General features: G+C 35.7%; 5 protein-coding genes across 14 annotated transcripts; 4 read left to right on the top strand and 1 right to left on the bottom strand.

Moving 5' to 3' along the window:
• The first annotated feature begins 104,220 nt into the window (after window positions 1-104,220).
• NQO2 (N-ribosyldihydronicotinamide:quinone reductase 2) lies at window positions 104,221-117,151 on the top strand. 2 transcript variants are annotated; one of them, XM_051970773.1, is made up of 6 exons: window positions 104,269-104,488; window positions 105,661-105,825; window positions 107,581-107,711; window positions 111,241-111,354; window positions 112,942-113,043; window positions 116,848-117,151. In XM_051970773.1, the coding sequence occupies exons 1-6, from the start codon at window positions 104,482-104,484 to the stop codon at window positions 117,019-117,021; spliced, it is 693 nt and encodes a 230-aa protein (XP_051826733.1). In that variant the 5' UTR covers window positions 104,269-104,481; the 3' UTR covers window positions 117,022-117,151. The 2 variants fall into 2 exon arrangements, with proteins under 2 accessions (XP_051826734.1, XP_051826733.1); XM_051970774.1 differs by lacking the exon at window positions 112,942-113,043 and having other exon boundaries at window positions 104,221-104,488.
• Window positions 117,152-125,671: 8,520 nt separating this feature from the next.
• LOC127544233 (ribosyldihydronicotinamide dehydrogenase [quinone]-like) lies at window positions 125,672-154,656 on the top strand. 4 transcript variants are annotated; one of them, XM_051970770.1, is made up of 9 exons: window positions 125,672-125,870; window positions 131,781-132,282; window positions 133,842-133,960; window positions 137,787-137,894; window positions 142,733-142,897; window positions 144,584-144,714; window positions 149,096-149,209; window positions 153,324-153,425; window positions 154,368-154,656. In XM_051970770.1, exons 4-9 carry the CDS (start codon window positions 137,837-137,839, stop codon window positions 154,539-154,541), a joined length of 744 nt encoding a protein of 247 aa, XP_051826730.1. In that variant the 5' UTR covers window positions 125,672-125,870; window positions 131,781-132,282; window positions 133,842-133,960; window positions 137,787-137,836; the 3' UTR covers window positions 154,542-154,656. The 4 variants fall into 4 exon arrangements, with proteins under 4 accessions (XP_051826730.1, XP_051826729.1, XP_051826732.1 ...); XM_051970769.1 differs by having other exon boundaries at window positions 137,762-137,894; XM_051970772.1 differs by lacking the exon at window positions 133,842-133,960.
• Window positions 154,657-161,263: 6,607 nt separating this feature from the next.
• On the top strand, window positions 161,264-204,748 carry RIPK1 (receptor interacting serine/threonine kinase 1). 6 transcript variants are annotated; one of them, XM_051970762.1, is made up of 13 exons: window positions 161,264-161,868; window positions 175,067-175,127; window positions 177,634-177,851; window positions 179,540-179,693; window positions 183,131-183,268; window positions 187,633-187,894; window positions 191,695-191,844; window positions 194,280-194,356; window positions 197,274-197,364; window positions 198,902-199,465; window positions 201,957-202,034; window positions 203,255-203,395; window positions 204,034-204,748. In XM_051970762.1, exons 3-13 carry the CDS (start codon window positions 177,643-177,645, stop codon window positions 204,318-204,320), a joined length of 2,151 nt encoding a protein of 716 aa, XP_051826722.1. In that variant the 5' UTR covers window positions 161,264-161,868; window positions 175,067-175,127; window positions 177,634-177,642; the 3' UTR covers window positions 204,321-204,748. The 6 variants fall into 6 exon arrangements, with proteins under 6 accessions (XP_051826722.1, XP_051826720.1, XP_051826723.1 ...); XM_051970760.1 differs by having other exon boundaries at window positions 161,264-162,261; XM_051970763.1 differs by lacking the exon at window positions 175,067-175,127.
• An 8,388-nt stretch (window positions 204,749-213,136) lies between these two features.
• Window positions 213,137-274,499, top strand: BPHL (biphenyl hydrolase like). The gene is made up of 7 exons (XM_051970768.1): window positions 213,137-213,325; window positions 230,870-230,973; window positions 234,494-234,660; window positions 239,417-239,570; window positions 241,873-242,004; window positions 247,460-247,583; window positions 274,393-274,499. Exons 1-7 carry the CDS (start codon window positions 213,237-213,239, stop codon window positions 274,478-274,480), a joined length of 858 nt encoding a protein of 285 aa, XP_051826728.1. The 5' UTR covers window positions 213,137-213,236; the 3' UTR covers window positions 274,481-274,499.
• Window positions 274,500-276,069: 1,570 nt separating this feature from the next.
• Window positions 276,070-280,062, bottom strand: LOC127544229 (tubulin beta-2A chain). The gene is made up of 4 exons (XM_051970766.1): window positions 279,838-280,062; window positions 278,385-278,493; window positions 277,946-278,056; window positions 276,070-277,328 (listed from the first exon to the last, which is right to left on the bottom strand). Exons 1-4 carry the CDS (start codon window positions 279,892-279,894, stop codon window positions 276,268-276,270), a joined length of 1,338 nt encoding a protein of 445 aa, XP_051826726.1. The 5' UTR covers window positions 279,895-280,062; the 3' UTR covers window positions 276,070-276,267.
• Between the last annotated feature and the right edge of the window lie 6,317 nt (window positions 280,063-286,379).

Here is a 286,379-nt window from a genome sequence, read left to right as displayed (position 1 = left end):
TAAGACATAGTAGTTGTGAAGTTACATATTTTTGATCAAGAAGAAGAAGAAATAATAATGATACAACTATTAAGTAATTTATAATAATTATAATTTGTAATAATAATTTATCATAATTAAATAATAATCTAATAATTAAAGTTATTCATCTTTAGAATGGTCTTTCTGCCAAAGCAGTTAACTCATCACTCAAGTGTTCAACCAGAAGTTTATAAGACCATCAAAGAAACAGAAGTTATTTCTCTAGGAAGGTAGTTAGACTAGTTGATTATTGATATTCCTTCTGATGAGGTTTGGCTCAGGGCAGAGAGTTGTGGGAACCCCCTTCTGGTCGGCGCAGGTCCTTCGTAAATGAATTTACCAACCGAAAAGTTAAACTGGCTAAAAAAGTTTATTATTAGAACTGAGAAGTCAGCTTTTTTTTTGCAGGCTGACTTCCTTAGTGGCAAGGTACCAACAGAGAAGTAAAGATCTAGCAGAGAAATCCCAACTGAGAGGTAAAGAGAGGTAAGGTCCTGTTGGGGAAATAGGTGAGAGAGATAAAGAGGGAGTAACAATGAAAAGAGAATGTCTTTTCAGCAGGCATGATTCCTGCTTTTGCACTCTCTGCAAGGAATTGAGCTGAAGGAAACTTGTTATATGGGTAGCTCTTGGTGGGGGCTGGGAGAAGTTTGAGTTGAAATCAGAATAGAGAATCTTCTATTTGAATATGTGTTCCTGGACTAATCTCCAACTCAATAGAGGCCAATATCTAGATCTCCAGCTTGGGCTAAGTAGGAGTGGTCCTTACTCAACTAGTCCCACCCAGATAACAGAATGAAGCCAGTTTATCTTGATTCCCTGGGCTGGGTCTCTCAGGGGAGAGCTTCCCTAAGGGAGTTTCTCAAGCTTTTTCCTCAAAGTCAGAGAGAGAAAGTTTTGAAGCTCCCCTCATCACTTCCAACTCTGAAGTTCTCTTATTCTGTACAAATTATGATAGAATCTCACAGTCTATACCTTTTCTTTTACCTTTATCAAATAATCAATAACCTGCAGAGAGAGTAATCATGAATCCATTGGGTTGATAATTTTACCCAGTAGATAACTCAAGGATACGAACATTATAAATCAATTATTATTTGTTCAGATCAAAAGATGCCCCAGATAGAGATTAAGTTTAGAATATTCTTCTGTCAAATTTTTCATTGAATTGAATATTGCTTCTTATTCTTTCAGCTAAGATAAAACAGCATTATCATTTCAATATCTAATCTCTTTTACCTTGACAGGGGATTAGGATCTGGGTTCTAATAATTTTATCTATTTTAATAAGCATTAAAATATGAGTTTTCATAGAACATGAACTATAGATAAGTTATTCATGTGTGTCCATGTCTCTACTTTGGCAGTTTTGTCTTCTTTAAATGATTCTGGAAAGAATACTCAGCAAGTATTTATTTAAAGTAATCAATTTTAATTTTAATTAATTTAATTTAGCTAATATTCACACATATACAAAACTATACTATGTGTAAAAAGAGAATACATAGGCTAAAGATCAGACCAAGCCTAAGCCAGGAAAGACCAATTAGTAAATTAATAATCTTATTTGTACTTTATCAATAATAATTATTTATTTGTTGAAACTAGAGTCCTAGAACTGATGCTGTCAATAAAAACTGGAACATGATTTTTTTAAAAGTTTTTTCTGGGGAGCGGGGTTCTTTCACAACTTGACTTCTATGAAAATGTTCTGCATGACTACACTTGTATAACATAGCAAATTGCCTGCCTTCTCAATTGAAGGAGGAGCATGATGGAAAGAGGAAGGGAGAAAGGTAGAGAATCTGGAACTCAAAGTTTTAAAAACAAATGTCAAAAATTGTCTTTATATGTAACTAGGGGAAAAAAATACTAAATAAAAAAAAAAAGAAACAACATTTCCCCAAAATATAGTTTTCTTCTAGTAAACATTCAAAGAGATAAAAACAAAAACAAGCAAAAAGAGAAAATAGTCTTTTATACTAGTTTCCATTAGTGCTAGTTAATAAATATGTCTTTAAATCTCCATACAAATAATAAAAAGAATCCATAGGTGGCACCAGTAGCAAAAATATCTATTTTACCACAAGAAAAGAAGTTTTGTGATAGATGGTGACTCCCACAAGGATGGGGGTGCTCCAGAAAAGTCTGAGGATCAACCTGACATAAACAATCAAGGCTATACACTCCACTTGGTGATAAAAATGGGAACTAGACACATGAGACTCAAAAGGAACTGGAAAGAATCGCTAGAGATTTTGAAGATGAGAGCAGCACTAGTGGACACCGATGACATTTTCCTCACTATTTCTAGTTGAAGGCATGAACTTGAGAAGAAAAAGGATGATATGAGAAATGACTAGCTAGTAGGGATTTAGAACCAGAGAACAAGATTTGGATTTCTAGATCATAACATAAAATATAGTAATGTGTTTGAAGATCTGAACTGTGGAGAACTTTAAATTGAAAAGAGACTGGGTAGGAGTGTGGGCATGGGTGGAAGTGTGCAGGCAAAAGCGATAAAAATGCCTATATCTGCTGCCACTCTTTTTTCCCCTTGATTTCTGGTTATTTCCTATATTTTTCTCCTAATTCTATTTCTTTTGGTTGTTTTTAGTTTTCAACATTTACTTTTATAAGATTTTGATTTCCAATTGTTTCCCTCCTCTCCCCTCCCAATCCAAAGATGGCAAATAATCTTACATAGGTTATACATGTACAATCTATTAAACAGATTTCCACGTTAGTCATGTTGTGAAATAACCAGAACACAAGGGGAAAACTAAGAGAAAGAAAAAAAAAAACAACAAAAAAGTGAAAATACTATGTTTCAATCTGCATTCAGACTCCACAGTTTTTTCTGGATATGGAAGAGGTATATAGAAATGGAATGGATTGCCTGGATAAATAATGAGTTCCCCATCCCTGAGGGTTTTCAAGTAAAAATGCCAGATCATCCCATGTGAAGGTTGTAGAGAGAATTCATTTTTCAGGTAAAGGTTAGATTACATGAACGACTGCTGAAATTTCTCTGAACTCTAAGATTCTGTGCTTCAAAAATGGAAGCTTTTCCCAAGCCCTTGAGTCGCAGTTTAGTTAAAAGTTTCATAATACTAATTCAAGGCATAGGACTTAAAGCAATACAATTAAAATTCTTAAACTTTTATTCATCAAATTCTTATTAGCTATTACCCACTTCTAACATTAACTTCTTTGACATAGTTTGTGCTTCTCATAACATGTTAAATTCATGTAGGAAATTCATCACATTCCAAAAATTAAATTTGTCAAGGTTACTAAAAAATAGGGGAATTGGATTCTAGGCTGAACTCTGTAACTGGGTAATCTTGGATTTAATCATGATGAATTTTAACTAAATGACTTTTAAATTAATTTGCAGCCCTAACATTCTGGAGTTCTAAATGGGAAGGTTTCCTTAGAAATGGAGCTTCTTCATTCTGCATAAGCAGTAAACTATCACTTGTCTCAACTGCTTCCTCACTGAGCTTCTGTGGATGTTTTTTATAGGGAAATGAGGATCTCTTAGCCAAACCTCCAGTTTACAGAAGTCAAAAAGATAACTTTTTATTATTCTTTCCTTGTGGTTTGATGCTTTATTAGAAAATAAACATTCATGCCAAGAAAGTCAATACTCAGATTTATCACAAAGCATTACTCAATTGCTCTCTGTGGTGTGTTTTACTTACTACATTCCTTGTCAATGATTTATAATGCAAAACCTTGATTTGTTTAGGACATTTACATCCTTAATATTTCCATATTTATTAATAGGATACTGTGAATTCTTTTTATCCATTTTCTGTGTTGGGCAAAATAAAGGGCTGTCACACACTTAATACTAATATTATACATTAAGAGTCAATGCAATTTAACATGTATAGGACTGCTTGCCATCTGGGGCAGGGGGTGGGAGAGAGGGAGGGGAAAAATTGGAACAGAAGTGAGTACAAGGGATAATGTTGCAAAGAAATTTTTTTCAAAATAAAAAAAAAAATAAAATCTGAAAAAAAAAAAAAAAGTCAATGCAGACACAAATCATTCCAAAACTTTATTTTAGTATAAAACTCCACAATCAGGACTAAGCCAGCGAAATAGTGGTTCTGACCAGGATCAGGCTTCTGGGACTATAAATACTCTTTATTTTTAAGGGAGCAGGAGTGAGAAAAGAGGTAAATCATCTGCAGAATGCAGACTCTGAAGCTTTAAGGGAGCCCTAGAAACATAAGGGAACAAAATCACAATCTTTGCCAGCAAAACCCTTGTCTCACTTACTCTGGGAGCTCTTGATCAATGTATTCTTCTAGATTGCCCTTTTACAGATCTCAAAAGACCGAAATAATCCAATTTTTAAATGTAAAACCTATAATTACCATTCCCAGCCTCTCTATTCCTTCTATTTTTAATCTATTTGTAATATAATTGAGGAAAATATTTTTATAATCCATAATTTCAAGAATAAAGTCCATTAATTTTTCCCCTTTTCATTGATTGCCACGGCTAAGACAATTTCCTCACTAGGTAGCCAGGATAATTATGATCTGGCGTTCCATAATTAACTAGATGTTTTAACAAACAGAGTTTTTCTGTTTCTGGGATCATCTTTAAAACTTTTCTACCATGGCAGAATCTGACAGAGTTTATACCTTGCTGCTCTATCCTTTGAGAACTCGAGAATCTTTCAGCAAATTTTCAAGCTTTGTTTTGATAGCTGGGTGGCACAGTAAACAGAGTTGGATCTAGAGTCAGGAAAACTCATCTCTCTGAGTTTTAACTCCAGCTTCAGACACTTACTTGCTATGTGATTTTGGGTAAGCCACTTAATCAGTTTGCCCTAGGTTCCTCAATTCCTCAAGGAAAATAGTAACACAACCTTGTAGGATTATTGTGAAGATCAAATGAGACATTTGGAAAGTCTTTAACACAGGATCTGGCACATTGTAGGAATTATATAAATATTTATTATCTTATCTTTCCCCTTCTCTTGACTGACCCCAAGTTTCCCATAAATACCAAGGCCCATTTTTTAAAGATTACACTTTCCTCCATTTAATAATTAAATTTTAGAAATTACATGTACAGATAATTTTCAACATTCATTTTTATGATTTTGATTTTCAAAGGTTTTTTTCTCCCTCCCTCTTCATCTCCCCTTCCCTCTCCCCAAAATAGCAAGCAATCTGACAGAGGTTACAACATGTACAATCATATTAAACACATTTCCACATTAATCATGTTATGAAAAAGAATTAGAACAAAAGAGAAAACCATGAGAAGGGGGTGGGAAGTGAAAATAGTATGCTTTGATTAACATTCAGCCTTCATAATTTTTTCTCTAGATGTATATGGCATTTTCTACCATGAGTCTTTTGAAATTGTCTTAGAGCATTGCATTGCTGAGAAGAGCTAAGTTTATCAAAGTTGATCATTGTACAATGTTGCTGTTTCTATGTACAATGGTTTCCTGGTTCTGCTCACTTCACTCAGCATCAGTTCAATGTAAGTCTTTCCAGGCATTAATGAAATCTGCCTAATTATTATTTCTCATAGAAAAATAGTATTCCATTAAATTTATATGCCACAATTCGTTCAGCCATTCAATTGATAAGCATCCTCTCAATTTCCATTTCTTTGCCACCACAAAAAGAATTCCTATAAACATTTATGATTATAATCCTTTTCCCTTTTTTATGATCACTACTACAGACATAGTAGTTGTATTGCTGGATCAAAAGGCCTATTTTTTTTAGTTTTTAAAAGTTTACCATTGTTGCTATATAGAAGCCAGATGTGGAATATTCTTGTATCCAAAGGACTAAAGATGAACTAGTATGAAGGCAATAGAAAGCTGTACAGTGAACATGAACAGACCATAACATGTAAGTAACTTGGAATGCTGAAGAGAGACAGAAATAAAGAAAATCATCAAGGAATTTTATAATAGAAAAGATGGTCTGGTCACATAGCAAGAGTAAAGCATGACAAGTAGACAATCTCCCATTAATACCCTTGTGATAGTGAGAGATAGTAAGAAGGACTCCAGGATGTTGAGTGGACTGCTTATGGTGAATTTGGGGTGGAGGTCAGAGTGAGGGGAATATGATTAAGAGTTTAACAGGAGGAGCAGACGTGGATAGATAAATTGTACATTATTGGAAAGAACTGCAATGTTGATGAGATTACAGATATATTCAAATATTAAATGCCAAAACATCAACTAAGAAAGTTCTTAAAATAGTTTTGCAAGTCAGGATACATTTGAAACTAAACATATGGTCACATATACACACAAATTCATCCTCCCTGCTGTACTTCCTCAGGTACCAAGGAGGAAACTAGAAAGTGTTGATAAAGTATTGATAAGTACTCCACAAATAATGACATCTGAAGGTCTCCAAATCAAAGATGTCAAAACTTCTTGGTTCTGACTCATCAGGTAAGTTAGAAGTTCTTGATGTATGAGTAATATGATGAATATGGAAACCATAGGGATAGAGAATATCAAAATCCTTTTAGATACTACTATCAAGGCAGTCTTGTTGGTGGAGAGGCAGTGGAAAATAGAGTCAGATTTGAGCATTTTAACAGGTTTATTTCAACTTCACTTGTTAAAATAAGAGACTTCAAAGCACAAATCATAATTATGTTAGCAAAATAGGAAATTTCCTGAAATGTTTATTTAGATCTGGCTAAATAAACATTTTAGGAAATTTCCAAATAGCTTTAGCTGAAGATTATGATTTCACCTGTTGTGGTAGGTACTTTATTTGTCAATGTTGGGTAGAAAATGAAAGTCTCCTTAATCTTTTAATATCTGAGAACAATGTGTACTGTTAGATGAAGACATATTTAGAAATGGTGCCAGCCCTGAGTAATTTAATATCATTGATAATATCTGGAGTCAAACACTATAGAAATGAAGGTGGGCTTCCTGTGTGTGGCTTACAATATCAGAGTGACACACCAAAACCTAAAAGTTTCAGTTATGAAATCATAGTTACTAGGTCTTTTCCAGGGCCCCCACCTCTGCCATGTTTTCTAAATTGTCAGGCAGGTGGATTTCTCAAACTTTCTGAAACATAGTTCAAGAAAAAAAGCAAAGTGAAGAAGCAAAACAAAAGCTGAGTGATAGTGATTAAGAAAGTCAGATATGAGGGTGGTTTTGAATCAACAAAGTGCTGAGGGTGAACCCTTATCAAAGAATTAGTTGACTATATAACATTTGATGGAAGGGGGTCACAAGTTCTAAAACCCACATCTAAGACTATGATTCTGATAAAATGTTAAGAAATGCACTAGAGGAGTAATAGAGAGGAGATTAACAATCAATTAGAAAGGGTGCTCCATGGACAAGAGCGATAAAAGAATATTAGAATTGGGAGTGTCTTATGAGATAGATGATTTACTCCAGTATACTTTATAGAAGTCCAGAGATGTGAACTAATTTTCCAAAGATCCCAGAACCAATTTGTGACAGAGGCTCTTTAGGGGAACATTAGTTGTAGGGTCCACCATTGTAGTACCAAAGAGCACAGGCTCATGGGATCATCATTAGGCAGAGATTTCAGAAGTCATTTAATCCAATTTTTTCATTTTACAGCCAGCTGACATAATTTTACTTTGGACTTTAAGGACTCTATTTTAATAGATGAAGTTAAGGTAAACCTGCAAAATATATTCAAGGCTTCTCCTTTTGGATACTTTCTCTTCACATAGTTCCTTTCCAAACTCAGTCCTACCCAATTTGGAAAAGACTTTGCTTATGGAGCTTCTATTCTTTTGGTCTCTGGGCTCTGCCTGGTTTGTGGCTTTCACCATCAACAAACAAAACGCTATTTAAAAAGAAAAAAAGAAAGACAGAAAAGAAACTTGAGATTGACTTTCAGAGGAGAAAATGCATTTCCCTGTTTCAGAGCAGTTGAAATGAGGAAGGAAATGTAAAAGCCTGCATTCTCAGTTCTGTTGAAATTTGAATCATAATACCTTGTTAATAACTAACCACTAAAGGAGTTTGGGGATCTCTTCAAATGCAAGATTCTACTTACCCTCCATATATAACAGAATGGCACTGGGCCTCTTTTCCCTCTGTAGTTTATAATATGGTTGATCAAAAGGCAAAAGAAAAAGTTATTTGGTAGAAGAAGCCTGTTGTGCATGTCTTCATCCCTTTCCATTCTAATTGACTCTCCATTCATATGAAAAAGTGATTTTTTTGTAGCATAACCCTGACTGTGTCATATCTTTCCCCTGCCCCTGCCAATAGCTCCAAGACACTCCAGGATCAAATATAAATTTAAAGTTCTGGCCCCTTATTCCAGTATTCTTTCACTTTACTCTGCTCCATGAATTCTACAAACACTATACTGGCTTGCTTGTTGTTCTCCAAAGTCAACGTCAAGTCTTCAATTTTTTTCCTTCCTTTTCCAAGCTGTTGACCCTCTCATGCATACCTCTCATTTTTTTTTCTACCTCCTTTAATTGCTTTATAAAGTCTTTTATGAGCACTTCAAAGAAACCTATTTAAACTTGAGACTAATTCATATAACTTTTTGAGATTTCTTCTGTGGACATTTTGTCTTTGTCTGAGTTGGTGTTTTGACTCTCACCATCATAGCTTTTTATGATTAAGGTACTTTTCTGTTTCTTGCTCATTTTCTCTCCTTTCTGTTTTCACATTATTTCTTGTGTGACTTTTGTGGTTGAGCTCTGCTCCTAGGATAAAGGTGGCACTGTCCCCAGTTTCCTGTGCATCTCTCAACCTTGACTTTGAGCACAGGGACTCTTGTGTTTGGTGTTTTGCTCACAGCAAAGAGTAGCCCTACCTGAACTCTCCAGGAAACAGACTGGTTTTCCAGAATTTGTCTTCTGAGCTGGGACTGGAGGCTGCCCCATTGGTCTGCTTGCCTACTGAATTAGGACCAAGGGTCTCAGTTGCTGATCAGCTGTGATTAAGACCCTCTCACTGGCTTTTCCAGACTCCTCTGAGCTGAGCTGAACATCCCTTTCACCCCAGTGAGACTGACCTTTCCTGAAGTACTTCCAGTCTATCTTGAGCAGGAGAGTGGTTTCCTTCAGTCAGACTCTATTCAGTGGTTTGGTTTAGTGTAGTTTTTGAGAGAACCTGGGAGAGCTCCAACAACTTCCTGGTTTCATCTTCCAACTCCAAGTCTTTAGAGTGGCTGTTCCCAATGTCTAGAGTGCTCTTTTCCTTGACCTCCATCTTTGAGTTACCCTAATCTCCTTCAATCCTTAGCTTAAACCTCACTTTCTGTAAGCAAAGGTCCTCCTCACTGAGTTTACCTTCTATGAATTCTGTATCTATTTCATATATATCTAGTTTCTTGCATGCTATCTCATCCACTAAAATGTAAGCTTCTAAAGGACAGGAACTATATATATGCATTTCTTTGTATCCCCAGCATTTAGTACACAATGCTGGGCACATTTTTAGTGTTTAGTAAATGCTTGTTAACTGATTGATTAGACAGGGTGGTAGATTGTAGGTGTGGGAAATAGAAACTAAAGAACAATAAAATCTGCTTTGGGAGAAGACAGAATGTGAAATATAGGTATGAAAAACTAAAAAACCAATCTGAGTAAGAAGGAGAATGGAATAATAATTGCTGACAATTATATAGCACTTTAAGGTTTACAAATTTCTTTATGTCTATTACTTCATTTGATCCTCACAAAGACTCTAGATAGTACTACAGGTATGCTTATACACAGTATGTGAATGAGAAAATTGCATTTCAGAGAGGTTAGATAACTGGCCACAAAATGAAACCTTGGCTCTGCTCCAGAACTATATAAGTTGTTCTCACATGTGTCAAAAAAAATATTCAAGAGATTTCATGATTTCACATAAAAAAATAACTTGTCTTGAAGAGGAATTGTTAGGCTATTAAACATTCCAACCCCCACTCCCTCATTCCTCGCTAAAGTATGTAGAAACATGTCCATGTTGGATGTTTTGTAAAAATTGCAAACACATAGAATGCAATTCAATTCAACAAATATTCATTAAATACCCATAGATATACCAGGCACTGGAGATACAAAAACACAAACAAAACAATCCCTGACTCCAAAGAACTTATGTTCTTTTTCTGAAGAGAGCATGTATTGTACTCATATATCTAGAATCCTAGTCAGCCATCTTGAAAATGAATGTCTTTGGTCACCCAGGAGAGCTGGTGAATGAGTGGGGATGACTCAACGTAACTCCTTACTACTATTAGACAATTCAAATAACATATCTTATTAATAGTGAATGAGAATTATCATTTCTCTATGCTGATGGCTATAAATTGTCATCATTATTGTTGGGGTGTATAGATTTCATATGTAGATCCTACACAACATGTAGAAAGAGAGATACATATACATACACATTTATACATATATATATGTATGTATGTATGTATATATGTGTGGATGGGTTTAGTAAAACTGAAACACAATTAATTATAATCCTCAATTAGATTTTTCTTTGTCCAAAACACACTTTTCACAAAGGGAGGTAAATCACAAGAAAACAAGCCTACTATAGTAATTCTTCCCCCCACCCCCCAAAAAATGTTATATTACTTTCTCATCTATAAAATAAAGAGATTGGGCTATATGACTTCTAGAATCTCTCTATGATCTTGTGATTATATATTCAACTTCTCTCATATAAGTCACCATTGTCCATATACTAAAACCCATCTATACCCACCATGTGCCTTACCATTATCCCATGGGTCACTGGTAATTTTGTTCTTTGGAGACTATGGCATTATAGGATTCACAGACACTTAGTATCACTGGGAGAATACTAGTGTTTAACATATGACTTTTTGTGTCACAAAAGATCTTGGAATTGTTGAAGACCCTATAGAAATTACCATCTATAAACCAATCTAATTTTTTTTCCTCCTATTCAATTTGGGACCCCGCTCATGGTCTATCTGCCATACCAATCCAAGTTATATATAGTGATAGACCAACTCTATAGCTTGCCCATCTGCACAGCATGATGGGTAATAAACTTTTTTAATCCACTTAGTTTTATTTAGTTTTGTTTTTTTCCTGGAAGATTTGCTAGACTGATCATTCTGAAAGGCCATCAATATGCATAAAAAATTGTTAATGGATTAAACTAGAAATAGAATAACAAATAATTGAAAAATGGAACAGATTTGCCAGCATTTCGATAGTCACTTGTAATGGCCATTATTGATGATAGTGGAACTCATTTTAACTGAAATACTCCAATATTCAATGATGAACTCCAAATAGCACTTAAGATGAAGTTGGCAAAATTGACTACATTATACCAAATACATGGCTTAATTTATATCATTTTTTAAGCATTCAAGAATAAGTATATATATACTTTTTTTGTAATTGTTCAGTTGTTTCAATCATGTCTGATTTTTCATGACCCTATTTGTTTTGTTGCCAGTGACCATGGCAAAGATACTGGAGTGGTTATTATATTCTTCTCCAGTGTATTTTACAGATGAGGAAATTGAAGCAGAGTTAAGTGACTTATCCAGGGACACAGAACTAGGGGATCTGAGGTCAGATTTGTATTCAGGTCTTCCTTTTTTCCAGGCCAGTGCTCTATCCACTACACCATCTAGCTGCTCTCATATAGATACATATAAGTATGTATATATGCACATGTATGTGATATATATTATGAGTGAATATGTGCATATATGCAATGTGAACAGTATACATTTATAAAGTATGGGTGCAAAATATTTCATAATAGCCTTGTATTTTAGTGTTGTCATTTTAAAGGGGCCTGCCACATCTGCTGCCAGCTGGCCTTATCTTTCTACCTGGCTGCCAAGTGATCATAAAGGCAAGCTACTTCTTATATTTTCAATCCTCTGCTGCATTTTATCTTTTCTGATCTTACATGAATGAGTACTGGAGACATACTGAACTAGGTACAACTTTGTGAGTTTTGAAAGGTCAGAAGGGTTAATCAAGGTCCCATCAGTAACTGGAGCTGGTAGCAAAAGCAAGTAGTAAATGCTGATGAAGAGCCAACAGATAAAAGCACTTGCTCGGTGCAGCCCAAAAATGAATCGTCCCCAGAGTTGAGACACTGTGTCCTGCAAGCAAAGTAAAGGAATGACTCATCCCTCATCTATGCCTAACCCAGAAGTGAACTTGATAGAAGGAATGTTTTGTAGCAACCACTTTAAATGGAGTCCGTGTTCCTCAGGGATGGTAGAGGATGCTTGGGGGAGGTGATTTACCATGATTTACCATGGGATACCCCCTATCCTTTTACCATTCCATCACTCCTCACCCCCATTGGGGGAGAGAGGACACCATATCCCAAATGAAATTACCTTCTCAGTAAATATCTCAGTTAATAAAAGCTCATTAATGTTAATTGAGAGATATTAATTGGTGATTATTATTGGGAGAACCCACTAGATAAGGGCTTATAAATGATATTAGAAAAATACCCACAATTCTCATAGCCTTCCCTAAAACTCTGAGGAGAAGAAGTAGTAGCCCTTTCTCTGGAAACCTAACTTGGTGGTGTAAGCACAGGTTAATAGAATGGACCCAGGGCCTATGTATTTTGCCATAATTAGACAGACAATCTTGCTCAGAATCTGAAGGTGTAAATCATTTTCTCTTTCTGAGGCTAGATAGCAGCATATAAGAGTAAAGATGTCTCCAGCATCTCTGTCTATATTCCTTACCTAGTGTGTATACTGCGGTATTTGTGTACTGTGGTATACTTATTTGTACACTGTGGTGTGATTTTGCTGGAAGGATGGAGAATAAGAGAGCCTTGTGGCTCTGAGAAATCCAGTAATTCTGGGCAGATTTTCATAAGTGTCTGTATTTGTATTTCCTTGTGTTGTGTATGTCCCTGGGGAAAGTTTTGCATGATAAGCTGTACTTTAAGTTGCTTGGATTTTTAAGGACACATGATAGGACAAGGAGATGACGCCATGTCCCAAACTTGGTGATGATATATAATACCTCCTTTCCCTTGGATGTGCCATCGATGGCTATAGAACATGCACATACACATAGATATAGATAAATCAAAATGGATACATTTCATACTATGAAAGAATACAAAAATCATTTATTAAACATGTACTGTATTGAGTTGGGGATACAAGTACAAAAAGCAAGATATTTCCTTCAAAAGGTTTCTATTCTAATAGAGAAAGACAGCACATATGGAGTGGTGAGTAAGGAGCACTATTTTACTTAGAGAAATCAAAAGGATAGTGAGTAGAGTCATAAAATAATTGGGTGACATTTCCTTTCTCGGAATGATTATGTTGATTTGATTATTGTTCCTAAGGCAAGAGGTTGAAAGGCAACTGATTATGATCAGAGTATAGCAATGAGATAGTTCTGGGTAGAACTAGAAATTACGAAGGTTTCTAGGGCCCAGGATCAGAGATAGAATGTCTATCTGCATATATTTAGACCTCTAGGAAGGAAGGAAGGAGGAAAGGAGGGAAGGAAGAAGAGAAGGAAGGAGGGAAGGAAGAAAGATATAAGAGCCTGCTTAATTTAAATTACCAGACAATTATAAATTAATGACTAGATGGTTGGGTTACCAGACCTCTAAAATCAGGCAACATACATCCCATTCTCATTCTGGGGGGAATTTGCTAACTGCTATAAATTTAATGATGCATCTTTTCCCTGTGCCTAATATTTTAAATCTTTCAGGGGTGTCTATGGGTTGAAGGATTCATTTTAGTCAGGTACAAGTTAGAGAGTAGGGAAAAGAAAATTTTCTTATAAATGAGAAGCCTCCAGGATCAGAATAAATCAATCTCAATTCTTTCAACTTTAATTCCTATACTAGAAATTTCCAGAAATACTAGGATTTCTGTAGAACTTAAGAAGACTTGATGACATCAACTTGCAGGGTAGATTTTCAAATTGAGCAATCTGTTGTTCCTGGGCTAAGGTACTGCCTCTGTGCTCAGTAAAAGGTCTTGACACTGTCTCTCTTTCCCTACCCCCCATTTAAACTTCTTTCCCCCAACCTTTCCCCCATAAGCCCCAGCCAACCTTATTCCCTTGGCTATGCAGTTCATGGAACTTGTTCCAGCCACAGGAAAAATCAATTCTGGCTCTAGCTTCACCAACTGAGATGTGTTGAATTTTTTTTTTTGGTAGTCTCTTGAAATGCCTCTCTATGTATTTAGTAATCCCCAGAATTCTAAGAAAGAGGAAAGAAAAACTCCTGGCCAGATACATATGTCACAGAAAAGCAAGAGAAGCAAGATTGTGGGAATTGGCTAAAAAGACCAAAAGAACAGTTTTTAGAAATTACAATTTTTTGAAGCCACTTGGAACCTTACCAAAGAAAATCAATACTGTGTGATGAGAAGAAACCTAGAATACAAGTTAAGGAAGTTTGAGCAGATTTTTTCAGAGATAGATATAGTCAATATTCCTACTGCCCCTAATTTGTATGCCGAAGATGTTACAATGAATTGGTTCTGGTCAGTGTCACATCCAGCTCCTATTTTGGGCAATACTTGCTCAAGAATGTTAAGACTTTGGTCAATGTAGAAAAGAGGGCAAATTGCTCTGAAGGGAGGTTATATGGCTACTCTAGATATGTTGTCCCAAAGAAGAAAAACCTAAGAAAGGCAACAATAAACCAAATTATTTAATCAGATATCCACTTCTTCCTCAATGGCCAAAACATATTCACATGCCTCAGTGAGATCAGATAAATTCACTTTTAAAAACAAAAAACAAAACTGCTCTTGGAATCAAAGGTAACAAACCAAATTTAAATCAAGAAAAAGAAGGAAGGAAGGAAGGAAGGAAGGAAGGAAGGAAGGAAGGAAGGAAGGAAGGAAGGAAGGAAGGAAGGAAGGAAGGAAGGAAGGAAAGAAGGAAGGAAGGAAGGAAGGAAGGAAGGAAGGAAGGAAGGAAGGAAGGAAGGAAGGAAGGAAGGAAGGAAGGAAGGAAGAAAGGAAGGAAGGAAGGAAGGAAGGAAGGAAAGAAGGAAGGAAGGAAGGAAAGAAGGAAGGAAGGAAGGGACGAAGGGAGGGAGGAAGGGAGGGAGGAAGAGAGGAAGAAAATTATTAAGATTATTTTTAGACAAACTTGCAAGTTTATTGTTTTAGTCAACTCCTAGTGATTAAATCCTCTCTACCATTGCATGTTTTCTGCAACTTACAATCATAAGGAAGTCCCTAGGATTTCTGAGAATCTTAATGACTTATGTAGTATCACAGAGCCAGTATATGTCAGAGATGACTTGAATCCAAATCAGCCTGACTTTCAGGCTGTCTACAAGGTATTATATTTCACTACCTCCTATGTGGAAAGTTACTTCTATTTTATTATAACACTAAGTAATTAGATTACTCTAATTACTCTACAAGTTGTTATCCAAACAAACCAGATCTTGTATAGGGTTTTTACTTCAGATACCTAAAGACATGGCTAGATTTTAACGCCATGGTAGAAAGATGAGAGCTAGGATTCTTGCCTCAGTTAATAGGAAATGAAAGATTTTCTATCCAGTGCATAATAACACTTCTTGGTCCAGAAAATAGAGAAGACCATCTCCACCAGCTGAAATGATGAAGGAGTATTAGGGGGAAGGAATTAGCCTCCTTATCTATGGTGGAAAGTACCATGGGATTTTTAAAGAAATAATATCACTGATATGTCTCACCTAAACTCTAGTCGTGCAGTAGCCCAGTCCCCTCTAATGTCAAGCCAAGTTACTGGTTAAGAATTGACTCAGAGGGAGGAAATCACCTTTAGCATGGCTAGAGATAATCTAAGGTCCCCTCGTCTAGGTTCTGACCAGTCACCAGTTAAAGCTTGATAATGATAATAACCTGAATTTGCATAACACATTTCAGATCCATCCTGTCTATTGTCTAATTTTTATCCTAACATTGATACTATGAAATCAATAGAGCAGGTATTAATTGTTTTTTTTTCCATTTGATAGCTGAGAAAAGTAAGGCACAAGTTACTTTTCTGAGCTACATACAAAAGTCCTGATGGGGAACAGAGTATAGTGGCTCCTCTGAGCTTCCCTTTACTTTTCTGGAGGGGATAATCTCTATAGTCTCTTCCAGCTTTCTGACCTAGATTTCTGCCACTGGTTCCTTTTGAGGAGCAAAATGTCAGAGTCTAGACACTAGGAAAAAGCTGGACTATCTAATAATGTCAGAAATATTAAAGGAATTGAAAACATGTAGAATAGAGTACATGTCATCTCTTAGCAAATGCAGCAGCATCTTGTATGCATGTAGTGCCTATCCTTAATTGAGAGGCTATGGAGAAGAGAAGTAGAAAGGGATGGGTTTGAAAGGAATATTTTTCCCTCAATATCTTCATGGACTAGGAGAGAGAGAGAGAGAGAGAGAGAGAGAGAGAGAGAGAGAGAGAGAGAGAGAGATGGAATTGACTATTGACCTTAAATGTTGGATGTTTTAGTGAAATTTTTAAAAATTTGGTGCTTAAAACATGGGATAAGAATTGAACCTATAATCTCAGTGGTGTGGGGAATGCTGTAGTGAGGAAAGTCCCTCTATTAATGTAGGTACATCTGTAATTCATAGTTTTAAAGAATTGCCAATAGCTCAAAAAGGGAAGTGACTACTTTAGGATCACTCTGCCAGAATATATCAGAGATGGGATGTGAATCCAAGTCTGATTCTATAGACCATTCTCCACTAAGCCAAGATACTTCTCACTCTTGAAATATATATAGTGGGAGGTAGAGGGGAGATGAGCTCCTCAATTTAACTTGAAGGATGTTAAAATATGTATCATAGCTCTTATGTTACTTATGTGTTACACATCACAGATCAACAACAATAATGACTGTGTTGAGTGAATAGATAAAAAAAAATTTATAAAGCATTTCTTTCATGCAAAGAACTATGCTAAACACTGAGGATACAAATAGAAAAGCAGAACAGTCCCTGGGCACATTCAAATGAAAAAGACAAATGAAAAGTTTGAGGTCCTTAGAGTACAGCAAAGGAGAAGGTAATGCCTCTTTTAAAACATCATTTCTACTCATAAAATAAGTTTCTGGTTGAACCATCTGATAGTACCAAGGACTTTGGTGTAAAATTTTTTCAGTAAATTGAAAGAGGCAAAAAGTCGACTACATGCTGGCCTCATATGGTGAGGGCTTGAAGCTCTGCAGTTAGGGCATTGCCTCTCCCCAGAACCACATTCTGTCAGAAGTAAAACCAAGAGAAGGGAGTAGTGTCTTTTGATGATTCTCCCTTCCTCCAGTTCTGGCCATGCAGACAATCAAAGGTTTAGTTTACGATTTCACCTAGTTGCAGATCCAGAGCTGCAGTGATCATATTAATAACAAATTATAAAGATCAGAAAATGATATAAATAGATGAAGGCAAAGATTTAAATGAGACACAGCACATTTGTGTTTAAAAATCCATACCTAGACTATTGCAATAGAATGCTGGTTGGTCTCCCACCACAAATCTTTCCCCATTCCAGTACATCTCCTGTCAAATTAATCTTCCTAAAACACATATCTGACGATGTTGATCCCCTAATTAATAAACTTCGGTGGCTTCTTATCACTACCAGTATCAAATATATAATACTCTGGCATTCAGTATCCTTCACAACTTGGCCCTCTCCTATCTTTCTAGTCTTCTTACACCTTCCTCATATCATGTATTCTGTGGGTGTATGGGATGTTCAAGAAGGACTAGCACCTCTGGCGTTAAAGTTTGCTGAGTCCTTTTCAGGGATGCTCATCCACCTTTCATGTTCACTTGATTCACCCAACTCTTATCTTTGGCTCTAAGAAGCTGGAGCATGGGCAGCAAGTCACACCCCAGTAAACCATCTCAGCAGATGGGCTAAACTGGGTTGAAGGTTACCAACAGACCTTAAAGCTGTGAGTCAGTTAAGGGAATGTCCATTCTAGGCCTGTGAAGTCTTCCCCCATAGAAAGGGAGTCTGACAACAATTTGTTCCAATGGCCCTGAAGCACTTAGAGTTTGATCAGACATTCAAGACACCAAGGTCATCAAGTGCATCCTGGTCCACCACCATTCCTCCTGACTTTTATCTTGCCACTGGAAGATAGAGCGAAACTGATGACTTCATGCAGCTCTTGTTTCACTTAAATCCAATCCACATCACTCCATATTGTCATTGGTCCTCTTTGAAATGAAGGACAAACAACAACATCATGAGTGATCCAGTGACACTGGCTTAAAATATTCCGTGTTCCAACAATACTGAATATTTCCACTGACTGTGCCCTTGCCTGAAAATCTTTCTTATTTCTGCTTCCTTCAAATCCTTCTACAAAAAGCCTTTCTTGATCCTCTTCAATGTTAGTCTCTTTCTTCTATAGATTATCTCTTATTTATTTTGGAAATGAAAGCAGTGTCAGAGTTTATATTCTTGGGCTCAAAGATCATTGCAGATGTTGACTGCAGTCATGAATTTAAAAGATACTTGCCCCTTGGAAGGAAAGGTATGATAAATATGGATAGTCTATTAAACAGCAGACATTCCCTTGCCAACAAAGGATCATATAATCAAAGCAAATAGTTTTTTCCATTAGTAATATATATCTGTGAGAGATAGATTATAAGTCTGAATACTGAAGAATGCTTTCCAAATGTTGGATGGAGAATACTTTGAAATATTTGTCTCTTGGACTGCAAATCAGTCAGTATTTAAAGAAAACAATTTAGTCTACTGATTGGAAGCTAAAGCTTAAATACTTTGGCCACAAAATGAGAAGACAGGACTCATTGGTAAAGACTCTGATGTGGAAAAGATTAAAGCTAAAAGTAGAAAGGTATGACAGATGGTAAGGTGAATAAAGAGTGTCATGGAAGCCACTATTAGGGGTTTGAACAGATTTTAGGACATAGTAAAGGATAGAAGGATCTAGTATGCTATGGTCTATCAAGTAACAAAGAGGTGGACAGAACTGAATGAATGAAAAACAGAAGGGTTGCCTTCCCCAATTGGACTGTCAACAGTGGTTTGAGAACAAGGGCTGTTTTTTGCCCTTCTTTATATCCCTAGTTTTTTTTTTTAATTTTTATTTAATAATTACTTTATATTGACACTCGTTTCTGTTCCGATTTTTTTTCCCTCCCTCCCTCCACCCCCTCCCCTAGATGGCAAGCAGTCCTTTATATGTTGGATATGTTGCAGTATATCCTAGATACAATATATGTTTGCAGAACCGAACAGTTCTCTTGTTGCATAGGGAGAATTGATATCCCTAGTTTTTAACACAGCACCTGGAACAAAATTGATGCTTAAATGCTTACTATCTGTCTCAAATAAGTAGGTAGAACAGTATCTATCTCAAACTAAGAGTTATCAATGTCTGTAAAAATGCAAGAGTACTTTATAGTAAGGCTAGAAATAAGATAAAGATTTATATTATCACAATTGTTATTTAATATATTTCTATTTATTCAATAAGATAAGGAAAAGTGAGAGAATTAGCATAGACAAAGAAGAAAGAAAATTATTGCTTTTTGCAGATAACATTATGCTTTAAAAACTCAAGTGATTCAACTAAAATTAATTGATACAATAAGTTCTCTAAAATAATAGGATGTAAAATAAAACTACAAAATTCATCAACTTTTTTATCACCCACAAAACATGGCAGGAAAGATAGATAAAGACATTTCATCCAAAATAATAATAAAAGCACAATATGACACACATTTATTTATAAATTGAGTGTCATACCAATCAAGCTAACTATATCACAAATGCTGGATGTAGAGACAAATACACTTACCTCCAACCCAATCTCTATGTGACTGTACCTTTCTGACTAGACATACTTTTGCGTGGATTTGGTCTGCTTCTTTTGTGTTTTCTTTCTGAATAGGTGACCAGGCACGTGGTGATTTCTTGAGTTCAAAAAAATCCAAGGTGCTGAGACCATTGAGGATAATGGTAAGTTGTGGAAGGAGAGGAACATCCCAGCAGCAAGGAAAGATTCTGCATCAGAGAGGGGAACTGCTACTGAAAAGAAGATTGGTCAGAGTTCAGCAGTTTTAAGAGTTAATTGAAAAATGTCTAGATGAGGAAATATATAAAATGGCTAATTAGGATTCTAGTAAATTGCTTTATGTAATGCTAAATTGTCAGCCCCTCACTGGATTATAATAGTAGCCTCCACATTTAGCACATAACTAAATCTACACATGAACTTGTCCTCTTCTGTATTTAGCATATAATTTAAATTGGGTTTGGGCCTGAAGAATCTGCCTTTGGTGAAAAGGAGGTCCCTTTTCTCATATCCATGATCTCATTGAGTTCTTTATCCCAGTGAACTTGGGAGATCTAAGAAGTAATGGACAAAGTCAATCAAGTATCCATACTTAATTCAGCATTAGTATAGTGAGTGCATAGGAGCAGATGGCTAACAAGGTGCCTAAGGACAAGGCAATTCAGGTTAGGAAAAAAATAGATCAAAATTTTTGTGCCAAATAGTAGTGGATCAAACCCATGAGTTACCCAAGCAAGATAGGGAGACTGGATCTTTAAAATAAATTGAATTTTAAAAAAAGAAATAAATGCTAAGCATAAAAGAATTACTGCAAATATCAACAAAACTAACAGCATTCAGTAACAACTTATAATTATGGTAACAACAATCAGCTGGAAGACTATCATTTAATTCTCATCAAAATGTAAAAGCATCTTGTCATTTTAATATTTCATCTCAGATAGACACCATCCAAATGATTTCTAGTCCATACTTGCCAGCAAAAGAGTTCAGGACTGGGACTTCATTCTTTTTTTAATGTTATTCTTTACAGTGGTATAATTGCTCAAATGCACACATTTTCTTTGATACCAGTTTATTACTGACATTGTTGCAATGGAGCACTTGTCCCATTGGCACTGGAACTCTTAATCCTTTTGAACTCAAAAGATTTCTGCCAGTCCTGGACAGCTCCACTATGGGACATGTATATTCTTAACTTCCAGAAAGAACAAATACAAGAGGAAGGCTACTTGAATCAGGTTCAGTTTGACTAGACTAATAGCCACATAGCATCTAGGAGGGGGAAGGGGTTAATTGCTCTTTCTCTAATTGACTTTTGGGATATAGTCCACTAATGAAGAAGAGGAGGAAGAAGAAAAGAAAAAGAAGTAGAAAAAGAAGAGAAAGAGGAGGAGAAAGGGGGAAGGAGGAAGAGGAAAAGGGAGAGAAAAGGGAGAAGAAGAAAAAATGAGAGGAAGAATGAGAAGAAAAAAGGAAGAGAAGGAGGAGAAGGAGGAGGACAAGGAGGTGGAGGATGGGAAGTAAATGAATGGATTCTTTTGGACATTCATGTAGTCATTAGCCTCTTGGCCAACTAGAGAGGTCTTTGTCATATCAGAGATGAGTAATCTGTGTATGGAAGCAAATCCCATCATAGTCAATCACACACAGACATGGGATATTTGTGCATTCTTAACAACTCATTACATTGCAAAAAAGAAAAATTTTAGCTTGGTGTCAAGAAAAACTTCCTAACTATTAATGTAATCTAAAAGTGTAATAGCTACCTCAGGAAATAATGGGTCCCTCTTTGTTGAAGTTCTTCAAGCAAAAGTTACATGATCACTTGTTGAGTATTCTGTAGAAAGGACATTGTGGAAGAGGGGAATGTGGTTGGATTTGATAGCCACTAATGAGCCTTTCAACTTTGAAATTCTATAATTATCTTATAGGTGCTAATTTATTCAGAAAGTTTCAAAGAATCAGTGAGGAAACTAATTATTATGATAAATAGCTTCAATGGGTCACAAAATTTCATCCTCTAATTATCAGCAATCCTAAAAAACTCCATAAAAACCAGAGGCATATTATAGAAAAATTACATTCACAATAAATACAAAATGCATAAAAATGCTTGGGAAACAGTCTATGGACTAGGACTTATATGACTAAGTCACAAAATACTCTTCTGAGAGACTAAGACAAATAAACAGAAAGTCAATTGTTATTAATCATGATTGGGCTGGACTAATAAATTTTAAGTAGTGATATTATCTAAATTAATTTACAGATTTAGCACCATATGATCAAACAACCAAGACTTAAATAAAATAGTTTTTAAAAAATCATATGGAAAAACAATCAAGCTAGCATCTTGATAGAAAAGTGAAAAATAATTGAAAGGTAGTGTTCTATAATTAGCAGATTTCACATTGTATTGGAAAAAAATAAGAAAATTCTCTAGTACCAATTAAAAGATAGGAAAGTAGAACAGTGGAAAAAACTAGAAATGAAAAATTCAAAAAGCACATGGTCATAATTGCCTAATGTGAGGTTTCATCATCAGTTATGACTTCACTTTGAATCAGTTCATAAAAGTTTTCCCTATGTCTCTGAAACTGTTATTTTTTATCATGAAATAATATTCTATTTCCTTAATATATCATTATCTGTTCTTCTATTCTCTAATTAATGAACAGCCTCTTTAGTTTCTAGTTCTTTGACAATAGGGAAAAAAAAACTTCTTTCTCCCTCTTCTTCCCTCCCTCTCTCTCCCTCCTTGTCTCCCTTTCCTTCTCCCTCTTCCTCACTCTCCCTTCCTCCTTTCCTTTCTTTCTTTCTTTCTTCTTCTTCTTCTTCTTCTTCTTCTTCTTTTTCTTCTTCTTCTTCTTCTTCTTCTTCTTTTTCTTCTTCTTCTTCTTCTTCTTCTTCTTCTTCTTCTTCTTCTTCTTCTTCTTCTTCTTCTTTTTCTTCTTCTTCTTCTTCTTCTTCTTCTTCTTCTTCTTCTTCTTCTTCTTTTTCTTCTTCTTCTTCTTTTCTTCTTCTTTTCTTCTTCTTCTTCTTCTTCTTCTTCTTCTTCTTCTTTTTCTTCTTCTTCTTCTTCTTCTTCTTCTTCTTCTTCTTTTTCTTCTTCTTCTTCTTCTTCTCTTCTTCTTCTTCTTCTTCTTCTTCTTCTTCTTCTTCTTCTTCTTCTTCTTTCTCTCTCTCTCTCTCTCCTCTCTTTTCTCTCTCTCTCTCGCTCTCTCTCTCTCTGTTTCTCTCTCTTTCTCCCCTTTTCTTTCAAATAACTCTCCCAAGAATCCATCACTCCACCACTAAGTTTATGTTCACAAAATATCAAAGAAAGAGAAAAAGGATCTATATGTCCAAATATACACATATAAAAGTATATCTATATCTATATCTATATCTATATCTATCTATCTATCTATCTATCTATATATACACACACACATGTGTATATACACACTCATATAATAATGAGGTTGTGCAATCAAGCAGAAAAGTGTTAATTTCATTTATTGAATTTTTTTATCAATTGAAACACTGCTCTATAGTTTCTGTTTCAGTGTCTTTATTTCAAGGAATACTTTATTTTTAGCCCTTAAAGGTTAAAAACAACATCTTTTTTTCTCTAAATTTTTTTCTCTAGTCAGAGAATATACAGTGGCTAGAATCTCACCTTCAAAGGGAAGCCTTTCCTAATCTGCTTTAATGCTAGTGCCTACATTCAGTTAGTTATTTCTAATTTATCCTGTCTATATCTTGTTTGTATGGATATAGTAATTCCCATGTTGTCTCTCCTATTAGATTGTGAGTAAATTAAGATCAGACTGTCTTTTTTATTTTTCTGTATCCCCAGAGCTTAGTGCAAATCCTAGCATATGTTGTTCAGTCATTCCGTTGTGTCCAACTCTTTGTGACCCTATGGATCATAACATACCAAGCTCTTTTATCTCCTGAAGTCTGTCCAAACTGATGTTTGTTGCTTCCATGATCCTATTTAATCATCTCATCCTCTGCCATTCCTTTTGCCTTGTGCCTTCAATCTTTCCCAATATCAGGATTTTTTCCATTGAATCCTGTAGCCAAAGGAGCCTCAGTATTTTTCTTTCCAATGAGCAGTTTGAATTGCTTTCTTTAAGTACTGACTGATTTGATTTGCTTGCTGTACAGGAGATTTTCAAAAGTGTTCTCTAGCACCACAATTAGAAAGTATTGATTCTGCAGTGCTCAGTTTTCCTTGTAGTACAACTCTTATAGCTATACATTTGTCCTGGAAAAACCACAGATATTTATCAGCAAGGTGATTGTTCTGCTTTTGAGTATGCCAGATTTTCCACAGCTTTCTTTCCAAGGAGCATGTGTCTTTAATTTCATGGCTGCAATCCCATATATATATATAACTTCAATCCATCTTTTACCCTCTTCCCTTTCACCTACATCAAAAGGTTTTTAAAATTCTTCTTTATTTTCTACCATTAGAATGGTATTATCTGTATATCTGAGATTGTTGATATTTCTCCAGCAATCTTAATTCCCATTTTTGATTTGTGCAGTCTAACATTTTGTATGATATATTCTGCATATAAATATAATGTTAACATCATATTAATAATTAGTATTATTAATAATAAACAAGGTGACAATATACACTTTACCGTACTCCTTTCCCAATCTTAAACCAATCAGTTATTTCATATTCAGTTCTAACAGTTATTTCTTGGCCCATATACAGGTATCTCAGGAGACCTCACTTTGAGGGTTTTCCCCATTTTGTTGTGATCTATACAAAGACTTTAATATAGTCAATGAAGCAGAAGTAGATTCCCCCCCCACCCTGAAACTCCCTTGTTTTCTCCATAATTCAGCAAATATTGGCCTTTTGGTTTCTCATTCTTTTTCTCTTCAAAAATCAGCCTGAACTTCTGGTAATTCTCAATTCACCTACTGCTGAAGTCTATATTGCAGAATCTTAAGCATAATCTAACTGGTCTGTGAAATAAATACAATTGTTTGATAATTTGAATATTCTTTGGCATCCTCCTTCTTTAGGATTGGGATGTAAACTGGCACATAATTAGAGCTTAATAAATGCTTACTAATGACTGACATCTTAAGCTTGTTTAGAGAACTCACCTTTGCCATCACATTCTATATCACAGAAGATCCTTTTCCTTTTAACTTTTTTTCTTTTTATTGAAAAATTTAAAAAGAACCAGCCCCATGATTGTATTTATTTGAGCTCAAAGTCATGATAATTCTGTCTTAGAAGAAAGTATTTTATTGTCTTTAGGTTCCTTGTGTGCATTTCTCTTTCCCCATTAGAATGTAAACTACATGGGGCAGAAATTGTCTTTCTTTTTGCTTATATTTGCATTCCCTGACACATAGTAAAGACTTTATAGATGTTTATTGCTTTTACTAGAAAGAATAAAGCTGCCAAAGTTAGATTAACTAAAATGACTATTATGATGGACCATTTCATGATGCACTGACAAGGTTTCAATAAATTTTGGAATGTGAAAAGAAAAACAACAAAATATTTTTAAACAAACTGAAAAAATCTAGCAGCATGAGCACCAACCTTAAAGAATCTATATTGGAAGGGACTCTCAAGGCATCTAACCCAACACTTACTGGACTGAGAATCTTCTTTGTATTTTCTTTCAAGATAATCTAACCTCCATTTGAATGTCCTAAGTGAGGCAGAACCAACCATTTCTGTAGGCAGCTCATTCTAGTGGTGCAGTGGATAGAAAATTGGGCCTGGAGTCAAGAAAACTGGATTTCAAGACTGACCTCTCACCCTTACTAGTTGTGTAACCCTGCACAAGTCAGTTAAACCTTGTTTCCTCATCTTTAAAGTGAACTAGAGAAGGAAATGTCTTTGCCAAAAAAACCCAAATGAGGTCACAAGAAAACCCCAAATGGGGTCACAGATATGACTGAAACTACTGGACAACAACTATTGTCATTAAATTCATAAAATATATATATAAAGAAAATGTAAATATATGAAAATATAATACATAAAGATGTGCATATGTCACATATACCACATGTACATGTATAAACAATATGTGAAGAGCCTAAGAAAGAACTTCCCAGTAGGTGACTATTTTTGACATGTGATTTGAGAGTCAATATCTCTCCTTTTTTTGGTCTTAATATCACCAAACTATCAAGCATGCTCAAACTCTAGTCTAGATCAGGGTTTCTTGAACTTTCTCTACTCATGACCCCTTTATGCCTGAGAAATTTTTACATGATCCCAAGTATATAGATATATGTATAACAGGTATACAAACTAAATATTTACTGATAATAAATTATAATTTTGTGATCCCCACATTCAGATATGTGTCCCTCTATGAGGTCATAACTCACAGATTAAGAAGTTTCTAGCTAGGTCACAAGGATCCCTGTTTCTTCCCCTTTTTTCCAAAAAACAAAAAACAAAAAAAAATCCTTTACCCCCTGCCCCTCCACCCCATCAAGGTTTCTGGATTCAGTTCTCCAAGATGCTTCCAAATGGTCAGTATTTTGTCTTTAGCTTTTTACTCCTTCTCCTGGCTTCTTCTAAAGTTTAACTCTGAGGATAATGTCCTGGAAAAAAAAGTTTAGATAGAATTCAAGTCTAGATTTCTCAAAAACTTACTATCCAAAGGCATTCTTTATCCCAAACATATAAGGAGGTACTCAGAAACCTCTAAATCAGATAAATAGCACAAAATTAAATCTAATCAACAGCCTCTTATCCATTTCTTCTTACGATTAAAAATCCCTACCCGGAAAAAGGATGGTAAATCCTGTCTTGTTCCCAAACGTACCTCCAGACATACATGATATACTTCTCAGATCAAGGAGCAAATTTGCATTTAGATCAAGTGATCTGCCCTTACCTCTAGACACAACTCACTCCATCATTTGCTCTAAAATAATTTTACTGAAATATCTACTACTCATTCACTCAATTTTCTCATGTTCCCACAAATCTTTCTCTAAGCATACACTTACTAAATCTCCTCATCATTTCCCACTCCAAATTTTTAAGGGCACTCTACTGAAAAATACCATGTTCCCTCATTCACCATAACCAAGTTTCTTTTTCCTTTTCTTTCTTTTCATTTCCCTTCTTTTTATTTTCTTTTTCCTTTCTTATTTCATTAATGTTTCTCTCCTTTCTTCCACCTCAATAAGCAAATTGAAGAAAAACAAAAATAAGCATACATAGTCATATCATTTGACAAATGAAATTCCCATATTGATCATATTTAAAAATAGGTTTCTTACTGCATTTTAAATTCATTACCAATTCATCAAAAGGTGAAGAATACATGTCATTTTTATTCTTTTGGATTAATGATTTATCACTTCATTGATCAAAATCTTAAAATTTTCAAATCTGTTTTTATCTTTCGTGCCATCATAATTATAGATTGTTCTAGATCTGCTCACTTTGGTCTGCATCAGCCTATAGAGGTCTTCTTAGCTGTCTCTAAATCTGTCTATTTCATCACATCTGTATACAATTTTTTTAGCCATTTCCCAAAAGAGGACATATCTTTGGTTTCCAATTTTTGGCTCACACAAAAAGAACTGATGTAATTATTTTTGTATATGTAGGTCTTTTTTTTTTCTTTCTCTGCTTTAGGTAAAATATAAATCAGGCCAGTCCCTAGATTCTCCATGACCAACCTTAATTATGTTCTGATGTTCTTAAATAAGCCTGTTACAGCAAAACTGTACTTCTAGGTATTTGGGGATCTTTTCTTGTATTTGCTCATCTCTATGCATCCCCCAAAATCCCTCCACCTCACCTCCCCTTTCCAATTTTCTCCTTTTAAAAACTAAATTAGTTGCCAGCTACTAGGCAAAGATTTTTCTTCTCCCATTAGCTCTTGTAGCTCCAAGAAAATGTATCCACATCTCAGCAAAACCATTTTATCAGACAGATGAAACCAGATTGGGGTAATTGAAGGACACCATAAAGGCAACTAAAACAGGCTCTGTGTACATTGGAATATCAAAGATATCAAGGTCATCCACTATATCTCAGGCCATCACCAATCTCCTGACTTTTTTTAATTTTTTATTTTTTATTAAAGCTTTTTTATTTACAAAACATATGCATGGGTAATTTTTCAACATTGACCCTTACAAAACCTTGTGTTCCTAATTTTCCCTTCCTTGCCTCCACTCCCTTCCCTAGATGGCAGGTAGTCCAATACATGTTAAATATGTTAAAGTATATGTTAACTACAATATACATATACATAGTTATATAGTTATCTTGCTGCACAAGAAAAATTGTATCAAGAAAGGAAAAAAAAACTGAGAAAGAAAACAAAATGCAAGCAAACAACAACAAAAAGAGTGAAAATGTTATGTTGTGGTCCACACTCAGTTCCCACTGTCCTTTCTGGGTGTAGATGACTCTCTTCATCACTGAACAATTGGAACTAGTTGAATCAACTTGTTGTTGAAGAGAACCATGTCCATCAGAATACATCCTCATACAGTATTGTTGTTGAAGTGTATCATGATCTTCTGGTTCTCCTCACTTCATTTAGCATCAGTTCATGTAAATTTCCCCAAGCCTCTCTGAAATCTCCTGTTGTTCATTCCTTACAGAACAATAATATTCCATAACGTTCATATACCACAATTTACTCAACCATTCTCCAATTGATGGGCATCCATTCATTTTCCAGCTTCTAGCCACTACAAACAGGGCTGCCACAAACATTTTGGCACATACAGGCCCCTTTCCCTTCTTTGTTATCTCTTTGGGGTATAAGCCCAGTAGAAACACTGCTAGATCAAAAGGTATGCACAGTTTGATAGCTTTTTGAGCATAGTTCCAAATTGCTCTCCAGAATGACTGGATGTGTTCACAGTTCCACCAACAATGTATCAGTGTCCTTGTTTTCCCACATCCCCTCCAACATTCCGCATTACTTTTCCCTGTCATTCTAGCCAGTCTGACAGGTGTGTACTGGTATCTCAGAGTTGTCTTAATTTGAATTTCTCTGATCAATAGTGATTTGGAGCATATTTTCATATGACTAGAAATAGTTTCAATTTCTTTAGTTGAAAATTGTCTGTTCATATCCTTTGACCATTTATCAATTGGAAAATGGCTTGCAATCTCCTGACTTTTGTCTTGCCACTGGACTTGGATGACTCTGGAAGAAACAATGAGACCAACAGCTGTACAAATCTGCCTCATTTAAATCCAGTTCATGCCTGGAGTCAATACATCACCCTATAATGTCCTTCATTGGTCCTCTTCAAAGAAAAAAAAAAGGACAAACAATTCCACTAACTTAAAATAGTCACTCTCTCCTCAAATGTTCATAAGGAATTTGATTTGAATTTCTCCTTGCTCCTATTGATCAGCTTGCATCATGCTTGTCTATATACTAGTTCTTAACGCGTGGGACCACCTAGGCCCTCTGAGTCCATATTCCCTCAGCTGGAAAATGAGAGAGTTGGACTGGATAATTTCCTTGCCCCCTAAGGACAAGAAATCTATATGTGTTGGGTGGGGTGCTTGAGGGGAGTAGGATCCATATTTTCTATTCCCAATACCTAACCCAGTGCTTTATACATAATAAGAGTTTGTTTAAAACACTTGAGTTTTCAGTAAGTTTAACTTTCTTCCTGATGCTCATCAAGAGAGACAGGTACTTCCCTAAAAAGGGGTGAGGGCTCAACTTCAGCTGTGACTAATTTGCTGTTCTTTTTGAATTATAGTTTCTTTCATGGAAAAGTGTTGCAATAGCAGAAGATTTTCGTGACTGATAAGAAATATTGGGGGAAGGAAGTAAGCTAGTAAGAGTTAACTAGAAAACAGAATTCCTTATAAAGGTGATGCTTAAAGTTTAAGTCACTTTATTATTTGGAATTTCTTATGAATGAGAAAAACCACTCTTAATGATGGCACAAATTTAAGTGAAAGTAGCTGTGATTTAGTTACAGATAATTATTTTTTTAAAAATCAGACAGCTAGATGGCACAGTGGATAGAGTACCAGGCCTAGAGTCAGGAAGATTCATTTTTCTGGCTTCAAATATGACCTCAGACTCTTAATTAGATGTGTAGCATCAACACTAGCATTATTGTAAAGCATAACTACATTATTCTTGTTATTGTCCTATTATATACTCAGAAAGGACCAAAATGACATCATGATATTAATATTGAGGTATAGTGTGTCCAGCTGTGGTTGATTAAATCCCCAGGAGCTCAGGTTGAGCACAAATATTCCATATAAACTTTTGGTATAAGATGTCTCTAAATTTGCCCATCTCTCATTCCTTTTGAGCTACTGCAATTCTGCTTTACTCATATAGCACGATGCCTTCTGTGATGTGGGCACACCATGCGGGGCAAACCCATGCCAGCTTCTGTCTAACAATCAATACCAAAGTTCTTTTTTTTTTTTTTTTGCTGAGGCAATTGGGGTTAAGTGACTTGCCCAGGGTCATACAGCCAGGAAGTGTTAAGTGTCTGAGATCAAATTTGAACTCAGGTTCTCCTGACTTCAGGGCTGGTGCTCTATCCACTGCACCATCTAGTTGCCCCAATACCGAAGTTCTTCAGAGAGAACTTGAGAATTCCTTGTATAGTTTTTTCAGATCTCCACTTATAAAAAATACATCTGTATTATCCATTCATCCCTAGAAAGTCTATGTGTCAGTTACTGAGTAATACAAAGCTAACCGGGTCTTAAAGAAATCTCACCTAAAGAAGTAAGAATGTAAACTAAAAAAAAATTTAAACTGCTTCTAGTGTTCTCCTGGGCTCAGCTTTTTCCCTGTTAATCTTTGTTTTATAAGCTTTTGAAAACAAGTACAAAATTTTGTAGGTTCCAAGACTAACCTTGATGAATCTCCTTTAGCTTTTATTTTCCACCCAGGAATCTAAAGAGCAGAAGAAAATATAATAGAAACTAAACTGCTATATGAAACTACCTTCTTTCCCTAATGAGAAACCTTGCTCTAGGACCCTCATTTATTTTTTATTTATTTATTTTTTTAAAATAACTTTTTATTGACAGAACCCATGCCAGGGTAATTTTTTACAGCATTATCCCTTGCACTCACTTCTGTTCCGATTTTTCCCCTCCCTCCCTCCACCCCCTCCCCCAGATGGCAAGCAGTCCTTTACATGTTAAATAGGTTACAGTACATCCTAGATACAATATATGTTTGCAGAACCGAACAGTGCTCTTGTTACACAGGGAGAATTGGATTCAGAAGGTATAAATAACCTGGGAAGAAAAACAAAAATGCAAACAGTTTACATTCATTTCCCAGTGTTCTTTCTTTGGGTGTAGCTGCTTCTGTAGGACTCTCATGTCTGTGCTGACTAATGTATAGTACAAGAGATATAAAGATGAAGACCTGAATTATTATAATCCAGATACACAAGAATTCAAGGGTAAAATTTCTCACTTTGGGAGCTTTAGATGCTCAGAGGTTCAAGTAGTGTTGACTAGAAGTTCTGAAGGCTAAATCTCCCTTTTCTTGGCCTTGCAGCTTCATTCCCACACATTTCCTTCTTGGTAATAGATGGATAAGGTGAAGGGATAACATTGTCAAGTGAAAAAGATTGAGTACCTGATAACTTCCCTAGGAGCATATTATTTGGAGGTAAAGACTAGATGGCAACAAAGGTGAGAGCAGAGAAAAATAAATAGAAGCAAAGAAACCAGGCCCCTATTTTTATAATCAATGGGAAGCACATTCCCCAATTAAAAGGAAATAAGAATCAGATATGAGCCTTGACCTTTCTAAATCAATCCCTTCTCACTAGTACAAAAGCATGTTGATCAACCTTGCCTTCATTTCCATTTCATACCTGTTTTGTTGTTGTTGTTGTTGTTTTATCAAATAGAATTATGTGCTAAAACAGGAGAATGCTGATGGCCTAACTTGGTTATTAAACACATGCCTTAGTCCAACTTTCATGACCTCCCAAAATGTCTTGAAGGTTGGCCCACATTCCAGTAGAATTGAACATATGAGTCGTCTTCCCATTCTTGCCAAATATCAAATAAACATTTATAGAGGTATGAACTTTGGGCTTTAAGTTAGAATATAGGAAATGAAACTAAAGATAGCAATGTTTCAAAAACTGGCCAAAAGGATCTAGTTTTAGAAAATGTTACCTGAAAAGCATGCTTTGAAAGGGTTCCTGAAATGGGAGGCAGCATGACACGTTGAACCTATGAACAAAGCCATATCATTTTGCGTAATTCACCTCATCTCATGGTCCCCATTTTTCTTATCAATGACCCCTTACAGAGATAAACTTCAGGAATACTATGAATTCACACCTCCAAAAGCACATCTACTTCTTAAGTAAAATCTTAAGAAAATGCTGGTTTAAACATATAGCACTCTTGGGAAAATTCTGGAGAAAGATACATACACTTATTCAATATACTGACACGAACAATGTCTCTAAACTAGAACAGAAGTTCCCCATTTCATAAAAAAAAGAATAACCTTTAGCAGCTTTAATACACTAAAACTAAGGAATTCTTTTTTTTGAATGACTTCTGTGAGGAAGATATGCTATATAAATTCTCTTTTCATCAGCAATTTTCCTTGCTAATAGCTTGCTAGACCATATTCTCTAATCTTCCTCTATCAGCTTCAGAACAGAACCAAGCACTTAGTTCTTCAAACCCAACTAAATAATAAGCCTAGGTCTAATTTTTCATTTGTAATGTAATTAAATGTGTCATATTTTTAAAGCATATTAACGTATGAGCCGCTCAGCCTCATGGGGAAGGAGAGGCAATTATATTACTATGTAGTTTCTTCATTTCTTTCTATTCTGTGTTGTGACATCTTCATCCCTGAAATGAAAATGAGAGTTGGAAAGAAAATGAGTTATACAATTAAATATATCATATGTTTTTAAAGTATATCAATGTGTAGGAGGAACACTCAGTGTCAGGGGAAAGGGGAGGCAGTTATATTATCATGTAGTTTCTCCATTTTTCTCTGTTCTGCCCTGTGACATCTTCAATCACCAAATGAAAATGAGAGCTGGAAAGAAAATGAGTCAGATAAAAGAAAATAATCAAGTTACTCAGAGGATTCTTTTTCTAAAAGTGATGATTGTTATAGTGAAGGTATAGTGAATAGATAACCAGCTATGCAGTCTGAAGGCCCAGGTTTTCCAACTTGCTTTGATACATACGGGTTATGTGACCATAAGCAAATTATTTCATCTCTTGGTACCCAAGCTGCTGATTTGCTTTGGTGAAGGGATTATCCACATGTGTTTTAGTGGAGGGAGCATCTACAGAGGAAGTATAATGCTTACCAAAACAAGGAATCACAGATTTAGGGTTAAAGAACCTTTTGGGGGGTAGAGAAAACAAGATATTTGTCTTCACTTATGAAATGATGACATTTTAGAAAATGAGATATGACCAATATCCCCTTTAGCCTTATCTGAAGTCTCTGAAGACTAGGATGAACAAAAGATAAATTGAACAAAACAATTACATTGTCTATCAAAGCAACACCTGATGGAATAATTTGGGGCAAATTCACTCACTATGAATCAGAAGGGATTTATAATTAAAGTCCACAATAGAGTAATAATTATGCATCAGGTAGGATCCTTTTTAGTTGCTTTGAAGGCCATCTTCAGAGATGCAAGGTCTAGAAAAGAGTCATAGTGTAATCCTCCATTCCAGGTAACCAAGAGAAACTTGGATTAAAATGAATACCAGAGATATCATTGAGGATAGTTTCAAAATGTCAATGTGCAGCTTGGGAAGTATTTGGGAAAAGAGAAAGAGCATTGTTACTAGCAGTCATTCGAAATCCCTTGGTGGAGGTTGATTGAGTAGGAGAGGACATGGGCTTTTGGTATTTGTATTGAACATCTAGCAGGGGTCCTTAAATAGGGGGCCAGTTCACTGTCCTTCAGACTGTTGGAGGGCCGGACTATAGTAAAAACAAAAACTTTGTTTTATGGGACTTTAAATAAAGAAACTTCATAGCCCTGGGTGAAGGGGATAAACATCCTCAGCTGCCAAATCTGGCCCGTGGGCCATAGTTTGAGGACCCCCTAAATGGATACATAGATAATTATATATTTTCATTTTAGTCTGTGTAGGAAAGCATCATTTTCTTATTCCCGATTCTCACAGCCTGTCCAAGTCACCAGTCGTTCTCCTGGTCTCCATGGAGCAGAGGTCCCTAAAATAGCCTTATGTTCCTTAAGTGATCACCTTCATTTGTAATTTTTAGTAAGTGATTGCTTTTGGCTACAAATATCTGAAAGGCAGAATTCCACCTGCCAAAAATAATCCTGCAGAAGACACATTCCCAAGCAGCCTAGGGAAAGTCAAATTAAATCCATTGCTTTTGGGGTTCATATCCTAGCTCTTTCATTGGCTCTACTATCGAGGTTTTTTAAAATAGAAGTTTCCTGAAGGCATTAGATTCTATTGCAGTAATAAAATACATTAACATAATATTAATATAATAATAATAATAAATAAAATATATATAATAAGAGTGTAAGGGTTTGTTTAGTTTTGTCCAAATGTATTTTTTTTCTTATTTCTTTTTCAGAGCTTTGTTACAGGGAATAACTTAATAGCTTGGGAAAGGGAAGTAATAGATTCCAAAATGAATGTAATATAATAACAAAGACATCATAAAAATTAAAGAAAGAAAATAATTTTCCTCATAGTCATAATTGTGAAATGCGTTTCCACCCCCTTTCTTCTAATTTGTTTATCATGTGACCTTTTAAATATGTTAAGTTTCCATTTGAAACTTATTGTGGGATCTAATTTGAGATGACCATTGAAACTCATTTTTTACCAAAATTCTTTCCATTTTCCCCTAACATTCATGTCAAATGGGAAGTTCTTACTATGTAGTTTATGTTTTTTGGTATTAGAATATTGGACTATTAAGTTGCATTATTTAGATATTTGCTTTTATAGTTTGCTCTACTGTTCTATTTTCCCAATAATAAATAGTTTGATTACCATTATAAGTGTAATTTGAGGCCTGGAAGTATTAGACCACTTTTGGTTCTTTTGGTCAAACTTTTATTTGTTTGTCATTTGTTATTTGCCTTTTTATTTTGGATCTTTTGTTACTTTACTTTAAAGTATCCCCATTATAGTTTAATTAGTATAATATTAAATATGTAAATTAATTTAGATTGTCATCATTTTTATTATATTGCCATGGCTTAAGCATGAGCAATAAATATTCCTGCATTTATTTGTATATGTTTAAGTTTAAAATGTTTTGTAATCATACTTTTAAATCAGTGAGAGTGTTTGTGTCCCAGATAATTTATGCATTTTTTAATCATATTACTAGGATTTATCTTGCTATTATTTTTCCCAGGTTTTTTATTGCTACATAAAAATGCAGAATATTTTTTGTGTATTTATATTGCATTCTAAAGACATTAATTATACCAACTTGTTTCTTTGTTTAATCTTTGAAGTTTTCTAAATAAATCATTATGTTATCTATAGATGTGGATAATTTTATCTCTTCTTTCTAAGTTTAGGCCTTTATTTACTTTCTTACTTCTTATTCCTATTATTGGTATATTTAGAATAACGTCAAAAATTAATAAGCAAGGATCCTGAGGTATTGTTACACTTATTGGGAAAGTTTCTAGTGTTTACTCATTATAAATAATGCTAGCTTTTTGTTTTAGGTATATACTTCTTATCATTTAAAAAGATTTATTTTCCCAAAGTAAATGTAAAATAACATTTTTTGGTTACACATGTACATTTATTTTTTATATATTTCCATATGAATTATGTTGATAGAGAAAAATCAGGAAAAAAGGGGAAAATCATGAGAAAAAAAGAAAAAAGTGAACATAGGGTATATCCCTTTCACCAAATTTATTGTTAAAAGATTTTTCTGAATCTGTTGATATATATATTTTAATACAATTAGTCATATTACTTGTATTCCTAATGTTGAACCTTTCTTCCATCCCTAACATAATTCAGATACATCAGAGAATAATTTAGGGGATATGTTGCCAGTGTTCTTTTTTCTAGTATTTTATTTAAAATCTTTGAATCAATATGAACTTGTGACTTTTGCCACTCTTTTATGCTCTCTTTAATTTTTCTTTCTTTGATTTGGATATTAGTATTACATTTGTCTTATAAAAAAAGTTTGATAGAATATTTTATTGCTCAATTTTTGAGAATAGTTTGTACATGATTGTTATAAATTGTTCTTTAAATGTTTGATAGAATTAAACAACAAATTCATCTGAATTAATACTGTTTCTCTCTCCCGTCTACCCTGGTAGAATTATTTGTTTGTTTGTTTTTTTCAGTGCTTTTTAAATTCCATTTTCTGAGTTGAAGTTCTTTAAGAATCTCTAGTTCATGCTCCATTAATTTAGATATTTTGTATATTTGTAGATAATGACCTACTTTTATTAAATTCTCTAGTTGTTAATACATGATTGCATATATCAGATCTTGATCATTCATTTTGTTTCTTTGTTATTCAAACTTTTTCTGGTAATTTGACTTTCTCCTCCCCCTCCCCTTTTTTTTTATTAGTTTAGCTAAATCAATATTGTCCATCTTTTTAAAGAACCATCTTTATTTCTATAATCTTTTGTTTTTCTATTTTATCGTTTCTTCCTTAATTTTCAAATTTTTTCTTTTACGATTATTTTGAGTTTATATGTTCATTTTTTTTTTTTGTTGTACATAAGGTATTTGCCTTATTTATATAACTCTTGATGCTATGATTTTTAAAAACTTTTTTCTTTGTCTGATTTGCATAATTGCTACTCTTTCTTTTGGAAATTATTTGATGAGTAGTAAATTTTATCCTGTCATTTTCATTCTGTATGTGTCCTTTTTAGATGTGTTTACTTATATATATCACATTGCTGGGGTTTGTTTTCTTGTTCATTAGATCACTTTCTCTAGTCTACTTGTACTGTTAAATCTGTTCACTCTTAAGATTATGATTATCAGGTTTATGTTTTCATCCTTTTATTTCTTTTTATTGATATTTACTCCTTTTCTGTCCCTGAGATTATTGCCAGTCTCTTCCTATAAACTTCCCTTTCCCCTCCAAGTTATTTCATTTAAATTCTTTGAATTTATTTGTTAGAGAATTTTTATTTCTTTTTCTCTATTTTCCTTTTCCTTTGGACCCTCTTATTTTCCTGTCCAAGTAGGAATGTGATTCAAAAATCACCATTCCTGCAATAACCCTTTTCCAAGTTTTATCTTATTTCTTATTTCGCTCCACTCTAGTCCTTCCTTAATTATTTTCCACGTTATGGGCTATTTGCCTTCTCAATCATTTCTTCTAATTCTGAGTCCTTGATGTGGGTAGAATGCCAAATCTGAATTCTCCTTTTTATTCTATTTCTATTGCATCTAGGATTCTTAGCCTTTTCCATTCTCCCTCTCCCCCAACCCCTCCATTTGTATCTAATTCTTTGGAACATTATTTCATGAGAAAAGCAATATTGAATGGGAGCAGTATTATATCATAGAAGTTGTTTCATTGTTGAAGCTCTTCTGAGCCTTCTCAAAATTTGCTGCCTTTTAAATTTTTCCATTCCTTGGAATTTAAAGAATGAGGATTTTCTCTGATGGTGAGTTGTGATTTTTATCATTCAGGAGTTTGTGGTCCATATTTAAAAGTTTAGGGCAATTTACTTGTATTGTGTGTTCCTAATGTATGGTATTCCATTTTATTGCTGTATCAGATTTTTCTGAGAGACCTGTGAACCTTAAGTTACCTTTCTGCATCCTATCTTCATGACATTTGCTTTGATTTTTTTGCAGAGTCATGTACTTTTAAAGTTTTTGCCTTTTTTTCTTCTAAGTTTTCTTTAACTTCTACATTTCTCTATTCTACACATATTGTTCTTTCTCTGAATCTCTACTTTTTGAGAGAGATTGTTCACCACATTTATTTTTTTTTTTTGCCCTGTTACTGGTGTTTTTAAATTCTTCCTTTAGAGTGTTAATTTCTAATATAATTTCGTTCCTACTAGCTTATTTTAAAAATATCTTTTGATACATACTAGTATACCTTGTTACTCTATGACCATTGAGAAATTAACAGGACTCTCTTTTTTACATCAAGAAACTCTGATTTCTTTTCTTTTGTGATATGCTTATTCACTGTGACCTGGCCTCTTTCTACATTTTCAATCATTTTTCCTCCAGTCTTTATAAGCCTCTCTTTTGTTTTATTTGCTTGAAAACTAGGCTTTTTTTTTTAGTGGCTAGAAACTGGAAACTGAATAGATGCCCATCAATTGAACAGTTGAATAAATTATGATATATGAATGGTATAGAATATTATTGTTCTGTAAGAACCAACAGGATGAATACAGAGAGGATTGGAGAGACTTACAAGAACTGATGCTGAGTGAAATGAACAGAACCAGGAGATCATTGTATATGGCAACAACAAGACTATACAATGATCAATTCTGATGGACGTAGCTCTCTTCAACACTGAGATGATTCAAACCACTTCCAATTGTCCGGTAATGAAAAGAGCCATCTATACCTAGAGAGAGGACTATGGGAACTGAATGTGGACCACAACATAACATTTTCACTCTTTCTGTTGTTTGCTTGCATTTTTGGTTTCCTTCTCGGATTTTTTTTTCTTTCTAGATCCGATGTTTCTTGTGCAGAAACACAACTGTATAAACATGTATACATATGTTGGATTTAACATATATTTTAACATATTTAACATGTATTAGATTCTCTGCCATCTAAGGAAGGGGATGGGGGGAAGGAGGGAAAAATTTAGAACAGAAGGTTTTACAGGAGTCAAAGTTGAAAAAATGTAAATAAAAAGGTATAATAAAAAAGACCCTTATCCCAACATACACACACACACACACACAAGAAAACTAGGCTTTTAGTTAAACTTTCTTCATTGACCTTTCATTCTTTTTTTTTTATATATGTTCCTAATTACTTGTCTTTTGTTTCCCTCTATACCATTTGACTCTTCCATCCTCTGCACAGACCCCACCTCACTTAATATTATTAGTTTTCAGCATCCTTACCACCACATCAAATAAGTTGGGAGGTGAGAATACAAAATTGAGACTTCTAAGTTTTTAAATTCACAGATGATTTTGAGTGTGGTTTTTTACCTTATTTGGAGTTTTTATCTTCTTATCTTCTGGATTCAACTTTAGTTACTTAATACTTGGTTTTACAGTTGAAGTAAGCATTTAACAACCACTCTACCATCTTGCTGATCATGTGATCCTTCTTCTAGGGATAATATTGAATAATATACTCACATATGAGTATGTATGTATCTCAGTCCATTGTATTTATGTATATATTTTAAAATCTCATCCTCCCACGGGTAGGTTAAACTGGTATCAAAATGAATATAATCAGCAATCTTCTCTAGTGATCCAACATCAGTCATCAAAGTGAGTGAGTGAGTAAGCAGCAGAGAGGCTATTTCCCAAAGCACATGAGAAGCTATTTCTCAGTAGAAAACTGTTAGCAACCTCATCGAACACTGTCCCCTTTAGGAACACATGTAATGGCCCCACAGAGAGCCAATAAGACAGGACGGGCAAACGCTTTTTACAAAACATTCTTCAGGTTTGTCATCCCTACATGTCATATTTTAAAACCTTGTCACCGAGGTGAGGTGACTGCTGAATTGATGTCTTCAGGTTGTTACCATTAGCTTTCCTCCTCTACCTGCAGAATCACAGAATGTCAGAGTTGGAAGTCTCTTATAGATTCTCCAATCCAACTTTCTAATATTACAGATGAGAAAACTGAGTTATGGAGAGTTGACATGACTTATTTAATATAATATAGCTAAAAAATGTGAAATCAGAATTCAAACATCAGAACTTATAACTTCCATGTTGAGCACTCTTTTCTATTACATTATGTTACTTCTCAAAATAAGAAACTATAGATTTTGTTTGTTAATACGTTTCAAAAGAAATGTCTTTCTAAAAGGCCAATAAGCCACATATATGATTCATGCTCACTCTGTAACCAAGTTTGCTATGGCGTGCTCATTGTGGGTTTCTTTTTCTTTAAATGGTTTGAAGTTATATATTAATATTTAAAAATGAATTCAAATGAATTCAAAAATGAAAATTCACAAACTGTCTTTTTCTGTTCTTTATCTAGATCAGGCTGAATCAATTGAATTATATTTGCTGCATATGGCAACATTTGTGTTATTTGATTTCTGGCCTACTCCTGGATTATACTTAGAAACAAAGGACTAGTAGAAGTTGCAGATGATAGTATAATTTGGAAACAGAAAACAGAGGAAACAAATTCATTAATCTAGTAGTTAAACAAAAATGCCCCAAATCTAGCCCACTTATGAAATCTGCTTTCGAAGAAAATATGGAGCACTGTCTGAAAAACCCCGACTAAATAAACTTTCTTTCTTAGGATGCCTTGGACAAAGATAGATATCAGAAATCCAAGTGATGAACTGATAAGTATTTTTCATATCTGTCTTCGGTATCTAAGAGCAGAGAGGGAGGGACACAGAAACTAAGGGACTGGGATGTAGCGACATACTTCTGCCATCTTACTGGAGGGTGGATCCAAATAAGTTTCAATGGTTTAGACAATGAAACTCACCTGGGTGTGTGTGGTTTTACTTTGTTCTTCAGGTTTAAATGTACTCCAAAGTCAAACTGAAACCCTGGGGATTGAAGTTTTATGTTTGTCCCAATTTCATGTGAACTGAAACCAATGGGCTTCTCACAACCCCAAATGGACCTTATTTTTACATTTTCTATGAAAGATAGTCCTTATAGAGATCCAGTCAAGTTGGCACTTTTGGTCAATAGTGATACAGAAGGAAGACGTCAGAAAAAACTAAATATTTGTGATTTAGTCTCATTTTCTGGGAATGATTTTAATTGATTTAACAGTAATCTATAACAAAGCTGTTTCTCACTAAAGGAGAGAAAGAGAAAGAGAGACAGACAAAGAGACAGACAGAGAAGTCCAAACTGATATATTTCACTATGACCTCTCAAATGACTTTCCCCCAGGTGATTTCAGGTAACATTTAAAGATGTCATAGGGCATTCATTGCAATGTTGATACTAATTACTGGTCTTCTTCAATGGATAGGCAATATATAGGCAAATGGAAAGAGCACTGAATTTAGATCAGAAAATGTGAGTTTTACTCCCACTTTTGCTGTTAGCACCTAGGCCATTTTGGATAAGCTACTTATTCTCAGTTTATTCAACGAGATGATAAAAGGGTTGAACTAAGGTACCTTTTACTTCTAAATCCTACAACTCTCTACCATGTCTTCCATTTCTTTCATACTTATTGTCTCCATCAGCTTACAGCAGAATTTCAGGGGGAAGTGTTTAATCAATCAATTAAAAAACATTTATTAGGTGCCTTCTATATGTCAGGCAGTGTTCTAAGTAATAGAAAGAGATAAAGTAAAAGAGTCAATATATAAATATATATTAAAATAGAATAGAAACAGAATAGAAGATAATTTATGGCAGGAAATAACTGTGGGGGAGCTGATAATCCTTACATATTGGGCAATTGGGTCAAAGAAAAGATGTGAAACAAGGGGGTGTGAGTATTTTTGTTCAGTAGGATGTCTTGGAACTGAGTGAGCCATGATCCCAAGCCTAGGAGATGAATCTGGATGCTGGGGGAGTTAGGTGACTATTCTAAATTTATCAAGAAAGAACTGATTCTTAGAAGGTGGGCAGGGCATTTGTCACAAAGGAAGTCACACAGCTGAGCCATCACAGGTATGCCACAGATGGCAAAGAGAAAGGGGGCCCAATACCCAAGTGTTTGGAGTAGGATCATGTGGCTACAATTGGAAAGGACCTTACAGTCTATCCAGTCTAACTCCCCTACTACACATATAAAGAAATAAACTTAAGGGAGATTAAGAGACTTTCCCTCATGTAATAAGCATCCTACGTGATATTTGAACCCATGTCCTATGACTTCAAATATTGTGCTCTTTTCACTGTATTGTGAATTTGAGTTCTAATTTTCTGTCTGAATTATAGTCAAGAAACAGAGGACTTTAGATTGAGAGCTGAATAGACTGGTGGTTCCTGGCAAACAACTGGAGTTGAGAATAAAATAAAATATGTGCAGCCATAGGTAGGTGAGGCAGAAACCAGGAACACATTGAATAGAATACTGGACATGGAGTCAGGAAAACCTGAGTTCAAATCCAGCCTCAGACACTTACTAGTGATATGATCCTAACCAAGCTACTTTAACCTTTATTTGCCTCAGTTTCCTTAATTGTAAAATGGAGACTAAAAAAAAAAAATCTACCTCTCGGGGTTATTATAAGGCTAAAGTGAGAAAATATTTGAAAAGAAAGCCTTCGCCATATAATAGTAGGGCCAAATGAATGTTTATTCTCCAAAACACATATATTTCCAACTTTGTTCAGGTGTATTTGATTCTTTGTGATCCCATTTGGGGTTTTCTTGGCAAAGACACTGGAGAGATTTGTCATTTTTTTCTCTGGCTCATTTTACAGATGAGACAAGTGGGGTTAAGTGACTTACCCAAAGTCACACAGCTGGTAAGAATTTTAGACCACATTTGAACTCAAATCTTTCTGATTCCAGATTCAGCTCTCTTTTCACTATAGCTATCTCCAACTAGATTTAGCTAAATTAAAGAAGGGAAAAAAAAGTTTTGTCATTGCTCTCATGATGCCTGCATTTCTCCACTTGGATGTCAGGTATTTTAGGTTAGTAATTGTCATGGTTCCCAAGTAGGGTGAGGTCCCACTCAAATCTAGTGGTAATAATTTAATTTAATTTAATTAACTAAGTCCCTAAAAAGCCTTTGTGACTAGAAACAAGTCTCCTTCTAGAACTATTAATAAAGGGCAGAAATGACCCAGAAATTTTAGGATCACATTCTTCTCCTGAATTATCTCCTTCTATTCTTCTCGTTCCATCTAGCCAGCCTGAAAACGACTGATGGAACCCACTTAGTAGCTTTTGCCATTTTCTCAGATGGCATGGTTCAGAGTGCCAAATGCTGATGAGGAAGTTGAACAGATATCTTAAGTTCCTTCTGTAGAAACTCAGATGGACCGTCTGCATTACTGATTCCATGGGACTGTGTGACTCAAGCCAGAGATATTAGTCAGTCCCCTCACCCTCAGCCTATTTTTGTATAAAACCCCACCAAGAAACTTGGATGGACTCAATATGATGCAGATGAGCTATTTCTAGAAAAGCACACCTCCCCATGTACCGTCCCTAAACAGATGATTTTTAAAGAAACTCATGTCAGGGCTGGTAATATCAACCAATCAGGTTTTTCCACATAGTGAACTCAAATAGTTTTGGGGAGAGTGAAGTTAATCAATCCAACAGCCTAAGAGAAATTATTTTTCTTTTGTCAACCATTAAAGTATCATTATCAGAAAGAAAGATGGCTAAGCACGGGTGAGGTTTTGTTGTGTTTTCTTTTACTGTGCCTGGAATTTCTTCATTTAGAGAGAACTAACTCCCTCCACCAAAGCAGATTAGCACCAAATCTGCAAATTATACTCTTAAATAGTTGCCTAGGGCATTGAGAAGTTGTGGCTTGTCCAGAGTCATATAGCCAGTGTGTAGCAGAATCAGGACTTAAATTTAGGTCTTCCTAACTCCAAAGTCACCTCTCTATCCATTATTCCAAGGTTAGCTTCTGATTTAATCCAATGATTTCACTAGACACAATCTATGTGCTTTGAAAAACTTTCTCAAACTAACTTTTCAGATCTATGAACAGTAAGAGACTCACCCATACTCACATTAAAACAACTGTAATTATCAAGTTTACCCCCTAAACATTTCATATTTCTTTTCCAATTAGAGTTTAGGCAAGGGAAAATGTGTTAATATGTTGGATTTTTGTTGTTTGTTGGGTTTTTTTCACCTTTCATCAAGATTCTAAGGACCCCTGGGATAGATGCTCCATAAATTTGGTACTTGGTGACAGATTAGTTTGGAATGCAAGGACTTGCTTCTTTTTGTGTGTTTGAGTACAGAGAAGCAGCATCCTTCTAGTCTTTGTTTCTCTTTAGACAGGCTTCTACTTGGCAGTTGAATTCATCCCCATGATGCTATCCAAAGGAGACCTCTCAGTGCAAAGCCACCAGGCACTTATCTGGTGCCTTCATCAGGAGGGTTTCGCAAACACCAGCTTGTGGGGAGATGTTATTCTCTCCAACAAAGAAAGAGACAGACATCAATAGAAAGTGGTTTGCTCAAATCACACAGGAAGTGAATGGCTAACCCAGGGAAAGGATTAGGTCCTGACTCCCAGGTTCTTTTCGGATTGATAATACTAAGAGTCAGATTGGTAATGCCAAAGGAGACACCAGTATTGCTGCCACATACTTAAGCAAATAACACATCACTGAGGCATGTATAAAAAAGGCTAAATCTGGAATCTCAAGACCCAAGTTCTGATCCCAACTCTGCTATTTATGACCTGTATAACCCTGAGTAGATCACTTCTCTCTAGACCTCAATTTTGCAAATTTGTAGACTAAATTACCTCTAAGGTTCTTTCTACTTATAATACCATGATCTCATTATCAATAGAAGGGAGAGAGAGAGGGAGAGAGAGAAGAAGAGAGGAAGAGAGAGAGGGAAGAAGGAAGGGAGGGAGAGAGAGGGAGGAAAGAAGGGAGGGAGAGAAGGAGGGAGGAAAGAAGGAAGGAAAGAAAGAAGGAAGGAAGGAAGGAAAGAAGGAAGGAAGGAAGGGAAGGAAAGAAGGAAGGAAGGAAGGAAGGAAGGAAGGAAGGAAGGAAGGAAGGAAGGAAGGAAGGAAGGAAAGAAGGAAGGAAGGAAGGGAAGGTAAGGAAGGAAGGAAGGAAAGAAGGAAGGAAGGAAGGGAAGGAAAGGAAGGAAGGAAGGAAGGAAGGAAAGAAGGAAGGAAGGAAGGAAGGAAGGAAGGAAGGAAGGAAGGAAGGAAGGAAAGAAGGAAGGAAGGAAAGAAGGAAGGAAGAAAGGGAAGGAAAGGAAGGAAAGAAGGAAGGAAGGAAAGAAGGAAGGAAGGAAGGAAGGAAGGAAGGAGGAAGGAAGGAAGGAAGGAAGGAAGGAAGGAAGGAAGGAAGGAGGAAGGAAGGAAGGAAGGAAGAAGGAAGGAAGGAAGGAAGGAAGGAAGGAAGGAAGGAAGGAAGGAAGGAAGGAAGGAAGGAAGGAAGGAAGGAAGGGAGGGAGGGAAACAGATGAAATCAAAACCATTATAATAAGGAATCAATAAAACCTCTCCTCAAGCTATCCCCAACATGTAGTCATTTATCTTTTCTGTACTCCCAGGAAACTAATTATCTTAGACTATAAGTTACAGGCTGTCCCTCTGCATCGGAGGAGAGAGTTTCCACATCGGGAGGCCCTACATCTACAAAATCATAAGTCCAGAACCCCAGCTGCCCCACAAAATTACACTGTACAATATAAGTATAATTACTTACACGTGTTTTGTGCTTTACAATTTATGAAAGTTCTTTCACATGCATCATTTTGTATCAGGAAACACAAGAATTATGATCTCATCTGAAATATTTAGAGAGATGACTTGTTGAAAGTCACACAGCAGCTCCTTAAAATTATAAGATACCAAGCTGCCTTAGAAAAGAGCTCATTGTTGGTGGCTTTGCAGTGAAATCACAGCTATAGTCCCTCGCTGTAAGTACATATTTGTATGTGATTACACACAGAGTTTATCTATCTGTGAGGAGAGAGATAGGAAGAAAGCCTGTTCACTGAGGTAATTAGAAATTCTTTCTTGAACTGAAAGGAAAACCAAATCTCTTAACATCTTACTCTATAATGCAGGGCCATGAATTACTCTGACTTCATCAGTGATTTTAAAAAAATAATGTTTTGGTTTCTTTGTCTAATAGTGACATCTTTAGTTTGTGTTTCATTTTATTAGAATAATAAACATGCCTGACTTGCTACTATAAGAACTCTAGTGTGTATGTGTGTAGCAACAAAGTTACAAAATTTCTCAATTTTATAATAAATATCCACTTTGGCTTTATTGCAAAATTAAATATATATGCAGAATATAATGCATATAGATATGTGTAAATATACATGTATATGTGTATAAGCATGTGTGTGTGTTCCAGAAAAATTATCCCCTCTGGTGTGAGGGTTTCCTGAGTCCTTTTCAGGGCTTTTCATCTACCTTTGGTGTCCACAGGTCACCCAGCTCTCACCCTAAGCAGCTTTAGCATCACTGAGCCACAGTTCAGCAATCTGTCTCAGCCAATGAGCTGACCTAGGTTGAGAGTAACTGACAGTTCTCAAAACACATCAGTGAATTAAGGGGATGTCTACCCCAAGCATGTAAAAACTTCTCCAAGCAGAATGAGAAGATAACAATTTGATCCAATAGCCATGAAAGCTACTGAAGCAGGCACTGTGATGTGCTTACAGCTTGGTCAGCATTGAAGAAACTAAGGTCATCCACTGCTCCTTGGGCCATTGCCAGTTGTCTTGACTTTTTCCCTGCCACTGGACTTTGATGACTCTAGAAGAAAGAGTGAGCCTGATGATTTATTTTGTGTGTGTGAGATTTTCTTTTCTTTTTTTTTTTTAACTTTCATAGTATTTTATTTTTCCAAATACATGTAAAGATAGTTTTCAACATTCTTTTTGTAAGATAGCGTTCCAGATTTTTATCCTTCCTTCCCTTCCCTCTCCTCTCCCCAAAACAGCAAGCAATCTGATATAGGTTAACTATGAGCAATTCTTTTAAACATATTTCCACATTTCTCATGTTGTACAAGAAAAATCAGACCAAAAGGGAGAAAACCATTAGGGAAAAAAAAAGTGAAAATACTAAGCTTCAATCCACATTCGGTTTCCATGATTCTCTCTCTGGATGTGGAAGGTATTTTCCATCACAATTCTATTGGAATTGGCCTGAATCACCTCATTGTTGAAAAAAGCCAAGTCTATTACAATTAATCATCACATAATTTTGGTGTTGATGTGTACAATGTTTTCTCGGTTCTGTTCACTTTACTTAGAATCAGTTCATATAAATCTTTCCAGGCTTTTCTGAAATCAGCCTGCTTATCATTTATTTATAGATCAATAATATTTCATTATATTCATATACTATAACTTATTTAGCCATTCCCCCACTGATGGGTATCCAATCAGTGTCCCGTTCCTTGCCACTACAAAAAGGGCTGCTACAAATATTTTTGTACTTGTGGTCCTTTTCCTTCTTATGTTATCTCTTTGGGAGACAGACCCAGTGAAATTGTTGAATCAAAGGGTATGCACTGTTATATAACCCTTTGGTCATAGTTCCAAATTGCCCTCTAGAATGGTTGGATCATTTCACATCTCCACCAAAAATATATTGATATCCCAGTTTCCCCACATCTTCTCCAAACTTATCATTAACTTTTCTTATTGTCTTCAAGCTGATGATTTTAAGCAAACCTGCCTCACTTAAATCCAATTCACCCACAAGTCAAGATATCATCCCATGTTGTCATTAATCCTCTTTGAAAATAAAGGACAATCAACAAGAATCTCAAATATAAATATTTTATTTATATCAATATAAATTATATTAAACATGGTGATACCATATAACTATGTTCATATGATATACAATATCAAGTTATATATTAAATAGCTTTATAGGTTAAATGTATTAATTATATGCTGCATTACATATTAATTATACAGAGAATTTAAAAATAAAAATTGAAAGGATAAAAAAAATTAAAATCTATTGTGATAAGATATTGCTCTGAAGGCTATGCAGAATAATATGGAATAGACTCTAGTTTCTAAGGGCCTGTAATAGAGCCTAATCTCTGGCAGATCAACCCAGGTAAAAACCTAAGATAACAGCAATCAGGAGGAGGGACTCTCAGATGCTTGAATTATTGTTCTCAATGGGAACTCTGCCCACTTAAATCAGTTGGAGATGTCTTTAAATACCTATCCTTGTTAAATATATAAATCTCATTTTATTAACTGTTGAATGACTTACATGTCTTATAATTTTTCAATATCAAATCTAAATTTCCAGGAGCCTGAGTCAGACCTAGCACAGAAGAAGGAAGAAAGGAGTAGGGCACAGTTTAGACACCTGGTGTAAATGCAAGCAGGATTACAGGTTCTCTCACAGTCAGAGGAAATAAGATATATTCCTTAATAAGGAAACCCAGATAGGCCACTCCCAGTTGAAATTCTGTTGCGTAGTCAGTGAGTTATAATTTAAAAATAATCCCTCATCTGACACCTAATTATTATAACTGAGAGTTCTACTGAAATAATTCTAATCAGCAGCTATATCAGACTGCCTGTTAATGTTAATTTGTTTAGTATTGTTTTGCCCCAGAGGATTCAAAATGAACCTGTAGCAGCTGGAAATTATGGTACTTTAGGCTGATATGTCTGCTGCAAAATATTATTCAATCAATGAATCGGTCCATAGTTATAATTATACACACACACACACACACACACACACATACATATATATAATTATTAAACACCTATTATAAGTCAGATGCTGTATTAGAAAAGGAGAAAACAAAATCACAAAAATGAAACTCAGTGATCTCAAAGAGATAGGATTTGTTAATTTTTTTCCTTTCTTCTAATAAAACTTTTTTTTACCCATATTTTTGGCTGGCCTATCAAGCAGTCAAACCCAAGTTCCATAGTGATCTGATTATGGGCTGTACTTCCTCACCCCACCTTTCCAAAAAAAAAAAAAAATCTGACAAGTATAAAACTTGAGCATGTAATACAATTAGTATTATCTTTCTTTGCATACCTATGTTTTTTTTTTTTCTCCCCTTTCACAGAGTTCTCATTTTAGTGGGATGGCCTGAATATTTGGTGCTTTCAATGGGAGTCAGACTTCAATTCACTTTGAACAATCATTAGAAAGCTGAAGAAATATTTTCCCTCTGAATATTCCCAGTACCAATAGGATCACAGATATGGTTCCCAAAAACATTGCAGTGGATATGATGATCTCTAAGATCTCTCAAAATATCATGATTCTTTGACTATAGAAGTACTTGTATGTATATACTTTTAAAACTTCATTCATTTACTTATTTGGGAAAATCCCCCCCTCCACAGTTTCTGCTTTCCTTATAATTTTTCGTTACATTTTTGTTTATGAAGAATCTTTTCAGTTTTATATGATTACAATTATCTATTTTATATTTTATAATGTTCTCTGTAATTTTTTCACATTTGTATTAGTGGTACATATGGATCATAAAATGGGCATCAAGCTGGCACAGTGAATAGAGCATCAGATCCAAAGTCAGGAAGACCTGAGTTCAGATCCAAGCTCAGACACTTACCAGTTATGTGACTCTGGGACTTAACGCCTATTTGCTTCAGTTTCCTCATCTGTAAAATAAGCTGAAAAAGAAAATGACAAACTACTCCATTATCTTTGCCTAGAAAACCCCAATTGGAGTCAGAAAGAGTTGGACATGACTAAAAAATTACTGAATAACAACAGTATGAATCATAAAATATTCACTTTGTGAGTTAGAGAGAAGAAACTTTCAAGATTATATAGTTACAGGATCATAGCTTAAGGAAGGAATCCTAAGGATCATCAAATCCAATCTCCTAAAATTTATGAGTAAGGAAACAAGTCTGGATAAATATAATGACTTCTTTCTTTCCCCCACTCCATTTTTTAAAACACTTTTATTTAAAGTTTTAAGTTCTAAATTCTAATCCTCCCTCCTCTCTCCTTGAAATGGCAAATTATCAAATATATATGCAATTATATAAAACATTTCCATATTAGTCATTTTGTATAAGAAAACTTGAATAAGAGAAAAACATGAAAGAAAGTGAAAAACAGCATGTTTCACTGTACTTTTAATCAATACCAGTTCTTTCTCTGGGGGTGAAAAATCCTTTGGGATTGCCTTGGATCATTATATTGCTGAGAATAGCTAAGTCATTTACAATTCTTCATTGAATTATATTGCTGTTACTGTATACAATCTTCTGGTTTTATTCACTTCACTTTGCTCTTCATTTCTTATAGCATAATATAATATTTCATAACAATCATATACTACAGCTTGTTTAGTCATTCTCCAATTTTTGGGCATCCTTTTGATTTCCAATTCTTAGCCTCAACAAAATGAGCTGGTATAAATAATTTTGTACAAATAGGTCCTTTCCTCCTTTAATTTTTGGATGTCTTTGGAATATAAACTTAGCCATGGTGTTGCTGTTTCAAAGGATATGCACAATTTTATAGCTCTTTGGGCATAGTTACAAATTGCTCTCCAGAATGATTGGAACAGTTTATGCATTAGTGTCCCAGTTTTCCCACATCTCCTTCATCATCCAATATTTTCCTATTTTGTCATATTAACCACTCTGATAAGTGTGAGTTGGTACCTCGGACTTGTTTTAATTTGCATTTCTCTAATCAATAATGATTTAGAGCATTTTTTTTTCATGACTAGAGAGAACTCTGATTTTTTTTTTGTCTGAAAACTACATGTTCAAATCCTTTGACCATTTATCAATTGGACATTGACATGTATTTGTATAAATTTAACTCAATTGTCCATAGACAATATCTGAGAAATGAAGTTTCTATCAGAAATAACTGTAAATTTTTCCCCAGTTTTGTTCTTCCCTTATAATTTTGGCTGCATTGGTTTTGTTTGTGCAAAAATTTTAGTTTTATATAATCAAAATGATGTTTTACATTTTTAATATTCTCTATATCTTCTTTAGTCCTAAATTCTTCTTATCCATAAACTGATTTCTTATCCATAAACAAACTCTTAATTTGCTTATTTTATTACTTTTTTTGGTATAAATCATGTTTTTGACTTTATTTTTGTATATGGTATGAGATGATAATTTATATCTAGTTTCTGTTATACTGTTTTCTAGTTTTCCCAACAGTTTTTGGTCAAATAATGAGTTTTTGTTCCAAAAGCTTGGATCCTTGGGTTTAGTATAGATTAAATTGCTCTGCTTATTTACTATTGTGTAATTTGTAGCTAATTTACTCCAATGATTCACCACTCTATTTCTTAACCAATACCAGATTGTTTTGATAATTACCATTTTATAATTTAGTTTATGATCTGGTATAGCTAGATCATCTTCCTTCACATTTCTTTTTTTCACAGATTCCCTTGATATGCTTGAGCTTTTTTTCTTCCAGATGAATTTTGTTACTATTTTTATCTAGCTCCATAATTTTGATAGTTTGATTATTATGGCATTGAATAGAATAGTTTAGGTAGAATTGTCATCTTTATTTTATAGGTTTGGCCAATTAATACATATGAACAATTAATATTTTTCCAGTTGTTTAGATTTGACTTTGTGTGAAAAATGTTTTATAGTTGTGTTCATATAGGTCCTGGGTTTGTCTTGGCAGATGGATTTCCAAATACTTTATATTATCCACAGTTATATTAAGTGGATTTTTTTTCAATCTCTAGCTGCTGGACTTTGCTGGTTACATTTGGAAATTCTGATAATTTATGTAGGTTTATTTTGTATCCTGCAACTTTGAAATCCTGTAATTTCAAGCAGTTTTTAAGTTGATTTTCTAGGATTTTCTAAGTATACCATTATATCATTTGCAAAGATGATAGTTTTGTTTTCTCTTTGCTTATTCTAATTCCTTCACTTTCTTTTTTCTTCTCTTATTTCTAGTTCAATATTTCTAGTACATTTTTTGTACATTTATAGTACAATATTTTTAAAAACAGAAGTGATAATGAACATCCTTACTTCACTCTTGATTGTATTGGGAAGTTTATCTCTATTATACATAATATTTGCTGGTGGTTTTAGATAAATACTACTTACCATTTTAATGTAAAAAAATTACAGCTTTATTTTCACTAACCTCTAACTGAAATTTAGCATAGCCTTCATTTTCACAGAGAAGGAAAATGAGACCCAGAAAGGTGAGAATCGGGGTCACACAAAAAGTGTAACAACTGGGTCCTTCTTCACCACAGGAGTTTATAGATTCATATCTTTACTCATCTCTATATCCAGCCAACTACAATATCTTTAGTACCCAAGTCTGTTCTTGTGGATGGCATATACTCCCCCCAACTTTTCACTGTTAACTCTTTTTCCTAGCACTTTAAAGACAGGTCAATGATAACCACAAAGTAAGTAACTGTCACAGGCTCAGTGTTACCAGATGATGCACCAGTGAAACCCACAGCTGCTGTAGGTCCGAAGACTGGACTGAAAAAAAATTTTTTTTAATTTCTTTTGGTTTTGAGTCCCCCTCCCCTTTGAACCCCCTTACTTGCTTAGCTAACAGATCCATTTCCCCCCTATTTATTTGTTTAAATAAAGTCACTGTAGCAACAGAGAGGCCACAGTTTCTCTGGTCACACTTATTGTTAAGTTAATAAGCATTTATTAAGCACCTAATAAAAACCAGACACTAAGTTCCAGGGATACAAAAACAACCTCCATCTCCCCCTCCCCCCCCAAAAAAAAAAGCTTTCCAAGAGTTCAGAATCTAATATATTGTCTTCAGGTCCTCAGGTCATGGGCTACATGTCTACATCCCAGGTGAGAAGGAACTGCAACTATGCTGTTGCCACTGATTTCTTTCCCAGGACTTGAAAAAGAAGAGACAGTGGTTTTTATGGTAGTCACCCTTTCCTGGCTAATCTCTAATGAGCTAATCCAGAGTCCCTCAAATTGAAGGCAAGAATTAGAGTTGACTTTCCTTGCCAATTTACTTATTTCAGAATCACAGAATGTTAGTGATGGAATGGGCCTTGGAGCCCACCTTTTCCTTCCCATTTGAGAAGATGGCCCCTCAGATTTGAAGAGACATTGAAAAGTTATACAGCTACTTATATTGTATTTAATTTATACTGTAACATATTTAACATGTATTGGTCAACCTGCCATCTTGGGGTGGGAATGGGGGAAGAAGGGGAAAAATTGGAAAGGTTTGGCAATTGTCAATGCTGTAAAATTACCCATGGATATAACTTGTAAATAAAAAGCTATAATAATAAAAAACAAAAACAAAAGAATAAATAAATAAAAACAAATGTCAAAAAAAAAAAAAAGAAAAGTTATACAGCTAAGTAACTGAACGACCTGCTACTGAAACCCATATTCTGACTACATTGTCCATTCCATAGCAAGAGAGGTATCATTAGGCTTCCTAATAGAGTAATTAATTAAAATGAAGCATTGTGTCATTTCTGTGTCATTTAACCCAGAGGGGAAAAGGGTGGGCAACCTAACTACCATTTACTGCTTCTGTGAGCTTGTCTAAATAGTTTTAATTTCTCATGTCCTCATTTTTCCCTTCTCTAAAAAGAAGACGTTGGACTTAGATGTCACTTTGAAATCTACATTTGTATGAGTCTCAGTTCTGGCACTTAATAGCTGTGCAAACTTGAGGAAGTTACTCACTAAATTTTAGCTACTTTGTAAAATGAGAATAAAGCAACTTGTGCTGTCTTCCTAATAGAGCTGTTTTGAAGAAACTGTTCTGGAAACATTTTAATGCTCTTGGTTTCTTTGTCAGGTCCCTTTTTGAACCCTAAATCCCAGGGTAGTGTCTGGCACTTACCAGACCTTGTTCAATACCCATGTCTGAGTCTAAAAGGAAAATTTCCCTTTAACAAAATTAGCAGAAAATAAGAAATGGAAGTCCTATTTCATCCACTTTTGTAAAAGTTGTCCTGCTTTTTGCAGCATTTCCTAAAGTCTTACAGTGCTCCCTCAAGTAGCCAGAGATCCTCACTGAAATGGAAGAAAGATCTCTCAGGATTCTCATCGGCTGCCCATTTTTGCAGAGCTGAGGAAAAAGGATAGATTGCATCCTCATCTACAAATGCATTATATATGTGTGTGTACATATGTGTGTGTATACAAATATATATTTATTTACTTCTAATTTAAATATATAAACATAAATAAATAATTTAAACATGTACATATATACATGCATAAATATATATATATATAATATTTATTTATAAATAATTTAAATATATTTATTTTATATACTCAGGTGCACACAATCTTTCCTCTTGCCACTGAAGAACAGATGGGATTCCTGCCTGTTTATCATATCCTCCCTCTGGGGAATATAGTTGAATGAGACTAAATTTGAAATCGAAGAACCTTGCTTGACATCTTACCTGTGAGACTTTAGGTATCACTTAATCTTTCTGTAACAGAAACCTCAGTTTCCTTTTCCACAGAATGAGATTGGGTTAAGTTAGACTAGAGGATTTCTAAATTCTCTTCCAACTTTCAATCATATGTTCCAATTCAGAACATGGTGAGAGAGCTGATAGAGGTCAACAATGGGTTTTTGCTCCTTTGTTTGAGGACTCTGAATTCTGTGTCTATAATTATTATCTAAAATTCTTGCCTAATTATTATATAAAGTATTGTTATCTATAATTATATCTATTATCTAAAATTTTATCTATATTATTACTAATTATTTTATACATAATTATTATCTATTATCATTTTTGTTCTAAGAAATCTAAAGCTGCACCCACAGGCCACCTGGGAGAATTTGAAAACAGTTTGGGACCAGGGGTAGCAAAAAAGGAAACTTCCAAAGGTGCAAAATGCAGAGACACAGAGAAGAACACTCTTTAATATATACTTTCTTAAAAAAACAAATTTACAGGAGGAAAAAGCCATTCTCCTAAAGCCCAAGGATATTTATTTTGTGATAAGTCAAAAGGATATGAAACAGTGGCAGCTCAAATTTTCTCACAGATGACAACACTGAGGGCATGTTCTTCAAATCTTACACAGGTACCTCAGAATTCAGGTTCTGGCTCTGTCCAATAGCAAGGGTGACAGATCTGTGGGGTCACATATTGAGTCAGTTCACTGTCCCTTTCCACCTCTGGCCCCACCTTCACATCATGGCATACTGAATTCTGAGAGTCAAAGCCTACATTTCAGCCCCAGCTCTGAGTTCTGTCTTTTGGGTTAATAGACCCAAGGAAAGGACTCTGCAAGTAGGATGCCCTGGTAATAAAGACACTGCTGAGTGTATAAGGAAAAAGAGATAGACAGACAGACAAAGACAGAGAGACCGAAACAAAGGGGGAACAGAGAGGGAAAGAGGGAAAATGAGAGACACAGGGATATATATATATATATATATATATATATATATATATATATATATATATGTATATATATATATATATATATAGAGAGAGAGAGAGAGAGAGAGAGAGAGAGAGAGAGAGAGAGAAAGAGAGAGAGAGAGAGAGAGAGAGAGAGAGAGAGAGAGAGGAAGAGAGAGACAGACAGAGAGAGAGACAGAAACTGATAGAGACACAGAGACACACACACACAAATAGATATAGATATAGATATATAAAGAGAGAGAAAAGACAGACAGACAGAGACAGAGAGAACATTTCTTCTTTGTCCTTTTTGTTTCCTGACCAATATTCTAGTTTTTCCATCACTCTCTGCCATCAGAAAGTCAAGGGTCTTACACAGTTTTTTCCTGGCTCCTCAGAAAAAAATGCAAGGTTATTTGATTATAACATTCTTATCCAAATATTTCATGGTCATCTAAAAAGTCCACATTGATAGAGCCAACACTAAGCAAAACTTCAAAATAAGCTGTGTTTGTTTTTTGTTTTTCCCATCTCCATCTCTGACCTCCTGGTGATTGGTGCTCACAGAACTTCTCCTGCCCCATCAGCTTTCCTGGGACCAACTGATGAGGCATTTACTCCACAGGCTCACCACTTCCTAGAGAGGTTTCAGACCTTTCTATAGTGCCTTTTTCATACTCTTCTCTTTTCTATGATTCTTCTCTCAGAACTTTACTAGAAGACTGGCTACTAGTTTGCTAAAAGCAATTTGAACTGAGGTATTAAAGGTTGAAAGGGATTTAAAGCATTAGAAACATAGATTTGTGTTTTATTTTGTTTTGCTGAGGCAATTGGGATTAAGTGACTTGCCCAGGGTCACACAGCTAAGACGTGTTAAGTATCTGAGGCCAGATTTGAATTCCGGTCCTCCTGACTTCAGGGCTGGTGCTCTATCTACTGCCCCACATAGCTGCCCCAGATTGATAGATTTTAAGATCAATGGATTTTTAAGGGCTATATAGTCCAAACCTCTTATTTTACACATCAGAAAACAGAGGCCCAGCAAGACTGAGAGATTGCCCACAATTATTTAGGAAGTAGGTTGGCAGAACTGGGATTTTTTTTTTAACAAAAAAATACATTCCAACTGGCACTTCAACCCAAACACACAAACAAATGAGAAAATAGAGATTTTAGGCAGTTTAACAGTGCTCTAAGGGGAAGATAATTTGAGGTGAGAGGATTTTCAGCATCATGCCAAGTGGGCACCTGCCTACTTTCCTTACAATTAAAGTTGGCCTTTGCCTTAAGTTATGTGGGAACACATCTGTAGGATGGGAGATTTACCCTGCAGAGATATTACAGGAAGAGGCCCTGGTGAGTCAGAAGACCACATGTTCCCCGCACCCTTCCCTTGAGTCAGTCCAGAACCAATGTGCCAGCCTATGTTGGTACAAATAAAATTCTTTAAGATATAATATTGAATAAGCCCAGGAGGCCAAAAGCCTTCTAGCTGAAATTCCTGTGAGAAAACAGTAGCAACCCAAGCAAACTTATATTTGTGGATTCTTGGGAAATCCCTCCTTTCATTCCATTTACTTTAGAGATTTGAGCACGGTATGCACTTCCTGCTCTCATTGTGGAAGAGAGTGGTACTTGCCCTCTTCAGGGACCAGGGGCGGGGGCAATATTTATGATCTTGAGAACTGGAACAAATTCCTGAGAAACCCTGTAGAGATTGACATTAACATAACTACCAGAAAAAGAAAAAAGTCAATCCAATTAACCCCTGGTTCGAGGGGGTTATAGCATGCCAAATAACTGCTTGAACTGATTATTATTCTTTCCATTTCACTAGACAGATGTATGACAGCCTTGGACTATTGTTCCAGTATCCCTGTGACACCTTCCAAGTATGTGAAGTGACATCTCTCTGGAAGCCAGCTAAGATACACCATACTTAGAAAGCTCAATATAATTATGAACCTAGATGTAGTTCTAAGAAACTGTGGGCCTTTGTGTGAGAGATTGCTCGTTATCTAGTCTTATAACTAACTGCCTTTCAATCCTTTTAAATATCAATTTCCAGGGGCACCTAGGTGGCGCAATGGATGGAGCGCCAGCCCTGAAGTCAGGAGGACCTAATTTCAAATCTGCCCTCAGACACTTAACACTTCCTAGCTGTGTGACCCTGGGCAAGTCACTTAACCCCAATTGCCTCAGTCAAAATAAATAAATAAATATGAATTCCAAAATTCAACAAAAATATATTGAACACCTAAAATGCAGAAGCACTGACTATTTTGAAGCACTTTTACAGAATAGTTTTTATAGAAAAAATGATAGTGGTTTCCTCATAGGTTTATATGAAATAAGAGTAGTGGTGACTTTTTTTGGTCTGTTTTACTAAAATAAATGAGTATTATATTATGATTCTGGTTTTTCTTTATTTGTAAAGTCTCTTAAATTTATGTTTTGAAAATCATCTAAGACTCAGTTCAACACAGGTACATAGTACAGGTGTAAAAATATTAAGTATATTTTATGGAGTGCTATGGAAGAAAGAAATAGTCTCACAAGTGTCCTTATTTATAATATGCCTGTTTTCTCTTTCTTCTAGATTGTAATTGCTAGCATCTAGACAATATTTTTCCTTGCCAAAATGGAACAAGGTATATTTTTACTATTAAAGGAAGTCATGATATTCCCTCTTTAACTTGAGAAGCGGTGGCTAGAAATAAGAAACTCAGGTTTAGTATGAAAATAGATTATTTCCAGAAGTCTGACTGTTTTTGCAATGTGTGCTATTTGTTATTGGATGAGAAAAAGTGACCTTATACAAATCACTTCCCTTATGTACTTCTGTTTCCTTTTTGTAAAAGTGAAGGACTAAATAACATCTAAGGAATTTTTCAACATTATATTCCATGAGACTATGTTCATCTTTTACAGACAGATTGACACAAATACATTATTTCTATATAGAACAAAAGAACTCAAAGGGTGTTCCATTCATCCATTCATTCATTCAACCCAGATCATACTTTGAGAACCTATCTCTAGACAAGAGATGATGAGGGTTAGGATGAGGGTAGTAGCTATGGGAATGGAGAGAAACCGATAGATGCAAGAGATACCATGAAGTAGAACAGAAAATATTTACCACTAATTGGAAATGGAGGATGAGTGAAATAATGACACCAAGAATGAATGTTGATATCACCAAAACTGAGAACCAGGGTGTCAGGAAGAATAGTGGTGTCTTTGAAAGAAATAAAGAAATGAGGAAGAAAAGAGAGTTTGTAAGGAAAGAATATGAATTTTGTTTTAGTACATATTATATTAGAGCCCAGGGATGGATATATAAATTCAGCAGTTCTGCATGGAGATGATAGCTAAAATAATGGGTACTGTTGAAAGAGAGAGAAAGAGGAGGGGGGGAAGAGAGAGAGAGAGAGAGAGAGAGAGAGAGAGAGAAAGAGAGAGAAAGAGAGAGAGAGAGAAAGTGAGAGAGTAAGACTATGAGTCAGTGAAAGAGAGAGTGAAAGAAAGAGAGAACAACTTTGTATGTTGTGTGATAGAAAAGGACAGAAAGAGACAGAAAGACAGAGAAATACACAGAGAAAGAGACAGAGACAGAGATAGAGACAAAAACAGAGCCAAATATACACATATTTGGGATACATGCTATAGGGTGATGATCAGACAAAAGAGATGGAGAAAGAACAATAGACAAGCAGGATGAGAACCAGCAGAGAATAGTAACACAAAAACAAAGAGAGAGTATAGAGCAGGAGAGGATGGCCACTCATTTCAAATGCTGCAAAAACACAAAAAGGATGAGAAATTATGAAATTTGGCAATTATGAAATTTTGGAGAAATTTAGTGTGATGAGGACCAGAATCAAATTGTCAAGGGTTGAGAAGTGACGAGGAAATAAAAAAATAAATGTGTAATAAGTGCCTTTTCTAGGAGTTTGGCTAGCAGATGAAGGAAAGATTTGGGATAGAGTCAAACAAATTTTTTTGAGTTGACCTGGGCATGTCTGGAAGCATAATAAATGGTAGCCAAACGGTAAACCAATCATATCTTCTCTCAAAAAAAAAAAGCAAAAACTACAAATGAATCTGTGTTTTTATTTATGTAAAGGAGAGGGAATATTTCTATTCCAATGCAAACTATTATCTGTTCCACAATTTATACTTAAGGAATTGTTGGGGCACTGATAAATTTAGTGACTTACTCTGATTTATATTTATGTAGAGAGAACTGCACTTTATTACCCTTTTGTAAGTAGGTCTCACACTGGATGAAGTATTTTTCTCCCTAGGTTTAAGAGACTCTTCTAAATCCAATATGCCTTAGGCTGCATCTTTGAGAAGGTGACTTAAGTAAAGCAAAATAATTCTCCACACAGGCCACAACTCTTCTACAAGACTTCTGCCAGTTTTTGGTAATCCTTTCAACTTATTCTGTTTTGGAGGCAGCTGGTTGTTCAATGTCCAACAATAACTTTCTTAAAAGTTCTCTAAGTGATCAAAGAGAAAAGTTCTCTGTCACATAGAAATCCTGTAGCAAGAAATTCATTAATTCAAACAACCCATTCATTCAACTAATTTTATAAAATTGGTTATACAGAGCACCAGCAGAGTCAAATCCAATTTAATTTGAAATACTATGCATTGGGGTGATTTTAGAAGGAGGAGAGTGTTTTGTCTAGTTAGAGTCTAGAAAATAGGCATCTAGCACACAGACATTTTCTCACTTTGCACCATCCCCTTCCTCATCTCTCTCTCTCTCTCTCTCTCTCTCTCTCTCTCTCTTCTCTCTCTCTCTCTCTCTCTCTCTCTCTCTCTCTCTCTCTCTCTCTGTCTCTCTGCCTGTCTGTCTATCTCTGTCTCTCTCTTTCTCTGTCTCTCTCTCTCTTTCTCTCTCTCTCTCTCTCTCTCTCTCTCTCTCTCTCTCTCACACACCACACACACACACACACACACACACACACACACACACCCTACCAAGGTCTTTGGGAAAACAGAAATCAGCCTGAATGACTGAGAACCCTAACTCCTAGCTAACAGTCTGCTTATTCAGGCTTCCAACCCATAACAGTCATGAAAATGAGAAACCACTGGCTCCATACTTTACCAGTCTCTACAAGAGGATACCGTGCACTCTTACCACACTTTCTCCCACATGAGTTCTCTTATTCATTATTTTACTAATTTGAAAGCTCTTTTGTAACTAACAAATTGAATTGTGAAAATCTAGATGTGAAAGGAAAAAAAAATCTAAGCAAAACAAGACCTTCTGAAATCATAATGAACACTTTTCATGGCCCAATTCATAACATGTTTTGGGATGCTGTGATCTTCAGCATGGCATACTCTTGAAGACTTCACTGGGGATTGTTTGCTGCATGTTTTTGTTGTTGTTGTTGTTGTTTTTGATTACTCTTATGTTTTCCTAGAAAAAATTGATAGTTGTAATAATTTATAGATTTTGTGAACTAGTCTCACAATGCAAAACAATTCAATAAGGAGACACTGTGCTAAGATTTTTAAAGGCAATAGATTGATAGAGCAAGGGGATGAGAAGAGCATCCCCCAAATGTACTCCCCTAAATGTTTTGACTTTCAGTCTAGTGGTATTTCCCTCATGTTCTTAAATAGCTAACAATGTATCTGCAGAGCCAAGACAGCTATACACAAAACAATTATGAGAAAAATAAAAAGGAAATACAATCAAGGACCAAAAAGAGTGGGCAATTAATGCTCTAGGGGATAGAGAAGAGATGAGGTTAGTGTTGAGAGAACTGATTATTAATAACCAATAATTTGGAGAGATTCAGTTCTCACTTTCTTCCAAAGTACTGATTTTAGAAATTCAGTCTCTTGTAGGACATTAGTGATAATAAGATTGAATTAACTCTTCTCCATCTTGGTCAGACCCCACCCAAACTTCACAAGGAATTTAATCTAAGGAGAGAAAGCTCTTAGTGTACTATTCAAGTTCAGATTGAGACAGATCTTTTTGTCTAGATAGTCCAAGGTAAGGGGTCGTCAGAGGATAGAGATAGTTTCTCTGTTCAAGTGACAAAATGTCATTCTTTGCCCCTCATCGAAAATCTACTCTTTGAAGGGTAGCTAAACTGAGAGCTCACTGCCATAATTGTCTATGGTCTAAGAGAGATGGGCAAATGACCATCCTTTTATTAATAATCTTATGAATAAAATGATTAAATTGCCCAGAAACTATGTCTCTTGACCTTTTTTAGTCATCATAATGTGGGGGGGGGGGAAGATGGGAAAAGCTCTATAAAAAAGGTAAACCAGAACTGAGATTGGGATTGGGCTTAAAGAAAGGAAGAAGATAGTGAGGAAAGCTTTGGTAGACATCTGGCAATTGCAATGAATTTTATAAGCCTTACTTTAAAATCAAGCTATGGCTTGGTAATTTCTTACATAGCTGTATTATTAATGATGCTCATTGCAGAAGGCAGATTTCCTAATGGAGAAACATTTTAAATGGTAGAGCAATATTGGCTTAGTCACCACTGCCTGAGCCTTCTCATTTTGCTAACACTAGGCTGTACCAACTAAGGGGAATTCGGTTAGAAACAAGAGGGTAACTGGTACTTTCATTATTCATGGCTTGGTTTCATTTTACATGTGAGCCTCTTCCCTTTCTCTTTTCACTGAACTCATCAAGATTTGAAGATTGATTCAGGCTGCAACTGTTTACAAGCTGATAGATCTTTGGGTTTTTCATTCTACAAAGGAGGAGTTCCTTTTCTTCTCCTAAGGGAATTCCCTTCTGGCACAAAGAAGTGCAGAATATTCTTGATTTGGAATCACAGTACTTGAGTTGAAATCCTGATTCTGCCACTTGTAACTTGAGTGATCTTGGGCAAAATATTTACCTTCTCTGAGCCTCATTTCCTCATCTGTAATAATAATAATAATAATATATGATATATTATTGCATATGCAATAATAAAATGTAGCAAATATTAAGTACTTTATGAATATCATCTCATTATATCCTAGTAGCCTTCCTGGGAGTTAGGTACTATTTATTATCCTCATTTTATAGATAAGGAAACTGAAGTAGAGGTGAAGTGATTTGCTCAGAGACACACAGTAAATGTGTGAGGCTAGATTTGAACTCAGAGGTTCCTGATTGCAGGTCTAGGATTCTATTATGCCATTTATCTGCCCATTCTGCTACCTAGTTCCTTGAGGAAGTTGGCTCTCTAATGCATCATCTAGAGCTGAATCAATGATCTTTCTTCCCTCACCTCTCTATCATTGAATTCCTTCCTTTGGATTAAAGGCTGTACAGAATACTCTCATCCTCTGTAACTTCATCATGCAGACCAGGGGGAATAAGTCAATCTTGCATCTACCTATCATTTTTCTCCATGGTTGTCATAAACCCCTTCAAAATTAACAGATATCAATTGATATTGCATCAATCAGGGAACCAATGACACCATAAAATGTGTACACACATATATCAACCCCTAAACCACCCACCATCCCAAGGCAGAGTGAAATTCCTGTTCTTTCCATCCCATGGGCCGTCCTTTTGTAAAATGTTTTTCCCTACAAGGCTCTATGATGTTCATTTTCTTTGGATCCCACCTATTAAAAAATGATGTGGATATACAATATTATTTTCTCACGTACTTCTGATCTCACTTGGAAAAGTGGGCAGAGTAGTGTAACAAAGAAATTGAGGGGACAGACACAGAGAAATCCAAGGTTTACATTTCTATATTAAAACCAGAATCATCACCGGTACTTACGTCATTATAATTCCATGACATAAGTGGTGTTGTAAAGAAGTTTTTGTGTCAGAAAAAGTTTTAAATTATTTGGGTCTAGTTTCAGATAGGAGGAGAACAAAATCTGATATAGGAAACTCTTATTTAGCCTTTGTTCTTAAAAAACAATCATGATGTCAGGAAGATGTATCATGGCATGCAAGAAAATGGTGACCTTTCCCAGCCTTCCCTCACTTAAATACAATTCACTTGCATGTCATAGCATCACCTCCCTGATGTCAGGGTCCTCTTGGAGAACAAAGGACAAACCATTTCTGTGAGTAAGAGCTGCCACATTGAGCATCTGGCAAAAGCTTCCTTCCCTTTTTTCCTCCCTCCTCCTCTCTCTCCCTTCTACCTTCTTTCCCTCCTTCCTTCCTTCCCTCCTTATCTTCCTTCCTTCCTTCCTTCCTTCCTTCCTTCCTTCTTTCCTTCCTTCCTTCCTTCTTTCTTTCCTTCAGTGGAAACTATGGGAACTTTCAAGTGCATTGATCAATTAAAAGTTAACTAATAGAATTTTATAGAATGCTTTCTAAGTGATATAAGGAATAGAGAGTTGGACCTAAAATCAGGAAAACCTAAGTTCAAGTCCAAGCTCAGATATTTACTAGATATGTGATCCTAAGCAAGTCACTTCACCCTATTTGCCTCAGTTTCCTCATCTGTCAAGTGAGCTAGAGAAGGAAATGGCAAATCATTCCAGTATTTTTGCCAAATACCTGATACCAAATGGGGTCACAAAGAATGGAACATAACTGAAATTACTGAACAACAACAAAGTACTTTAATATTTGCAAAGAGTTTTACATATATTATCTTGCTTGATCCTCATAACAAGCCTGGGAAGCAGGTGCTATTATTGTTCACATTTTATGGAATATCCAATTTATAGTCATTTGTCCAAAATCAAATAGACACTTATTAGTGTCTCTCTCTTCCCAACTCCAAGTCAACCTTCCTCACTTGACCATCTATCTCTGGATCTATGTGTGTGTCTAGTGACTGAATGAAACACATGCAGACTACATGACTCCACGGTCATTGCTTTAAGAGCTCATAACATGAAATTTAAGTTTCTTCTGCCCTTTCTATACTGGGACATTTTATTTTGTAATTTGTGTTCCATAATCAATATATTAGAAAGTTGGGGGGGCAGGTAGGTGGTGCAGTGGATAGAGCACCAGCCCTGAAGTTAGGAGGACCTGAGTTCAAATCTGGCCTCAAACACAACACTTCCTAGCTGTGTGACCTGGGAAAGACACTTTTGCCTCAACAAAGAAAAAAGAAAGAAAAGAAAAGTTGGGGGCCATCACCAGTTGTCCTAACCTATGTCTTGCCACTGGACACTAATGATGAGGCTGGTGAGTTTGCATAACTCTAATTCACTTAAATCCAATTTACTTGCAAATTGAGACATCCCCCTCCTGATGTCACTGGCCCTCTTCAAGAAGGAAGGAAGCTATATAGTTTTCCAAATGATATCTAGTCTGTGCTCTCCTTTACAAAGCTGGGCTCAGCTTATCATTCATCCTCAGCACCTATCCAAAACAGAAACATGCACAATAGAATGTTAGTTTTTTGAGGAAGAAGGTTGTTTCATTTTTGTCTTTGCATCTGTATTGCCCACTACAATGCCTATTATTAGAAATTGATTTATTGACAAATTGACAAATGGCTAGAGGGATGAACTCAAATTGATCCATTATTAAAGTACTTGAACCACAGCCATATTGACATTCTTACTATAAATGAAAGCAAAAAGCATAAAGAAATTTCAACTCAGTGGAAGAATGACTCACAGATGCTCCTCTGAGAGGTGAATAGAGTAGTTAGCAGTTTCATACTGTGCTAGAAGGAAACACGAGAAGTTCTGTGGTTTCATCAAGGTAGGTATTCCTCAGCCATTGCAGATGATCACCCCCACCTTCATTCCCAAGGAAGGACTCCCAATTTGCTGGCTTGATAAGCTGCTCCAAACTAACTTTGGTTGCCCCTCAGACAGCAAGTATAGAGACTATTTGGACTTGAAGTCTTTTCAGCTTGAGAAGTCCCACCAGAGATTATGCTCCCCTGCCAACATCATTTCCTGGCCACGATGAAGCATCAGAATTAGTTGTTGGGGGACACTAAAACAAACCAAAAATTCATCTTCTTGGAGTGTATCTCCTGATAAGGGAACTGAATAATAGCTAATGTTTATATAATGTTTTTAAGATTTTACAATATGCTTCATGGGGCATTTGATTTGATTCTCACAGAAACTCTGTGAAGTAAGTTCTCTTATTATCCACATTTTACAAATGGGAAAACTGAGATTATGGGAGTTTAAGCAACTTGCCCAGTCACACAGCTAAGTAAATGACTGAGGCAGGATTTAAAATTCATTCTTCTTGATTCCAAGCCCAGCACTCTCACCAATGTGCAACATGGTTACTTGAAGAAGTGTCTGAAAAACCATAACTAAGGGCATCTGGGCTGGAGCAGTGAAATAGTTCAGTAGATAAAGCATTAGGCCTGGACTCAGAAGATCTGAGTTCAAATTCAGCCTCAGATGTTTACTAGCTGTGTGACCCTGGGCAAATAATTTAACCCCTGTTTGCTTCCACTTTTTAAATAATAGCTCCTACCTCTCAGGGTTGTAGTGAGGATTAAATAAGATAATTGTAAAGCACTTAGCAAAGTGCCTTGCACATAAGTAAGCACTATATAAATCGTAACTAAAAAGAATAGTGATGGTTGTGGTAATAGTAGTAGTAGTAGGGGTAGTAGTAGTAGTAATAGTAGATAGTAGTAGTAGTGGTGGTGATAGTGGTGATAGTAGTAAGTAATAGTAATAGTAGTAGTAGTGGTGGTGGTGGTGGTAATAGTAGTAGTAATAGTAGTAATTAGTAGTGGTAAGAGTAGTAGTAATAATAATAGTAATTAGTAGTGGTAATAGTTAGTAGTAGTAGCAGTAGTAGTAGTAATGGTAGTGGTAGTAGTAGTAGTAGTAATAGTAGTAATTAGTAGTGGTAATAGTAGTAGTAGTAGTGGTGGTGGTGGTGATAGTAGTAAGTAATAGTAATAGTAGTAGTAGTGGTGATGGTAATAGTAGTAGTAGCAGTAGTAGTAGTAGTAATTAGTAGTGGTAATAGTTAGTAGTAGTATAGTGTTAGTAGTAGTAGTAGTAGTACTGGAAGTTATAATAGATGACAATACTAAAAACAACCAATCAAAAATCCATTATGGGATTTATGCTCCTGCTATGGAAACATAAATAATAATAGTTGAATAACAACAACTAGCATTTACAAAACATTTTAAAGTCTTTCAAAGCACTATACGTAGGTTATCTCATTTGTTTCTCACAATACTCAGCAACATTTCCTAAACTAGGATGAGCTCCCCCATGATGACATTTTTGGCAGGGAAACAAATGAGAGGTCAGGTCCTGGGAAGTGTCAAAAATCACCTAGAATACTTTTAATCATCTGGGTCTTTCTTTAGATGATTCTTCAGGATTTTAGATCCAAGAGAATCTATTCAGTATTTAGACATCACACTTTAACCATCTGCTGTGGGCAAAATCATAAAATAAAAGATGATTGTATTGGTGCCCCCTGCTTGCCCTTTCTGTGCCCTTTCCCCAGGCTGGGGAATTCCCTCTGCCTCCCCCTCAGGTACCCAGTGCCTTTATTCTCTCCTGATTATAGCCCCACATCAAAACCTTCTCTCCAGAGAGGATCTGATAAACACATCTGCACTAAGAAATGAAAAAGCGACAAGGTGTCACAGAAAGGGCACCAAATGAAAAGTTAGGAGAGCTGTATTCTAATTCTGCCTCTCCCTCTTATTGGCTATGTGACCTTGAACAAATTTTCTCATCTGCAGAATAAAGGATTTGGACCCTTGATTCTAATCATCTGAGACTCTCTATCTCTTTGGCTGAAATTATGGGTTCATTTTCCCCCTTTCTATTCTTGGAAATATTCTCAAAGTCGTCTTCCTCAGAAGTTGGTGAATCTAAGCTCCAAAAGATTATTTCTCTCAAATTACCAACCTATGACACATTTCCCCATTACTATTAGAGCAAAGAAGTTTCAAAGTAGCAGCAATAACATAACTATCACTCTTTGCTTTGTGGGCTTTGAAACATCTGCCCATGGAAAAAGGAGATAGAAGAAGCCATATGCACTTAGTAACTATCCTCAGACATCCGAAAGTTGCTTCCATAACTGGAAGAAAAGTAAATGAGCTACACAACTTTGAAGCCTCCCTATCTGGAGTTTAGCAGACACTCACCCATACCCCTGTGATCTTGCCCCTCTCCCAAGATATGCACTGATGCAGCTATCCCGTTCACCTCAGAAGCAGTGCATTGGAGCATTCTCTATAGCATATACAGGAGAAAGTTATGAACAATGGTTCCCTGTGTCAAGACCTGGGCTGGAAATCTCCCTATAAGAAATCCAATCCACTATAAAGAGTTATGGGATCACGCAATTAAAGCTATAGAGCTGAAAGGAAATTCAGAGACAATGAGCTCAAAATCCTTCAGAGACAGAGACAGGACAAGTTATTTGTCCAGAGTCACATATCTGGTTAAATATTTGAGGTAAGTTTTTAACTCAGGTCTTCCTGACTCCAACTCAGTGCCCTTTCTACTCTGCAGGACCAAAAGAGAGGAAGACTCTGGTAAGACACTGTGCAAAATGTTTGTGGCAGCCCTCTTTGTAGTGGCAAGAAACTGGAAACTGAGTGGATGCCCATCAGTTGGAGAATGGCTGAATAAGTTATGGTATATGAATGTTATGGAATATTATTATTCTGTAAGAAGCAATCAGCAAGATGATTTGAGAGAGGCCTAGAGAGACTTACATGACCTGATGCTGAGTGAAATGAGGAGATACAGGAGATAATTATATATGGCAACAAGACTATATGATGATCAGTTCTGATGGACATGGCTCTCTTCACCAATGAGATGATTCAGGCCAGTTCCAATGATTTTGTGATGAAGAAAGTCATCTATACCCAGCAAGAGTACTGTGGGAACTGAGTGTGGATCTCAACATAGCATTTTCACTCCTTTTATTATTGACTGCATTTTTTTCTCCTTTTTTTCCTGTCTGATTTGAGTTTTCTTGTGCAGCAAGATAATTACATAAAAATGTATGCATAAAAAAAGGAGACATGAATCACTAAGAGGATACATATCCCCACAGATAAGATGATCTTACTCACAGACATGGATGTTGAAGGCATTTGGGCAGTTTAAAAAATAGTTTCTGAAGTTAGACTAACAGAATCTTAGGATCTAAGTGTTCAACTGGCCCAATCCATACCTAAAGTGTGAATTCTCATGCAATAATCTCATTCAGCTGGTTCTTGAAGAGCTACAGAGATGGGAAATATTACCTCTTGAGGCACTCTTCAATGGTAAGATTTTCTTTCTATCAGGAAGCCAAACCTGCTTTAACGGAGCCTTTAAGACAAAGAAAGGTCTGCCTTGGGACCTGAGCTAGCCTGATAAACTTGGTCTACTTTCAAATAAAAGAGCCTTGTGAGCTTCATTTAGATAAGCAGAGGGTCCAATACTAGGAACATCAGATGGTTCCACTGGACTTTGTTCTAGTCAGATCACATCTGGAGCCCTGCAATCAGTGCCAGGTACCACATTTTGGAAAAGTTAGTGCTAAAATACAGATCTTCCAAAAGAGAAGCAATCAAGGTGGCAAAGATCATGTTTAGAGAACATGAGAAGACTTAGGAGGAAGTATCTCAAAGGCCATCATGTGAAAGAGAGATTAGATTTATTCTGCTTAAAACCCAAAAGGCAGAACTAGGAATCATGTGTGGAAGTTACAGAAGAACAAATTTAGGTTTGTTATATAGAAGAATTCCTAATAATTTAAGCTAGCCAAAGGTGAAATGAGCTAACTTGAGAGGTGGTGTATTCTTCTGCTTTCAATGAGCACAAAAAGGCTTCAAGCAGGGAGCCACCAGAAGAGGAACTAACCCAGATCAAAATAGAAGCAGTCAAAGCTCTTTTGTGGTTCAGTAATGGAATTGGGCCTGTGAGAGGCCCCTGCATTTCCACTCTTTAAGAGACAGGGAGAAAGAAAGAGAGAAAGAGAGAAAGAGAAAGAAAGAAAGAAAGAAAGAAAGAAAGAAAGAAAGAAAGAAAGAAAGAAAGAAAGAAAGAAAGAAAGAAAGAAAGAAAGAAAGAAAGAAAGAAAGAAAGAAATGAGGGAAGGAGGGAGGAAGGAAAGAAAGAAATGAGGGAAGGAGGGAGGAAGGAAAGAAAGAAACAAAGAAAGAAACAATAAAAAAGAAAAAAGAGAAAGAAGAAAAGAAAGAAAAAGAAAGAGAAACAAGAAAGAAAGAAGAGAAAGAAAAAAATAGAGAAAGAGAAAGAAATAGAGAGATAGAGAGAGAAAGAGAGAGAGAGAAAGAAAGAAAAAAAGAAAGAATGAAAGAAGGAAGAAAGGAAGGAAGGAAGGGAAGGGAAGGGATGGGAAAGAATCTCAAATCCACTGCTTCCTATTCAAGAACAAGAACCTTATTTCTGTTCAGCAAAATCAAATATTCTTATTTCTTCACATAAAATTAAAAATGGTTCCTCCCTCTTCCCCACTATCCTAAAGATTTATTGGAGCCTGGCAAGGGCAGTTAAAGCAGAGTAGAGAATTACAAGGGACTTTTTCCCTCAGGGAAATATCTTCTAAATCTCTTTCTAAATCATTTCTAAATCTCTTCTAAATCATTTTATAGAGACAATTAAAAGCATTCTGGGCAAATAGGAATTCAAATTTCAATGTGAAAATCTAGTGGATAAAAGACAGAGTACAATCTGGATAGCCATATTTGCTGTGTGCCTGCCAATCTGGGAGCCCATGGTCTAGTTCTGGGATCCAGAAAAATCAATGTAATTTATTAACATCAAGAAATCAGTAGAATTCAGTAGAGCTTGTTAGTCACATCTAAACTTGAGCCAAAAATTCACTTCTTGGCCTCAGAAATTACTTATTTGTCTCTGTTTCCTCTAGTATTCTCATAAGCAAACAGGAATAATCTCTAAAAATAAATGCTTAATTGTGTGATATTTTCCTGGCATTTGCAAGAAATACCTGAATGCCACCAGCAAAAGACACTACAAATCTTGGTTTTGGTGATAAGATAAATCTATTACCAGTCTAATTCGGGTTAATTTACCACTATCAAGATGTATACATGCTACTTTAGTAGTACTTTGGGGCTTTCTAAAATTGGATAAGCCATTTGGGCAATTTTCATCAAAGCTGGGAGCACTTTGAAACAGATACCAGGGGCTACTGAAGCAGTTACTTTCATTACTCAGAAGATGATTGATGGTATTATACACCTGGGCTATCTCCTTTCTCTTTTTGATTTATACTCAGTTGTTACCATTTTAATGCATTGCTGAGATTTCTTTCCTTCAGGAAGTACCTACCACAGGACAGAGCAGTAAAAAGGATTCAGGTTCCACCTAACTTCTTCAATTTAGCTTTTCCTTACATGCCACCTGGTGCCCTTCCTATTAATCCAATATCTGCATATGCTCAAAGGACCAGCTCTCAGTGGTTCCTGCATCCTAGTACACACATAAAACCAAATTAATTGGTTAGATTTAATTATTCACTATGGGTCCTCACCTAAAATTAACATTTAAAAAGCATGCAATATAATTTAAATTAAGATTTTGAAAAATATTTTTATATATTTTATATATTATTTCATTTGAGCCTTACAACAATTATTATTATCTCTATTGTACAGATGAAGAAATTTCAAATTCAAATACTCAAGTTATAAAATAACTTCAATTTCCCCCAGGTAACTTTAAAAACTAAATATTACAGATCACTTGATAATCTGCATGACTGGAGGGAGTAAACTAAACATTCATCCTAAGAGTTAAACTATTAACTAAAAACCAAAACTAAATTTCCATAGCTATAAAATCACAGGTCCAACCAAACTCTGCACTTTCCAACAACAACAACAACAAATATTAGAATAGCATCAGTGCAGAAATTTATAGATAATTGATACAGATAATTAGTAAATACCCTTCCCCCACCCATACTTGGAGTAATATGATTTGAAAACCACAGTAAAACAGTAAAGATGAGAAGGAGAAGAAAGAGGAGGAGGAGGAAGAGGAAGGAAGAGAAAGAGAAGATTGATGATGCTGAAGAAGAAGAAATAAAACAAGAGGAAGACAAAAAAAGAAAAATATTGTTTTATTAAGAAGAAAACAGTGTACCAATTAACTTCTGACCATCACCTAATTTCTATTTCCCCAAAGCAAGTAATTTGACATTAAATATGTAAGAGAGTGGACTGGCCAATTGAAAGTTAGTCCTTTGATAATATGCAGACATTCCCTACCTATTTCAACTTAAGGCACCAAGTGGAAATTTTGGGAAATCCATCAATCAAGAACGATTGAATAAATTGTGGTGTAATTTGGAATTCAGACTATTCTTATTTAGTTCATGTAAAAAGTCAGTTTCTGAAGGACAAGACTTTTCCTAGCCCTCAAAGTACGTGCTCTTCAATCTTGGAGGAAGACCCCACCCAACTAGGAGACCTTACTTCTGTTCAGATTATGAACAGAATCCAGTCTAGGTAAGTTCTTATTCTGAAGAAAAGGGACCCTATCCATATATCTCTCCAATAGAGTTTAGTCTGGTCCAGCTCATGAAGAAAAAAAATCAATCAAAGTGGTCTGGATGGAGATGGAGTCCCCTGTCCAGATTACTAAAGGTGGTTGAGTTTCATGGTCAAGCTACATTCTCAGCAGAGGAGCTGAAAACTTCTAGTCTACCTCCTCATTAAGTGCCCATCAATCAAAGTTGAGTTTCACTTTTTAGGGGCATTCCCTTTTAAAATATATTTAAGCTTTCAAGCACTCTATTTTTTTCCTTTGGCTATTCATAAAAACCATTGACCATCAATTTATTGATCACCAGTCAGTTTAATTAATGAATTGATTATTAATTACCCAGAAACTTTTGGGATTTTTCATTTGTATCATTTTTATTACATATTGTATAATTATTTGTATATATGTATATTATATAATGTATAATTAATATAACGTATATTGCATTATCATTAATGTAATATATGCAAACATACATATATATGTATATATATATGAAATATTATTATTGTGGAATAAAAAGTCAAAGAGATGACTTCAAACAATCCTGGGAAGTATAAACTGATGCAGTTTTGGGAAAATTTTGGAAGCAGAATTGGGAGAATTTTAACAAATTCAATATTGCAAAGAAAAATAACTTTGAAAGAATTCTGATTTAATCAATGACAATTGATTATCTCCAGATATCTTCAGATGATCTGTGACAAAACATGTTCCTTGTCACAGAGATATAATGGACTAAAATTGCATTTTTGGATATGGTTATTACGTTGACTTGCTTTGTTTGACTATACTTCTTTGTCACAAGTTTGTTTTAGTGGTGTTGTTTTGTTTTTGAAGAAAAAGAAGAATAATAAGAAAATCTGAAATTTTTTTTTATTTGCACTTCAATAATATTATTGAAAATTCACATGCCCCATATATATTGCTTTTAAACACAAAGCTCCATACTAACATCTGATTTCATACCAAAAGTAACCCTTATTTAAAAGCTCTAAAATGTTAGCATGAGTATACATTGCTTTAGAAAGACCTAGCTGAGGTTTAATAATAATAGATTGTGAGAGTTGCTTTTACAATAAAAATTAATTTTTTCTTAGGGGCTAGATATTGAGATATAAATCAATCTATATAAAACTTGTTCCCTAGGATAATGTGGAAGATCACTTAAAATTTAATATGTCAGTCTACAATTTTAAGAGAATTTTATAATCAAATTTAAATGAATGATATGTCAAACAAAAATAAATCTTTAGAAATATTGGATTATCTAGTTGGATAAGGTTTTAATAAGGTTGTTTATACTGCATCAAAGACTAGTAACCCTGACTATATTGAAGTGTATCATATCATTTTTCTGAAGTTGATCGATTTTGATGTGAACTTGTATCACAATTCACATTGTAATCAATGTAATCATTGTAACCCCAATTGTAATCAATCATGCCTTGCTATCAATACTACCTATAATCAATATAATGATCAACATACTACTAGATTGGATCAATATTACCTGTCAATTCATAGTATAGTCTTCCATCCTTATTCAATATTAAGTTTTCACATTTGAATTTTAGTTTTTACAAACATGCTCCAAAGAAGATCATAATTTAGTCCTGAACACATTTCCAATTGTAGCTCACATAATCAATTTTCAACCATATAGCCTGTTTCCCCCTCAAATTTGAAAACATCAATGCTAACCTAGTTGCTATGTTTCAGGTTCATAGCTTAAATCCATTCTAATATTGGAGTACACAATTCTGATGTGAAGCAAGCCTTCAAAATAGCTAAATTTCTTCACCATAAGAATCCTATTAAGACCCAGCTTCAGGGATTGTTGGTAGATGAGCAATTTTGTAATAACGATGCTTCAATTAACATGCAATACACCCAAATAAAATCCACTTCAATGTCCAAACATTTGGTTTAGAACACTTGTTTGATGAGTATTTAGTTAGGCACTCTACTACAAGTTCCTGTCAGAAGGTCAGATGCCTGACTTTTATGAACTGATGCTGAGTGAAATGAGGAGAACCAGGAGGTCATTGTGCACAGCAACAGCAAGATTATATGATGATCAATTCTAATGGACAGGGTTCTTTTCAACAATGACATAATTGAGGTCAATTCCAATGATCTTGTATTGAAGAGAGCCATCTGCACCCAGACAGAGGACTGTAGCAATTGAGTGTGGATCACAACATAGCATTTTCACTCTTTTTGTTATTGTTTTCTTTCTTATTTTTTTCTTTTTTGATCTGATTTTTTCTGTGCAGCAAGCTAATTGTATAAGTTTGTATACATATATTGAATTTAACATATATTTTTAATATGTTTAACATATATTGTATTACTTGTCATCTAGGGGAGGGGATGAGGAGAAGGGAGGAAAATTTGGAACACAAGGTTCTAAAAGGGTCAATGTAGAAAAATTATCTATGCATATGTTTTGAAAATAAAAAGCTTTAATAAAAAAATGAAGGAAGGGCTGGTCTCTGCCATTTATCTTGGAATGGTTCTGAAGACATTCTGCTTAGTTCTTAACTCTAAGTCTACTTCACTCTCTGTTAAACAGTCTAGATGCCTATACTTTGCTATCTATTTATAAGGTATTAATAAGTTATTTAATTAAACTTAATTATGACTAAAAAAAAGACTTTTTCAAATGAATAAGTCAAAGACAGGAGACATCTTTGAGGAATGTGACTTCTGATAGCAGAGAAGAGAGCCAGCAATTATAAAAGAATCCAGATGGAAAAAGAATATTCTTGACTTTTGAAGAAGGATTTCTCTCTCCTCCCCTTCCTCCCTTCTCTTTGGTAATGTCAATTTTGTAGCAGAGCTCCTCTCCCAGTAGAAGATACTGTTATCAGAGAATGAGGACATCCTGAGAAAAGAAAAGTTAGCCCTGCAACTTCTGATGCATGACTCACTTTTACGAAATGTGAGCATCTGCCTTTCTACTAGTGTATTTGTCCCCCACTTCCCACTGATTCAATGGGTAATTGTGGAAGAGCTAGTAAATGTCAGAAGTGACATTAGACCTACTAATGGTGTGGCTACTACTGCCTCTCAGATGCAGGACAAATCATTCAAAGAAAAGGAGTTGCCCCCAATCCAAGTGAAGGCAAAGACCAGAAGGATGAATAGCCTGGATATAAATATTGAATGCCCAAAAAATTCTGAGAGGAAAGAGGAGTTTTACTTCTTCTTTTAAACAGTTCTAGTTAGAGAAGTAGAGAGTGCAAATGTCCTATTGATTATAGCTTTTGACACCAATAAGATGAGTCAACTCTTGGGACTTTCCTCGAAGACAGAATTTCTTTCCCCTAATTTCAAATGATGCTCCCTAGAGGTCTCTGGGCTTCCTGGAATTATTGCTAAAAATTCCAGATGCCTCTAGCAACATTTATACACTAACAAATTATTTGGGATTAATTAGAGGAGACTCATTCTGAGATTTCCCTAATTATCATTACAATTCATGATTTCATCATTATGAAAGGCATTCAACTCTTTAGAGGAAGAAGGGTGGGGCTGTGAAAAGAATGGACTGGGAATTTTAAGAGCTAAGCCCTAGCTCTATTATTTATGACCCATGTGGTTTGGAACAGATCATTTAACTTTGCTGAGCCTCCTTGTACTCATCAGCAAAAAGAGACAGTTGGAATAGAGGCTTCTGAAGGCCCTCCTAGCTATGATCATTATTTCTCCATTATTATAAAAGACATTGAACCCTTTTAAGGAAGCATCATACTATGATCTCATTGGTCCTTTGCCCAAAGTGGAATGAATACCTTACCAAACTTCTTCCACTCCCCAAGCCCATCCCTGTCTATTGCCTTATTTTGAAGACCCCACCTAATCAAACTCTCACACTACATCATGGCCACCTGCTACCATGGGTAAGCAGTAGAAGGGGTGTTTCCATGCTCAGACACAACTGCTGATGCTTCTATGACAGCTGGGTGATGGAAGTGAGTCTATAAATGTATTAATATGTCAGCAATGTTGACCCTTGGAATTTCATGCCCAGCTAACAAATGGGAGGGGGTTTAGAAAGAACCGAGAAGGAATGAAGCCTTCTTTGGTTCTTAATATCCAACCATATAAGTCTCTATCTCTCTCCATCAAGCAACTAACACTTATTAAGAGCCTTCTGTGTACAAGACACCATCAGAAGGCTATTGCAATAGTCCAGGCATGAGATGTTGAGCTGCCTGCATTTTATGCTCTTTTCTACAATCACTGTCAGGCAAACACCACTGGTTGCAGAGGGCACCTTATTGATCACAATTTGTCAGGAAAGGAATTCTGTCTTAAAAGTGTCTATTACACAATACTGCAATCACTATCTCTCAATATGAATTCAGAAAGGAAGTTATTAATCAAGAAATTAAAGTTATATATACCTTAATTTCTTGATATATTTAATACTGAGAAATTCCCATTCCAATCCCTTCCTCTTCTCTCTTTCCTCACATAATTCTGATGGCTTTTAGAAAGACTAATCCTTAGTAACTGCTGCTAGCAGACAATGAATAGATAAGGTAAAGATACTGAACGAATTATTCCAGAATGAGTTGTTTTCTTTTACCATTGACTTATCTACTTGTTATTGTTTACTCAACAATTTATCCAAATGATGAGATAAACCTAAAAAGCATAATCTAGTTTCAACTATATTCACTTTGGGTTTTGTAGTATTACTGATTTTTGGTTGTTACCGCTGTTTTCCTGTGGTGTAGTTGAAAATTGTTTTCACTGCTGAGTACAAAATTAAGAAAGTTTGTCAAAAGCCAACTTAGACAAATTCCAGAATTGCACTAATACTTTGTGAGTTTTTTTTTTTAATTTTTGCTATCTGTTCTTAGCTCTAAAGTAATTCCTTTTTCTCAATCCAGCAAAGTGAATTTTAAAGATAATAATTTTTGCTATCTGTTCTTAGCTCTAAAGTAATTCCTTTTTCTCAATCCAGCAAAGTGAATTTTAAAGATAATTGAAATATAGTCTCATAGACATCAAAACTTTTTTTAAACAAATACATATATGTGTATGTATTTATATACACATATATGTATGTATAAATCAATTGAGGTAGAAATATTTTTTAAATCTATTACATGCTTCCATATCTTCTTAAATAAAGTTCACTTACTTTGGTGATTCAAATTCATTATTAGGAAATGAAGCATTGTATAGAATGGTCATAAAGTGATATCTTCTAGAAATAGAAAAGCTGACATTGTAATGTCTAAAGCATTTTAGAGAGGTTGTTTTTTGGTCATTTCTCTTGCTATTCAATGTTACTCCTGGTTACTGTGAGCGTAACTTTGAGTAACAGTTCTTATCCCTATATCACAAAAGCTGCCACCTTCTAATTTGTTACTTCTAATTGCCTTGATTTACTCCTTTGAGACTCTATCTTGGCTTTTTTTTAAGGGCCCCATCAAGCTTAATTAAAGAACTTATTAACAGCTTATAAATGGACAGCAAGATGTAGTGTATCTGGACTGCAGAGTGGAGAGTGAAGTGAACTTGGTGCTTTTATTATTATCCAGTCTATCAGAAGTGTGTGGAAAATAAAACTAAACATGGTCTGAGAGAATACATCTCCTCTCCTATGAGTAAAATCTATAAGCTTTAGTGCCAAGTCTCTGACATCCATTTTAGCCCTTCAGAGACCTTCTGTCTTGAGTGGTGTTCCAGCTGGCATTGTATACAAGCCTTATCCAGCCAATTGTGGAATTTGATTTGTTAATAATAGCTGACACTTTTCTTCTAAGGGATCCCAGTTGCGTTTACACAGAAACTGAGCCTGTTTTTCATGTTGTCTTATTTTATCTTGATTCTAAAAACAGCTGTTTCTCTGGATGAAATTAGACGAGATACCCTGGAGAATCATGGAGATATTTCTCTCTAGAGCCTAGGAGAGCACCTACATGGCCTCACAAATTTAAAAGGAAAGCTGTTATAATGCATTCAGTTCTTTCAATTTCCATCCAACTTCTCTCCTCCTCACCCCACTCCATCCAAATTTGTCCCATTCTTCAATACCTATCTACATACTTAAATATCTAAATTTGACTTTGTGCCCTGAACTTCTTCCCCTTGAGAGGGAGTATTTAGCTCTCAGAATGCAAAGGCATGAGACAGGCAGCTTACACATAGTAGCTGATTTTTACATGAGATAAAGAACCTACAGGATGGAATTTAAACTAGCCTTTGTTCATTAAGCTTTGTGTGGTTTGAGGTTTTCTAGAACAACAATGCTTTTGACATTCACAGAGACATCACTTGGTATCTCTGTGTCAGAAGTCCTGTGTGGACCTAGCTGTTGAGGGAAGACAATCGGCTTGGATGGTAGGGAGGGCTTTTCAGCTAGTGCCCTTGGCAGACCTCCAAGACCAGGGACAAGTGACACCATGGTCCTATACCAATCAGTGCCAAGCTCTCATTTTTCGTCACAGGGATCACCCACTCTTTGAAGCTTTTCTAGGGTTCCTAGCCACTACAGACAACTACTATCTCTCTCGTAAGGTTCTGCTCAATCACCACAAAAGGTTGGTTAAAGACTTTCTGTGAGGAACCTATCCTAGATGGACAGAGCAGACAGAGCAAAGCTGAGACCAGAGTAAATAGGTGATAACAAAGAGATCCAAAATCATAAATTAATCAATAAATACCCTCTTAAAAGAACTAGGGCCTGGAACCCCATGGTAGTTAATCATACAGGCCACTTCCTGTGTCATGATAAGTCATGCAGAACAGGCCTATCAAGATAGGACTCTAAAAAAGTAAAGAAAAACTCCAGATCCAGAATTAAAAGAGAAAAAAATATCACAAGGATGCTGAATCATGTCACAGTTTAAAAAGAGGCTGGGAGAGGGGGGGAGTTTCTCAAATTGATCAATATGCATGAAAAAGTTTAAAAGTAGGTTCTATAAAGGAAACCAGGGGAGGGAGAGGAAGGAGAGCCCGGCAGATGTACATGAAGGAAGTAACTTTTTGAAACAAGCAAGGTGTTTCTCTTGGGGGTGGTAGATCTGGGAGAATGGTCACAATCGTTTCAAGGAAGTTGGTTCTATCAATGTGTAGGAGGGATCTGGTGAAATGGGGATACCCCAAGGTGCTATAATTTTTTAAACTGCAGAAAGTAGAAAGTATAGATGTTAGTTCATGAAAATCTATCTCTTTTGATAGTCTATAAAGCCCTTGAGGCTATAGAATATAAACTCCTTGACAGAAGGAATTTTTTCATCCTGTATATCCCAAGCAATCTACCACATTCCTGGCACATAGTACATACTCAGTATATACTTGTTGATTAATTACTACAATGGAAAGAAGGTTGGATTTGAAGTCAGAAAACCTGGATTCAAATCTGAGCACTATTATTTACTACCTATGGGAATCAATTTGGGTGCATCATTAAAATTTTGACAAGCTGCATTTTCTCATCTGGAAAATGAGGAGAATCATACCTGTTTAACCCATCTCACAGGGTTATTTATGAGAATTCAATAAAAAATCATCTGGGAAAGTACTCTGTAAATTGCAATGACTACAATTGTAAGTTGCTCTAGGTACTTATCCTCATTCTTTCATGCATGTGCATTATGTCTCTCCAGTGAGGACTCTTGTCCTAAAGAACAAGATTGATGCCATAGAACAATGCTTACTTCACAGCAAAGAGCATAGTGTCGACCAAGTAGTAGGCTTAATAAATACATATTAAATTAAAATTTCTCAAGGAAGATATTCATTCATTTATTCACTCAACAAATGTTTATCTTATCTCTACAAGGCATTTAATAATTTTTTCTTTTGCTAAACTGAATGGTGAAAATTCTATTAAATAGCCCCAGATGGGCTAAGACATAATGAAGAATAGCATTCTATCTCTATTCTCGATGTCTTCATTTGTTCAATAAACTTTGTCCCTTACCATTCACTACATAGTGATGTCATAGTATGGAAGAATGTCACTTCATTCCCAGCAAGCTCCTCCCACTGTAGTTCCTGCCCAAAAACTGACTTCCTGGGCAAGAAATATATGGACACTAGATACAAACCTCATCATGAGAGAATTCAATTAGCTAGAGCCTGGCATGCCAATCTGATCTATAAAAGTAAAAGGTTGCAATGAAATCTCCTCTTACTAACTTACTAACCACAACTAGGTCACATCAGTCTCCTTTTAGCATCCAGGGTTTTTTTTTTTTTTTTTTTCTCTATAGAATAAGTATTTCTTTAAAACCTGAGTTATAGTAAGCCTTTGTGTTAATACATAACTATCCTTAAGTGACCTTCACTTAATTATTTGTCTGCTCTAAATTTTAACAAAACCAATTTACTTTGCATTTGATTTGGCAAGAAGGTTACCTCAGTCTCACTGCTCTCACCTTACTTTCTTTGGGATTTGTAGTTAGTCTTAATTCTAGCCTTACCTTTTTTCTCTTCTCTTTGACCCTAGTTTGGTCTTGTAAAGAACAATAGCTATGTGACATTGGGCAAATATTTTAAGTTCTGTAAAATAACTCCTTCTTCTCTATAAAATGGGAATAAAGATGCCCATTCTGCATATGTCACAGGCTAATCGTGGGAGATCAGGTAAGAGACTAGATGGAAAAATATTTTGTAAACTGGAACGTGGCTACAATATCAGACAAATAAGCAGAATGAAACTTGGGTCATGAAAATTGCTACTATAGTTATTGCTTCTAAAAACAGCCAAAGCTATATGAATATTTTGATCCACCAATTGTATCCATTAATGTAAGTTTACTCATAGTCAGAGAATCTCAAAAGAAGACAGGAACCTGAAAGACACTGAAAATCTGATCTGCAAGTAAGTATCCGCAAGTAAAATACATCTTCATTCCAGGAGTTCTTTCACAAGTAATTTAAAAAAAAAAAAAAAACACTTTGGAGCATGAGAAATACAAGAGAAATAATGTTGATTCATTGATTTAAGGGCAACCATTATAACTATCAGTCACTCAAATACACATAAGCCTAACTCATTGTAGAGGTCTTTGTAAGCTACAATTGTTCATTGATTTGAAAATGACAGTACCCATTGGAATTCAAGCTTTTTCTTTTTGACAGGTGGAAGGTGATGGGAACACAACTCTTTTCTAGTCACAGAATCATGCAACCTGAATATTACAGGTACAAGAGGTCTGAGAGATTAACTAATTCAAACTTGATGATTGATAGTATTATTACATTTTCATTCAAGTTTTATCACTTATTCCAGCATTGAAATGATCCATCTAGGCATCTGGAAGAACACTTCCTCCTGCAGGTAGCTCCAGTCTTTCACTATCACCATTGCTCAGCATTAGCTGCTGCATGGTGGCATAGGTGACTCAAACATTTCCTTAAGTTTTCTCCTTCCCTTAATTCTTCACTATATCCTGGGCAATATTCAGGGTATCTATGGTGAACTCTGATGGTCTTAGGGATACATGAATGGAACTGTATGAATTGATGCAGAGTGAAGAGACAGAACCAGAACAATTTATACAATACTTAAATAGCAACTTTGAAAGATTTAAGAATTCTGATCAGTAAAATGCCCAACTATGATTCTGGAGGGCCAATACTGAAGAATTCTACCCCACCTTCTGATGGAGGTGAAAGATACAAGATGCAGAATGAACACATACATTTGTTGGATATGGACAATGTGGGAATTTGTTGTGGTTGACCATGTGTATTTATGTCTCAAGAGTCTTGTTTTTTTCTTTTTTCATTGGTAATAATGGAAGAATATTAAAGGGACAAAGAATAAAAGCTTGTTGACTGGAAAAATTTAATTTAAAAAATCAAGTGGGTAGAAGGAAAGCAAAAGACTGAGGGGAAATTTTTTTATACCAAGTATTTCTGATAAAAGACTCATTTCTCAAGTATGTTGAGAACTGAGCCAAATTTATAAGAATACAAGTTATTTCCCAGTTGATAAATAGTCAAAAGATATGAACAGGCAGTTTTCAGACAAAGAGATTAAAGCTATTTATAGTCATATTTAAGAAAAATGCTCGGGGCAGATGGGTGGTGCAGTAGATAGAGCATCAGCCTCCTGAATTCAGGAGGACTTGGGTTCAAATCTGATCAGACACTTAACACTTCCTAGCTGTGTGACCCTGAGCAGCTCACTTAACCCCAATTGCCTCAGAAAAAAAAAATTTAAAAAAAGAAAAAATGTTCTAAATCCATATTGATTAGAAAAATGCAAATTAAAACAACTCTAAGGTACCAACTCATATCTTTTGGATTGGATAATATGACAAAAAAAGGAAAATGACAAATGATGGAAGAGATATGGGAAAACTGGGATATTAACATATTGTTGGTGGAATTGTAAATCTAATCATTCTGGAGAATTATTTGGAATTATGTCCAAAGGGCTATTAAGCTGTGTTATACCCTTTGATCCAGCAAAACCAGTGTTAGATCAGATCTCAAAGAAAAAAAATTTTAAAGGGTGTGGGATGGAGGAAAAAAAAACTATTTATGTAAAAATATTTATAGCAGCTCTTTTTATAGTGGCAAAGAACTGGAAATTCAGGGGACACCCATAAATTGGGGAATATTTGAAGAAGTTGTGATATTTGATTGTAATGGAAATATTATCCTGCTATAAGAAATGAAAAGCAGAATAATTTCAGAAATTCTTCAAAGACTTGCCTGAACTGATACAAAGTGCAGTAAGCAGAACCAGGAGAATATCATACATAATAACAGCAATATTGTATGATGAAGAACTGTGAATGACTTAACTCTTCTGAGCAATACAATATTCCAAGACAATCCCAAAGGACTCATAAAGAAAAATGTTATCTGCCTCCAGAGAAAGAGTTGATATTGTTTGAATACAGATTAAAGTTCTCCATCTTTCACTTTCTTTTTTCCTTTCTTCTTTCCTTCCTTTCCACTCCTCTTTCCTTTCCTTTCCTTTCCTTTCCTTTCCTTTCCTTTCCTTTCCTTTCCTTTCCTTTCCTCTTCTCTTTCCTTTCCTTTCCTTTCTTTTTTCCTTTCCTTTCCCTTTCCTTTCCTTTCCTTTCCCTTTCCTTTCCTTTCCTTTCCTTCCTTTCCTTTCCTTTCCTTTCCCTTTCCTTTCCTTTCCTTTCCTTTCCTTTCCTTTCCTTTCCTTTCCTTTCCTTTCCTTTCCTTTCCTTTCCTTTCCTTTCCTTTCCTTTCCTTTCCTTTCCTTTCCTTTCCTTTCCTTCCTTTCCTTTCCTTTCCTTTCCTTTCCTTTCCTTTCCTTTCCTTTCCTTCCCCTTTCCTTCCCCTTTCCTTCCCCTTTCCTTCCCCTTTCCTTCCCCTTTCCTTCCCCTTTCCTTCCCCTTTCCTTCCCCTTTCCTTTCCCTTTCCTTTCCCTTTCCTTTCCCCTCCTTTCCCCTCCTTTCCTTTCCTTTCCTTTCCTTTCCTTTCCTCTCCTCTCCTCTCCTCTCCTCTCCTTTCCCTTTCCCTTTCCCTTTCCCTTTCCCTTTCCTTTCCTTCCCTTTCCTTTCCTTTCCTTTCCTTTCCTTTCCTTTCCTTTCCTTTCCTTTCCTTTCCTTTCCTTTCCTTTCTTTTTCTTTCCTTTCCTTTCCTTTCCTTTCCTTTCCTTTCCTTTCCTTTCCTTTCCTTTCCTTTCCTTTCCTTTCCTTTCCTTTCCTTTCCTTTCCTTTCCTTTCCTTTTTTTCCTTTCTACTTTTTGTTCAAGTCTTCTTATACAAAATGATTAATATGAAAATGTTTTACATGATTGTACATATACAATTTATATCAGATTGCTTACCATCTTAAGAAAGGGGGAAGAGAGAATGAAAAGGAAAGAATTTGGAACTTAATTTTAACTAAAAATTGTTTTTACATGTAATTGGGAGAAAAATAAAATATTATTCAAAAAGATAAAAATAAAATTAAATTCTTCTTGACACAAAAAGTTCAGTGGTCTGGTCTAATGTTCATCCTGGGCCTATATTCACATTGAGAACTCTCCCTAAGTGCTTGACATACCTCAATGCAGTGGTGGGAAATTCAGAGTCAAGGCCAGCTCTTCATCACCCTTCAGTTCCTTTTACTACACCCTCAGCAACACACATGGCCCTACTGGGACTTCCCCTTTCAAAACCCTGCCTTTCCAGTACCTTCTGCTCTAGCAGAAAGAAGCCACCTCCTTTGTTGCTAAAGGTGCCCATGAGACAGATAAGTAAGTTTGAATATTCTTAAGGTGTGACTGATGTGCAGCCAGATGTAAGATAGGAAGAAGTGCCTGTTTGAGAGAATAGAGATCTTTAGTTTGGAGTGATATGGAGACAACCTAAGAGACATCCAAAATATTAACTCTGTTTGGGACAAACTTAAATAATACATTTAAATGGTTAATCATTGATCTTTCCCTTAAGGATCAAACCATTTAGGATGAGAAGAGTGTGATAATGGAAAACAGGATTGGCAGAGACTTATATTATAATATTCTAACTCTTCTCCTTTCTCTCTTCCTACTTCCTTTTTCTTTTTCTCCTCCTCTTCCTCTTCTACCATTATAATATCTAATAATAGTTTATATTTATAGTGCTTTAATATAGTTAACAAGGAATGTCCCAAACAAAAAGGTATGTGCTGGTAAACGCTTAATAACCAGCACTCCAGGAAAAAAATGTAGACATGACACAATTTTAAGTTTAATTTGCATCATAAATATGTTCTCCATCACTTTCTCAAGTTCTGACATTCAGCCAAACAATAAATCAATTTCTTGCAGCTTTAGCATTTTCCAATTTCCAAAATTGTAAATGCTCACATTGAAAATTTAATAATTGGCTCTCATGAGGTGGTTCAAGCTGATCTGAGCTGGCTCTAGCACAGTTCTGTACAAACACCTTATGATGTAGAAAGAGCATATAGTACCATCACTTTACAGAATAGGAAATTGAAGTTCAGATAAATTGGACAATTTGCCATTGTAGCTAGTATGTTTCACAGCCAGGACTCAAATCCAGGTCTTCTAATTCTTGGTCTAGAGATCATCATGGTAGTGACATCATGTGACTTTGAGCAAAATGCTTTCTAAATCAGACATAATTTTCTCATCTTTAAAATTCAGTGATTAAACTAGATGATCTCTAAGTTTTCTTTTAACCTCTAAGTCTCTGTGATTCTATGATGGTAGAAATCAATAAGACAAATAGGCTCCCTCTTGGGGAATAGAGAGATTGACCCAAAAGGACAGTAATAGCCCTGACTTATCTTTTCATTCAGGAGGCAATGTTAAATAACTCTTCTTCTTCCTCCTGCTTAGCCAAGTAAAGAAGAAAAAACAGGTAGACATGGAGTCACCATACCTGTCAAGAAGCAAAAAAAATTTCCCAACTGCTTCAGCTTTGTCAACAATCCATTTAGAGAATGGCTTTGCCAGAGAATACCTGACATATTTTGACATTATCAGTCAAACAATATTTCATGAGTACTTATTCATTATCTAATTAATATAGTAGGAAGTGGGAGTGGAGGGGAGAAGGAAGGAATAAAGAGAAGGGTAAGACCAGATCTTTGCCCTTAAGGGATATAATATCATAGTCTAGATGAAAAATTGAGAAATCACACATGAACTAAGAAACAAATGTGCTTAATTTATGGTACTAACCTGAGGTGTCGTTGGAGATCCTAGGATGCTGGAGTCATTTGAGAAGGCTCTGTAAAAGTAGTGAGTTGATCCTCAAAGCTTAAGTAGGATTTAAATAGGCAGGGAGGCATTCTGAATGGAGGATATAGTATAGGGAAAAGTGAAAAAGCAAAGCACAATGAAAAAAAAAACCCACACTGGAACAAAGTACTATCTTTCAGGAGCAATAAGAAAAAAGTGATGTAGTTATGGAAGATTTTGACAATGAAACAGAGAATTTACTAAATGTGATATCCTGGAAAGCAGATGAAGAAGCAGATTTCCCTCCTTTTCCTGGAAAGATAGAGATTACAATACAGAAAGTTGTATAGGGTGGTCAATTTATTGATTGGTTTTATTTTTTTTTTGTTGTTACTGTTGAGGGGTCTTTGGGAGGGGAAGGAGACTTATTTTGGAAGTGATTGAAGTAAAAATTTAAAAACATCAATAAAACTTTTAAGTGAAAAGAATTTGGAGGTGAATTTCACAAACATTTGAGCTTAATTTATGGGGTAAATTTCCATGGCAATAAGAATCTGTTTTCTCAGTTCTTCTCAAGAAGCAAAGAACAAACTGTTCTTTCTCACTCTTCACATTTCATAGAAAATTAATCAGGTCCCACTCATTTGGGTTATACTATGTATGGACCACGAAGGAATTCCAGTGACACATTTACATTATTACTCATTTGTATAGTCATAGCCATAACAGCCTGGGGGGGGGGGGGGCTCCATAGAAGGCTAGACTACATAAGATGTTTGTCATGATGAATTTGACCTTCTGGGCTGATGCACACATTTATCATCCACTCTTCTCAAAAGGTAATTAGACCCCTTTCAAAACATTTTCCACAAATGTTAGGAGCAATGCAAAGGGGTAAAACTTGGGATTCTAATGGATAATAAGGACCAGAGTTAGCTTCAGGAGCTTGTTTTACACTTCAAGAAACACCTGTGAGAATACATGTCAGCCAGTCTGAAAAATAGCATTCAAATGAGGAAAGAGTCTAGATACATGGGGCAAGAAATCTAAATCATAGAACTGTCCTTATCCAATGTTATGGAAAGATAGAGAGAGACTAGTACAATTAGATGGCATTAACAAGCTCAAAAGCAATTGTCATATCAAAAAAAGGTGTTTTTAATAAGCACTAGAGATTTAAAAAAAAAAAAAAACTAATAGCCCAGAATGTCAGTCACCAATGATTCATAAGATTATTTGATTTTTAAGAGCAATAATGCCTAAATTGTACTCAATTACTCTGTGCCCTGACTTCCCCCACCGTTACCCTCCACTGCCCCTAGAACAGATGATGCTTAGGTGCTATCAGCCCTCATGTTAAAGAAGCTATCTTATCCATAATTCTGTGGCTCCCTCTGGTGAATCTTTTCACTAAACTTTTTTTTTTTTTAATAACATATCCTTTCCATCAAAGTAACTGGCTGCTCTTTTTATTCTTCTTATCTTCTCATATACTTCAACTGGTTGTACAGTAGATACCTCAAAATTAACATATTTTAACCTCATTATCTTTCCCAAGAAACTCAATCTTCTTCCTAATTTCACTGTTTCTGTCGATGGTTCCATCATTTTTCTATTCACCCAAGTTTACAATGTTGTTGCTATCTCCTTCTCTCCAATCAGTTACTAAGTCTTATAATTTCTAGTCCACAGTATCTCTTGTAACCATCTTCTTCTTAAAAAAAAAAAAAATCAGTGATTCTTTATTTCAAAATGTATCCAATTACTACCCGAAGTGGTTAAAAACAGAGCATGGGGCTTATACAAAGATAGCCCTCACTCTGATGTTATTTAAGAGGTTTCAGGAAAGCTCTCTAACTAAAATCACAACCTTAGTAAGTCATTCCTTTATAGTGAGTCTTTGCAGACTTGATTGAAATGTGTACTCCCATGGAAGGGGAAATACATGCTATGTTCTGACAGGAGAGTGCTGGTAAATATTTAACAACCAGCTTTCTGGGAGGGGGGAGGGGGAGGTGTTTAGGACACACTTTTAAATTTAGTCTATATTATTAATATTGTCTCCTCACTTTCTTAAGTCTACACAATCATCAAAACAATAAAATAAGCCTGGATTGGTAGAATTTCCACCTGATCCAATTCACTGATCCAAGGCATAAATGCTCACATTTAAAATTTAACAATCTGTGCTCACTCACAAGCTAATTTGAGCTTACTTTGGTACATCCCTGGATTCTGACTGTTTGATATGAATACATTAATCAGATCATGTTCCTTCTTGACAGCATGAATTGTGACAGTCTTGAGCACTGAGCAACAGAGGGAAGTGAGCTTTTTATGCTTCTCTTAAATCTTGTGTCTGAATGTCAAATTCTTTTTTTTTTTTTCTATTTTCTATTCTAAATTTTCTATTAAGCTTTGGGTTTGGGTTTTTTTTTCCATAAAGAATACTTGAAAGTTCTCTATTTCATTAAATACCCATTGCTTCCTTTGAAGAATTATGCTCAGTTTTGCTGAAAAGGTTATTGTTTATTGTATTCTTTGCTCTTTTGCCTCCAGAATATAATATTCCAACCCCTCCATTCTTTTATAATGGTAGATGCTAAATGCTAGAAATTCTCATTGTGGTTGTACCCACTATACTTTTTTTTTTTTTGAGGCTTTGCTTATAGATGTTTCCATGTCATTGTCTTCTTTTTATTTTGTTTTGAGCTTCCCTGCCTCCATAGAAGATTTTTATGCTAAGTTATTTGGGGTTTTTTATCTCATTATTCCAGCCTATTTCTTGACTTTGAACTTTGTGTTAGAGTTGGTCTCTGCTGAAATCTGGATGGGGGAATGGGAGGGCAAGGAGATGGCTAGTCTGAGTTTCTGTGGCTAGATTTGGACAACTTGAGATTTTCAGTGCTTCTGTGGTAGAGTAATGTAAGGAGAATTCTGATCACTATCTTCCAGATCTACATTCTGGTCTTACCCTTATTCTGCTCCCTCATAACTGCAGAATATAACTTACCTCCCCGACTGGAACTGTGATTGTGAAGGAATATTGCTTCTAGGGGAAACAGCAGTAAATAGGTTCCCCCCTCTCTCCACTCCCTAGACATTAGAGTACTTTTGTTTTAATAATCTGTCCATCAATGATCATAAAAGTCTTCTGGTCTAGGAATATAATAATATTTCTTCCCTTAGACTTTAGGGAAGATATATTAGTGAATCTGAGATTCTCTGACCCTAGAGTACTATTGTTGTGACAATCAGTCTGTCAATGATTCTAAACTTTTATGGTTTTTGGCAAAGATGGGACAATCCTCTTTCATGTCATTTTTGTCTGTTTCTATGTCTCTATGCAGAATGTCTGTGTCACGTTTGTTCTGTGAACTAGATTCTGATACCTGAAAAGATTTAAAATGCAGTCAGCGAGAAAAAACTGCTATGTTGTAGTTAGAATGCTGGGGAGATTTCTTAACATCCTAGTTTCCTATCTTAAATGGGGGAAAAGGCCGAACTTTTTCTTGTGGACCTCAGTTTGTGCCAAACTGGGGACAACAGAAATAAAGTTAGCTAATTAAAATTAAAATATCTTTATAGAATCTCGAAATTTTGAGAGCAAACATCTTAGCAGATTATCAAACTTTTGAGAGCAGTGATTAATAAATTTGATAATTAGTCATTTTAAGATCGCAAAAAGTATTCCTGAAACACTGGAAATGATTCCAGGAATTTACCATCATTCTGAAAGAAAAGAAAAGCTAGATAAATAACAACATTTTACTAACCCTTCCTTGAATTCTTCCTTGTCCAGAATCCCCTTCTGCTTCTTTGGGAAAGTACCCCAGAAGGTATTAAGGGAATCTTTCTACTCCACTCCACAAATAGCCCTAGTCTCTCAGTTTGCTAATTTCTCTCATCTCAGATCAGATTAAGAAAAGAGAATGCTAAAATGCTGTAGGGAAACTTAAATTCTGCCTCACCTGTAGAAATAAGGGAAGGAGCAACAGGTGTGGGGACCCCACATAACCTTGCCTAAATATCTCCCCAACCTAGCTTGGGGGAATGGAGATGGAGAGGGGGTCAGGCTCTATAGTCAGCATTCCCTGAGCCCTGGCACTTGAAACTACCATCAAAGGGAGATCCTGGCACCAGTCACCCCAGCCTTTGGCAGTTGCTGTCCAGCAACTTCCTGGAAGAATCTGGATACCCATGGCAGCACCCAGCATGGCAGTGTGAGGTGAGAAAGCCAGTCAGCCTCTGCATTTGGTAAGTCCACTTTTATTCTCTATTTCAGTTACAGAAATATATTAGCTATGTAATTTATGGCAAAGTATTTTATCTCTGCCCAGTTTTCCTAATTTGTAATAATAATGGTTGTTTTGAAGATCACATGATTGTAAAAGTGCTTATCATAAAATAAATGCTATATTGTATATAATTGCTTCATATTTGATAACTTTATATGGGTTTTTAGATGTGACCAACATATGTCAAAGCATTTTTAAAGGAACTCTCATTAAAGCCTACTAAAAAGATATGTAAATTGTAATCTACTTGCACTGATAGTGTTAACAGAAGATTTAAGAGTTTGGGAACTTTAGGAAAACAGAAAAGCAATTTGCTACTACTTTTAAAACTCTGGCAACAAACAGCCTGCTTTTGAGCTATCTAGAATCAGACTTCAGGGGACCAATTCAGCAAAAAGTGGCACCTTAATCCTTTTCCTGGCTCACAAAAGAGAAATGGTTTATGTGAACTGGAAAATAACCAAATGGCAATTCAATTCGTCTGGAACAGTTAATCAGAATTTAGGGAATTTCATTAACTAAAATTAAGTCAATTTTAAAATCTGTTATATCTCAATTTTAAGAATTGTCTTGTTTTCACCCTAAAACAAAAGGAAAACATATTTAAGAAAATAAAAATTACAGTTAAGTCTATTTGGCTATTAGGAAAATTCTAAAATTGTTAACTAAGTTATTTGGAGTTATTGTCATCATGTTAAACCTAAAATTGGTAATTACTGTGTGGAACAAGAGGGATAAGGTGAAAGCCTTATCAGTTCACCTCCAAGTATGAGGTATGCAATACTTTCCCCCCCTTCACAGAGGAGAGGAGGTATCAAACAGCACAGCCCATGAAAACATTAAGAATAGTTGCTGGGCAACAGCAAATTCTTCTGGGGTCTCTGTCAACTTCGCTTAATTTGTAAGCTTGCCAGTTTTCTTGAAACCATCAACATAAGCAAAATCATCAGCCTGTGTAGGCTGTTTGAGGATGTTTAGGAATTATAGATCCTAAACAAGGAATGTGTTTACTAAGATCTATAAGCTTATTGAATGATTCAACCTTTGCACCAGGATAAGTTTAAACATATAAAACATGTTAAACAATATCAAATGTGTATAAGTCAGGGTAAACTTTAAAAAATAAGATATCTAGCCCTAAGCTGCAATTAGTAGAATTTGCTAGTGGAGATAAAATCTCTTGGAATTGTAATTGATATTTTTTTGAGTTTTTAATTTGATTGCCTGATCATATTAAGTCAATAATCCACCGTTCAAGAGAAATGCGTCAGTTATTCAGAATGCCTTCGTGCACCATCATAGTTGGACGTCTTATCTAGGCAGGAGCTGGGAGGACAACCTTACCCTCTGCTTAAGGTGCCATCCTTCTGACTCAGTTTCCCATCTGATTTGTTTCTTTGTTTCCCACCTGATTATTCCTGAGTCTGGCTATGAGGTAGAATTACTACTGCATGATTGGCTCTCAAACAGATCTTATCCTGTCATGTATGTGCTCTCAGGCTGAAGTCTGAAGGATCTGTTTTGATGCTTTTTTTCCTCTTAAAGCAAATTTCTATAATCAGAGCAAATGGTCAGTAGAAGCCATGAGCCTAATTAATACAAGTATTCCAGGGAACAAAATAGTTTTCTATCTTAGGTCTTAAAGATGCTTTCTTTTGCATACCATTGCATAAAGAGTCAAAATTTCTTTTTGCCCTTGAAGGGGAAATTCCAGGGGAACATAATCCCCACCAATTAACATGGGTAGTCATGTCCATATCATAGAGGTAGTTCAGGGCTTCCATGACAGTCCCCACATATTTGGACAGGCCCTGGCTATCCAGTATGTAGATGATACCTCGATCTGCAGCCCAACCCAAGAGGTTTCTCTGACTGCAGCCATACAACCCCTTAACTTTCAGGCCCTCCCCCTCCCCCTCACTCCCAAAGCTAAGAAGTTTCTTTGTCTAAAGCTCACATTGTCAGTGTGTTAAGTATTTGGGCCATGAATTAACTCCCACCTCCCTTTTGCTCTCAGTGGAAAGGAAGCAATCTTTTCACCCCCTGAACCTTTCTCAAAGAACAATTATGTACTTTCCAGGGCATGGCTGGACTTTATACCTAACTTTAGTTATTGCCAAGCCACTCTGTGATTCTATTCAAGGTCCTGACACAATTCCCCTCGAATGGGGGCCCTGATCAGGCCAAGGCTTTTAAGACCCTAAAAGCTAAACTAATCTCTTGCCCTGGCCTTAGCCCTACCTAAAGCCTTTTATGCTGTACAAGGATGGAAGGTTGGGCCAGGTCCTAGCGGTCTAGACTCAGTCTCTGGACCCTATCCCAGACCCCTTGCTTACTTCTCAAAGAAATGTGGTGTCTTTGGGCTGACCCTTCTGCCCTAGAGATAGCTGCCATAGACCTTCTAATTGGGGAAGCCTCTAAGCTCACCCTAGGCCAACCTTTGGAGCTTCTAACTCCCCCGGGTTCAGAGCATTTTTGCCCTCACAAATTAGAATTGGGGAAAAGAATGAGAGTGAACATTTATACTGATTCCAAATATGCCTTTCATATTTTATATGGAAAGAAAGGGGACTTTTGACAGAAACAATTATTGCAAGCTGTCCATAGACCTAGAGAAGTTTCTGTTATGTTTTGTGAAGGACACCAGAAGGAGTATTCACTTCAGGCCAAGGGCAACAGGCTTGCAAATTCAGCTGCCTGTGCTGCTGCCTGTTTGTATGCTTCTGACCATGAAACTTTTTTTTAAAAGAGTAACAGAAATTTTTTTTCCAATATATGCATATATATTTATACAATTATCTTGCTGCTCAAGAAAAATAAGATCAAATGGGGAAAAATGAGAAAGAAAATAACAACCAAAAGAATGAAAATGTTATGTTGTGAACCACACTCAATTCCCATAGTCCTCTCTGGGTGTAGATGGCTCTCTTCATCATAAGGTCATTGGAACTGGCCTCAATCATCTCATTATTGAACTGATCAGATGATCAGAATTGATCATTGTATAATCTTATTGTTACTATGTACAATGTTCTTTTAATTCTGTTTACTTCACTTAACATAAGTTCATGTAAGTCTCTCCAACCCTTTCTGAAATCATCCTGCAGGTCATTTCTTACAGAACAATAATATTCCATAACATTCATATATCACAATTTATTCAGCAAATTCTCCAATTGATGGGCAGCCACTCAGTTTCCAGTTTCTTGCATGGCATCTTTAATTCCCCAAATCCTACATTTTCATGTAGCTCCCAGGAAAGGCCTTTTGCTAAAGAAAGGGAACACACCCACTCTCCTTCTGGGTGATTTCAAACACCTTCAGTCCAACTTCTAATCCCAGTGGAAACTTTTCTGTAGCCTACACCAAGCTACTCACTGTGAGAAAAAATGCTCTCCAATCCCTTGTGAAACCTATTTTCACTGTTCACAAGCTAGGAGAAACAAGTCTGCCCAGTTTGTGCCCAAGTAAATCCTGAAAGGGCTTTTAAATACCTCTTTCTCCTGAAGCCCACCCAGAGGAGGGGTACATACACAGGACTAGGACTGGCAGATAGATTTTACACATATTCCCCCTCTCAGGAGTTTCAAACTGCTTTTGGTTTTGTTGATATTTTTACTAATTGGGTAAAATCCATCCCTTGTAAAACTGAAAAGGCTCAGAGATTTTGATCTCAGAGGAGAACAAACCCATTTAAGATTAATTATTATTTTCACTCTGCATGCCATCCTCTCTACCCAGTGTTTAATGCCTTTTAAACATTATGGTGCTTACACCCTAGGCTACCTGAACACTCCTTTTATTATGTATAATGTCACATTATTCTATACATTACCCTTACTTCTTTGAGGAGACAAAAAGCAGGGATTTGGAGAGATGTTATTTAGTATTTACCCTAGGAAAAGCTATCTGGATATGAAACTTTCATGATAGCCTCATCTACCCCAACACAATCTTCCTCTGAGTGGGGTTCCTGGTTATTGTCCCTACTAACCCCTAATCCTACTAACTTCATTTTTAATTATTCTTTTTTGCCCTATGTTTTCAACCTACTTGTGAGATTTGTTTTCTCCAGACCCCAAGTTATGAACTTCCAACTATTTGTTCAACCTGAATACCATCGGCTAACTGACTGACCCTCAACACTCCCTGGATGCTGCTGCCGCCAACTTCAAGTCATTTGTCTCCCCTCCTCAGTCTGCACCCCAGTAAGTAGGGACAGCTCTATGCCCCCTTATCATCATGAAGCAGCCCCAGAAGATGAGATCTCCATTCCTTTGTCCCAAATGAATTTGGGGTTTAAACTGCTTGAGAGGGGAAAATGATGGAGTATAGCTTCTAGGGGAAACAGCAGTAAGGAGGTTCCCCCATCCCCTGTCCTTAGAGTGTTTTTGTTCTAACAATCTGTCCATCAAAGATTGTAAAAGTCTTCTGGCCTAGGAATATAATAATATTTCTCCCTTAGATTTTAGGTTAGCTATATTAGTGATCCTGAGATTCTCTGCCTTGGAGTGCTATTATTCTGACAATCTGTCCGTCAACGATTCTAAAGTCTGACCTTAGGATGGTTCTAAAGCTTCTGGTCAGTGATAACCAATTCCTGAGCCCACTCCTCAGTTCTACTTCTAGGCCATGAAATTAGCATATCAATGACACGAAGAACTAGATAAATGTGTTTCCTTTCTCTTCGTCCTTTGCTAAATTCTTTTGGAACTTAGCAGGTTTCAATTGGTGTTAAAATTACAATGAACTTTGCCCCTTGATTTGGGGTATGGGATCAAGCCTGCAAATTATTTTGAGACACTTCACAACACTGGTCTGGGACCCCAACCTTTTGGAGTCCCTTCCCAACATCAACAATTGGGAACTAAATAATGGGTGAAGAATCTGCCAGATGTGCTTGATCCTGTACCCAATATTATCTTAGACATTTTCTGTAAAATCTTTCTGATCTATACCTATTTAGTCTCCTTATGCATCCTTAGGTGCTAGTACTTCTGATGTTGTTACTGCCACTGTTGTTGCTGCTACCAAAGTGGGTGCTGTGGCCTCCTCTAGGCCCAACAGCCAGTGCTTATTCCTCCACAAGCATTCCAAGACAGACCCAACCCTAATGTTCGAAGGAGGACTTCTCTAAGCTATCCTGTGCTGGAAAAATGAGATATTATGATTTTTTTTTGTTTTGTTATTCCATTCAGAATTAGAGTTGATGCATTAAAAAAAATAGTATTTTATTTTTCCAATTATATGTAAAGATAGTTTTTAACATTCATTTTTGTAAGATTTTGAGATCCAAATTTTTTTTGCTACCTCCCTTACCTCCTTCTCCCCAAGACAGCAAGCAATCTGATATAGGTTATTCATGTACAATTATTTAAAACATATTTCCATATTAGTCAAATTGTGAAAGAAAAAGACTCAGCAGCCAGAAGGCATCTGGGCATAGAGAAGCCATCTCCATCTGTACCTCTCCAGCTGGTTTTCTCCTTCATGAGCTGAATTGCCCTGAATTCCAAAGACAAAGCATTTCTCCTCCAGACAAAGGCTCACAGAAACTGGATTCTGTTTATACAGAATAGAAATTAGGTCTCCCAATTGGATGAAGTTCCTTCTAACTAAGGACATGTGCCTTGAGGGTTAGGACCAAATCTCAATACTCAGCCATGCCCTTCAGAGGCTGACTGACTGACCTTTTCAGGAGTTGGTTTTAACAGAAATAAAAGGGGAAAGGACAAATCACAAATTAATAATTAGTTTTAATATAATAGTATAATATTAATTTCTCTCATAACATGTTGTATAATATAATCTATAATATATTTAGTATGTTGGATAATGTATATACTATAGTATATTATAAATAGATGTGTGTGTCACATATAACATGTTTATAATATACATTATATATACATATATGTGTACATATATATATATACACACATATATAATAGACTAACAATAATCACATTTAAATAGGCCACAATTTTGGTGTTCTCAGGGAGCCAGAATAATATACATATACATATATATAATAGACTAACAATAATCACATTTAAATAGGCAACAATTTTGGTGTCCTCAGGGAGCCAGAATAAAGATTATCTGCAACATACCATTCCTAAAACTGATTTAAGGAATATCCAAGGACAATTTGCATGAAGTCAGATGAGCAACCAGGTGAATGGTGAGAGATTTTTAAAAATAAGATCCTTTTACTCATCCCAAGTCAAACAGACTAAGCTCAGAGAATGGAAACTGAGGCAGAAGCAAAAGAGATCAAAATACAGACTAACCTGGAACTTTAACTCGATGATTGATTAATTAGAGGGTCTAAATCACAGAAAAAAAATTTTTTTAAAGCCTGTTATTATTCCTGAAACTATGAGTTTAAAAAAAAAAAAAAGCATACACACAGAGAAGATCTCTTTGACTACATGGTAGCTGAAATTCTGGGGAGTGCCAGCAGGCAGCAGCAGAGAATAGCATAATATATCAACTAGCAAAGCATAGGGGTAAAGGAACAGGACTAAAGGATTAGTTTGTAAGCAATATAACAAAAGAAATAGACCAGTGGGGGACCCAAGAAGCCCAAAAATTAGCAAAAAATACAGCTCATGTCAGAGCTCTGAAACCATGAATTGCCTCGACCTTGTATCCATTATGCATACACCTTCTCCTCACATGTTTCCTGGTCACACTTGTTCTTTATACACACACAAATGACGTGGGCATTGGTGGGACAATGTACCCTCACGTGAATGGAGGGGATTTCCTTATTAATCTTACCACGTTGTTTTAAATACTTAATCTTTCAAACTAATACATCCTCTGCTTGATCTGTCAAAAGAGAGAAATCAATAAGGGCTTGTGAGTTACAGTTTTGAATAGATGCTGACTCATCTGTTTTTTCAATGTCAAATTCTTTATTAAATGCAAATTAAAGATTAATGAATCTCTTTAATTGAAACAGAATATATTCAGAAAAGGTGATTTTTCTTATATTCTAAAATAATTTTTATAATGTAACAAACAGCTCAGTAGAGCAAGTGTCTTAAGAGCTATATAATTCACTGAGTAATGACTTTCAAATTTGTGAAGATACACATATATATCCTTCCAACTATTCATGCTTGTTTGCAGAATGTCTGACTTTATGCTATATAAAGACAATTTTCCAAAGCTAATTTTTATTTCACAAACTCAAATTGTTGTATAGTATTTATTTATTTATTTTGTTAAATATTTGATGCGGTTTAATGGGATTATTCACTTTATTTTGTTATTTTACTTATTTTGTTAAACATTTAATCTGGTTTAATTGGACAGTGGAGTAGAAGTTTAACATCTCTGTTCTAAATTATCAGCTGTAACCTTGAGTACTAGAAAGAAAAGATATTGCTTGAAGACTTTAGGAAAGATGTAAACATTTGAGATATAGTTCTCAAGAGTTCTTTCCTTTTTACCTTTTTATGCTTCTCTTGAATTCTGTATTTGGAGATTAAATTTTTTGTTCAGCTCTGGTTTTTTCATCAGAAATAAATGAAATTCACCTGTATTACTGAATGTCCATCTTCTTCCTTGAAAGATAATGCTCAATTTTGCGGGATAGTTGATTCTTGGCTGTAATCCAAGTTTCTTTGCCTTTTGGAATATTAGATTCCAGGCCCTTAGATCCTTTAAGGTGGAAGCTGCTAAATCTTAGGTAATCCTAATTGTGGTTTCTCAGTATTTTAATTCTTTCTTTCTGGCTGCTTGCAATATTTTTTCCTTGATCCAATAATTCTGAAATTTAGCTACAATATTCCTTGGAGTTTTCATTTTGTGGTCTCTTTCAGGATGTGACTAGTGAATTCTTTCAATGACTGTTTTACCTTCTGGTTCTGGGACATCAGGGAAGTTTTCCTGCATGATTTCCTGAAAGATGATATCTAGGCTTTTTTCTTTCATCATGGTTTTCAGGAAGTCCAATAATCTTTAGCTTGTCTCTCCTGAATCTATTTTCCAGGTCAGTTGTTTTTCCAATGACGCATTTTACATTTTCTTCTAATTTTTCATTTTTTTTTTGTTTATTTGACTGATTCTTGATGTCTCATTGAGTCATTCATTTCCATTTGTTCAATTCTAAATTTAGTGAATTATTTTCTTCAGTTACCTTTTTAAGCTCCTTTTGCATTTGGCCAACTGAATTTTTAAAAGAATTGTTTTGTTCAATGGATTCTTTCCCCACAGATTCTGTTTTTCAAGAGGTTGTTTTCTTTTTCCATTTTGTCAAATCTATTTTGTAAAAAGTTATTTGCTTTTTCCATTTCACTGTCTATTTTTTAAGTTATCTTCAGATAATTTGTGTTTTCTTTTCCAAACCCTCTTGCAAAGTTCTCATATCCTTTCCCCATTTTTCTTTTAACTCTCTTTTAAGATCCTTTTGAATTCTTCCAAGAGAGCCTTTTGTGATGGGGGCCCAATTTATATCACCTTTTGGGGCTTCATCTGGAGATGATCTGCTTTTAGTGTCCTCAGAGTTTGAAATCTGTTCTTCTCTTTCTCCATAAAAACTATTTATAGTCAGAGTTCTTGTTGCTTTTTTGTTCACTTTTTTTTTTAAAGGCCAAGGTCTGCTTTTAAAACAAATGAGAGATTGTCCAAGTTTCTTCTACAGGGAACAGTGGTTGTACTGGGTTGGTGCTGGCTAGGCATAGCCAAGTCCCAAATTATTCTGGGGTTCAGGAGCTCACTATTTGCTTTTTGTATTTGCGTTGGATGTCTTGCAGCTAATCTGCTGATCTACTAACTTACAACCAGGGCAGACTAGCCAACACTGCTGTAGATTCCTCCCATTGTATTCCCCAGCTCACAGAGTCCACAATACCCTGGATCTCTATGATGCTTGGCTGCCTCCCTCTGTGCCTGATTGAAACAGAACTTTTTTGAAGTTCTTCCAAAATATCTTCTGCTGAAAATTTGTTACACTCCAAATATTTGTGGGTTCTGCCACTCCAAAACCAGTTCAGGACTTGATTTGGTTTTGATCTGAGGGACATCTGAGAGAGCTCAGATAAAGACCTGTCTACTCTCTGCCATCTTGGCTCTGCCATCTCCCTCCCTCCCCAAGTAGAAACATTTGAAATAAACCATATGGGAAATATGGATTTGTATCCATTTATAAAGTTGATTTTTTTATTTAAATACTATAATTTTCAGGAAAGTATGTATTCTTACTGAAATTCTATTGCTAACTACAATCTTCACAAGACTTCTTAAAGTTTCTCTCCAATATTAATCCTCTGAAGTTGAGAAAGTAGCTTTATTATTCTCAAAGAAAGTTATAACAGAATCACTATATCAATAAAATTTTTCTCCAGTATAAGTTGTATTATATTATTTGAGTCTAATTTTCTAGAATAAATCTTTGAAATCAGGTCTTCCTGACTTCAGGCCTAGCATAGTATCTCTGCTACCTGGTTACTTCTAAAAACTAAAAAAAAATTAATATCTAATCTAACCAGCAATTACATAAAGTTAACATAATATTTGATACCTATTTTCTTCTCTACATAGGCGCAATGTAGACTAAAAATTAAAAGACCTAAATTTGAATCCTTTTTCTGATACTAGCTATGTAATTGAGGACAAGTCACACCTTTGAACCCCAATTTTCTCATCTGTAAAATGGTAATAACAATAATCCTCATACAACCAATCTTAGCAGGTATTTGTGAGGCAACTCCAGCAGAGATGCTAGAGGTATTTGACATTCATATTCATAGGGATTCAGATACTCTCACTTGGTTTGGTCTCCATGTAACTATTTATCATGATCATTGCTGTGGAATCTTGATTTCTCAATAGGAGCAATAACCCCCAATTTTCATCAATTTTGGCTTATCAATACCTATCCTTAGCTACTCCAGAGACAATTCTATTCCTAACTCTAAACCAGTGTTCCCAAAAGTGTGAGATGAAAGATGTATTCATTGCCCAATGAATAAGGTACAGGATTAGTTATTTTATTCCTGTACAGAAAAAGGAAAGCTATGCAAAAATGAATGTCTGCATTAACAGAATGATATCAATAGATCCTATATCTTTATTTATGAGAATAGGAATTGTCTTTTGCTTAGCACAGTTCATGATATATAGTAGGCACTTAATAAGTGTTTATTCAGTTAAATTAAATTTGGAAGGCTATCATTTAAGGTCTACAACATTTGGATAATACCACTAACTTCTAATTTTACCTCATCACTGATCCTTGCCTAAATAGTCAATGTTGATCATCTTTCTGGAAATCTCTCTCCTGTCTTTCTTTATATGAAGTAAATGATAACAGATCCCTCTGGTTAACCATAAAGCTTTCAGATTCTCATTTTAAAAATCCACAATGTTTTCTGAAGCCCTCCATTTTGCCACTCAGTCATCTAGTTAGAGAAGACAAAAAAGAGAGGGATGATACTATCCCAGGTATAAGCAGGAAATAGGCTCAAGGCTTGCTGCTGGATAGGAGTTACTTTCCCACTCACTCCTCAGAGTTGAACTTAGCATTGAGTAGCTGAGTAGCCAGAAGGATATGAAAGACTTAAGTAGAATATCCATAAAGTTCCAGCTCTATGGGGACTCATCCCATTGATGAAGCATATATGGCTATAAGCTCTCTCCATCCTCAAAATTCCATATGGTCCTCAGGAATGGTAACTGAGCATGCTCCTAAAGTGGTAGACACCCACCACAAAAGCAATAATCAAGTAGCAATTATTATTTTCTTTTCTGCTTTCTTCCCAAACTTATAAATTATAAAAAGCTATCCTGGTAGATATGAGTAAAATGATATGCAATTTAGATAAGTACCTTCTACCTTCATTTATAGTTGTAATAATGATAATCAATAAAATTTATGTAATTCAGGTTTACAAAGTACTTTACAAATATGATTTCATTTTATACTTGGAGTAACTATTCTAGAGGTAAGTATACTAATTATCCTCATTTTACAAATTAAAAAACTAATGCAAGCAAAAGTTAAGGGATTTGTCCAAATCACACAGCTGAGGCTGGATTTGACTTCCTAATTCCAGGTCAGAGGTAAATTGTTCATATGGATAAAAGGGATTGAGAGCAGTGTCTAGTAATTAGCTCTGTTATATAAAATATCAGATACTCAAACTGTATTGATTTGATCATACATTTGCATACTACCATGTGACATTTGGAAGAAACTTTAGCTTTAAAAGCTCCTTTCCCTAATAAGACTGTAAAATGATCACCTCTGACATAAATAAACCGACAATCATGGTTATCTTGTTTATTGCCTTAATTGCCCTTTCATTTTCTCCTTTAGACTTTCTTTGTTTTTATTTGTGACCTGGAGTGTCCTAAGCATTCAGTTTCCTCTCTATTCCTCAGTATTTATGCATTCTGATTGGCATTTTCCTTATGAACTTTGAAATCATGGTTTAATGATATACTTTAGGTGTGGGCAGAATGTTAGATGACTATCTGAAGATCAGGACTTTGCTCCATCTCAAGTCTCCCATTCTCCAGAGTATATCACAGACTACTGACAACAGTTTCTAATTCACATTCCTAAATTCTTGGAGTGCAATCTGGAAAAATAAACTTATCTAAAATTGTCTCATTCATCTTGGGGATTCAACTCTCTTTAAAAAAAAAAAAAAGGTGTTTTGTTTTGGATTTTGTTTTGTTTTGTTTAAGACTAGGTTTCCCCATTTTCCCCAGATCCATCAGAAAACTTATCAACTACTAAGCTTTAACCTAGTCTGTTTTTCTGACCTGAGCCAGCTTACCTCTCCTTTGGCAGCCTGATAGCCTCTTCTTCCCAGGAATTTGTCACATTTGTGCCAGACTTAATAAGGAAACCTTCTGGTTTTAGACCTGCTGCAGCTCAGAATTCCAAGTTCAAGTAATTCACTAGTCTCTGCCTCCTCCAGCAGCAATGACTATAAATGTGTCCCACCACTCCCAGATTTTACTCTTTTTACAATGTTTATTCTATTCCTTTAAATTTCTCCTTTTGAACATACTATAGAACATAACTTCTTAAAGTCTGTTCTTTTGTGATCCTTTTCTATCCCCCCCAAAATTTTACATAACTTCAGGGAGATAGGTATATAATATAGATGTACAAATCAAATATTTACTCATAATAAATCATGAAGAAATTTATTTTAAAAGAATTTTTGGTATATCTATATATAATTTTATCTTTTATCAAAGATGAAATCAAATTTGTATGCTAATGAGTTGGATTGCTTTTTATTTTTATATAAAGAATTAAATCTTGGTGAATACCTTTTATTGTTGCTAAATTTTTGGCGACTCCTACATTCAGTTACACAACCTCACACGAGATGATGACCCACAGTTTAAGAGAAACGTTGCTATAGAAGCCATATAAATTGATCATATATAAAAATCATATAAATTGACCAAATTGAGCATTCCATTTCCTTTGTTTGTCAAGATAAACGTGGGGAAGACGGGGAGGAGGGGATGAGAGTGTCTTAGTGGACAAACTGCCCAGCAGCAAGATAATGATTTCTGCCTCACATCCATACTAACTGTGTGTCTCTGGGCAACTCAACAAACCAGTCTGTGCTTAAGTCAACCTAGACAAGGTGCTGTTGTGTGTGCATAGAGGGAATTTTCATCAGCTGAGCATTTCCTATAATGGTAAAATCACAATTATAGTTCCTTTCCTTATATTAACATTGTACAAGGTGACTTACCACATTTCCAAAGGACTCATGATAAAGTGTATCTGGAAGAAGAAAGAAGAAGAAAGAAGAAGAAAGAAGAAGAAAGAAGAAGAAAGAAGAAAGAAGAAGAAGAAGAAGAAGAAGAAGAAGAAGAAGAAGAAGAAGAAGAAGAAGAAGAAGAAGAAGAAGAAGAAGAAGAAGAAGAAGAAGAAGAAGAACTCAGAGAGCAGATTTAAGTAGTTTTTCTTTCTTTTTCTTGTTCTTCTTTGAGGTGGGGAAGTTGAGGAGAAGAACATGGCTAATGGGAAAATTTGTTTTGCTTGACTGTATTTATTTGTAATGAGTTTTATTTTTCTTTCTTTCTCCTTAACTAGAGGAAGGAGTAGAGAGAGGGAGAGAATTTGGAACTGGAAAAAAAAATAGAAAAGTCTCTATACTTTGAAAAAATAAAAATTAAATTAAAAAATATCATACAATAAAGACAGGGCTTCCTTGTTTTTCTTTATATCTTTGTAACTTTAAAAGTCCTTTTGGTTTTCTGACATTCTGTTCTGCTTTTCATTGATCTCTAAGTAAGTTATAGACTCAGTTATTAGAGACATGTTTTGTGTAGTCTGAGAGTGATAAGATTTGGAACTAGAAGGGACCACAGAGGGTGTAAAGAATGATAATGACCTGACCAAGGAGATGCAGGAAGGAATGATCAGATAAGTAGGAAGCTAATCAGGTGATAAGAGTATCACAAAACCCCCTGGAAGTCATCCTCTCCTAGTAGCCAGTGGAATCAAGTGCTGAAGAGAAATGAAGAATGAAGAAGATGGGTTGTGGATGGAGTACAGGGGAGTCAGGAAGACCTGAGTTCAAATCCAGCCTCAGACACTTAGCAGTTGCTAGCTGTATAACCCTGGGCAAGTCACCTAACCTCAAGAAGGAAGGAAGGAAGGAAGGAAGGAAGGAAGGAAAAGAAGGAAGGAAGGAAGGAAGGAAGGAAGGAAGGAAGGAAGGAAGGAAGGAAGGAAGGAAGGAAGGAAGGAAGGAAGGAAGGAAAAGAAAGAAGAAGGGGAAGGAAGGAAGGAAAAGAAGGAAGAAGGGAAGGAGGGAAGAAAGGAAAAAGGGAAAGAGGGAAGGAAGGAAGGAAAGAATGCCTCCAAATTTAACAATTAAAAGATCTTTGGGAGATAGTGGTTCAGAAAAGTAGTTAGAGAATTGGAATTTAGAGTCAATTAGACTTGAATTCAAATCCTACCTTATGGCACATAGATGGTATAATGAATAGAACTCTGGACCTGAAGTCAAAAAGATAAGTTTGATTCTGGCCTCAGATATGTAGTAGTTGTGTAGGATCACATAAGTCACTTAACCTCATCTGCTTCAATTTCCTCATCTGTAAAATACAGACAATAATAGCACCTTGTTATGAGGATAAAATATGATACTATTTACAAAGTGCTTTACAAATCTTAAAGTGCTATATATATGCTTGCTATTATTATTATTTCTATGTGGCCATGGGCAACCACAGATTCGCAGTTTATAAAAGAAAGATAATATTCTATCTTACAATGTTGCTGTGAAAACACAATGAGAAAATGTATATGAAGAGATTTCAGTTATTGCCATTTTTTCCATCCTATATAAAATTGTGGAGACCTCGATGCTTATGAGTCATGGGAGATGCTGGCACAGAACCACTCCAGCATGGAGTCCCCTCATCAAAGAGGGTGCCTTACTTTATGAACAAAGCAAGATTTCAGTAGCTCAAAACAAATGAGAGATGGGCAGATTTAAAGACACCTCCATCCAAGTGTTCAGATGCACTATTTGGGCCCAACCTGTGGTAGAACTTCCTGACCTTCTTTTGGTCAGCCACAAACAAATGTACCTTGGCCCCAATATCATAATTTTATAAGTATAAAGAACAAATGACAACAATTGAATATCTAGAATTTGAGCAAGACTCTCCTCTGATATTCTACAAGTTTCTCCCAGGCTCCCCATTGCCTATAAATAGCATCAGAGGATTAACCAGGTAGTGTGTCATTTCATAATCTGTAGCTTTCCCCACCCTCTATTGCTATTGGTTCTGCTTCTGTGAACACGTGACTTTTATCTTCCATAAAGTAGAATATTCCCAAAATTGTGTGAATTAAGGTAGAGGCTGAGTGTTCTCCCCCACCTGTGACTGCATCTCTCGTCAATGTCCAGGGTCACTGGCAAATCTCTTCTATATAACGTCCAGATAAGTGAAGTAACATTTTTTTGAAAGGAAAGAAAGTCTTCACCCTTCTGGGAAATGGCAGGTAAGAAATATCAGTTGTTTTTTTTTTTTTTTTAGTTAAGGTTAAATATTAATCATTAGTGCAATTCATGTGTCTCAATCTCTATGCTTAGTTGAGTGATTCACAGCTCTACCTTTTCAACTGCCTTGTATTCTGTTGGGTTTAGTACTCTGAACAGGAAACTCAAAACCATGAATGGAACAGCTTAACCTCAGTTGCCACAGATGTTGGACCATAGAGTAAAAAAAAAAACCCACCCAAAAGGCAAACCGTGTTTTATCAAACTTTTACAATAAGTAGATTAAAATTCAGAGAATTTTAAACAGAATGCAAGAGGCATGGTGGGAGAATGGAGGGAGAAGCAACCTCTGACTCCTGAAAATTGGTTTTGTGTCCTATCTTTAACATATTCTAGCTGTGTTAACCTAAGCAATTCTCTTAACTTCTCATTGCCTTAGGCTACTCTTCAAAACTATAAATTGTAATCTGCATGGGGTAGAGGGAATTTCCTCATCTTATTGTGAGTTCCGGAAATCAATTAAATCAGTCAGTCAACAAGGATTTATTAAGCATTTATATGCCAGGCACTGTGTTAAGCGCTGGGAATTAGAAGAAAGACAAAAAATGTGGTCTCTGCTCTCTAGGAATTCATATTCAAATAAGAGAGATAAGATAGATTTATACACATTACAGATAGGGTAAAGAAAGAGAGAGACACAAATAGAGGCAGAGACAAAGAGGCAGAGGCAGAGAGAGACAGAGACAAAGAAAGAGAGAAAGAGAAAGGAAGAAAGGGATTAAAAAATTAAGGAAGAAAGAGAGGAAGGAAGGGAAGGAGGGACGAAGGAAAGAGGGACGGGAGGAGGAAGGGAAAAAGAGGGGAAGAAAGAAAGGGGAGAAGGAAAGGAGGGAAGGAAGAAGGAAGAAAGGAAAGAAAGAAAGAGGTAAAGAGGAAGAAAATGAGGAAGGGAGGATAGCAGGAGGGAAGTGGAGAATAGAAGGAAGAAAGGAAGTTCTTCCATATAAAGACTGACTATAAATCAAAATATTTTAATCTTTCTGCTTCACTTATCTAATGTGTATAGAAATGTCATTACTTCTTTCTTCATTGAATTGTGATTTTTTAAAAAGAAGGGAATATTTTTGTTCTATTTTTTTGTTTTGTTTTGTTTTGTTTTCATTCTCTGACCCAGGGAAACGAGTACTTATAATCTATGCACATCAGGACCCCAAGTCTATGAATGGATCTTTGAAAGATGCAGCGGTAACTGAACTGAGCAGTCAGGGCTGCCAAGTCACTGTGTCTGATTTGTATGCCATGAACTTTGAGCCAAGGGCCACAAGGAAAGATATTGTGGGTGAGTGCTAGGTTAAAATCATTAGTCTATTATTTTTTTAAGGTACTTTTTTCCTTTCTTTCAAGAAATCCACCAAGTTCAGTCTCAAGTGACTATATAGGGGGAATATTGAAACAAGAGGCCAATTTCCTCCTAAATATTTTTAAATTTCTTTTTAAAGTTCTAAGATAATCCTAAACAATGAACAACAACTTCTGGACACTGAACCTCTATAGATGGGGTAGTTAGTTGGGTAAGAGATCAAGACTGCTGACAATCTGGCTTTTTATCATCCTACCTTGTTTCCAGAGGCAGAATGTCTATACTACTGATTTGGGGAATGAGACAGTAGTCAGGAAATCAACTTACGGAATCACAATCCAAATTTTCTTTTTTAAAAAAATATTAATAAATCAAACATTTATTAAACACCTACTATATGCCAGGCACCGTGCTAAGTGCTAGTGATACAAAGACAAAAATAAAAGACCTTAGCTAGAAGGTGTATTAAAACTGAAATAGTGGAAAACACAATGAATTTTAAATCAGACCTGAATACAAATTCAGGACTTGCTTTTTAAGTTCTTGTCATGGTCCAATCTTAAGAAGACCAAAGAACCAAGTGACAAGATAGAGGAGATCTCTTCAAAGAAAGCAGAGGGGCTAAATGCTCTCTATCTGGAGAACATTGTTCCTAGTCAAGAAGTAGGAAAGAAAAAAAAAAACAATAGAATACATAGATAGATGCCTAGTTTTCTCTCCTCCCTAAAAAGGGACTGGTTTTACTCCTTTTTGCTTAAAAATATGTGCACTAGGCTGTCAGAAATATTTCACATTGTCACAATGTGTAAAATTCAATTAACTTGAAATGTATTTATGTTCGTAAGCCTCTCTTTGAAAATACAAACTTTAGGAATACTGGAGTAGGGGAAGAGGGTCTGTGCTGAGGGAAATTTCACTCATTCAAACCTTAGTATAAATTAGTCACGTTAAACTCAAATAGAAACAGATCCTTGAACAAGTTACACAAATTAACATTATCTATGTTGTATTTTTGTTAAACATTTTTATTAAACATTTCCCAATTATATTTAATCTAATTGGGTTGGGTTTTGCCCATCATTTTTTTTTTCATTTTAATAGTACATTATTTTTCCAATTACAAGGAAGGATGGTTTTCAATATTCATTTTTGTAAGATTTTTGAGTTCCAGTTTTTTTTCTCCCTCTCTCCTTTACCTTCCCCCTCCCCAAGACAGCAAGCAAACTGATATAGGTTATACATTATATTATACAACAACAAAAACAAGTGGTTTGACACCACTGCTATAAGTAAAACAGAATTCTATCCTCCAGTCACATAGCTGAAATCAGCTAATACCAAATAAATGCATTGGCCTTTGACCAAATACATTTTTGACTGAATGTAGCACTATCAATTTTGTGACTTATTATATCTGTCCCCTAGAACCCAGATTCTTAAACTGTGGGTTGCAGTCTCATATGAGTTTCATAACTGAATGTACAAGTTACAAAATTATGATTTATTATTAGTAAATGTTTGACTTGTATATAATTATATACCCAGGAGCATGTAAAAATATCTCCAGCAAAAAAGGTTTGTAAATGGAAAAAGTTTAAGAAGCCTTGTCTTAGAGGGAGAATATAACTTCCCAGTCTTTGAATAGCATCTGTGACTTATTTTAAGATCATTGAACCACATTTCCTTCAGCTACTGGGAATAAGAATAATTATGCCTACTGAAATTTCTCCATAGGTGCTCTAAGCAATTCAAAATCCTTCAATTATGCTGCAGAAACATATGAGGCATATAAGAAAGGAGCTCTCTCTAGTGATGTGGTTGAAGAACAGAAGAAAGTACAAGAAGCTGATCTAGTAATATTTCAGGCAAGTTTTTCTTTTGATCAAACATGTTGAACTAGCCTCTTTAGGGAATAAATAGTTCTAGATAATGTTTCTAAGTATTAGAAATGTTATGAACCTCATCACCCAAGCACATATCACAGCACCATTTAGTGAGGGATAAGCTTTATTAATTTAGCATAAAATATGGCACATAGTAATAATTAATAAATGCTTGTCAATTAACTAAAAAGTTTACTTCAAAAGTTGTGAGGCATTTGGATGATGCAATGGATAGAGTTCTGGAGCTAAAGTTAGAAGGACCTGGGTTCAAATAGGACCTCAAACACTTAATACTTATTGACTATGTGACTATTTAACCCCCCATTGTCTCTGCTCATTGGTCTAAGAAATGCTTTGTCCATATATCCATACTCTGAAGTATGGATCCCTCTTATGGATCCCTAAGTGCCATTAGTTAAGTCCATCGAAGAAATTATCCATAGTTCTGATTGGAAAAATGCTTTTTAAAAAATATATAACATTTTTAAGTCAAGGCAATCAATAAAATAATAAATCAATCCCTGATTTGTCACTTAGTTGATTTCTGAGGTGTAAATGTTCGTACTGAAAATATAGTAATTGGAGGTTCAAACTGATTCCAGCCCATCCTTAAGCCTGATTGTTTTTTTTTTTTTCATTTTAATAGTACATTATTTTTCCAATTACAAGTAAGGATGGCTTTCAGTGTTCATTTTTGTAAGATTCTGAGTTCCAGTTTTTTCTCCCTCCCTCCCTCCCTTACCTTTCCCCTCCCAAGATAGCAAGCAAACTGATATAGGTTATACATATATAATCAATTTTTAACATATATCCATAAGCATCATGTTGGGAAAGAAAAATCAGAATAAAAGAGAAACAACACAAGAAAAAGACAACAAAAACAAAAGGTAAAAATAGTATGCTTTGATCTACATTCAGGATTCAGATGGCATTTTCCATCCAAAGTCCATTGGAATTGTCTTGGATCATAGTATTGCTGAGAAAGGCTAAGTCTATCAGTTGATCATCACACGAAATTTCTGTTTCTGTACACAATGTTTTCCTGGTTCTGCTTATTCAGCATCAGTTCTTATAAGTCTTTCCAGGCTTTCCTAAATCAGCCTGCTTATCATTGTTTTATAGAACAGGGATATTCCATTGCATACATATACCATAATTTGGTCATTTCCCAAATGATGGGCATCCACTCAGTTTCCAGTTTCTTGCCACTACATAAAGGGCTGCTACAAACCACAGTCCTGGACAGTCTGTTCATCAATTTTGAGGCAAGACCTTCCACTTGCAAAAAGGTTACAGCTCTCTGAAAGCTCAGGTGATGGTTAGCATTTTTTAGCAACAAAGTGTATTTTAATTAAGGTATGTACATTTTTTAGACATAATACTATTGTATACTTAATAATCTATAATATAGGGTAAATCTAATTTTTATATGAGCTGTGAGATAGTACAGTACAAAGAGCATTGGGCTGGCAGTTGGTTAGACCTGAATTCAAATAAAACCTCAGACACTTAAATAGTTATGTGACCTGGGCAATTGTTTAACTTGCTTGCCTCAGTTTCCTCAGCAGTTAAATGTACTGGGGAAAGAAATGGCAAACCACTCCAGGATATTTGCCAGGAAAATCCCAGTGCGATACAAAGAGTCAGACACAACTGAACAACAATAATAGCTTTTATATATACTGGGAAACTAAGTGCTTTTATGATATTCTTTTTATTGGGTGGTCTGGAACCAAACCTGTAATATCTTCAGGATTTGCCTATATAACTGCTTCCCAGAATCTTAAACGAAGAATTCAACTTAATGTATTTTAACACATTTATTTACACATTTTCACAAATTTAACCTATTTATTACTATTGAGTAAAGCAGAGAGCTCAGGAGATGATGACTCCTAGCTGTGATTGTAATCTCAATGGGAAACGCCAGAGAGGCTCATAAATCCGTCTGTTAACTAAATCCAAGAATTCAGAGTTGCACATCAACTCATGTCCTTGCATGCCCTTGCTGTGTAAAGAGCAAAGGGGCATGAGGCTTGGATCTGGGAAAAATGTAGACTTGCTGTCCTCTTGTGGACACTGTAGAATTCTACATTATGGGCATCTAGTGAGCTCCTGCTAACACAGGACTGAAAGAAGGCATCTGCCAAGTAGTTAATTTTTTTTTTTTTACAATTTTACAATTTAAATTACAAATTTCACAATTTCCCATTCCCACTTTATCAAGTGAGAATTTGCCTTCATATTAAAAATGAATGCAAAAGACTGGGTATGAGAACATGGCTTATACCATCAGTCTTGGCTGATGTGTCTTGATTTTGCTGAAATGCCTTTTTCTCTCTTTTTCCTTTTATTATCAAGGCAGGAAAAGTGTTTGGAAATGAAGGTGATGAAAAATAAATATTTTGGTAAAAATTTTCACTTATGTCAATGCAAAAACACAAATCTCCTTCTTTGTTAATGTATTCTAAGCAAAGTTCTACATAAGATAAAGCTTAGCTAGTTTAATGATTAAGAGGTAACTACCTATAAACACAGACATAAATGAGTCCTAAAAATGGTACGATAGGCAGCTAGATGGGGGTAGAAGACAAAGAGCTTGGAGTCAGGAAGATTCTTCACATTGAGCCTCAGACACTTATTTGGTATGGAACCCTGAGCAAGTCACTTAACCTTGTTTGCCTCAGTTTCCTTATCTGTAAACTGACTCCACTGCACCATCTAGCTATCCGAGGATTTTTTTTTTTACCTTAAACATCTCCAGTTCCTTCACTAGGTAGAAAGTTGGACTAGAGAAACTCCAAAAAAAGTGTTTTTGTTTTTTTTTTAATTCAAGAATTTTAAAATTTAAATCAATGTCATTTCATCTATAAAGCTTTTGGATAAAATATCTTTTTAGACAAAGAATATCTTTGTGATGTGAATAAATTCATGATGAGACTAAGTATACCATTTGCTTTGTTGAAGTATTTTGTTTATGACTAATATTTAGCTTACTACTCCTAATGAATCAATTTGGAAACAATAGAATACTTTTAAAATACTTTTTTAATTTTACAATTTTTTTTAAATTAAACAAGTTATTTAATAGATATGTTGAATTAAAAAAAAACTTAGAAGGAAAATGGGAGTAATTTAAAGTATCCATTTGCATTATTTTGTTGTTTAGTTATTTTTCAGTTGTTCCCAACTCTTCATGACACCATTTGGGGTTTTCTTTGCAAAAGTAATTTGCCATTTCCTTCTCCAACTCATCTGACAAATGAAGAAACTAAGAACAGGATACTTTCTCAGCATCACACAACTAGTATGTATTTGAGTCAGATCTGAACTCAAAAAAGTGAGTCTTCCTGACTCCAGACCCAATGATCTTTTTACTGCACTTCCTAAATGACCCCCATTTACATTTAGAGAGATTAAAAATAATGTTTCTTGAATATATATGTTCCCACCAAGATGAGCCATTTATTTCTCATTTATGATTTAGGATCTTCCTGTTTCCTCTCTATAGTTTCCATTGTATTGGTACAGCATGCCTGCCATCATGAAGGGCTGGATAGACCGCGTGCTCTGTCAAGGGTTTGCCTTTGAACCCCCAAAATACTTTGAGCAAGGTTTGTTTAAGGTAGGTATTATGGAATGTGTTGAATTTATCATTTGTGGAAAGAAGATATTAATACAGTGCAGGAAAATTTCTAAATTCATCTTAGAATTTGAAAGTCTGCAGTTGTCTTTCATCATATTTGATTGGTTTTCTCATTTAGAATGAGAAGCAGCTTTTTGCTTTTTTGTCATGATATAAGATCAAGCTTGTGCCAAGATAAACTACATATTTTGAGGTATTTCTTAAAGAGGAAGTATATTGACATGTTCAGAGCAATTAATGATGCTGCCTTTTTTTCTTATCTCCCTAAAGTCATTAATAATAATAATAATAATGAGATGATGATGATAATAGTTTATATCCAGTATAGTATTTTAAGGTTTGCAAGTATTCCTTATATATGTTTTCTCATTTGGTCCTGAAAACACTTCCATGAAATACCATTATTATCTCTATTTTACTGGTGAGGAAATTGGAATTTAGAGAGAATAAATGTTCTACTCAGAGGCATCTAATTTGTATGTCTGAGGAAGGATTTAAATCCAGATGATCTGTTCCTGATTCTAAGTACAATTTTTTAACCAATAACTCTCTCTACCTCTATGAGACATTCCTTTCCTCAGTGATACCTTTGCTAGATTAATTGTCTTCCCTTCTCAATTTGTTTTGCTTGATTTTACTTTTATTTCTAACACACTCTTCCAATTCTTCCTTGATTCCAGTGTCCTCCAACTTTACTCTCCAGATCTGCTCCACATCAGGACAATGGTAACTTAGGACTTACTTAAGTTCTAAGAAATGTTCAAGTCTAACATGTTGAATTCTGAGATTTTTCTTTTTAACCATTATCTTCTCCTTCAACTTCTCTCATTCCTTTCTCTCCTGTTAAACTCTTTCATCATCATCATCTCGACCTCCAATCTTTAGACTTGAGACTTCTTCTCCTAGTCTATTATTCCACCTATTGTTTCCCAATACTGCCCTACTAGTCTGCCCATGTTATTGTTGCTGGGTCTGATTTAACTCCTTGTAACCCGATTTGGGATTTTCTTGGCAAAGATATTGAAGTGGTTCACTATTTCCTTTTCCAGTTCATTTTACTAGATAAGAGAACTGAGGCAAACAAGGATAAGTAACTTACCCAGGATCACACAGCTAGTATATGACTGGGGTCAAATTTGAATGCAGAAAAATGAGTTTTCCTGACTTCAGGTCTGGCACTCTTTATCTACTGTGCCACAGTTTAAAAACTGATTAATAGCTGTTAATGGAGGAGATACTTGGAACATTCTTGAAATTTTGAATCAATTTAAACATATATTGGAAAGATGTACATTAAATACTTAGTAACTCTATAATCAAATAGATAGATTGAGTTTTATTTGAAATGTCTTTACAATTTCCATATATTAAGGAAAATAGATTGAGTACCCAATGTCAATTTTAATCAAACTAAATTGTTCCCTATATTTAGAATTCCTGCTCAAAGCATGAGCACTTGGAATATGTCTTAATATATCATCACTGTTTGGTCTTGCTATGTTTGCTATTTTTCTAACCAAAATATCTTTTTTAAAAAGTATAAATTTTTATTTTCTTTAATTACAGAATAAATTAGTCATCCTTTCATTCACTACTGGTGGGACTGCTGAGATGTATTTTAAAAATGAACTTGGCGGAGATATTAGATACATCTTATGGCCTATACAGGTAAAACACAAATATTCAGTTAGTACCATATGTCACTGTTCCCTAACCTCATTTTACCTGCTGCTGTAGAAAATTCTGCAACCCAGTGATCAGCAAGTGTTTGGTGAGAGCTCACCAAGCAGCCAGGCCTGAAACTCCTCACTCCCTAATGGCAGACCTAGAATTGGGCCTGGCACCTACAGAATCACTAATTTTGAGAGTTGGAATATCCTTAAAAGGCTTTCTTTACAACATCATTATCCAGCACAGTTTGGAGAAAAGAACACAGGACCTGAGATGAGAGGACCTGCATTCAAATCCTGCCTCTGGCATTACCAAAATAACCTCAAATAAGTCACTTGAACTCCTCAGGTCTCAGTTTCCTCACCTGGTAGCTTCCAGGTCTAGCTGTATGATCCGTGCCTATGATACCATTGGATTTGAAAATCAAAGGCCTCAAATGAGAGAGAACAAATAACCTTTTAAGGCAGCTCCATTCCACATTTGGATAGTTCTAATTATTCTAAAACCTAAATCTCCTTCTCTACAGTTTATACCCCTTCCTCTGAATTGTGCTCTTTGGAGCCAAGTGGCCCAATTCTATTTTTTCAATACCTCAAATACTGAAAAACAACTATCATGTCCTCCTAGCCCCCAGGTCTTCCTTCCTCGGTTAAACATCCTCAGTTTCTTCAATCTCTCTAAATTGCTTCCTTCAAAGTTCTGGTGAATTGTCACTAATTTTGTAAAACCTTCCCTGATCCCCCAAAACTCTAGTATTCTTTTCATCATCACCTTAGTATATATTTACTTCATCTGGGTATAATGTTGTTTATACTAATAGAATATGAACTTTTTGAGGGCAGGACTATCATTCCCTTAAACAAGCATGCAAAACTCATCTTCCTAAGTTCAAATCTGGCCTCAAGCAATTACTAGCTGTGGACAAGATGCTTCACTCTGCCTGCCTCAGTTTCCTCATCTGTAAAATGAGCTGGAGGAGCAAATGGCAACCCACTCTAGTATCTCTGCCAAGAAAAACCCAAATGGGATCATGAAGAGTCTGACACTACTGAAAACAATTAAACATATAATTCTCCATTATCTTTGTCTGACAAAAATTTAGCAATCATATTTATCAACACTTTGAGCTACCACGTTGATATCCATAAATCATAGGTATGAACAAGTCATCTCTCTGCTGAAAAAATTTTACTAGTTCCTAATTTCCTATAGAATAAATCACAAACTTCACAGTTTTGTCTTTAAAGCCCTTCACAACCTATTTTTCCAGACTAATTTCACATAGCTCTGCCATATGCAAAATGCTAGGCAAATTGTCCTAACTTGCTGTTCTCTATACCCAACATTCCATCTTCTGCTTCTGTGAATTCTCCATGTTTTCTTTTCTCTTTTGTCTCTTAGAATTCCTGGTTCTATTCAAATTCAATTCTCACAACAAGCCTTTTCTGATCATTCTCTTGTTATTGTTGTCATCATCCTGGTTCATCTTACACTCATTTCAGTCAAGTCTTCTCCTCAAAAACCTTTGGAGGCTCCCCATTGCCTCCAGAATAAAGCAGAGCCCCTTAAGCTGGCATTTAAGGATCTCTATAGTTTGGCTCCAACCAATCTTTCACATTATCCACCTTTATAAATCCTGTATCATTTTCAAAATGAGTTTCCTGAATGTGACAATTCACACAGGATATTTTCAATACATGGAATATGTTCCCTTTTCACCTCTACTTTCATAATCCTTATATTCCTTTTGGTTCTAGCTTAAGTGTCAATCCTGTTATGTTGTCTTCCCTGATCGCCAAATGAAAATGTTCTTTATTTCTATAGTTTTTCCCAGAACATTTTTGTCTGGATTTTTTTTTTTTTTTTGCCAACATCATTCGCTTATATCATACTTTACTTGTATGAGGTGTATTTTACCCAGTAAAATGTAAATTCCTTATTGCACATATTTAATCTATATCAGATTGCTTGCTGTTTTGAGAGGGATGGAGCTAAGGGAGAGAGGGAGAAAAAATTGGAACACAAAGTTTTACAAAAATAAATGTTGAAAACTATCTTCTTATGTATTTGGAAAAATAAAATACTATTTAAAAATATAAATTCCTGAAAAGAAGGAGTATGGTTTAAAGAAATTTTTTGTATCTTTAATACCTAGCACAGAATCTCACGCAATGTTAATTGCATGATGCAATGCCATTGATAAATGTTGGATTGTATTTAATTAATCTTTCAGTATTTCAGTACTTAAATTGGAACCTTAGTGTTTTATCTTCTTTAGGGAAGTTCATTTATTCAAGCAGCCAAGGAACTTCATTATAATGGAAGAGTAACAGCAAAGCTTCTTAAAGTGTGTTCACAGGGAGGTTCACTTATTCAAGCAGCCAATGAACCTCATTATAATAGAATAGTAATAAACTTCTTAAACTGTGGTCACAACCTCACATGGGGTAGCATAACTACATGTGGAGGTCGTTCCTTGAGTGTATGATCTAGTTCACTAATCTACTATTTTTACATTTTGATAAAATTTCAAAACACTTTTATCCTAGAATGTCTCTATTTTTCTTTTTCTTTTGTTCAACAAATGTTTATTAAGTATCTTGAAAGGGGCTGAAATACTGAAAAGTAAGGTGACAAAATTGTCTCTATACATAAAAGGAGGCTATTTGGTATAATAGAGAGGCTGTTGACCTTATGGAATATAATAAGCATTTATTATATACAACTTGCTATTCCTTTTAAATATGTAATAAAATTATCATATAAATTTCTTTTTCCATCAAACACAAATAGGTATACATATATATGTATATATGTAAAATTATTCTATACATGCTTCTATTTATCATTTCTTTCTCTGGATGAAGATAATGTCTTTCTTAATATGTCCTTGATAATTAATTTAGGAATTTATAATAATAAAAATGACTTATTCATTTAAAGTTGCTTTTAAGACAATATTACTGTCACTATATACAATATTCTCTGAGTTCTGCTCATTTTGCTCATCATTATTTCTTAAAGAAAAGAGGAAAAAAAGACAGAGCCTTAGGGGACACCCATACTTGGAATATGATGGGAGCCAAATGGAGTTAATTAGGGAAAGCTTGATGGAAGAGGGAAAGGAATAGACATGAATTGTTAGAAAGATCATATTTTCAACAAAGGCAAATGGTCAGTCCAAAACAGAAAGGAGGTGAGGTCAGTTGTGCCTTCTCAGATAGATGCTGCAAAATGAAGCTTTCTCTGAAAAATGGAGTGAAGAGTAGAATGCATTTTCTCCTCAGTCTGTTAACTAATCTGCATAGTTAACCAAACTTTAATTGCATAGGTCCATAGGTTTAGAGTTTAAAAGGATCTCAAAAGTCCATTCCTCTCATTTTGTAAATGGGGAAAGTGAGGCCCAGGGAAATTTAGTAACTGACCCAAATTCATATAATGTGAACTCAGCAGAATTTATACTAGTTCTCAACTCCAGAGCCAGGGACCTGACTTATATGCCACAATGATGGACTTGGGTTCAAATCAATTTGGTTGGAAAGGTTGTAAATATCTGAAGGACAGGGATAGAATTTGTAAGTCCCAGTTGTCTAAAGGACTTCCTCTGATTCACAGTATCCAGTATCCTTATTTTAGTGAACAGTCTGTTTTCTGTGAATTGTTAGTTTTTAAGATTTTGGTTTTATTAATTATTTTCAGAGAGTGATGTTTCCCCTTTGTTATTGCCTTTTGGCTTTTTATCTGAGTATTAATACAATGGTACCACTTCTCATTAATTCCTTTCTCCCTTTCTGAACATAGCATGGCGTCTTTCACTTCTGCGGTTTCAAAATCCTCGCCCCACAGATCAGCTTTGCTCCTGAACGTGCATCAGAAGATAAAAGAAAGGAGATGGTGACATCTTGGGCAAGGAGACTGGCAACCATTTGGGATGAGAAGCCAATACATTGCACTCCTTCTTGGTACTTTGAATAATAACATTTTATATTGCATGTAAGATTTCCTCTGATTTTTGAAAACTGAGAGAAAACTTCTCGGGGTACATGAGAGCATTTGTATACTGGCTTTAGTGTCAAGAACTCAATAAATCTTATAACAAAATAAATCATATGCATGTTATCATTTATATAATAGATTATTTAATAATTGGATGTAGATAGAAGTAAAAAAAAATTGTTTCAGGTGTTATTTTATACAGGCTGGCCAAGAATTTCTGGAGTCATTTTTTGTAGGATTAGACAGGGAAATGGAATCCATTATGATTGGGCTTCTTCCTTTTTCCCATAGGAAATAACTGGGTCTCAGGTCCCAGGTATGGACAGTCAGGACTAAGAGTAAATAGAGACCCAAGTTTCACTTGTCTTTTACAAAAGTCAATCTTTTCCTTTTTGTAGTGGAAGTTACCTCCCTTTACTAAGGAATCGTTTTTAAAGAGGAAAGTGTAAGCCTTAAGCTTCTTTTAAAAGTCCTCAATATTTGTGAAATCTCAGTATTTATTCTGTGGCTCTCTTTATCCTTCCCCTTAATTCCATGTATATAAAGGAGCTGATTGAGTTGTCTACTGTAATGGGCGGAAACTGAGCAGATGCACTGAGGTCCGAGCACTTAAAGCTAATTACCAATTAGATAATACTCTATTAGTATATACTTGGAGAAAAAATGGCCTTGTCCACTACTCTATGCAAGTTTTATCTGTTGTATAAGAGATTGGGTGGAGGATTTAGGGGGTGGAATGAGAAAGCCAGAGTCACTCCTGGCCAGATTGCAGTTCCACTCACTTTATATGGCCATTCCATTCACATCCACAAAGAATAAAGATCAAGGACTTTTGCTGATCCTGACTCCGGCTGAATTCTAAAGTATCCAGAGTGCTAACCCGGTCATCACAGTCTACTTTAAGGGAAAGTTCAGAAAGCCTTGCCCACACACTTCTTGAAAATCCCCTTAAGAGTTCATTTGGATGAACAAAGAAGGAAACCCTTGGAGAGCTAAAGAGAAGGTTAGTGTAGTAGAGATTAGGAGTAGGAAGATTTTCTACAGGTTAGGAAAATAAATTGATTAAACCATTTTACACTATGAAGTGTCAAGGGAGTGGTAGTTCTGCTAAGGGTAAAGTCTGGGGAACTTGTTCTCTAGGTAGAATATTCAGTTAGGTCTTTGTAGGTAGCAGGAGATACTTGTGGAATATAGCAGAGAAGATATTTATTAGAATGAAGTTTATGAAGGGATGGAGGGAAAGAAAGAGAGAGAGGGGGACAGAGAGAGACAGAGAAAGAGTGAGAGAAAGAAAAGGAGAGAGGAGAAAAAGAAAGAAGGAAGAAAAAAAGAGAACGAGAAAGAAAGGGAGGGAAGGAGAGAGGGAGGGAAGGAAGGAGGAAAAAAGGAACGAGAAATAAAGAAAGGGAGAGAGAGACAGAAAGACAAAGGGAAGGGAAGGGAGGAAAGGAGGAAGGGAGAGGGAAAAAGAGGGAGAGAGAAAAAAGAAAGAGAAAGGGAGAGAGAGAGAAAAGAAAGAAAAAGAAGGAAGGAAAAAAGAAAGAAAAATAAAAAAGGAAGGAAGGAAAGAAAGAAGGAAGAAAGGAAGAAGGAAGGAAGGAAGGAAGGAAGGAAGGAAGGAAGGAAGGAAGGAAGGAAGGAAGGAGCGAAGGAAAAGAGAAAAAAGAAAGAAGGAAGGAAGGTGGAGGGGAAGGAAGGCAAAAGGAGAGAGACTGACAGAAACAGAGACAAAAAAAAGAGACACACACAGAGAATTATTCTGTATTCTCAGAATGGACACGTCATACCTCATTCTTCATTCCTTATCTCCCTATCTCCAAAGTGGTGAAGTGGACCTTATGAACTTCTGTATAGACTACCTGCTTTTGCTTGAGACATTTCCAGTCCCCCTTTTTCTAACTCACCTATCACAGATTGACTCCATCATTAAATGATCAAAAACAGGATAATTTGTGGAAAATATACTCACTTTTATCAATTATAATTGGAAACCAAAAAAAAAAAAAAAAGGTATGTTCAGGGACACTCATAAACATCAACAGAATTATATACATCTAGGAGGACCATAGGGACATGGCATATGTTCTCACCCCCATCGCCTGAGAGGAGAGTTACTGGACCTGGATTACCTAGATCCAATCTCATTTAGACACTGGCAGAAACATACATGTTCTCAACTATATGGCAGCCATAGTCACAGAAAAAAGCTAAATGGTCTAAATTGTGATCCTTCCTAAACCCCTACTTTTAAGGGACATGTCAAGAATTCCTGAACTCCAGCCTTTCTTTTAGAAAAGAGATCTCTCTAGCATTGTGATCCCAGACTCTAGTTTTCCTACAAGAAAAAGGGGATTTTTTGAATACGAATCTTGTTTTTGTCTTTTCAACAAGTCTAACAAGTCTAAAACAACAAGCAACAAGTTTAAAATTCTGCAATGTAGTCATCTTCTAAAGAGATGAGCAAAGTTTCCAGGGAGTACTATGAAATTTCTTGGAAAGAGGAGATTATGCATTTGGCTCCAGGAGTAGCAAGGGGCTAAAGCCATTCTACGGAGGAGGAAAATATCAATATTTTGCCTTTCATTAATACTATGAGTTACTCAGACAGTACAGGAAGAAGTTGCCTTATAACAACCACAAGCTTATTTTCCTTCTAAGGGACTTCAGTATACTACCACATTGGCTAAACTCACCAGAATGTCAGTCTTCTGATGCTGATTTATGAAGCTAATGGTCAGCATAATGACCTGTTTCTGAAAGAAATAGCCACTTTCCCAGCAGTAGAGAAAAATCCTGGCTTTGAAAGCCTGGTTATGTTGATCCAAGAATTTGCTCTATGAGCCATAGATATAGCAGGACCATTGGCCCTGAGCTTTCCAGGCATAGTCTCAGATTTAACGCAAGAAGTCCTGCTTTATACTATGTTATGGGCTTACCATTTGCTTTCTTGTGTCCTTTTCCCTCTAGCTTGTCAACTCCATGTCTAGATAAATATACAGTTAAGATAAAACACTATATTTCTTGATCTTTATGTAACATATCACTCCCCAGAGAAACAAATATTAGATATGATATTGAATTTCCTATTAAGTGATACAGGTAATGGAATATAGGATAGCTAATTAAAACCTAAGATATCAATGAGCATCTTTAAGATTTTTTAAAGTGATCTTGAAGCATACTGTGTTTTTGTTTGTTTGTATAGTTTTGTTTTTGTTGTTTTTTGTTTTTGCAATTGGGGTTAAGTGACTTGCCCTGGTCATACAGTTAGTATGGGCAAAGTGTCTCAGACACTTTGAATTCAGGTTCTGACTTCAGGGTGGTGCTTTATTCACTGCACCACCCAGCTGCCCCATGAAAGCCATTCAAACTGGCAACATAAACCAGCAATCGTCATTTTTCACTCCTTCTTTTGCCTTCTCTCTTTCCTAAGAGGGCAAATGCCCACTTTGGAACTTGGAGTTTCACTGGGGTGTTGAGAGACATTATTCTTTTTTTCTTAAAAATTTGTTTACTCTTTTATGCTTAAAATTTTACTTTGCTTTCTTAAGCAAATAAACATAATGCAATTGTGAATCAACAAATTACAAAACAGCCCGTGCTATTTGTTTGAATGTATCATTGAGACAGGATAATTTGGGAACAGCAGGAAGAGTCTAAAACTTCCATTTTCCAGAAGGAGATTTCTGGCTGAGAGCTCACAATTAATGGAAAGAGTTCTTGATTCATCTTCTTATTTCATTATCTTCGCAGAGCAGGGAAAATACATGAACCTTTTTCTGTGGAAATGAGTCAGCAACAGTGGCTGGTCATCAGAAAGCTGGAAAATCACTCCCCAGTAGAATAAAGTCCATTGAGGTAAACAAAAAGAAAATTATATCCTCTGGAGAGGGCAGTTAGGTGGCGCCATAGAACATAGAGAGCTGAGAATGGAATCAGGCAGGAAGACTGATCTTCCTGACTTCAAATCCAGCCTCAGAGAGTTACTAGCTGTGTGACTGTGTACACGTCACGTAATCCTGCTTGCCTCAGTTTCCCCATCTGTAAAATGGTCTGGGGAAGGAAATGGCAAAACAAGAAAGACAACCTCAAATGGGGTCATAAAGTTGGATTTAAATGGCTGAACAACAACAAAATCCTACATGGAGAATAAACTATCCCATAAAAAAGGATGACTAGCTCAAGCAAAAAGAAAAATAACTTATCAGGCAGCCAGCTCACCAACAGGCAGCAAGCCACCACTGTTATACACACACACACACACACACACACACACACACACACACACACACTTTCCACTACTCAGAGGATGAGACAATTTTATGTAGTAGAAAGAACAATGCATTTGGATCTCGATACAACGGACTACCACATTATGTTGAGTCAATCACTTGATTTCTTTGGTCTCCGTTTCCTCATGTGTAAAATGAGAGGATTAGTTGGATAGTCTCATAGTTCTCTTTCAGGTTCTAGTTTTGTGATTCTAAGAGGAGCAAAAGAAGAGCAATATGGCTATGATAACTGAACAGAAATAAGAAAGAAAGAAAGAAAGAAAGAAAGAAAAAGAAAGAAAGAAAGAAAGAAAGAAAGAAAGAAAGAAAGAAAGAAAGAGAGAAAGAGAGAAAGAAAGAAAGAAAGAGAAAGAAAGAAAAAGAAAAGAAGTAATGTCAACAAATAGGGAAGAATGGAAAAGTTGGATTAGAGGAAGTACTTTCTAGAAGTTCTATGAAGAGGAGAGTAAATAATAGAAAGATTCACTCAAAGAAACACACTGGGTTTTTAAAAGATAATTAGAGAACATTTAAACTTGGGAGTAGGTGGTGGAAAGATAGGTGGGAAACTCAGTGGTACTTTCCCTAATTCACTTTTTTAAAGTAACTTATAATAACTTCAAAAGCCTCTGCCTCTGGAGACCCACCTGGATGGAAGAAACTAGTAGACTGCATATAAATTAGCTTAGTTAAATTATTTTTTTCCAGGCAGCTTTTACTGGTTCCTCTTAGTACTCAGCTCCTGGAACAATTTTTCTCCCATTGCATTGCAGCTGTTGATGAGGCTGGTCTGAGATTAAACAGATGTTACCCAGCACATATAAAGCATAAGAAGAGGAACAAGTATAAAAAACAAACAAAAAAACCGCCCAGCTCTGAGTTTAGATTCTGCAGTGTCATACTTCCAAACACCCCCATTGTTTTTTCTCTTGACAACATTTTTATAAGAACAGATCTCATAGGCACTATTTCTTTCAACTTGAAATCTAGTTCTTGGATTTCAATCAATAAGCATTTGTTAAGAAAATATTTTCCACCAGGCACTGTGCTAAGCCCTAGAGATACAAATAGAAGCAAAAAGAAAAACAGGTAGAAATACAAAGATCTAGGAATAGAATGGAAGCCTTTTTCAAAACTGATGTTCTAGAAGGAATTATCAATGAGAAAGAAGTCCATAAGGGCAGAAGGATGTTTCATGAAAAGGAGAGAACTGAAAACATGATGGAGAAGTCAGGAGAATCAGAATCAGAGCCAGGGAAAAAGAAAAGGATGGCTGGCGGGGAGGGAGGAGGCTTGGATTTTAGAGCACAATATGTCAGATAGTTGAAAGAACACATTCTCTTTCTCATATACACAACTTCTGATGATGCTAGTGTTGGATGTCCATGTAAAGTCATTAATCATACCAACATGGGAAAGTAAGGAAGGAAATAAAATGAATATTGAAACTTTAAGCTATCTAAATCAGGCAACATTTTCAATTATGCTTTAAAAATATAGGCTTCTATGAATGGAGTCACAAATGTCTTTCAATGACTAAATTTAACAAATATTCAACTTTAAGTAGAATGAAATAAATGAAAAGTGAGTGGGGAGAAGACACATAATTTAAATCAGGGGTCATAGGGAGGGTGGTAGTGAAATGATCATTACATTATCCTATTCCAAAATAAGTTCTATCCAAGAAAGAGTACTTTAAAATGCTGAAACAGACCCTTTAAAAAAAAAAAAAAAAGACCTTCTGGTCGAAGGGGTAACATATGTCAACACTTCTCCTTTGCCTCTTGACTTCTAGTTGTTGCTCACAACAGACTAAGAAAAGTCCGTAGGCAATTTACCACTAAACATGAGCTATTATTGTAAAATTGTTTTTCAGTCATGTCCAAGTGTTCAGGATCCCATTTGGAGTTTTCTTGGCAAAGATACTGAAGTGCTTGCCACTTCCTTCTCCAGCTCATTTTACAAATGAAGAAACTGAGGTAAGTAGAATTAAGTGACTTATCCAGGATCACACAGCTAGTAAATCTGAGGCCAGACTTGAACTTCTGAAGATGAATCTCCTGATTCCATGCCCAGAGCTTTACTCCCAACTCTATTTAGTTGCCAAACATCAGATTATTAACAAACTCCAGTTTTAAACTTGGGTCTGTCACTATCTGACCCACCTTAGAGACCTTATCTGGGTGACCTTAGAGAAATGATTTAATGATTCTGGCCTCAATTTCCTTATCTGTAAGATGAGCTTCTAAAGCAAGACCACAAATTTATGTAATATCTGGAAAAAGCTAGGAGGAAGAAGAAAATCTTTTGTAAAAATAAATGAAGATTGTTAATATTTATTTGTGGAGTATATATGAATGGCAAAAGTTCTCTAGGCTTCCTGTCAGTAATTTATTCCAAAGGATCTAGGAAGTAAGAGCCAGCCCCAGGCTAAGATGAAGAAATTGAAATTGTTTAGCTTCAAAAGTCAATACCTTGTCTCTATTCCTGGAGGACTTTGATCTTCCTCATCACCTATGGAAAATAAATTCCCTATGGGATTGTTTTCCCTACTGTCATTCTGCTACAATATTCTTTTATAAATCTGCTAGAGCTTTTTTTCCAAAAAATCTTGCTTCTTTTTAAAAAAAAAATTGTTATTCATCTTAAATTTAAATACAAAATGCAAAAAGAACATTTCCATGTACAAAACAGAACACAGAAAATTCAATATAAAACAGTACATTTCCATTTCCCAGCTTTTCTGTGCTTCCAAGTTTTGTTGAATGCTGTATGAACTTTGTTTCTTAAATGCTCTCAACTTTAATAAATGACAATAATTCTTCCTCTTCCTCTGTTCTTTCTTTTGTTCCTCCACCTCCCAGGATTCACTCTTCTTTTCAGCTCTAAGGCTCTGCCAGGCCCTGAGTCTACTCAACATACTGAAGGCAGTGTTAACTCTTTGCTCCATAGAATTTTTTTAAAAAATATTTTAACAGAGTTTGCATATGGGTTTAGGCTGGATTTCTCCATTTATAAGATGAAGAGGTTTTTAGTTGAGAACTGTCAGGAAAATCTGGGTTGGAATCTTGCCTCTGACACATGCTGGCTGTGTCAACAATTAACCTTTATTAAGTGCATACTATGCACTAAGCACCATGCTAGGCAGTGGAAGATAAAGAAAAGCAAAAGACTTTTTTTGTTGTTGTTGAGGCAATTGAGGTTAAGTGACTTGCCCAGGGTCACACTGCTAGGAAGGATTAAATGTCTGAAGCGGGATTTGACTCAGCTCCTCCTGTCTTCAGGACCAGTGTTCTTAAAAGACAATTGTTGTCCTCAAGGAGAACATTCCAAGCAAAGGATAGAGCCAATGAAAATGTCTAGAGTTGGAAAATGGAGATGGAATGTCTTATCTAATATAAGAAACCCAGTGTCATTGGATCTCAGAGTACCTGTGAGAGAGGGGAAAGGGTCTAAGAAATTGGAAGCGGGGTAGGGAAGAGGAGAAAAAGTTTGGGAAAGACTCTGAAAGTTAAACACAATTTTATATTTGATCTTCTAGGTGATTGGGAGCCACTGGCATTTATTGGGAGGGAAGGAGGTAGTGAAATGATCAGACCAACATTTTAGGGTGTCTAAGTGGCACCAATGGGGAGAACCCTAGGCCTGGAGTCAGGAAGACCTTTGCTCAAATATGACCACAGATACTTATTAGCTATGTGATCCTGAGTCACTTAATTCAATTTCTCATCTGTAAAATGAGATGGAGAATGAACTGGCAAGCCATTCTGATATTTTTGCCAAGAAAATCCCAAATGGGGTAACAAAGTCTGATACAACTCAACTACTACCACCACCACCACCATTTTAGAAACATTCTTGTGGCAGCTGAGTAGAGGCAGTGGGGAAAGACTTTTGGCTATAATCAGCTGCGAATAACCAGCTGTGAAAATCTCTTCTTGATTTTCAAATCTTGCTATTACAATAATCCAGGTAGGAGGCCCTGAAGGCTCATACTAAGCTGCTGACAGTGTCAAAGGAAAGAAGGGAGACCTATGAAAGAGCCTACTTTAGGATTTTTACTTTAAGAAAGTAAATTCAATAAGCCTCGTTTGGAAATAAATTGATTTTCTATGATCCTGGACAAGTCATTTAAGCTCTTAGGAATCTAGCTAATTCTCTAAGCTTAGATAAAGTGACAAGCAGTAGTGGAAGGATTTTCCTATCCAGATCCATAGCCCTAAATGCAGTATTTGCTAGACTATAGGGTATACAGACTCTGCCATCTAGTGGTGGAGATGGGTGTGGCCTCAAAAATGGAACTGGAAATGTGTATTATGACACCATAAAATGAACAAGCCCCAAGAAATTCTGTCTCTGGAAACCAGTAGAAAAGAAATGTCTCTCCTGCGTCAGAAATGATCCATGTTTAATGACAACCAAAAGGGAAGTTCTAACCACCAAACACAATCGGAGACTATCAGGAGCCATCTTACAATGCATACTCCAAGGGCCACCCCACACTGAAGGAAAAAATATCCACCAAGGCCTTGAACTTCATATGCAAGTGCTAGATAGGTAAGGCTGGGACAGCACTAGATTACCTTCTGGTGTGTTCTGCAAAGCTGGGGCTCATTTCAGCTGGATAGCTCCAGTTTTCTCCCAATATAACTTTATATATCTCTTCTCAGGGAAATTTGCATTTCAGTAAGAGATTTTTCACAGCTGGTAAAGCTGAACATCCGAAGAAATTAATCTCTACTAGTAGAGTTAGAGTTTTTTGGTCAGGTGCATTTTTCATGTTTTTATTTACATAAGAAATGTTGTTTTTCTCTCTTATTCCCCAGTTTAGCCTTTCTTTGTACTAAATTAGAAACTCCTTTACGAACACAATCAAAAAATGTTTCTTATGCCTTGTATGGTATCTTATACACAGTGAATGCCCAATAAATACTTGTCAAATTGATGCAAATGAATTGTCAGGGGAAAGATAGGAAACTAGGAGAAGGATATATACAGGAACGGCCCTCAAGAAAATTTCAAAGTAAACAGATTTTGTCTTGGGGACCTTCCCATTTTCCTTTCTGAACCCCTTTTTCCCAAAGGGACAAAATCCATGGCTGCCTTCTGATTGCCAAAACCTCTCTGGCCCCCACACTGCAGAGCCCACCCAAGTTTGCCACATTCTACCCCATGCCCTCAAGGACAGAGATCATCCATTCTTCCTTCTCCAGCATAGGATGAGTGAGACTAAAATAAAGAGTACATATACCCTTTCACTCCCAGAGGATCCCTCAAGGACCTCTCACTGCAAAAAGTCCATCCACAAACGGGCCATTCTCTTGGCAAGATAAAGAAATCAATCCCAATTGTGTTTTGAGCATCATGTAGATTCAATATAGCCATGGAGCCACAAGGGGGCTACTGTACCTCTTAGTTAATGCTCTAAATTTTCTTCTGGGTGTGTATGAATTTAATCATTAATAATGACATTTTAATATACAAACAGAGGCTTAATAAAGAACTGTGAACTTTTGTTATATGCAGTTTGGTGTGATGTGGTATATGTGTGTATGTATGGAGACTAAATCTGTGATTTCATTAGCATGAAGAAATCCTGAGAAATTCCCTCTACCAATTAGATTGTTTCCTTATCTTCAACTTAAAAGTCCTGAAGTACCCTGAGAGGCTAAGTGATTTACCCAGAGTCACATAGTCAGTATGCGACAGAGACGAGATTAGAAATTCAGGGCCAATTCATCCACTAAGACATGCTGTCTCTCAAGAATTATATGTGTTTTTGTGGGGGGGAATGTATATACAGTTTGAAAAACAAAGTATACACACATACATACATGTACATATATATGTATATATGTAAAACTGTTTGAAAAATACAACATTTAACAGAAAAACAGAAAACAGCTGTGTTCATGAGTAGTCAAATTGAAAATATATTAATTTGAGACATTCATACTTGTACTCACATACATAATATATATTACAACTATACTATATATAGAAACTTATAAAATATGTTTTAGATAATTTAATATGTTAATATTAAATTAATTTACATTTATTATATTATAATATAATATTATATTGTAATAAGTATTTTTAAAATATCTATAAAATAATATAATTTGAATTAATTTATAATTCAATAGGCTAATAAAATTGCTCCATTTACGCAACCTATACCTTTTTGCTCTCTTCTATTCATTTTTTTAAAAATATATTTAATTAATGATCTTGGAGAGGAAGGTGAAAACATATCTATTATTACCTACTAACTTTGCATCCCTATCCCCATCTTCTCAAGTTAGCAAATATATGTATAAGTGTATCTATCTATTTATGCACATGTATGTGTGTGTGTGTGTGTGTGTGTGTGTGTGTGTGTGTATTGTCCCTGGGTAAATCACTTTACAAATATATATGTTAACCTATATACATATGTTTATATATAATACATAGTATATATTATATAGTACTTTGGGGCAGTTAGTGGATTGAGTACTAGCCCTGAAGTCAGGAGGACCTGAGTTCAAATTTGACCTCAGACACTTACTTCCTAGCGTATGACCTGGGTAAGTCACTTAACCCCAATTGCCCTAGCAAAAGTATATATATACACACACACATATATATAACGTTATTCTATATAAATATAATATGTACACATAATACAGACTTCAAACCTGGTAGATTTCACCATCATTGATAATGAGAAGAGATCCCTATAGAAATCTGTTCCACTTCACATCTTTCTTTTCCATTTCATCAGTAAATCTTCCTATATGCCTGTTTTCCTATAACCCTTCCAACAATCATCAGCTTTCTTTTTTTTTTTTTTGTCATGTAGCATTTGCTAATGTTATTGGTATGAGGCAAGATATCAGAGTTGTTTCAATATGCATTACTCTCTTCATTAGTTATTTGGAACTTTTAAAATATCATTGTTAATAACATTTCTTTCTTTGAGAAATACATGTTTATATCTTTGATTATTTATCTTTAAGGGATTGACTTGTTTTTACTTATCAGTTCTAACATCAGAAAATCTTGCTGCAAAAATTTTCCCCAATTAATGATTTTTCTTCTGATCTCAAATTTCTTGATTTTATATATGCAAAAATGTTTTAATTCTTTGCCATCAAAATTTATCCATTTTTTTGCCAATCGTATTCAGAGAAAGAACTATTGACACTAAATATGGATCAAAGCATAGTATTTTCACCCTTTTTTGTTTGTATTTTTTCTTTCTTGTGTTTTTCCCCTTTTAGTCTGATTTTCTTGCACAATATGACAAATACGGTAATTTTAAAAATATTGAATATTTAACCTATATCAAATTGTTTGCTGTCTTGGAGAGGGGAGAAGTTAAGGAAGGAGAGAAAATTTTAGAACACAAAATCTTACAAAAATGCATTATGAAGATTATTTTTACATGTAGTTAGAAAAATAAAATACTATTTTAAAAATTATCCATTTTTTTCTTCTGTGATACCCTTTATCCTTTGTTTCATTCTGAATGCTTATCATTTTTACAACTGTGAAAGGTATTTTCTTCCTTGTCCCTCTAATATGTTTATAATATAACCTCTTACCACCAAAAATCTGTTTCCATTTGTACCTTATCTTTAGATATAGTATGAGATGTTAGTCTAAACCTAATTTCTGCCAGATTTCTTTCTAGAAAATTTTCCCAGCAGTTGAATTGTGTTCTTACCTCACCAGTCAAGGTCTGCATGTTTACAGAATATTGTGATACTATATTCATTTGCTTTTATATGTTGGGTACCTGATCAGTTTGAGTGATCAATCTTTCTACTGCAGGACATATATGTGATGCCCTATATGTCCACATAACTCTATCTAGATAATATAAAAGATGTCTTTAGAATCTCCTCTGTCCACCCCTCTCCAAGAGGCACTTTGATCCTTACCATGAGGAAAACAGGGGATTGAGGACACAAGGTTGACCACTTTGCTCTCTTCAGAGAAAAGGGATATATTGAGCTGGGATCATATCTAGCTTCATCCCCCGAAAAAATCTTTAATCTAGGAAAATAATTTTAATGTTCAAGCTGAGCTTCTAATGAGAAAGGAATGTTTCAAACTACATATCCAAAGGCCTGACATCCTTACTACCAAATGCCAATTACACAGACATATAGTGAATAGCAAATAAACCCATTTATCTAAGCCAAAAGCAAATAGATAGCAAAGGAATTCTATAATTTAGAGCAAATCAGACAACATATATGGTGAATAAGCAATTATTCCCTCATCAGAAAGCAAAATATTTCAGCTCAACTATAAGAAAAATAAAGATTCCCATATCTCACCAAAGAGAAATTCTCCAAAGTCTCTAGCATGGTAAGTTGAGGATAAGAATGTGGATGTTGCCTCCTCTATGTGCCATCATTTCTTCAGAATCTTTATTTTCCTTCAAAAACCTTTCCTTGAGGAGAATCTGGAACTATTGATTCTCCTGTTTTAAAGTTGGAAGCTAGAAGGACAAGAATCTCTCTTCTCCAAAGTTCTCACCCCTCTCACAGGCATGGAGTATCAGGGCATCAAGTAATCCGTCTCCATCAATGAGAAGTCTTGTGCAAATGTATTTGAGCTTCAGGTTATATAATATATATATAATTTTGTTGGTTACTACTTTGTAGCATAGTTTGAAATTTGGAATCGTTAGGCCTTTTTTTTCTCACTTTTTTTATTGTGAGTCTTCATTTTAAGATGAATCTCAAGCAACATTTTCTCATTTCTTCAACTTCTAGTGCCCTCCTTCTAAAACTACCTTATATACAATTGTTTTGCATATATTTATACTTATTCAATTTATATATATACACATATGTATATGTATATGTATATATTATATATATTTTTTAGAAAATGTTAGCTCTTTGCAAGTAGAGATTCTTTCCCCTGCACCCAATATACAGTAGGTCCTTAATAAATCCTTTTTGAATGAATGATTATTTCCCTTGAGATTATTGTTCTGTTGTTCTTCCAGATAACATTTTGCTAATTTTTTCTAACTCTATAAGGTAATTCTTTGGTAGTTAGATTGACATGACACCTAAAACTTTACTTTGGATAGTATTGACATGACACCTAAAACTTTACTTTGGATAGTATTGACATGACACCTAAAACTTTACTTTGGATAGTATTGTCATTTTTATTATAGTGGCACAATCTAACCACAGGTAATTAATATTTCTCTGATTATGTCTTTATCTTTGTAAAGAATGTTTCCTTATTTTAAAGATGTTCCTGGAGCAACTCCAGATGGAAACAGTGAGTTAAAGAGAAAATTTTGCCTTGATTGAAACTCCTTTGTGAAAGCTCAGAGTCTTGTGGAGCCACTGGCTACAAATTAATTTTACTAGGCAAAGTCCATTAAATGCCTTTGCTTTGAACAAATTGGGTCCTTTGGCTGACAAAAAAAAGTAAATGGTGGGGAGCTAATAGAGTGGGGATAAATTATCAGTGTAGGTGAATGAGGGAAACTCTTACTGGATCAGCAGGGAACCAACAACTACAAATAGACTTTGGTAGGATTTGCTCACTTCCAATTTCTTAAACCCTAGTTTAGATAGGTAGACTTGCCATCCTAATCTACAGTGTGGTGAGTTAACGGTGCCTTTACTTTTTCTACAATGCTATATAGAATAAAAAGTTATTTTAACTAAAGAAAAATGCTTTTAAAGTTTCTTTAATTTCTTTATTTGTTTCTTTCTCACGTTCTTATTTCTACTGTTTAGCCGGAGCAGTATACTTAGGAGGGATTTTAAAGAAAAATGACTAGGCGCCAGTCTGGAGTTTGGTGAGGGAGCAAATGATCAGGGGCAGATGCTTTACTCCCTCACCAAACTCCAGACTGGCCCTCACCATATACTCGATATATACTCGAACAGGGTAGAATGTTCTCCCCCCATGACCTGCCAACTTGCCCCATGCTAGACGCCAGAGAGCAGCCCTGGGCAGGATTCTTAAATGTCGAGTTCTATAATCCTATATAGAATAAAAAGTTATTTTAACTAAAGAAAAATATTTTTAGGTTTCTTTAAGTTCTTTATCTGTTTCTTTCTCACGTTCTTATTTCTACCGTTTAGCCGGAGCAGTATACTTAGGAGGGATTTTAAAGAAAAATGACTAGGCGCCAGTCTGGAGTTTGGTGAGGGAGCAAATGATCAGGGGCAGATGCTTTACTCCCTCACCAAACTCCAGACTGGCCCTCACCATATACTCGATATATACTCGAACAGGGTAGAATGTTCTCCCCCCATGACCTGCCAACTTGCCCCATGCTAGACGCCAGAGAGCAGCCCTGGGCAGGATTCTTAAATGTCGAGTTCTATAATCCTATATAGAATAAAAAGTTATTTTAACTAAAGAAAAATATTTTAGGTTTCTTTAATTTCTTTATCTGTTTCTTTCTCACTTTTTATGTCCCCTGTTTAGCCGGCCAATATTTGATCTTGAAAGAAAAAAAAATAGATGAAATTAACCTACTGCCAGCAGCATGACCACGGAGAGGCAGCCGTGAATTCCCGTCTCCCCGGGGGTCGGCCGGTTCTGGGGAGCGATCCCCAGCGAGACACAAAGCAGGACGATTAGCTGAGCGACCCCGCCGCCAAAGGGGCGAGCCGGCAAGCGAGCGATCCATCGCTCTCCTCCCGGGCAGGAAAGCCGAGGAAGCCGCGGTGTCGGAGAGTTTGGATCAATTTTCAGACAGTACTAGTTGCAAGAGACGGAAGCCTCCGCAGCAGCCTTTCTCAGCCAGTCACCGCAAGGAAGGCTTGGGATAGAGGGCCCGGGAGCAGCCCCGACCCAGGAGGCTGCAGAAACCCGCACCCTGATTGGCAGCGCCTGCTCGGCCGGACACCGGGATTTGTGAGCCGGGAAGTCTTGACAGCAGGAAGCAGATTTTCCCAGGATATTTTCTGCAGTTGCTTTTGGGCTGGTGAGTCCAGTTTCTTGCAAAGGCTTATATAAGGCTCATTCTCTCCACCTAGCACACGCACAGAGAAAGGGCTTTGCTGTTGATCTTTTTAAGGAAGGATTTTTGCTGCAATCTTTTGTTTTTACATTACTTGTTTCCCCCCTGCATCCTTCTCTGCCAATTTCTCCTCTAATTCCCCCTCATTCTCCTCCCACCTTCTCCTCCTCCTCCTTCCATCACTACCTTCTCCTTCTCTCCCTCCTCCTCCTCTTCTTCCTACAGAGATGTTAACTATTATTATTATTATTACATACTCACATCATTTTTGCTTTCTCTGATCACTGAGGTATGAGCCTAGTAATGCTATTGCTAGATCAAAGGGTATGAACAGTTTAGTGACTTTGGAGACGCAGTTCCAAATTACCTTTCAGAACGGTTAGAACTACTCAGAGGTCAACAGACAAATACATCAGTGTGCCTGTTTTCCTTCAGCCCCTCCAAAAATGTCGTTTTCCTTTTTTGACATCTCCAATCCTTACCATCCTAACCACCTGACATCATCACATCACCAGTGGTTACCAACTGAAATATCAGTTTAATTTGCATTTCTTCAGTTATTAGTGATTGGGAATTTTTTATATGTTTCTTGACATTTTCCATTTCTTCTGCTGAGGAACTACCTGTTCTGTCATTTCTTCTTTAAACATGCAGACGAGAACTGAAGGTCAGAAAGAAGTATGGGCACGCAAGACATTTTTGAAAGTTACAAGATGAACTGATTATATAAATTTTTTTTTTAAAAAAAGCAAGCTACAGATAATGCAAATCTATAGTTTCATGTACAACTTTTTTTGTTGTTACGTGTAGGATAATGCCCATCTTATTTGCTGTTTGTTAAGGTCAGAACATAAATAAAAAAGGAACAGTTTTCAAATATATTAACTTCATTGGTTTTGTTTGAACAAAATCTTTTTAACTTTATATAATTGATAGTCAATTTATCCTCTGTGATCATTTTTATCTCTCATTTCAGTATTTATTTTCTTTTGGGGGGGAGGCAATCAGTGGTAAGTGACTTTCCCAGGATGACAGAATTGTATCTGAGGCTGGGTTTGAAATCAGATCCTCCTAACTATGGGCTGGTGTTCTATCCACTGTGCCAGCTAACTGCCCCTCATTTTCATTTTCTATTGTGATGCTTGTTTTCCATGGTACTTACTTGTTTTCTTAATCCTGTTTACCACTATCTGTAAGGCATTCCATCAAAGGCTAAGGAAACACGAACAAAAAATGAAGTGTGCTCTCTGAGGAGTTTATACTCCACTGAGTCCCAAGAAGGCTTCAACAAATTATTAGCTTCATTGATTAAACACACTTTGCCCCAGCTCCTGCCACTGACTAAAGAAGATAGCACTTAACCTCTGTGTCAATTTCTTCATCTGTAAAATGGGGATAATAATAATTTCAAAGGAAGTCAATCATATTAAAAAAATTTTTAATTTTAAAATTAAAAATTAGGATAATGCTTTAGACATATCTCAGCTTCCCTAAGTTTTCAACTCTTCTCCTCTGCTCATAAGGATTTGGAAGTACTGGCCCAAACTTCTCAGGCACCTACCAGCTGGAAGACCCTGTGTCCCTATGAGTGTGACCCTCTCATCAGTGTGAAAGCTATTCCTGGCGCTGCTCCAGATTTCAGGTTGTAAGAATATGTCTTTGCTCTCAGAGTTGTATTTATTTTTTTAATATAACATGGAGATTATGTTCGTATATCACTTGAAGATGGTAATTAGGTTGTATTAGCTCATGATTAACCATCAGTGTTAATTATTGTGTTTTAATTTTTTATATCTTTTGGTTTTACATCACCTTCCCCAAACTTCTCCCAAAATGGATTAATTTTTATATCATAATTTAGATGCTGAACTTCATAAAGGAAGATGATTCAGAGTTGTATTCTAAAATCCATAGGCCTTACATTATTTTTCCAGTAGGGGAAGAATTGGATTCTATATAGTAATTATGATTCTTATTTAGAGTTTCAAGAGACATAATAGATCATTCAATCCAATTCCCCACATTTTATTAATCAAGCCCAGAAAAATTAAGCAACCTACACAGGTTTACAAAGATAGTAGCATAGCTGGATTTTGAACAGAGTTTGTGTGATTTCTAATGTAATATTCTTTCCACTGCTCCATAGAAATTAAACTGAATGGTCACCATGTACATATATTCTATATTCCAGTCTATCTTGAGACCAGTTATTTGATATTATTTTGTAATTAACATAAACTCTTTTTTTTTACTTATTATACCCCCAATATAAAAGAGAGAGGAAAAAAATCTTTGTAATAAATATGTATAATCAAATAAAATAAATTCCTATTTCATTCATGTCCAGAAATGCATGTTTCACTCTGTCTTTTTAATCCATCACCTTTCTATCAAGAAATGTGTAGCATAGTTCATCATTGTCAAGTCAGGCCAAATTAATCTAGATTTATTAAGTATTTACTATGTGTCAGGCATTCTGTAAACACCAGAGATATAAAGACCAAAAAAATCTCTGTGACCTCATAATATAAAGGGAAAGATACCAAACAACTGTGTTCGGACAAGATAGATATATGAGACAAACTGGAGATAATCTCAGAGAAACCCCATCACAAATAAGGGGAAACTCAGTCCTCTGATCATTGCATTGGCAGAGTTCTTTTATCTGTCAAATGTGATTGTCTTTATTATTGAATAAAATTGTATATTTTGTATTGCATACAATCGTACAATTATATTGTATAAAAGTTGTGTAAATTGTTCTCCTGATTCTGCCCCCTTCACTTTGCATCATGTTCTACAAATCTTTACAAGATTTTTTGAACCTGTCCCCTTTGCCATTTCTTATTTTTTGATTATGCGTTCTGGCTGGAGAACAAAAGAATGGTAACCACATGGAGTTATGGCCTCTTAAAATATTACAGTGGAAAGGGACTTAAAACAATAAAGTGGCCAATCCTTTCATTTTACAGATGAGGAAATCAAGGCCCCTAGAAAGGAAATTGGACGGTCATGACCCCTATTACAGTAGGCTAATGCATTAACTAATTAGTGTATGTGTATGTATGTATATGTATGTGTATTATGTATATGTGCATGTCAATATATGTGTATGTATAGGTATATGTGCATATATGTATATGTGTGTATGTATATGTGTACGCACACACACGCCCCTGCATACTCTATAATGACCACCACAGTGGCCAGCTTACTGTTTCCAGCACATACTCCTCCATTTTCCTCCCTATTCCTCAGCTCTGGTTCTCCTTCCGGCCTCCAGTGCCTTCTCACCTCCATGGGATAGTTTATATGGCTTTTTAAAATCTCAACTCAAATTATATCTTCTACCTTTCCCTTATATTACCTTTAGTGTTTTTCATTCTTTTTTTAAATAACTTTTATTTTCAAAATACATGCAAAGATAGTTTTCAGCATCCAATTCAAAATTTAAAAATTCCAAATTTTTCTCCTCCTCCCCACGAACAGAAGCAATCCAATATAGTTTAAACACATGCAATTCTTCTACACATATTTCCACAATTACTAAGATCACAAGAAAAATCAGATCAAAATGGGAAAAAATGAGAAAGGGAAAAAAAAAAAAAAAAAGCAAGCAACAAAGAAGGTGAAAATACCATGTTGTGATCCACATTCAGTCCCCACAGTTCTCTCTCTGGATGTAGATGGCTCTGTCTATCACAAGTTTATTGGAACTGGCCTGGATCATCTCATTGTTGAAAAGAGCCATGTTCATCACAGTTAATCAAGCGTTGTTCCTTCCTGCCTGACTATGACCCCGTTTGTAGTTTTCTTGAAAAAGATACTAGAATGGTTTGCCATCTCCTTCTCCAGCTTAGATTGCAGATGAGAAACTGAGGCAAACAGGAGTAAGTGACTTACCCAGGATCACACAACTAGTACTCGGCTGAGGTCAAATTTGAACTCAGCTCTTCTGATTTCAGGCCCAGTGATCTGTATACTATGGCACCACCTGGCTGCTTCTATATTAACTGACAGGTATTATTTTTGAAATATATTTCATTTGTACTTAGTTATTTTCATGTTTATCTCACCCCTTGGAAATGTGATGTCCTCGAGGTCAGGGGGATGTTTTTGTTTTTCATTGTATTCCCAACATTCGCCACAATGTCTGGCACGGACTAAACATTTAATAAAATAAAAAACAGAGACTGACTGACTATTTTGTTTGGATCTTTTTAGGCTTTATCCTGTGCCTTCTCTCATCTTTCAATTTGATTCTACAAGCCTCTATTTGTTCATCTCTCTATTTGTTTTTCGCTTGTGTGTCCTTTTTAGCCTTTATATGGAAATATTTAATTCAAAAGATATAATCATAAATTCACAAATCACAAATATTCAAATTACTCCCCCAGCTCTTGGGAGATATGTAATCCCTCCTGCTTGCACTACAATCTTCGGCAGAGGAGAGCAACGGGATTAAGTTCTCAGTTCAGCTCATTTCTATGGAGCACAGTTATAAATTCCAAATTCAAAGTTCTCTTGGAGCTCCAGTCTCGGGCCCCTGGTTTCTCCCAGCTTCCATGCTGGGCAGACGGCTGCAATCTTGGCTCCAAGGTAACCAGAGTTGCAGAGCTTTTATTAAGCACCTACTACATGCTGGGTCTTAGGGTAGGCTGCTGGACATATAAAAACATCCCAAAACATACAATGGACTAGCGACGGTTTTTTCCCTTTAAATTTTAGTCTTGTTTTTTCTTGAGACTTATCTGATCATTCAGTTAAAACCTATAATTTCAACATTGTGGAGAGCGCTAGATTGGAATCAAGAGACCTGCTTTTTTTCCACCTGCAGCCTAAGACAAATAACTTTCCTAATCTATAAAACGGAGGAATCACATGGTCTCTGAGGTGGCTTTTCTGATCTAAATCTGAGATCTGATGATCTCAGAGAGAAGCAATCACCTGCCCGTATCTCCACTCAGTCACCTTCATCAAAGAGGCCTTGCAAGGCACTCAGTTGTTCAGTTTGGAAGGGGCTAGACTCTGGGGGGAGGAAAGAAGAAGGTTGTAGTGTGTGGGGAAAGGCTCTCGCTCTCTCTCTCTCTCTCTCTCTCTCTCTCTCTCTCTCTCTCTCTCTCTCTCTCTCTCTCTCTCCCCCTCTCTCTCCCCTCTTTCCCCTTATCCCCCTTCCTTTTTTCCCTCCCTCTCTCTCTCCCCCTTCCCTCCCTCTCTCTTTCTCTCCCTCTTTTCCCCCTCTCTCCTCCCTTTCCCCCTTCCCTCCCTCTCTCCTCCCTGCCCAAAATCTTCTACAATTTCTCCCAGGGCGCTCACCTCCCCAGAAGCAGCAGCCCAAAAGCCACAATGTATCTCTTAAGAAGCCTTTCCTCACCTCGCTCTGCACTGCTATTGGTTCCTCCCCCCGGAGCACATGATTTCTTCCCTTTTTTTCCCCTTTCAGACCTTTTTCTTCCCCTAAACTGCAGAGAGCCGGTGTCTAACCTGCAGCCGTCTGCACAGAATACCTTTCTTTGCTATGAGTGGGACGGTGTCCTTGGTGGGGACGGAGGATCCTCGGCCCTGGGGAAGGGCAGGTAAGAAGAGATGCCTTTTTTCTGGAGTTGAGGTGAAAAATATTGGGGATTCGAGTCTATTTTTCAGACTCTCAGCCATAAATAAACAATAGCTCTGTGGCCTAAAGCGACTTAATTGTGTGTGTTCTTCTCCAAGTCCAAGCCAGATAACCAGGAATTTACCTTTGCAGCCTCAGGGACCCCCTGCTCTAACTTAAGCAGTTTTCCTGTTAGTCACCCCCTAAAGTACAGGCTTCTGGCAGGTGGCAGAGAACCCCATGTCACCCATCTGTTTCATGCTTTTGTAGGAAAGGATAATTGGACAAGGATTTCTGAGAAGAGTACCCTGGAGCTCTGCAGAACCCAGCTGGATTCCCCAATCCCTGGGCCTGAGAAAATTCTCACTTTCTGCAAAATTCTCTCAGCCTTGCTTTCTAGAAAATTTTTCTGGCTCACTTTCTAGGAAAATTCCTTTAGCCTTACTTTCTGAAAAATTCCCTTAACCATGTGGGTGATAAGAGTACATTGTCTCAAGGTGTTGCTCCTAGGATTAAATAAGACAATATCCCTAAATGCTTTGCAAACTTTAAAGCCTGTATAAATGTTAACTAGCAGAAATAACGACAATATAATGATGATGATGATAATGGTTAATTATAATCTCTCTGAGCCTGTAATTTTTTTTGTATGAAATGGAGAAAATAATACTCCATATCTGTCAAGACTATGTGACGATTAAATAAGGTAATTTCTCTAAAGTTTTAAAGTAGCATAGAGATGGTATCATTTAATTGGTTACGATGGAAGTAAATATATAAAGTATTTGTTAAGTACTTACTCTGTGTGCCAGTGCTGGAGTTACAAACACTAGCAAGAAAATGATTCCTGCCCTCATGGAGATTTGATCATTCTAAAGGATTCTGTTTTTCCCACTGGGAGGTCCTCCTTGTCCGAGTTTATGGGGGGTGGGGCGGCTGGCAGGGGAATATATTTCGAGGCATGGCCAGCAGGGAATGGAGATGATCAGAAAATAGAGTCCAGGCCTGCATAATCTCAGTAATCAGCCCAGGGCAGTCCCAGATTCTGCTGAAGGAGAGGTCGAGATGAAGGGCCATCCTTTCAAAGGTGGGGGTAACAAGGTGACACAGTAGGTCAGGAGTGGGTAAGACCCCAGTTCAAATGCAGCTTTGGACTGGTAACCATTTGTTTGAGAGCAAATTACTTAAATTCAGATTTCTCTACTATAAAATGGGAGCCATCATGGCATCTAGCTCCTGGACAATTGGAAGGGTCGAGTGAGATAAAAGTGCTTTCTAGTTAATTCTCACTGCAGCCTGGGAGACAGGTGCTATTGTTATTCCCATTTTCCAGGTGAGGAAACTGAGAGACAGAAGCGCTTTATATGTAATTCTAATAACAATCTGGGCAGTGGGTCTGGGGAAAAAAGGGGGTGGGGAGAAAAGTTGACTTTCTAGTTCACTTTAAAGGGTTAATTTTTCCCAGTCAGATTATTTTGGAGACAGTCCTAGTTAACTGAAATCCGATCAGGAATTGTCTTTAGGCCTTTTACAAGGTGCAAATGGGCGTATATGGGGCCCAGAGAGAGATTATCAAGTGACCCAGACATAACTTCATTGCCCTGTAAATAAAGTTGAGCTCATCAAAAACCAGTCCGCTTTAGGTTAGCTTCTATTTTCTGAGCTTAATCCCTTTCCAGGAGCCTTAGAGCCCAGGAGGAGATGGGGGTTAGAACAGTTCAGTACTTGAAAAAATATCACAGCCGAAAGAACCAGCTTCCAGTTGTAAGGTATGGCGATCCCTTCTGTGTGCCCCAGCCGAAAAGGGCATGGATAGACTGAAGGGCCCGGAGAAGAAAGGCTTGAGTGTACAAGGATGGATTAGTTGAAGAAACTGTGATATTTAACCTGGAGGAGAGAGGAGGTAGATAGGGCTAGAGGCAGCCAGAAGCAGAGAGGCCTGAGCTCAGATGTAGCCTTTTATTTCTTAACTGGGTGATATTTTTGCCTTAGTTTTATCAACTATAAAATGGGCATAATAATAGCACCCATCTTCTAGGGTTTTTGAGAATGAAGATAATATTTGTATAGTACTTAGTACATAGCAGCTACTAAACAAATGCTTTTTTTCCTTTTTCTGTTCCTCTAAAGGACTGTCATGTTTGGCCCAGAAAATAGAAGCAGAAAAACTGTAGAAAATGCAAAAAGAGTTTAATAATGTTAGGAAGGTATATGTGTGTGTATGTATGTACGTATGGTACACACACACACATATACACATGTGTTTGTGGCATATACAGACACATATATGCATGTACATATACTCCTTCCTAACAAGGTGTCTATATAATAAGATATATATAGATATATAGATATATAGACACACATATACATATGCATGGATATTATACATATATTCTATGTATACACACATATACATTATATATATGTCACATATACATATGCATGGATATTATACATATATTCTATGTGTATTTTATGTTATATATACACACATATACATTATATATATAATATATATGTCACATATACATATGCATGGATATTATACATATATTCTATGTATACACACATATACAATATATATGTCACATATACATATGCATGGATATTATACATATATTCTATGTGTATTTTATGTTATATATACACACATATACATTATATATATATAATATATATGTCACATATACATATGCATGGATAGTATACATATATTCTATGTGTATTTTATGTTACACATATACACACATATACACCATATATGCCACGTATACATATGCACGGATATTATACATATAGTCTATGTGTGTTTTATGTTATATATACACACATATACATTATATATATGTCACATACATATGCATGGATATTATACCTATATTCTATGTGTATTTTATGTTACACATATACATCATATATGTCACATATATATGCATGGATATTACACACATATTCTATGTGTGTTTTATGTTTATCTATATGTTGCATACAAATAAAATACATACACACCTCAGTTAGAGCTCTCCAGAAATAGAATGGAAAACTGAGAGGGGAGAGATTCCCCTTTGTTGACAATTTTCAAACAAAAGCTTTATGACATTTTGTCTGCTTGGGTAGAAAGGGAATTTTTTTTCCCATATGGATAAGTCTCAAACTCTCAACTTCTGTGCTTGGGTGGTAACAGTAGATAGAGCACCAAGCCTGTAATTAGGAGGACACAAATTCAAACCCAGTCTCAGACACTTATTAGCACTGATTCTATACAACTCAATTTGTTTGTCTCAGTTTCCCCATCTGTAAAAAGGGAGTCATAATAGCCCCTACTTCCCAGAGTTGTAATAAGGCTAAAATGAAGTAATTGTAAAAACTTAAAATAGTGCCTAGCCTATAGTAAATATTATATAAATGTTAGCTATTATTATTATATAAATGTTAACTTTTACTCTGTTATTCCTGACACCCAATTTCACAGACCCAGGAGTGATTATAGCAGTAACTTTCCCTTTTTTCCCTCCTGGCTCTATGGATATCCTTCCAGAAGATCTCAAACCTTACCTTCTCCAGGAAGCCTTTTCTGGTTATACCTCCCATTTATACTCTATATATTTCATATATAAAAAGTTATTTTCACATATGACCAAAACAACTTATAATCTAAACATATATCAAATTATTATAGTATATAATTATATACTGAGAAAAAATTTTGTCTTCTCATTCTTAGGATCTAGCATAGTGCCTTAAACATAGGAGACATTTAATAAATGCTTGAATTAACTTATTTTTGTGTAATTTCCAGATCAAAACTTAAAGCTACTACCTCAGAAATTATCTAATGTTCATTTACCCGATGAGAAAAATGAATTTTAGATGTATTTTTTTACTTTTTATGTTAATTATCCATGTTATGGTAGAAATTATCAGAAATCTTTCTCTCAAATTATCTAGTATCCATTTACCAGATGAGAAAGATAAACCTTAGATGTATTTTTTTACTTTTTATATCAATTATCCGTGTTATGGTAGAAATTATCAGAAACTTTCCTCTCCAGTTATCTAGTATTCATTTACCAGATGAGAAAAATAAACCTTAGATGTATTTTTTTACTCTTTATGTTAATTATCCATGTTATGGTAGAAATCATCAGAAATTATCTAACATTATTTACCATATGAGAAAGATGAACCGTAGGTGTATTTTTTCACTCTTTGTGTTAATTATCCATGTTATGATAGAAATTATCAGAAATTATCTGGTTTTTATTTACCAGGTAAGAAAAACAAACCTTAGATGTCTTTTTTACTCTTTATGTTAATCATCCATGTTATGATAGGGACCTAATGTATTGTTTTGTGCTTTGAGTGTGACTGATAAAATTGCCACCAAAGGTCATTGGCTAATAATAGCTAGCACTTATGTAACTTTCTAGGCTTGTTACTTCCTGAAGTTATCCTCCCAACACACCTGAGTTAGATGCTGTCAGTATCCCCATTGTATGGATGAGGAAGCTGACACAGACAGGTTACATGGCTTGTCCAGGATCCCTTAGCCCTCATGTATCTGAGCAGGCTTTGAACTTAGGTTTTCCCGGTTTGCGAATTCAGCTCTCTGATCACTGTGTCACTGGGATATTTTACTTATAACTTGAAATATCCCTTATGTGATTAGAGATATTCTGTAATAAAAGCCTTGCTGTTTTACATATTACTCATCCATCTGATGCGTTTGGGAACACTCCCTCTCACCCCATGGCTGTTCTTAAGCACTAGAACCATTCCTCAGGGGAGATTTGTTTTCCTTTTTACTCTCTGACCCAGGGAAGCGCGTGCTCATAGTCTATGCACATCAGGAGCCCAAGTCTATGAATGGATCTTTGAAGGATGCAGCGGTAACCGAACTGAGCATTCAGGGCTGCCAAGTCACCGTGTCGGATCTGTATGCCATGGACTTTGAGCCGAGGGCCACAAAGAAAGACTTTGCAGGTGAGTCATTAGCTTTTGCAGCGGCGGCACCGGAGCAAGTGATTACGTGACTTAGCTTTGTAAGGTGGCAGCTTTGTCTCTCCATATCCGGAGAGGTTTGCCATTTCCTTCTCCAGCTCACTTTACAGATGAGGGAAACTGAGGCAAATACGGTTAAGCGACTTGCCCAGAGTCACATAGCTGGTCTTCCTAACTTCAGACATAGTACTCTATCCACTGAGTTAGATACCTCTGACTAAGATCTTAAGCCCTATCATTATTTGCATATTACAAATGAGGAAACTATTGATCAGCAAATCAATAAGCATTTATTTAAGTGCTTACTGTGTGCCTGGCACTGTACTAAAACCTGGAATTCAAAGAAGAACAAAAACAATCCTTTCCTTCAAGGATCCCACATTCTTAAAAAGGAGACATGTGAAAATAATTATTTATATATGAAATATATAGAGTGTAAATCGGAGGTATAACCAGAAAAGGCTTCCTGGAGAAGGTAAGGTTTGAGATCGATCCAGAAGGATATCCATGGAGCCAGAAGGTGGAGATGAGCCTTCTAAAAATGGGACAAAGACCTCAGTCAGGAGAAACCCAAATACCAAGAAGTCCAGAACATATGTAGGAGTCCTAGCAGATGGAGAAGGGAACAAAGTATAAGAAGACTAGGGGCAGTTAGGTGGTGTAGTGCCTGAAGTCAGGAGGACCCAAGTTCAAATCTATCCTTAGACACTTAACACTTCCTAGCTGTGTGACCCTGGGCAAGTCACTTAACCCCAATTGCAAAGACTTAACAGATGAAATATAAAAACTGGAAAGGTAGAAAGGGAGTCAAGTCATAAGGAACTTTGAAAGCCAAAGATGATTTTATATTCAATCCTGAAGGCAATAGGAAGCCATTGAAGTTTATAGACTAAACTAAAGGTTGGATTTATGCCCCAATTATTATCTCTGAGTAAGGAGTTGAAGTTGACACCAAAGTTGAAAACCTGGGTGAGTGGGATAGTGACAATGACAATGACAGGGAAATTTGGGAGTGGGCAGATTTAGGTGGGGGAAGATGATGGGTTATTTTTGGTCACATAGAGTTTGTGATATCTGTGGGATATCCATTTGAGATGTCCATCAGGAGAGAGGTGAGGGCTGGATAAACTAATCTGAAAATCATGCATCGAAATGAGTTGGGCCCAGAGAGGGGAATCACAGGACCAGTCAGTGACTGGCAGGGCCAGAATTCAAACCCAGTACAATCTCCAAACTCCCATGTTTTCCACCAGATTTAGTTATCACAATGACTTTTGAAATTTTTCATTCCTCATATATAATTTATATCAAATTGTTTACCATCTTTGGGAGGAGGGAAAGGCAGGAGGGAGGGAGAAAATTTGAAACTCAAAATTTTACATAAAAAACATAAAAAATAAATATGTGAGCAGTAAAAAAAAAAAAAGAAAGAAAATTTTTATTCCTTCACTCAAGTAAAAAGAAGTAAAAAGAGCCATGAATTACACTGAATTTCAAGTTATGGCTGCTAATTAATCCTTAGTTAGACCCTACTACGCAAGACATTACTATGAGCTCTTTACTATATTAGATTCCAATCTATTATAGTGTCTGTGACACATTTGGGAGGGGAATCAATGAAACTAGATTTTTTTTTGGAATAACTAAATCGAGTATATTTCTATGCAGGTCCTTTGAATAACTCAGACTTCTTCAATTATGGGGTAGAAGCACATTCAGCATATAAAAAGGGATCTCTGTCCAGTGATGTGATTGAAGAGCAAAAGAAAGTACAAGAAGCTGATTTAATCATATTTCAGGTGAATGTTTTCCTTTGATAAAATATATTGAATTGAATATTCCCAGTGCATAAGTACTTCTTTTTTTTAAATCCCACTTAATAGTATTTTATTTTTTCCAATTACATATAAATATAGTTTTCAACATTTGCTTCTCTAAGATTTTGATTTCCAATTTTTTTCTTCCCTCTTTCCCTTCTCTCTTCCCCATCATGGAAAGTAATTTTATGTAGATTATATATGTATAATCACATTAAACCTATTTACACATTAATCATGGTGTGAAAGAAGAATCAGAACAAAAGGAAAATCATGAGAAAGAAAAAAGTAAAAATAGTGTGCTTCAATCTAAATTCAGACTCCATAATTTTTTCTCTGCATATGGATAACAAGCATGAGTCTTTTAGAATTATTTTAGATCATTGTGTGGCTAAGAAGAGCTGATTGATCACCACATAATCTTGCTATTGTTATGTACAATGATCTCCTGGTCCTGCTCACTTCATTTTGTATCAGTTCATATTAGTCTTCCCAGGTTTTTCTGCAATCATCATTTCTTACAGAACAATAGTATACCATTAAATTGATATACCACAATTTGTTCAATTACTTCTGGGCTTATACCCCAAAGAGATACTAAAGAAGGGAAAGGGACCCGTATGTGCCAAAATGTTTGTGGCAGCCCTGTTTGTAGTGGCGAGAAACTGGAAATTGAGTGGATGCCCATCAATTGGAGAATGGTTGAGTAAATTGTGGTATATGAATGTTATGGAATATTATTGTTCTGTAAGAAATGACCAGCAGGATGAATACAGAGAGACTCTCCAAGTCTTATATGACTTACATGGAGAGACTTACATGAACTGATGCTGAGTGAAATGAGCAGAACCAGGAGATCGTTATACACTTCAACAACTATACTATATGAGGATGTATTCTGATAGAAGTGGATTTCTTTGACAAAGATAAGATCTAACTCAGTTCCAATAGATCAAGGATGGACAGAAGCAGCTACATCCAAAGAAAGAACACAGGGAAATGAATGTAAACTGCTTGCACTTTTGTTTTTCTTCCCAGGTTATTTTTACCTTCTGAATCCAATTCTTCCTGTGCAACAAGAGAATTGTTCGGTTCTGCACACATATATTGTATCTAGGATATACTGTGACATATTTAACATGTATAGGACTGCTTGCCATCTGGGAGAAGGGGGTGGAGGGAGGGAGGGGAAAAGTCGGAACAGAAGTGAGTGCAAGAGATAATGTTGTAAAAAATTACCCAGGCATGGGTTCTGTTAATTAAAAAAGTTATAATTATTTTAAAAAAAGATATTAGAAATTCTACTGGCCCGGTCACCCCTAAAGCAAGGCATGGATTTATTCTATAAATCAAGGTCTTTCGTTCTTTGAAGATAAGTTCCTTGAGGGCAGGATATGTTTGTTTTTTGTTATTTTTATCCTTAACACTTATCAGGATGCCTGACACATGATAAGCATTTAATGAATATTTATGGAGGTTAATGAAAGTTTCTTCCAGTTATAAATTCCACAATCCTGTGAAATTATGCCCCAGGATTATGCTGATAACAAGTAAAAAAACCAAGGTTTGAACGTAGATCCCTTAATGTTAGAACCAGTGCTCTTTCCACACTGAACCACAACCCAGCCCTCAGATCTCCCTATCACTTTGCCCAAGTTTCCTAAGGGACTAATAGCTACTTCCCAGAATCCTACACCAATACATTTTACTTTTTTAAAAAATATTTTTTAATAAATAAAAATCTCATTTTTTCTTTCTCCTACCTCCTTTTATTTTGTTGAATAAGATAGAGAAAAACAAATCCATTGTCACAAATATGCATGTCAGGCTAAATTAATCCCTGTGTTGGCCATGATCAAAAAATATATTTCTATCTGCACTCTGGGTCCATCCCTTCTCTTTTAGGAGATAGCTAGCATGCTTCTATTATTATTCATTTGGAATCCCAGCTAGTCATTGCATCAATCAGAGTTTTTAATTTTTTCTAAGTTTTGAGTAGAGTCTTGTTAGAAATTGTTCTCCTGGTTCTGTTCAGTTCATTTTTGCATCAGTTCAGATAAATTTTCTCTGAAATAATCTTTTCATTATTTCTACCAATAGTATATTCATGTGCCTTTTTCCCCCTAAAGCCCCTGAGGCTTTTTTTAGTCCCCTTTTTTGTCAACTTTACCAATCTGAGGAGTTTGGAGTGGGATTTTCTCTAATAGTGATTTGTATCATTTTTCCCCCCAAACTGCTGTTGATAGTTTGGTTATTGTCTTAGAAAACTGCAGTTTTCAAAGAATGAAATTCAAGCTATCTATAGTCACATAAAAATGTTCCAAATCACTATTGATTAGAGAAATGCAGATTGTAAAAACTCGGAGGTATCACCTCATACCTCTCAGACTGACTAATATGATAGAAAAGGAAAATAACAAAAGTTGGAGGGGATGTAGGAAAATTGAGATATTAATGGACTGTTTGATCTGTGAACTGATTGAATCATTCTGGAAAACAGTTTAGAACTGTATGCAAAAGACTGTGCCTTTATACTTTGCCTAGAAATACTACTACTATGTTGGTATCACAAAGATTTCAAAGAAAAAGGAAAAAAAAACATTTTGTAGCAACTATTTTAGTGGTGGCAAAAAATTAGTCATTGAGGAGATATTCATTAATTGGTAATGGCTGAACAGATTGTGGAATATGATTTTGATATAGTTCTGTTGTGCTATAAGAAATGACAAGCAATTTGCTTTTAGGAAAACCTAGAAAAACTTGCATGAATTGAAACAAAGGGATCAAGAGGACATTGTGCCCAGTAACAGAAATATTGTACAACGATCACCTATGAATGACTTAGTTATTCCCAGCAATAGACAATTTTTAAGGAGTTAAGATGCAAAAATGCTATTATGTACCTCCAGAGAAAAAACTGATGGAGTCTAAATGCTAATCAAAGCATACTTTTTTAACTTGATTTTTCTTATTTTTTCTTGTTGTTTGTTTTCTTTCACAATATGATAAATTAGGGAAATATGTTTTGCATAACTACACATGTGTGATATAAATTGAATTTTTTACCTTCTTAGAAGAAGAGGAAGAGAATTTGGAATTCTGAATTTTAAAAAATAATTGTTAGAAATTTTTATATGTAATTGGAAAAAATATTAGAAAACTTGTAGTTCATATCCCCTGACTATATGCCAACTGGGGAGTGTCCACATTTGTTAGCCCATTTAAAACAGATTACAGTAATGCTCTGAGGTTTAAGAATCATGTGCGATGACTAATTTTGACAGAAAAAGACAGTTAGATACATCATCTTACTTGCTAACTAACTGAGTCAGAATTAGACATTCTCTTCAATTTGTTTGTTAACTATAAGTTACTGAGTCAGAGTTAGACACCAAAATTCCCTTGCAAGTCTTGCCTGTATTAAGGACAAGGGAAGGCCTGAGCCTGGAAAGGAATGTAGAAGGGGTTCCCTCTAGTGGCTACTGTAGTGTTTAAGGACAGCCTGTATGTAATGCTTCCATGTGTTAAATTTTATCTTGCTTTACTGCCCCCGACCACCTCTAGTCAGTTTAGTATGTTTTAACAGGAAAGGAGATCGTAAACCTGTGGTTATGTACAAACTGTCCTAAATAGCAAAGGAGCATAATTTATGATTATTTCATCTATTAACTAAAATTCACATTCTAGTAATGTGATAAATAAAGGAAAACATCTAGGTCATTCTTGTCAAAATGCTGGCCCTGTGATGTGTGAATCCCAGATAAAATCTAGACATCCACAGCACTAGACTAGTAGAATATCAAAAAAGATTCTGGTAACTTTGAGATGATGACTTTGAAGTCTTACCAATAACGCTGAGATGACTTTTATATGTTAATGAACAAGGTGACACAGATAAAGGTTTGTCTGTTTCCCCCCAAAAGAACTATAAAAACGAGACTTCAAACACCTGTCCATACTCCCATTCCTACCCTTCAACCCCACCCCAACCTTCTTCCTTCTCCTTCAGGACCAGGTTCGCTAGTGCAGTTTGATGCAAATTTTTAAACTTTATTTTTTTCTCTGTGTGTTCTTTTGCAATATGGCTAATGCAGAAATATGTTTTGCATGATTTCACATGAATAATCATTATCATATTGCTTGCTTGCTTTCTCAAACAGAAGAGGAAAGGGGAATGGCAGAGAATTTGAAATTCATAATTTTAAAAATAAATGTTAAAAATGTACATGTAATTAGGAAAATTAATTAAATAAATAAAGATATATTTTTAAAATTAAATAATGAGCCATATACAAATTTCCCATCCACTTGAAGTATTTATTTTAGTCTTGTGAGTGAAGGTCTTCTTGTTCCCTTTCCCTAGTTTCCCTTATATTGGTTCAGTGTTCCTGCCATCATGAAAGGCTGGATGGACAGAGTCCTTTGCCAAGGATTCGCTTTTGATTTTCCAGAATGCTTTGACAGAGGCTTCCTCCAGGTATGTTCAATGGATTATGCTATTATCACAAGCTTTGACACAAGGTCTGGCACTGTAGGTTTTTAAATGTTATTTTTCAAACAAAGGTCTATTGTTTTCATCATTAGACTTTCTCTGTTGCTTGTTAATCTTTTTTTTTTTTCTTCACCACTTTCCCAAAGAATCTTACCCATTACCTTACTGAAAAGATTGAAGTCATGTAACACACCAGCTCCCTGAATTAGCTTTTTCTATATTCCAAAACTTTTCTTAATCTTCATTAACCTCTCCTTCCCTCCTGTTTCAGAAGGGGAAGATTTCTTCCTCCCCCCAAACTTGAACTGCATTCTAACATCTCTTCTCCCTTTTTAATCTTGAAGATGTACCCTAAGTCTCATTTTTTTACTTTTAAAAAAATGTGTTTTATTTTTAATTTATGGAATAATGCAATTTCCATAATAATAATTTAATTTTAAAAAGATATATGAAACTTCTAATCTACTGATTACAACTTGCTGTTCCTTTCAAATATATAATAAAATTATGTAGATTTTTTTCTTCCCCCTTCCCCCACTAAGTATCATTAGATGCAAATTATGCATATATATGCAAAATTATCCTATATGTTTCTATTTATAAGTTCTTTCTTTGGTTGCAAATAGCATCTTTTTTCACGTGTTTTATTTTTAATTTGTTTATTTATAATACTCAAAATGACTTATTCACTCAAAGTCATTCTTCAAACAATATGCTTTTACTATACTACAATGCTCTCTGGGTTCTGCTTATTTCATTCTTCATTACTTCTTGCAAGTTTTCTATGCCTTTCTAAGGTTATTGAGCTCATCATTTCTTATAGCACAGTAGTACTCTATCACAACCACATACTACAACCAGTCTCCGGTTAATGAGCATCCCTGTAATTTTCAGTTCTTTGGAGACTTTTTTTCCTAATAAATTGTCACTATCCTTCAATCTCCCTTTCACTCTAAGCACTAAAATAGACTAAACAGAGCTCAGAAAGTTTTAGGAAACGAACATCTAATAGTCTCTCATCATTCCTCTTAATCTGCTGATCATCTCATTGATGAAGGGAGGAGGAAACTGAGCATCCAAGTCACTGTCTACTTCCTTCCTCACCATTTGGTAGAACATCCTCAGTTACAGTTGCTATGGAATTCACCCACCTGGGATCATCTTGACCACTTTCTCCTGGACATCTCACCTCATTCATTCTCCAAATCATCCTTTCCAATCTCCAAAAACCAGAATTTTCTCTATGCAGTGCTAAAGCACTCCTTTCTCTGGGTACCCCTTCCAAGGGTCCTCGGAACTAGACACAAATGCCAGCTTTCCAACCATGCTTTTTTCATCATTACACCCAGACTGGCTTCATAACCTTGAAACATCACCAGTCTTAAGGCTACTTTCTTACTGTATCTCTTTCCCCATAAGACCTCTATTATAGACACAATGAGTAGGGCCAGTGGAGTTTGATCCAGTTTCAAGTTCAGGGGCTACCTCACCTAATAGAATATAGTGATTCCTACATGTTCCTACCCTGCTCTTGAGAGACCACATTACCCCCCAACTAATGAGTGAGAATTTTGACAGTTTAAATTGTAGACTTTAAAATATATTACTGGAACATACCAACATAAAAAAAGTGAATAAGTGAAGACAGCATTTATAAATTATTGAAAGGTCATCTCTTCATGATATAATATGTTGGTCCAAGTTTCCCTTCAAGTTACTGACTGACTAATAATCATAATATTATATTTAATATTTACATGGCACTTTAAACTTTGCAAAGCAATTTTCATATGTCATCTTATTTGATTCTCATTAATCCTTAGTTACAAAAAAGGAAACTGAGGCTGGAAAAAGTTAACTGATTTGCCCAGGGTCTTACAGCTATTAATTGAATAAGCAGGATTTGAACTCAGGTTTTCCTAGTTGTCTAAGCTAAGACACAATGACAACATTCGAACAGAATATAGATAAGTAAGTATATAGTAAATATAAATTCCAAATCAACCAATCAGTATTTATTATAAATTGCCTCCTTTGTGCCATGCACTCTTTCTAAGTGCTAGAGATGCAATAAGAGGCAAAAGACAGATATTGCCTTAAAAGAATATACAATGGCTTTTCTTTTTCACACCAGAACTGGGATTTCATTGGATGGGGATTTCCCTGTAAGAAGACTCCCACCAAAGCAGATCATCATCTTTTTTGAAACTTAGAGTCTTAGAGAGTTGCCAAAGGAGACTCTTGAGTTTCAGATACATCCAGGTTCACACAGTATCAGTACTTGAATCTAGATCTATTGGCTCAGCTTCTATATGTATGTGTTTCTCTTTCCTTAAAATGTGACTTAGTTGACATACAATTTCTCATCAATTCTCCTGGGACTTCTTTAAAGTTTTACCTCCTTCTGTTCCTAGATCGAACACCATACGAATTTGATTCATATTTGTTGAATTGAATCAATTAAAACTTTTTCTTCTACTTAATCTCTAAGAAAACAAAAAGCCTAATTCAGATCTTGAGGTAAGACATGCATGTCCCATTTGACAAGGAGTACATTTTGGAGTTGTAAAAAGGGGCCTTTTAAGATAGTTTTGAAATTCAGGCAGAATGTTTCCCACAGAAATATTTTGATGGTGGTCTAAAGTACTATTCATGCCTTCTATGTGCTGGGGATGAAACAATCCTTGCTCTCAAGGAGTTTTTTACAATCTACTGAGGGGAGGGGAAGGGAATTGCATATACAGAAAAGTAGATGCAGAATTGTTTCAAACGTGACAGTGGGTGAAAAACTGACGCGGGAGTTCGGAGCCACCAGTCTAGAGCTGAGCATCTCTGATACCACAGAACTGGGCAGCACATCACTTAAACTCACAGGGCCGTAGTCAGCTTCCTGAGACCAAGAGTAGCAGATCAAGAGCCCGTCTACCTTGGTAGGTGGAATTCTTTTAAGAAGAAAATAACAGATCTCAACAAAACACCGAGAAAGTCACTTCCAGGGGAAGACTTCCAGGAACTCCTTCAGCTTGAGATGACTGAGAGCTAGAACTGAGTCACCTCTGGAGGCTTCAGGAGTGATGGAAGCCAGTCCAAAGGCCAGGGCCTTTCCCTTCCCATCAGCTGTCACAGAGGGAGAAATTTTCTTATCAGTCTTTTACCTAAATTACATGCCCAGAAGACACACACATACCACATCTTTATACACTATGTGCATATACACAACACATATACAGATACAGATACCATACATGTAGACACATATCAGACTCATATAAAATAATTATACTAAAGTATAATAAAAGTAATAAGGATATATATCTGAATAGTTAACAAAATTCCACCACGAAAATACATTTATTTACTTTAGTTAACTGAATTGTGTTTTATTATAAAAGTCCTTGAAATTTTTGTAGAGAAGAAACTATACAATTTTAGTCAAATGTACTGCCTTTGTTCAGTATTTCTGCTGGAAGCCTGAATACTTGTCCACAGAATTTACTTACGTTCTATCATTGCTTTGTCTTGGCAGATGTAGTAAGAAGCTTTATATTTATGTATACCTATAGGCAGAACTGTACTGGAGTTAGCTCACACTGGCTTGAGATAGCTGGTTGTTAAATTTTAGGGTGGGAATTTATATCACAGAAATCAGCAAACTCTACAAATCAAGGCATTATTTTGTTGATTATCTAGACTGAAAAAATTATATTGTTGGATACATTTTCTCCCAGAGAGCTGGTTGTTTACCAATACACTGCTGCCTGTGTATATTGACCGGTATTTTGAATGTCACATTTGTATTTTTATTAAAGTGATTTGAGCTTGAACTTACCCTTTCTGTATTATTATATACATTTGTTATGGGCTATCATCACTACATCTACTAATGGTTTCCCTTTGTGAAAACATTCTTGATGGCAGAATTTTAATTTCATCCCATTTTCTTGTGGAAGCTGAGAGGTAGAAAGAAGATCTCAAACTAATTAAAAGCTCTAAAGCTATTATGACATTTCTTAGCTTGAACTGAATATTTCTCATTAATATTTCTGTTTTTGAAAAAAATCTGTTTTTCATATATTCATTTTCTTGTATTCTATTCCAGAACAAATTAGCCCTCATTTCATTCACCACTGGAGGTGATGCTGAATTGTATTCCAAAACAGGGCTCAGCGGTGATATTAAATACGTCTTGTGGCCCCTACAGGTAAACTTAATATTACTACTGTATATCACTGCCACCTTATTGCACTTTACTTCCTGCTACTCCTCTGAGTTGAAAGACAATTATTTCTTCAAGGAACTGCATGAAAAGCAGGATTTAGAAAATTTTAAATATATCAATCAGCCAAGTAGTTATTAAGCTTTTATATATAGTAGCAAATCTGGAATTGGGCCCTACACAAAGTAAATAAGATGCCTAATAAATATTTGATGAATAATATAATGAATCTAGAGATAAGAATAGTCAGAGAGATCCCTGGGACATTTCTCTAGGAAATTCTTTCCAAGTCTACATCCATTCATAAATGGTTATTTTTTAGGGCCAGTCAGTGAGTCAGTTCCCAAATCTACCCAGCTGTAGTATTACTTAGATCAGAGGTATCACACACACAGGCTATATGAGGTTCACAACACTCCTGAGTGCTGCCCCAAGCAAAATGAATTGTAATTGAACTGAGAAATACTTAACAAAATCAATAAAAATTCAATAAATCAGATGTTAATATGTGGTTTTCTAAGTGGCCCACAGGGATCCTTATATATGATTTAGTAGCTTCTGTTTCAATTTGAGTTTGATAATGCTGATTTAGCTCACCAAACATTCCACTTTTATTTCACAGATAGCAAGAGTTTCCTAATCTACTTTGCCCCCCCAAAAGTATTTAATAGGTATTTGAATTATTAAAATAAAAATTGTAAATATTAATTGCTGATAAGACTTCCTCTGATTTAACATGCCATCTGAAGGTGTAAAGGTTGTTCATTTGTTTTCTATGAATTTATGGCTTTCAAGAGGTTTTTGCTTCTTCTACTGATATTTCAAAGCTTGATATCTCCTTCACGTTACTTGTAGGAGATTGTTAATTGGATCGAAAGGTAGTGGGTCATATTTCTAATGGATTTCTTTTTCACTTTCTGAGTCTAGCATGGTGTATTGCATTTCTGTGGTTTCAAAGTCCTGGCCCCTCAGGTCACTTTTGCTCCTGAATATTCATCAGAAGATAAGAGAAAAGAGATGGTGGAGTCTTGGGCAAGAAGACTAGAGACCATTTGGAAAGAGAAGCCTATAAACTGCACTCCCTCCTGGTACTTCGAATAATAACATCTGGTGTTATGTGTAATGTTCCTTCCCTTTTTTGACATTGTGAGTAGCCCATGATTTGGAGACAATCTGTTATAATCAATAAAGCTACAAAATCCACTTACCAAATGAATCTGAGCCTTTTTGTTTTTATTGTTATTGCATTCTTGACAAATTTAATATTTAATAATATTTTAGTTAATGTATTTTAATATGATATAACATTTTAGTAAGGGGGGCAGTACAATGGATAAGAGTGTTTGACCTGGAGTCAGAAAGAATTATCTTACAGAGCTAAAATCTGGCCTCAAATACTAATTGTGTGATACTTCATTCTGTTTGCCTCAGTTTCCTCATCTGTAAAATGAGCTGGAGAAGAAAATGGCAAACTCCAATGTGTTCACCAAGAAACCTCCAAATAGGATCACAGAGAGTCAGAAGTGAATGAAAAAGACATGAAAAATAATAACTAATGGAAGAGTCTGCAATTATTATTCCTTTAAAATATGTAGACCTAAAAGTTTTAGGAACAATTTTGGAAGGTGAGAGGAGAAATGAGAATAGTCATTCAAGAAAAGGAGATGTCTCACAGAGCAACCATGGTGGAGAACTTTGATAGAATATATGGGCTGGAGCATCCCAGGCTAGGTCAATCTTTAAGCAATTTAACTCTTTCCTTCTGCAATGGGAAATGATCTCAACTCCTTAAACTAATAAATGGAAGGGGTGTAAGAAATGCTTCCTGTATATGGCTCTTTTCAACAGTGAGGTGATTCAGGCTAATTCCAATTGACTTGTCATGGAGAGAGCCATCTCCATCTTGAGAGAAGACTCTGGGGACTGAATAATATCACTTTTTTGTTGTTGTTTCCTTGAATTTTGTTTTCCTTCTCATTTTTTTCTTTTTTGATCTGATTTTTCTTGTGCAGCATGATAATTGTGGAAATATGTGAGGAGGAATTGCATATGTTTAACATATATTGGATTACTTGCTGTCTACGGAGAAAAATTTGAAACACAAGGTTTTGCAAAAGTGAATGTTGGAAACGATCTTTGCATATATTTTGAAAATAAAAAAAGCTATTATTAAAAAAGAAAGAAAGAAAAAGAAATGCTTCCTAGGCAAGCCTGTTTCTGGGATCAAGCTGCCTCCTGGTTAAGTTCCTCTTTTAGAAGCTTTTACCCACATTCAATTTCAGCTCAGCAGCCAATAAAAACAACTTCAGCGGTGTGGTAAGTGGCAGGAAAATGTCACATGCTATGAATTAGGCTGGGCTCCTCCATTCCACATCACTTATAGGCTTCCAAAAGCAGTCATCAGTACTCTCCCCAACTGCCACCACCTGGAGGGGCTGGAAGCCCACACTCTGAGGATGGGGTTCCCACTGGCTAACTTACTAAGTTGTGCAGTTCAGCTGCAAAGGGAGTATGGGCAGTGAAGGGGAAGGTGTAGATCAAGATAGAGCTGAGTAGAATACCTTAGTTACTGTGTGTGACCTTCTGGGTAAATCCCTCTCTTTTCCTCTTCTGTAAAGTGGGGCTAAAACTAACACCTCCCTCTCGGGGTGATCGTGAGGATCAAGTGCTTTATTTTATAAAGTGCTTTGCACAGTAAGCACTAGATAAACATTAGCTTTTTTTTTTTTTTCTAGGAGCTTGCTGTCCACAGCACTTGGGGAGTATGAGAATATAAGAGGACATGGGAAGTAGTCTTGGAAATAGTCAAAGTCTGTCTAGAAGCTCTCTTCCCTATTCCTTATTTAATTGAAAAGTGGAACCTATATCCTTTCTCTTCCTTAGACCAGTAGTTCTCAAAATGTGGTCCAGAGAATATTAGGAGTCTCTGAAAGCCTTTAGAATGTCTACAAATTCAAAATTAGTCTTTATTACTAATATAGCAAATATAAATATAACCCACACATGAACAAAAACTCTTTGGACAGATCATCAATAATTTTTGATAGTTAAAGATACTGAGAACACAAGTTTGAGAACCACTGCTTTAGACATAACAGTTTGATTTTGATTGAAAAACTAACAATTCTGTTTTGTCACTGACTCTTGTCAGTGATGGATAGATGGTGAGATGTGCTGTGGGATTGGACATACTTTGCAGAGCTGACTTAACCCATGAGTATCAAGTAGAAGTATTTGGGGAGGCAGTTGGTAGAAACTTATCATATTTTAGTTCCAGCCCCTCTCCCCACACATGAATACACACGAATCCCTCATCTGTGAGTTCAAGCTCAGGAGAGGGACATGTAGACATACTATGTAGACATAGCAAAGATCTTGGAAATCAAACATAGGCATTATGGTTTTATTGTGCTTTAAAGATACCATATTTTGTTTTAACCAATTTAACAAAAATGCAGCCCTGCATTGAACAAGTCTTTCTACACCATTTTTCCAAAACTATCTGCTCATAGTGTCTGAGTCACATTTTGGCAATTCTTGCAATAATTTAAACTTTTTCATTATTTTTATGTCTCTTACAGTGATCAGTGATCTTTGATGTTATTTTTGTAATTATTTGGGGGCACCAAAAGTCACACTCACAAAACATTATTAATTAATCAGTAAATATTGTTAGATTCTGATTGCTCCACTGACCGGCCATTCCTCCATCTTTTCGCTCCTCAGGCCTCCCTATTCCCTAAGACACAACAACATTGAAGAATATTACATAAACTAAATTATTAAAGCAGTGGCAAGGTTTGAAAGGCTTTATTCCAATTTTGAAAGAAGTTATATTGTGGATAAAATCCTACCAAACAGTATTACATGCTACAGAAAAATCTTTTGTGAAAAGAAGTCATTTAATGTAGCAATTATCATTTTTGTCTTTAAGAAATTGTCATAGCTACCTCAGCCTTCAGCAACTACCATCCTGATCATTCAGCAGCCATCAACATCGAGGCAAGATCCTTCACCAACAAAAAGATTTTGACTCCCCGAAGGCTCAGATGATGATTAGCATTTTTAGGAATAAAGTATTTTATAATTAAGGTATGCATCTTTTTTAGACATGATACTATTACATATTTAATAGACTGCAGTATAATGTAAACAAAACTGCACTGGGAAACCAAAGAAATCATATGACTGGTTTTATTGCAGTATTTCCTTTATTGCGGAACCAGTCTTACTTCTGAGGTATGCTTGTAAGTTGATTGTATTTCTGGAAATCTTACTGATTGGTTAGGTGATTCTGGTCAGGTTATTTTACTTCTTTTTGCTTCTGATTTATTTATCTTTACGATATGAACTGTCACAGGACCAGTGACTAGGTAATTGCTCACTACACTACGTACCATTTGTCCTCTCTGATACAGATTTATGAAATGAAGGGGCACTATGATGGCCTGTTTCTCAGAGAAGGGGCACTCTCTCCTAGGAGTGCTGAAACAGGAAGTATGAATCACACTTTGCAATAAGTAACAACAATAGCTCTAATGCTGGTCTCTATTGAAATTCTGCAGTGAGAGTGAGCTAAGTGTCCAGTGGACACAGCATTAGACTTGGAATCAGAGAGATCTGAGTTCAGATGCAACCTTAGACACTTATTAACTGTGAAACACTAGGAGAAGTCTTTTAATTCCCCTCTCTGCCTTAGTTTCCCTATCTGTCAGATGGGGATAATATGACACTGACTTCCTAGGATTGTATTCCCAGGATAAAATGAGATAATATTTGCAAAGTATTTGGCAAACCTTAACACACATTAATGCTAGCCATTGTTATTGATTAACTAGGTGATTCTACGAATAGAGCCCTGGGCCTAGAGTCAGGACGACCTGAGTTCAAAATAAGCCTCAAATACTTACAAGCTCTATAACCCTGAGCAAGTCACTTAACCTATTTGTTCCAATCCACTGGAGAAGAAAATTACAAACCATATTAATGTAAAAACCACATGTACAGTTCTGGTATGCTATAGTCCACAAGGTCACAGAGTCATACACTACTGAATAATATTATTCCTTGATGCTGTAGAGTGTTGCCAAAACATATTTCATATATAAATATATATACATATATGTATATGCATACAAACCCTCTTTAGATATATACATACACACACACATAGCATCTTTGCTTTAAGGTACTAATAGCTGTGATTATTTATTATGTATTGTGTGCTATAAATTAATACCTCCCTGACCTTGCCACCTTCATCTGTAAAAGAAAGAAATTGGACCAAATATTCTTTTCCAGCCTTATGACGCAAATGTATGATACATAGAATGTGTTGTGAGTCTGGAAATGGCCATTGGATTATCTAGTAATTCATAAATTTAATGCTAGAAAGATTTTACAAGTATAGATTTGGAGCTTGGTGGGATCTTAATCAGAGGCTTCCATTTTACTATTAAAATAATTGACACTCAAAGAGGGCAAATGTGTCCAAGGTCACAAAGGTAGTGAGAAGCAGACTAAGATAGACTTAGATAGACTAAGTCCAAATCCAGCACTCTTTCTCTGCCTTAAGTAGCATTAAAATAAAATTAATTTTCAAGTTCTACATAGTCATTTACTAGATGAGGCACTTGTGAAAGGTCTTTGGAAAAAATATTTACAGTTATCAAGGGATTTTAAGTCCTATGCATTAAGCCTTTTCTAGACCCAAGATTGTTTTTAAAACATTACTGGAAAAGATGTTCTGTTATTCTATGTGCTACTGATAGAATTTATTTTTGCCTAATAATGGAAGTGGAATCTAGTTAGACTCTTAATATCTGGTGGATACAATAAATGTGAATTTTTCTTTTTTTTTTTACTCTATTATAGCTTAGCTTTACTATCCTCTCAAGTAAAATTTAACCATAATAAGAATTTTAAAACAAGCTTTTTTTTCTCTCTCTCACTTTTTTCTCAGCTTACCCCCTAAGCTGAAACCCTAGGATATGTTCTTCCCTTATCTACTTAAAAAAAAAAAGACCCTTTTATTTTCCATAGATGCCCTTATCATTTCATTCAGCACCTACTTCATAAATGAGCCATGTGATGTTTTTTTTGTTGGGAAAAGCCACATCCTTAAAACTAAGCTGTCTATTGCTGACACTGGGCAAAGTTTTTAAAGTCCTACTTCTCTTTCTTATAACTACTGGAATACAGACAATTTATTTTTGCAATATTTAAAAGCAATTTGATATATATCACATGCTATTTTGCTCCTGTTAGAAATCAGCACACTATACAAGTAGAGGGATGATCTAATATGCTAATAGCTCATCCAGTAATTCTCAGTAATAGAGTAATAGAACCAATCTCCATTCCTGTTCCACATTAGCAAATAGACATGCTCAAAACTGATTCAGAATGTTAGAAAGGCAGGATTAAGTCCACATCATTGTCCCATAACAGAGCAGTGTGGCCCCCTCCAAGGAGAATGAAATAACATAATATGGGGTGAATTCTTCTAGCCGTATTTTACCTACAATGCTAAAGTCTGAACCATAGCTCTGCAAAAAGCAGAGAAGTATGCCCTTAGGAACTTTACCTGAGGTCAGAGATTGATAACTTCAGGGATGTAAATTTTCCCATTTACCAGAATAATACATGGCTCATTTATGAAATAGGAAGTAAATGAAACAATATTTTCATCTATGGCAAATGAATAGGACTTTGTTTTTAAAGTAATAAAGGATGAAATAGGTTCTAGGTTTTCAAGTTAGTGGGAATAATTGAGAGAGGAAAGCACATAGTGCTTGTTTTAAAATCCTAATTATGGTTCAATTTTACATAAGAGGGAAGTGGTTAGACTATAATAGAGTAAGAAAAATGATAATTTCAACAAAAATGAAAAAAGAAGTCCTGTAATTTTTTCTCACACGATTGTTTTTATTGTATCCACCCAATATTTAGAGCAACTGGATTCCACTTCCATTATTAGGTAAAGTTAAATTTCAGCATCCGTGTTCACGCGCACACGGGTGAGCGCACACACACACACACACACACACACACACACATACACACATACACCTTGAATAGACTCTAAAATGGACTTTGACCTAGGCCCAGGACTGAACAAAAGGAGAAAGTATTTTAAAACCACAAACTCCCCCTTGAAACAGAGATCAGTCATTAATGTTAATGTTCTCACCATTATAAGAACTAGCTGTTAACTCATGCATTACCATTACAGTATTAGTGAAATTCATATTTCTGCAATGTTTGTCTTGTGACAATTTCAAAAACAAACTGAATTTCAATGCATTTAGCAGATTCAAAGTCATTTTTCACTGATCTGGGGCATTTGGAGAAAAAGAGAAACTGGAACAAGGAGGTGGAAGGGATGGTGCTTTGACAGCCCAAGTAGGACTAGGCGAGAAAAAGGGCATACGTGGTCCAATATAGTTCCCAAATTCTTTGTTGTTATTGTTGTTGGAACAATAATATATAAATAACCAATTTATATAAATATAAATAAATAACCAATTTAAGGTTAATTAAAATGCTTGTGCCAACTTTGTGAGATTTGTAATGAAATCACCTGGAGCACCCAGCTAACCTTTATATCAAAGTTTTTCACGGGCTTTTCAGGGGACCAGAGATAGTTTTATGAAGGATCGCAAACTTGCATAGGGAAGAGTGCATCTTAATTTTCATTAACTTTCAAATGAAACTTAGTTTTTCCTGTTATTATTTTAAACCATTAATCTGAGAAGGGGGTTCATATTCCTCATTAGATTACCAAAGAAAGTACACAACACAAAAGTTTAGAACATTTAATTTGGACAAAAACCCTCCCGCCGAATGTTCTGATATAAATGACAGCTTTTTTTTTTCCTCTTACATATTAAGAGAATTTTGCTTTTGTTAAATAAAGTTATACTTTCAAACAAAATTATTACCCACTAAGTTGAAAACCTAGTTTAACACAAACAAACAACAACAACAAAAAAAAAAACCTCGGTCGTACCAGTCTCTCCGTCTTTATTTTGCACTACTTTTCTGTGTAGTGATACAGTACTGCTTTTCGTGAAGTAAATAAATTCAGCGCGGACAAGGCGGTAACAATTGGTGTTTCCAATATGAAATGAGATCCGTTTCCGCGAAATATTCCCCGGTCTGGTCAACTTTGGGCGGGGAGTTAGGCACTTGTCCCTCCGTATAAAAGTCGGAGCGGGCTGAGTGCGCGCAGAATCTCCGGAGCGCCGCGGAACATCCCTGCAGTTTCCCGGCTTTTTATCCTCCCTTCTGTTACCCATCCACATCGCAGTGCTCCCTGCACATAGTCGGTGCTCCCAGGTTTGGAGAACGCCCTGCGGGCGTGTTAGCCTTTCCCCACCACCCCTCCCCCACTGTCACAAAAGCGCAGGACCCTTGGAAAAGCCAGGTGAGCGGGGCGGGCCGGACAGGGACGAGCGTGCTCCAGAGTCGGTCTTTGCTGGGGCCTCTCCGGGCCCTACAGACCCTTCCTCTTTCTTTAGGAGCTTGACCCCCACCCCCTCCTTTACCATTATTGCAATCCCGGAATTTATATGGGCGGGACTCGGGGGTCACCCCCAATCACTTCCTTCTCGTTCTGGGCTGGAGAGAGGTTTATCTTGACACGAAAAAGAAACTAACTTTTCCCCAAGTTGCGACTGCGCGGTTTCAGCCTGCCTTATTTCATTAATGGCGAATTTCTCAGCAAAATCTCGTGCTATTGCTGCCTTTCTGGGCTGGACCGGGATTTTTCAGAGGCCTTGGGTCTTCAGACAAAAAGACTGACTCCAAGACCCTCGAGGTGAGTTCTAGTCCTGCCTAGATGGCTGTCTACCCCTTTCCCGGAAGCCGGGGGAAGCGGGGCTCGGTGGGCCAGGTTATGGGCTGGGTCCTCTGGGCAGGAGAGGCGGTTCGTGGGGCTGAACTAGTCGGGTTGGATAGAACTTTGTCCGGCGCTCCGGCCGGCCGTGGACCTGACCTTGCCTGAGAAACAATCTGAAAACGCCGGTTCTCTCGTCTGACAGTCAGTACTTTACACACACACAGGAACCACTTGCAGTTCGGTTTGTCTCCGTCTCTGTGCCTGTGTCTGCCTGTCTCCGTCTCTTCCTCTACATATGGGAGAATATATTGCTAAAATACAAACGTATAGATGAAAGAAGCTGTGTTGACTGAGCGAGCTGTCTATTCCGGGGTATCCAAAAACTGAAGCCTGCTGTAGGCGACACACTTGTCCAAGAAATTCCTATTGAGGAGGGGAATCCAGAGAGGAGAAATTGTGTGTGGGTTGGAGGGATGGGTGTGGGATGGGGAGGGTAGAAGCTTTGTGCTGCTTCATCTTCTGGGGAAGGCTGGGGTGGAGTAAGGAGGGGAAAGAAAGTAGGTGGATTGAAGGTGTGGTCCAAGTAGTTCCTAAATGTTTAAGTCACAATTCCGATAGCCTCTGTGGAGGCTTTAGGCAAAAATCAAACCTGTTGCGATATAATCGTCTTTTTCTTCTTCTCTTACATGTAGATATATTTTACTTTTGGAAAATGAGTTATTGCTTTTTTTTATTTCTATGGAATGAGAGATAAATGATTGTTTAAAGATCTATTGGTTATTTTAATACATTGTGGCATTAGCAATAGAATTCTACCAGATTTTTACTTAGAATGTTTTATTCAACAAAGTTATGGCAAGTTGTTACGAATCAAATGAGAATTTTTGGCCCTGGTACATTGTTTTATAGACCACTATTCTTTCCCAATTAATGTTATTCTTTGTTTATCAGTTGGAAAAACTAGGAAAAACAGAGCAATTAAATGAGTTTCTGAATAGCTGGGGTGACCATCAGTAAGTCACTGTAACTCTTTCCAGTTAAGTTTCCTCATCTGCAAAATGGAGATACTGAGGGAAATGGGATTGCATCATGGAAAATGCTGGGTAAACTGTTAAGTGCCATATGAATGTGAACTATTATTTATTTCCCTAGCCTGGCTTGAATAAACAGTTGGCCTTGAAATCAAAGAAAAACCTAAGTCCAAATCCCTCCTCTGACACCATACTATCTGTATGACTTTTACAATTCATGCCAGGATTCTCAAATGGAGGAGTGCTGACTGGCTTTGATAAATGCTGTTTCCTCACCCTGAAGCTCCTATACCAAATAATAGATCTGATCCTTATCCTCATCTCTGTGTCCATATTGAGATGCAGGGATCAATGAAACAATCAATAATCATTTAATAAGTACCTATTATGTACCCTGACATGATAATAGCGGACAGTTATATAGAACCTATCGTGTGCCAGGCACTGGTGCTAAATATTTTAGTTTTGATCTCATTTGATCTTCACAATTCTGGGAGATAAGTGCTAGTATTAATTCCATTTTATAGAAGAGAAAACTGAGGGAAGTATATATTACGTGACTTACTCAGGATCATAAAGCTAATATGTGAGGCTGGATTTGAACTCATTCAATGTTCTATCCATGAACAAGAATTTGAGAGTCAGAAGATCTGAACTGTAGTGTCCAGGCTCAACTACTTGTGATCTTGGACAATTTATTTAATTTCTCTGATCTTTCTTAATTGTAAAATGAGGATCATACCTACTCCATAGAATTATCACAAGATTCAAATGAGATAATGTGTGTAAAAATATCTTAATTACACACTGCTTTCCAATTATGTTATATTAAATAGTTTTGTGGCAGCGAGTTAGCACAGTGAATAGAGTCCCGGGCCTGGGGCCAGTAGGAATCATCTTCTGAGTTCCAGTCTGGCCTCAGAGACTTCCTAGCAGTGTGACCTTCGGCAAATCTCTTCACCCTGTATGCCTTAGTTTCCTTACCTACAAAATGAGCTAGAGAAGGAAAAGGCAAATCACTCTAGTGTCTTTGCCAAAAAAACACAACAACAACAAAAACCAGATGGAGTCACAAAGAATGAGACCGACAGAACAACAGATTAATTAACAGGATCACAAAATCCAAATTGGAAGAAAACTTGGATATCATCTAGCCTCTAACTATAGTATCTTCTGTAAATCTCTTAATCTCCCTGGATTTCAGTTTTAGCATGTGTAAAATAAAGACTGGATTCCCATAGAGTGCTTTCAGTATCTAAATTTGGGGTCCTAGATTTTTGTCCTTGATCCTATTAGAGCCCCCACATTAAGAATCCTTTCTTATAACATTCCTAATTAGTTGTCTTTTGTAAGGACTTACTGTACTCTTCAAGGCAGATCATTCTGCTTTGGGATAAAGCTAATATTTAGGAAATTTTTTTTTCTTTCTTTCTTCCAGCCTAATTCTCTCTCTAGACTTTTGTATATATTGTTCTTAGTTTTGACTTCTAGTATCCAACATCCAATCTCTTTTCTCCCTGACTGCCTTTCAAATACTTGAGAATGACCACACCCATTCCTATTAAGTTTTCTCTTCTCCAAACTAAACATCCTCAGCTTATTTAATCAATATTCTTATACCATTATTTCTCCTTAGCCATTTAGTTGCCCTCCTTTTTCTAGCTTGAATCCCTTTTAAAATATATTATCTACAATACAACTTATTGCTCTGTGATTAAAAACATAGTAGACTTCCCTTTCTCAAAGCTTTGTATTCCCTGAAATGTTCATCCCCCTGTAAAGTTTTCTATGATCATTTAAGCACAATTTTATCTATATGAAAATGCAAAGTATGGAGGAATATAATTTATCTTAGGCCCACTGAAATCTTCTCTAGGGATAGCCCTGAGTATTATGGACATAGCCAGTACAAAAATATGATTGAATGTGGATGTGTTGACTTTTAATATTCCCCAGTTTATGGAAAAAATTAAAGCAGGATGCTAAAATTAAATGGAAGTGTTTTGATAAAGTTCTAGGTACTACAAAGTATTATCTTTGCCACATGGTTCTAAACACTAAAATAATAATGCATTGGCTAAAGTTACATCAAAGGAATAAAGTGATTGCCAACCTCCTCCAAACCTTAATGTAAAACAGTTATTTGTCAAGTACGGATCAAAAAGTAGAATTTGGAGCCTGACAAAAAGAGAGGCCCTTGAACAAAACAAGATAAGAATTTTTCTTAGAATGGTAGCCTGGAGAAAAACCTGTTTTCAAAGTTTTTGTTTTGTCTTAGAATTTAAATAAGAGTCTTGGATACATATTAATAAAAACTTTGTTCCAAGTTTGCACCATTTTGACACTGACTGGATCTTCCAGGCAAGGGCTTGTTGACAACTTTACTTATAATTTTCTTGGTATATTGAGAATGAGGAAGTATTGCCTCACTATACAAGGGTAAGAGTAAAATTGAAAGTATAAAGAAATGAGGAATTCTAAAAGATGGGATATACAAAGATTTTCAGTGATTTTTCTATCCTGAATGATCTGTGGCTTTTTTCTTCCTGCTCCTCTCCTTCTTTCCTCCTTTCCTTCCTTTGTATTTCTATCTCTCTCTCTCTTTTTCTTGATTTCATTCTCCAAAGTAAAACAATGTCATTTTTGATATGCAGAGATGACATTACTAACCTCCCATGAATAAAGCATGCATTTTTTCTTTATTTTCATTTTTGTTTTTAAATAGATTTTATTGCTATTTTATTTTTTTATAGTGCTTGTTTCTTTCTGTGTTTCTCTACTCCTTTTAAGAAAGCTATCCATTGTGAGAAATAATTTTTTTAAAAATGAAAACTTTTTTTCTTTTTTGCAAAATCAATCAATACTTTTTTGGCAAAAATCTGCCATTGAATGCAGTGTCCCACAACCATGAACCTCTTCCCCCTTCAAAGAAGTGACACAGGGAATAGATATTTTCTCATATATTTTTCACTATGGTACCACACTTGGGTCTTTTTATAATTTCACATAATTCCACTTTGATTGCTTTGTGATCTTTGTTTTTTTATTTCATTTTGCAATCTTTGTGTATACTGTTTTCCTAGTTCTGTAAAGCATGTTTTAATCATCTTTCAGGCAAAAGTGGGGAAGAACATTTACAGAAGTGGATATCCTTTTCTGTGGGCAGCTTAGCTTCCCTTTGTAACAAATATATGATTGAATGTGGATGTGTTGACTTTTGCAAGAATTTACAAAATATTTTGCTAGAATAATCTCTGGCTACCTGATAGCATGAAACTTCAAGACAGAAACTAATTTAACTCATCATTATATCTTCCATAGTGTTTGAGATTATGGAAAGTTGAAAACTGAAAGAAAAAAAAAAGGTCCTGGCTCTCAGTAAACATTTGGGGAATGAATATACAAATCCATATCTGTTACTGACTGAGCTAATTAACTCTCCCAAACCACTACTTCCAAACTGGCAAGCAGCTATTTGCGGGTGCATACTATTTATCCCATATGAACATTTTTAAAGGTCACAGTAGTACACAAGATAGAATATTTTTGGTAGAATACTGTGTTTAAATGAGTGATGAATTAAAATATTAATTTAGATTTTAATCTTTTCTACAGGCCCATACACAACTGTCAATTTCCTGTACATATAGTAGAAGTGATGTCATGTTGGCAATCAGTCCTGAAGGAGTGGTTCTGAATTCATTTCAGTGGCATTCAGAGCTTGGTCTAGCATTCCCAATCTGTTTTAGGATGATGTGGGTTTCAGGTGCAAGTGCTTCTCAGTGGTCATACCACTTGAATATATATTTGTAATTTCATTGCTAATGGAGGCCACCTTGGAATAGTGAACAGAGAGCTGGTCTTAGAGTCAAAAAGATTCTAAGGAAGGTTAGGAAGATCCAGGTCCAAGCCTAACCTCTAACATTCACATACATAATCTCTGTGTGACGTCTCAGTGCTCTAGACAATTCTCAGAGATTATAAACTGGAGAGAAGGATGCTTACTTATCCTGATAGAGGAAGACCCCCTCATCTTGGAGCTCCCTAGTCCAATGAAAGCAGAGGTTCAGTTTTTTGTTTTTTTTTTTGTTTTGTTTTGTTTTGTTTTGAGGAGGATAGTGATTTTGATAGTAGATATCAAAATCTGCCTTCTTCTATCTCAAGGGTAGAAGAAAAGCCCCCATATATATATGTCATATGATTTGCACATCTCAGAGTATATTTATTCTATTTTGGGCATGGCAGCTTCTGACCTCAAGGAGCATTATATTTATAGAGGCAGGAATCTTTGCAAAAGTAGTAGGTTTAAGGCTTTTGAAGTTGACAATTCATTTTGTACTAACAAGAGAACAGTTGCTTCTAGAGAGATATGCTACTGAACTTTGGAGTTTGGAATTATTACATAAAAGAAAGCAATCTAATCTAATTTCTAACTAGGTTGAGAACAGTAATCCTTTTAATAATATCATTGTATTTACAATCCCTGTAATTTCCTGGATTAAAACACCCTTGCCAGCCATCCCTCCTCCGAAAGTGTTGTGTCCTATTAGAATATAAACTCATAGGGCAGGGACTATCTTCTTTGTATTTTAGACAGGTCTTGACATTTAACAAATTTTTGTTTTTCTTTTCTTCTTTCCTTCCTTATCTTCCTCCTGTCTTCCTTCATTTTATTCATTTATTTCTGCTTATGAGAAAGGAAACAATTTTTCAATTTTCAGCCTTCTGTAACTCTAAGATCATATGCATGAATGTAACATTTTACTAATTTTATTTCATTTGATACTGATCTCTTACAACAAAATGGAAGACAGATAGTACAAATATTGTCAGTCTCATTTTCATGATGAAGAAATAGGTGTGGTTGATATGTGTTTAGGTGAATGGCCCAAAATCAGTTAACTAATAAGTGGCAGAAGTCACAGAAGAACCCTGACCATTTCACACTAATGTTCTATGCTCTTTGCTGTATCATGTTACTTCACTAATTTAAATCATAAACTTAGTGTATCAGAGAGTCTTTGTTTAGTAATCTGGGGGCAAATTCACCATTTCTCAAAATTCTGGGAAACTCTTCCAAGTCCTGTAAAGCAACAGTCATTACAAAGCAGAAGTAGAAATTAGGAGGCTGGATATAGTGACTGCTTACTAAATTCTTTTTTATTTTAAATTATTAATATGCAGTATTTTTGTGGTATGTCTTTTCTTTAAAAAACTAGAAACTTATCTACAGTAATATGAAAAAATAATCTAAATGACTCTTGATTAGAAAAATTAACATAACTCTAAGATACTATCCCACATCTATCAGATTGTGGAATATAACAAAAGGAAAATGATAAATGTTGGAGGTGGGGTTATGAAAAAATTGGGATACTAATGCATTTTTAGTGATATTGTGAACTGATCCAACCATTCTGTAACTATGCTCAATAGATTATTGCTGTTGTTCAATAGTGCTTGACTCTTCCCGACCTCTTGGACAATACCGTCCATGGGGTGTTCTTGGTATAGATATTAGTGGTTCGCCATTTCCTTCTCCAGTGAATTAAGGCAAACAGAAGTCAAGTGACTTTCCCAGGATCACACAGTTAGTAAGTGTCTAAATCTGGATTTGAACTCAGGTCCTCCTGACTCCAGGACAGGCACCTTGTCCACTGAAATATTTAACTGCTCCCAAATGGTTATACAACTCTGCATATTCTTTGAATTAGCAATACCACTAGTAGGTCTATGTCCCAAAGAGATTTTTTTTAAAAGGGACAGGATATACGTACAAAAATATTTGTATTAGCTCTTTTTGTGGGACTTAAGAATTGGAAATTGACGTGGTATTCATTAATTTAGGGAATGACAATAAAAAGAACATTAAGAAATAATGAGCAAGATATTCTTAGAAACTTGGAAAAACCAGGAAAGCCTGATGCAAAGTGAAGCAAGCAAAACCAGGAGAACAGTGTACACAATAATGGCAATATTGTACTATGATCAACTGTGAATGACTTTGCTATTTGTTCTACACAATACAATAATCCAAGACAATTCTAAAGAACTTAATGTGAAAAATGCTAACTGCCCCCAGAGAAAGAACTGATGGAGTGTGACTATAGATTGAAGCATATATCTTTTTTTATTTTTCTTAAATTTTTTTAGTCTATGTTTTCTTTTGAAGCAAAACTAAAATGAAAATGTGTTTTGCATGACTGCATATGTATAATCTATATCAATTTAATAGAAAAAGGGAGTGAGATAATTTGAAACTTAAAATTTTTAAATGAATGGTAAAAATTGTTTTTATCTGTAAATGGGAAAAAAAAATTTATATAAATTAGATTTTAAGCGATTTTGGGTTTTTAAAAAACCTCAAAGCTCTATACTAAGGACTAGTGGAGGAGAAAAGTATTTCAAAAGGAATATTTTAGGCAATGAGGTGGAGCAGCGGATAGAGTAACCAGCTCTGGAGGCAGAAGGACCTGAATTCAAATGTGGCCTCAAACTATCTCTGTCTGACTAACTCTGGACAAGTGTCTTAATTCTCATTGCCTGTCAAAAACAAACAAACAAAACAAATAATCCCACAAATAAAGCAAAAAAGAGAAGTATTTCAAGTATGCTAATCTTGCAGAGAAGGAAATAATAAAATAGGGAATGAGATAAGCAGAGAGATCATTTTCATATAAAGGCAAACATACTGACAATCCACTTGTTTTCTAAAATGTTGCTGTGAGAAAAGCACTTTGTAACCTCTAAGCATTATGTACATAACAGTTTATTATTCTCTTTTATCATTAATAATAATAAAGTCAGGATTCAGGCCAGTTCCAATGATCTTATGATGTTGAGAGCCATCTACACACAGAGAGGACTGGGAACTGAGTGTAGATCACAACATAGCATTTTCACTTTTTTTGTTGTTTGCTTGAATTTTATTTTCTTTCTCATTTTTTACTTTTTTATCTGATTTTTCTTGTGCAACAAGATAATTGTATAAATATGTATGCTTATATTAGATTTACACATATTTTTACTATGTTTAACATTTAAAAAAAAGAAATGATAAAGAAATTTTAAAAAGAAAGTCAGAAAAAAAATAAAGTCAGAAAACAATTGCTAGTAATACAGAGAAAAGAAAGTTTGGCACAGAGAGACCTCAGCAGAGCTGAATTGAATTAAGAAGTGTTCATGTGTGAGCCCATAAATTAGAAGTATCCAACATAGGACCACATATGGCACAATACTCAGTGGTGAACCAGATGTCATTGAAAATATTTAATAAAATAAATTAAAATGCAACAAAACAGATAATATTACATTGTAAAACTACATCAGCATTCAGCCCACAAGGGTCCTTATGTATGAATTATTTGAGTTGATCACAATTGACCTTTCTAGACACTCTCGTTAAAACCTGTCCATCTTCCCAGCTTTCCTATGTCTGTCAGTGATGCTATCCTTACAAAAAATTAAAACCTCGAAGGATGAATCATACATTTATTTAACTCTTTTCATCTTTTAATCGCATCAAAACTCTCGTGTCTCATGTCGCATCCATCTCATTTTCCCAATGCTGTAAATGTAGACAAGACATGGAACATCATATTATTCTGCTATGTTAGTAGCCTCCTTAAATTGTCACCTTCTTATAGGAACAAACGCCTGTGTTAAGCCCCAGAGATAAAACTGAAAGGTGAGACAGCCTCAGTCAAAGAGTTGACATTGTAATGGGGGAGAAAGAGAATCTACATGGAAGATTTCAACTGCAAGTAAGGGGGGGAAACACTAAATCTCTTCAATTGTATTTCAGAGAATATTAAGATATTCACAGTTTATCATAGAACAATATTGATGGTACAGTTTACACTGTTCTGGTTCTGTTTACTTCACTTTGTAGCAGTTCAAGTAAGTCTTTCCAGGTTTTACTAAAAGCATCCTACTTGTAATTTCTTTATTTTTTTGTTGTGTAAAATTTTTTAACATTTGTTTTTTTACATTTTGAGTTCCAAATTCTTTCTTCCTCCTCCCCCTTCACTAAGAAAGCATTTGTCAATTCTTTTAAACAGCAGTGAGAAATAACTGAAGTATTTATTTTAAAATATGAATCTGAAAATTTTTTTAAAATATATGAAGGTCTGATTGGACATGCATAACTTATATCAGATTGCCTGCCATCTTGGGGAAGTTGGAAGAGAGATAGAAAAATTTGGAATTCAAAATCTCTCAAAAAATGAATGCTGTTCCATACTGGGTCTGTATCTCAAAGAAATCATAAAAAGAGAAAAAGGACCCACATATGTAAAAAGTTTTAATTGAATCTTAAAGGAAGTCTAAGAGATAAATATGGGGCAGATTTCTTGAGCATGGAGGTTAGTTAGCTAATGTAAAGGCAAGAAAATGAAAGTTGAAAGTGTTGTATATGATGAACAGTAAGTAAGCTACATCCAGAGTGTGGAGGGACTGGAAAGGAAGGAGCCAATATTGGATATTGTATTTGATCCTGGAGGTAATAGGAAGATACAGAAGTTTGTTGAGTAGGAGGATGATATGTCAGACCTATACTTTAGGGATATTATTTTGACAACTGCGTGGAGAACAGATTGTAGCGGGAGTAGGTTTAAAACTTAGGCAAAAGATAAGGGCCTGTACAAGAGTTTTGACTATGTAAATGGAAAGAAAAGGACATATATAAAAGACAGAAATGTTTGTAGCAGCCCTTTTTATAGTAGAAACTGAGTGAATGCTCATCAGTGGGGGAAAGGCTTGAGTAAGTGATGGTGTATGTATGTTATCAGGTATAAATGACATTAAAGAAGAGAGATCACCATTTGCTTTGCCGCTGAACCCTAAGATGGGACCATTCCCCCCCTACTTGCAGTTGAAATCTTCCATGTAGATTCTCTTTCTCCCCCATTACAATGTGAACTCTTTGACTGAGGCTGTCTCACCTTTCAGTTTTATCTCTGGGGCTTAACACAGTAAATTTGAACTAAGTAAGTTTAATAAATGCTTCATTCATTCATTCATTCATTCACGATCTTCCCTTATCCAAAACATCAGAGGATATTGGCCAACGTATCTCAAACAGAATTTATTTCCTCCCAAGCTCCCTCTTTTCCCTTATTGATGAGGGCACCTCCATCTTCCCAATTAGCTATGCTCACTGCATGGTGCCATCTCTGATCTTCATTCTCACTCATTCCAAATATCCATTTTGTTGTCACATCATCTCCTAATAAGCTGGAGCTGCTGGTGCAGGGGCTGTGTACTAGGTGGAGGGTCTTAGACAGAAAGATGAGGCCATCCCACTCCTGGCCTGACAGTGAGAGGGCTGAAGGGCTAAAAAGAGTTCTCCTTCCCTTCTACAATAGCCATTATGGCTAGAGCTGGGGTGGGATTGAAATAAGGAGGGGCCTTTTGTCATTGGCTGGCCCAACATGGATGGGGCCAAAGAAGGATGAAGGTTTCTGCCCCTGGGTGGTACAGAAGGGGCTGAAGGAAGGTCATCAGACCCTGAGGAGGTACCTATAGGGCCCAAGGGCCTTGAGACTGAAGGGACCATGAGTCGTCCTGCCGCTCTATGAGGCAGAACAGAGCTGAAAGGAGGATGCTGGCTAGATATAAATAGATGGGGTTAGGGGAGAGAAAAAAGTCATTAGCCCCCAGCCAACTTAGGTGGGGCAGAGGTAGAGTAGAATTAGTTACTAACTCCAGAAAATCCTTCCTCCTCTGACTTAGCTTGGAGGTGGCCAAGGAATAGGCTAAGGTGGTGGTGAGTTCTTTAGCCCCTGATGTGGGGCTGAGATGGAGCAGGGGTCCAAGGAAGAAAAGACCTTCCCCTGTGATGTGCTGAAGGGGGAGAGAGACCTTCCATCCCTGGCCTGTAGAGGTGGAGGTGGGAGGGTGGGAGATGGCCCCACCTGGAGGAAAATCAGTTAGGAAGGGGAGACAGAGACAGGCTAGGGAGGGAGCCTTATCTTCCTAACTTAACTCAGACAGGGTTGAGAGGATTAGAATGAAGCCTCAGGAACCTAGCCAAGCTACTGAGAAGAAGTACGAAAGGAGCCTTCTTCCCCAGAAATGGGGATGGGGAGGAGGAAAAGGGAGCAAAAGATGAGAGACTTTCAGGCTTAGGTGAGTACAGAGGGGTTTTAGAAGTTATGGAAGTTATAGGACTTTGGTTCCTAGGTAGGTACTATTCTGGGTAGGGCTGTGGAATGGGGAATGCCGAATTATTCTGTCCCTGGTTTTCCTAACTCAAATCTGGCAGTGAGCTGGGGAGACGGAGAAGGGATGCAGAAAAGGTAGAGCAGCAGGCACTCTAATGTGGTAACCAGGATGACTTAAGGCAGCCTGGGGAATTCTTGATTCCCTGGGATAAATTTATCTCCATAGGTTCAGGCTACTAGGATAGGGACCAGATTCCTGGGCTTAAACAGAGTAGTTCTTCTTGCTTTTTCAAGGGTAAAGCTCTAGGCAGATAGTATGTAGAGTTGGTAGGAGAAGATTTTAATAGCTCTGACCATCTCAGCCCCCTCCCCCCCATCAGCAAGGATGTTCATCTAGGAGTGGACACAGCTCTCACGCAATCATAGCATAGTGTGGATAGTTTCTAGAATTCTAGGGCTACAGGTTAATAGTAGTAATAAGGTTAGTGAGACTTTTCAGTCAATAGATAAGACATCAGCTTTTCCCTTTCTCCAACTAACCTTTGGAAACATTTCTGACCTTTTCCTCTATTTTTGTTTGTTGGGTTTTTTCCTTTCTCTCTTTTTTTGTGGTTAGGAAGAGATTTGAATAGCACTTACAAATCTTTGAGGGAATTCTTTGCTCTTTATTGCTCGGCTCTCTAGTAAATTTCTTTTTTTCTGATTACTATCTAGAAAGATAAGAGAGGGAAAGGACCTCAATGAAGATATATGACTTAGCCACATCCTTGTGAAGAAGTGATCTATGAGACACTAATTCAGTTTGATCCAACAAGCATTTATTAAGCTCCCACTACTTGCCAGGCACTGTTGTAAATGCTAGAAATAAAAAGAAACAAACAAACAAAAAAAAAAAAACAATAAAAGAAATAGTTCTATCTTCAAAGAAAGAACTTAACGTTCATTAACACGTGACCCTGGTAATTATTTAATGAATCTGGGTTCTGAAGGATTTCAAGTTTCCATGACTCTCAGAGTAAATTAAGCAAAAGCACAAAGAAATGAGCAGAACCAAGAAAATATTGTATACGGTAACATCAATTTTTTTTTTAACAAGTTTGAATGACTAAGTCATTTGGCTATTATAAATACTCAAATTAACTAAAAAGGATATATGAAAGAAGACACTATCTGCATCCAGAAAAAACACTGATAAATAGAAGTATGTATAAAATAATTATTTTATGTAATACACATACATATATACATACATACATACATACATACATACATACATATTTGTGTCTCATGGTGGGGGTAAGAGGAAGAAATAAAAGAAATTTACGTTTTATATAAATTTACATGTTTTTTTAATTATTCTATAATTTAACTTTATATTTAACTTTACATGATATAACTGTCATTTAAAAGGAATGGCAGGTTATATATAATATATTTGAAGTTTTATGTACAATCATTTTTTCTACTATGTTATAGAAATGCTTAATTTATGAAATAAAATGAAATTTTAAAAATAGAATTAATAAAAAAAATTTAAAGCATACCGAAATGATTCACATACCATTTCTGTATTGTTATTCTTGTTCATAGGTCTTGACATGCAAAAAGAAAACTTTGTCTTATCTGGTCTCTACAATTAAAAGTTTAGAATGTAAGTAACATTAGATAATCTACCAATATTCTTGGGATAGAATTTGAATATTGTGTTCAAATCTGGGAGGATGGCCTCATATTCATAAAGTGGAAAGTGTCTAGAGAAGGACAGCCAGGATGTTAAAGGACATTGAGATCGTGGGTTTGAGCATCCCTTTTTTTCCCTAAATATTTCTCTTTTCCCAATTACAGTTGTTTTTAAATCTTTGCGTTCCAGATTCTCCCCCTTCCTCTCTACCCCTACTAAGAAGGCACATGTAAAGTTATGCAAAACATTTCCATGAAAGTCATGTTGTGAAAGAAAACATGCATCTCCCCCCTTCAAAAATACAAGCAAAATAAAGTACAAAAAAGAAAAAAAGAATATAATATGCTTCCATCTGTATAAGACACAATCAGTTCTTTCTCTGGGTATGGATAGCATTTTTCATAAGTCCTTCAGAGTAGTGGTAGATCATTGCATTGCTGAGAATAGCAGTCATTCACAGCTGACCATCCAATAACATTGCTATTACTTTGTACATAATACATTGCACTTTGCTTGAGTTCATGGAAGAATTTTTGAGTGCATCCTGCTCATTATTTTCCATAGAACAATAACATTCCATCATAATCACATATCACAATTTATTCAGTCATGCTCCAATTGATAGACATCCCTCAATATCCAATTCTTTGCCCTGCAAGGAGAACTGCCATAAATATTTTTGTACATATAAGTCTTTTTTCCTTCTTTTGTTAAATCTCTTTTGGGATTCATGCCTAGTAATGGTATTGCTAGGTTAAAGAACATATATAATTTTATAGCTATTTGGTCATAGTTCACATATTTTGATCATTTGTGAATTGGGGAATGGCTCTTATTATTAATATTTTTAAATAAATTTGACTTAATTCCCTATACATTTGAAAAACGAGGTCTTCATCAGAGATACAGTCCTTAGGAATTGGAGAAGCTAGCATGTAGAAAACGACTCCCTCTTAGCTCCAGAAGGTAAAACTAGAATTCATGGATGGAAGTTGCAGAGAAAAGGATTTCAAAGTGATTTAAGGGAAAACTTCCTAACTTTTAAATCTACCCCAAAATAGATTGGGCTACCTTGGTATAATGAGTTTTCCTGAATGTAGGCAAAAATTAGAAGACTGCCCACTTGACATATTGTATGGTGGGGGAGATTCTTATTAAAACATGGGTTAGACAAAGTGATCTTTGAGGTGGAGATAGGAAATGTGTACTTATTTAGCTTCTAGTGTGTGCCATCCCTTGTGTTAAATGGATAATATTTGTAAAGCAGCCCAATCTGTTTTTACATATGGAGAATATGAAGAAAGTCCAAATGATTCTAAGTGATTAAAATCTCAATGATTAAAAAAAAAAAAGAACATAAAAAGAAAATCTCTGAAAGTTGTTAGAACTAGATTTGGGCTAGAGTGTGGTTTTAAATATGTGAATGGTTATTATAAAGATAGTTACCAATTTTTTTTTTACCACCTGCACTGAGAACAGAAGTAATTGGCCTAAAACATAGAATGGAATATTTCAGTTGAATATAAGAAAGAATTTCCTTACCACAAGAATTGAGAAACTTCCTTCTTAAAATCGTATTTTTCCAGCATGGCTTTCACTGTTTTTTCTAGTAATAAGAAGGCTATACTCAGAGTCAGGGAACCCTGGGTTGATAGCCAAGCTCAGGGTATTCAAATCCTGTCTTCCTTGGTGTAAATCACTTAATATATCTGAGCTTCAGTTTTTTTACCTATAAAATGGGAACACTGTCTTGTTATGAGGAATAAATGAAAAGTATAGGTAAGTTTTTTTTACAAACTTAAAAAAAAAAGTCAGCTATTCTTGTTATTATTTTCACCATCCGCAATGAAAATATGGATAACCTAAAATGTGGCAATGGGTCTAAAAGCACTTGTTCATCTATTTTTTCCTCTTGGAAAAATTCTTACAAGAATCTCTCTGCAAAGAACAAACTCAGAATATTTTAGATTAAAATACTTATTTCTGTTTCCTTGATATAGCTTGATAAGAAGCAAAGAAAAGAAATAATAGCTAGCATTCATATAGCTCTCTAAGTAAGTAGGGCTCATCCAATGAATATCCTTTGATCATGGAATAAAACTTAATCACTTTAGGTCCAAACTTGTAAATTACTTGTAATATAACGATATCACCTTTCAGTTCCTTTTCACTTCTGATTATTATTCCATTTGACTCCCCGCCTCTTCACAGATATGAGAAACCCAAATAAATCAGATTCCTGTTGGAACTCTCTTTTGAGTTTCTCATCCAGGAGGATTTGACCTTTGCCTGAAACACTTGATGGACAGTTTCCTACCACTCATAAAAAAAAAAAGTTAGAAAAAAAATTTTTTTAAGATGAAACTAGAACCTCCCATGGTTCAAAACAGCACAGGCAGTGTGAACATATACCTTTGAAAGTGCTTATTAAATATCACTATTGTAAACATAAGGGTTTTCTCTGCTTTCTTTGCAGGTTGGAGTTATGGTAGAGAAAGAACTAAATTTTCCACAGGACTGTGCATCTAAAAGAGAAGCAGACATGTCTTTGAATGAGATGGAGATGAAAACTGCCGATCTGTTAGAGAAGGAGCAGATAGACAGTGGAGGATTTGGGATGGTATCCTTGTGTTTTCATAGAAATCATGGGCTTGTCATTCTGAAAAATGTGTACACCGGACCCAAGCGCACTGAGTAAGTTGGCATAATGAAAAAGTGTGTTAATCAAATCAGTGTTTTAAAGAACAAAGATATAGTATCATTTAGCTTGTCTAATTTTAGGGTTTATTGAAAGATGTTGAAGCAAAATACATGTAGTTACTCATACAGCAAGATACAGGATGTATCCTGGTCCAGTTAGATTCCCATATTTGTCTGACCAGTGAAAATAAAGTCACATACAGACCCCGGAAATTTTATCTGTCTATATCATTGGTTCTCAAAGTATGATCCAGAGAATCCTGGGGGTCTCTGATATCCTTTCAGAGGGTATACAAATTCAAAATTAGTTTTTTTCATTTCTAATATGGTAAATATCTATAAATATAATCTGTATAACAAAACTCTTTGGAGAGATCCTTAAAATTTTTTAATAGCATAAAAATTATGAGAACAAAAGTTTGAGAACCACTGATTATTCTAGACAATCACTAGATGGCCCACAGAGATTAGAGGTTGTATAGTTTTTTAATGAGGTTGGGGGAGAAGAGAGGAAATGGGATGAGGGGAATGAGACAAAGACAAACATAGAGGAAAATTGAGAAAAAAAGACAACACACAGAAAAAAACATGGGTAGGGAGAGGAAGATAGAGCCAGAGATGGTGGGGAAAGGACACAGGACAGTACAGGGAATAGCCATAGATAATGGAAATGGCAAAGATGAAGATCCAATAAAGGAAATTGAAAAGGAACTAAATAGGAGGAAAACAACATTGCAAAGTCACAAAACCCCAGAAAACAAAGTATTTAGGAGGTGAAAGTGAAGATCATCAACCTACTTTTCACAATTCTGCCAAAAGCCAGCTTTAAACTTGAGAATCAGTGAAGGTATAAGAGGACTATCTTAAAATACAAAAAAAAAAAAAATGAGGAATAATACTTTCACTTGTATCCATTGGCAAGAGGTTGGGTGGTCTAACAGAGGTATTCAGAATTATTTTTGTGTCACTGACTCCTTTGGCAGCCTAGGAAAGTCTGATGGCCTCTTTTTGAAGTATTTTTTTTATTGTAATTGAAAGAAATACTCAATTTTTGTTAGAAGTTATTAAAAATAAAGATACAGTTTTTCCCCATCCAAGTTCATGAACTTCTTGAAATCTGTTCATAGATCTCTAATGATCCATAAATCCCAGAGTAGGAATCCGTGGTCTAACAGAGAAGAGTTATATGTGTGATGGGAGTTTAATAAAATTTTATTCTAGGACTTGATATAGTTTTCCAAATAAGTTAATACATGACTTCTCTTTCATATTCCTCATCTCATTCATTGGAGCCACAGGAGAAGAATTGTTTAATCCAAGGAATAACATTGAAAGTAGGTTTTCTTCTATCACCTTTTATATAATGGTTATAGAAGGTGTTTTCTCTGGCACTTTGTCTAGACCAGTTTTTCTTAAAGTTTTTCTACTCACAACCCTTTTTGCTTGAGAAATTTTTGCGTGACCCTGGGCATATAGGCATATAAGTCAAATATTTACTGATAATAAATCACAATTTTGTGACCCTCTCCCCACATTCAGTTATGAGACCTCATATGGGTCACAACCCACAGTTTAAGAAGCTGGGATGTAGAACAATATTGAGTTCTTGTTAATGACAGAGTTGTTACTCTGGGGCACTAAAGCAGCACTTAACTCTCATTGACATGTTTTCCCTCCAACAGGTATAATGCTGCCCTACTTAAAGAAGGGGAGATCATGCACAGGCTGAAACATAATCGGGTAGTGAAGTTCCTAGGCTTTATTTTGGAAGATGGGAATTATTCTCTTGTAATGGAATATATGGAAAAGGGAAATCTAATGAAGGTGCTGAAGACAGTAAGTAATGAGCTTTTTGTACACATATTTTTGTAGATATTGTGGTTGAGCTTTTGTGATGATTTTCCATTATGATTATCTTGGTAGCTTTTTTTGCATGTAAGTTGACCTAGAAATTTCTTAAGTTTGGGTTTTGTATTTTTCCTTAACAATAAAGTTTCCCCTGTAGTATTTCAGAACTATAGCTGCCTTTTAAAAGTACAAAAATTTTTGATTCACTTATGAAAAACCTTCTTGAAACCTTTTCTGACAATCCCAGCTTACAGTGAGTGATCTTTCTCTCTTCAAAACTTCCATATCTGGGGCAGCTAATTGGTGCAGTGGATAGAGAACCAGCCCTGAAGTCAGGAGGACCTGAGTTCAAATGTGACACTTAATATTTTTAGCTGTGTGACATTGGGCAAGTCACTTACCCCCAATTGCCTCAGCAAAAAAAAAAAAAAAAAACCCAGCTCCCATATCATATATTACCCATGTTATTCATTTGGTACTGAATTGTGTTGTTTGTTACTTTTTAATAGACCTATCTGTCTAATTAAACTGTGAGCTCCTTGAGGGTAGACACTGTGCCTCACTCTCTAGTACAGAGTCCTATATAAAATAAGGGCTCAGCAAATATTTATTATGTTATTAATCATGTAAATCAATACTCTGATTCTTTCAACCATGTTTTCTTGGCGTGGGTTTTCTCTCCATCAATAGAATAAATAAACACACTTCAATGTCTTATGGAATACCATAGCCAAAAATTTCATCACCTATTAGCTAACCTTAAGATGATAAGTTGTAGATGAAAACAACTTTTTTTTGGTAAATAGGGTAAAATACATAATAGCATTATAAATGTATCATAAACTAAACAAAGGACCGTTTATTTTATGCTAAGTATATGGCCTTACTTGTTCTTGGCAAGCTAATTGGATGGGATCAGTGTCAGAAAATATTACCCCTATTACTCCTCTCTGGTTTATATTTTTAAAATAAATTTATATGGTTTTTGTCTATCTTAGATCCCTGACTTAGGCATTTCTTGAAGTTGAATGAGAATATTACATCTAATTCTCTGAAAATTGGTTTTCAGTGTAAGATATGGGAAGTGTAACCATGAAGAAACTAGATTGGTTTTTCATAAATGTTTCAGTTCAACCAACGTTTAGAAAATTTTTGCTGTGTATATTAGTATATTATCTCAGGCACTGAAGGAATGACAGAGTTTAGCTGATATGATCCCAATCCCACAAGGAAGGGACATTCTAGCAAGGAGCTATGACATATCCAGATAACTGTAACATTCAGTAATGCCTGATACACACATTGAAGAGATGTGAAGAGGAAGATGATTAGGAAGGACTTCATAGAGGAGAGGGCCTTTGAGTTGGATGTTAAAAGATAGGTAAGAAGTATTAAGAAAGATTGAGTGGAAATTCATGTGAATTTTGGGGGACAGGGTATAGTCCAGTTGGGCTCCATAACATAGTATATGAAGGGGAGTAGTGTGAGGGAAATTTGAATAGGTTGGTGCCAGATCGTGGAGGATTTTAAATAACAGCCAAGGAGCTGGAACTTCATTCTATACAAAGAAAGGAACTGCTGAGGATTTTTTTTGAGGGGGCCAAAGAATGACAAGACTAGTTCTTTTATTTTGTAAGTAACATGAAGAATACAATAGGAGGTGGGAATAGAAGAAGGGAGAAAAACACTGTAGCAGGATGTCTTGTTTGGATGCTGCTCTGATAGTAGCTGGAAATCACTGTCTCCACCCAGTTGGGAGCAACAAGAATGGAGAAGGGCAGATACATCCAGGAGATGCTGCAGAGGTTCAATACTGATGAGTATTATCCTCCAAAGTCATCATCTCAGAGAGAAGGTGTTGCTATACAAACTTGTTTCATTGATGTTGCCCCTTTCAACATTGCTTGGGAACTCTGCAATTGGAATTCCAGTTTACAAATCTCATTAAGAAGATCAGCCCTGTTGCTTTGTAGTTTGACCTTTGACAAAAATAAACAACAAACAGAAAAGCCAGGGATCACTTACCTAATTCATTAAAATTAGCTCTGGAGGACTTTTAGCTATTCCCCAAAAACAAATTCATTGTCACATGACAAGAATTTCAAACCCAAGGATGGGCAAAAGAATATGGTACACATTGTCATTCTAAAACAGAAGTTCTAATGATGTTTGGAGCATTGCAAGCATCATTGGAATACTGTGTTTGCATAGCCTCCTAACATAACTGCTTTGAAAGGGACAACAGTGACTTGAGTGAATTTTAGAGAAATTTTTCAAGAAAAGAAGAAATGTTTTATTACTATGATTGGTTATAAGAATATACCAAAAGGAATTCAAATTTTATGGCTTGTTTTTTTTTCCCAATAATATTTTATTTGGCTTATTTATTAAAGAGTTGTATACCTTCATAATCACCTATATAATTCCTTTTATTGATCAGACCTCTTCTACATTAGTATTCACTAAATAGCATAGTGTGGCGGACAGAATTCTGAACTAGAAGTCAAAAGGATCTGAGATTCAAGTTCTGTCTGATATATATTAGGTGATCATAAGAAGATACATAACCTCTTTGAGTCTCAGAGTCCTCAGCTGTAAAATGGGATAATGGTAGCACTTGCCACACAAGATTATTATGAGACTATATGGAACATTATGAATGTCAGCTTTTTAAAAAATGTTTTGAAACAACATAGACAAAGTATTAACTCTTAGTGTTACATTGTTGTGATACTGTGTACACACACACACACACACACACACACACGCTCTGAAAATCTGTAGAGAGACTTTAAAAAATTTTAGTCCTTAAAGTAAAAGTAAAAATAAAATTTTTGGTCTTTGTAACAATTCATAAACATTAAAATTTCAATATATAAAGAACAAGAAAATTGTATGTGAAGCTATCAAAAACATGTTGAAGCATCAAAATTCATTAATTAAGTTAGGGGCAGCTAGATTGCTCAGTGGCTAGAGCGTTGGTCCTGAAGTCATAAGGACTTGAATTCAAATGTGGCATCTGGCACTTGACATTTACTAGTTGTATGATCTTGGGCAAGTCACTTAACCCCAGTTACCTTGCCAAAAACAAAAAAGCACATTAAATTATGTGTAAAACCACAGGTTTTTTTTTTTAAGTATGTAGTAATTTTAATATGGTAGTAACAAAATTGCCTTGTTTGTGTCACCTTAAGAGAAAATTTTCAAGGAAAGGGAAAATTTTTACTATTACCATGTTATAAGAATGTCGCAAAAATAATTCAAATTTTTAGGATACTGTTAAAGGGGTAGATACACTCTCAGTGATTAAATGGTACCATTTTTACTGCATTGCTCTTCAAAGAACTGATTCATGAGATAATTATAGTCTTGTCTTGTTTTTTTGTTCCTTTATTCACTGGAACTCTCTGTCATTTTTGTTTTAGATTAGTATCCCCTTGTCTGTGAAAGGGAGAATCATTCTAGAGGTCATTGAAGGAATGTGCTACTTACACAAAGAAGGTGTAATTCACAAAGACTTAAAGCCGGAAAACATCCTTGTGGATGATGACTTTCATGTTAAGGTGAAGATGGAGCTCACAGAACACTGGGATCACTCTCTCTGTACTTTATGCAATCTCTCTACTCTGGTCTGTATATGTCTTCTGTATGCTAAAAGCAATGTCAGCATACAGGATATTGGGTAACAATCAGCTCAATTCTTTGCTGCTGGTGGTTATAGTTTAAAAAAGAAAAGAAAAAAATAAATAAAAAGAGAAAGAAAAACAAAAGATCAACATTGTGGAATTGGAAGATGAAATATTCACTACTATTTCTTACATTGATTCCAGGTTAAGAGCAACATTTAGTAGTCTTTCTGGTCACACCAAAATTAAATGGATTTTCCTAAGCAGAGATAAAACTGTTCCCTTTGACTTTTCATTTGTACATTTTTGTTTCTCTCCTATTTTCCCTTTTTTGTGTTTTCTTTCTGATTTCTGTATTTTCTTTACTGTCTCCTGGTCCTTCCTTCCCTTAGGTTCCAGCCAGTGATAGTGTTATGGATCTATCCTCAGGGTGTCTCTTGCTGAATGAAACTTCTGGGTATGTGGAGCAGCTTATATCAATTGACCAGTGGACATTACTGGGGGAGAAATATAAAGCACACATCCCCAGGTCATTTGCTAGTTACTCAGACAGGAGGTCTATTGGAAAGAAAATTTTTTTTCCTTGCCCCTGGAAATTTCTGAATAACAGAAGGAAAAAGTAGAAAATTTTAGCAGGGTTTTTTTTGTTTTGTTTTGTTTTTTAGAGACTATTTAATAATTTATTAAATGGAGATATTTATTGGGACCACATGGATCCATGTTTGGTCCCAGGACTGAATGAGACTATCGTCTCCAAGAATCCAACCCTGAATGTCAGATACAAGATTCTTTTATAGGGTAACAAGAACAATGACATAGTGGGGGAGGTACCTGGATGGGGATGACCTAATGGAGAGAGGCACCTAGGATGAGGGTGACATAATGGAGGCAGGCACTGCAGAGGCTCCTGATATTCTAATGATGTCTAAAATGGACAAAGACCTTTATCCCATTAAACATTAAGAGGGATAAGTATAGCCTAAGGTCTAAGATAACATTAAGAGGGAAAGGTCATAACCTGATGCAGAGTAACTAAATAGGACAATGGAGAAACTGGGTGAGGACATTAAAAGGGAACTGTGGCACAACATTCCATACTCTCTCTCTTCTAACTATTCAAATCTTTGAATTACCTTCTCTAGAAGGTCTTAGCACCATAATTTTGACCAACCCTATGTGAAATAAATAGACCAAATCAAAATCAAAATAAAGCTAGAACAATGCAAGGACTTATGGCAAGGTCAAGTCTCTCCTTGATAACCCCAGAGTTAATCAGCAATACACAAAGTTCCTTATTTCAATCATGTCAGGTCCTCTGCAGTTGGGGAGCATCACTGTGAGTTAGGTCATTTGTGCATGACTTGGCCTCTGCTTGCAGAGCTGCAGGGCTCAAGACAGTTGTGTTGCCCATTCAGAAAGGCAACCCCCTCCAGGGGAGAAGGGTGAGGCTTGGAGTAGCTCCACTAGTCCTGCCCAGAGGAACAGACAGGGCTGCAGAAAGGATCAGATTTCTGAGCAGATTATGCACAGTTAGACAAAGGCAGGCAAACCCCAAACTTTAAGAGGCCTGATATCAAACTGCAAGGTCCTTTTAAGTATGCTGAAATACTAATTAAAGACCTGGGGTAACAGGAGTGGAGAAACAAATCACAGAGACTGACAGTCCCAAGACAGGTATCCGATTTCTGGTTGTTTCTAAAAAATAATCCCAAAAACTGAGTCTGCCAGGACAATTCCAACAGAATAAGGGGCTCCAAGGTTAAAGCATAACCCGCAAATCATAGTCCAGTAAATTTAAGCAAGGAGTAAAAAATGAAAAGGACTGTTTAAAGGACTTTCAATTAAATCTGAACTAGTAAGATAGGGGGTGGGGCAGAAGTGCCTAAGAAAATACACCAGTTTCTCCAATTTCCTATTTCTTACTCTCCTTTTTTTTCTCACAGAAAGGAATGATCAAATTACTATCCCACATATAAATCATATACATATACACATACATAACAGACTAAAAATCCCTCAAACATAACAGCAATAGTTCCATCCAAAGTCTGAAACACAGTAATATAGTGAAAATTCTAACAATTTAGCCACTTTTCCTACTCTCCCATATCAGTCCAAATTACATCAGGAGCAGGGGCGATGGTTTTCTCAAACACTTCTTCCTGCTGAAGATGGACGAAGATGCTCAGGCCAGGGGGTGGATGGATGTAGTGTGGCATGCTGACAATCAAAGCTTGATCCAGGTCCCAGGAGCAAGTCAATAATTCTGTAATTTGACCAAATTCTCCTGTGGCCAAAATGGGGGTGTCTACCATCAGGCTGTTGTGGTTGTAAACTGCTCTCTTTCCCAGAGGCTCTGAGAAAAAAAATCCTGTGGAGCCTGGCCTCTCAAGGCCAAGAATTCAGATCTGCAGCCACCCTGTGCCCAAGGCAGAGACAGGAAAGTCTCTTATCTCTAATCTGCTCATTTTCTAATATCTCACTGGGGAGCTCCAAAATGTAATGCCAGAGAAACTGAACAAGATAGAGATTAGAGAGTATTTAATAATTTATTAAATAGAGAGATTTACTGGGACCAAATGGATCCATGTTTGGTCCCAGGGCTGAATGAGACTATTGTCTCAAATAATCTAGCCAGGGTTTTTTTTTTCATCCTTTCTTTGATCCTAGCAAAAAGTGCCTTTAGCTTTTTCATATGTGCTTTGGAATTTTTTTACAGAAATTCAGATAAAAGAACAAAAGAAGGAAATTAATTTCCAAGATACATTTACAAAGTAATTTCTAGATTCCTAAGAAACCAGTGGAACATTGTGGTATGATGATAAAGAGTTCTAAGTATAGAGCCAAGGATCTTGGTTGAAATCCCAGCTCTGCCATTTGCTTCCTATATGACTTTACACAACTTGAATTCAATTTCTTTATTTACTTTATATTAATCTTTCTTTATATTTAAAATGAGAAGATTAAGCTAGATGTCTTCTCACATCTCTTTCAGCTCTAAATCTATGACAGTAAACCAATAATTTATTATTGACAGTTTTCATTTAGATAAAGTACTCTGAACTTTTTAAGCATAACTTTACTAATTAAATTTTCCTAAATAATGAACCTTTATCTGAATGCTATCATTTTAAAAAATTCATTTTGTTTTCCTTTGTTTTCAAAGAGGACCAATTACATCACAGAGTGATGTTTTGACTTGCTCGTGAAGTGGATTTCAGTTAGGCAGAGCTGTGCAAAGTCCTCAGTCTTATTCTCTCTGCCTGAGTCATTGAAGTTCTGTGGCAGGACAAAGGTTAAGATGACCTGCAGTAGTCCAGAATACATTTGGTGACTTTGGCATCTTGTTTGCCCAGCTAAGCTCTCAGTGCTCCCCAATGCTGCTTCAACTGCCTTCATGGGCACTGGGGGTAAAATTGTTTCTCATCTACCCATTCCTCTGGGGAAAGTTTTCACACGCTTAAGGTAGATACTCTCCCCCCCTCCCCCCCAAATTCACTGACAAATTTGAGGCCTTGTATATACTACAACTTGGAGCCACAGGTGAGATTTGGGTGAAAGTGGACACCAAAGATGGATTAACAACCTTGAAAAAGGCTCGGCAAACTCTCATACCAGAGATATTCCTTTTCCCTGAATATCTCATGCACCACATCAGCTAAGTGATGAAGTGGATAGAATACTCAGCCTGGAATCAGGAACATTCTTCTGAGTTTAAATCTGGCTTCAGACATTTATTAACTGTGTGACCTTGGACAAATCACTTGACCCTATTTTGCCTCAGTTTGTCATCTGTAAAATGAGCTGGAGAAGCTAATGGCAAATCATTTCACTATCTTTGCCAAAAAAAAAAAAAAAAAAACTCTCAAATGGGGTCAAGAACAGTTGGACATCACTGAAAAACAACTTTTGACTCTAAATCTACTGCTATTTCCTCTATATCATATATCCTCATATTTATAAAAATTCATCTATCTCTAATGACTTGTATAAAACCAAAATTTTCTTCAAGACTTCGTGATGCCTTCCTTCTTAATACAACAAACATTTATTAAGCATTGTATTAGGCAGTGGAGATACATAAATGAAAAATGACAATCTCTGCTTTGAGAAGCTTACAGTCTAATGAGTGATACAACATACACACACATATGGGCCCAGTATTAGGTAGAATATAGTAGGAACAAAGGAGATAGCCAAACAAAGTATATAAGAAAATCTGAAGAGGGAGTGGTCACTTTCCAAGATTACCTCACTTATGTATCCTGTCCTCTGATCTCTGGTTTTGCCTTCTTTTGCAGATAGCAGATCTTGGTGTTGCCTCCTTTAAGACTTGGAGCAAACTGACTAAAGAGGAAAACAACAGGCAGAGGAAAATAAATACTGCTGCTAAGGGGAACGCTGGCCGCTTAAGTACCGCAGCTAAGGCAAATGCTGGCACCCTGTTGTACATGGCTCCAGAACACTTGAATGATGTCAACGCAAAGCCCACTGACAAGTCAGATGTGTACAGCTTTGCCATAGTGCTCTGGGCAATTTTTGCAAACAAGGAACCATATGAAAGTAAGACATATGTTAGGAGAATATCATATGATTAACCCAAATTGTCCCATGATATTAAGACCTTTAAAATTGCTAAATATTAAGATCTTTAGAAAATCAGTTACAATTTTAAGGAAACCTGGGCTAAAAATAAAAGATTTATAGAAGAAATTCTAATACTTCATCCAAACCTTGGATGGGATCTTTAAAGTCATCAGCAAAAGGGAATTCATATATTTATTTAACACAACTTGAGCAAACTGCTGTGCTAATCTCTGAAGGACAGAAAGATGTGTAAAACATAGCTCCTATCCTCAAAGAACTTACAATCTAGAAGAAGAGGTATAAGACAAAACAGGTACACTACAGAACAGCCTATCGTTAGATGTTCTTCTGTTGCAGAAAAAAATTAATGGAAATTGACAGTTTGGGAACTGCAAACTAACTTTTTAGGGGTGTCAGATAGTAGGAAGGGGTTGCTTTTTTGGACTTTGGATTTGAGCTTTTGGATTGAACTAGTCTGGATATACTGGTAAAAATTAGCAGAAAATAACATAGGAAGAGAAGGTGCAGCTACCTGTGGTGTCTATAGGGTTGAAGCCTAAGTTTTCATCCTTTATGTCATCATTGATGCTCTTAGATATCTGTGTTCATATTGTTCCAAAGTCCATACATAATATGTATCAGAACAATGAAGTTGTGCTTAAATCCAGCTTGTCCAATTTGGATTTTACTAACTGAGCTTGTTCTCAATTTCCCATCTCTAGTAAAGAATGCTCATTTATTATTAGAGATATTTAATATAGAGAATGTGATTTTCCCCTTACTGGAGGACTTTGAAAAGGAGCACAATGACCATTTCATGAATCTCACTTGTTTTTTCATCAAATTTATAATTATATATATATATTATATTTTATATACATATTATAATATAATGAAATTATAATATCCTCCATTATAATTGGATATATAGAATATATATTCTATAGAGAATATAATGGAGAATAGAATGGGAATTGTTCCTTGATTTCAGAAGCTTACAGTATAAGGAGATATACATAAGATACATGCATGTATACCTACACACACACACACACACACACACACACACACACACACATACACATACACATACAAACTAGGTAGAAGAACTAAAGAGGCCTCTTGATAAGGGTGAAAGAGGAGAGGGTAAAAGCTGATTTAAAGCTTAACATCAAAAAAACTAAAATCTTAGTAACTAGTTTCATCACTTCCTGTTAAATTGAAGGAGAAGAAATGTAAACTGTCAAATTTTGTATTCTTGGGCTCAAAGATCAGTGTAGATGGCAAACACAGTTATGAAATTAAAAGATTCTTGCTTATAGCAAATCTGGACAGCATCCTAAAAGACAGATATGATTTTGCCAACAAAGGTCTGATTTGGCAAAGCTATGATTTTTTTCTGACTCGGGTCAGACCTGAGTTCAAATTGAACCTCAGAGACTTATTAGCTATATGATCTTGGGAAAGTAACTTAATCCTGTTTAACACAGTTTCCTCATCTGTTAAAAGAACTAGAGAAGAAAATGGCAAAGCACCTCAGTATCTTTGCCAAGAAAATCCCACAAATGGGGTCACAAAGAATCAGACATGACGGAAATACCTGAACAACATGGCTGCGAGAGTTGGACTGTAAGGAAAACTGAATGCCTCAGAATCATGGTGCTAAAGAAGCCTTTTAAGATTCCCTTGGACAGCAAGAAGATCAAATCTGTCAATACTTAAATAAATTAGTTAAAGCAATTCCCTAGAAGATCAAATATATGAACCGAAGCTTTAATACTTTAGCAATATAATAAGATGTGACTCATTGGAAAAGACCCTGTTGTTAAGAAAGATTGAAGGAAAAAGAAAAAGGAGACAGCAGAGGATGAGATGGATAGATAGTGTCATAGAAACAATGAGAGATGGTGGATTCTTCTTCACTGGATATATTTGAAGAGACACTGAATAACCATTTGTTGGGACAAAGAGGGAATTCTTGTTCAGGCATGGATTGGATTGGATGGCCACTCAGATCCCTTCAGACTCTGAAATCCTGTGATTCTGGGATGTTGACAGAAAGTGTCCTGTGAAATTTGAGGAATAAAAAAGCTGCTTTTAGCTAGGGCATTCTAATAAGCAATAGGTGGCATCTGAGATAGACTTCCCAGAAAGAAAAAGAATCTTCACAGGCAGAGATATGGAAGGTAGATCTCCCATGCATAGAAGATGGTCTATGAAAATTTCAAAAAGAAGAAATGGCTGGTAGTCATCTCTGGAGAATTACATATTGTGGGAAAATGAATTGAACAAAAATATGACTTGAAAGAAGTTGTAGAGGGCCTTAAATGCCACCCTAGCTAGTTTGTATTTTATCCTAAAAATTAGTAAGCCACAGGTATGACAAAACTAGTTCTCTATATTAGGAAGATTATTTCAGTACTATGGAGATTGGCCTCCACTAAAGACCTATTCTGGTACTTAATCATGGTATGGAGATGACCTTGGATTTTTTAAGTTTGTGTTAATGGATCAAAAATTTACAAGTCCTGCTGGTATAGAAATGCTGCAAGTATGGACACCATGGCATATTTTAGATCAGTGTAGAGATCCACTACCAATTTGGTTATGGACTGATTAATATTTAGGCCATAAGATTACATACTAATAGATAGAGGACTTGTAGTTTGAATCAGCAAAGTAAATACATATACCAGCAGAGTCACAGAACTTTGAAATAAATGGAAAGTGAATTGGAGAGAGGAGTGTGGCTACTGGAGGGCTAATTTGGAGGATATTATAATAGTATAGATGAGAAGCAGTGATGTTCTGAATTAGAATAGGAAATGAATGCAGAGCATTACTTAATGTGGAAATAAGTTTGATTAACTGGTTATAGGAAATGAGGGTGAAGAAAGATTTGGGGATTTGAGCTTGGGTAACTAAACATAGCTCTACCAGCAATAGAAATAAACGAGCTGGGAGTATGGGGTGACAATTGAAATCTTGAAAGTGATTAAAACCGGGAGACCCAGCCACAGTAGCATCTCAATAACACCTTCTGAGACTATCCCTATTGTTTTTTCAAAGTGGACCTAGGATATTGTTATAAGGACTTAAGGATAGAGGGAAATACATTGTTGATTAAGATGAACTAAACTATAGAAATAAGATTATGAAGAAAAGGGAAGGAAAGTAAAGTCAGAACAGGGAAGGTTGTCTAGGGAAGGATTAAGGGAACAGGGCTCATGATGAAAGCAAACATTAGTCTTAAGAGAAGTGAATTGAGAAGAGGACAGTCGGTTATTTTTAAAAGAAGGGAATATCAGTGTTCGAGATCTTGAGGACTACAGTTTTAAATGATTTAAAGTTATGACTACTTCATTGAGTAATTAAAGTAGAATGGGGGTGGAGGTAATAAGAGATTGATGAATCTCAGGAAGATAGGGTCATAATATAAATATTCTAACAAGAAAGGTCATAGTGTAAATATTGAAGTTACTAAGGAGCATAATGGAAGTTTAGGAGTAGACTAAAAAGAATCTTTTGAAAGTTGAGAAAGACTGGGATAGAAAATAAAGACTTAATGTTAAAGGTTTCACAAATCATTGCTCCCAGTTAAATTTTGAGGACTTAAAAGGAAACATGAGTTACTCTATGTCATTGTAGACATTAAAAGCAATTCTTGGTACAGATAAAGGTAAAAACTTTGTTTACCTATCTTCCTTTGCCTATGAGCATTGTTATGAAGGGAGACTGAAAAAAGAAGGGCAATGAAGCTTATCTTTGCCTTTCAGATGCTATTTGTGAACGACAAATAATAACATGCGTTGGAAATGGAAACAGACCAAATGTGGCAGAAATTGCTGAAAAGTGTCCAAAGGAGATTATTAATCTCATGGTACGCTGCTGGAATGGGAATCCAGAAGATCGACCAACCTTTAATGGTAAGATATTTATGAATCTGACTATAGCCATACAAAGTTTTTCAGGGATGCTGCTAATAGGAGCTCAGAAAATCAAGTCCAAAAATTCTAAGTAGTTTCAAATTGACTTTCCAAATCTTTTAAAATGACTTTTTTTAAGCATTCAAAATAACAAATCCAAATATCTCATTTCTATCCTTTGTCTCTCTTACCTCCCCTAGTTTGTTAAACATGTATTTGACAAGTGACTAGCGAATTACTCAGCATATACTGTACATGAGTGTGTTCATCTGATATAATTGCCAAGTAAAAGGGCTGGAGTCCCTGCATTTGGAGAGTCACAATGATTCTGTGAAGCATATAATAACATTCTGTGACTGATTCTGATCTGCATGAAAGACAGTGGTTTTTTTAATTGGCTGTAGTTGTAGAATGGGGGCCATCTTCAAAAGGGCTCCTGCTTTCTTAGTTGGAGTTCTGATCTTGGTTTGATTTATTGACCATTGGCATGGGTGAGTGACAGTGGTATAAGAGGAGAACCCTAGACCCTCTCTTGTAGCCTAGGAATACAGGTTCAAGTTCTTTGCCTGCTGTGGTATTTGTTCTTTTTCATTTTAGGTAAAGGAAGTTGAGGGCTGTGACTTTTGTGAGTTTCAGACAGTCAGGAGAGCAAGATATCCAAGGTCTAAGTGTTCAGGAGGCCTGCTTTCCTGACTTTTTTGAAATACCAAAGACAGTAACCTCCAACTTCCTGCTTCTCAAGGTATCAATTATGGGTTAACTTCAAAGCTTGGCCCCGGTGTAGGGGACAGGACTCTCAGACCAACACCTCTCCCCTTATAAAAGACTTTCTTTTGCCCAATACTGTCAACAAAGAAGTCACATTATGAGTAGAGGTTGCTCCTCACTATCAACAAAGAAGCGAGTTCCTGAGTAGAGACCTGACCAAGAAAGCAAGAGGACATTGAACAAATTGATGTTCTCTGTGTAGGCTTTATAGGACAGGCTTATTGACAAATCCCATTATACTTGTATTGTGTGTGTGTGTGTGTGTGTGTGTGTGTTCAGTTTGGAACAAGAATATACATTGGAGAGGAGCAGGGAAGGAACAGAAATGAATCAGAGAAAGTTTCATTGAGAAAGTGGTACCTGACATGGAGGAAGGGAAGTTATCAAAAGGAGTTGAAAGGGGGAGTCAGAAGGACAAAGGCAGGCTTGTGAGAATGATTAGGGGCAGAAAAAGGGGAGAGAGCAGGATAAGAACTATAGACAATGAGTAGTTCTTTTTGATAGGAAAGCAGGGCTAGAGTATAGAGAATATATGATGATGATAATAATAGCTAATATATCCTTAATATGTGCCAGGGACATGTAAGCATTTACAACTATTATCTCAGTTACATTATTATCTTATAACATCCCTGGAAGGAGGTTCCCATTTTACAGATAAAGAAATTGAGGGAAACAGAGGTTGTTACATGCCCAGGATCACACATCAAGTAAATATCTGAGGCCATAGGCTACCAAATATTGGATTGTAGCAACTCAAGAGCCTTTGTTACTTCCTAGAGATTCTTCCTGTCCAGCCTGTGATCAGTTTTCTTATTCTCTTTATCACAGCACTATTTCCTTTTATTGTTTTGTTTTTTTCTAATCACTCTTTAGGGGCATTTCACCTTGTAAAAATGACAACTCATTACTTTTACTTTTGTAAAACACTGGTGAATGTTTTACAGTGAAGAACACTGATGAATGGCAACATAAGGAATAAAGGCTTAATCAGCAAGCAGTGAGAAGCCAGTGAAGCTATTGAGCAGAAGACTGATATGATCAGAGCAATACAATAAGGAGAATTTTATTGGGCAGGTAGAGAAAGATGAGTTGGAGAAGGGAAAGACAAAGGCAGAAAAAGCCCTAATGAAAGGAAAATCATTTCAGGGATAATAAAAAAGAGAGAGAACGGATCCAAGAAAAATTGGAAGAAGGGGATAAACTCACAAGCAACTTAGCAATTAGTTAATAAAGAGTGACTTCCCTTCTCACTTGTCCACACAGAATTCTTAATCCTCTCTTTGTACATTGAACAATGTCATCTTGCTTTGCCATCAAGGATCCATAGTTCTCAGTCATCTGAAGCATTAAATTAAAATAAGAAGTGCCGAGTCAGTCTACTCTGATCTGTGAAGGGGAATCTGGGAAAAACAATACCAACCCAAGACCTTGGGTGCTTTCTAGAGCCTCCTAGCATGCTTTATGTCCTGTCTAGTACTCTTTTATTAATTAGCAACTCTTTTATTAATTTTCTTTATTAAGGAACTATTTCCCACCCCCATCCCCCATTTCCAATTAACTCTACAGTCACTCCAGGGTCAATTCACTTTATATAGATGACAAATCAACATTTTTACTTTTGTATTACAAAATGTTAAAACTTTTTTTAAAAAATTTTTTTACAGAAATTGACCAAGAATTCAGACCTTTCTACCTTGAACAATTTGAAAAAAAGGTAGAAGAAGATGTAAAGAACTTAAAAGTAAGTAGTTTAGTGGATGCACAAAAATGGACATTTATGTCACATATTTGTATGCTTAAACATGAGTAAGGAGGAATAGCATTACTGTTTTTATGTTTTATTCCAAGCACTTCATCTTGGTGATAACAAAAAATGAACATTAGCAGCTAAGTTTTCCTTTGTTTTTGGTGTGTGTGCATATGTGTTTGCTATATAAGGAAAAGAGGATCAAAGAAAGGATAAACCCCTCAGCTCAGGGTGGATTGAATAATTAAAATGGAAAGGAAAAGCTAAGAGCAGGAAGAACTATACAACTTTTACTCTGTTTCTGCTTTTTTTTGTTCACAATCTTTGGATTGTGGATAGGAAGGAGAGAACAAAAAATGGATAATAAGGAGTTGAAACTCAAGATAAGTAGAGAGATAATAATGTTTAGCTGCCCTTAATGAACTCTTCACTTGACCAAAGTGAACTAGATCCTTGGGTACTGAAAGAACTGGTGGCTGTAATGACTGATCCATTGTCAGTGATCTCTGAAAGATGGTGAACAGCAGAGGTATTCTTAAGCCCAAAGAAGGACAAAAAACTTGTCCCAATTTTCAAAAAGTAAAAGAAGTTGAATCTGCAAATCACAGACCAAAGAGCTTGACTTCAGTGACTAAAAAAATTCTAAAACATTTTACTGAAGTTACAATTCTAACATCTAATAAAGGAAGCAATGGTCACAGAGAATGATCAGTATGGCTTCATCAAGAATAGAATCATGCCAGACCAACCTTCATTTTTTGACAGGATTTCTCAGGTCAGAAGAATGCTATAGTTACGGTATCTCTAGATGTCAGCAAACTACTTATAAAATGTCTCATACTGTCTTTATGGAGAATATGGAAAAAAGTAGACTAGATGATAACATAGTTAGCTGGATTCAGAATGTGCCAAATTGCCAGAAAATATTGCAAGCGGAGGTTGCATGATGAAGTGGAGAGAGGACTGAACTTAGAATAGTTGTATTCGACTTCCTACTCTGACATTTACTAGCTAGTTGAATCTGGGTAAGTCATTTAATCCTCTCTGTCATTCTTTTCATCTGTAAAATGAAGAAGATAACAATTCCCAGCCTATTTAATAAAATTCTTGCGAGGAAAACATTTTGCAAACTTTAAAATGCTACATAAATGTGAACTGTTGCCATTATTATTATTCAGAGTTTAGTGTCAACTTGGAAAGAGATCTTTATTAGAATATCCCAAGGATGGCCTTTGGCCCCCATACTGTTTAGATGGTGGCACACTTACATGTCTGTAGATAACACAGAAATGGAAGGCATAGCTAACACATTAAATGACTAAATCAAGATTTCAAAGCATCATGACAGTTTAAAACAATGGAATAAATCAAATATGGTAAAATTTTACTATAGTACTTTACAAGTGCTAGTTAAAGATCATTAACTGACTGTAAAAAAAGATAGGGGTTGGGTAGAGTAATGGATTGTATTCTTAATATAAATCAATAAATAGTGTGTAATGAAGTCTTAGGATATGTGAAAAGATAAATAATGCAGGTAAGAGCCTTACTGAATTCTGTCCTGGTCAGACAATATCCTGGAGTATTGTGTTCATTTCTAGGTTTAATAAAGATACTAACACTATCTTCTGGAAAGACAGCAGAATAGGTCAGAAAATTTCAAGCTCTCCAGATTTCCTCCATAAACAGAACAAAATTATACTTCAGGGTGAATAGAGGCTGCTGAAGAAAAAAAAAAAAGTTAAAACTTGGGGCAGAATAGGAGTCCTCCAGACCCTAGGACCTGGGTGCGAAGTGTAAACAATTCCAGGCTAGCTCCACTGAAACAGCAAGCTATCCTTGGGGACAGCTAGGTTTGGAGGTAGCCTCTGTCACAATCTCAGGAATTTCACTTCCGGGGTAGCCTGGAGAGTCAAGGGTCTGAGTCGGAGAAGACTAAAGGAACCTCTGTTGATTAAGAATGTCAGGCCCAGCTGTGCTTCCAAGATTCTGCCCCAGAGAAGAAGGAACCAGCCCACACCTGGCAAATACAGAAGTAGTGAGGTAGGGATGCTGCTGGCTGTGGGCACTTGCAGGAAGATGGATCAGTTTGGGATTCCAGGAAAATTGAAGTTAAGCCAGAGGCACTTCTTCTCCATCCAGGATTAAAGGAGCTTACACTAATACTTCTCATTAAAAAAAAAATAAAAATAATGAGCAGGCAAAGGGGAAAGAATCTGACCATAAAAACTTGCTATGGAAATAGGGAAGAGAGAGGTTCATAGAAGAGGATATTGAAGTTAAAAAAGTCTTTCCTACACCAAAGAGTAATGTTAAATGGCTCTCTGCCCAGAAAGAACTTACAGAGGAAAAACTAAAATAAATAAATAAATAGCAGATACCGAAGAAAAAGTAGATTATGGAAAAAAAAAAAGCTAACCAACTAGAAAAGGAGATACAGAGTCTTAGAGAAGAAAGTAATTCTTTAAAAATTAGAATTGAGCAAGGAGAAGCCAGTGAAACTATGAGACCAAGAAATAAAATAAAAAATAATGAAAAAATAGAATAAAATGTAAAACATAAGAAAAACAACAAAACGATGGAAAACAGGTTAAGAAGAGAAAATATTAAGAATAATTGGCCTAAATTAATTAAAGAAAATTGTCCTGGAATTATAGAACACTAGGGCAAAGCAGAAATAGAAAAAATCCACTAATCACCACCTCAAAGAGATCCTAGATGGAAAACACAGAGGAATATTATTGCCAAATTTCAAATACCCTTCCCCCCAGATCAAAGAGAAAATCCTACAAAAAAACAAACCCAATTCAAATATGCTAGAGCTACAAATAGAATTGTAGAAGATTTATCAGCAGCTACAATAAAAAACCACAGATCCTGGAATAATTTGTGTTTTTGGCTTTTTCTGTAGGAAGCATACCCTGCTCCAAATGAAGTAGTAAAAAGGATGCAGTCTCTCCAGATTGATTCAGTACCAGTGTCCCCAAGTAGAACAAATTCAGGTAACTTCCAGGATACTTTCAAGTTATTTCATTTGTGCTTTCACTCATTCATTTAACTAACATTTGTTGAGGATTCACTATTTGTAAAATGGTCTTCGAGACAAAGCAAGACACAGAGAAATGTAATAGTTGTTCTCTGCCCTCAGAAACTTCATAATCTTCTTGGGGAGTCAAAATATATACACAAAACTTTAAATAAAAACATAAAGAATTATCAGAAGCAGAATGTGATTAAATGTCAGATAAATGGTACAGATGATAAGTATATAAACTTACTATTTCCTTCCTATCATCACTGCTGCTTCTTAAGACTGTGGTATTTGGGAGTAAAATTGGCTGAAGTCAGCTTCCTATTTGTCAGAGACTCCCTGACCTTTATGAGCCCAATAATTGAATCAGTGGAAAAAACACTTTCATAGAAGGAGGCTGGCTCCAGGAATATTCCCATAGCATAGCATCTACAGGCATTGACCACGTTTTCATCACAGACTTCATACATGCTTGACTTCTGGGTGACAGAAAAAATGGACTTCCTTTCCCTTAGGAGTGCAAACAGGATAATTCCCCTGACAGTGTTCTTGAAGGAATGGCACAGAAATATCCATTGGGAAGTATGAACTTTATTATTGCCCATAGATGCTTTTCTCAAACCCTATTCTCATATTTGAACTCTGCAATTCAAAAAAAAATGTTCCAGTTCACCAAGAATATGATAGCAATTCTGCTTTTGTCTACTTCCCTAAAAAATGTTGACCACAAAAACTTCAGCCAAAAGGGCTATATCAAAGCTGCTGGCCTTATGTGGCAAGCAGAATCCTCCCAAGCACATTTTATGGGGCTGCATGCCCCGCACCTGCCCTCTCTTAACTTCTAGGCCCTGTCACACTTCTCTTTTCTTGTTGTGTTCTCTACTATCATCCAGGTAGACAGGTCCCATGTGACCTTAACTTAGCTGGCAAAATACTGAGATTTTGAAGATAGTTTCACTTTAACCACTCTAACTACATGTTATATACAGGATGTGAATTATTTCTGGTCATAGAAATGCTTGTGAAGCAAGGAATGATCTAGTTGTAACATTTATTTAGAATAATGGATGAAAAAAATGTTTTGATTTAAAAAAAAAAAAAAGAACTTTTAATTGTGGTAACTTTCCTCCTTTTTCCTCACAACTCCTTGCCATTCCTTCTTTAACTGGGATACTTTTATTTCTGGATCTCTCTTTATATTGTACCCTTCCTCTTAGATATGAATTATCATTTGTTATCTCTCTTATTTCCTATGGGGAAAAAAAAGAGACTCATAGATTTCTTATAATTATTTTCAAATTTTTCTATAGTGTTTTGATAAGATTCAATGACATAATGATGATAAGATTCATCTGAGATAATATACATAAAGCACTTTGCAAACAAACTTTAAAAAATTTATGTAAATATCAACTATTATTATTTATGACTTTGTTAAGATATACCATATTTTTAAAAATATGTTGAGATGCTTTCATTTAATACTTCTGTTTCTTTCCATGCTACAGAACAGCCCAATTCACTCCATAGCTCCCAGGAACTCAGGACTAGTTGTGTTGATGAGTCCATGTTTGCTCCCTGCCCTGACAACGAGCCTGTGGAGAGTGAGATCTCTCCTGAAGCCCTCATTCTAGAAAGCAAGCTACAGGAAGAGGCAAACTACCATCTTTTTGGCAGCCGAATGGATAAGGGGACAAATGACCACGTTAAATATCTTGCAGCTAAAAGAGAAGAAGAAAGGAGACGAAGAGTCTCCCATGATCCTTTCACAGTGGCACCTGTTCAACCTCAGAAGTATGGGTTTCATCAGAATACTTTTATTTCTGAGGGGGGCTCCTGTCCTCCCAATGCAAACAGTCATAGCAATCTGTTACACCATCCAGCAGAGTTATCTACCCCATTACAAGTACCAGGGTTGAATAACCATCAGATTTTTGGATCAAGGTCAACAGATCCAAGAGCAAGCAATATGTATGGACTAAACCTAAGCAGTGTAATTCCCCCCTCTAAAATACCTGTACCTGAGTCTACCACAGGAGCTAACATGCCAACTCTTCCATTTGATAGAATAGGTAAGAAATTCAACTTTTTGACTTGAACTCTCTTAACTGCTTCTTTCCTATGTCTAGTAGTTTCCTGAAAGTAAAATTGGCATTGACTCTATTATGACATATTTATATGGTAGCAATTGTCTTTTTAACATTTGTTTTTAGGATGGCAAGACAGTCAGCATTAATTGAGTCACCCATGGTCAGACAGCTAATAAGTGTCTGAGGCCAAATTTGAACTCGGTCCATGCTTACCCTTCTCTTTTTATTATTTGGCAAATGTCAAGTGCACAGAACTATGAATTGGCTACTTAGGATGAGGATTTTGGTCCAAAAAACATTTGTTAAGCAGAGATTCTTAGCCTAGGGGCCATTAACTTGTTTGGTTTTTAAAATATATTTTGCTAACTATTTCAATATAGGGCACCTAGGAGGCACAGTGGATAGAGTGCTACGCCTGAAGTTAGGAAGAATCATCTTCAGCTTAAATCTTGTTTCAGATACTTAATAGCCATGTGACCCTGAGCAAGTCATTTAACTCTGTCTGTCTCAGTTCCTTATCTGTAAAATGAACTAGAAAAGGAAATGGCAAACCATTCAATGTTTTTGCCAAGAAAACTCCAAATGAAGTCATGAAGAATCAGGCAGGACTAAAAATAACTGAACAATAAACAACAGTTTTAATATAATTGATTTCCTTTGTAATTCTATGTATCATATTTTTGCAGTTAATAGAATTATTCTGTTAAGAAGTCTGTAGGCTCTACCAGACTGCCAAAGGTGTCTATAACCTGCCAAAAAAAAAAAATAAATAAAGATTCCTGCTTTTTTTTTTTAGTTTTTTTCTTTTCTTATTTTTCCCCAGTTTTTAAACATTTTGATTTAAAGTTTTAAGTTCCATATTTTATCCCTCCTTACTTCCCACTTCCCTGAGATGTTAAGCAATCAGATATTATGTAAAATATTTCCATTTTTGTCATTTTGTACAAGAAGACTGGAATAAAAGAAAAATAGCATGTTTCAGTATGTACTCAATCAATCAGTTCTTTCTCTATAGGTGACTAGTGTGCTTCATCATTAGTCCTTTGGAATTGTCTTGGATCACTGTATTGCTGAGAATAGCTTAAGTTATTCACTTACAGTTCTTCATGGCAATTGCTGTTAATGTGTACAACATTCTCCTAGTTCTTTTTACTTCATTTTACTATGCATGATGATATGCATTAGTTCATATAAGTCTTTCCAAGACATCCTGCTTGTCATCTTATAGTACAATAACAATCCATTACAATCATATACCATAGCTTGTTTAGTTATTCCCCAGCTGATAGGCATCCAATTTTCATAAAAAGTTGTACATTTTTTGTACAAATAAGTCCTTTTCCTTCTTTTTATTGGACTTTTTGGGATATAGACTTAGCAATGGTCTCATTAGATCAAAGGGTGTGTGTGTATGTATAGGTATATAATCCTTTATATCCCTTTGGGCATGGTTCCAAATTGCTCTTCAGAAAGTTTGGGTCAGAAGAACTCTTATTTTAGAAAATTTAAGATCTCCTCACTTCATACTTTATGGACAAAGACAAGTGATTATTTTTAAGAGTTCTGACCACAGTTTTTTTAAATGGAGAAAGCTTACAAATGGCAGTCATCAAAAAGGATACACTAAAGCACTGGGTCATATTACTAGGGCAAAAGATTCTAGCAATTATTACCTACTCCACTAACTTCCATATGTAACTCCCTCTTCAGAATAACTCGTACAATTCTTACTTGGGAAAGAGCAACTATTAAACATATAAGTTCTCTTTTATTTGGTATTTGGTATTCAAGTCTACAATGGAAAAACATTTTTTTTTTTTTTAAAGAAAAGCACATTTTTGTATGTGGTATACTTTGTACTTCCACATTGCAAATACCAAGAATTACTATCCTAGAGATAATATAATCCACAATATTACAAATAATATACTTTAAAACATTATTTATCTTCTAAAACTAGTTCTGTGAGTCATATATGAGCACAGAAAAGCTAGATATGTCCATTCTCTCTTATTCCCTTGGAGCACTTCTTCCTATTCTAGTTGGATTCATTAGTAAAAGAATTTTTTCCATAGATATTCTATGGAACTTAACAGAATTTAAAAGTAATTCAAGTTGTTGAAAATTGTCTCTTGTCTAGAGAATAGTTGTAGATACTTACATGCTAAATATTGTTTTTATTATTTTCCAGACTGTACTTTTCTTTCAAAGCCTGTGGAGGCTTTGGCTTATAAATTCTTGATCTTGTGTTCTTATGAGATTGTATATTTAGTGCTAAAAGGCATCTTGGTAGCCATCTAGTTCTTGCTAGTTGGCTTTATAATTTTCTCATTTTTATAGCTTGAAATATGCATTAGTGTTGTTTTAAATATATAACAATAACAAATAGGAAAGGATTTGCTATGTTTTTATTTTTGTCTCTTGAAGATAAGGAGTAAGACTTAGATTTTGTAATTTTTGTGTCATTATACAGGTCAAATAAGAGGCACATCACCTATGAGAAAGAATTTCGCTTTTGTTCATCCAAATCCTGTACCTCCAACAGGCCTAGGTAACAATGATAGAATTGACAACAGATCTTGACTCTCTTCAGGAGAAGTAACTTGATTCTAATTTAATATTCATCTTTAAATATTTGTCAGTATTTCCTTAGAAATTTAATGGCTTCTATTAAGTGGTACCCAATTGTATCTCTCTTGTACTCTGCCTGCTGTAGTCTTTGAAAGAACAATATAAACATTAATTTGCTCATCTCAGAACCACTGCAGATTTCCTCAGAGCCATTTTAAGTATTTCATATTTTTAAATGGCAGCAATAGGGAGTTTAAAAGAGAATCATATAGAAAAGATATTGATAATTACAAACAACTGTAAGATAAGAAGCTTCAATCAGGGTTTATCATTGTTGACTCCAAGTTCTAATTTTCTCATTTGCTAAAGTCTGAGTATATTCTGGGTGTTTTTTTTTTTTCTATAAGACATTGCCTAAGAATTTATTTGCTATAGTTAAAGTCCTGCCAAGTTGCATAAATTTTGAAACAATATCTATTTCATAGTCAGCTTGGCCTCCTGGAAACAATTTTCCATCCTGCTTCCCAATTCGAACTTTTTTTTTCTTTGTCTTTGCTATTCTTAAAAGCATTTAATACTTTGCCATCCTTAAAAGCATTTAAAAGCCTTAGTATAAAGATCTTTTGCTTTAACACTATTGTAAGAAGATGGCTTCCTTTCTATTTTTATATTTGTAAATGAGGAGTGGTAGACTTCCTATATTGAATCTTTTTCAAAATGTCCAGTCAGTATCTGCAGAACTTTTAGAGCTGGTGCTCTAAAAAGATGGTACAACATAATGTTCTTTGCAAAATAATCCTATTGAAATGTTCTTTGTGCTTTCATTTGGGATTCCTGGGGTAAGTGTTGAGAATTCACTAGATAATGAAATTCACAAGGTAAGCATGTCACATATTATTTAAAGTTAAGTTTTTACTGACATTTTTAAGTTTTTTCCTTCCCATCTCTACTTCACTTGTATTAATTAGTAAGATAATGATGATAAAAGTAATCTAACTACTGAGAAACTGGGCTAGGAAACTTGGTTACATAATACTGACCTATAGGTAATTGTATTTTGGGAGAGTTATACAAAATGAGAAATTGAGTTGATTAGACTTTTCCCCATGCTGTGCTTTCCCACTTACTTTAAAATTATACTTATTTAACTTTGTTTATTTTTCCCTCCTTCCTCGCTTCCCCAAACTTGTTTTTCTTTAGAAAACTACAAATTCATCAATAGTACTGGCATTCAGGTTGGAAACAACAATTACATGGTTTTTGAAGAAAGCAGTCTGCCTATTGAAATCACATCTTCAAATATGCAACAAGAGCCAGAATCCAAATATCTACATATATTTGGTAATATCTCTTTGAAGAAATCTTTTCCCAATTATTTAAGGTTTCTCTCTTTTAAGACGGATAGAATTCTAATACTCACTGTATTTTCCTCTCTATTGTGATCTTTTGAATAAGATAGTAGCCAAGGTTGGAAAAAAGCAGTAAAGAATGGATGACACTAATGGTCAAAGCCTCTTTGATTCAGTTAGGGAGAAAAGAAAAAGTCAAGTCAACTAGCTTTTATGAAGTACCTATTCAGTACTAGGTGCTGTATTAAACACTAGGGAGACAAATAGAGGCAAAAAAAAAAGGCCCCCCCCTCTTAAGGAACTCCAGTCTAATGGGGGAGATAAAATATAAACTGCATATAAACAAAATATATACAGGATAACTTAGAAATAAGCAAAAGCATTTTTCTTTCCCTTTCAACACTTTTCTGGGTTAAAAGAAGGAGAATTTGGAAATATTTCCTTTCTCCCTTCCAACATAAATCCTTAGCATAGAGTATCTTAGAATGTTAAATTTAAGCTATAAGGGACTTTAGAGATCAATCATTCCAGCTTCCTTCCTTGACCTGAGCTTGATTGTTAGTTTTAGAAGGCTGAGGAATTTGTTTTTTGGAATATTATATCTAGGTGTTTCTCTTTTTCCTTTGGTAGAAAATACTTCTAGTCTGCTTGGTAAACATCTGGACCCAATAAGAGACAATCTTGGAAAGATTTGGAAAAAATGCGCGCGGAAGTTGGGCTTCACTGAATCTCAAATTGATGAAATCGACCATGACTATGATCGAGATGGACTGAAAGAAAAGGTTTATCAGATGATCCAAAAGTGGCTGATGAGGGAAGGCAACAAGGGCGCCACTGTTGGAAAGCTAGCCAGAGCCCTCTATGAGTGCCAGAGAATAGACCTTCTTACCATTTTGGAATCTGTAAGCCAAGACTAGCTCGATTGAGATAAATTAAAAGAAATCAGTGCAAATGCCCTTTTTAACAGTGCAAAAAATTGTAAAGTATGCTGTCTGAATGACAGTTCTCTGAGGTCATCTGAGCCCAACTGCATTCAGGCTGTGCCGCATCATCCATTACCACTGAGTTAGTCAGTGATCCCATCTTTCTACAGGGTAAGTACTAGCCAGCCAGCAGAAAAGGGCAGCTTGCATGTGCAATAATCCTTAGCACTAATTTCATCTTCCTATGATGCTTTAATAGGAAAGGAGCTGATGTGGCACCAACCTCATCTCATTTGAAATGTGTACCAATCAATTTTTCCTCTGAAATTTTTTACTCCTGTCTATAAAAGTAATTTGAATTCAGAAGTGGGGCCAACCTATTCTACTGCCTTAATATGCTACAATAAACTCCTTTTTTCTTATTTCTGGAGTTTGCCTTATCAGTCATGGCATGGCCTGAAGGAAGATTTCTTTTAACAATTGTCTTAAGCCATTTGACATAATGTAAAAGTTAAAAAAGGAGAGTTTATGTTCTGGATAAAACTTGTATAAACTTCTTAAACCCAACTAATAAGAAAAAGGTTGAAGTTTTTAAAAACAAAGATGAAGTTAAGAATAATGAAAGGTTAGGGAAAAAAGAAATTTTGGAGAGGGGTAAATGACTTTACAACTCTTCACAAAACTTTTATCTTCAAATATGCCATTTATCTAAAAGCTTGGTATTTTGCTCAAGTGAATATAGCAATCTGACTGAAGAAATCTGTAGAATATAAATCAAACTTTTAGTTTTGTGCTCTTATCTCCATACTTTGCCATTGGTGAAATGTAGTTAAAAAAAAAAAAAAAAGATCTGAGATTTTTTACTATATAGTCTGACTTGATTCAAATGTTCTACACCTAATAAATATCAGTGATGAGGTAGGAGAATGAGGATAAGAGATCCCCTCTGGTGATGTCTTAGATTCCTTGAGAAAGTCTGTGTCAAAAGGGGATATTTGCATTAAAAAGGACAGCTTTCTAAATAGACAGCTTCTTAGTGGGCAAGGACCTGTCAATACTATTGCAAAGGTGGGTTAACACTGCGAAGAAAATATATTCATCATTGGCAAAATCCTGTTAAGATTTAGCAAAGATACATTTCAGAGTCCTCTTTTATTAGTCTTCTCAGGCCTTCTGGGGTTTGCCCAGGCTCCCCTGAGCTGGGAGCAGTTCAAGGGACTAATCTCCAATTCAATAGAGGGTAGTAATTATGCCACTGGCCAAGATCACCAATTAAATGAGATTACTTATCATGAATGGGTGTGGTCCCTCCCAAGGTTTGAGAATTAGGAATTCCCCTCAAAGGGGGATGCAGTTTCAGAGGTTAAAGGGGACATAATTTACATCATCAGCAACTGGTAAAAATGTTACAACGGGAGATTAGCTAACTCCACAGTATACTGTAAGCTTCAAGACTCATTCTGCTTTTACCCACTGAGACTAAGAACAGAATGAAATTGCAGGGAGTTCAGATTTATGGATTTCATTAGTATAGGGCTGACAGGGTACTAGGATTGATTTCAAAATATATTGGGTTGCTGTTGTATAGCTTGGACCATCTCCAAATCGAGAAGCAAAAATTTTATTATTATGCTAAGTTCCAAAAAGAAATTAATGATTAACAAGAGGAAAGAGAGAAATAGCTTGGACCATCTCCAAATCGAGAAGCAAAAATTTTATTATTATACTAAGTTCCAAAAAGAAATTAATGATTAACAAGAGGAAAGAGAGAAATAACTTGAACCATAAAACTGGCAAAATGCCAAATGAACTAGCAATTAAGGGGGAGGGAAGAGTTTTACATAATAAAAGAATAAGAATTGATATTTATATCTTGGACTGTGGAATTCATCAAGGGTCCACATAAGGACAATATAATTCTGTCAATGCCTCTCCCTTCTTACCTCAGAATAATTACATCATCAGCAACTGGCAAAAATGTTACAACGGGAGACTAGCTAACTCCACAGTATACTATAAGCTTCAAGACTCATTCTGCTATATATATATATAAAGAGAGAGAGAGAGAGTAATGATGGGAATTTAACTAGGATATATATATATAGAGTAATGATGGGAATTTAACTAGGACCCACTGCAATAAAGGCCCACTTAAGGACACTTAAATTCAACAAAAGTTGTCTCCCATCAGTCACTTACCCTGTGCCCACCTGGCTACCAAGAACTTCGTCTTTTACTGGAATCTTAATTCACCCCATCCCTTTCTAAATACAAATCTTTGACTGCTGTATAATTTATCATCTGAAAGAGTGATTCTCATTAAAAGGGGGGAAAAATGTGTCAGAGACAGGACTTGACATGTTCTAAGAATCAAGTTTTACATATTTTCAATATTTTTTTAAAAAATTTTTTCTGTGATTATGAGCTATTTAGATACTAGTCTTCCCCCTAGCACTGGCTACCCAAACTACTTTAAGAGTCAAATTCACTTCCAGATATTTATTTAGTTAGTTAGTTTTTTGTTTTGATTTGTTTTGTTTTTGGTGAGGCAGTTGGAATTATATGATTTACCCAGGGTCACACAGCTAAGGCCAATTTGAACTCAGGTTCTCCTGATTCCAACCACTGCACCATCTAGCTGCCCTGATATTTTAAATTTTAGATACTATAATGTCATGGCATTTCAATGATCAAAAGGTGTTCAGCATATATGTTGGGAAAGGTAAAAGAAAACCAATTTTACTTGGATCAAACTGAAGACCTTGAACTCCTAATCACTTTAACTTGAAAAAATTGATTTCCTTAACCAGGATCAACCACTAGATCTAAAAACTTTATTTGGTAGAGCTCTATATTGATTATTATCATCAACAACTGGCTCTCTCTCAACCAAGAATTGCCAGTATGCTCAGGAAGAAAGTATTCCATAGCATCTAATCTCCAATCTCCTCAGGAACTTTCCTGACAGCAATGCTCCTCTCTTCTCCTTCATTTCTCTCTCTTAAGATTTCAGGGAAATGAAAAAATAGTTCATTTTCACCAAAAATTGGGGATCTCTGACCTAAAAAAAGATGTTGTACATACTTACTTAAAAAAAAAAAAAAAACAGTAGCACAAGAGCAAGTCAGAATTAGTGTCAGTGACTGAAATAATAAGGTAATGTCAGTGGCCCATTGGGCTCACTGGTTTCTTTTGGCACAGTTTCTGGGCTAAAGCAGCTGTGAGAACTGCTGATGATTTTGCACAAAGGCCTCCTGGACAGAATAAGAAGCCCAAACAAATATACATATACATATACCCTCCTACATATACATACATACATACATACATGATTCATCCCCTCAAAAGAAGAGAAAAAAACTGTAAAATAGGTTAGCTATATATATAATTTTTTTTTCTTTGCTTACTTTGGTGTTCTTACATTTCCAGGAGAAACGTATTAAAATATTCATGAAAGTAAAACACTATTAATAAAAAAATAACAAGCCACAACTATTAGTTCTTTAAGATTACAAAGCACTTCATATCTTGTATTATGATGTAGTTAATATTGTAAATTAACTGATATTAGTATAAATGGCCCCACAATATTGTTTTTGAAGTTTCATTTATAAAAAAGGCAAAAAACAAAAGTGAGCTTAGTGCCATAGGGTACTTTTCTCTATAGGACCAGAATGAAGAAGAGGACACTCACCAGATTAGGAAATAAAGAGTACAAGAAAATCAAAATATTCAACATATTATTAGGCACTTACTGTATGCTAGGACATAAATGAAACAGTCTTTACCCTCAAGGAGCTTTCAGTTACATGTGAATTATTTGGAACAAACAGTAATTTTTAAATGGTTTCATTTTGTGCTAACAATAGTAACATTTATATCTCTTAAGACCAGGCTAATTCAGAAAAGCTGATCACAACCAGTTGAAACTAAATTGAGTTGGTTTTCTCACCTTTACTGATCCTTTGCCATCCTAATGTAATGCCTGAGAAACTAAGGCAAGATAGAGATTAGAGAGTTTTTAACATTTTATTAATTGGAGAGTTTGATTGACTGGACAGAACTCTCGTCTCAAAGTATCCAGTGGCAAATGTGAGGATCCCAGATTTTTTATGGGATTTTGAAGCAGAAAGAAAAGAGCAGGAAGTTTCTAGACAAGAGTCAGGATATTTGAATAAACAGAAGTCTTATCTTTTGGAATATTTAGAGGCCGGTAGTGCCATAAGTTCTTGAGGACAGAAGGAATTAGGAGCCAGGAGGTCTGAACTTCCCTTATCTTCAGTCTTACATTAACAATTTATAACCTTAGAGCAGTGGCCCTCAGTCTTGAGAGGGGTTTTGCAGGCAGAACAATTTAGGAAAACTGAGGCAGAACCAATTAGGGAAACTGAGTCAGGACAATTAAAGAGAACTGTGGCACAACACTAAGGCGAGATTTTGTACTATAAACAAATTATTTTATTTTGCTGTTTTTAAAAGTGATTTTTAGAGAATGGATATTAATTAAAGAAAACAAAAAAGTTACAGTAATTAAAAAGTATACTTCAGTGATATGAGATACTGCAGCAGTTGCTGGTGTGGGAAAATGAAGCATTTTCATAATTATACAAACTCATAATGAAACAAATTAGTTGTATTAAAGTTCAGAGTCAAGTATGGTCAAAAATGAAAATCCATACTAGGAACTGACAGACTGTTGCTACAAAACATTGTGATTAGCCATCAGAAAACAATAAAAGACTTCCTGAAAGACCTCCATTAATTCCTCCACAGTGAAGCATGTACTTCCTCAATCTGGAAGAATAGCTAGAAGAACAGTAAAAATAATTTCTAATCATGTCTAGGAAAATAAAAAAATATATTTTCATGACCAAGACAAAAGTACTGGAGATTGGAAAATAAAAATTTTTACTGAGGAAATTCACTTTTCATTGAAGGTTACACCAAAACTATTGTCAGAAGAAAATCCAGATGAACTGGCATCTTCATTCGATTATATCTTTTTTTTTTTTTTTTTTTTTTTACTTGTAGACCTGGAAAACATGTTTCTGTTGAAGAAATGATAAAATGAGAAATATATTGCTATAATGAGCAAAAGTGTTCCCAAATGAGAGAATTACCCAAATAGAGATTTAATGCCTTCTATCATATAATATGTAATGAAAGATTTTTATTTAAGAGATAGATATATTCTTCAAAGACCTGGGAATCCAGATCTGACTGAAATCCCATTAAAAATCACTTGTTCTAAATATAGGAATTTGGGTTTGTTTGTTTTTTAATCATTTCTACTTGTGAAGTAAAGATTTTTGTTTTAATTGTTTAATTAAGAAGAAACCAAGAGGAAAAGTTATAAGTAGAAATTCTGATGTTTAAATGTCAGTAGTTGCAAAGTAATTCAACTTGTGTTTGATGTTCATAAGAAATATAAAAACCAAAAAAAAAAAAAAAAAAGTAAAACCCTCAAAAATAAAAAAAATAAAAAAACAAGTAAACAAAAAACTTATAGGCATTTTGAGAATATACCTAACAAAATGCATCCAGTAACTACATAATTGCAATTACAAAATAATTTACAAATTATTTTGGCACATGTATAGAACACATTAGTATGCTCTACTGATGCAGTTTTATCATGTGGGAGGGCTTGGACAGTCTCCTTCAGCTAGAGTTGTAGTAATGTGTAATGGAAATTACTTGGAAAGGACAACATGAATAAACATTTTTAACTAATACCAATTTGCTAACCATATTGTGAGAAGAAATCTTTTTATTGATTGGGTAGCTTGAAGTATAGGTATAGAATTTAAGGGGAGATAAGCTTTAAAAAGGAACTAAAAGCTAAAAAGACCCCACTATTATTTTTGGCTGCCCAGCTCTTGGTTTAACTCTTTTGCTCGTGAAGATTACTTTGCAGGTTGTATAGATGATTGATTATAGAGGAAGTGTAATGGAAGAGATTGGAAACAGAGAAAACAAATAGACCATTGAAAGAATACAGACAAGACATTCTTATGTTCAAAACTATTTGTTTTAGCAAAAAGCTCAAAGTGGGTTCATGCAGTTTGAAATATAGATGAACAAATGATAGTATAAAAATGTTTTTTTTTAATTTTTATTTAATAATTACTTTATATTGACAGAATCCATGCCAGGGTAATTTTTTTTACAACATTATCCCTTGCACTCGTTTCTGTTCCGATTTTTCCCCTCTCTCCCTCCACCCCCTCCCCTAGATGGCAAGCAGTCCTATGTATGTTAGATATGTTGCAGTATATCCTAGATACAATATATGTTTGCAGAACTGAACAGTTCTCTTGTTGCACAGGGAGAATTGGATTCAGAAGGTATAAATAACCCGGGAAGAAAAACAAAAATGCAGATAGTTCACATTTGTTTCCCAGTGTTCTTTCTTTGGGTGTAGCTGCTTCTGTCCATCATTTATCAATTGAAACTCAGGTCTCTTTGTCAAAGAAATCCACTTCCATCAAAATATGTCCTCATACAATATCGTTGTCGAAGTGTATAATGATCTCCTGGTTCTGCTCATTTCACTTAGCATCAGTTCATTTAAGTCTCGCTAGTCCTCTCTGTATTCATCCTGCTGGTCATTTCTTACAGAACAATAATATTCCATAACATTCATATACCACAATTTACCCAGTCATTCTCCAATTGATGGGCATCCATTCATTTTCCAGTTTCTAGCCACTACAAACAGGACTGCAACAAACATTTTGGCACATACAGGTCCCTTTCCCTTCTTTAGTATTTCTTTGGGATATAAGCCCAATAGAAACACTGCTGGATCAAAGGGTATGCACAGTTTGATAACTTTTGGGGCATAATTCCAGATTGCTCTCCAGAATGGTTGGATTCGTTCGCAACTCCAACAATGCATTAGTGTCCCAGTTTTCCCGCATCCCCTCCAACATTCATCATTATTTTTTCCTGTCATCTTAGCCAATCTGACAGGTGTGTAGTGGTATCTCAGAGTTGTCTTAATTTGCATTTCTCTGATCAATAATGATTTGGAACACTCATGATTGGTAATAGTTTCAATTTCATCCTCTGAAAATTGTCTGTTCATATCCTTTGACCATTTATCAATTGGAGAATGGCTTGATTTCTTATAAATTTGAGTCAGTTCTCTATATATTTTGGAAATGAGGCCTTTATCAGAACCTTTAACTGTGAAGATGTTTTCCCAGTTTGTTGCTTCCCTTCTAATCTTGTTTGCATTAGTTTTATTTGTAGAAAGGCTTTTTAATTTGATGTAATCAAAAATTTCTATTTTGTGATCAGTAATGGTTTCTAGTTCATCTTTGGTCACAAATTTCTTTCTCCTCCACAAGTCTGAGAGATAAACTATCCTATGTTCCTCTAATTTATTTATAATCTCGTTCTTTATGCCTAGGTCATGGACCCATTTTGATCTTATCTTGGTATATAGTGTTAAGTGTGAGTCCATGCCTAATTTCTGCCATAGTATAAAAATGTAATGGGATATTATTGTTATAAGAAATTTGAAAATGGGATGGATTTTAAAAAACCTGAGACATCTTTTGTTCCCAATGGGAGAGCTCATTCATTCTGCTGTTTGGAGTATTCTAATCTATGTAATTTCTGATTTCTGTTCTTCTCCAGAACTTGGACAGGTTCTGGGATGGACTTTTGCATAACTATAATTTAATGGGAAGAGAGTCTTTTCTATAATTAAGATGTAACTATCAATATATGATGATGGACTGATCGATGAGGCTCTTCAGCAATGAGGTCATTCAGACCAATCCCAAAAGCCTTGTGATAGAACCATCTGCATCCAAAAAAACCTTTTTTATTGATTTCTTTTCCTCTTTCTTTTTTTTCTTTTTGATCTGATTTTTCTTGTGCAGCATAAGATGGAAAGCTGTTTAGAATAATTGCACACGTTTATTGTATTACTTGCCTAAGGGAGGAGAGAGAAAAATATAGAACACAAGGTTTTATAAGGTTATATGTTGAAAACTTATGTTTGCATGTAGTTGGAAAAATAAAAAAGCTATTATTAGCCAAAAAAAGAGGTAAAAATCAAAATCATTTGATCCTAAAAATCATTCCCCTATATTAACAATATTTAGGGGGCCAAATACACAGAAGCCCCCGATTTCAGCAGGGGAAATATCTTTCACTCATACAGATAGGCACCAATTCAGTAACTTAAGTATAGTCTCGTGCTCAAAGACATTAAGTGGACTGCTCAAGATCACAGCCAATAATCTCGGAGGCAGGACTTGGGCTCAAGGAGTCCTAACCCAAGGCCGGCTCCATCTACTTCACCAAGCTGCTTCTCATTTGCAACATACTCGCTTTTTATCAAACTAGTATCCTAGTCCCCTTAGCTGAGTGAAAAATTCTTAGTGCGCTTATTCTATTTAACAGTGCAAGTATACAGTCACAAACACCTTTCTCTTCGAAAATTCTTTCCCGGAAAAAAGACGGGCGTGAAAAGAACGTCTAAGGTTAAGAGTCTGGAAGTCGACGGAAGTGCCCCTCCCGTTTCCTGCTCATTCTTTTCCTTCCGGTGGTCATGAATAAAGAGATTAATATGTTAATGAGCTAGAATAAAAAAGCTTTCAAAAGGTCCCGGATGGAAGGTAATGGCCGTCACTTAGCGGGGAACAAAAAAAGGGGGATTAAAAAAAAAAAAAAAAAGCCAGTCCGCAAAGGCCAAACTCCGAGACAGGCCAACCTCTTTGCAACTTGTCTAACTGGGCGGGCTTACGTTTAGACTAGTTTTGTACTGGAAGTGTTGAGGAATACGGGATGTCTCCTGCAGTCTCCTGTCTTGACAGCCAGACGGGGGCGGAGTAGAGACCAGTTGGGAGGAGGTGTCATGCGCATGCGTTTTAAGCAGAATCTGGCTCAGACATGGCGGCAGTGATTAACCGGGCCTCTCTTCGGCTGCGGCTCCTCGTCTCCTGGCTAAAGCCCCGAGCCGTGGCTGCAGCCGCCTACGGGTAAACACGCTTGCCTTCTCCATAGTTAGGGAGAAGGAGAGGGCTTTGCCGTTTTGGGGTTGGGGGGGCAGCGTTGTACCTGGGGTTAGAGGTTTAGTTCCCTTTAATCTCCCATGATCGAGCATAGTTATGTGGACACAGAGCCTTACGCATGCGGGGGGGAGGGAACTTGCGTCCTAGCCTGCTTTCCGATTGGCGTAGCTCGGAAAGGGAAAGAGAGGGCCACAGGCCAGCGAATCTTGGAAGACCTTCCCACGGTGCGCGCGAACCTCCCCCCTCCCTCGCCCCGGTGGTCCCGGCCTCCTCTGTGGCTCTTGTGCTCGTTAGTGTACATTATTAATGTTCATTTTAGCTGGGTTTTTCATACACGCAGTGTGTTGCCTAAGGGAGAAAAGCCAGAGGACTTGAGTTCAGATGCTGAATGCCTCGAATCCTGTTTGCATTTTAGATTGTAAGTTCCTTAAGAACAGGGACTGTTTACTTTATTTTCCCAGCCTAGTGCCTGATGCTTAGTAAATGCTTAATAAAATGCTTGTTGACTGACTGTAACCTTGGAATTGTTCACTTGTAATTTAAGCCTCACTTTCTTTGCCTGTAAGATCTGAGCCAGTCTAGCTCTAGATCTATCATTTAGGAAAAGAGACGATGTTTTGCCTTGGTCTTGTATCCTGTGACTCAGAGGAGGAAATGAAACGGATGGTTTATTTTGTTTGTTTTTGTATTTCTGCATTAATCAACTACAAAGTATCAAGTATTGTTCTCTAGAGAGATGGAATCTAAAGCAGTTTAGTGCGATAGGCATTTTACTTTTTTATGGTATTTTATTTTTCGAAATATATGTAAAAATAGTTTTCCAATATTCATTTTTGTAAAACAAATTTTTTTGTGTGTTCATGAGAAAGAAAAAAACAAAGCTTGAGACACAGAATTCTTTCTGGATGTGATTGACATTTTCCATCCCAATTCTGTTAGAATTACCTAACCTAACCTAAATAAAAGAAAAGATGTCTGAGTTTCTTCCTAGAGGAATTGTGGATTTTAACTGCTTTTTTTGTTTTTTTGTTTTTGCAAGTAAAGATACCATGGTAATAATTATAGCTTTTGATGTTGTTCATTCTTTCAATTATATTGACTTCTTGATCTTATGGACCATAGCATATCTGCCCCTTCTACACTCCCTCTCAAAAGTCTGTCCAAGCTCATGTTGATCTCTTCTGTGACACTTTCCATCCATCTCAACTTATGCTGTTCTTTTTCTTTTTCCTTCAATTTTTCCCAACATCATTTAAAAAAAAAAAAAGATATCCGAAGTAATACCTATTTTGCAATGGAAGAAGTTGCAATTAGGAGAGGTTAAATGACCAGGCCGTGTCTGAGCCATAATTTTAAAGAAGGCTTATCAAACTACCTGTCTCTTAGTGCAATTAATTCATTAACTAATTTGGTTCTTTGTAGACTTTGTGGACCTGAATGACTTGGGTTGTTTTTGAACCTTCCCAGTGTGTACAGAGTTGCATAACAGATATATTACTGAGATATATTGTCTTGTAGTGAGTCCTTGAATTAACTAAACCTTTGGGATGGAGCCAAAATCCCTACAAATATTTTTGAATCAGCAGGTTTTTGCCCCTCACAGTGCTAGGCAGAAAGTCCCTACTGTTAAGGAATTTATATCCTATTAGAGAAAGAATATGTACATAGATAAAGTTAAAAAATACAAAGTAATTTCTGGGTTATGGAGAAAATATTGGAAGCTAGTTGGAGGAATCAGAATAGGCTTTCTGTAATCAGAGGCTACTACTAAATAAAATTAGTCTTTGAATAATTCCAAGAGTATAGGATAGGTCTTTCCTAAACTATTCCATCATTTATTCCACTATCTTGTAAATATCAAATGTTTAATGAATTCTAACTTCATATGTTATTTTCATAGTTATAAATTATTGGGATTTTAATATAATTCTTTTTATGTTTCAGCCAACGTAACATTTGTGTTCTATTTATTTTGAGTTTGGCTGGTTAACTAATAAATGGATCATGGCGCTAATGAGACTACAGTTAACATAATCAATCTTCCCACTTGGTGGTTTTATTTATTCCATGACCACTAACTGGACCTTTAATTCCCTAGTAACTTAAATTTATGAACTTTTCCGTTTTATTTTTAGGAGATGGTCTAAAAGGAAAATATGTACAAATGAAATCATTAAAGCTTTTAGAAATGAAAACCCTCTCTTTCTTTATAACTAATAGTTCAAAGATGCTGATAAACCAAATTAAGTCACCCCGAAGTTCCAACCTAACTTCTTCCAGTCTTACTGTATTTTCTGGAATGTTTGTTAAACAGACAACAAACCTTGTCTTAAATCACTCCCTCTCCTACTCCTTCCGTTTACTAACTCTTATTGAAAGCTGACTTTCCAGACAACACGGCTTCCCTGGACACCCTTTATGGGACTGTTTGCAACTACACTCTTTTCACTTTATTGCATAAGGTGAAAGAAATGGAATAGTCCTTATTCCCCATTGCCACTTTCAGGTTCTCCTTCCTCTCTTCCTTTGAGATTCATGCTATTCACGTGATCCAATTTTTTTATCCTCCCCAATTTTTGCCCTTATACTTAAGGACTTAAACATGCATATATTAATTCCCCCTCAAAAACTAACCACTTAGTTCTTAAACTTAGACACCTCCCATGAACTCCATTGGCATGGGCCCTGTTTTTTTTTTCCTCTATAGTACTTCATTTGATCTCATCAGCACGCATAGATTTAATTATCAACCCTGCTGATGATTTTCAGATCTATCTATCCTGCTCCAGTCTGCCTGCCTCAAGTTTCTCCCCATTCTAGCCAATTCTTTATTCAGTCACTGAAATCATTTTTCTAAAACACAGGTTTGATCATGTTAGCTCTCTTTGGCTTCCAGGATCAAATGCAAAATTCATTAATTGGCATTCAAAGCCCTTCATAACTTAGCGCCTCTTATTTTTACAGTCTTTTACCATATTACTACCTGACATAATACTCTTTGATGTACTGTGATTCAGTGACGCTGTCCTACTCGCTAGTTCCATAAACAAAATGTTCCATCTTTTACCTCCAGGCATTTTTCTTTGGCTGACCTCCATGCCAAGAACATTCTTCCTTTCCCATTTCACTTACTGACATCCCTGGCTACTTTAAGGATCAAATAAAATCCTACCTTCAGAAAGCCTTCTTGAACCCCTTTTAATTCCAGTGCCTTTCCTCTGTTAGTTACTTCTGAATACAGATTTTTTTGGCTAAATATTTGTTTAATGTTATCTCCTTTGTTAGATTGGAAGCTCCTAAAGGGCGGGGACAATTTTTTTTTTTTTTTTTTACCTATTTTATATCCCCAGTGCTTAGCATAGTGCCTGACACGTAATAGGCACTTAAAGAATATTTATTGATTGACTGAAATAAATGAAAAATTTTGTAGAGAAGTTCTTATTTAGAAAGAAATTTAGAGATCATGTAGTCTGTAGCAGGAAAAAAATCTCTCCCTTTCTTTAAATATCTCCAATGAGAAATGATTTATTACTTCTTAAGACAATCCATTCTATTTATAGATCTGATTTTTGGGAAGTTTTCCCTTACATCAAGCCTAAATTTATCTCTTTGCAACTATTACCTTTTGCATCTACTTCTGGCTCCTGGGGCCAAACAAAACAATAAATTTTTTGTCTATCCAAATAAAATGTAAACTTTCTGAGGGATAAGAATATTTCATGTTTGTCTTTCTATCTCAGACACTTCAGAGTGGTGCCTGGTACTTAACAAATGTTAATTGATACCACCTGTTTGGTTATCTCTCTTGTCAAAACACGTTTCAATTTTTCCTCTTTCTAGTCATAAAATGCCCTAACTTTGTATCTCATGTCTTGCCACAGAGTTGACATTTGAGAATAAGTAAAAGGTAAGACTTTTTATGTCTGAGTATGACTTTCTGCAGTCTCTGTTTGTAAAGCTATGTGGCAGTCTCTTCTCCTAACCCCTGTTAAGGATGTGTAGCCTTACACCATCCTGATTGCCTTCTAGATATGCTCTCGGTTATCTGCATCTGTCCATATTTTGTCATCTGGAACTGCCTCTGATATTCACTTTTAAAAACTATTTCTCTTTATCTTAGCTGCAATTTTGTTATACATGCCTGTATCCAATTCATTGATAAAAATAGTGAACAACACATATACAAGTACAGATCTTTGGAAAATACCAACATTTGTTTGAAGTTGATATTCAGCCATTACTCTTTGGTTGTAGCTATTCAGCCTTGTTGCAAATTCACCAAACTATTATACTATTTATCCCATATCTCTGCCTCTTCTCCATGACTATAGCCTGAGAAACTTGATCTTTGTTAAAAATGTAGGTAAACTATATAATTTCTCTGATTTACCAGCACAATAACCTTATTTAAAAAAAAAAAAAAAAGGAAATGAAGTTGGTCTAGCATGTTATATTTTTGTTAAAGCCATGCTGGCTTATTAAAATCACTATTCCTTGGAAACTGAGTGGCTGCCCATCAGCTGGAAAAGAGTGGAATAAGTTATGGCATATGAACATAATGGAATATTATTGTTCTGTAAAAAATGATCAGTAGGCTGATTTTGGAAAGATCTGGACAGACTTACATGATCTGATGCTAAGTGACATGAGTGGAACCAATAAAACATTGTACACAGCAACAAGATTATGTGATGATCAAGTGTGATGGACCTGGCTCTTTCCAACAGTGAAATTTCAGTAGACCTGTGATGGAGAGAGCCATCTGCATCCAGAGAGAGAACTATAGGTACTGAATATGGAGCAAACATAGTAATTTCACCTTCTTTATTATTGTTGTTTGCTTGTTTTTTTTTTTTTTTCTTTCTCATTTTTCTCCCTTTTAATCTGATTTTTCTTGCACAAGTGATAAATGTGGAAATATATTGAAAATAATTGCATGTTTAACCTATATTGGATTGCTTTCTATTTAGAGGAAGGAGAAGGGAGAAAAATTTGGAACACAAGGTTTTTCAAGGGTGAATGTTGAAAACTATCTTTGCATGTTTTTTGAAAAATAAAAAGCTATTATTAAAAAAAAAAAGAAATCATTATTCCCTTTCAGGATCTTTTTACTTTAAAAAGTACATTTTAGAATTTTACTAGAATTCTGACAATGCTTCTTGGTAGGTAAAATTACATCAGAGTGACATAAGTAATTATTTTACATATTGCAATCATTTATATTACTCTTAGGCCATAAAAATTAAAGAAAAGATAGATGCATAATTCCATGCTTTCTTCAATATCATAAAAGTTGAACAAATTTAATTAAATGGAATCATATTTTCAAACAGAAATTATTAAGGAAAGAAATATAAGTCATGTTACAGATTAAATTACATTCAGAGGATTCACAAAAAGGCAGATTTACATTGTCACCAAGATAACCAACAGGATTCATGTCAGGGAAATTCTTCAACATTTATCCAGGGGAGTTAAATCACAAAATCATTTTGATTCTCCTTTGGCTTTTATCTGAGAAATGTCAGTCTTACTTAATTTTGTGAGTCAGATTTTGGTCAGGTAACATTAATATTAACAGGAGACAACAGACTTTTAGTTAATCGAGATTAAAGGAGAAATGGCCCTCAGTTCTGAATAATAAAAAATTAATTTTGATCATAGAAAAGTCTGCACTCACTTGGAAATTCTGTTAATTTCTGCTCTCGGCATAATTTTAAACTGGACTTATACATATATTCTTACAGGCAGACATGAACATTGGAAAACTTGATGTAATAGTAAACCAAATTATGAACATCAATATTGAATAAAAACAAAGTTTCCTTGACCACTTTGTACCTGTAACCCATTCAGTGTCCATTTGATCAGCTTATTTTATCTTGGATCTTATCTAGGTAGCCATCGGCTTCTTGGAAATATTTTCCTTTAGAAATTCTGGAATAGGCTTAATCTGCTTCTCTGGTTCCAATTCACTTCTAGGGGTTCTTTAGGTTAACTAGTTCATATAGTTAAAAACCAGTTTAAATATCATGGAGCTAATTTTATCAACAGCAAGCTATATGACCACCAAATTAAAAACCCATAATTCACCCCGAAAGTTCAGAGTTCAGTTTTTATGTGCCACTTGCTCTTTCTGTTTTTATCAGAACCTTATATCTGGTAATGGTATCTCCTAGCTGAAGGACGGATCTTAATGAGCCCTTCTGCCTTCTAATATTATGAGACAGAGACTTCAAAATGCAAAAAAATTAAAATTTTTCTTTATTAATGTAATTTTATGTGTAAAACCCTATCCCCTCCCCCAAAATTTTTAAAGGTATATTCAATTGAACTTAAAGGCTATTCAGTGCTTTTTTTTTACTTTTTCAGTCTTGTTCTTAATTACCTTCAAGATCAAAAGTGAAAAATTTAGCATATAATTGATATAATTTGATACATATAATCTAGGAATATATTTGCTTGTCCAATTCTTTTTTTGTAAATGATATTTTTTTCCTTTTGTACCATTTGTAAATGGTATGATTTACATGTAAAGATAATTTCCAACATTCATTTTTAATAAGATTTTGAATTCCAGATTTTTCTCCCTCTTCTTTCCTCAAGAGGGCAAACCATCTGATGTACATGTGTAATCATATTAAATATTTCCACATTAATCATGTTTTGAAAGAAGAAACAGCAAAGCCACGAAAAAAAAAAAAGTGAAAAATAGTAGGCTTCAATCAGTATCTGACTCTATAGTTCCTTCTTTGGATGTAGATAGCTTTTCCCATCATATCATTGTTCTTAATAGAAATATTTGAAAGCCAATCATGGGTATTTCCATCCATCTTAATTCTTATTGTACTCTTGTTACTTTTCTCAACATGCATTTACTACATTGACCTTATACATGTGATAGTAAGATTCTCTTGACTCATTTTCCCCATTGAAGTTGAAACAAAGTGACCATAAATTCAAAATAATAAAATTTAAAAATTAAGGTCTTTTTTACTTGCATCCTAATATAGTAACTCAGAGATGCAATAATATTCAACATTTAAAAACAAAAACAAAAAACCACAACACATTTATAGTTCATCTATCCTGGTGATAGAAGTTTGCTATGAAAAGAAAAAGGAAGATATGGTTATATATATTTTTTAAATGATCAAGACTGTCTCTTCAGAAAAGAAATAGCACAATGGGGAAGCTAAGTCAAGAGGCTCATGCCAACACATTTGCAATTCCCTCAACCTTTCTAGGAACAGACATCAACCTATAGCACTTCTGGAATCACACTCCCTTTGAGTAGCATATGACATTTCCCTTGAATGATTAACAAGATGATTCAGGTAATCATTCTTGAAATAAAAATTCCAAACAGTTTCAAAATATAATCCCAAGAATGCTTGCCTCAGATATCAAAGCTTCATTAATAACATTTTAGGATTAGGTACAGTCATTATCATTTCTTTCTTGTAGCAACAGATAACAATAAGCATATACAAGATCTTATTTTAAATACATCTTACAAAAGAAATCAGTCATTAGAAATTAAGAAAATAGTCACATTCTTTAATTTCACACAGTGAATACTTGATTGATAATTCATTTAAAATCCAGGGAAGCACTGGCCAGTATAAACTTCCATGCTGATGGATATCCATTTTTTTAAAGGAATTACATAGTAACCTCCAAGGCAAACAAATACAATCTTTTCATACGGGGTTTATTAATATTTAGTTAAAGGTGTAACTTCAATTCATTCTCCAGATATAGTATAATTTTCATAATCAGTCTATCAGATTTTTTAAAATTCTTCATAAAACTAACTTGTCAGCCCTCACTTCAGCTACAAGAGGTCCTACATTCTCATTAAAAACTACATTATATTGTAGAATTTCACAACCAGGCTGTTAGTAAGGCTAAGTTTTTTTTTGACCTTGCCCAAATAGAAGATTCAAAAAAAAAAAAAAAAAAAAAAACTGATAAATACCCAAAGAACTTCACATGCAAAGGAAAAAAGGTCTCTGGTGCTTGTTGGTATTTCTATTCTTCTTTAAAATAATATAATGGTTCTCTCTGAGAGAGCAGGTTTCTCAGGGAGGTTTTCTGGAGGCAGACTTAGTATCAGTTCAGATCAATAATTACCTCAAATGCAGCCAAGTGATAAAAGTTCAGATCTTTTATTGTCTCCAATATAGCCCAGTTAGCATAGAGGCCTATCTCTCTGCTTGGTTCCAAGAGCTCTTGCAGCTTTGTCCTTTGCTTCTGCCTCTGCTTTCTTCAGCCTCAGATTCAGCTCCAAGTTGATTGAATCTGTCTTGCCTCCGAGAGAGGGCTTCTGGCTCTCTAACCCGAAGTAACTAAATCACCTGAAGCTAAGAGCCTCTTTATATATGATTTCCCAAAGGTTGACTCCTCCTTCTGGAGGCACACCCAAGGGAGGTATGAATTCACAAAGTTACAAAGTTTACTTTGTGAATCTCCCATACTTGTGAACTCCAATGAGTAAAGGTGTGAACACAAGCATTGTATCAATTAGTTCTTCTTAGTACCTTGTTTCAGGTTCTGGCCCATAACATCAACTCTAATGAGTTACCAGTTTGTAAAGATTCCAACAGGTCCTTTTTTCAATCAGTTAGGATATTGTTAATTTTAAGGCAAAATATTCAATTAAATACTTAACAGCTTTTTAATATAATGGCCACATTCTCTAATAGCTCAGTTCATTAATAGCATCCAGAACAAAATGAGGAGTTAGTTTGTTAAAGACAAAATTACATCACTCTCGAGATATCATTTTTCAAATTTTTATTATTTGTTATATAGTGATTTCCCCAAAATCATAATACAAGAAAAATTAGTGGTCTAATAATAACAAGTAATAATATGGATTTTTTAAATTAATGTAAAACTTGTTGCCAGTCAAATAACTTTTTTTAATATGCTTCCAAATCATCTTAAATGAAAAATTGCTTCATATATCAATTCAGTGTTATATATTAATTTCATTAAAATATCAGTAAAGAATAATTTTAAAACAAAATTTTCTTATTCATGACGTTTCTAGAGCACATCATTTTAATGCCAAATATCAAGTATATTTGCATTTAGGTGTGATTTACTTATAGAGGATTAAATACCACAGTTATCTAATTAGAATACATTTCACTTTTTTTTTTTCAGGTGACATGGGATAATATGGATTTTTTAAAATTCTTTTTTAAATTTTTTAATAATTTTTTATTGACAGAACCCATGCCAGGGTAATTTTTTACAACATTATCCCTTGCATTCACTTCTATTCCGATTTTTCTCCTCCCTCCCTCCACCCCCTCTCCCAAATGACAAGCAGTCCTATACCTGTTAAATATGGCACAATATCTCTTAGATAAAATATATGTGTGCAGAACCGAACAGTTCTCTTGTTGCACAAGGAGAATTGGATTCAGAAGGTAGAAATAACCTGGGAAGAAAAACAAAAATGCAAACAGTTTAATGCAAATTATTTCCCAGTGTTCTTTCTTTGGGTGTAGCTGCTTCTTTCCATCATTGATCAATTGAAACTGAGTTAGATCTTCTCTTTGTCAAAGAAATCCACTTCCATCAGAATACATCCTCATACAGTATCGCTATTGAAGTATATAATGATTTCCTGGTTCTGCTCATTTCACTTAGCATCCATTCATGTAAGTCTCTCCAAGCCTCTCTGGAATACATTTCACTTTCAATGAAATGAAACTACATTACAATTTAATTTTAGGACAAACTCAAATCAAATCAAATCTAGATTTACAATCAGGAATGGTATTCAAAATCTGTTTTCCCAAGGACTGCCAGCACTCTACATTTTTCATAAGGTCCACTATTTTCAGCTACTTTATTTCTAATGATTAATGATGGCAGTCTCATTCTCATCTTCCTCTTCTGGGACTCAAGAGGCTTGTAAAATATAAAATTGTAAACATAATGATATCATAATTGTAAATCACTCACATAAAGATTGGAACATACCCTTATGGTACTTTCAGTTCAGATATTTATTATGCTGTATACTAAGTATATTATTTTTATTTTGTAAATATCATAATTTGTTAGAATGTTACCAGTCTCAGTATTTGGCTTAGTTTTAGTGTGGAACTCAAGTTAAGGACTCCTGATTTAGTCTAACCCTCTCATTTTACACATTAGGCCCACAGTTAGTAATTAAATCAGGGGATGTTTTAGGATCATAAAATGTTAATGGTGAACTTCTGAAATCATCTAGTATAACTCCCTCATTTTATGGGTGAGGAAAATGAGTAGCTTACTATGGACTGGGATTTCAGTGGTTCCTCTTGATGAGGAAATTCCCTTTGCTAATTCAGATTGGCAATAGTTCTGCGATTTATTGTCTTTATGAGAGTTATCTGGGGGCACTAAAAGTTAAGTGCCTTGTGAATTGCTAGTATATGGAGTTATTGAGACTAAAGAAGTAGGACCACAGGGGCCTTTTGGATTAAAATGGGGAAGAGGCAGGCCCAGCTCTTTGGGTACTCACTGGGAAAGGCCACGATGGTAGCAAAGTGGAACTAATGTTTCATTCACATTTTAGTAAGGCACAGGGTGTATAGAAATAAATGGTGCAGAGTGACAAAGACAGAATGTGAGAATGGGATGGCATGAGGAAGGAGACAGGCAGGCAACAAGGGGAAGACAAGGGGAGAATAAAGGGCAAGGAGAATTGGGAACTCAGGCAGCAGGGACTCATAAGAGTGGAATGCTGGGGGAGAGAGGGAAAGTTGAAGTTTACAGGATTTGGATGGAAGAAAACATCAGTTCATTAAGATCCACGTCATTTCAAAGGTAGTGGCAGCACCTGGTGTTCTGCTGGTCTTGGAATGGCAGGAGGTTATCTGAGGCCTCCAGATCATGGGCAGTTAGCAAAATCAAGGTACCATTACAGCAAGGCCTAGCTGGCTTTCCCTGATGATGTACATAGTCTCAGGATATTGCTTTTAGTGATTTATGATTTAGCTTGCAAATAACTATTATGTTCCCTTCATCTTTGGGAGAATCTGTAAATTCTAGGTTACCCCTTGCAATCTTAACTTCTTGCTTTTGTAAATTGTTACTAGTTTTGTTGTTGTTGTTGTTGTTGTTGTTTATTTGTTTTTAATAAATTTACTACACTAATTAAAAGGAGAACCAGAAAGAGAATTTTAGCAAAACTTGCCTTACACAACCAAGTATGTGTTAGAGGCAGGATTTGGGCACAGGTGCTCCAGAAGTCAGCTCTGTCCACTTAGCATCCATAATCTCTCTTATATGTAAATAATTGATGAATTTTTGTTACATTTAAATAAAGTCAAAGTCTGGTGCTTTTTTACTGCCTCTATTTATGTTTGAGTGAAATAAATTAGCCCAAGCCTAAAAAATCTAGTTGTTGTGAAGCATCTTAATGAATAAACTGTGAAAGAAAACAGATTCCCCATTTGTCTTTCACTTAGTAGGCTTTCAATAAATATTTGTTGGATCCATGGATGTTGACATCTATTTATTGTTATTGTTACATAACATTCTAGTTTTGGAACTTTGAAAAAACTCTAAATCTCAGCTCTGGGAATTGATATGTAATCATCTTCCTAATCAATATTCTTCCCATTTCCAGTTCCATTAACATTATTTCTTTAACGAAGATAAACAGCAACTGCTACTGTTGCTTACTTCTCTCTTGTAGTCACAAAACATTCTAGCTTTCTCTCGCCTGACCTACTAAAGAGACAAGGAGCATTGAAGAGGCAAAAATCTTCAGGACTGAGCATGTCTTTCTGCAGTCTGTATTTGTCAGGCTGTGTACAAACTGTTAAAGACATAGTATGAAATGGCAGGGATTTTGGATGATGATCTAGTTTGGGAGAATTAGGGCAGGGTGAAAATGATGGAGTTTTCGATATAGTAAGAGAGGAAGGAAAAAAGAGACTGAAGGAGAAAAAGATAAAGAGAGAGATCCCATATGTGATCTCATAGATACAGAATTGGCTGGGACATCAGACAGCATCTAGTCTAAATTTATTTTGCATATGAGGAAATTGGCCAATCCCTAATCCTAAAGGGAGAGATTAAATGATTTGCCCAAGTTCATGTAGGCAGTAAGTTTATGTGGTTAGAGTTAAGTCTCACTTCCTATATCTTATGAACTAGTGCTTTTTCTGCTACATTTTGTGTTAAAGTAATAAACTCTGATTATAGATCCAGCAAAAATATAAATTCCTTTTTATGCCTTCATTGTCCTTCATCATTTCATACCCTCCCTTTGTGGGCTTACTACACTTTCCTTCTATGTACTTCTACTACTTCCTTCTACCACTACTTTCCTTCTATGTAATGGCAAGCTCCCTTTGGACTCCTGCTCTTGCTTTATCTGTTTGCTATTTCTCAAGGATCTCTCCAACTTCTTATATATTTGTCCACCACTTAAAACTTGATTTTTCTAACACCCTACTCCTCTTCCTTCATTATATCACAGCCTCCTCAAATTTCACATAATATTCTGTTTACATTTCTATAAAGCATTTATATGTAATTTGCATTATAGGTATATATTTTGTGTTGCAATCCCATGAGTTCTAGGAATCTAATCCAACTTTTGTTTGCTTTAAAATTTTAATATCCCTACAATGGCCTGGCACAATGTTCTACAGGTGCTTAAAAAATGTTTGAATTGATTTTAATGAAAGTTTTATCATGTGGAGCATGCTATAATTTTATTTTATATAACATATACCCAAGGTCTCTATAACCTTTTCAGCCAGGAAATTATTTCTAAAGCTGGAGTTCTTCACCTTATTGTGTCATGGACCCCTTTGACAGTCTAGTGGTGCTAAATGAATCCCTTCTCAAAATGTTTTTCACTGCATAAAATATAATGTGTAGAATTACAAAGGAAATCAATTGTGTTGAAATACAGTTATCAAGATAGTTTTCTGAAAGTTCATGTAGCATCTTATGATCTCCTCTAAAGGAGCATCCTTGCGCAGTCCTAGTATAATTCTTCTACAAACCTCATTAGCATTTTCTTTAGCAAGTTGCCTTATCAAAATGTCTATTACTGCATTTTCACCATTAGTTCATATGACAGCTGTCTGCAAATGTCCCACAAAATCCCCAAAGGGTTCATTTGGCCCTTGTGCAATTTTTGTGAAGGCTTCACCCTTGTCTTTTTCACCAGGGAGCAGCAGGAGCAATTTGCTCATATGCTGCTATGGGGTAATTAATTTGTACTGAAATGTCTGTGTAAGAACCTACTACTGTTAGTTGGTCATAGGTGATTAGAGGAGTAACTCCACTATGACTGTTTTGTTGGGCTTGTATCTTATAGAGCTCACTATATTCAGAAAGCCACAACAAGTTTTATCCAGGTTCTAAGCACGTCCTTGCTATAGATTTCGAGTCACTAGGGGTTAAGACTTCATAAGCCAAATTCTGTAAATAACATCTTAACACAAGCTGATATAGCCCCTTAAAAAGTACAAGCCTTTTTCAGGTCACTGAGGATTTCTATATCAAAAGGAGTGTATCTTCTACTTTCTTGACCTGAAGAGTTAAACTGTTGAATCATAGGATACATTCCTATTTTCAAATCAGTTATATCCTGCCGTTCTTCTATGGCTTTAAGTAGTGCCTTTTGTAATCTAGTCATAGGAGGGGGTGAATTCTGGGAGGGAGGTGTTGGTGGTATCACTGCTCCTCTCACTACTCCTCCTCCCTCCATCCCAGAAGGTGAAGTTGATGGGGCATGTCAAGATCCACTTCCGGTTTAGGCGGGGTTGAAGCTGCCTTGAGAGTGAGAATCACCACACCCTTCAGGTTCACACACCTCCTCATGCCCTCTGGTGATATTGCCATTAATCTGTTCTTTTTCTTCCTCTTTTTCCTCACACTTCCTTATGTGACTGTTCTTAAAACTTTTCTTTTTTCTATAACTTGCAGGATTCTTTAAGGCCAGTTGTATTATGTTGTATATATAGAATGTTTCCTTGGAAATTGAACAAGGATCTTTATCATTGTTAATATCCACATAGTTGATCTCCTCTAGTTTCCAATTACCTGGCCCTATATCTTCTTCCTTTAAGAACCAAGGGGATTTGCGTTCTAATGTACCCAAGAGTCTAGCATTCTGCTCCCAAGTTACAATTAAGCCTTGTCCTTTGATCAACTTAAGTATGCGTTCTATAGCACCCCTTTAGGGTAGGGGTGGGGTTGTGGATGGGGGAGAATCTTTTCCTAATATCTGCCCCATTTCAGCTAGAAAAGGTTACTAGTTTAGCCCTTAATAAAGTAAGTTCCCCGTTTGTCTGTTAAAATACTCACCCTATTTCATGGTCATCAGGGACTTCTAAAGTGAAATTACGGTCATTGGTCCACACATTGGGCACAAAATGTGAAGACCGAGTTAGCTCCCTGGATGCCTTAGAACCAGCCGGAGTCAGGATAAGCAAAAGTCCTTGGTCTTTATTCTTGGTCTTTAGGGGGTAGAAGTGAACAGGATGGATGGAGGATCTCCATGACCTTCCTTTTCCACCTCCACCACCAAAGTGACTCTGGCTTGTCTTAGTCCACCCCCTAATCTTTCCCACAATTCTCTGAAGACATCAAAAGATTGAACCAGCACAGAATAGTGGAAAGGGCCATTTTCCAAACATATGCTAATAGAGTATTTTCCAATTGGTAATTAGCCTTAAGTGCTCGATTGTCTGACCTCAGTGCATCAACTCAGAGTTTCAGCCCTTTACAGCAAATATTTATTAATGTTAATCTTATAACACATTAAGGACATAAAATGAGTGGGTTATGGACTGGATAATTACTTGTTAGTTGGTTAGCTACTGTCATTTAAAAATAACTTTTTTTTAGACTTTTTATAAAAAATGAACTCTTAATAAGTTACTCGATTTCGTTATCCATTACTCTCAAATAATTTCTTTTTGTAATTTTACTGAAACTATTACTTAATAAAAAAAATTTCTGTGAAAACGTACTTGTATTATTTTCTTAACAAATGAGTTGAAATTAGAGGAAATTATTTTATTTTAAAAATATGTTTTAATAATTGTTTAAGGGAAAACAATATGGGAGAAAGCATGGCAGAAATAGGAAGGACAGGCAGGAGAAATAAGGAATAAGAAGATTAAGATTGATTCTGTATCATTTTCTTACTGATCTTATTTACAATTAATTGATTTTGTCCTGTAATTGTTTAAGTCATGGTTCTTTGTCTCTGAACTTCAGAAATCTGCTAGCCTATGATGGATTTATTAGAAATATAGCTCTCTTGCTAATCACTGACATATTCTTGCCTTAAGGAATTTTACCATTATTGAGGAATATGTGAGAAACTAAGAGGGCCAGGCCTTACATCCAAATTATCCTTGAAGGTCTGATTTGCTGATTTTGCTGTCCAAAAGTTGGGGCCACTCACTTGGACTCAGACAATAAGTTCTTCTTAGTTTCCTGACATAATGGGGAAAGGAGCATTGCCAGCCCCCATTACCAAACTTCCAATCAATCAGATTGCTCTTAATCCCATAATGTCATCTATTCTGTTTTTCTTCTGTTAAATAATAATTGTGACAGGAATAAAGCCTGAAAGTTATATTTAAGGCATTTAGTTTTGTATACTTTGACAAATCCATTTGTAATATACTTTTCACTGGAACTTACCCCATGTGTCATTGATAGAGCCAATGAGTAATCACTCTGAAATTTAACATAAGCATTGTTGGGCGCTTCCCCCCCTTCCTTGCCATTAAGACTGGAAATTGAGTTTCACATACCATTGTGACATAATGAAGGAGAAAAACAGGTGCCCACCACTCTGAGTCCATCCTTGTGCAAAACTATCCTGGAGTAGAATTATGTTATCTTGCTTCCTGCCTATGCTCTCATTAGAAGTCTCTATCTATTCAAGAATGGTCCAAATCCCTTCTCTGACAGGAGCTGAGCCAAGACCGTTAAATACTAGGTTAACTCCTCTCCTGGCTCTCTCTCTCTCAAGTAAAGACAAGAGTTGTAAAATGTTAAGACTAATTGCCTTCGCAGCTTCTAGATCCTGGTTGCAAACCCTTTAAAAGTTCCCTGCCTTAGTTCCTTCTTGGCAAATGATTTTTGAACATGAGTTCCATTCGGTTGGTTAGCCCAAACTCTCCACATTAAAAAGATTAAAAACTAATCTCTGTCTTTCTTCAGTTTCTATGGCATTGCAGCATGTCATTGCTTTAGGCCTGGACCCCAAATCATTCTGGGACCCATACAAATAACCTATAACCCTTCAGAAATCCTTAATCCTCTCTTCCAGGTTGCTTGGACTTACTGGCCCCCAAAAGAATCAACACAGTGATTATGGCATTGAATATGTTTTCTAGGACCTGTCCCAATCAAACTCATCCCAAGCATTCCTGCCTGCCAAGAATCACCTCAGGGTTTCTGCCTGGGACACCCACATCCAGTGTTATACGATGCCAAAGCTTTGAGTTGAATTAAGTGACCTCTGAGGTCTCTTTTCATTTTAAACCTATTTCAGTCACTTATCACTTGTCATCAAGAAAACTCCTGTAATCTGATTTTTCTAGCATTCAGTCTGTTCTTCTCTATCCATATTCCATATGGTTGCTAGATTAATATTAATAAAACAAATGTTGAGTATTCTCTTTTAAAAAGCTCCACAGCTTCTCTCTCGCCCCTCTTTTAAATAAATTCAGTTTGGCATTTAAAGTCTTTGGTCATCTATGAAGGATAGGCTTCAGGCTATCTCTTCATTCTAATTGGAATTTGTTCCCTTTTTTCCTCTCTAGGTAAGATATTTAGCGATTGTATGATATGGGAGACACTGGCACAGGACCACCCAGTATGTCATGCTCTCATCAGAGAAGGTGCTGTGCTCTGTTAGCAAAGCAGAATTGAACTAGCTACAAGAAACATGAAATATGCAAAATTAAAGAAGCTACCCCAACTATTTGTGTCCAATTTGTGACAGAGCATTCTGAGTTCAGGTTGGTTTGATCAGCCATAGTCAGACACATTGTCACTCAATTCTTACAGTGATGTCATTTTAGTTCTTAGAAAACAAAGGACAACAACAATACAACCTCAAACTTGACCGATTCCTCTCTGCCCCTGGTTGTCAGAAATATATATCTATGTTGCATTAAATGTTTCTCCCCAAGAGAATTTAAGCACCTTATTTTATCCCTATATTCTAAGACAGGACCTGACAAATAGTAGATGCTTACAAAATGCTTTCTGAGTGAATAAAGCAAAGCTTTGGAAATTTTTTATTTCAATGGAGGTCTTTCACTGATTCCTCACTCCCTGTCATTCAATGCTCTTTTATTAACAGAGAAAGAGAATTAGATTCAAAAAGTAAGAATCCTTGCTAAGAAAAATAAGAATTGATGATTACTATAATATATAAAACAGTAATTTTGTCATGTTAATTGATACTAATGAATACTTTTCTTTTGTGGATGGGGATTGTTCTTCCAGTACCTCAGTAACATCTGCTAAAGTGGAAGTGAATGGTGTTCACCTGCATTATCAACAAACTGGAGAAGGAAAGCATGCAGTTTTGCTACTTCCTGGAATGTTAGGTGTGGCATTTGGACTTTCATTGGAACTCTTTTATTTGCATGTTTTAAACTACAATATAATTATAGTTCTGTTTGCCAAATATTGGTTATTGCTTTCATCATCTTCAAAAATTTTTTACTAATGTTTTCAGCCATGAAATTAATGTTTTAGAAAAATATGTGACTTTCTAACGTGTTTAAGACTTTTTGAATATTTGATTCTACTATTAGAAATAATAATAGAATATTAATTATCCAGAATTCTTCCTGGGAAAGGGAATAGAAAATTAGAATTAATTAAAATTGATACTTAAACGATGCTTAAACCTCAAGCCTTTTCAGTTCTAACCTTTATTGAAAATCTAAAATATTAGACTTTTGTCTTTCCAGAAAAGGAATGTAATTAATACATTTTTTGATTAAAGAGAATATTTCAGAACTCAAAAGTTTTTTGGAAAAGAATGTTAAAAATTGTTTTTATACATGTAACTGGGAAAAATACAAAAGTTTTCTAAAAATTAAATAAAATATTAAAAAAAAGCTCAACACCATTTTTTCATGGGATTATCTTATATGTAAAAGTTAGAGTAGGTTGAACTTAAACCATGATGGAACTTAAAACAGGTCTCAACAAATCCAACTGCCTAGCAATTTTACTAGATTCCCTAATAGTTCAAGTTCAGAGTCATCTGAAACCATAGAAGATAATTTCATTCTTTTCTTTCCTTCTCTATCCTTGTTCACATTTTTATTGTGATGATGACTTGAATCAAAATTTGTAATACTAGGCAGCACCACTTGAACAGCCACACTTGAGCTTGTCCTACTCCCATTCTAGAGAGATAGCTGGGGCTTGCCTGTTGGTGAGAGATCACTGATCAGCAAAACTGTTTTCCCACATGTGACTGGAAAGTATGTTGACCAGATGTAGTGAACTCCCTCTTTGCAAATCCCTTTAAGACTTTTATGGTCCATGGTAGACCTTATTTGACTTTTTAAGTTTAGGTACCAGTGCCCCTATAGCAACATTCTCAATTTTCCCTCTTGAAGTCTGTGTGTAGCAGGAGGAATTATCTGCCCTCTGTTCTTGGAGTTTATTTATACATTCAAAGCAAAATTTGCCAGGTTTTGCCTTAAAAATTATTTTTAATCCTTTATTTCTATATGCCATCCTTCAAATTCTTTTACAATAAACTTACATAAAAAGGGGAAGGATAAGAATATATTTGGAAAAAATAAGGAGGGAGGATAAGAACACATTTGGGAAAAAATTATCTTTATGTAGTGCTTTAAGATTTGTTAAGCATTGTTCTCACAACAATCCTTTACAATTGAGCTTGCAAGTATTTATATTATCCCTATTTTATAGACAAGGAAAATGAACTCAGAGCTTAAGTAACTTGTTTCATGATTAAACATTCAAACCCAGGTCTTAATGATTCTGATTTCAGCATTCTTTGCACCATTGCTTCTCATTAGTTTGTTTAATTCTAGATACTATATTTTAGTAGGAGTTGTGACAAAAAAAGATGGCAAGGATGCACTCAACCATAAAATATGAAGAATGGGTGAAAGATATTTAACTTGGATAAGAAGAGACATTTTTCATTGTCTTCAAGTACTTGAAAGGCTGTAATATGGAATGAGGGTCAAATTTGAACCTCTATAGTTCTAGAAGGTAGAACAGAATTTCTAGTGTGGTTGCCAAAACTCTTGATTTGTAATCAGAAAACAAGAGTTCAGAACTCCATTCTTCAGTGGACAGGGGAAATAGCGCTGATGTTATAGTCAGAGAACCTGGGTTCATATCCCACCTCTGATAACTATTTTGGTATAAATCACTTTATTTCTAAGCCTCAGTTTCCTCATTTATAACAGAAAGGATATTGGACTAGGTGGCTTTTAGGATACTGTCCAATTCTAATTTCTGTGAACTAGAGGAATAGGCTATGTTTTGAGTTATTAAGTCCTTTATCACTAGAAGTGTTCAAACTATTAGGATTATGTATAGGAGATTCCTACAGTAAAAGGATTAAATTAAGGATTCTTTCAAGTTAAAATACTGTAATTATTACAAGCAATGATCATTTTTTAACATTTGATTTTTTTGGGTTTTGTCAGTGTATAGTCCTAATTTTATGGGATAGTCTATGAAAGTAATCATCAGATCAGTACATGGCTGATTTTAAATAGTGTTTTAGGCAGCTTTAATACAATTTTTGAAGCTTCTGATGTGAAAGAAAAAGGCTACAAAGTTCCACAAGTATCTGTGTCAGGCAGTAACTAACTTAACCTTTTTTTGGAATTGATCAGATTCAGATTTCAAATGTGGAATATCTCTTAGAATGAATAAATGAAAAAAAGTGAATTAATTTTTTAAAAATGGAATATACTTTTAGGACAGAATCGGATCCTAGCTTCTACCAGTATAGGTTTATTGAGGTAGCAGAGTGGAGATGGCATCTATCTTTAAATATGGTATCAGGCATGGTCTACAAATAGATTTTCTGAAGTTAGGATAGATAATATAAACAAGATAGAATGATCCCCTGGTACCCAGTATCTTGGATAGTACATTTTGATAGAATATTCAAATTTAGAGATTGGTACCTATTTGTGGATTGGTCTGTGAGGGCTCACACAGAAATGAAATAGAGTTATTTTTAATTCTTATTTGATATCAGTTTGAGTTCTTCTAGTCTGTATCTTTGCACAAATCTGTGAAAAGAGTATGAAAAGTATGATTGTAGCCAGAGGCCAGATACCCTAAATATGCTGGTGTTAATGTCAAACATTGACAAATAGTGACAAAAGTTGAATAGATAAGTTGGGAGTGATAAGAATTCACCCTATGTAGTATCAAGAATATCTTGGTACAATTTTGCCTATTGGCATATATGAATTTGCTCAGCTTTTTCACTGAGAGTCTAAAAATGTTAGTTTTCTCTAGTTAATTGGAACTTTTCTTTTTAAATATTTTAGCCAGTTGTTACCAGAAGAAAAAAAAAAGATAATGTAAGGTTAGCCCAATTTGCATAGTAAAATTTTTCTGAAAGTTCAAAAGAGGGCATTCTCATTTTGAAAACTATCTCTTATTTGTCAAATTCTTAATCATATAATTTTGCATATCATTTTATTGAGGAGCATCCTATTTCTGAACTACTTAAAAAATCTTTCAGTGTAAAAGTATGTCAGTGCGGTAACTCCAGATCTGCTTTTATTCTGTTTCAATAATTCTGAACTAAGTAAATCAGGATTAGTGAGTATTCAAAGTCCTGAAAAGGTACAGGAAGTTATTGAGGAACCACCAGTTAACTCCCTCTCTAAAGAACTGTCTTTCCCAAAATAGCCATTGGGGGGAACTCTAGACAGGATTGTAGAGTAAACAGATAATCCAGGGAATATCTATTTATAACGCTAAATTGCAACTAGATCTTTATTTTAAAGATGTTTCTGTACCTATCTTTAAAAAAAAAACAAAAAACATGTTTTATATATAATTAAATTGCTAATTTATGAGTAACAAAGTGACTATTTTTAGGAAGTGGACAAAGTGATTTTGGACCCCAGCTCAAAAACTTGAATAAGCAGTTGTTCACAGTAGTAGCCTGGGATCCTCGAGGATATGGGCATTCCATCCCCCCAAATCGCGATTTTCCCATGGACTTCTTTGAAAGGGATGCAAAAGATGCTGTTGATCTGATGAAGGTAACGGGATTGGGAAGGGAGGGAAGAAATAATTTTTTTCATTTGACTTTTGTTCAACTCTGTCTTAAAAACCAGCTGCCTATAGTCAAACCACTCAAGAGAGATGATTGTTACATTAAAATATGAGTAGAAGAAGTATTCCACAACTTCCATTGGTGGTCACAAAGGAAACTACTTCTTGTAGTTCTGTCCTTTAGAAACAGAAAATAACAGCAATTATTCAGCATAAATGACTGCTTCATTTATTAGAAGATTTTATACAACATTTATATATTTTTACTTAGAGAATATAGAATCAGAGAATATAATAAATATATGAACTTTGTAGATATCTGTTAACCAGATCAGCTGGAGCCAAACAGAGCCGGCCAGAGACAGGAGAGTCAAGACACAAACAGAAGGTTAATTAATTTCAAAATGAGAAAAACAGCCCCCAAGCAGACATACATGTGCTGGAGCTCTGCCTCTAATAGGAAGTAGGGGGATGGGGATGAACTGAGACAGTGTAGGGAGATCTCTGTAATTCTACCTGTGGCTACAAAGAGCAGCAAGCCTGACAATGAAGAGTAACAGTAACGTGATAAATTTGATTCATAAAAGGACTTTATACTTTTCCAAGCTCAGAGATCTGATGCTGGGGGGAAACAATTCTGGGACTTTGCTGGGGCTAAGTTCATCCACCATGCAAAGGATTATTGTTATGCCAGGCTCAGGGTACAGTCTGCTTGCTGGGCCTTAGCTTTGTGAAACAGGTTATCTCCAAATATCTTGACATGCCTATTCCGAAAAAGAAAGCTGCCTTTTCAGTAAAAAAAAATCTTCATTCTAATCATTAGTACTGAAATTTTCCTCAACTCCAATATGATCAAATGTAGAATTTTTGTTCTTAGTGTTTTCTTCTTATTTAAATCTCTTCTTATTTTAGAGCGTTTTCTTTGTTTCTATAAAGGGCTATCTACAACAGTACTCTCTCTCTCTACTTTCCTTTTAACTTTTACTGTCTGGTTTCTTATCTCATCATTTGACAAAAACAGCTCCCTCCAAAATTACTAAGAATCTCTTAACTGATAAATCTAATTGTCTCTTCTCTGTTCTCATGATGTTGAAAGACCTCTGGTACCTCACTGGATAGAGCGGTGGTATTAAAATCAGGAGGATTTTAAATAAATCTTAAATTTAAATAAATTTTAAATAAAATCAGTTCAAATTCAGCAGAAATACTTTCTAGTTCTGTGATCCTGGACAACTCACTTAACCTCTGATTATCTTAATTTCCTCAACTATGAAATGGGGATAATATGGTAATATCTGTATAATGCCTTGAGCATACTGTCTGATGCCTAGAAAATTCTACAAAATTCTTATTCTTCCTTCCTCATTTCTTAAGCTCTCTTTACCCTTCTACACTGTTGCTCCCCTTCTCCTTGATGCTTTTTTTCTAGGTTTTCATGACTGCTCTCTCCTTGTTCTCCTTCCTACCCATCTGACCTTTCTCTTTGTCTCCTTCATCCTTACCATGCATGTTAATGTAAGAATTCCCTGAGGATTTATATTTTGCCTTCTCCCTTTATACTGTTTTATTTGGTTATCTCATCAGCTCCCATGATTTCATGATCATCTCTATGCAGATCACTCTCAGATCTACTTATCTAACTCTGTCCTCTCCTATCTTGTCTCATATCTACATCTTTAAACATATTGAACTGGATGTTCAGTAAACTTTTTCAACTCAATATATTCAGTACCAGGACTTCCGCTCCAAGAGTTCTGCTCTTCCTAACTTCTCTCTTACAGATGAGGGTCCTTCTAGTCACCCAGGCTCAAAGCCTGTGTGTCATCTTTCAGAATCACTTTCTCACCCATCAAGTCCTGTTGTTTCACCTTCATGATATTTCTCATATATGCCCCCCTTTCCCTTTGACATTGCCATCCCTCTAGGGTAGGTCCTCATCCCCTCATGATAGGACTATTGGAATAGCCTGCAGGATGGGCTTTCTGCCTCAAATGTTTCCCCATTCCAAGTCATTCTTAAATCATCTGATGGGGTAGGGAATGTCCAGTCTGCAAACTACATAAGAACCTTCAAATCATTTGCTAAGGCCATCACAATAACCTCTCTCTGCTTGAGTTCTATAAGTTGATAATCTTATATTGTTTTTGAATGATGTTGTAAATATTCAGATGACCTTTGGCAGAAGAAAAAAAAAAAGTCCTCCACTTCTATATTAAATTGATCTTCCTAAAATGCAGATCCGATTATATTATCTCCTTCTCTTCCAGTCAACTCCAGTGGTTCCCTTTTACCTCCTGGAACAAATATAAAATCCTCTGTTTGACTTTCAAAGCCCTTTATATCCTGGCCCCTTCCTCCCTTTCCAGTCTTCTTAGAACTTATTTCTTTTCAGATACTCTTTGTTCAAGTTAACTCTGGTCTCCTTGGTGTGGCTGACCTAGGACATTCTGTCTACTAGCTCAGTGTTTTCTCTGGATATCTCCTAATGCCTTTAACACACTCCCTTCAGATATCTTCAAGAACAATCCTGCCTTCCTTCAGAAACCTATTCTCAGGCTTCCTAAACCTTAGTGTTTATGTTATATTTAATAAATTTTTTTATTTATATAAATTTATATATATATATAAAATATAAATTTATAAATTTATTTGTAAAAAAGAATGTATTTAATAAAAATGTTATACTTAATAATAAGTTATATTTAATAAACCTTTAAGATTATGCCCAATTTATCTTACATATTTATCTAGTTGGGTCTTCCACATTAGTCTATGATCATCTTGAAAGCAGGGACATTTTTTGCCTTTCTCTGTATCATAATGCTTAGTACAATGCCTGATACTTAGTGTATGCTTAAAAAAAGCTAGTTGAGTATTTCACTTGCTGAGTGATTAGTCACTTCATAATTACTTGTTCATAGGGAATAAATTTGTTATACTCTCTGTGCAAAGCAGTTTCCCTAAACCTTAGGAGATGCTGTAGTCTTGCCATAACTTCCTATTTATGTAGGGGAAAAAATGGAACAACTATATCAACATTGATAACTTAACTTTATGTTCTACAAAGCATTTTACTTATGTACGTTATTGCATATGAGCCTTACTAGATTATCCAGAAAAGCCATAAGTGACTTGTCCATAACTGAATAGCTACTGAGTAACTGATGTGGGTTTTGTCCTTATCTTTTCTAATGTCCCTCACAAAAATATTTCAGTTGACTGGAACATATGGATTACATTTAAAGGGCAACTTCCCTATTCAGTTTACAACTACCTTTAGTAATTTCTGTTTTGATCTAAATTCCTGTTCTCTTTGGGCAGTAAGTGGTATATAGTGATTGAACTTTTTTTTTTTTGTCTTTATAATTATAGTCTGCCCTCCAGAGACCCAGCTTGCCAGTTTTCTAATTTCTCCCTAGATAAGGAAAGATTTCTTGTAAAACATTGAATCTCCTAGTGATTAGGTAATATCCCTCAGGCAGTCTTTTTTTGTAAACAGGCATCTAGATTCATACCCAGAAGAGTGTTAATATGTTTCCTTTTACTAATGGAAACTGAAACTTCCCCAAACTTGCTATTACTGGTAGGAGCTACTCCTAAACCTGACATGAGAAATAAACTCCTTGTCTAAAGAAAACTTGAGTCAATAAAAATTCTTGTTTGCTCTTTCCTTCTTTCCTTTCCACTCATGTATGATGCTAAAGGTATTGCCATTTTACTACATAAATAAAAAAAATAAATTTTCTCTATAGCCATTCTTTATGACTTTATTATGTCCCCTAACCTTTGGCTTTTATATGTAGCTTTGGAGAATAATGGGGAATTTTAGACTTTTATTTTATAATAATATATAGAGGGTCTGAAAAGAATGATTTTGTGGCATATATCGTTGTTTGTTGTCAGAATTAAAGCCAAAGATTAGAATTTCACTTATACAAATATACAAAAAATGCATAACTTACATTATTACAGGGGGTTTTACGTCTGTTTAAATTTATGTTTTTTTTTTTAAAGAGCAAAGATTTTCCTTATAGATATTATATTTAGTGAATTCTTTTCAGCTACCAAAGTAATTTGTATTAGATGATATATGGAATGTATTTTTGATAAATATAGATATTACCTCAAAACCAGAAATAATCAAAAGCACAAACTAAAGTCATTCTAGAGTCTTAGAATTCAAAGAAACTAGGATTGTCCCAGAATTTTTTCTGAAAGGAATGATTGAAATGTAACTAATTATAAAGAAAGCTATAATTGAAGTTAATGTTGAACATGCTATTTTGATTGATGCTCAAAAATTTCTTCCTCTACTTCGATGACTCTTCTTTTATGATTTAATCCTATGAGGTGTTCTCCTTTCAAAAAAGTAACTTGTAGCTCCTACATTTTACACATATGGGCCTAATTTTCAAACATTGTAATTCACTAAAATTCCAAAATACTATCTTATTTACCTCGAAAAGATGTGTGCTTATATGAGCAATGATTTAAGTGGCTTTATTGTCTGAGAACTATTTCAAAAAATTCCAGATTCCTTTTCTAAATAAGATAGACCATTTTTCTGCTAAACTTCTCTGCCCTTTAAAAAAAATTCCTTTTTCTCTAGCCCAGGATTATTTATGAAGTATCCAAGCACTTAGATACACTCAAATAACTGGAAATTAGGAAAATTTTTCTTCTTCGCCACTACAGCAGAAAGACCAATAACTTCTACTGTACATTTTGTTTTACCAATCACAGACACTGAAATTTAAAACAGTTTCTTTGCTGGGATGGAGTGATGGTGGGATAACTGCACTCATTGCAGCTGCAAAGTACCCATCTTATATCAACAAGTTGGTAATTTGGGGAGCAAATGCCTATGTTACTGATGAGGATGAAATGATTTATCATGGTAGGTTAAATAAAGAAAAAATTTCCATAACAAATGAAGCTGTTCTCTTTCCATCTCATTTTTTATCTATGGTAATTGATCATTTAATACCTGTGCATCTTATTCCCTAGTTTTAAAGTAGAAATAATATCTAAAAAGTAATTGCACTAGGTCAATGATTTAAATTTTCCATTTTTTTTATTTTGAAAGTATAATTATGAAAAGGAAGTATGAAGTGGTAGAAAGTAGGCAGACCTTAGGGGCAGGAAGATATGGTCTCAAGTCCTGCATCTCAGATATAGAAGTTGTTAGTAGATTATTTAACTTGGTGTTCCCCAGCACATTTAAACTATAAATTACAAATGAATTGCTAGAGATTTTAAGAAATCATCCAGAATAGTCCCCTGGTATCATCAATAAAGAAACAAAACATAGAAAGATTAAGATTTTCCTAAGATCATATTGAAGCTAAATAACAGAGCCAGAATGCTAGGATTTAAAATCAGATATTTTCACTCCAAATCCAATTAATTATCCTTCTCCTGTTACCATTAAGGAAAAGGGCTATGAGTTCCTTAAATGAAAAGCAACCATTGAAATTGACATTATACAAATTGATTATTTAGATGTTTGTGATAGCATACATTCTTAAGACCAGTGACTCAATTATCAATTAAAAGGTTTCCTGATTTATTTATCCATTTAACAAGTATTAATTAAATACCCAAGATCCAGAAGAACTGGATTCAAATCTTGACTTTACTACCTGCTGTTGGCAATCTTATAAAGTCACTTAACCTTCTAAAGGTTTAAATAGGGTCTTTAATACATGGTAATGCTACCTTTCCCATTTTGTTATTTGTTCTATCAGGCATTTCATGTAACTTAACATCTGGTAGGTATTTAACTGAAATATTCCATCTAACTCGGTTTCTTCATCAAAAAAATATATTGAACAAAATTATGTCCAAAGATCCTTTTGATTCTAAATCAATAATTATGTATGCAAATCACCCTGCTAGGCAATGAAGATTTAATTTTGAATTATCTTCTAGCCCTGTTCCCCTTCCCCCTCCTCATATCCCCCCAATCCCCTCCTACCCACCCCCCACCTCTGAAATAAACTTTTGGACAAATTGACTTTAAAATGTGTTTAGATATGTACATTTATTCTATTCACGTATTTATTGAATACTTGTTAGAAGGCTAGCACTGTGCTGTGCATTTTATATTTTTTTTAATCAGTGACATAGAGAATTCATATAGGCATTGTCCATTTTTAGATGGTGGAGAAGAAGTTCTTTTTCAAAATTCCATGTTAACTGTATTCAGTTAACAGTATTCTGGCTCTTCAATATCTTTATTATTATATAAATTTGTCATTGTAGTTTTGTGTGAAGAGCAAAAGAAGCAACTGAACTTGCTTCCTTTATTTTTATTTATTTATTTATTTATTTATTTTAGAAGTGTAACCTTTAGTTATAAATTTAGTCTCCTTATACACCTCTTGTGAATAGTTGTAGTACTTTGTACCTATATATTTCTTTGGTGGTAAGAAATAGTTTTTGTTCTTTTTTTCTGTATAACTACTATGTTAAAATAACTAGGTCTTTAAAAAGTCTTTTTAAAAATTGAATTGACTTTATTTCAGAATTGTGATTAAAAATGTTATCTCAGAAACTGTAAATATTATACTTTTTAATGTATTTTTTAAATTAATTTTTAAAAACAGGACTCATGATCCAAAAAGGTGAAGAGCCTGCCTTCTAAGTTATTGAGGCCAGCACCAAGAATACCCACTATAATATCTGTCTCCTCTACAAGTAGTTATACAGCCTGTTTTTGAAGGCATCTAAGTAATGGGGAACTTATTACCACTGAAGCAGCTCAGTACATCTTTATTTTTTAAAAGTTTTTAATGAATTTTATTTTCCCCAAGTACATGTTAAAACAATTTTAAGTTTTGAGTTCCAAATTCTATCCCTCTCCCCTCTTGAGATGGTAAGCAATCAGATATAGTAAACTAAGTCTTAAACATATATGTGTGTGTGTATGTGTGTGTGTGTGTGTGTATACATATATATATATATATATATATATATATATATATATATATATATATATATATATATATATATATATGTATATCCCCCTTTTACTCAAATGAGAATAATTAAAGACATTTTTTTTCTTGTGTAGTATGTTCAAATATAGAAAATCTAATCCAAAGACTCAGGGGTCTTTGTTTTAGGCTAAAGTTTCCTATTTGTGAGGTACATATTACAAATTAAGTTGTTGTTTCTTTTTGGGGTTTTTTTTTCAGGTATCAGAGATGTTTCAAAGTGGAGTGAGAGAACAAGAAAACCTCTGGAAGCACTATATGGATATGAATACTTAGCCAAAACCTGTGAGAATTGGGTAGATGGAATATTGCAGTTTAAAGACCTACCAGATGGTAAGTTAAATTAAATTCCTGATAGAACAAATAACAAAATAGAAAATGTATCATTATCATATATTAAATAAACTATTTAAACCATTAGAAATAGTAGAGGAAAAGCTGCCATTATTGTCTTGTAATAATTCATAGGTCTTTTAAAAACATAATTTCAATAATATTCCAAAATGATTTGTAATGTTCTTTTGTCCGGTTTTCCTGGAGGTCTCTGGGGGCAGCCTTCATTTCAGTTCCATAATCTCTGAGAACAGCCAGGTGTTAAATAAAGTCCAAATCCTTTATTGTTTCCTTGCCTGGGGCTGGGCAGCTTTCTTAGAGGCCTTCTGTAATCTTGGTTTCAGTGGAGAAAATGAAGGAGGAGAGCCTGCCACCAGGAGCCTGACCAAAGATCAAATGAATCTTTCTCCTTGGTACTGAGAGCTTGAGCTCCCGCACCCAGTCCTTTGTCTTCTCTGCCTCTCTGAATCTCGGAATCAACCTGGTTGAAGCTTCTAGCTTATATGTTCTACACTGAGTATAAACCAATCATTATATCACTAGGAAACCATTATTTGTTGTAAAATTAAATCAATCATATTGAATTTAGAGAACTATTAAGCACCATGCTAAACTAGATAACCATTGTCTTATCAATTCTACTTAGTACCTTGTAAGTATCCTTGTTTCAAGTTCAGAGTTCTGGCCCATAACAATGGTTTGCCATAAGTTACATGTTCCAAATGTGATATTATTTTTTTTCTAATGCCCAAAACTTTGTAGCTTCATGTACCAGAAAATGTATTTTAAATATTTTTTTTTCCTTCTCTTGATACTATTTTCTTGTTAGTGGCAAAATATATATTGAATATTTAATATATCTATGAGTATTTAATATATCTATGTTCATATTGCACATAGGTAATCTTAAAAACAAATCAAGAACATGAGAAAATAAGAACAACAGGGCATGAATACCAGAATTTTTTGCTGCTTTATTAGATGTTCACTTAGGCAGAATTGAGATTAGATTCTTTATCCAAAGAAGATAAATGTGTCTAACAAAGACTTTAGCAGAATTACAACTGAAAAAACAATTAGTCACATTAGTTTACTAGAAATTCAACTTAATTTCGTAAGTGATTATGAAATACTACACTCTGTCCAGCAAAGCTCTATAAAGACAAAAATATTTATTGGAGGTAAAATTTACAGATATCACCTGACTCAGCTTCCTTTTCCTTTGGATTGGAAGCCTACGTGGTAGAGTACCAAATTCCTCCCAGTTACCTTCCTTTAAAGACATTCTGCATCTGCTGCTCTGTCTAGTTTCAGTTCCATGGGACAAGATACCCATTGGTTCTCCTGCACCTTTCCTTTCTCCTTTTATCTGTTGTCCCCTCCCTCTTCCTCTCCCCATTACATTGTAAGTTTTAAGTGTCTGAGGCAGAATTTGAACTTAGGTCCTCCTGACTTCAGGGCTGGTGCTGTATCCACTGTGCCACCTAGCGGCCCCACATTGTAAGCTTCTTAAGGACAGGGACTGCATTCATTGTTATCCTTAGTGCTTAGCGTAGAACCTAGTAAATAATAAGCACTTAATAAATATTTATTGGATAAGATTGGGAAAAAAATTAAAGCTAGACTGTGGAAGTCATGAAATTTCAGGCTAAAAATTATGTCTTAGACGTAATGGGGAACATCGTCTAACATAGCTTGTGCAGAGAAGTGACTTGATCATTCAACCTATACCTCAGGAAGATTATTTTGACAACTGTGCAGAGAGATTAAAGATATTGTAGGCTACTGTCATGGAGAAGGTGAGAGGGGCTGAGGTCCTGAAGTAGGAAAGCATGAATGGAGAAAAAGGGACAAATACAAGAGATGGAAAGGTAGCGTTGATATGACTTGGTAACTCATTGGATATGAGAGATTAGATAGAGGAAAGAGTCAAAGACTATGAAGTTGGGATACTGGGAAAGATAGTGTTTTTTTTCTCTCCCATTTAATCTAAGAAAGAGAGGTCATAATCTCACCCTATGTTATTTTCACCTCACCAACTGCTTCTGAGTTAGAATAGGACTTCTCTCTTGTTGTGTATCCTTTTGAAGGAGAAAATTATCATTAAGGTTTATTTCTCTGCCAGAGTTGTGATTTTTTTACCTTTCCCTCTCATCTTTTCCCCATTTGCTGGGCGTTCTGTAGTATATATTTGTAACTCTATAAATTCTGTTTTTACCCCTTATATTCATACCCTTCCCCAAAATCACCCTCTAGATTTCCTCAAGTGAGAGTTGCCCCAGAATACTAAATGCTCTTCTGTACTTAATCTTTTTAATAAGATATACCTTAAAGAATTGTTTTCTAATTTTTGAGCCATTGATTTTATTGATGATTCTTTGCTTGGATTTTTTAATCTTGTGAATTGCTTTTTTTCCCCCTACCTCACAGGTACTCTGTATTGTATCTAAAGTGGTAGATATACACAGGCAGATTCACTCTTTTCATTGCCATTTAAAATTCTCTTGATTAGCTTTCTAAGAATCTAGGCAAATACATTCTACAAATCTTTGCCAGATACACTCCATTCCTGGCCAAGAACTCTTTTATCATATTTTAAGCTATGGTCCAGAAATCTAAAACCTACTCTTGAATACTGTCTCCTTAATAGCTGTTCTCTTCCCACTTGTGTTGTTATCTATAATAAACACTACAGATATGGTCTGAATGGACCGAACAGTGGGTTTTGTCTGTTGTATATACTACTGACTTACTAAACTTTTAGTCCAAAACAGCCCCGTATCTTTTTCATATTAGTTAATCTTTTAATTATTCCTCCCTATGTTGTATTCGTGAAAAAGGTAATACACCTTATTTTAAGAAATTGTTAATTCTTATGTTATTGTGGAACATCTCCCTTCCCTTTAGGTAATGGGGCAGAGTTTACCATCTGAGGTATCTGATTTAATATCATCAGAAGTACCATGCTACTCATTCTTTCAAGGGAGATCTAATTGAGCCCTGAGTTCAAGTTATTCTGAGAGATAGAGAGAGAGAGAAAGAGAGAGTTATTCATATAACCTAATTGTAAATTAGTAGCTCCCAGGAGGAATTTTTAACTTCTCATTCTAAGACTGCAGAGACCTAGCATAGTCACTGAAATGCAAAATTTTTGAGGGCCATCCTACTATATACATTGATCTTAAGTAATAATATGCTCACAGATGATACTATTTACCTGATTTAGAAAAAAGATTTAGAAAGTACCAGCAGCAGTGATAGATGGCAAAATAAAAGTTTTTTTTTCAGTTCTAACAGATGGAAGGAAGGTGATGAGAAGTAAGAAGAAGAAAGATATCAGCCATTGTGTTTCCAAGAATTAGTCTACTGCTGATCAGGCCCTTCATCCAGTTATACCAACTGTAGTTCTGTCAGTTTGTCATGGATGATGATGCTGAATGCCCCCAAGACAATCCTGATTGTTTTCTACAACATCAAATAGTTTCTGCTCTGCTTCCCATTATCCACAGCCAAAGCTGTATCATCTCCCAGACATATTCTTCTACACTCTCTCAGATATACTTTCTCATCTCAAATGCCACAGAGCTACTTTTCTCCTAGGGAATTATCTAGTTAGTCCATGAAAACTTGCAGAAAGATCATGAATGCGCTCTCTTTGTCTCTCTCTGACTCTCTCTTTCGTGTGTGTGTGTGTGTGTGTGTGTGTGTGTGTGTCCATGTATATATTGGCACATTAAAAGGAGCACTGGGTTTAGAATCAAGAAGATTTTTATCTGACCTCAGACACTTACTAGCTATGTGACCTTGGGGAAGTCATTTAGCCCTGTTTGCCTTAGTTCCTCATCAGTAAAATGAGCTGGAGTTCACAGTTTTGAGAGCATATAAAATATTACTTTGGCCTTTAATTTTATTTTAGTTTGAGTTACATATCTAACAACTGAGTTGATATGCTATTGAAAGAAATGAACTAGAGTCATATTAGCATTCTAAGTACAAATGAAGCAACAGAAAAAAGCTTATAGCTAGATGGAAGGACTGTTCTAGTCTGTCATATGAATTGGCATGATTTCTAACTCACTGGATAATTCATTGATATTCTGTGCCTGCTTATGATGTTGCTTTCTTACATGCAGTTCTGGCTGTGCCATTTGTTCTGCTGATTCAGGTTTTCTTTTTGTGCTCAGCCATTTTTCTACATTATTTCCTCCCCTCATTTAGTTTTAATATTTTTTCATTCTAACTTAACTTTTATGATTCTTTGCTCTGTGTAAGCTCTCTCCTTTTTTGGACTTATAATTTTCTTATTCTTATTAATTCTTGTCTGATTTTGTTAAATACAGCATTTAATCCATATGAGCATATTTTATGTTTCCTTCCTCGCATTGCTTCAGTTGTTTTATGTTATTTTATGATTTTCTTGATCTTGCTCATTTGCTGTTGTAATTTTTGTTGTGTATATATTTATGATTGTGGTGGATTTCTCTAAGTTTCTCTTCCTTCTCTTTTGGACTTCTCTATATTTTGTGGGTTTATGACCTTTCACTCTGCTTTTTTAGCTAAAAAATCTTTTCTCTTCCTCCTTAATCTCCTTGATCTCTCTGTACCAGATGACACCTTTTCATTTGGTATCTGTGACACTCCATGCTTGTGGTTTACCTCCTTGCTTTCTGACTACTGTTTGTCTTGATTTTTCTGATTCCTTATCATCTTCCTGCCCCTGCTTCCTTTAATTTGATAAATTTTATTTGTGCCATTGTCACAGAAAAGGACCAAGAATGATCCTGAAGCTCATTAGGTTACTCTAAAAAGGATTTAGATTGAGAGGAAGAGGTAGATGTGCCAAAAAGAAATTCCGGATGTGAGTGTTCACAAAATCATGGAAAACTAACCTTTTTTTTCTGTGAAACATACTCAGGGATACAAAGGTTTCCTTTCCCCAACCAGCTAGGAACCAGCATTTGCTACAATTCTAACTAGTCTATTCATCACTAGTAGTAACAATGTGGAGAATATATTTTTCTCAATCTGTAATTATAAAAATAAGTCAGAGAAAATATGTTGTTCTTAGGAAGATCAATACTCAATTTTCTGCTTTTTTATTACATAATTATATGGTATATTTTTTTTGGTTCAGCTTTGTTTTGCTATTTGTGAAATAGAAAAAAATTGACTGACTCTTGCTATAAAGGGATACCATAATAGAAGTATGACAATGATATTAAAGCTAAGGTATAAAAATTTTATACTCAAATTAAGCAATTTTTAAAGCACCAACTGCATGTAGAGCAAGTAGATGAGAAGATAAAATATTTAGTCAAGGCATTAGCATTAGGGTCATTCCTCCTACTACAGACCCAAAAATGTGCTTCCAAGTAAATTTCCTGTAATGAATAACATTTAAATAATTGATATTGGTTATAGTTAGAGCATAATTTTAACTTCATTTGTTTTTCAGGTAACATTTGTCGACATTTGTTGCCCCTTGTCAAGTGTCCTACTTTAATAATACATGGTGAGAAAGATCCTTTGGTTCCTCGTTTTCATGCAGATTATATCCATAAACATGTTAAAGGTTCACGGTAAGTCATTATTCATGGTTTTAGTAATCCATTGCTAACTGTATAAGAAGAAAAATCGAAAAAAACTGTTATAAGGAAAAAATGCAGTGAAAAATATTGACATTATCAGTACTGCTTTCTTTAAATTTTTACCATGAATCAACCAATAGCATTATCTAGTGGGCTTCAGTAATATGGGAGCAAAAAACATCCTCTTCTTGGTGGGTCTTGGTCTCAAAGTCTGTAAAACTGCATTCAAGTACCACCACTGAAAAAATATTGTTTGACTTTGGGAGAAAATATTGGGGAAGTTTTTTAACTTCTCAGTGGCCTCAAACAACTCTCTATAAACCCATAAGTTACAGAGTAGGAACTGATCTGCATTGGCTGGGGGGACTTCGTGACTGGGCATTCCTTATACCAATGAACTCACACAGGTCCAGGCCAAAAATAAATAAAAACAGCAGTAGCCATGGATAGCAGTCCAACTAGCCTTCAAACTATTTAGTAGAGCATGTCACTCCTTTGGAGGCCTAAGCTCTGGTATGTATGGACAACATCCACATTGTTTTGCTTACCTTATACTTTTAATGTTATCAACTCTGTTTTGGCTTCAATTATTACTCAATATCTGCAATAACTAACAATATATGTTTAAAAGATATTGGGGGAAAATATATATGCATATTGAAAGCTAATTTCTCTAAGAAATAAACATTTTTAAGTTAAAAAAAAAATTGTTGTCATGTACTTATTTCTATAGTAAAATTCCACTACTGTGAACCTCACTTTAACATTTTTTCTCTTTTTCATAGTATATTTAAAAGTAGAATCTGAGTCCAGTCAGATGTCAGCATGTCAGGATGACATGGTTTTATCCTTGGTTTCAAAAGATAGTTTCGCAAATACAAGATAGAGAATGAGAGAAAAAAATTTCTTTGGAAAATATTTGGGATTTTAGTGGACTACAGACTGTGTGTGTGTGTGTGTGTGTGGATATACACATCTCTGTCTCTCTGTCTCTATATCTATATATACAATATATATAGTATATTGTCAGTCTCTTATTGACAATTAGATGTTCTTAAGCTTCAAAATTACATGGTTTGGTTCTTTTAACTCCCACAATAAATTAAATATAGTTTCTTAAATTTCTAAGTTCAATAGGAATCAGTTTGCAAAATAAATCTAATGTAGAAATTCCATTCTAGATCTGTTTTCTAGCAGCAGAATAAACTGATATACTGTACTCAAAAGTCAGATTTTTTAAAATAAGAGTTTAATTTTGGAAGATAATTTTCAAACTGAAATATACTTTGAAATAAGTTTTGAGCATATACCACTAACTATCCTAGGAGATAACCTATGAGCATATACCATTAAAAGTTAAGAATTGCCTTGCCATTAAAAAAAAAAAAGAAACAGGCTTTGAACTAATATTGTCTTGACCACCCACTCTACCATGTATGCCTTCCACATCATATAGCAGAATATTACAGTCACTCAACTAACAATCATTTATTAAGTGCCTACTATATATATATATATATATATATGGAGAGAAAGAGAGAGAGAGAAAGAGAGAGAGAGAGAGAGAGAGAGAGAGAGAGAGAGAGAGAGAGAGCGAGCGAGCGCACAGGCACTGTGCTAAGCTATAGAGATACAAAGAAAAGAAAAATAAAAATGTCCCTCCTCTCAAAATCTCATTAGACTGTCTTATTACAGTCTAATGGGAAAGACAACATGCATACAGGACATATATAGGATAACTTGGGTTTAGTCTCAGAGGATGAGTAGGTGGCATAGGGGATAAAGTGCCAGACCTGGAGTCAGAAAGGCTTGTCTTCCTGAATTTAAATCTGGCCTCTTATACTTTCTAGTTATGTGATCTTGGCAAGTTACTTTACTCTCTTTGCCTCAATTTTGTCATTTGTAAAATGAGTTGGAGAAAGAAATGGCAAACAAATCCCTTTAATATCTTTGCCAAGAAACCCCCAGAGAGTAGATGTGATTGAAAACTAAACAACAATACAGTCTCAAGAGAGAAGGCCTTGAGACTCAAGACTGGCAATAGCTTTTTGAGAAGGTAGGATTTTAGCTGAGACTTGAAGGAAAGCAGAGAAACTAGAAGAAATAGATGGAGTGGGAGAGCATTCTAAGCATGGGAAACAGTCACTAAAAGTGCTTGGAGATGGGAGATAGAGCATCAGTGTGAAAAGAATCAGTGTCATGAGACTACAAAGGATGGGAGGGAGTGGAATAAGATAAAGGAAGAATGGAAAGGTAGAAAGGAGCCAGGTTATAAAGAGCATTAAAGGCCAAAGGATTTTATATTTGATTCTGAAGGAACTGAACTAGAGTTGATTGAATGTGGGAAGGGGAAGAGGTAATATGGTCAGACTTGAATTTTAGGAAGATGCATTTGACAACTAAGTAAAGGACTGGAGTAGGGAGAAACTAGACTAAGTAGAAACCTGTAGCAATAGTCTTAGGTGTGAGATGATGAGGGCCTCCACTAGAGTCAGTGTTAGAGAAGGAGATGAATACAAGATAGGTTAGTAAAATAGAAATTGTAGGATTTGGCAACTTATTGATTTGGGGGATCGAGAATGAGTTGAGGGTGACATTAAGTCAAGAGTTAGAAAATCATTGTACTTTTGATAGTATTAGGGAAATTAGAAAGGGGGAAGGTTTGAGGGAAAAGATACTAAATTCAGTTTTAGACATTTTAAGTTTAAGAAGTCTGTAAGATACCCATTTTGAGATGTCTAAAAGGCAGTTGGATTTGAGAGACTGGAGGTCAAGACAGATTAGCGCTGGATAAATAAAGCTGAGAATCAGTTGCATAGAGGTGATAATTGAATTTATAGGAATTGAGATCCCCAAGAAAAATAACTTAGAGGAAAATGAGGGTCCAGGGTAGAGCGTTGGAGGATACCTGTGGTTAGTGAGTGTGACATCAATGAAAATACAGTATAAGAGACAAAAGGAGGGGTCAGGCAGGTAGAAGAAAAACCAGAAGAGAGCAATATCATAAAAATCTAAGCAGAAAAGAGTATCAAGAAGAAAAGGGTGATTGACAGTACCAGAAGCTGCAGAAAACTCAAAAAGGATGAGGACTAAGAAAAAACCATTAGGTTAGGCAATTAAGAGTTCATTGGTAACTATGAAGAAAGGTGCTTCAGTGGAAATATGAAGTCAGAGGCCAAAAGGCAGAGAGTAAAGAAGGGAATGAGAGAAGAATAAGTAGAGACAGCATTTGTAAATAGGAGGAGGTTAGCCACCAAAAGGAGGAGAGATATAAGATGATAGGAGAGAGAAAATATGGATGGCTCAAGCCAGGGTTTTTTGATGATGGAGATGGAAATGGGCAAACAGAAGAGATGGCGGTAGTTTTTTGATCCATTTTTAATCCAAAATGAAGAATTAAATTACTAGTTACCACATTACCTTTTTGAAACTTTTTTTTTAAATAAAAGGACACTATACCTCTCTTAGAAGACTTCTAAGATTCTTCTGGTTCTAAATTTATAATCTAAATAACAAAAAAGGCATATTGAAAAGTCATTTCACCTACTAAGATGGCAGCATGGATGCACAGAATTATAATAAGGTTATAGTATATTTATTAACATAGTAGTCTAATTACAATCACAATTTGAAATGTAGTATAGTAAGATAGACTAGGAGTCAGAAAGCCTAAATTCTAGTCCTATAACTTTCATTTACTGGTCTTTTGATCTCAGGCAAATCTTAAGTTCACTGAGCTTCATTTTCCTTATCTGTGAAATGAGGAAACCATCTGCCCTTGCTAGTTCAGAGGATTTGCAATGAAAATCAAATGAATGATTTTTTGGTTAAAAAAAAAAACTCTATAGGTGTGAGGTTTTATGGTTCTTACTCTTTCTCTCTTTTTTTATTATAATTTTTTATTTACAAGATATATGCATAGGTAATTTTTCAGCATTGACAATTGCAAAACCTTTTGTTCCAATCCCCCCCCACTCCCTCCCCCAGATGGCAGGTAGATCAATATATGTTAAATATGTTAAAGTATATGTTAAATACAATATATGTATACATGTCCATACAGTTATTTTGCTGCAGAAGAAGAATCAGACTTTGAAATAGTGTACAATTAGCCTGTGAAAGAAATAAAAAATGCAGACGGACAAAAATAGTGATTGGGAATTCTAAGTAGTGGGTTCACACTCATTTCCCAGAGTTCTTTCCCTGGGTGTAGCTGGTTCTGTTCATTATTGAACAAATGGAACTGATTTGGTTTATCTCATTGTTGAAGAGGGTCATGTCCATCAGAATTGATCATCGTATAGTATTATTGTTGAAGTATATAATGATCTCCTGGTCCTGCTCATTTCACTTAGCATCAGTTCATGTAAGTCTCTCCAAGCTTCTCTGTATTCATCCTGCTGGTCATTTCTTACAGAACAATAATATTCCATAACATTCATATACTACAATTTATTCAGTCATTCTCCAATTGATGGGCATCTGCTCAGTTTCCAGTTTCTGGTCACTACAAAGAGGGCTGTATAGCTCTTATTCTCAAGAAGTTTATGATAGATAACAAAAATTAATTTTGTTTAACATTTTTATCAGGAACTTGGCTAACAGCATAGATCACAAAATTTGTAGATGACACAAACCTAAAAGGAATAGTTCACATGCTAGATGATGGAATCAGGATCCTGACTACTAATAGGTTATAACATTGAGCTTAATCTTATAAAATTTAATTTAATATAAATGGTCTTACAATTGTTGTTGCTGTTGTGTATTCTTCATTCTTGAAGAGCACCATGACATTAGGGAGGTGATACTATGACATGCAAGTGAATTGGATTTAAGTGAGGGAGGGCTGGGTCATCAGTCTCATTTTCCCCTCTGAAAAAAGTGGAATCTGAGTCCAGTAGCAAGATATAGATCAGGATGACATGGTTTTATCCTTGGTTTCAAAAGATAGTTTTGCAAATACAAGATAGAGGATGAGAAAAAAAATTTCTTTGGAAAATATTTGGGATTTTAGTGGACTACAGGATATGTGTGTGTGTGTGTGTGTATGTGTGTGTGTGTGTGTGTGTGTGTGTGTGTGTGTGTGTGTGTAGATATACACATCTTTGTCTTTCTTTATCTCTCTCTATATCTATATATGTATATATTTCAACAGGAACATAAGACGTCCAAAAAAGGGAGGGGGGGGGGAACCTAATGCAAAGCAGCCTTATGCTACATTAAGGGAGGAATAGTTTCCAAAGGAGATGAATAGTCTTTAGTGTATCTACTATCAAATGAGGCCACTAGGTGGTAAAGTAGATCCAGTGCTACATCTGAAGTCAGGAAAATTACTTTTCCTGAGTTCAAAAGACACTTACTAGCTGTGTGATCCTGGTTAAGTCAATTAGCCCAGTTTGCCTCAGTTCCTCATCTGTAAAATGAGCTGGAGAAAGAAATGGCAAACCACTCTAGTGTCTTTGCCAAGAAAATTCCAGGTGGAGCCAAGAGGAATCAGATATAACTGAACTACTGAACAACAGCTGTCAGGTGATCAAGGTTAAGGTAATGTATCCAGTTTTGAAAGCTATATTTTCGGATTTCCATAAGTTGGTGAGTATCCAGAGAACAACAACCAGGATGAGTCAGAACCTCAAGTTCTTGTCGTAACTTGGATCAGATAAAAGAAATAATGGTGTCTTAAAGAAAAGAAGATTTAGAGAAACTAAATCTTTTATTATATCTGCTTTCAGGTTTTTAGGCTATAGGGTAGCAGCCAGCTGGCATAATCTGACAGTGTAATTTTGTTTCCATTAGGTTTTAGGACTAGACTTAAATTTGACTGCTACATCAAGTCTGACTACCTTGTATCTCTATTTCTATACTCAGGGTGAGTCATAAACCTTAGTTATAGAACAAAACAAAGGGCCTGTGTTTCTATGGGCAGCAAAGTGGGTAGAGCACTGGACTTGCAATCAGAAAGACTCATCTTCATGTATTCAAATCCTAGCTCAGACACTTAGTAGCTGTGTGGTCCTGGGCAAGGCACCTAACCCTGTTTGCCTCAGTTCCTCATCTGTTAATGAACTGGAGAAGGAAATGGCAAACCACTCCAGGATCTTTGCCATGGAAAATTTGGGCTTATGAAGACTCAAACATGCCAACACAACAATTTGATTTCTGTTCTGCTTTTTGATTAAGCTAAGACATTTTCTAACTATAGGCTTGAAGATCTCTGGGCTAGGAAAAAATTGACAATCTTCCTGTATTGCTCCTAGAACTTATCTTATGCTGGTTGCTAATCGATATAAGGAATACACAGGTCTAGATTTATCACAAAAGTTTATGAGAAGTAAGATTAAATTTGTACAGTCCAGCCTTTGGCAAATTAAAAACATTATCACAGATTCCTTTGACAAGTAGAAAAGGCAGGGTGGAAAGGAGAATAAGGACTGGGAGGTCATCTACATCCTTTCTTTCCTTTTGCCTCCCATACATCCACATTTTTGACCAGAATTCTGGCCAACCAAGCCAGTAGTCCTTTTAACTTTTACTTCTGCCTCTAGGTTTGAGATTGGGAAACATCTGTCCTCAGTCATTTTCATTTGCTCCAATGTTGATACTATCCCCTCTGCCAGGCCTCCTTCCTCACTTTTTGGTATTTTTTCCTCTCTACTTGTGTGCTCTTTTCAAGTTCTGCCTCCATCCCCAAAATCCTGTGAATCATCCTAACTTTGAATGCGTTACATAATTCCAAATCCTTATGTAGGTCCAGGACATTTCACATTAATCCCTTCTTTCTGCAGAGAAGAAATTTCAGGTATAATAAAGATTATTTCATTTAACATGTATGACCACTTTGGAGATAAGCAATTTTTTCTTCTAGAAATTGTATTTGATAGAGATTCAGAGAAATCTAGGCTATTTAGCCTGGAAAAAGAAAAAACTCAGAATGTGCTAGCTATCCTTAATTATTTAAAGCTTACCATATAGAAATCGGATTATTAAATTTGCTCTAATTTTCCCTCAGTAGAAATAATTAGGAATAGTAAAAGTTGCAAAGAACCAGATGTCAGCTTGTTATAAAGAAAATCTTCCTAACAATTAGCACTACCCAGAAGTGAGATGGGATATCATGGGAAGTATTGAATCCCCTGCCCCTTTGCCCAAATAAAAATGTTCAAGTCAAGTCTAGTCAATCTCTTTTTAGTATGTCATAGAGCAACTTCTGTTTCAGGTATGGCTTATACTGGTTGGCCACGGAGATGCCTTCCATCCCCCCAAATTCTATGATTCCATGATGCTAAGTATTTGAATAAGAAACTGTAGCTGGAAGTTATCGGAAGGCAGATTTCAGTTCAAAGTAAGAAGAAAAGAGAATTATCCAAAAGTAGACTGGGTTACTTAAATAGATAATGGGTCCCTCTTCATTTGAGTTCTTCAAGTCATTCAACAAAAATTTTTAAAAATTTTTCAATAGTATTTTATTTTTCCAAATACATGTAAAGCTAGTTTTCAACATTCATTTTTGTAAGAATTTGTGTTTTATATTTTTCTCCCTCCCTCCCTTACCTCTTCCCTCTTTAAGAGAGCAAATAATCTGATATAGGCTAAATATATGCAATTCTTTTAAACATATTTTCATATTTTTATTTGTGCGAGAAAGATCAGACCAAAAGGTTGAAAAAACATGAAAAATAAAAACAAAAACAAATAACACCCAAAAAAAGGGGAGAGGGATAGATACTATGCTTTGATCCACATTCAGTCTCTATAGATCTCTCTCTGGATGTGAATAGCATTTTCCATCCCAAGTCAGGATACCTTGAAATGTACAGCTAATCATATTAAAATATATATACAGAATAAATACAAAGTAGCTTCAGTAGGAGATGAAGAATGGAAAGGAACTAATAATTTGATTAGGAAAGGCTTCTTGTAGGAGTTGGTCCGCTATCTTCAAAGGCTAATAGGCAGAGATAAGGTGAGAACATTCCAGAGGAACAGAGTTGAGAGATGGAAATGTTATATAAGGGAACAGAAAACCAGCCAGTTTGTCTGGAACATAGTAGTGCTTTATCAGTCTAGAAAGATGGGTTGAAGCCAGACAGTAAAGGACTTCAAATGCCTAACAGAGAAGGTTGTATTTATCTTGGAGGTATGAGAAAGCCACTAACATTTCTTGACTAGATGAGTACCATGGCCAGACCTGTATTTTGGAACTATCAATTTGGCAGTTGTGAGTGGGAAGGATTAGAGAGACTGGATGAAAGGAGTCCAATTAGATCATTTGGGCATTAATCTAATCCAATGGTATCAAGTTCAAATAGAAGAGTGAATCACTAGACTCTACTTAAAGATTTCTATAGGCCTAATAGTGATTTTAGGCTGAATATTTTACACACATACATGCATATATGGATATATATAAAACATATATATATGCATGTATATATGTATGTTATATGTGTATGTGTAACATTTGTGGTTTTCTCAATATGTGACTTGCAGATATATGTATGTAGATACCTACATATTATTAATATATCAACATATTAAAATCTGATATTCTAATCTGGTTTAGGCTACACCTGGGAGTGTTGCAGGCCCATTCTTTTTAACACCTTTTATCTCATCAGTAGATGATGAGGCTCTGAACTACAGTGATGGCTGTATTAATATGAGGAAAGCTGTGAAAGATGTACTCTCAGATCCATAATAAGTGAGGACTCCTGATCAAATACTGACTGAATAAACTAAATGGACTCTCTCTCTTTCTTGAAAGTCTTAGGAAACCAGGTCTAACTAAGGTGTCACAGTAGATACTGTATTTTATCATAAAGAGATGAAATATAGGAGGCCAGATAGTAAAGCAGGAATCCTCTTATGGTGTGTGTGTGTGTGTGTGTGTGTGTGTGTGTGTGTGTGTGTGTGTATCTTCCAGACATAATGGAGAGAACAAGAAAAGCAAGATGAGTCCTAATCAGTGGTTTGGAGTGGGGGTCCAAAGAATCAGTCCAGAATCGGTCAAGGTGTAGCATCCAGATATTCAAGATAAAGTCAGAGTCGAGAAGTCTAGATGGGTCCAGATATTTTAAAGCTAAACATAAGAATGCCAGGTATTGAGGGCAGGAGTCAGCATCCAGGATTAAAGCTGAGTATGAATGAACTGAGTGCTCACAGGGACACTGGAAATAGCATCTCCGGTACAAGTGAATGAGTTCACATAAGAGGGTTAGAACTTTTGATCCTCAAAGAAGAGCTGATTCCCTTCTCTCTTCCTTAGTTTAGGCATTCAAGAACTGAGATGGATATACAGGTAAACTGAATGCTTGTGGGCAGTGATTTATGGCCCAGGTAGGCCTAGGTTCATTGTCCTGGCATAGCTAAAGTGAAGATAAGCTAGGCGTCCTGTGGACATGCTCTGAATCCTATCCCATGAAGTTCGGAATCTGGAGAAGGGCCACTGACTTCCTGTGGTATCCTAGGAATTCTCTGAATTGTTTCCAGCTAGCTGGTAGAAGCCAAGGCCAGTCAGTAAGAATCCACTCTAGCCTAGCCCAGATAGGACTAAGCTGAGCTTCAATAGCTCAGGACCAGTTTGTAGACAATTTACATTAAACCACCTGTCTCTGTAGGATAACAGAGACCAGTATGCTGGCAGAGACAGAGACACTGAAGAAAGTATGGCTTCCCCTACCCACCTCTATGATTCCAGATCATTTTTAAGACAGTGTGTGATGGGTGATCCCACTCCAGCTGCTCTTAGGACTTGTTACCATTCCCCATTACCACCATACCCTCCCTTCCCAGTACTATTTTTAGCTATCTTTCGTCTCAACTGTTAGCTTCTATGGCAGTAGTAAAACAGTTCAAAATTCCACTTATGGTCATGTTTCAAGGTAGACATGAAACAGAAATAAGCAAAGGCCTTAAGAATTTGAATCTTAAACTTTAAAAAAAAAAAATCCATCTCTTCCCCTGAACTAGTATTAGCTTAATTTTTGCCAAAAATTATTCCCTGTTTAAGACAAAAAATTGAAAAGTAATTATAGTTTATAAGTATTGATGATTTTAAGTGTTGCATTTACTTGCAATTATTTCATTGTACAGGGTTTGAATTGTAGTAAATTCATATGAAGATGACAAGCAAAGCTTATCTTAGACTTTGGTAAAATAACCTTCCTGCTTACCTACTAAACTAGCATTTTAGAAATGGTTACTATTTAGTATTTATTTAGGTAAAAGTAAGAGATAGTGATAATTTTCTAAGTAAGTTAATTTAAAGCAATTATTTGCTGTTAATTCAATAAATGTTTCCTTTATAAAATATTGTATTAGAGATTTTATATCTATGAAAGACATGGACAGCAAGGTGGCACAGTGGATAATATGCTGGACCTGGATACTTATCTTCCTGAGTTTAAATATGCAGCCCCAGACACTTATTAGCTTGTGATCCTGTGCAAGTCATTTAACTATTTGCCTTGGTTTCCTCATATATAAAATGAGCTGAAGAAGGAAATGGCAAACCACACATATATTTGCCAAGAAAAACTCAAATGTTGTCACAAACAGCTAGATGGGACTGAACAACAACAAAAGAGGTGCTATGAGGGATATAAAGATGAATAAAGAACTTAAAATTTAGTAGGGGAAATCAAACATAGACAAATAAAAAATTGAGTATTAGTGATGTGAGAGTTCAAAACTGGGAGATTTTTTTCAGTTAAGGAAATCAAAAAAAAAAGCTTAAGAGAGAGGGGCACAGTGGATAGAGAGCTGGGTCCGGAGTGAGGAAGACCTGATTTCAAATTCAGTCTTAGGCACCCAGTCACTTTGCCAGAATGGGCTAATCATTTGTCCTCTGCTTGTTTCAGTTGCCTCAACTGAAAATGGGAATAATAATAGCACCTATCTATGAGGACTCTTGTGAGGATCAAATAAGATAATATTTGTAAAGTATATTTCTAAATATTGATTATTCACTTAGGCCTGATTCTTTGTGCTCCCTTAAACCTCACACATTGGACCCTTGACCAGAGAGCTTTATCTTCATATGTCACACATTTTAATACTGGCCATGGGCTTTTCTTGGCAAACTTTGATTTGCAATTTTTTTTTCCTCTAGTGGGTCTCCTTTTGTCAGAACTCTCCTCTGTGACTGTCCATCTTGGGTAATCCTAAGTGGTGTAGCTCATAGTTGTAGTGAGCTACATTACCCTCTACTATGACAAAGCAGGAGGGAGTCTTTATTAAATTGGTACTATATAAATGCTAATTACTCTTCCTCCTTCTCCTCTTCTTACAACTATTTCTACTACTGCTTTTACTACTAGTAGTATTATTATTGGGAAAGCATTTGAATTGTAGTGTGAAGGGTAAACTGTTGCCAGTTATAAATCAAGAAATCATTCTTAGCTATGAATGAAACCACAGGGGGAAGGAGGGAAAGTATGGCATAGTTCCCATATTGCCCCATCATAAAAGATGGTAACTTCCTTCAGTCATGTTTGTTCATTCAATCAATTCTTGCTCCTAGTTCTGTCTTACTCTAGATTGTTTATCAACTTGATAGCCTTGCCTCATTCTTTAGAAAGAACTTTCTGCTTTGAATCCCTAGCTACTAATACCTTTGGTCAGACAGAGTGGTTTTGTTCTCTCCATGCTATGTTAGACTGGACATGTCCTGACCCAGCCATTCCATCCCAGAAGAAAACAGTTTATTTGTGAGGAGAAGTGGGAGCAAAAACACAGTTTGGAAATCTTGGGGAGTGGTCAGGAAATGGTCCGGTGTGACTATTATATAGGATGTGTGTCTCTGGGCTAGGTGTCAGAGTGGAAAGGTAGCTTGGTGGTGCAGAGGATGGAGACCTATCATTTAAGCCATCAGCACCTGAGGTCATATTCTTATCCTGATGCTAACTAGTCCTGTGACCCTGGGCAATGGGGATAACAGCCTCTACTTTAAAAAGTTGTTGGCAGCTAGGTGGCTCAACAGATAAGGCATCAGCATATGTGGCTCTTTTCAATATATTATGAGATGATTTAGACCAATTCCAGTGATCTTGTGATGATGAGAGTCATCTATACTCAGAAAGAGGACTGTGGGAACTAACTGTGGATCACAGCATAGCATTTTCACTCTTTTTGTTGTTGTTTGCTTGTATTTTGTCTTCTTTCTAATTTTTTCTTCTTTTTTGTTCTGATTTTTCTTGTGCAGCAAGATAATTGTATAATTATGTTTACATTCATTGGATTGAAGATATATATTTTTACATGTGTAACATATATTGGATTACTTGTCATCTAGGGGAGGGGTAGGGAAAAGGAGGGGAAAATTTGGAACACAAGCTTTTGCAAGGCTGAATGTTGAAAAATTATTGCATATGTTTTGAAAATAAAAAGCTTTAATAAAAATTTTTTTTAAAAAGTAATAGTATGAAAAAAGTCTGATTGCAATAGACTAAAATACAATGGCGGAAATGCTCCATTTGGAATTAAGAGCCCCTCATAGTCTGGCCATCCCTCCTACCTCTAGTCTTATGCCCTTATTTCTTGCCATGTACTCTTTTCTCCAGTGACACTGGCCTTCATGCTGTTTGATAAACAAGACTCCATCTTGTGTGGGCCTTTTCTTTGGCTGATTCCCATCTTTGGAATACTTTCCTTCCTTATCTTTGCCTTCTAGCTTCCCTGGCTTCCTTCAAAATTCCAACTAAAATCCAACCACCTACAGCAAGCCTCTCCCAGTCTTTCTTAATTCTAGTGTCTTTCTCTATTATTTCCTATTCACCCTGTGTACAGCTTGTTTGTTCATATCTGTTTGCCCCTTGAGAGTTTAGTATTTAATGAATGTTTATTGACATACTGACTGAAGGATTTATTCTATATGAAGGATATATTCTATGTATGAAGTGACAGAGGACCATTACAAATTTTGAGCAAAGTTATATTTCTGATAAGGATTTGTTAGAAAGATCCATCTAGGTTTTGGTATGATATATAGGAAAGACTGAAGAGGGGAGAGACTGGAGGAAAGGAGACCAGTTAATAGGTTATGACAATAGTCCATCCAGGTGAGAGGTAAGGATTGACTAAATTCAGAGAGAGCAGTAGGAAAGGAGATAACATTATAATTTTGAGTAGCAGCCAGAAGGTACACAATGCTAGACCCAGAGTAAGAAGGCCTGAATTCAACTTCTACTTCAATATTTCTTTAGCTGTGTCCCTTAACCTCTCTCAACCTCAGTTTCCTCATTTGTAAAATGGGGATAATAATAGCACTTAGTGTTGTAAGGTTCAAAAGAAGCAATATATGCACAATGCTCAATAAACCTCAAAGTACTATATAAGTGCTAGTTTTGGGGGGCCTGTTATTGTAATACCTTTTATATTTCCAGCTTATCATAGTGCCTTATATATAGTGTAAAATAAATATTTAGTGAAGTAAATTGCATTCAGTTCAAAGCACCATATATATTTTTAAATTTTTATATAGCTTTTTATTTTCAAAACATATACATAGATAATTTTTTAACATTGATCTTTGCATAGCTTTGTGTCAGATTTTTTCCTCCTTCCCTCCACCCCCGCCACTAGATGGCAAGCAATCCATTACATGTTATACATGTTAAAATATGTTAAATCCAACATGTATAAACATATTTATACAATTCCCTTACTGCACAAAAAAAAAACCAAAAAAAAAAAAAAACAACAACAGATCAAAAAGGAAAGTAAAAGAGTTAGAAAACAGAAAGCACCTTATTTTTATAAGTACATTGATAATCTGGAGTGTACAGAGGAAGATGAACAGGATGATCCCTTGCCAGAACATGTCATATAAAGATCAGCTGAATGAATGAATAGATGGAGGAATGAAAAAGCATTACTATGTGCTTTCTATATAGAAAACACTGGACTAAGATATAGAAAAGGAAGACAGTGGCTGCTCTTCAGGAGTTCATATTCTAATAGAAAGAGACAACCCATAAAGCAGATTTCATCCGCAATTCAGATAGACTCAGTGATTCCTAGAGTGCATTGGCACAAAGCTAATAGTAATGCACCTCCTTTCCATCAATAAAAACCATATCCTTTTCTGACAGTGCAAAGGACTTTGGTGGTGAGAAATTTATTTTCTGAGTTTCTTGCTGCACATATCCTCAAGGAGTCTTCCCATTAACCACGGCTGAAAGGGTTGTTTCTAGAAAAAAAGGAAATGGAAGGGTACAAGATTTATTGAAGGTGAAGTAAAGATCATCAATTTTAAGATTTAGGGGGAAACATAATAACTGTCTTCAAGGATTTGAAGAATTATTAAAGATTAGAAGGAATATTAAACTTGATCCTGAGGAAATAAGAAACAATAGATGAAACTTGGAGACTGTCAGTTTATATCTAAAAATACCAATCACATATATAGTTTTGAGTTACTATTGAATGGAATGGAGAGCAAAATTGCAAGGGTTAAATATAAATGAGCATTTATGCTGTCATATGAAAGAACCATAAGGTTATTTTAACAGTCAGCAAAGTAACCAAATGATTCACGTAAACCTATTAAAATGAATTTACTAAAATATTGGAAATGATTTATAGGCCTTATGATTGGAGAATAACTGAATACATTATTGTATGCTGGTGTAATAATATTTTTAAGATGGTTCATTAATGTTTTTTTATAATTATTGCTACTTCCTATTAATTACTTTCCAACAAAACTACCCCTCATTACAAGATATAGTTAATCAAAAAAAAGGCAATATGATATCAGGTACTATATGGTACATTCCATGCCAATAATCTAATATCTCTTTACAAAGAGGAGAGCAGTATGGTTTATCAGTTTTCTAGAATGATTGCATAATATAATAAAACATCATGTTGTTATAAAAACTTATAAATATGAAGCATATAATGAGATGTGGAAAGAGGGTTAGATTTGGAGTCAAAAGTCCTGTCATTCCATTTCTGAAATTTGTTTTCTGTATGACTTTGGAGAGGTTATTTAAGTAACCTATTTTGAACTCCAGTCTTATTTGTGAAGTAAAGATTTTTTTTAATTTATCATTTACTTACTCTTTCATCTCTAAGGTCTCTTTTCTAAATCTGAGATCCCAAATGATGGAAGGTAGAAGCAGCAGAATTGTACCTCTCTGTACATATTAACTACCATTAAGTAAAAAGGAGAGAAGGAAATCATAGCCTAAGCTGTGCAGTTTCAAACAACTCAGGAGAGAGAATAGAACAGAAATATCATTTCTTAATTCATTTGAATTTGTTAAATTTTAAGATTTTTATATGAGATTTTTTATTCCTTTTTTGCATGCTTATTTGATTGTTTTTATGAATAGTTATTAATAATAATTAGTATTTTTATTGTTCTTTAAGGTTTTGTGAAGTGCTTTATATGTTATCTCCTTTGATCTTTACAATAACTCCATGAGATAAGTGCTAGTATGTCCATTTTTACCAGTGAGAAAAATGATACTGAGAAGGTTATGACTTGCTCAGATTGTACAACTTGTAGCCTGGCATAGTCTTTGAATGTACACTTCCTTACTGGCAAGTCTAATACTCTATCTAGTGTGCCAACCTAGCTACCTTGGCTCTTAATATTTTTAAATGCATTGAGTAGTTGAAATTGCAAAGCAGATGTCATTTAAATTTAAACATAGGCCATGCATTGGTGTTGCTGTGGATAGAACCCTGGGCTTGGAATCAGAAAGTCTTCTTCTTCTTCATGATTCAAATGAGCCCTCAGATACTTATTAGTTATGTAATCCTGGGCAAATCATTTAATCTTGTTTGCTTCAGTTCCTCATCTGTAAAATGAATTGGAAAAGGAAATGAGAAAACACTTTAAGTATCTTTGCAAAAAAAAAAAAATATATATATATATATAGTCACAAAAAGTCAACAACAACAACAATAACAACAACAGTTGGTAATGAATAATGTCCAGTTTGGGATTAGTTTGGTTTTTTAGTGAGCAGTGAGGAAATTGTTAAAGATGATCCCTTAGGAACTTAAATGTATTATTTGTCCTCATCAGTTTTTATTCCTTTGCCCCGTTTGCGATTATTTGCCTTTAAGTGAAAATCTTAATATGAAAAAAGGAAAGATGACATTATAGAACTTTAGTTTCTACTGCTTTCAAGATGAATGTCTTAGAATCATTGTGGGATTTACCCAGAAGCAAAATAACCACTGTATTTAATGGCATAATGAGCTGTCTTTCAAGATTTCTCCTACAATTTATTATCCTGTGCCAAAAATCTCCTGTTTATTCTCAGAACCCTATTTATTTTCAGACAATACTTATAGGTATTCTGAATCAAGCAATATAATAACAAAACTCAAGGAAAAGACAGATTCATTGGCATTTACATAGGTTATTTTTGTTGTTTGAGGACATGACAACAAGGAGGCAATGCCATGACATGCAAGTGAATTGGATTTGAGTGAGTGACGACTGTGCAAAGTCACCAGCCTCACTTTGTCCTTTCAACCTATCTGGATCCAGTGACAAGATACAGATCTAGAGGACTGAAGATGACCCTGGATGCAGTAAGAGACCTTGGCCTTGGTCTTTACTTGGTTTGATCGAAGCCACACCCATTCTTTGATTATGGGTAGATAACAATAGAGGCCTCTTTGAACGGGTCAGAAAACCACACAAGTAAATAAAGAAATTTAAAAAAATAAATCTTGGAGAGGAAAACTCAGGGTTTCTGGCCAGAAATGATTGCTATTTGTATTCATTCTGAGTTAGTCAGGACCCAAATAATGACCAAATGGGATCTATATAGAACTTTAAGGTGGGAAGAGTGCTTTATATCTACTTTCTTACTTAATTTTCATAACAGTTTTATGAAATAGAAAATACAAGTATTATTATAACTGCTTTACATGTGAGAAGATGGAGGTACAAAGGGGTCAAATATTTTAAAACTGGGTCACACAACTGAGTGATATATGAATCTAGAACTCTCTTGATTCCAAACCTTTCCTTTCTTCATTCCATTGTGCCATCATTCTCGTCTCTGAATAGCTATAAGATTTAGTTACATGCCTTTAGCATAATAATGTGAACATAGTTCTGAAGTGATTTATTCATCTTTTGGCAACTATATAATCATAGCTATATTCTTTTATGTCTTCAAAGGAATACAAAATAACAGGCTCTTTTTAAAGTCATTCAGTCTTGTGTCTGAGCATGATGGTACTACAATAAGGGCTTTTGATTAATGAAAAAAAAAAAGAAAAAGTATTAAGAAAGGTAATTTTGATCATATTCTTGTCCTTTCATTTCAGAGGTCAGCTGTATTCTTAAATATGCCTTTAAACTATGTTATTAATTTTTTCATCTCCCTATATACTATTTAAATTTATTGAGGACACCCACAAAACTTTTATTTATATCTATTGATATTTATTGTTCACTGAAAACATCTTAGAATTATTACAAAAAAAATTAGTTTAATCTAAAAGACTTCCTAAAAGAAAATTAGGGATCTCCCCAGATCACATTTTGAGAATCACTTGCCTAAGAGGAGTGCTTCCCATGCTTTTTTAAGAGAAGGAACTATTCTTATTTCCTCCCCAAAGAGATCATTAGAGTGGGCAGGTGTAGAATAAATAAACAATGAAATGTACCCAAATAAAGCCAAAGAGGGAATGCTGTCCTGGTTTTGTTTCTGTCTTTGCTAGAAATCCTGGCATAGAGTGAAAAGAGTAGGAAACAAGATAGTAAAATCTGTAATAGGCTTGGAGATCTACCAGGTAAAGTTTTTAAGAGCTATTGAGTGGAGACCCATACCAAAGTTGAAGATTGAACTAGGTCTAGGGATTATACACCATTCCAGAGAATGTCATGCATTTTAAATTCTGTGGAATAGGGAATGACCCTGAGTTTACTGAGACTACTCTCATCCCACTAAAAAGTCCTTGCCTAGTTTTCCTTGAGGGCAGCTGCAGCATGCTGGGCATGGAGTCAGGAACACTCATGTTCCTGAGTTCAAATCTGGCTTATGATACTTCCTAGCTGTATATCTCTGGGCAAGTCACTTTACCCTCTTTGCCTCAGTTTCCTCATCTGTAAAATGAGCTGTAAAATGAGAAGAATATGCCAAACTGGTCTAAAATCCTTGCCAAGAAATTGCCAAATAGGGTCATGAAGACCTCCATAGGACAAGAGTGAAACAATTGAACAACATGTTTTCCTTGATCTCTACTTGTGAATCCATAAGTTTGATGCATTTTCTCTCGTGTCCAATTTCCAAATAAACCAACCAGACTTGACTGATTTCCAGTTATTATAAGTTAGATCTCAAGTTTTCATTTGTTTAGGAGTCTTCCAATCAATTTTTTTCACCTTTTTAAAGTAATTCATAATAAATAAAATCTTGAACTTATTGAATTCTGCTTTTATCAAAGAAAATGCAGTTCATTCAGACTGCATTTGAATTTGACTTCCTACTCAAAATCCTATTGAAAGTAAATATCTTAACAGTACAGTGAAGCTTGTGAATTAAAAAAATGTGTTATGACAGCTGCAGAAACTACTTGCTCAACAGACGGTTGCTTAAGGCTGCAGCAGTTTGTACGCTTATACATATAATCCTGCAGAAGAATCCTTTGCAGTTCTCTATAGCAATCTATGCAGATTTAAATTTCTCCAAGACTAGACCTGTTTTGCCTGGTGCCAGAGGGCAGAAATAGTTATAGTGGGTTGAAGTTGCAATGAAACCAATTACAGCTTAATATTAGAAAAAATTCCATATGAACAGCTGTTCAGCACCAGTGTGTCCTGATTGGCTCAGAAGGTACAGTGAGCTCTCTTTATCATCAAAGGTATTCAAGAAGTAGTTAGATGTCCACTTTATAGAAAAACATTGTAGAGGACATTTCTGCATGGATATAGGATTGAATTTGGATTCCTATTAGTTCAACAAACAAGGGATTGCAATATAATAAATGCTGGCTTATAAAGAGGAAAAAAGTTACAGGATTATAGACTAGATAGAGTTGAAAGAGACTGAGTCATTATATAATCCAACCCATTCATTTTACAGATAAGCACACTTGAGCCCATGGAGGTTGGGTGACCTACTTAATGTCCCCCAGTTTCTAAGTACTAATTGGCAGAGTTGGAAATTTTCTCTGGCTCCAAATTTCCCTGCATCATCCTGCTTCTGTTGTTTCATTAGAGGGATTTGCCTTAATATGGAAAAAGATTACCTCTTCAAGTGAAATAGGGATGAAGGAGAAACTATTGGCAGAAGACAGACATCTAAATAATGTGAGATGAGAAACAGAGAAGGAACTCGCTGCATATGATCTTAATTTTTCCTTTCTTAATATTTCTGTTATCACCTGATAATTTCACATTCAGAGCTAGATGCAGAGTTCCCTAATATCCTCCTTTGAATCCAAATAGTTTTCATATTACTGGAAACTTTGTTATTCAGTTGTGCTTGATTCTTGGTAACCCCATTTGGAATTTTCTTGGCAAAGATACTGAATGATTTTGCCATTTCCTTCTCCAGCTCATTTACAGACCAGGAAACTGAGGCAAACAAACCTAAGTAACTTGCCCAAAGTCACACAGCTAGTAAATATCTTCACAGGAAGATGAGTCTTCCTGATTTCCAGCTTGGTACCACCTAGCTGCCCCATTATTGGAAATTAAAATTCACTCCAAAACCTTTTCCTTTCTTGTTCTCTCCTTGAATTTACTGAAAGCTAGCTTCCTTCTGATAATAGCCACTACCCTTCCTAGCACTGATTGATTCATTCACACAGACTCATTGAGTTGTGGGGGAAGTTGGATTTATGCTTGATCCCTATTGCCACTTCCAAATACTATCTTTACCACTTTCATTCAGTTAACTTTCCTTCTTTTATGTTCAATACATAATTACAATCCAATCAAGATTCTGGTGGCTATTGTCTGTAGACCTCCAGGACTTACTTCTTTTTCCTTAATAATTTTAGAATTAGTTCACAATCTTATTCTCCTCTCCAATTCCTGCCATCCAGTGAGTATTGATGTTGCTACTTCCTCAAATACCCTTATCCCCAACTCTTTAATTTACTTCTTTCTCATATTCCCACACAATTATACACAGAGAACAACATACTTTTTATCATACTACCTATAAGTCTTCCATATGCATGTTCATGAACTATGAAATTTCTTTGCTCATAATCTGTTGTGATTTCACCTTTTCTTCTGCCTTATAACTTCAACGCCCATTTTTCATCTTTACTTAACCTCCCTCATCCCTCAGTTCTTACCCAGGCCATGATCCCTATACTGACTATACTCTCTTCCCTTTCCATCTTGACCTCTTATTCTCCCCTGTTCCTCATTTCAAATCACTCACATGCCATTTGCCACCATTTCTTCCTTCACTCTTATTTCACATAAGAGGTATCCTTTCTCCATGCTAAGGCCAGTCTTTCTACATACACAAACGATCCCATTCCATCTCATCTTCTCTAGTAGGTTACCCCTGATATTATCCTTACTCTATCATTAATCTCTAATTGCTCCCTTTCTATTGACTGCTTCACTACTGCTTATAAAGATGTTCATCTCCCTGATATTCAAAAAACCTTAAGTTGATCTGTCCATCCCTGATAATTATTGATCCATATTTCTCTTGCCTTTTGTGACTAAACTGTGAGAGGTCTTTTTATAACATGTGCTTCCATTTCCTTTCTTCTCACTCTCATTCTCTACAGAATGACTTCTATCCTCATCATTTCAGTGAAATTGTTCTTTCCAAATTTACTAATCTCTTAACTGACAAATCTAATGACCTTTTCTCAGTACTCATCCCTCTTGACTTCACTTCAGCCTTTGACATTGTTAATCATCTTTTTATCCTTGATATTCTCTTCTGTGTTTTCTCTGTTCTCTCTACTGATTTTCCTACCTAACTGACCACACCTCTTGGTGGATCTTAATCCATATGTCACCCTCACTAACCCATCTCCTAGGCTTTATCTTGGATCTTCTTCTCCCTATATCTTATTTTATTTAATTATCTCATTAGCTCCCATAGATTCAATTATCATTGCTATGCAGATGGCTCTCAGATCTGTTTGATCAACCCTAACATCTCTTTGGATCTCAAGTCTTGAATCTCTTCCTTTTATACATCTTGAATTAGGTGTCTTGTTGATGTCTTATATTGAACATGTCCAAAACTGAATTCATTATCTTTCTTTCCAAACTCTCTTCTCTTTCTAAATTCCCTTCTATTATCAAGGACCCATTATCCTCCTACTCATCACCATTTGCAATCTAGATATAATTCTTTACTCCTCACTCACTCTCCTTATACTGTTAATGGCTAAATTCTGTTGTTTCCCCTTTATAATATCTCTTGTGTAAGTCCCCTTTTCTATTCTATGAGAGTGCCATCAATCTAATGTAAGTCCATATCACATCATCTCACTTAGACTATTGCTCCCTACCACGCCAATCCATGTTCCACTCACCTGGCAAATCCATCTTCCTAAAGTTCATTGCTTTCCATATCACTTCCCTGTCCTATTTAGTCAACTCCAATGACTCCCAGGTCCTTCTATAATTAAATATAAAAATCCTCTGACTTTGAAAGTCCTTTATAATGTGAACTCCTCTTACTTTTCAGTCTTCTTACACCTTATTCCCCTCTACACACTCACTGGCCTCTTTGCTGTTTCTGGCACAAGAAAATTTATCGCCTTACTGAACACTTGTACTGGTTTTCTCCCTTTTTCCTTAAAAGCTTTTCTCATTTCTGCTTCCTGGCTTCCAAGGTTTCTTTCATGTCTCAGGCCAAATGCCACCTTCTTTGAGAAGTCTTTGCCAGTTCTCAATCTTAGTGCCTTTCTTCTAAGAAAACTGCCTCCAATTTATTGTGTCTTGTTTGTTCATAGTTGTTTGAATGTTGTTTACCCCTTTAGACTGTAAGCTTCTTGAGAGCAAGGATTGTTTTTACTTTTCTTTCTATCTTCAATGTTTTAGCACAGTACTTGACATATAATAGGAAGCTCAATAAATGTTACTTGACTGACTAGGGTGTGGGTGGATGTGTATGAAATATAATATGTAGGAAGTAAATATAATAAAGTAATTTCTGGAAGCAGAGAATGCTAATAATTGAGAGATAATAGTAAGTAAGGATAGAAGAAATAAAGGGGAGAAAAAGACCAGAAACTAAGGAAAACATTTGAAAAAGAAAAAAATTCATGTGGGGAGGATATCCAAGGGGAGAGGGAAAGAAATGAATTGGGGTTTTTTGAGTAGGTGTGGAAAATTGAAACTTTTATTTTTTTAATATTTTATTTTATAATAACTTTATATTGACAGAATCCATGCCAGGGTAATTTTTTTACAACATTATCCCTTGCACTCGCTTCTGTTCCGATTTTTCCCTTCCCTCCCTCCACCCTCTCCCCTAGATAGCAAGCAGTCCTATATATGTTAGATATGTTGCAGTATATCCTAGATACAATATATATTTGCAGAACCGAACAGTTCTCTTGTTGCACAGGGAGAATTGTATTCAGAAGGTAAAAATAACCCGGGAAGAAAAACAAAAATGCAAATAGTTCACATTCTTTTCCCAGTGTTCTTTCTTTGGGTGTAGCTGCTTCTATCCATCATTTACCAATTGAAACTGAGTTAGGTCTCTTTGTCAAAGAAATCCACTTCCATCAGAATACATCCTCATACAATATCATTGTCGAAGTGTATCATGATCTCCTGGTTCTGCTCATTTCACTCAGCATAAGTTCATGTAAGTCTCTCCAAGCCTCTCTGTATTCATCCTGCTGGTCATTTCTTACAGAACAATAATATTCCATAACATTCATATACCACAATTTACCCAGCATTCTCCAATTGATGGGCATCCATTCATTTTCCAGTTTCTAGCCACTACAAACAGGGCTGCCACAAACATTTTGGCACATACAGGTCCCTTAAATTGAAACTTTTAGAAGGGAAATTGAGAAAGTAAAGTCCAAGCATTCTAAGGTGAGGGAAGAGGCAGCCTCTACAAAGGCATAAGGATGGGAAATCTCTGGTCAGATTTTGAAAATTGTTAGTAGGCCAGTTTGTCTGAGTGTGTGAGGGGGAGTAATATGAATTCTGTCTGGAAAGTAGGTGGGAGCCAGACTGTGAAGGGCTTTACATGACAAAGTGAGAAGTTTTTTGGCTTTTTTTTTTTTTTTGAAGTAGTAGGCAGCTTTTGGAGATTTTTCAGCAGGGTAATAAAATGGTCAAACCTGTGTCTTAAAAAGTTATTTGGCTGATTGGAGAGAGGAGAGAGTGAATGCAGGGAGGCCAAATAGGCTACTCTAATAGTTTGGAGAAGAAGTAATGACCTGAATTAGGTTACTGTCTTTGTGAGAAGAGAAAAAGGGATATGTTGTAGAGATAGAATTTATGACTTAGCAACTGATTGAATTGGAGAGGTACATGAGGGAGTGGAAAGTTTCAGGAATTATTCTGTGAGAATAATTTGATATTCCCTACTTAAATTAATCACTATTTAGTTTGTTATGATTTTATGTTTATCATAACTTATATTTGTGAATTAAGCAGAATAGGATTTTTTAGGCAATTTTTTTACACTTAAATACAAAATGAGAAAAGCAAATATGTATACACACACACACACACACACACATATATATATATATACATATACACATACACATATATATATCCTCATACACATATATGTCCTTCCTTCTTTCCTTCCTTCTTTCTTTCCTTCCTTCCTTCTTTCCTTCCTTCCTTCTTTCCTTCCTTCCTTCTTTCCTTCCTTCCTTCTTTTCTTCCTTCCTTCCTTCCTTCCTTCCTTCCTTCCTTCCTTCCTTCCTTCCTTCTTTCCTTCCTTCCTTCCTTCCTTCCATCTTTTCCTTTCTTCCCTTTTCTATCTCTGTCCACAGAGTACCTATGGGTACTCTGCACAAATTTTGATTGCAAAAACCTCATTAAGATATCTTGGTGCTTACAGACTACTTTAAAAAAAAAAAAAAGGACCATGCCTTAAACCTAAATTGTCACTGATTGACTAATAAAGGTCCCCAGTCCAAGCCTTATTTGATCATTTAGACTCTGATAGTTTAAGAGTGAGTATAAGTAGTGTAATTTTTTTTTTCTATTTTTGCCAGAAATCCTGAGGGTTTCCCCATCCCAGACTGATTTTCTTTTTTTTTTACTAGGTAAAAGAGGCCTTTTTTTTGCCTCATTTCTTATCTAGCCTTAATCACTAAATGAGCATTGCCTCAGACAAACTAAGACCGGGGAAAAACCTTAGTTTAAAAAGGCCAGAGTATCCCAACATTCAGGTATGTCTCTAGTTATTTTGATCTATATCTTGCCACTGGACCCAGATGGCTCAGGAGGAGAGAGAAATTATGCATAGCCCTGCCTCACTTAAATCCAATTCAGTCACAAGTCAAGACTTCACTTTCAAGGTGTCATGGTTCTCTTCTTGAATGAAAGACAAACAAAAACAAACAATAAAATGTAAATAAATAAATAAAATATAGCCAGCATCTAAGGTAAGGAAGATGTTATACTATATTGATTAGGGACCTTTGAACTCCCTAATTGATTATTCATTCTTGGAATTCTCAGTGACTTTTGTTAAAGATTGGAATTTTCTGGCCCACATTTGTGAAATTGTCAGTATGGGTAACTAGAAAGAGATTTTAGAGGAGAGGGTTTGAGGCAAATATGAGTTCCATTTTGGACATGATTAACTTGACTTGTCACAAAAATATCTAGTTGAACATCCAGTAGGAAATAGCAATAAGTTAAATAGAGAAGACTGGATCTGTAGTTTGAAAGTCTTCTACATAAATAGAATAATCAAAGCCATGAGAGTTGCTGAGATCACTGAGGGAGTCTAGAGGAAGAGAAGAGGGTACAGGAAACATAATTGTGTATTGCCCATACTTAATAGGCAAGAGATGGTTGATATTGATCCAGTAACGGAGAATGAGAAGTGGTTTGACAGTAGAAAGAGAACAGGTAGAGAACATAGATCATAGGATAGATCGTAGCTCCAGTACCATCTAGTCCAATCCCTTCAATTTTATATATGGCTTGGATGAGAGAGAATCTAATCTAAGAGGAAGGAAAATTGTCAGAGTCCTAAACTGCTAAGAAATAAAATAGAATGAAGATCTAGAAAATGATTTCACGTTTAAGTGATCGCTGGCAACACTGGAGAAAGAAATTTCCAGGAAAACATGTTAAAAGAGTGAGTTGTGAGCAAGTAGGGACAATAAATGTAGAAGTAAAGGTTAAGGATGACATCTTTCAAAGGAGCAAGGTGAAATTCAAGGTGACAGAGAGGGGCGGATAGTCTTTCATGTCCCTTCCAAATCTAGTATGTGATTCTAAGAGATTGTGTGTGTGTGTGTGTGTGTGTGTGTGTGTGTGTGTGTGTGTGTATTTTGACCAAAGGAGGATGGCATGACTTAGAACTTTCACCTTTTGTGTTGACGCTAAGAAGCTTCTAAGTTCTGCTTCTAGCTTTCCCACTGTTCAACACCAGAAGCCATTTGTTAGCTGATCTCAAACATCTATTTATTTGAAGAATCAAGTTCACAAACTCTCATCTTGGCCTTAGAAAAGTCACCATAGTTTCCTTTTTCATTATTTTTTTCCTTCCAATCAGTTTCATGGCTGAAAAATTTCTTTTACTTGATGATTCATAACAAATACAGTGTTTACTTTGTATAATACTCATATCAGGGGGAAGCACCAACAGCCATCTTACTAAGCATACTTTCAAGAATTTGTTACTTACACTATATTTTTATGAACCAAGTTATTCTGCATTCACTGAAAAATTAGTATAAATGAAAATTTTTTTCACTATACATAAATGTTTCTTATTCTGAGGTCTGTGAACTTTAAAAAAATTGAAAGCCATATTGCAATTTAACTGATTTTCTTTGTAATTCTATATAGTCTATGTTTAAAAACATTATTCTTAGGAATCTATAGGCTTTACCAGTCAGAGTTTGACATTAAAAAAATATGTGGTTAAGAACACTATTATTTTATACAAGTTTCTCTTCCACTTTGTGGGCCTGAATGCAATATTTTATGGGCTCATTAGGCATATTTCATGATAGTTAAAAAGAATTAAAATTGCAAATCACCCAAAGGGCAATGAAAAGGTGCATAGTGGGTGCAAGCAGGTTGCAACATGCTACCAACCAAGACTCTCCTGTTTTATGACCAAGAGTCAAAAGATTCTTTAGAAATCATTTAACACAACCTTACTTTATAAATAAGAATGCTGAGCTCCAAAGTAAGCTGTTGTGACATCATAATAGTAGGCAAAGCCGAGATTCAAACCTACTTCTTGACTATATATTCATTATACCATGCTGCCTCTAAGATGTGGATAATAGCAGAAACTGGTAAGAAAAGAGTGAAACAAAATGTGAACCTGTTAAGGTCAACAATGGTACCCCTAAATATTGTTTATAGAGAGAATCAAGTAGTTTTAGAATGAACAGGATGCCAAAAATCATCTAGTTCTATTCACCTATGAGTAGAGGACTAAGAATGCAAAAGAATTTCAAAAAATGAAAAGGAATATAAAGCTTAAGAAAGTGCAATCTGCTCTAATGGAAAGAAATATATCAATAATCAGTTGATTATTGATATAATCAAATCCTGATCCTTTGAAAGCATAGGTTATGATGAGATCTTGGCTTTATGGACTTTTTACTAAGTAAATGTTTTGTTTTTGTTTTTTTTATATTCTCTCTTTAGGTTACATCTCATGCCAGAAGGCAAGCATAATCTGCATTTGCGCTTTGCAGATGAATTCAACAAACTAGTAGAAGACTTCCTACAGTAAAAAAAAAAAAAAAAAAAAAGTTGGGCAAAATCTTTCTGGGTTTTACATAGTCATCTTTAAACCATATTACCTTTTAGAAAAAAAAATAAGAATTATCAGAATCAATCATGTTTATGAGAACACTTTAATTTTGTGGCAATTAGCTACCCCATTCCCCAAAAGTAAATCTTACTAATAAAATTTATTAAATTGTTTAAATAATAATTCAACTGTTCCAAAACCTCCATTTCTTCTTGTAAAATCCCTTTTGTTTTAAATAAACTGTTGTCAATTGGGCCATTTGTTTTTCATGTCTGGTGTATTACTGAATTAAACAAAATCTTGAAATTATGCTACGTCATTCTTCTAAAAGCAGATAGCACATTTCATGTTGCTTTATTTATATTTACAAGAGTATTCAGGGGCAGCTAGGTGGCGCAGTAGATAGAGCACCAGCCCTAAAGACAGGAGAACCTGAGTTCAAATGTGACTTCAGATACTTAACATTTCCTAACTGTGTGACCCTGGGCAAATCACTTAACCCCAATTGCCTCAGACTACTCAGAGATAAAAGGTATATATTGTCCCACTTTTCGATCCCAATTCAATTTGGAATAATAAGCAACATTACTTAGCTAGCTAATATACTCTCTCTTCCTCCAGCACTTAACTGTTCAGGTCAATTTTAATAGTCTCACAAGTTTTAAAAAGAAAGGCTGATTTTTGTTACACAAGGGGCAAGAATGCTGTTACATAGTATATTCTTTTACTGCTGCCAGGATTTCTTTGTTACATTTAAAAGTATGAATAAAGGAGAAATAAGTTATAAGATGATAAATTGTATAAAGGTAAACCTTTAGATACCTTTTATGATTATTGGCAAATACAGTAACTACCTAAAATTATGTTTACGTCACTTCTCTAGGCTTCAGTTTCCTAATTTGTAAAATGTGGGGGTTATATTGCTAGTCTCTAAGATGTCTTTCAGCTTGAAATCTTTGATTTTAGGATTCCTTTCCCATGTCAAACTGTGTTATGTCTAAGCAAGTCTCATCACCAATTACAGGGAAGAACCATCTGACAATTCAACCTACTCCTTTTCATCTGAGTCCCTAATGTTCTCTGGGAAACCCTGGACACCATTGATAATTTAATTTTTTTTTCTTTGTAAAAACAGTCTCAGGAGCTATGTTAATGACCTTGGCATTCACTTCCTGCCTCCACTCTGACCTACAGGGTCCAGCAACAAGTTTACTTGCCCTATTTCAGGCCTGGACAGAGCAGGACAGAGCTGACTCTGCCATTGGTACTGTACTCTCCTTAGTTAAGTAAGTTTTATGAGGTGGACACCAAAGCTTGAGGGGTTGATGAAAAGAGGAGGGATGTAGGGGAGAGGCAGGTAAGAATAAATACAATATATATAAAAGGGAACTTGGGGCTAGGGAGGGCATTAGTAACTGGAAATATCAGGAAGAGACTTTCTCTAAGAGGTAGTACTTGAGTTGAACCTTGAAGGTAGCCAGAGATTCTAAGAATCCTGCTTATTTGTTTAAAAGGATGAATAAAGGAAAAACGAGTTATAAAATGAGAAAGAATAGTCAAGACAAGGCTTTAGATACATGCCTTTTATGAGTATAGGTATTTTAACATAGATATTACCATAATTTTAAAGTGTTCCACATTATTACATCAACAGTGAACTTCTGACAGTGGCAAAACTGAGCACCATATAGTATACAAGTGGAAAGACCATGCGTAAGCACAATAGTATACAGTCCATTTAAGATGTATAATGTATTTGGATGTCCCTAAGCCTCATCCTCTCCCTCCTCCTCCTCAAACTCCCCTTGCTCATCAGCAGTGGCGTCCTGGTACTGCTGATACTCAGACACCAGGTCGTTCATGTTGCTCTCTGCTTCAGTGAACTCCATCTCATCCATGCCTTCCCCTGTGTACCAGTGCAAGAAAGCCTTACGCCGGAACATGGCCGTGAACTGCTCTGAAATGCGCTTGAACAGCTCCTGGATAGCCGTGCTATTGCCAATGAAGGTGGCGGACATCTTGAGGCCGCGGGGAGGGATGTCACAAACGGCTGTCTTCACGTTGTTGGGGATCCACTCCACAAAGTAGCTGCTGTTTTTATTCTGCACGTTGAGCATCTGCTCGTCCACCTCCTTCATGGACATGCGGCCCCTGAAGATGGCGGCCACGGTCAGGTAGCGGCCGTGGCGCGGGTCGCAGGCGGCCATCATGTTTTTAGAGTCGAACATCTGCTGGGTGAGTTCAGGGACCGTCAGGGCACGGTACTGCTGGCTGCCGCGGCTGGTCAGAGGGGCAAAGCCCGGCATGAAGAAGTGCAGGCGGGGGAACGGCACCATGTTCACCGCCAGCTTGCGCAGATCAGCGTTCAGCTGGCCCGGGAACCTCAGACAAGTGGTCACTCCACTCATGGTGGCAGAGACCAAGTGGTTGAGGTCTCCATAAGTGGGAGTGGTCAGCTTCAGGGTTCTGAAGCAAATGTCATAGAGAGCCTCATTGTCGATGGAATAGGTCTCGTCTGTGTTCTCTACCAGCTGGTGGACAGAGAGGGTGGCGTTGTAGGGCTCCACTACAGTGTCTGACACCTTGGGGGAGGGCATCACACTGAAGGTATTCATGATTCTGTCTGGGTACTCTTCCCTGATCTTGCTGATGAGCAGGGTTCCCATTCCGGACCCTGTACCACCTCCCAGGGAATGGGTCAGCTGGAAGCCCTGCAGACAATCACAGCTTTCTGACTCCTTCCTCACTACATCCAGGACAGAGTCCACTAACTCTGCTCCCTCTGTGTAGTGGCCTTTGGCCCAGTTATTCCCTGCACCACTCTGGCCTGGAAAGGGAAGGAGAAAGAAGCCAAATTAGATGTTGAAATATTCTTGAAGGGCATTTTCAGTTCTCTAATTTTGATTATATTGAAAAATATGGTATTAATTTCATAGATACAGATTTTCTGGTTAATATTTCTTTAGATCAGAGCTGGAAATCCTTTGTTTTATGTATCTGTGGTGATAGTAGTAGTATAAATTGAGATACTCCAAAATTTTTTTGAGAGGATTTTTTGAGAGAGAAAAAGATTCAAGTCAATTATAGAAGAGAATCTCTGGAGAGGAGAAAATTCACAGAAAGGGAGAAAGGCAGACAGTAAGTAAAACAACTGTTTCTATATCCTTTGTTATCACTGCCTCTGAAATGCCAGCTAATTATTCAGTATTTATTGGCTTTTAACAATTTTTTGTCTAAGCCTTTAGAAGTTTTACTCTAATGTTAGCTTATGCAACTTAATGAGAGTAGGAGTGGGAATTCTTCTTTGGTTATCAGAAGCAGTTACCCCATAGGCTAGATGAAATCTAGTGAAGGAGTGGTTAGGCTTCTGATGTGTCACACCTCAGCTTGGCTGTAAGAAAGAGAGTGAATCACATTAACTAATTCCAATTTATGATTGCATACCAAAAACAAAGTTGTCTGGCCTAAAGATCTGGCCAAAGGGTCCAGATCTGACTGAGTCCATTGTACCAGGCTCCAAATCCACCAGTATCGCTCGAGGTACATACTTGTTACCTGTAAGATAAACAAAAGCCAGTGTTAAACATCTAGTCAATTTTTTCAATCACCAGAGAGAGCTCAATACAGTTTCTTTATCAATACTGACTGGAGAAAATTCTAGGATTTGAGAAAAAAATTGGTAGGATTATTTTTTCTGTTTAAGAAAAATCAAATCTACATAATCATGCCAGCTATATAATATTTACAGAATTTTAAAAGTACCTTCTCAAGAACAACCCTCATCATTATTCAAGGATCATATCTTCCATTTGTTTAATTTCTATGTTGTTCATTAGTCGTAGTATGGAAAAATTAGAAAAGAAAAATATATAAAAATAGTTACCAGCTGCTTCATTATAGTATACGTTGATTCTCTCTAGCTGCAAGTCACTGTCTCCATGGTAACTGCCAGTGGGGTCGATACCATGTTCATCACTGATGACCTCCCAAAACTGAAACAGAGAGGTTTTTAATGAGTAAGAATAAGAAAGACATTTCAATGTCATTAAAGATGGCCCCTTTTTTCTTTTTCCTACCACCACCTTGGAACAGTGACCACTCTGGTCAGACAGTTAAAGACACTATTCCAAGGAGGAGACAGGCAAGAACAAAATAGGGCATTTCTATAACCACCAGCAAGTAAAACCATTGAGGTGTTTGGATAGCTGCAGAGCTTCAGCCATGTTATACTGAATATTTGAAAAACAGGTATATAGCATGGAATAAGCAGCAGTGAATTTTTCATTTCCATTTTGAGGAAAGGGATGACGTGACAGCCTAACAGTGAAGGCTTATGCTACTTTAGACAGTCAGAAATGAACAGTATCAGCAGTGCTTCCTATCGTAAAATAGCCTCGGTTTGACCTGCATCAGCTAATGCCCAAGGTTCAAGGTCTGACTGTTCCAATGATCAATGGATCTTGGCAACAAACCCCACCCAATCCATCCAAGAAACATGATTTTTATTCCACTGACCTACATACTGGTTTAAAAACTGTCCATAGAGCAAGCATGGGGGAAGGGCAGGCAGGAGGCTGGGGAGGGTGGGGAGAAGGAGGGGAGCTCTGAGACAATTTAGTGGTTTCTTTAAGAAGGTTGTTTTAATCTATTGCAAATTCACAGCAGGAAAGGGGTGAGGCTGAGGGTGAGCAATATGGCGGTTTGGGGAGAGACCACATCTTTGGCAAACATACAAATGCCAAGCTATAACACCACTCCCCTTGTTAATTCACAGACATGATTATAATAATTACACTACCTTAGAAGGAAGATCCAAGCTTAAGTCTTTAGATGTAACTACAATGTGCCAATACTAAGGAAATTTGTCTAAAATATTTTTAAGTATATGAACCCTTAAAATATCAACCTTAATCTTAAACGTTAATCACAACCCATATTTGCCACTCTGCACCTGAGTGCATGCGGATCTTTTTCATGGAATTTATATATGCGTGTATAAGCATACACATATGTACCAGAATATGTACACGTGAATTATGAGTTTCCCATGACACTAGGTAAATAGTTCAACTCAATTAGCTTAGATAAAATTATGAACAAGCAAATATCGGTACGTCATCAAACAACCGCGGAAGAAAATACAAAGGGCTTAAATGGCCTTGGAGTTTTTACTATTTTTTTGAGCTCGAACTCTGCCTCAGGAGAATTAAGGCGCAGGTTGAGCCTCGCCAGCCATTCGGCGTGAAGGAATGCGCAAATCCCAAGGGGTTGGCAGTGCTTGCAGCCAGCCCGCAGCAGCCACCCGGCACCCACTCCCCGACCGACACCTGCCTCACCTTGGCCCCAATCTGGTTGCCGCACTGGCCAGCCTGGATGTGCACGATCTCCCGCATGGTGCCTGCTTGCGAAGGCGATTGTTCGTTCCCCCAGCCGGCCCTAGCTCGTGCCGATGCACTAGCTCTCCAGATCCTGAGGCTGCAGCTGAGAGCGGCCGAGCCCCAAAAGGAACCTTTTATATGGGGGGGCGGAGGAAGCACGTCTGCGTCCCGCCCCTTTCATTCACACGCTAGCCGCCAGCCAGCCTCAGTTCTCCCTCTCCGCCTCTGCGCGCAGCCCGCCCGGCTGCCTCGGTGAGGTAATGCGCTAGCCGGGAGGCGGTCGCGAGCCCCTCTCGGCGCAGGGCGGGTCCGGGTGCTGCATTGTCCGGGGCACCCGGGAGAGGCGAGGGGTGGGGCCGAATGGGGAGCTGGGGACGCAGCTAAACAAAAGTGGGGGTACGTTTGGCTATTAGGGCGCACGAAATGGGGAAAGGGATATGGATCTGCGTGCAGCCTGGACTGCACTGAGGGGAGGGGTCTCGAGCTAGGCGTGGGCTGACTGCAGTGAAGGGCCTAGTCTGAAAGCCCCTCCTCCTGGGCATATTCCACCCCATCCTGTCCGTCTTCCTCCACAAATAGGCCAGATCTTTCCTCGCTGCTGCCCCCAACCCTTTCCAATGCTTTCAGCTACCTCTCGGAGTCAAGGGGCCTGTCTGGTACCTTGGCCCAGGAACCGCAGACCCAGACTGACTTGGGAACGTGCTCTTTCCTGTCTCTCCGAAAGCATCTCTTCCCCACCCCCTCTCCACTCCCACTTCCTCCTGCCTTCCCCTTCACTGGACTCTGGGCCCCGCTGAGGATCCAGAAAAAGTGGAGGACTGCGGGTAGCGAGATTTGGTGCCCCTGGGGAGTGAAGGCCACTAGCAGCCCTGTGGGTGGGCGCAAGAGGACGGCTTTAAAGCAAAGCTGTGAAAGGACTGGGGAAGTATAGGTGACCACTTTCTCCTTCCAGGTTAAGTCAAACTGCCTATGGGGAAAAACTAGAGATTATGACCCCGGCTTGGAAGGGCTGTTGGTGACTTGCTTTCCCAAATACAGGCGAAAAAGGAGGCCTTTGCAGGTGCTAGAGTTTGACACCTGATTTTTAGGCTGTTCCTTTCACCTGGCAAGGTAGAGGGAGCTGAGCCAGAACCCTGAGGGGCAGAGTCTGGAAAATTGGATCAGTGTGTGGATGTGTAAAGGGTGCATATTTTAAAGTGGGGGAGAAGAGGTGAGGCTCCCGAGCTGCAGTTGTGGAGAGGGCGGGGGAACGGCCTCTTTTCCAGGGCCGGGTCCGTATAGTAATAGAGCAAGTCAACAACTGATCTCCGAGTCACCACTGACCACTTTGAACTAGTCTTCCCCTCTTGCGTCTATAACTATAAAATGTGGGGCGATGCCTGCCTCCTTAGCAGTGTTTTGTGAGAAGAAAATGAGAGGGTATTGTGAAATAACTCAGCTTTTAAGGTCAACCTTGTAGTTCAAAAGATTCCCTCTAAAGGGCATTCTGATTTTCCCCCTACCCCACCCCTAATTATTGCCATTCCCTCAGTCTTGATATTACTTTGCATAACTTTATACTGTTTACTTTGAATGTGTCCTTTCTTTGAAGATACTCTTTCTTTCTCCTTGTATCACCCAACAGTTTTAGAACCTTAAATATATTTGTTAAATTAAATTGTCATGTTAGTGATTGTACAATATATGGTACTTCCACATGCATGTTCAAAGTATATATCAGATACATAAGTGTTTAATAAATGCTTGTTTGACAAACTTGATTTTTCATTTAGCAGACATTTTATTAACTACAGAATTCTAGGGAAACAGTGTAGGGAAGAGATTTTAGGAGTTAAGAGGTTGGGGGGGACAAATTCTGTTTCTGATACATTCTTTCTGTGCCCCAGGCAGATCTCTAACCTAGTAAGTTGTTAATGAATTGCCAATATGCAGTCAACAGAAGGAGTTTCTACACTGAGGGTTCCATACCTTAAGCAAAAGACAAGCCTCAACCCATCCTTACTGAAAAGGAAAAAAAGTTCCAGACATAGGGAATGCAAAGATGAAAAATGACATAAGTCTCTGCCTTCAAGAAATACAGGAAGATTTGTGACATAATAATTGGTATTTATATGTCACTTTAAAGTTCTTACATTATCTTATTAATTATTCATTACAAATTGTATGAGGTTAGTGCCCTGGATATGACTAATCCCATTTTAGAAACTGAGACTCAGAATGAATGTGATTTTCTTATGGTTTGAAACTTCATCTTCTAACTGTATAAATATGTATACATATATTGGATTTAACATATTTTAACATGTTTAATATATATTGGATTGCTTGCTATATAAAGGAGGGAATGGAGGAAAGGAGGGGAAAATTTGGAACACAAGGTTTTGCAAGGGTCACTGTTAAAAAATTATCCATGCATATGTTTTGAAAATAAAAAACTTAGAGGGGCAACTAGATGATGCAGTGAATAGAATACTAGCCCTGAATTCAGGAGGGCTTGAGTTCAAATATGACCTCAGATACTTAACACTCCCTAGCTGTATGACTCTCAAGCAAGTCACTTAACCCCAATTGCCTTAGCAAAAATAAATAAATAAATAATAAGAAAGCTTTGATTTAAAAAAAAAAGGGCTTAGAGTCAGGAAGCCTGGTTTTCCTGAGTTTAAATCTAGCCTCAGATATAGCCATGTGACCCTAGACAAGTCACTTAACTCTATCTGTCTCAGTTCCCTTATCTGAAAAAAATTGCTTCAGAAGAAAATGGCAAACTATTTTAATATCTTTGCCAAGCAAACTTCACAGGAGGACATGAAGAGTTGTACATGAGTGAAAAGATTGAATAACATGTAAAGAGTTTTGCAACATTAAAACGTAAACAACTGATACAATTATTAATACTTTAATAATACATAATAAATACTTTAATAATACAATATTATTAATACTTATGGGATTCTCTAAGAGGGCTTAGAGTGGCTATATTTCTCCTTTCCTCTGTACTGAAATTTACTTTATATCTCATCTTTTAATCTAAGTCCTTGTCTTCTAAGAATTCAACTAATTAACTTAATAAACTTTTTTGGCATTAAAAAAAAGAAAAGAAACTTCATTTTCATAATTTTAATCCTTACTCTATTCACTGTAACAAAGATTCCTGATTCTAAATCGATGCATTTTCTATTTCCCCCACTCCTTTATTGTACTCATGTTAGTATCATCTTATATATTATATTTAAAAGAAGAAAATCACCACAGACCTGTGACTCCCTCTACCAATGTAATACAATCTCTTCTTTGCATTTTATTTTTAGAGAGAATTCTAGAGCATTAAGAATTTCAGTGCTCACAGTCACATAGTATATATTAAGCAAAACTTGAAACCATAACTTCCTGCTTTCAAGGCCATCTCTATCCAGAATACCATGCTGCTTCTCCTCCTTGAGTATAACACAGCATAACAAGGTTGAAAGAATCAGGCCAAAAAATAAATGTTTTACAGGAAAATCAGAGGGAGAGATTTCAAGAGGAATAGGAGAATAAAGATAAGAAAAGCCTTCATGAAAAGAAATGATAGTACCTGAACTTTGGTCTGAAGGAAGAAAGAGATTTAAAGTGGCAGACATTAGGCAGGAGTCCATTTCATGCCAGGGAAATGATCTGTGCAGATTCGCAGAAATAGGAGAGAACAAAGCCAAAATGGAGAATAGTTAGTAATCTCTATTAACTAGAGCATAGAGTACTTGAAAGGGAATAGCATGAAGGCCAAGAAATTGCGATTTTATCCTATAGGTTCCAGGTCATGAGTTCTTAACTTTTTTTGTTTTGCTTTGTGCTGTGGATCACTTTGGCAGCTTGATGAAGCCTAATACTTCTGTGGTTTGTTATCAGTATTCATTGTGGAAGGAAATGCTGAATATCAGTAGAGATTAGCAAAAATAGAAATGTATATATTTCACCATCCAAGTTAATAGATGTTCTGAAATCGTAACCAACTTAAGAACTTCTGGTTTAGGGGAATTATATAACCAAGAATTTCGAAAAAGATTGGCAGAGTGGTTTTTGACAAATCATGGAAAATAGGAGGCTTACTCCCCTTTTGCTTTACAAATATCCCAGGTTTGAAAAAAATGGGAAGAGGGTTGAGTCTACAAATTGCAAGGTGGTGAACTTGTCTTTGATTCCTTGTAAAATTATAGAACATATTAAAACAATGGTTTGTGAGTGTTTTAGAAGTGGGAGTTATGATCACAAGGAGCCAGCATGGTTTCAATAAGAACAGGACTTGCCAAATGAACCTCACTTCCTTTTAAAATTAAAAACATTTTTTTTTTTTTACAGAGTTACTGGTCTGGTAGATCAAGGGAATACTACAGACAGAGTAGAACTGGATTTTGACATCTGTCATCTGTCTTTGCTGACAAAATGGAGAGTTGTGGGCTGGGTTATAATATTAGTGGATTTGGTGCAGTGTCTTTAGAAATGTTTTGATGACCAGAACAAAAGAATTAATTTGGAGAAAAGTCCCTGGTGGGATGCACCAGATATATATTCTTGAGTTTGTGCTGGGTAGCATTTTATCAATGATTGATGAAGATAAGGATGGCAAACCTCAAACTGACAGATGACACAAAGCCCAAAAGATTAATTGGTATAAATAATTAACTGGACAGTTCCGTCCAATCAAATTACTGGACAGATGAAAATGATTCTAAAAAGCTCAGCTTGCTAGATTCATTCCACATTCCTCTTTATGTACTCTGTATTTCACCAAAGCTATTTCTATAACTCAGCATTGTATCTCCAGTGTCCTCCATTCTAATAATGTACTTAACTGCCTTCTCGCTTCTGCTGCTCGAATTCCTAGCTTCAGAATTCAGTTCAGATGTTATCTCTGTGAAACCTTGCCTAATTCTCCTTACCACCATCCCAACTCCAGTCCCTTTCAAAAATACCTTATATTTTTCCTATTTATATGTTTATGTTATATCCACTTATTATAACAAAAGCTCTTTGAAAGCAGGAATAATTTTGTTTTGACTTTGTCTCAGTTGTACTATCAGTGTTTAACATTTGTTGAATTATATTGTTGAAATTTAATAGGGATAAGTTTAAAGTCCTACATTTGGTTTTTTCCCTCTGTAGTATTTTATTTTTCCAAATACATGTAAAGATAATTTTCCATATTCATTTTTTTAAGACTTTGTGTTCCAGTTTTTCTCCCTTACCTCCTCCTTCCCAAAGACAGCAAGCAATATAACATAGGTTAAATACATGCAATTATTAAAACATGTTTTCATATTTGTCATGTCTACATTTAATTTTAAAAATCACTAAGTTCTAGGTACCTCAGGTGGTCAAGCAATTATTAAATTTCTACTATGTATAGTATAGGTGACTATGTATGTAGTATAGGTATACTATGTATAGCTGAGAGGGAAGGGGTAGAGAGGAAATGCAAAAAAAACAACAGAAAAATCCAGTGCCCTTAAGGAAAATACAAGGCAGGGAACTATATCTGCAGAAAAATAAATACATAGTATATGTGTACAGAAAAATGGGGGTGGAGACTTTAGAAACAGGGAGATGAAGATCCTGAATAAGTAGGACTTGAGCTGGAATTTGAAAGGAGCTGAAGGAAGATTCCAGGAAAGTGCATTCCAGTGATGGACAAAGGCAAGGAGATGGGAGTTAGAATATGCAGGGAACTAGCAGGAAGGCCTGTTTGTCCAGATCATAGTGGGAGTAAAAGGGAATAATGCACAAGCCTAGAAAGGCACCACAAAGTAAAGGACATTATGTTCCAAATAAAGGAATTTATATTTTATCTTGGAGGCCAGAGAGACTCTCCACTGAAAGTTTTTAAGCAGGAAGCCATGTGCTTTAGGAATATCATTTTGACTGCTCTGTAAAGAAAAGAAGATGGGAAGTCCTTATTAAAGCAGGGAGATTAGTTAGAAGGTAGTACTACAGTTCAAAATAGATAAATTTCCAAAGTGTAAGATCAGGAAAAAATTGTCATGCTGCCAGAAATGAAGAATTCACTTGCCAAAGAGCATTTTTCAAGGAACATCAGGGAAAGTAAACTGGAAGTCCAATGGGCCATGAATCTAGCAAAATTTCACCTATTATGAAGATAAGAGATGCCTATTTGAAAAGAAAGCAGACTTAGAAAAGTTTACAAAAAGATACAACACTTACAAGAAGTATTCAAATAACAGACTATATAGCCAAGAAAAAGATATGATCATTTAAAAACAATTGGAAAACCCCTCACGATTTTAAAGAGATGTAGAAGCATTTTATTGATTAAATTATTAACTGGGAGGGGGAAAACCTTGGCAGGGAAAGAGGAGTTAACATGATCTAATATAAAACTCCAATCTCCAGTGAAGGAGAAGATCAAATTAAAGTGGCCTGTGTACTTTTTAATAGAAGAAAAAGTAATGCTATCAAAAAGAGTTCAGACAAATTTGGATTAATAATAGAAATAAGATTTAGACAAC

Source organism: Antechinus flavipes, chromosome 1, assembly GCF_016432865.1.
Source record: "Antechinus flavipes isolate AdamAnt ecotype Samford, QLD, Australia chromosome 1, AdamAnt_v2, whole genome shotgun sequence".
NCBI classification, from domain to species: Eukaryota; Metazoa; Chordata; class Mammalia; order Dasyuromorphia; family Dasyuridae; genus Antechinus; species Antechinus flavipes.
The sequence above is the reverse complement of the archived record's forward strand: the minus strand, read 5'-3'. Positions and strand labels throughout refer to the sequence as shown.

What these genes read in the sequence shown, in the direction of transcription:
- NQO2 (XM_051970773.1), top strand. An exon ending in CTGATCTAGTAATATTTCAG is followed by an intron (nt 107,712 to 111,240) that starts GCAAGTTTTTCT and finishes TCCTCTCTATAG; the next exon opens with TTTCCATTGTATTGGTACAG. An exon ending in ACATCTTATGGCCTATACAG is followed by an intron (nt 113,044 to 116,847) that starts GTAAAACACAAA and finishes TTCTGAACATAG; the next exon opens with CATGGCGTCTTTCACTTCTG.
- LOC127544233 (XM_051970772.1), top strand. Translation starts at nt 137,837, where the DNA reads ATGAGTGGGACGGTGTCCTTGGTGGGGACGGAGGATCCTCGGCCCTGG. An exon ending in CTGATTTAATCATATTTCAG is followed by an intron (nt 144,715 to 149,095) that starts GTGAATGTTTTC and finishes CCCTTTCCCTAG; the next exon opens with TTTCCCTTATATTGGTTCAG. An exon ending in TTGACAGAGGCTTCCTCCAG is followed by an intron (nt 149,210 to 153,323) that starts GTATGTTCAATG and finishes ATTCTATTCCAG; the next exon opens with AACAAATTAGCCCTCATTTC.
- RIPK1 (XM_051970763.1), top strand. Translation starts at nt 177,643, where the DNA reads ATGGTAGAGAAAGAACTAAATTTTCCACAGGACTGTGCATCTAAAAGA. An exon ending in TAATGAAGGTGCTGAAGACA is followed by an intron (nt 179,694 to 183,130) that starts GTAAGTAATGAG and finishes TTTTTGTTTTAG; the next exon opens with ATTAGTATCCCCTTGTCTGT. An exon ending in AAGATGTAAAGAACTTAAAA is followed by an intron (nt 194,357 to 197,273) that starts GTAAGTAGTTTA and finishes CTTTTTCTGTAG; the next exon opens with GAAGCATACCCTGCTCCAAA.
- BPHL (XM_051970768.1), top strand. Translation starts at nt 213,237, where the DNA reads ATGGCGGCAGTGATTAACCGGGCCTCTCTTCGGCTGCGGCTCCTCGTC. An exon ending in GGATGAAATGATTTATCATG is followed by an intron (nt 239,571 to 241,872) that starts GTAGGTTAAATA and finishes TTTTTTTTTCAG; the next exon opens with GTATCAGAGATGTTTCAAAG. An exon ending in GTTTAAAGACCTACCAGATG is followed by an intron (nt 242,005 to 247,459) that starts GTAAGTTAAATT and finishes TTTGTTTTTCAG; the next exon opens with GTAACATTTGTCGACATTTG.
- LOC127544229 (XM_051970766.1), bottom strand. Translation starts at nt 279,894, where the DNA reads ATGCGGGAGATCGTGCACATCCAGGCTGGCCAGTGCGGCAACCAGATT. An exon ending in GCAACCAGATTGGGGCCAAG is followed by an intron (nt 278,494 to 279,837) that starts GTGAGGCAGGTG and finishes TCTCTGTTTCAG; the next exon opens with TTTTGGGAGGTCATCAGTGA. An exon ending in ATACTATAATGAAGCAGCTG is followed by an intron (nt 278,057 to 278,384) that starts GTAACTATTTTT and finishes TTTATCTTACAG; the next exon opens with GTAACAAGTATGTACCTCGA.